Source organism: Neofelis nebulosa, chromosome 13 (assembly GCF_028018385.1).
Source record: "Neofelis nebulosa isolate mNeoNeb1 chromosome 13, mNeoNeb1.pri, whole genome shotgun sequence".
Taxonomy (NCBI): domain Eukaryota; kingdom Metazoa; phylum Chordata; class Mammalia; order Carnivora; family Felidae; genus Neofelis; species Neofelis nebulosa.
Genome location: NC_080794.1, coordinates 58,059,909 through 58,308,606, shown reverse-complemented (window position 1 = coordinate 58,308,606; position 248,698 = coordinate 58,059,909). Strand labels below are relative to the sequence as shown.

The 248,698-nt window shown below is 44.1% G+C and overlaps 4 protein-coding genes and 2 long non-coding RNA genes across 15 annotated transcripts; 2 read left to right on the top strand and 4 right to left on the bottom strand.

Annotated features, from left to right (window-relative positions):
• The first annotated feature begins 6,058 nt into the window (after positions 1-6,058).
• On the top strand, positions 6,059-15,537 carry RBP4 (retinol binding protein 4). The gene is made up of 6 exons (XM_058697208.1): positions 6,059-6,167; positions 6,336-6,464; positions 6,566-6,702; positions 6,842-6,948; positions 13,049-13,261; positions 15,242-15,537. Exons 2-6 carry the CDS (start codon positions 6,354-6,356, stop codon positions 15,277-15,279), a joined length of 606 nt encoding a protein of 201 aa, XP_058553191.1. The 5' UTR covers positions 6,059-6,167; positions 6,336-6,353; the 3' UTR covers positions 15,280-15,537.
• Positions 15,538-18,880: 3,343 nt separating this feature from the next.
• On the bottom strand, positions 18,881-36,956 carry FFAR4 (free fatty acid receptor 4). Of its 2 annotated transcripts, none has more exons than XM_058697193.1 (3): positions 36,471-36,956; positions 28,228-28,356; positions 18,881-19,558 (listed from the first exon to the last, which is right to left on the bottom strand). In XM_058697193.1, exons 1-3 carry the CDS (start codon positions 36,879-36,881, stop codon positions 19,169-19,171), a joined length of 930 nt encoding a protein of 309 aa, XP_058553176.1. In that variant the 5' UTR covers positions 36,882-36,956; the 3' UTR covers positions 18,881-19,168. The 2 variants fall into 2 exon arrangements, with proteins under 2 accessions (XP_058553176.1, XP_058553175.1); XM_058697192.1 differs by having other exon boundaries at positions 36,315-36,954.
• Positions 36,957-61,482: 24,526 nt separating this feature from the next.
• CEP55 (centrosomal protein 55) lies at positions 61,483-84,933 on the bottom strand. 6 transcript variants are annotated; one of them, XR_009252462.1, is made up of 11 exons: positions 84,523-84,650; positions 82,950-83,059; positions 82,203-82,393; positions 79,410-79,685; positions 76,761-76,829; positions 68,540-68,690; positions 66,781-67,094; positions 65,163-65,234; positions 64,331-64,456; positions 62,181-62,618; positions 61,483-61,559 (listed from the first exon to the last, which is right to left on the bottom strand). XR_009252462.1 is itself a non-coding variant. In XM_058697188.1 (10 exons), exons 2-10 carry the CDS (start codon positions 82,954-82,956, stop codon positions 62,418-62,420), a joined length of 1,407 nt encoding a protein of 468 aa, XP_058553171.1. In that variant the 5' UTR covers positions 82,957-83,059; positions 84,677-84,785; the 3' UTR covers positions 61,483-62,417. The 6 variants fall into 6 exon arrangements, 5 of the variants coding, with proteins under 5 accessions (XP_058553171.1, XP_058553170.1, XP_058553173.1 ...); XM_058697188.1 differs by lacking the exon at positions 84,523-84,650 and adding an exon at positions 84,677-84,785 and having other exon boundaries at positions 61,483-62,618; XM_058697187.1 differs by having other exon boundaries at positions 61,483-62,618.
• An 8,751-nt stretch (positions 84,934-93,684) lies between these two features.
• On the top strand, positions 93,685-246,887 carry MYOF (myoferlin). Of its 4 annotated transcripts, XM_058697184.1 has the most exons (54): positions 93,694-93,982; positions 118,209-118,264; positions 120,995-121,086; positions 135,273-135,381; positions 138,705-138,792; positions 150,487-150,653; positions 151,280-151,408; positions 153,618-153,680; positions 153,766-153,816; positions 155,451-155,481; positions 155,955-156,070; positions 156,723-156,849; positions 158,168-158,271; positions 160,114-160,182; positions 160,281-160,324; positions 163,228-163,310; positions 165,424-165,462; positions 169,623-169,747; positions 170,913-171,029; positions 181,639-181,816; positions 183,048-183,172; positions 186,044-186,150; positions 188,441-188,633; positions 190,021-190,176; positions 192,376-192,507; positions 194,831-194,994; positions 197,266-197,380; positions 199,104-199,209; positions 200,397-200,542; positions 202,775-202,948; positions 203,857-203,965; positions 205,225-205,302; positions 208,463-208,644; positions 208,738-208,896; positions 209,017-209,115; positions 210,087-210,248; positions 212,119-212,284; positions 215,901-215,977; positions 220,025-220,036; positions 221,543-221,641; positions 223,165-223,290; positions 225,363-225,518; positions 225,983-226,074; positions 229,025-229,195; positions 229,757-229,905; positions 231,897-232,036; positions 234,148-234,236; positions 234,313-234,408; positions 238,122-238,263; positions 240,750-240,849; positions 242,008-242,198; positions 244,285-244,394; positions 244,772-244,919; positions 246,322-246,887. In XM_058697184.1, the coding sequence occupies exons 1-54, from the start codon at positions 93,895-93,897 to the stop codon at positions 246,358-246,360; spliced, it is 6,186 nt and encodes a 2,061-aa protein (XP_058553167.1). In that variant the 5' UTR covers positions 93,694-93,894; the 3' UTR covers positions 246,361-246,887. The 4 variants fall into 4 exon arrangements, 3 of the variants coding, with proteins under 3 accessions (XP_058553167.1, XP_058553169.1, XP_058553168.1); XM_058697186.1 differs by lacking the exon at positions 165,424-165,462; XM_058697185.1 differs by lacking the exon at positions 220,025-220,036 and having other exon boundaries at positions 93,695-93,982.
• Positions 117,453-119,732, bottom strand: LOC131493095 (uncharacterized). The gene is made up of 3 exons (XR_009252461.1): positions 119,594-119,732; positions 118,446-118,580; positions 117,453-118,004 (listed from the first exon to the last, which is right to left on the bottom strand). It is a non-coding gene; the product is annotated as an uncharacterized LOC131493095 (long non-coding RNA).
• On the bottom strand, positions 244,655-248,393 carry LOC131493094 (uncharacterized). Its single transcript, XR_009252460.1, has 2 exons — positions 247,089-248,393; positions 244,655-245,126 (listed from the first exon to the last, which is right to left on the bottom strand). It is a non-coding gene; the product is annotated as an uncharacterized LOC131493094 (long non-coding RNA).
• Between the last annotated feature and the right edge of the window lie 305 nt (positions 248,394-248,698).

Sequence of the window (248,698 nt, the reverse complement as noted above, 5' to 3'; positions counted from 1 at the left end):
GCTGTAAGACATGGAACAGAGCATGATAAATGCCAGAAATGAGGTACATACGTATGGCTATGAGAGTTCAGAAAAGGGATTAATGGGTGGAGATGGGGAGGAAATCGAGTGTGTTCCAGATGGTAGTCACAACAGGAGCAATAGCATGGGGTGTAGAGTAACAGGGAAGAGTGAGAGCTGAATATGAAAAGGTAGGTTGGGCTCAGATTACAGGAGTCTCAGAGACGAGGCTGAGGATTTTGAACCCTGGTAAATTTGGGGGGCAGGAAAAAACATTATGAGGGTACTTTTCCACAAATCTAATCTAGTAGTGCTTAGAAAGATGAGGTGCAGGAAAGAAATACTGTACATAGGGATACAGATTAAGCAGCTTTATTGCATTTTGTTCATTATCAAATACTCTAAAAATGTGTATAGGCTTTGACCCTGCAATTCTGCTTTTATGAATTTATCTTGCAAAAATAATTAAGATTGTATGTGATTAATGTTGTTACAAGGGTGTTCATGAAAAGTACAAATATAAAAGTAAAAGATCAAAAATTGATATTCAACAATAGGAGTTTGAGTAAGTAAATGGCATTGTATCCACAGAATAGAAACTACATTTATTAATAACCCTACTGTAAAGGCCTGTTTATTGATATGAAGAAGTATTTACGATATGTAGTAAACTGCAAGATCGTTTTGCCATACAATTCCACTTATATACACATACATGGAGGTGTGTATACCAGCATGGTAACAGTGATTATTTCAAAGTGATGGGATTTATCACATTAAACTTCTTTTTTTTGCCTATATGATTTTTCTCAAGTGTCTATAATGAACATATATAATTTGTGTAATAAATTCATGCATTCATAAAGTTAAAAAAATTTTTTTTAATGTTTACTTGGTTTTGAGAGAAAGCAAGAGTGTGAGCAGGGAGAGACAGAGAGAGAGAGACACAGAATCCAAAACAGGCTCCAGGCTCTGAGCGGTCAGCATAGATCCCAATATGGGACCGAAACTCACAAACCATGAGATCATGACCTAGGCCAAAGTCTGAGGCTTAGCCAACTGAGCCACCCAGGCACCCCAATAGACAAAATTTTTAAGGTTATTTTCATAGGCTATGGGTGAGGTTGCTTGGGAATGAAAACTGTGAGACCCAATTCTAGGCATCAATTGACAGGAGCAGGCAATTGTTTAAGTTAGAAAAAGCAAGTGAGGGGCACCTGAAGGGCTGTCAGTTAAATGTCCGACTCTTGATTTCAGCTCAGGTCATGATCTCACAGTTCGTGAGATCGAGCCCCGTGTTGGGCTCTGTGCTGACAATGCAGAGCCTGCTTGGGTTTCTCTCTCTCCCACTCTCTCTGCCCTTCCCTTCCCCGCAACTCAAAATAAATAAACTTGAGAAAAAAGCAAGCAAGGAAAGAGGGGTCACTGGGGACTACTTTGAGTACTGCATGGCATTTTATACAAAGATTTTTTTTAAGGGAAATTCTGAAAGCCTGCCTATCTCTCTCCTCCTGTCTTTGACCAAGTCCTATTGTCTCCACTGCCCTTCTTGCTCAGGGTGGTTCCTGCAGAGTCCCTGGCCAGTGCTGACAAGAACTTTGTGTTACTTATTGGCTGCTCAGTACAAGGCACTGAAAAAAACAAATGTAAGAAAATAACAATATTTTTTTAAATCACCAAACATACTGCTTAGAATGAATTAAAAATTTTTTTAAATGCTTATTTTATTTTTGAGGCGGGGGGAGGGGCAGAGAGAGAGCGAATCCCAAGCAGGCTCTGCACTGTCAGCACAAAGCCTGTGGGGCTCGAACTCACAAGTGGTGAGATCATGACATGAGCCGAAATCAAGAGTCAGACACTTGACTGAGCCACCCAGGCACCCCTGAGTTTTTAATACTACACAATACTTGTTGACTTTGTTGAACTTCATTGTTTAATTTTTATGTCAACATTTCTAAGATATTACAGACATTAATTATCATTTATTTAGATAAAACATCTCTGAAACAACAACTAGGTCAATGTGAAAGCAACATTCCACTTACTCAGAATAATTTTAGAAATATAAGCCGCAAGGTATTGATAATAAAAAGTGATCATAAGAATAGCTAACATTATAATATATAATCGGTGCCAGGTACTCTAAGACCCTTACATATATTAACTCTTTTAATTCTTACAAGAACTTAAGGAGGTAGGTACTGTGATTGTCTGTATTTTACAGGCGAGAAATTGAAGCACAGAGAAATTAAGTTAACTAGCTCAAGGTCACACAGCTAGTAAGGATAGTGACCTACCCCCAAACTGCCAGTTTAAATAGGATTAAATGAAAAAGTGTACCCACTGGTACACAAGACATCATACTAGCTGCTGTAGGGGAATATACAAAGACACTTCCTTTAAGAAATTATACACACACACACACACACACACACACACGTATATATATGAAAATGTTATTAAACACCAATTTAAAAAAAGTTAAATAAAAATTCCAGGAACTCTTTTAAAAGCCTACAGATGTACAAAAGAATGGTTTCACTTCCTTAAACTTTCTGCTTAACAAGTTTGCGTTTCTCAGTAGTATACTATACTAATAAACAGATGTAATACTTCTATTGTTGCTAACATTTTCTACTGCAGTTGACTTATTTCTACAGGAAGCAGTGCTTATATAATAGCCAAATCATATGCACATGAGATTGAAGCACCCACACAAAACTAGCAACAATACCCTGGATTAACCAAGTACGTTTCAGATCATTATACTGAATACACTCTTCCGTTCCACCTCAGCCAGGTTCTCTCTTCCCACTACTGGTCATCACCAAAAGGCACCCCCCCCAAAGGCAGGGATTTCAGTTACATCCTGGCAGCCAAGTGCGAAGGGCTCCTTTCACCTTACACATCTGCTCACAGGAATCTCTGTACACACCGAATTGATGGGTGGGACCAGGTGTCTCAGGAATAATTCACTTGGTGGGATCCATGTTATTTTCACCTAAATTGAGGACATTGACTGATGACTTTGTAACCACTGAAAAGAAACCTGTTGAAAAAATCAGTTTGACCCTTTGCACCTGAAAAAGTTGGCCGAATAAGTAATCTTTTCATTTTCCCACCAATTATTTTGGCATCTTTTAAATGCAGTCAGAAGATAAACGCTACCCAATTTCCTTGTTTTTCATTTTCCTTGGCCTTTCTGTCAGGACGTGGATGTAAATGTCAGTTTGCATGAAATGGAGTTGGTTTGAAATGCTTAATTGTTACGAGGGTAAGGACATAAAGTTCTTTGCCTTAGCTTTTCTTTCAATTATGGTAAAACATCTTTCCATATTTCCTAGGAGCTAGTGACTTGCTTGTTGCTGTATTCATTAAGGTTACACTATTCTGTTACAGGTAAACCTCCCCAAATCTCAGCAGCTTAACCCAACGGAAGTTTATTTTTCATTCACAAAAAGTTAGTCACTGGTGGGGTTCCAGGTTGTGGCGTCTCTGCCGGCTGGCAGATGAGGGAAGAGAGACGGCACGGATGATTGGACAGGCAGCTTTTACAAGCCCTGTCTGGGACTGACACACAGCACTTTTGTCCACATTCCATCCACCAGACTTAGGCATGTGGCTTTATGGAGCTACAGGAAGTGGGGAGGTGCCTTCTGGCAAAAAAGTCTCTTCTCCACAACTCTCCACCATGGAAGAGGAATGCACATTTTTTGCTGGAAGACTAGCTCCCACCTCTGCGATAAGCGCTGAACCCTGAGAAATTATATTGTAGAAAGAATGACCTCTGGCCAAGTCTTTTTAAATAAATATTTTATGAAGCTTACCTAAAGTGATTCATTTCAATAAAACAAATGAAGTCAATGTCTGTTAGGTGAGTGCCTACTAAGTGCAAGTCTCTTAATAAATCTCATGGAAAAGTTGGGCGAGGGGCATATACCAAGATGAAAGACTCATGGTCTGCCTTTTCCATGAAGTATGGCAGCAAATGAACTTTTGTGTATATCATCTATGATCCATAATTTAAAACATAACTTTACTTCCGGGGGGAGGGAGAAAAATGTTTGTAATGAGAGTATTTGTTTTGTTTTCTGATTAAACATTTTCACTGTAGGAAACTTTGGAAAGTACAAAAAGGTACAAATCAAAAAACAAAAACAAAAACAACCTTCAAATGTCCTTAATCCTATCACACAGAGGTAATCACCATGAATATCTTTTCCTGTTTTTATTATATAGATACACGCATATTTGAAAAAAATTACTTTATGAGGACAAATTTCAAAGCACCGATGTTAAAAACATCAGTTGACCTGTATTCACCTATTTGCAGTCAGGAAGAAATTTGAGAGAGAATGCCAAAATAAACTGTTTTTCTTTGCTGGTATCTGGGACACCGAGGTTCACGACAGATCAATAAAAGAGAGAGAGAGGAGAAGGAACAGTTACAGCACCTCTTACACATCTAACACATGAAAAAACATGTTGCAGAAACAATCGCCATACAGTGCGCTGAAATTCCCTGCATTTATTCAGCACGTAGCGTGTGCAAGGACCGCCAGCACATGTTCTAGGGGAAACAGATGAAAGGGATGCGGTTCCCGGGAGAACTTTTCTGGTAGTAATAACCATCCAAGGGCAGTTACACTCGGCCAAGAGCTCTCCCTCCATCACTGGACCTGTTGGAGAAGAAGCTGGAAGGGCTTGACTCTGGAATGTTGAGGAGGGGGTCCAAGCACTGATTGGACAGGAGAAAGATGCCCGAAAGTCATTTCCCACCCAGGGTGCACATATACTGCCACGTGTACCTCCCCCCACACGGGCCCTGCAGGGGCAGCTCTTATTTGAGCTATTTGGGATGATTCGTCCCGTGATAAAACTGGCCTAACCAGAACATCTCCTAAGTAGCCGGTTGGCCAAAACAGGGCTTTCCTCCCTCTGGGGCAGTAAGGAGTTAAATGCATCATCATTGGCACTCCAGAGACACCCTAAAGAGTCAAGTTGGGGGAGGAGGCAGGGATGGAGGGCAAGGTGGCAAGTGGAAGCAGAGAACCAGGCAGGTGGACGTCCAGAGAGTTATAGGAAGGCACCTGCTTCTTCGACGCACCACTAACTCTCATTCAATCAAATGCTGCATCCTCTGACTTCTTTGACCCATGCGAGGAACGCTAACTTTGAAAGATACGACAAAAACATGGTCAGTAAATGGTACCATCAGGTAGGCAAGATAGCATAACGAGTCACAGCATTTTGCCTCAATTGACCATAGAATTTTGTTCGCCTCCCAGCTCCTGTCCACTCTTCAGCGAACTCACCTCAGGTATTTTGAAGACAAAACAAAATTCCACTATGGCTTTGAAATAAAATTGCATCATAAACAATTGGTAGACGTGTTTCAAAGCGGTTTGAGCGAAGTGCCACAGAGTAAGTAGGCGACCACCGAGGTTGCTCAAGTATTTCCTGCTCTGACCAGGGTTCGTTTCTGGAGAATATTTAACAGGGAGGATTTTAATGCTTCTAAAGATGTTGAAACTAAAGAACAAATATTGACCCAGAAAGTACCACAACTCTCCCGAAAGAGAGTAAAATACGTCCTTTATAAAATGAAAAACTCCTTGGCCGATATATCCCCAACCCCCTGCACAACTGGCCGTCGGAGGTTAGAGAGGCCAATCTGGCACGGGCCCGGGGCGCGGGCGCTGAGGCACCGGCCAGCATCCCGGGGTCCCCCCTCCCCCTGGGAGAGGCCACGGTCTTCCCGCCAGGCCGACCTGCGCCTGCAGCCAGAGCCACCGGGCCCCGAGGCCACCCCAGGCCGCAGCTGGCGGTCGCTGGCACGAGTGCCGGGTGACCAGGCCAGGGCTTGTATCCGCGGCTCGGCCGAGGCCACCCCGCGCGGCAGCTCCACCGCCCGCGGCGGCCCCGGAGGTGAGGCTCCCGCCCAAAGGGACCCTCCCTGCCCCGGGCGGCGGTGAGTCAGGTCGCGTTATGCAAGTGCTGGCCGGCCGGCCCGGCGCCTCCCCTCGGTCTTTCACCCCCGGCCGTTACGAAAGCGCGACCCCCCTCCCGCCGGGGCTATAAAGCGCCCGGGCGGCCCCTGCGGCGCGCTCGTCTCTCTGGCTCCACGCGCACCACGCCGCCACCAGGCTTGCGCGCAGCTCCGGGCGGTGAGCGGCGGCGGGGCGGGGGCCGGGGCCCGGGCCGGGGGCCGCGAGCCGGCCGGGGGTCGCGGGCTGGGGGGCGGACAGGGCCGGGGGTCGCGGGCGGGGCGGGCGGGGCGGGCGGGCAGGGCCCGGGGGTCGCGGGCGGGCGCTCACGGCGCGCGGTACCCGCAGGACGGACTTCTGGGCACGATGGCGTGGGTGTGGGCGCTGGTGCTTCTGGCCGCGCTGGGCAGCGCCCGGGCGGAACGCGACTGCCGGGTGAGCAGCTTCCGAGTGAAGGAGAACTTCGACAAGGCTCGGGTAGGTATCTGCCCGGCGGTCCCCGGTGCCCCGCGTTCTCCCTTCCCGGAGGCCGGCCCTGCACGCCGAGCCTCCAAACCCCGCACTCGCCTCTTTCGCAGTTCTCCGGGACCTGGTACGCCATGGCCAAGAAGGACCCCGAGGGCCTCTTTCTGCAGGACAACATCGTCGCCGAGTTCTCTGTGGATGAGAATGGCCAGATGAGCGCCACGGCCAAGGGCCGAGTCCGTCTTTTGAAGTCAGAGCCTCCCTCAGCCCCCCATCTCCGGCTGAGCACCCAACCCTGACTGGGGAGGGGGGTGGGGTGCAGCCTCCGGGTGGGATGGTGGGAGGAAGCCCTTTGTCGGCCTGGCTCAGGATCTCTTTGGCTTTTACAGTAATTGGGACGTGTGCGCAGACATGGTGGGCACCTTCACAGACACTGAGGACTCTGCTAAGTTCAAGATGAAGTATTGGGGCGTAGCGTCCTTTCTCCAGAAAGGAAGTGAGTAGTCAGTTCTGTAGGACCATCTCAGGGGATGGGGGGTCATACCTGGCCAGATTGCCGAGTTTCTTCTTCAGCGGCACCCTTGGAAAGAATGGTCTGTAAGTGGCAGGAACCCTGAACAGGGCCTGAGGTTGGGGAGGTGAGATTGGGACTGACCAGGCCCTCTCCCTGCCCACTTTCCCTACCTCCAGCTCAGAAAACCTGGCCCAAGCTCAAAAGGACTTTGGGCTTGTTAGGTGACCTCCTTCTGCCATTTTCCTATCCAGCCACTGTGCCAAGGTGTGTAGCCTTCTCCATGCTCAGACTTCCCACCTCCCCAAGACCCATCCCACCTCACCATTCACCCTGGTTTTGTATTTCCTCCATTTCATTGGGCTGAATCCCTGAGACAGCTTGATTACTTGGGGCCCCAGCAGAGGCTGGGAGACCTTTATCCAAGGATGTGGGGAGCACTGTGCATAGGGTTGGCTGACTCCGGGGTGCCCTGCCTGCAGATGCTGAGATTCTGAGCCAGGCACAGTGTTCTGGGTGGCACTGATCTCTCTGCTTTCTCCCAAGCACCAAAACTCAGATGGGAGACAGACAGGGTGTTGAAGACTCAGAAAAACATCCTAAAATCTAGGCTGATCATAAGAACACAACATTTACCTGCCTTTTTGACTTTCTTTCCATTTCTCTTAAGTTTCAAATCTGGAATCCATTTGGTACCCAGGAAATAATGCAGGCCAAGGGGGACATATCATGGGATCTTAGGGAGTTACCCCTACAAAGGGGGTTCAATATACAGATGAATAAACTGAGACCAAGAGAAAGTATTGATTTGCCCACGGTCATACAAGTTTGTGGGAGCCAGTGTCAAAAGCCAGGGATTCCAACTCCCAGGTAAGTAGCAAAAAAGTATTTTAAATAATGCAGCAAAACTTTCTAGAGTGATTCATTTAGTGTGAAAGATATGCGTTTCTGGTAATGAATTACAAAAATCAATACTGGGGGTACAAGATTACTAATTTTTAGTAAACGTAGACACATAATGCTCTGTTGCATTTTGAGATCCACTCTGGAAAGAACTAGTATTCTGCTGGTAGTGCATTTGGGAAGAGTGGGAGAGAACCCGATGAGGAGGTGGGGTTTGCTTCTTGTGTCCTACCCCCTCCTTTGCTACCAAACCAGATTAGTCTTGGTTTTACCTCTGGTAGGTTGAGATTCTACCTAGGATTTCATCTGGAGGCAAAAAAAACAAAAACAAAAAAAACTTAAAATCTTTAAAGCGATAGCTATAGATATTCAGTGAGATGACTACAATATGGAAGGCTCAGAATTCAGTTCCTTGTGAGATTCCCTTTCAGGAAAGAAGCAGTGCTGGATAGTGGTCAAGCATGCAGGGTTTAAATTTTTTTTTTTTTTTTAACGTGTATTTATTTTTGAGACAGAGAGACAGAGCATGAACAGGGGAGGGGCAGAGAGAGAGGGAGACACAGAAGAGGGAGGGAAGCAGGCTCCAGGCTCTGAGCCATCAGCCCAGAGTCCGACGTGGGGCTCGAACTGACCGTGAGATCATGACCTGAGCCGAAGTCAGACGCTTAACCGACTGAGCCACCCAGGCACCCCGATCCTGCCGGGTTTAAAAGTTAGACTGCCTGAGTTCAAATCCTAACTCGACCCACTACCTGTGGGAACTCAGGTGTGTTCCTTATCCTGTCAGTCCCTCAGTTTCCTCCTCTACAAAAGGAGGTGATCATAGCCCTTGCCTCATGGAGTTGTCTTCTGTGGATGCAGTGAGTTGACCTGCAGAAAGTTAGAAAAATGCCTGAGATGTGTGTTCTCCGCAAGTGTAGATTATTAGTGCTTCGTTTTCTCCCCAGGCATGAGTTACATTTCATCTTCTGGGCACGGGATGGGAGGTCCCACAGAGACCATCAGTTCAAGCCTCTCATTTTACAAGTGAAGAAACTGAGGTATCTTTTAGAGAAGTGACTAGCCCAGGGCCACGTGGCTACTTAGTGGCACTTAGTGATACCTCTTTGCCCAGGGCATGAGCTGCCCCCGTGTTTTCTAAGTGTCCCACAGACCGTATGATTTGTTGTTTCTACCTTCCTGTATCTTACATGCTTTGGGGCCTGGGGAGGTGGGGGGCTTTTACAAACTCTACCATCTCTCCTTGTGCCAATTTCTTTCTTCCTTGATCTTGGTCTGGCATTAAACCCCGACTTGGTCAGGAGGGTCTGAAGCCTCAGAGAGTGACCTGCGTTCTTAGTCTCTCCCCCTCTTCACATGCTGCATTTCACCAAACAGATGTGTTTAAAACGAGGTACACTTATGCAGAGAAAATAGCTCAGGAACAAAGGCTCGCTAAATTTGTTGTCATGTTATTTTAAAAATAAATGCAGTAAATCTCTCAAGTTGAATATTAAGTGTCAGTGTCAGCAGACTCCAACACGGCTTGCTGCCCCAGCCTTGGGCGTGCTCTATCCTGGCCTCCTTCTGCCCCAGCTCTGCCAGCAGCAAACAGGACGTCTCAGGGGTTAAGGAATGCCATCATCAACCGATCTCGGTGGAATGTAGGCTTTACCATTGACTGGCCTCTCTGAACTTTGATTTCCTTAACAGAAATGTGAATAATGAATAGTTCCTATTTCATAAGATTGTTGGAAGGACAAATTAAGGTAATGCATGAAAAATGCTTAACCTGATGCATAATGAGTGCTCAGAAAATATCAGCTTTGGTCATTATTGTTTCGGACCATTCCTGAAAGACCTGGACAAAGACTCTCCTTTGTCTGTCTTCCAGATAAAGTCTATCACTCTGCTGGTAAAGGAGCCTGTGCAGGCTACATAACAATGTTATGTACATCAGTTCTTGAAACCTGGGTCCCCAGACCACCTACGTCTGGATCAGCAGGGTGCTTGTTAAAAGTGCAGACTTGTGAGCTCAAACCCAGACTTTCTGAATCAGAAACTCTTGGGGTCGGGCCCCAGAGTTGGCAGTTTTGGTATGGTCCTTAGGTATGCTCCTTCTGCACAGTGAAGCTTGAGAAACTGCTCTAGATAATTCAATCCAAAGATTATCTTTGCTTACTCAGGTTTCAAGGTCTCAGACTCCATTCACTTTGTCAGGGCCTGCTGGACTTTGGTGGGGGGTGGGGGGGGACAATTAGAAATAGCATCACACCCACCATCCGGCTCTACTGGACTATTAGACCGAGAACTGGAGGGAGCTTTTCACCTGTTTGTTCACTTTTGATGATGGGAGGACACAGGTGTAGGATGCTGAAGGGACCTGATCCTGGCCCACTGTACTGAGCAACAGATCTGCAAGGGAACCAGGTCACCGAGACAGCTCCGTCTACTGAGTGTTTTCTTTGTTTTTTGGACTGGCATTTAGTTAAAACCTCTAAACCCGTCCATGTGGGTACAGTATAGAGGCAGCTGCGGGGGCTCCTGGCCATATGGCCGCTGCCTTGATCACTCTCCCTCCCCAGCTCTGTTGCATGCAGACAGCTACTATCCAGAAATGTCTGGGGGATTCTGGCTCTACAGGGTGACCCACCCCCAGCTGCTGGGAGGGAGGAGGCTGGAGGACCAAGTTTATTCTTTTTTTTTTTTTTTTTTAATTTTTTTTTTCAACGTTTTTTATTTATTTTTGGGACAGAGAGAGACAGAGCATGAACGGGGGAGGGGCAGAGAGAGAGGGAGACACAGAATCGGAAGCAGGCTCCAGGCTCCGAGCCATCAGCCCAGAGCCTGACGCGGGGCTCGAACTCACGGACCGCGAGATTGTGACCTGGCTGAAGTCGGACGCTTAACCGACTGCGCCACCCAGGCGCCCCCAAGTTTATTCTTTCAAGTGGTGCTCAGGCAGTTCATCTCTTGCCTTAGGAGGGAGAATCTGGCAAGGATTGTTAGGATTTAAATTCTTCTTCTTTGAACTATTTAGCCAAAAAGAACCTGGAGATAAACCAAACCAACTTAGGCCTTTTTTTAAAAAAAAAGTCAAGAACAGTAGTCAATTTTCTTAAAACCAAGCATTGAAAACTATTTAGTTCTTAAGTCAGAATTCACATTCTGGCAACAATCTTGGAAAAACAAAATTAAGCTGCAGATTTGCTGAGCTGACAGCTGCCTCGATCTCGAATTGGGGTAGCATTTCAAAGGAGAGCACATTCGTGTCTGAGGGGTTGGCTGCTGGGGCGCCTCTGACAGACACACTGAGCCCCATCACCAGGGAAGAAATGACTTCATTTGCAGAGGAAGAAGACTTTGCCCAGAGGCTGGGGAGCCAGTGAGGGAAGGCCCTGGTCAGGGTGAGGCCCAGCAGGCGGCCCCATGGCTTCTGTTCCTGGCCCAGCTCCTGTGTCTGGGCACCCTCAGCTGTGGCCTCGGACCCTGTCCCGTGGGAAAGCCTGGAGGTACAGCAGTGGCTCACTCTTCCTCCTGGAGAGCCTGGAGTGAGCTGAACTGTGGGCTCAGCTGTCCTGCGGGTCTGGATTCACACTGAAGCCCTCCTCAGCTGGCGCTCTCAGGGTTCTCCGAGCTGAGAAGCACACCCTAAGGTGGCTTAGGTGGGTAGTAGAGGTCCCCCTATGCTTTCTGAGGCCAGGGGACCCGGGTTCCTCTGCATTCCTCTCGTATGGAACCAACATAGAACAGGGACCATCACCTGCTTCACAGCTTGGGCAGGAAGGAGATGGAGACACAGAGGCTTTTCATTTCTTGTTTCTTGTCCCCTCTTTCCCCAAGTTACGTACTGCCTGGAATTAATGTGGTGTAGATGTTAGGCCTGTGGGCTCCACCTCTGTCCTGCTCTTTGTGATCTTGGGTAAGTTATTTAGTTTCTCTGTACCTCAGTTTCCTCATCTGTAAAATAGGAATAACAGTGTGGACTTTTGGGTAGACGGGAGGAATAATTGTTTACACAGTGACCAATGCATAATTAATTGCTCAGAAAGTCCTAGCCATGGCTACATGTTAATGAGAATGTTAAATTAGTAGAGATGTGGCACTTTTTAAAAAAGTTTTATTTTTAAAATTTTGTTCCTTTTTTAAAGTTTTGTTCCTTTTTTAAAGTTTATTTATGTATCTTGAGAGAGAGAGCATGCCCGTGCACACAGGAGAGGCAGAGAGAGGGAAAGAGAGAATCCCAATCAGGCTCTGAGCTGTCAGCATGGAGCCCAGCACAGGGCTTGATCCCATGAACTGTGAGATCATGATCTGAACTGAAATCAAGAGTTGGATGCTTAACCAACTGAGACACCCAGGCACCCTGGAGATGTGGCACTTTTTACCAAATATAAGGTATTCAGGTAAACCTGAGCATTCATTGTTGTTTCCCCAGTCCAAATCTCTCAAACATACATTCTTATTAATGTTATTTCTCATCCTGCCTTTGTTGACATTTATACCACTTTGTGTACACTTCTTCATGGCTTATTACCTCCCAGCCTTAGGGCTAAACAAAATCTAAATTCTTCAAGGGCTCAGCTCTGCCTCTGTCAGGGGAGATCTGAAAAATACAAGCTTCTAAGAATGAATATGTGATGTCAGAGGGTGGGCACCTTGTGTCCTCAACACAAAAACTACTCTCTTTTGCCATCATGAAGAAGCATGTCAGGTTTCTAAGCCAGAATTAGGGTGAAGCAGAAAAGCCGTGAAGGGGATCATCAGAATGGCATCCTCCAGTGGATCGGGGGGCAGCAGGGCAGTGAGAAGACATCAGCCATAAAGGCACAGACATTGTTAGAAAATGGATGGAGAAGACAACAGTAGAAAGGTCTATTTTGTGGTTTTCGATGGGCCCACATTCTCTGTGGTTCTTTGGATAGATACAATCACATTTATTGTCAGGATGGGAGATAATCGTTGAAGTGAACGTGGCCCCCCACGCCCTCAACTCCAGGGTTCTTTTCTGCAAAGGAGAACAAAGGCTTTCTCATTTTCCCAGCTTTGTAAAAGCCATCAGAATTCTCTGTAGTCTCCTGTTTCCTAATGAAATAAAACCAGTTTCAGGAAGTCACCAGTTTCTTGAGCCTGCTCGTCAGTTTCCCTGGCACCTGCGTTGGCTGAGGGAGCGGCACTGGCAGTGTGGCTTTCTGGCTTGCAGATGATGACCACTGGATCATTGACACCGACTATGACACCTACGCGGTGCAGTACTCCTGCCGTCTCCTGAACCTTGACGGCACCTGCGCTGACAGCTACTCCTTCGTGTTTGCCCGCGACCCCAACGGCCTTCCCCCGGACGTGCAGAAAATCGTGCGGCAGAGACAGGATGAGCTGTGCCTGGCCAGGCAGTACAGGCTGATCATTCACAACGGTGAGTGGGTGAGGGTCAGGGCACCGCACACTCTCCTGAGGGGTCACTGGGCAGTGAGTTTGGGCCACAGGCCAGTGAAATACGGTGCTTCTGCCAGAGAGAGAAAACAGGGAGTCTCAGGAGCCCTGTTGGGCCCAGTTTGGTCCTTCTTGACCAGATCTTTCACTGGCCTTATCATGGGGCTGTTTCAGGAGGGATGGGCAAAAGCCCTTTTCCAAAACCCTGGCACTTTTAATTAAATCAAACTGCAGAGGACAGGCTCTTCCTTTATATCTGCTACCCCAGGCCCAGTCTGTGTGGTTACACTGCCCAAAAAACCATTTGGACAAAATTAACATTGTTTAGGGAGTCAGTAGCCCCAGTGAAGAGCCGGGCAGCAAATAATGGCCATTGCTGCCAAAGTTAAAGAGAGGGGTGCCTGGATTGCTCCGTTGGCTAAGCATCCGACTTCAGCTTAGGTTGTGATCTCAAGGCTCTTGAGTTTGAGCCCTGCGTCGGGGTCCGTGCTGACAGCTCAGAGCCTGGAGCCTGCTTCGGATTCTGTGTCTCCCTCTTTCTCTGCCCCTTCCCCACTCACACTCTGCCTCTCTCTCTCTCTCTCTCAAAAATAAATAAAAACAATTTTTTTATAAGTTAAAGAGAGACCTCACCATAGCAAGTTTGAAACAGAACCATTTCAACAAATGCTCTTTTTCTCATATGGAACTAGAGTGCCATGAAATTGACCAGCTGGTTTTCCTCACTTATGTTTTTTGAGATTCCCCAGAACAATCGTTGAATCTTTTTATAGATGTTACTCTTATCTGATCTTTTTTTTTTTTTAGCATATGTGCTGCCTAAGCGAGCACTACCCCTGTCTGATCTTGCTTTAAAAACCAGTAACATTTTGGAGGAAAGTGTGCAGTCTATTTTGAAATGACACTCACTCCCACGGAAAACTGAGTTTCAAAATCCAAATAGGGTAATGTTAGCATGTAGAAAAAGAGAACAGAACTGAACTCCTCCATCAGTCATCTAACTAGCTGGCCCATGCCACACCAAACAGATATGAACCTAAACCAAACACATTAAAAAATAAGATTTTGATGCTCTACCCTGGGGGCAGCCTAAATGGAGGGTCCGCAAAGGATCTCACCACAGCCAGGCCGCACACCAAGCCCTTTCCCTGAATTATGTCACTTAATCCTCAGAGACACCTCATGAAGTAGATACTCTCATGATCCACATTCTACAGATGAGAAAACTCAGGCTATGAAAGATTACACAGGTTGCCCCAAACCTCCCACAGGTAATTGAGTTGTATGCAAACCATGGTTGTTCTGTGACCCCGACCCTCCTTGTAGAACCGCCTGCTGACACATGACAGAAGACATGGTGGACATTCTATAGAACCACCCACAGAGTGACTGAGGCCAGGCTGATTTGGCCTCCACTTCCTGAGATAGGAGGATATGCTCCCAATCCTTTGAAATGCAGTGAGGCGGGGCACCTGGGTGGCTCAGTCAGTTAGGTCATGATCTCATGGTTGTTGAGTTTGAGCCCCATGTTGAGCCCTGTGCTGACAGCTGGGAGGCTGGAGCTTCTTCAGATTCTGTGTCTCCCTCTCTCTCTCTGCCCCTCCCTAACTTGCACTCTGTCTCTCTCTCTCTCAAAAAAAACAAAAAAAAACAAAAAAAAAAAAACCACTAAAAATTTTTTTTAAAGAAAAGATTCAGTGAGGCAATTTAAGGCACGTAAAAGGAAAACTTTAAAACAGCAGCTCCTATGCTGTCCCCTCTCTCTTGCCCCCGGAGAAATTAAAAGGATTTCAGAAAGCCTTAAGGATGCCGATGAATTACAGATGAATTACTGCCACATCTAGCTGTAACCCTACAAGAAACATTTGAATAAAGCTGAGCCCTAAGGCCATCCTGATATACCTCATGTACCTTTAACATTGGGTCCAACTTTCTGTCATTGACTTTGTTTTCTGTATTTCAGGTTACTGTGATGGCAGATCAGAACAAAACATTTTGTAGCAACGTGGAGTTTCATTGGAAAAGTTCCCATTAACTCACTCAGCCTTCAACTCTGTCTTACCTTAGGAGTTTAGTTTCCCTGCTCTGCTCCCCTCCCCTCAGCCAACATGGAACCTTAGTACACATAAAAATATATGAGGTGATAAGTGAATCTGCACTCGAATGAATGTCTGCCTTCCTGGAGTGTCCTAAAGAATCGTTTGAGGCTTAGGATTCCAGACTTTGATTTATTAAAATATAGTCACCGGTTTGCTGTGATCTGGGTTTTTATTTGTGTTGTGTCTGTGTCAAAGTGAGAAGTCCTGCAGATGGTTGGGTACGGTGTGCTTTAATATACCAGGAGGGGCTCTTGTCTCCCAGCTCTTCATGACTTTTGGCCTGTTCTAGTGCCCAATCTCCATTATTAATGACTGTGGCTTCTCTTGACTTCCTGAAAAAACGGGTTTCCCCATTAAGTGAGAAAGGCCTTAACTACTAGCCTGGCCAAGGCACTGAGGCCAAAAGAGGTGAGTGTTGGTAGGCCAGGCCAGCGAGCCCAAGGCCTCAATGTACCCAAGGTTCATGAGGTAGGTAGGATGGGGGGCTCACCACCAACCCTTCATTATTTCTAGCACTTAATTTACTTCTTTTTATTTTATTTTTTTAATGTTTGTTTATTATTGAGAGAGAGAAAGAGCACGAGCAGGGAAGGGGCAGAGAGAGGAGGAGACACAGAATCCAAAGCAGGCTCCAGGCTCAGAGCTGTCAGCACAGAGCCTGATGCAGGGCTCACACCCACAAACTGCGAGATCGTGACCTGAAGCGAAGTCAGATGCTTAACCGACTGAGTCACCCAGGTGCTGCTTAATTCAGTTCTTACTTCAGGCATGGCCAAAATATTGAGGGACAGGTTGCTGTGAGCTTCCCTGGGGGAGTTAGGAGAGGGGGCCCTGGAAACGAGATCTGTGGGAAGATCATGGCGCCCCCTACTGGAGTGCCGGAAAGGGGCTAGCTGGGATAGAAGTAGTGGGGCTGGAATGGAACACCAGTGTCCCACACGGTTAGTAGCACTTGTGAACACAATGCCTAACCTCATTGAGAGCCATTTGCCTTCATTTCCCAGGAGCTCCCAGGAACTTCAGTTTCTTATTTGGAAAAGGCATCAAGGCTTTGGTACCAGAGTCTTGGTTTTAAGTAAAAATCCAGCTTAGATATGTATTAGCTGTGGGATTTGGAGCTGGTTATGTGATTTTTCTGAGCCTCACTCTTCTCTTGTGAAATATGGGGAAATAGTATCTGCTTGACAGGGTGCAGTGAGGGTTCAGTTAGACCACTCAGGAGTTGTGCAAGCCCTGGAGATGATGCCAGACTGATGTTCATGAACTGGGTCTGGAGGTGGGGAAGGGCACATATGTGTAGAAATCTCTGCTTGGGGGCTGGCATATCACAGAGCCAAAAGGGGCTTCCGGGTCCACCACTTCACTGTGTGTTCTCCCATCAAAGAGGCAGATGACAGGTAACCCCGTAGGGGTAGTCCCTGCCTGTCGTTCACACGGAACAACAGGTGTCAGAACTGGGCTCTTCATCTTCAGTCTGATGATTCCAGACACCCATAACGTAGCCACACATCACATCAAAAGACAGCTTTAATTTACCAAATCTGTCAACCAAAGATGAACAAAAGATCCCTGTCCTCTTGTTCTCAAGCTTGTGATCACCATAAATCTTCCTTCAGAAGCAAGCTACTCAATAAACTTTGTAAGCAATGGCAACCAGTGGCACTGATTTACTCTGCAACAAAGATTTGTTGAACACCTACTGTGTGCCAGTACCCGAGCTCTTGTGCGGTCCTGCCATTGCCCAGACTGCAAGTGATGGCATATCCCTGGGATCTCTTTGGCTCTTGTTTCTCCCCTCCCCCCCTCCACCGCCTCTTTGTCGCAGAGATAATTCATAAAAATGGAGACCTGTAAACACAATGTGATGACTCCTAATGTTGTATCTTTGGGCCCAAGTTTCCCATCCCTGCCTCCAACTGCCTACTTTCCATTGGATCTCATTGGGATCTCAAATTTATCCCCAAATGAAACTCCTGGCTCTCTCATCCCCCATTCTTCTCCTAGTCTTTCCCCATTTTTCTGGCCTGCTGGATCATCCAATCATTGTTCATCCAAGAGTCACCTTCGAATCCTCTCTTTCCCTCATGTTCTACATCCTGTCTGTCAGTAAATCGGGCTTACTCTGCCTTCCCAAAGTAGTCCCAAGATCTTATCTCACAACCCCCTACTAAGGCCACCCACTCTGACTTCCCATTTTTTTTCTACCTCAGCAGCCACCTAATTTGTCAAATTTTTATTCTTGCTCTTCAAAGTCCATCCTTTGCACATCAGCCAGAGTAATATTTAAAAATAGATATTAGGTCATATCAGTCTCCAACTGCAAACCTCCAGTGGTTGCCCATTGAACACAGAATAAACTCCCTATGTGGCCTCCCAGGCCCAACATAGTTCAGCCTTGTCCCTTCTCTGGTTTCAATCAATGGGCTCCAGCAGGGCACCCCTCTGTCCTGGCATCAACAACAGTGTGTAACACAGAAGAGGATCAGTCAATAGTTTGCTTTGCCTACACCAGTCTTCTTTCTGTTCCACAAGTATACCAGCCCCTTTGCACCAGGACCAGTGTTGACAATGTCTGCAAAGCCCTATTCCCCTGGATTCTGATGGTTGGCTCTTTCTGGTGGTTTATTTTTTGGCCCAAATATCAACCCCAGAAAGGTCTGCCACCTCCCATCCCATCCAAATTGCCATCAGTGTCCTATTTAAAAATAGGCCCCTCCCCCCATCTCATCCAAATTGCCATCAGTGTCCTATTTAAAAATTTTTTTCATGTTTATTTATTTTTGAGAGAGAGAGAGACAGAGCATGAGCATGAGCATGAGCAGGGAAGGGGCAGAGAGAGAGGGAGACACAGAATGTGAAGCAGGTTCAGGCTCTGAGCTGTCAAAACAGATCCTGACGCAGGACTCAAACTCATGAACCATAAGATCATGACCTGAGCTGATGTTGGACGCTTAACCAACTGAGCCACCCAGGTGCCCCATCACTGTCCTATTTTCTTCATGATGTGAATCCACTCTATAATGCTATATTATTTACTGATTTCTGTTTAGTGCTTCTCCCCCAAAATAGAAGGTAAGTAAGCCCCATAAGGGCATGAGCCATGGCTGTCTGGTTCACCGCTGTGTTCCCAGCACCAAGAACACTGGCCATATCATGGGCTTAAGAGGCACCTGACAGTTGGATCCATGGAGGGAATCACTTACGCTCTCACTCTCAATGTTTTGAGTCATTCTATCTCTTCTCTGATTCCATAACATGGCTTCCCCTAAAGAGGTACATGGCATTTCTTATAAGTGAAAAACTAAAGTCACTTTAATTTTTTTGAATTTCTTTGGAAATTCCTCAAGTTTTGTTGACATTATTGAATAGTCTTGAGGCCTCACAAGTCCAGGGTGGGGACCTACAGTGGCAGTGAACCTTCAGGGAGAAACCTGAGTATTAGATCACTTTCAAGACTCACTCCAGAAACCAGCATGGTGTGGCTTTATATGTAAGAGATGTGATTGCTGAACAGCTATAAATAAAAATTTATTAAACTCAATCATATTACAAACACACTGGAAAAAGTTCATATTTAAAGGGAGCCCATAACAAATCCTTTTATGAAGGGTAAAATTGTCATACTGAATGATCACCCCTTGATTTACTGGTGCTATAAATGTGTATTTGCATAGGTTACATTTTCTTAAAGCAGGCTACAGTGATGTGATGGTCCTGGAAATAAACTCCCTTTGAAAACGTATCCTAGCTTTCCAGAGGGTGATAAACTCTGCCTACAGAGAAAAATTTAATTAGTTGGAAATAACGGACAGATCATTTCTTCTGACAGATGTATCTGTAAACATGGCTCCCTTTTCTGGGTAGAAGAAGCAGTGGAAAATTTTCCTCCATTCATTCCTAAACAGTGACATGTTATAGAGAATGGGGTTCAGGGCTGAGTTGGCAAACGTGAAGGCTACCACCCAGAAGAAGAGGGATGGCCAGATGACCAGGTCCTGCTTGAAATTCTGGATCAAGATGAGGAGGATGGTGATGATGATGGGGCTCCACATAATGAAGAAGGAGATCATGAGCAGGAAGAGGGTACGGAAGAGCCGGAAGTCCTGCTGGGACACGCGGATATGGTGGCTCTCCGAGGAAGCCAGGTTCACCGTGAGCCTTTTCCTTGATGCCTTTGTGATCTGCAGGAACACAAAAACAAAGCCAGAGCCACAATTTACTGCAGGATGTAGGGGGTTTGGGCTGAGGAGGAACAGAGCATCTAGGGGTTGGAATCTGCCGTCCCTGCTGCCCTGGGGCAACTTTGGAACTTTGTGTGGAGAGGGCCGGTCTCGGTGGCCTCGCAACTGCCCATACTTAGGATGCTCTGGGGAATAGGGCCCCTGGCTGGCCCCCTGGATATACGGCCCCCATCCGTATTGTAAATACAGTTGATGCAGAGGAGTGGAGAGGCTGAACTGAATGGTCTAGAAGAGAAATATGTGAATGGAAGCACATTGCTATGGTCTGAATGCATCCCTCTAAATTCATATGGTGGAACTAACCCCCAAGGTTACGGTATTAGGAGGCAGGGCCTTTGGGAGGTCATCGGGTTATGGGGACAAAGCCTTCATGAATAGGGCCCTTAAGAGAGTCCCAAGACAGCTCCTTCAGTCCTTCCACCATGTGAAGACAGCAAGAAGCTGGCAGTCTGCAGCCAGAAGAGGGCTCTCATCAGAACCTGACTGGGCTGGGACCCTAGCCTTCAACTCCAGCCTCCACAAGTGTGACAAATAAACTCCTGTTGTTTTTAAGCCACCCAATCTGTGGTATTTTGTTATGGCAGCCCAAACAGACCAAGACATGCATTTCCCCTATTATTTCTTTTTTTGAAAGTGGTAAGTAAGTAACTGTATAAAAGCAGTATGTGTTCAGGGCACCTGGGTGGCTCAGTCGGTTGAGCGTCCGACTCTTGATTTCGACTCAGGTCATGATCTCGTGGTTTGTAAGATTGAGCCCTGCGTCGGGCTCTGCGCTGACAGTGCAGAGCCTGCTTGGGATTCTGTCTCTCTCCCCCACTCTCAGCCCCTCCCCCACTCATTCTCACTCTCTCAAAATAAATAAACTAAAAAAAATTTTTTAAATAATAAAAAAAATTGAAAAGCAGGTGGTGTTCAAGGTATAAACTCAAGCAATATGATGCGGAAGGAGAGCAAATTAAAAATATAAGCAAGGCTTCTAGCTTCCTGTACCATCCATGTTCATTCCCTGGAAGGAACCCGTGACCAGTGTCCTGTCTGTCCTTCTGGGAACGCTCTCCCATCACACACATGCCTAGCAATGTGAACACAGACGTCTGCACTGTTGCTTTGCCCACATATGGGACCACGCCATGCAGCCCCCTCTTAACCCTTCTTCCTTTCCACTCAGCAGCAGGCCTTGGTGCTCATTCCATATAAGCCCAGACAGAAGGCACTTCATCCTTGTTATCTGGCAAGTGGCTGCATAGATTCCACACTGTGGCTGCACCAGGATTTATCCAGGCCCCCATGGATAGATATTTTACTTATTAGCCTTTTTGGAGGTGGGTTGTGAGGGCCCTGGTTTAAGTGGCAGTCCACACACACTTGTCCCTTTCTCCTCCCCTCCAGGTTGTTGGGTGGCAGAGAGGGCAGTGGGAGATGGTGTGAGGGTGTGGCCAGTCTGGGCAGACAGGGAGCACTGAACCCCCACATCTGGTTCCTCTCCTCCCACAAGAGCAACTGAAATGGATTCTAGTCTTGCCGCAGGCCGCTGAGGTGGGGCCATGGAAGGCGGCCGAGACTGGAGGCTGCTCATCTGCCAGGCCACCTGCTGCCGGGAGCCAGCCTGAAAGCGAAGCTGCTCTGGAAAGGGCCCACAATGCCTGGCGTGCATGCCATTTGGGAATGAGTCCCTGATCAGTAGGGTCTGTTGGCACCACCAGCTACATGGAGACCAGAGGCCATGACCAACCGAAGGGGACGGTCACCTTACAGGGGGGACACATGAGGGATGACTCCATTAGCGGCCTCATCGTGTACACTGTCCACATTGCCCTGCCAAGATGGATGGAGTCCCTCATACCGTGTCTTACACATATTTTTGAATGATGTTGATGTAAATTCATATTTATTAAGCACTGACTTTGTGCTAGGCTCTGTACATATCACTTGGCTTATCTCTCTACATTCTCCCAACAATTCTGGGACATAGGTACTTTGATGATCCCCATTTTACAGATGAGAAAACTGAGGCTCAGAGCGGCTGAGGAACTTTCCCACCAGTACCCAGCTAAGCAGCTGCAAAGCTGGGCTTCAAACTGGGCAGCCTGACTCTGGCCCATGCTGTTTTTTTTTTTAATTTTTTTTTTAACGTTTATTTATTATTAAGAGACAGAGCGTGAACAGGCAAGGGGCAGAGAAAGAGGGAGACACAGAATCGGAAGAAGGGTCCAGGCTCTGAGCTGTCAGCAGAGCCCGACATGGGTCTCAAACTCACAAACTGCAAGATCATGACCGGAGCCGAAGTCAGACACTTAACCGACTGAGCCACCCAGACGCTCCACTCCGTGCCATGCTCTTCATCTTAAACGAGTTTCTTCCTACCCTCTGCTAATCCCCACCAATGGAAATCCTTCTGTCTGGCCTATGACTCCATGCTCTGACGCCAGAAACCCTGAGAAGCCTTCCTAATTCATCTCCCACAAGGCATCTTGCAGTACTTTGTCTCCAGCATTCACGTGGCCCTTGCCACGTGGACCATGTGGTAGGTGCTGAAGCGTCATTGTTACCTCAGCCACCAGACTGCAGGCTCCACGGGCAGCCCTGTGGCTTCTGTGGCCTGGGGCTCTAGCAAGTGCCTGACAGTGACTGTGAAAAAACAGACAGAGAAATGGACTGACTCATGGGTCGAGTGAATAAGTGGTCGGGTCTGTTTTTAGCACTGACTGATGCCACCGTTTCCTCTGCCCATGGTTCCCATGACTTTCAGGGCGTGAGAAGGAAAATGGGCTCATTATAATCCAATGTGGCTCCTTGCTGCTTCCCACCCCACGTTAAGATGACAAGACTGGGTGACTTTTATCCAGGCTTTAAAATGTCTCTGTCATTGCACAGAATGCTTCATGTGTTTTAGGGGAAATTAAATGCTCAGCTAACTTGAGGATTAACTTTAATCCTTAAAACAAGCCTAGGGGGCAGGTCCCGTCATTACCCGACTTTGGGTATGCAAGATGAAGGCTCTGAGAGGTGAAGGAACACACTCAAGGCCTCATGGTCAAGGTGGAGGAGAAGTGCCCTTCTGGGGAGGCATCTGAGCTCTTCATCATGGGGCTACGGGGGAGCACAGTGCTCCCAGGGATGTGGTCCATGGCCACCTGTGTCAGAGTCACCAGGCGAGCACTTGGGACCACTGTCAGATACTCACTTTTGTGGGTCTGAGTGGGCCCAGAAAGCTGTACTTCTCACAAACTCTGAGTGATCTTTGCTGACTGAAGTATGGGAACCACTTATATAGGACAGCAGATTTGGAATTGCCCCACAGTTCTTCATAAACAGTCACTTTTTAAACAGTCCTTTTGAGATGGTCCTGAGGGAACCTTCTCTCTGTCTCACACCTCTGCCACTCCAGGCCACCACACCACGGTGCTGACAGGTGGGTGCAGGGGGAGGTGATTCCTCACTGACATGCTCGGGACCTGGGGGTTGGCTCTCCTTGGGGTGCTGCTTGGTCAAGCAGCAACACACAGATTAGAATCTTCAGACAACAGACTCCATCTTTCTAGAGGGCCCACCTCCCTCTCCATCACTGGCAAGCAGGCCCCAAACCTGGGGAATGAGGGCCAGGCATGGAGAAGGGGCTGAATGTTCATTACCTAACACCTCGGTGCTTAGCTAAAACAGAGTTCATTTCTCAGTTGAGCCCCGAGATGCATGAAAGTTTTCCAACTTCAAGCAGTACCCTCATTCTCTCATTCGGAAAATATTCATTGAGCCCCTACCATGTTGTGCCGAGTACTCTCATAGGTGCTGGATATACAGCCGGAAAGAAGGGAGCCCTGCCCCACCCCTCCCCGCTCTTCCATCTTAGTGTGTATCTGGAGAACGAGGAGGGGAACAAGAAAGGGTAGAAGCATCTCCTCTTGCTATGGCAGTGGTTGCTGGGTGACAATGTAAACCAAGCCCCAGAAGCTAGCATTGCCAGCCTGACTGAAATCACTTGGGAGTGACTGGGGGACTATTACCCTGGGAAACTATTGATTGGAAAAAGCCACTGGAGATGTATAGCACGCTTGAGTCATGAGCAAAGAGGAAGCAGGGAAGGCAGAACCGTGGATAAGGCCACTGCCCTGAGCACGTGAGGCAGCTTTGGAAGGGAAGTGCCCAGGTGAAGCCTGCTCTCCAGTCCTTGCCCAGGGCAGAGCCAGCAACCCCGACAGGGACTTTAGAGCAGTGTTCCCCGAAGGAGACCCATAGAGCACCAGTGCAAAGAGATGCTCTGTGGGGAGAAGGGGGTCTGTGGTCAGATTTAGTGGTGCTGCCTCCTCTATTCCTGGGTTGGAGACTCTCAAAGAACATTAGCCTGAGGCCTCCCAGACGTCCTGCTGCAAAGACACCTATTTAACATTGACTCATTGGTGGTTCCTAAACTCATTTGATCACGGACCCCTTTGTGATATCTAACAGCCCATGGAGACCTAGAGAGTGCTTTAGGGGAGATGCTGCTTTAGAGGAATAAAAGATTGGGGTGATTTCAAAGAGGCACTTCTCACGCCTATAGATGGAAACTGAGGCAGAGACAGTACCGACAGGTAAGAGGTAGACCTGGTGGGAAAGGGTTGGCAGATGCAGTTATGTGTCTTATGGTTTCTGATGATTTGTTAGTTGGGTCTCTATGAAAACAGCTGATTGACGCTGATGTTCAATTCATTTTACAGAGTTACGCTCATAACAGAAAAATTTCAGCTGGGAAGCTGATCCAGTGTCTCTGAGTTATGAGTATCATAGCGAGTATGAGCTCGTGGGGTGGAAAGTCCTTTTTTAAAGGTCTTATATTTGCATTAACATGATTTTCAAAACCACAACATTAGATAGCTTTCAGATTCAATTCTAGCAGCTTGTTCAAAATATTATCATATCCACACTCTCATTTTATTGTGTTTAACAACCCACTGAGGCCTGTTGACCCCCAGACAAAACTGAGGCCCGCAGTAGTTAAATGACTTGCCTGTGTTAAAGTCACACAGGAATAAAGCTTGGACTAGAAGCTAGGTCTTAGGACTTTTTGTTCAATGGTTTCCCCACTGTGCGAAAGGAGAAGGTAGAGTTGGCCATTTCACTGTGTTCCAAAGTTTGTCTTACTCATTCAGTGAGTGTTTGCTGAGTATCCACAATGAATAAGCCAGGCTCTGTGCTAGGCATGGAGCTATAGCAGTAAACATAAGAAAGTCTCGGCCCTCATGGAGACTGCATTCTAGTGTGCAAAACAGATGCTTTACAAATAAATACACATAAATGGAATATGACAGGCATGGTAAGTGTACAGAAGAGAAATATATCAGGGTAATGAGGGACTAGAGAACGATGAGAAGGCACTCTGGGGAAGAGCCTTCTGAGCAGAGACCTAAATGGAGTGGGGGAGTGGCCCACACAGAAATTGGGGGAATGGAGATCTGGGAGAGGAAATCACAGGTGCAAAGGCCCTGAGGCAGCTGTGTGTCGGCATGTGTGAGGAGTAGCCGCCAAGGTGGACACAAGAGAGAGTGAGAAGATGATGTGAGAGGGCAGGCAGGGGCCAGATCACACAGGGCATCAAGGTGAGGGCTTTGAGTTTTGCTCCACACATGAGGGAAGTGATGGGGTCTAAATGGTATCTTCGAGTCACTACTGAGAGCACTGTTTCATAACGGTGAGTCATGATAGATATTCTCTTTCACCCAGGAGCAGTCTTGGGGTCTGTGATGGGAGGAACTGAAGGCTGGCCATGGGTTTATATCAAAGTGTCTGGAAAGTGATGAACAGGAATCTAAAGGCTGATGGATATGAGGACCCCTCCCCCAACTCATCAGGGCTCTTGGGGTCTCCTGGAATGTTTCCGTGTGGGCCCTGGCCTGAGAAAAAGATGGAAGAGGGTGGGAAAACCTTTCCGTGGAATAAGTCAATCCTCCCTCAGAAGGCAGCTGAGTCGTCTCAGGTGAAGTGCAGTGGGGCAGACCAGAACCCTCGTGGCCTGCAAGGAACTCAGGAGCATGACCGCCCTGCCCGAGCGTCGGCTAGGAGCTCTTGCCACGCTCCAAATCTGGACTCTGCAGTTTATTCTCTCAAAAAAAATCTCAGGGATACCTTTTCCCAGCATGCTCTGAGGGTAGGGTCAGAGGAACAGCCATGCCTAACAAATAACAACAGATGTAGTCTACTCACCCCCCGCTACAGGCAGGCACGGCTCTGTGGGTCCCCGGTAGTATTCCTGACGTGTCTCCCAACAACCCTACACTGTCCGAGTTATCATCACCATTTTGCAGATGAGGGAACAGAGGTCCAGAGAAAGTGAGTAACTTGCTAAAGGCCACACAACAAGGACTCAAAACCGGGTTACTGGAAGAGCCCTTTATGTCTCCATGTCTGCCTTTCCTAGCCCTCTCCTCTTCTCTCTTCTCCCCCTTATTCACTTCTTACGTCCGTGCGGTGTTCAATGGTTTGCCAAGCATTTTCACACTGAGTTCTAGCATCACTCTGTCCTGTGTACTAGAGGCTCACTGCATCGAGCAGCAGTCCTGTTGTCTGTCTCCCCTTCCCCTTCCTGTGTTGGAGCTCCTTCTGAATAGAAAAACGTGACCTGCTCACTCTTGACCAATCTCCACTCCCCACCAGCACTTTGCAGAGAGTAGATCCTCAACAAATGTCTGAGGAATTAAAGTGTTGGGACGCTGGGGCCAGACTGCCTGGGTTCAAATCCTGATACCACTGCTTATGAGCTTTGTGATCTTGGGCAAGTTACTTACCCTCTCTGCATTGGTTTCTTCATCTGTAATTCTTATTAGGATTAAATGAATTCGTTCCTGACACATTTTAAGTACTACACAAATATTTGTTAAATCATTTTTTAAAGGATTCATTTTAAATTTCTCTTCCTTATTCCCTCACTTCTTTTCTTTTAAGGTAATAATAGCTAACACTTACATAGCATTTACACATGCCAGGCCCCTACTGCAAGCACTTTACAGACCTTGGCTCCAGGCCTGAATCTGCCTCATACCCTTGAACAAGCCCCAGGCTGGATGTCACTAAAGTGGGTCACAAGTCAATCGGTGGGGAACAGTCTAGGGAATAGATTGGGGATCCATCTCCCACAGGACCCAGGATTAACAGACCCGGATAGAGGCTGGCCTGGTTCTGAGCAGCTAAGAAGGTTCTAGATCCTCAGCTACAAAGAAAAGGCCATAAAAAGTAGCCAGATAGCAAGCAGGACCTACAGGGCTCCGCTTCGATAAAATTGTTTGCCAGATGACCTGTAACATGCAATAAAACAAGATTCAACAACTGTAAACCTTCAAGAGGACTCAAGGTTTTGCATGAAACCTTCTGAGATGAGCATGAACATATATGTACATGCTACTTGCCTGAGCCAGAGCCGTACATGTGAATGGGCCACCTCAGGAGGTGGGACACAGGCTGGCAGGGTCCTTTTTACGTCCCTGTACATACCTCCAAAGTAGACATTACTTCCTGGCTCAGCGCACTTTTGAAAAGCACCTTCCCTGGGAGTGTGGGGTAGCAATGGGAAGGTACCAGGAAGGGGCTTCTGGGAATATTCTGTTTCTCGGTCTGTTTCTGGAAGCTGCTTCTAGGAGTCAGCTGTGCACGCATGCTGGGGATGCTTTTCTGGATGTATATAATACTTCAATAAAAAGTTTTTAAAAGTGTACGTTCTCTATCACCATATTGCTATCTGTGATGGGGTAACAATGGACTCAACCCAAAAGCCCATAAAGTGAATTATATCACATCTGTATGATGGAAGACCATGAAGCCATTAAAAAGAATGAGGCAGAGATATGAGAGCAAACATGGAAAGATATTCCAGTATAGTGTTAAGCCGATAAAGGAAATTACAGAGCAAAGAGTGTTATCTCAAATCTGAAACAAACAAACAAACAAACAAACAAACAAACATTGGGTTGACCCATGGTGAGTAGTTGATATTCGACCATTTTATATGGTTTATCATACATATATAACATACATTCATTATACTCATGGCATAAAAATATGCATATAGGCACATCTATAAAAAAAGTAACCTGAAAAATACACTTTGAACTGTTAATGGGAGTAGATGTTTAGTTTCTGTATCACACATTTCTATATGTCTTTAATTTCTTTTAATTTTTTTTAAGTGTATTTATTTTAAGAGAGAGCACAAGCAGGGGAGGGGCAGAGAGAGAGGGGAGAGAGAGAACTCCAAGCAGGCTCTGCACTGGCAGCGCAGAGCCCTGATGCAGGGCTCAGACTCACAAACCGTGAGATCATGACCTGAGCCAAAATCAAGAGTCAGATGCTTAACTGACTGAGCCCCTCAGACACCCCTTCAGTTTAATTTTTTGTAATGAGCTTTGTATTACTTTAGTGATCAGCAAAATTAGTAATAATAATAATAACAATCACAAAGATATAACTTTAAAAAAAAATTACATTCTCACTCCTTAGTGTTGCAGAGGGGGTAGACCTGGGCAGCGAGCCAGGCTTGGACCAGCGTGAACTCTGAGGTAACTTCACCCTGGAAAGGCTAAGATTCCATCTGAAATACCCCCGGCTTCGGTGCAGTTCAGCTGTGGCCCTTGAAGCACACATACCTGTAAAATCTTGGAGTAGCTGATCACAATGAGCAATCCCGGCATCAAGAAGTTCAAAGTAACAAACGACACATCCCAGGAGATTTCTCCAGCGATGCTGGGCCAACTCAGTGTGCAAATCGGAATTTCCTGGTTACAAGAAGGAAGAAAACGTCAGTTAAGTGGTGGCTTCTTGTTTGGCTTGAGCTCAGTCCTAGTAGGAGGGTACCTAACCTGTTACACTGTTGTGTCACCGTTACACAACCAGGTTGACAGGATACCCCCGCATCCTTTCCCCTGCCCACACAAACACCCCGACAGGCCCTCAGAATACCCATAATTAATCCTCCCATTCTCCAGGAGACTCAGCTGGGTGTCAGGGTCACATGCAGGTAGCAGCTCAAGTTAGCTGCAGGCAGGACTCCAGGCCCAGTGCTCTTTCCCCTCCTGAACTGAGCTGCAAAGAGCCCTTGAGCCTTCTCTTCATTTTACAGGTGAGAACCTGAGCCCTGAAAGGCCACACAGACTGGAAGCGACACGCATATGAAAACAGGCAAGAGGTTCCGGTGCAGTCACACTGGGACTGCTGAAGGCACCAGAAACAACATTGAGGCGTCATTTAAGGGAATGACGATGTCTAAAATGTGTCAAGCCGCATCAGAGACGGCTGGGGCTTACTCCAAGACAATACTGGTGCCCAGACTTGGGAGCTCTTTCCTCCTGTGTCCCTCCTCCAGGGGAGCACGCTACAGCCCCGTACAATTCTCCATCATTCAAGATGTAAAACCACTGGAAAGGGGTGGAAAAGCATGCTTTGTGGCCTTTGCTGCTGTCAGTAGGCTGGGCTGAATTCAAACGTTTGACAGTAATTACACACCTTGAAGCATATAGGGACCTTCTTACATGGTTACTAGGAGCTGCTGGAATAATCCACTCCATCGATAGGTCAATGGTCTGCCTGTCTGTTTGTCTGTCTCTCCTCCCAAACAAACTCCTCATGCGTGCTTGACTGTAGGAACAGAACTTTAGAAAGCAAGTTGCCCTAAACACTCCTGAACGTGTAGAACAGACTTTTAAGAGCACATTTTGTGTACAAAGAGCACATTATTGACCTCTGGTGGACAAGGCATCTTAACCAACGGGGTAGTAGTATTTTTTTAATGTTTATTTGTTTATTTTGAGAGAGAGTGAGTGAGCAGGGGAGGAGTAGAGAGGGGGGGAGAGACAGAAAATCCCAAGCGGGCTCTGAGCTGACAGCACGGGGCTTGAACTCATGAACCATGATATCATGACCTGAGTCAGACGCATAACTGATTGTGCCACCTAGGCGCCCCAATGTAGTAGTATTACTTATAGCATCATTCATTTATTCATTCAGCCTATATTTATTGAATGCTACACTAAGTAAAGGCAAAGAACTTTCCTCATGTATATCACAACTGAGTGGTCAAATTCAAAATGCAGCCAAATAGTCGCTTCTTTTCCTATTAACAGAAAATAGTAAGTCTGATATTCACTGAGCACTTATCTATGCCAGGAAACACTTTAAATACATTACCTCATTGAATGTTTGTAGCATCCATATTGAAATGCATATTACTATTTTTCCCACTACACCGAGCAGAAAACTAAGGCTTAGAAACACCCTCCTAAAACAATAGTTTAAAGGTGTAGTACTTTTTAATCATAGAATATCTTCCCATGAGAGCTAAGTAGTTATAAAAGAAATCCAGAGACATACCAAGAAAACTCTAAGGCAAGTCAAGCAGGGAAGAATGCCCAAGGGCCCCCAACTCTTTCCAAAAGCCTTCTCCAGAATGTCTGCCAAAATCTCTCCAGGCTTAACATGATTTTGTAGAAGAATACGTAATGATAGAGCTGGGTGTTCTCCCTTCAATAGGGGCAAAAAACTAGATCCTCAAACGATCTGCTTTGCCCAGTGCTGTTGAAGAAAATGTGTAGGTGTGAATGAACAGATATACACCTACGCACGTGCACACACACACACACACACACGCATATGCATAGAAAAAAGACTGGAAGGATACAGTCCAGAAAATTAAGTGTCTGTTTCCAGGTGGGACTCAAGTTATTTTTGTTCTTTCTAAATCTTCTAGAATGTGCCAAAAAAAGGGCGATAAACGTTAATTTTTTTTAAAAATGATGATCAAACATGAAACCATGATAGTTTAGCAGACCTAACCAGCTATTTTTTCGTTTCAAACACAATGAACGCATCCCAATTTCATGACTCTGAGGAAGATGCTCTTTCACCTTTTGATTTGTAGCACTCACCCCAGGCCCAGAGTGTGATAAGGAAGTGAGATAAGAACTTTGCACAGCACCTCACACATGACCGAAGAGACAGTGTGGCTGGCCTGTGTGGACTGAATCATTTATATGCTCTTTAGAAAGCTTTATATGGTACCATTGTTTACGCGCAGAGTTTATTCTCATTAAGAAATTTAACAGCAGGCGCCAGGCCCAAAGTCAGTGAGCTGGCTTGGTATTATAATTGCGTTTTTGTGGGAAAATCCATCTGACTTACGTTATTTTGATTCTAGGTATTCTGACCCAGGCTGTGACTTAAGAGAGAGTGTGACAGTGAGTCAACTCTGGACGGCGGAGACATGAGTCTTATAATATTCTCTGTACTTTTTCTGCACATTTTGGAAGTGTTTCCTGATTTTAAACAGGAAATTTGAAAACCAGACGTGCTAGGCGCATTTATGACTGAGCTACAGAAGCAGAGTGGCCGAGTCAACAACTGTTCTTTAATTGGTTTGTTCAATCACTCACTGACTCCAGCCACAGTGGCAGCCACAGTGAGGATGGGCAAGGTGAGGCCCCTGCCCTCGAGGAGGCTATGATGTGCTTAAGGAGAGAGAGAAGGGCTAAGAAACTTCAATACAGGGCAGCGAGCTGGCAATGCCCAGAGCTACAGATGACGGGAGAGCACAGTCACCAGGGAGAGTGGCCTCCCGGAGGGGTTGTGTTCACTGTGCCCACAGGCATGGGGCTTCGGTCAGGAGAATGGGGAGGCTGGAGCTCGGGACAGGACAGGAAGGGACAAAGTCAGGAGGCCACGTACAAGGGTGTTATGTGGTTAAGTGTGACTTGTATCCCCATCCCAACCTCTACCTCTCCCTGGCAATCTCATCCATTGCCATGGCTTCGTTTCCAAGTTGCAGCTGCTTTTTCCAGCCCTGTCTTGTTCTGTCTTCAAAACAGGTCCCAGTGTCCTGAGGACATCTCTGAAGGATGCCTCACAGGTATGACAAGGCTCCAATGTCCCACCCCAGAAGGCTCCACCTCCTGCCATCACTGACTCGGGGCCTGGAGAAGCCATTCCCAATGCTGCCAGCAACCTGAGTACGGGCCTTCTGCCTTCTCCTCCCTGCCTTCTGCCTTCACAGATACCCAGTGGACCCACGTATTTCATTCTCACTGGCCCACCCTTCCCGGACCTGGTCCATCTCTCACCTTGGAAGTCCAAACTCTCTAAAGGACCACAGCTGGCCCTTCTCCAGCTGGCCTCCACCAACCCTTCCGGCACCATGTCTTGCCAACCTGTGGACTCTTTCCTCTGCTTGTAATGTCCCTCCGGTTCCCCACGTCCTTGTCTGGCTAACTACCTTTTGTCTTCACACGCAGCTGAGACATCACCCATTCTCTTCTAAGAAGACCCCCGGTGGCTGGGGGTATCTGTCTACAGGCACCGCTCCACGCTGCCCCCTCTCCACACTGGCTAACTTATTTGCAGATGCCGCCTGATTCCAGCTGTTCCCCGTCATCCTTCTGTAATGACGCTTCTTGGAGTACCGTCGAGGATCCCTTTGTAAATCATTCTCCCTGTTCCACCTCTTCAAACAAAATGGGAGACTTCGAGATCACTTGAAGGAACTGGGAATCCTAGTGGATATCTCCTTGTCTCTCCGCTTCCCAGCCAGAAAAGAAAGAATATATCAGTGCAAGAGATGAACTTTCTTATATCTTAAAGGATCCTCTACTACTAACAAAGGCAAGCAAATTGCGTTGATCTCCTCAGCTAGTTTGCACTCAGCAGAGGCACCGTGACATGATTCGCCTGGTGTTAAATTGGGGCAGAGCATTAGGACCAAGGGCTCCCAAGGAAATGTGAACTTGCAGGAAGTGGCACAGGAGTGGGGCGGGGGGAGTTGGAGGGGGGACACAGAGCCAGGCTAAATTCTGGTTCCATCCCTTGCCTGCTCTGGGACTTTAGGCATTTTCCCCTTCGGAAGATGAACAAACAAACACCTGTTTGTAGGATTTCTGTGAGAACCAAACTGTGCCAGGATCCGAGACCGTCTGCATTCTCATTACCTGCACCTCCTGGAACAGGACAGTGTCTCGGTCACATGACTCATGATGAGGGCAGGGGGCACGGGTGCTCAGTAAATGTTTGTACAATGAATGAGCAGCACATTCTGGCCGGGGTGCACGGTCCCCCCCAGCCTGCCATTGAGGCCAGCGCCCCGCCGGGGCCACAGCATACACAGGCAGGAATCCCACTGGACCAGGCTGAGGTGACCTGGCTGAGATGTCTGTGTTGCCAGGATGTGCCCACCCCCTTAAAACGGCAGCCTATTATCTTACTGCAATCAGAAGAATTACACTATTTGAAGAATGTTTGAAATATTTATAACCAAAGATAAGGAAACTAATAATAGCTGGCAATTCGTGAGTGCTTAACTGTGTATGTGCCAGGTGGTGGCCCATTTACAGAACATTAGTCCCCATGGCAATCCTATGTTAGACTGTTATCACTCCCATTCTGCAAATGGGGAAAGGAAGGTATAGAGACATGGGACCACTTGCCTCTGGCACACAGCTCCTAAAGGGCTGACATTGGAATTCAGACTCAGAACGTCGGACTCCAAAGCGAACGCACGCTCCTAATACCGAATTATCTAGCGTTTTCAGCATGCCTATTATTTCGTCATCCCTTCAGGGAAGGGCTAGAGAGCCTGGTCACCCTGGATTGTGGGCACCCGCTGCCCAAATGGGCAAAGGTACTCATGTTCCTGTTTTGGGGAGGAGGGGTGCTCAGAATAGCAGAAAGCTCTGAGACATACTGTTTCCTTGGCCAGCGCTCCTTGAGAGGAGGCAGCCAGTGTGTGCTTGGGGTTACTTAGTTTCCTCGGCCGGTGGTTTGGGTAGGAAAGTGTCTCCCATCCAAAACCTCCATATTTAGTGTCCAAGTGGGAAGGGGCAGGCAGAATCTAGACAGGAAGCTGGGAACAGAGGATTGAGAAAACAAGCTTTTGCTAATTTTAAATGTGAGACTCCATTCAGTCTAGCCTAGATCCTTCTCTCTTTTTTAAAATGGCCATACTCCGCCCCCCCCCCCATTTCTTATTCTTTCCAACTTATTTTTTCAACCCTTCATCCTCAGTTTGCTCACCTGTAAAATGAGTTGTTTCGTACATGCTCAGGTCACAGCCCTTGAGGGACAGGGGAGTTCCTTGGCTTACTGGCAGGTGCATGCGGTGGGGGTGCGGGTGGGGCAAAGACAAAGAGGATGGAGAGCTGGAAAGGACCATGCTGGTTTTTCATTCCAAGCTCCCTGACCCCACTTCTACTAATGTCAGGGAAGAGGGCTCCTGCGGCCGACTCACCTGACCCCCAGTCTTCTCCAGTGCTCTCCCAGTGGTTTTGTCCAATCCCTCTCCCTCTCTTATGATCAAGGAGGTGTTTCTGCATTAATACAAGAGGGGTCTGTGTGCTCAGCCCCAAAGGAGACGGAGTGAAAGCCACCACAACACGAGTCTCCATGGAAGCGCTTTGCAGCACAGCTCTGGTCATCCCGGAAGTGCCGGAGAGGGCTCTGACCAGAGGTACCTTCCACCAGAGGTGCAACTACAGAGTGACCAAACAGGGAGGATCCCTCCATCTGAGCGAAGGCCTTCTTGCTCAACAACCACCTGTGTCCATGTAGGCAAGCAGTTACAGTCTGGGCTTTTGGCTGGGAGGGGACAAGAACCTCACTTTTTTAGTGCTATTTGCCAGTTAAGTATAAGTGTACCTAAAGCAATTGTAAAAGGGAAGGGCATAAGGTACATGTCTGGAACATGAGATACCCGTAAGATATATTCAATTTGATCTTTAATTTCCTGAGTGTCATTTTGTCTGTAAGAAGAAAATGGGGAGAAGTCCCTCAAGATCTGTGAAAATACAGAAACACTGTGACTCAGTGAGAGAATAACTTAAAAAAAAAAATCCAAAGATTGAGGGCAGAACCCTAGCCTCCAGCTGATCCAGTGGATCTGGGGTGAGCCTGGCCTTCTGCTTATTCTAGAAGCATCTAAGTGACCCACCCTGATTCTCAGGTATAGCTGGGTTGAGGAGGACAGGGCTGCCCACTAAGTTAGGGTCCTTGGCCCACCACACCAAAGGCACCCCACCAACTCAGCCGATCCCAGCTATACTGGCCCGCACTTGAGGGGTATGGCCACAGGCTTACATGTTCTTTGATGAAGTGCCATGGGCCTGACATGGTTCCTGCCTATTAGTCATTCAAGGCCTTAAAACAAAACAATCAAATAATCCCATGCAAATGGGATTAAAAACAATGTATCCCATGCAAAAACCAAACTATTAGGAAAGAGACTTGTAGATTTCATCTGTGTGAAAAACAAAAAATAAAAAAGGATAGTGCTTATACAGGATGCAGACTTCTCCCCACACCCCACTAAGAGGACTGTGTGAGAGACTGGTCTGGGGAAAGCCCCAGAGAAGCCCATCTCTGTGTCCATGCTCCAGAGGATACACCCAGCGGAACATCCCCTGGTGGGACTGTCCACTTCCGTAGTGAGAAGCCTTCCCCCAGGTTACATCTCATCCCCGTGCCTTCCTACCTTCTCACTCCCTTCTGGTCACTGTGCAGGCCTCTCTTTGGGACTGTGGTTTGTGAGGGTTTTGCTCAGGTTAGAAATCCAGCGAGTTGTAGAGAAAGGGAAGGGGTGAAGAAACCAGCTTAGAGCAGACCCTGTGAGAGGCTGAGCCTGGAGCAGGACTCATCCCTTCCTTTACGGTGCACAGACCTATGTCCTCTCCCTGTCCCTCCCCATGAGGCGTAGAAAACCCAACACACTGGGATGACAGCCAGAACAGGCGGCCACTGTCCTACACCCGGCCCGTGCCCACAAGTCATGAGCTGAATCAAACTGCAACAGCGCAGTGGGGCAGCAACGCCGACAGACCTGGACCTCGATTCTGGACTGCGCAACTGGAGTCACCCTCGAGCCAATGTCATGAACTGTCCGCAGAACCTTTGTCAGGTTGTGGACCCCCACTGAGATCCTAATGACAACTCTGGGCATACTACTCAGAATAAAGCTCTGGCAGCCTCTGGAACCTGCAGGACGTTTGGGGCGCTCAGGGTACTCTGAAGCCACCTGTCCCCCAAGGCTCCCAGGGCAAGGTCCTGCGGTCTAGTGTAATCCTTCTGTCTTGCAGTTGGAAAAGCTGAGGCCCTGGGAGGGGGAGTCACAACACCCCTGGTGGCAGCGTTGGGTCTGGGGTCCCTGGGTCTCCAATGCCCTTTCTCCCTGACTCTGGAAAGCAGGACACTTACCCAGCCTGTACTGAATCTGCCGTGCACGATCTCAACTCCAACTCGCACCAAGGATGACATACCCTGAGCAAGTCATTCCCCTGTGTGCCTCAGCTTCCCCATATGTAAAGTAGATGTGATAGCAAGAGTACCGTAGCACCCTGCCAGGAAACAGAATTCAACATACGGCAATGCGATTAGCCATTCCGGACCCTCGAACTTCCATCTGACTGGCCGCTAAGCTCTCCGTTATTTCACTGACCTCGAAATGAAGGGTGCACTTTACAGGCATTTGGGGGACTCCACTTACAAGGTTTTGGAGGGCGTTTATGGGACCTACGTCGCTGCGGTGAAATTTAAGAGCTAAAACTTCAGAGCGCAGGGCACAGTGTCACAACTATTAAGCGCAACAAATGGCCTGTGATTGTTTTGTTGTTACTGTTCTTCATCGTCCCTGGTCGCTGTTTCCGTCGGACCCCCGCCTGCCGGCCCGCCCCAGACACCGGCGGGGCGCGCACCGCCCGGCGCTCACCTGGTCCCGACCGGAGAGCCGCTGCGGAACGACTTGGAAGAAGACGCAGAGGGGCAGCGCGGCCAGCGCCGAGTAGCCCCAGATGAGCGCCAGCAGCGCGGCCCTCGCCCGCCGCCCCAGGCCCCGAACGCCCCGCTGCAGGCGAACGATGCACACCATGCGCTCCAGGCTGACGGCCGCCAGCGTGAGGATGGTGACGCTGCCGCTCAAGCTCATCACGTAGAAGAGCAGGTGGCAGGCGACCGGGCCCAGCAGCCAGGCCTCAGTCCATCGCACAGCCAGCACCGGCGGGATGGCGCTGGTGAAGAGCAGGTCCGCGCAGAAAAGGTTGAGCACCAGGCAGGCGGTGGTGCCGCGGCGCCGTCGGCGCGCCACCAGCACCAAGGCGCACACGTTGCCCAACAGCGACACCGCAAAGATGAGCGCCAGCACGACCGTCTCCACAGCGGTCAGCACCAGCCGGTGGTCTCCCTTGACGTCGGAGAAGAATGGGAAGCGGGTGCGGTTGGCCCGCTCCAGGCTGCGCGGGGACCCAGTGCCCGCCGCCTGCGCGCACTCAGGGGACATGCCCTGTGCCCGGCGGCCCGCAGCCGTCTGCTAGCGCGCTCATCTGGGAGGCGACTGAGCGCCAAGGCGGGGAAAGAGGGAGGGAGGCGGTTGCGACATCTCCCCTCTGGCCCCCTCCCGCCGCAGGAGCGCCGGCGCTGGGCGTTGTGAGCTGAGCCTGGGGCGCGCGGGAACGAGGAAGTGCCAGGCGTCGCCACTGGAAACACCCCGGCCTGGCGAGAGGTGGCGGCCGCTGCGGAGGCCTCACGCCCTCGGACTGTTGGGCCAGCGCCCGAGGGTCTTGGAAACCCCACTGGGAGAGCCCCCAGAACCCCTGCAGGACCTCCCCAGCTTCCTTCATCCTCCAGGGGCATCCCGTGTCCGAAACCTTGAAACCACCGATTTAAGTAAAATTGATTTAAGAGTGTCAGAGCTGGACTTTGGAGATCATTTTGTCCTGTGTTGCCCAGACTTCATCAAAGAAGCCCCTCGGGTCCGGGGGTGGACTCCAAAGCACTTTGCAATGGGGCCACACCTTTTTTTTTGGGGGGGGGGGGAGGGAATCATTTGTTTTAGCATTGCTTAGTAACATGTGACATTGGGGTGAGTTATTTTATTTCTCTGTTCCCCAGTGTTTTTTTTTTAAATCTATAAAAAGAGAATAAAATATCTCATCGAGTAATTTTAAGGATTTTATAAAGAGATTAACACTTGGCATATAGTAATTGCTCTCACACACAATTATTATTTACTATAATAAATTATTAGTCTTCAATTATTAGTTATTATAATAAAAATGCATGTCAATTTTGCATTCTGAGCAACGAGCGATGATATAAAAATGCTCTCGTGTAAAAGGAAAAATCTTGAATAAACTTGACACCCCAGAAAGGCAAACTATGCTAGACCTCGAGGTGTATACACAGGCTGTGAATGTGTCTCAGCACCCCAGTTTGAGAAGCACAGGGCAATCCAGGGCTTACAGATAAGGAAACTGAGGCATAGAAGAAGCGACTTGTCCAAGGTGGCCCCTGGTTAGTAATAAAAGCCAGGTCCCCTGCCCCTGCCCCACGAGTTTCCACCACACCCATCGTGTCTAGTTTTCTGTTAAATTAGGCCGTTAGAGAATGAAAAATGTGCCTGTGGCCCTAGACCCAGTGACTACTTCCCTGGCCAGCCACCCCCCCCCTCCCCTTTGCCACACTGCTAGGCCTCTCCCAGTTGTGCATTCTGTCTTGTAGTTGTCTGTGTACTTATTAAGGATTTGGCACAGCAGCCTGAGGTGCTGTGTGGGGAGGAGATGCAGTCTGCTTATCGCTGTGTCATGTGTGTCTCAGTTGACAGTGTGACCTCTGAACTGAGGATCTGTTTGATTGCAAGTCAGTGGAAGATGTTCAACTGGAACCTTGAGTAAATTCGAGTTGTCAAACAGAACGAGTTCGCTTTCTGACACTGTTGGAAAAGGACAAGAGATTGAAATAAAGGGAACTCATATGGAATTTGGCAACTCTCTGGGGTCAGGGTATGTTAGCTTTTTGTGTGAGGGAAAAGGGAGTTGTCTGTGTTGAGAGGGAAGGAGAGAAGGGGGTTGGCAGAAGTGGGGGGAGATCCCATTATCATAGGCTAACGTGCCACGAGGACAGGATAGGTTTCCTCAGAGTGGGCAACCGGGGTGGGGTGTCAGGGCTAGAGGGCTTTCTCCATAATTACTCTCCAGAGTTCTTCCGATGGCAAAATGGTGAGTGCAAAGCTTCCCAAATTTTCTCCTTTTACATTGCCTTCATGGCACCCCTCAGGCCAAAAGAAATACCTAACAGTTGAATTTATTAAGCAGCTGGATCCAAATGACTTACTAAGACTTTATGTCTTAGGAGCTCAGTAGCCATCTGTGGAAACAAAAAATAATTTTTTTGTTTCATTCTTAAGCAGACATAGTGACTTCCCAGTGGGATGAGTGCACCTGTTGAGCTCTACAAAACTGGGAATCAGATTGGGCACTGCCACTCTCATTTCCTGCTCCACAATGACTTTCATGTGTCTGCTTTTTATCACAGTACCTCTGAAAACTGAGCGTTTTAAATGGGCTTCACGTTGCAGCTGTGAATGACCTAGAGCTAGTCGTTCACATGGAGACCAATGGATGTTGAGCAGCACCGTGTTTCCCTGGGCACCCAACCAAGCACATGTGGGCATGTGGCTAAGAGCACAGACTTGGAAACTCACCTGCCAAGACCAGAATTCAGACTGTACAGCTCACCTTGGGATGTTGGGCAAGTTAGCTTCTAGTGTCTCAGTCTTTCCATATACAAAAAGGGAATAATAATAGAACTGATCTTGCTGGGTCTTGAGGGGATTAAATGAAGCTCCTACATGTAAAAGCACTTAACACACAAGTCATCCAGTGCTCGACACTGTTTATAGACTTAAGGACTGACCACACATCCTTGTTGGCTGAGACAGTCTCCATTTATGAAATTATTATTAGAACCCTCATTCTTTTTCAAATTGCCCTGGTTTGGAGGATAAATTCTGTGACCATGGTACCCTTACATTTATTAGCTCGTTGGGTGCTCATTAAGTCGCCACAGACACTGGGATTTAAATTTAAGTGGTCTGGCTATGGGACCCCTGCTCTTAAACACCAGAGAAGCGCTTCTTCTTTTTTTTTTTAATTTTTAAAAAATGTTTATTTATTTTTTGAGAAAGAGATACAGTGTGAGCGGGGGAGGCACAGAGAGAGAGGGAGACACAGAATCTGAAGCAGACTCCAGGCTCTGAGCTGTCAGCACAGGCTTGACGCGAGGCTCGAACTCACAGACCGTGAGATCATGACCTGAGCCAAAGTCGGACACCTAACCAACCGAGCCACCCAGGCACCCCCAGAGCAGTGCTTCTTAACCAGGGGTGATTTTTAAATACACACACACACACACACACACACACACTGTGGCTGTAGAGATAGAGACATTGGTAATGTTTGGAGACACTTTGGTTGTCACAACTCAAAGGTTGCTACTGGAATTCAATGGGTAGGGGAGAGGTGGGAGCTACTGCTGGACACTGCACAAAGCACAGAACAGCCAATTGTCCAGCCCCCAAATGCCAATAGTGTTGAAGTTAAAGAACCCTGTAACAGGGGCACCTGGGTGGCTCAGTCGGTTGAGCGTCCGACTTCGGCTCAGGTCATGATCTCACAGTCTGTGAGTTCGAGCCTCGCGTCAAGCCTGTGCTGACAGCTCAGAGCCTGGAGCCTGCTTCCGATTCCGCGTCTCCCTCTCTCTCTGTCCCTTCCCTGCTCATGCTCTGTCTCTCTCTGTCTCAAAAATAAATAAAAACATAAAAAAAAAAATACAAAAAAAAAAAAAAAAAGAACCCTGTAATAGATGCTATTACCTCACCAGACTTGACTTCTGTTGTAAAGTCCCACCTAGTGGCAAAAGCCAGAAATGGTATTATTTTCCTTGTTGAGGTTTCCTAGGAAACTGTAATCCCTCTAACCACAGGTGAGCCTCAGCTTTGTGCTCTGGCCCCAGGTGTGCATGGCTGCAAAATATCCTTGGTCCGTGGGACAGGATGTGAAGTCGTCAGGGTGAATTGACCTCACAAGTTCCTCAGAGTCAACATGGCCCGAAACTACAGGCTGAGCCCTCATTATGAGAGTTGCTTTTATTGCTCATGGTCATTACTTGCTATTATTACTATAGCTTTGTAATATAGCTTGAAATCATGATGCCTCCAGTTTTGTTCTTTTTTCTCAAGATTGCTTTAGCGAGTTGGGTCTTCCATGGTTCTACACAAATTTTAGGATTGTTTGTTCTATTTCTCTGAAAAGTGCCATTAGAATTTTGATAGCGATTGTACTGAGTCTGTAGCTTGCTTAATGTGGCCATTTTGACAATATTAATTCTTCTAATCCATGAGCATGAACTATCTTTCCATTTATTTTTGTCTTCTTCAATTTACTTCATCAATGTCTTATAGTTTTCAGTACATAGGTTTTTCACCTCCTTGGTTAAATTTATTCCTAGGTATTCTATTCTTTTTGATGCAATTGTTAATGGGATTGTTTTCTTAATTTCTTTTCCTGGTATTTCATTGTTAGTATGTAAAAACACAACAGATTTTTTGTATATTGATTTTGTATCCTGCAACTTTACTGAATTTGTTTCTTAGTTCTATCAGGTATTTTTGGTGAAGTCTTTAGGGTTATAAATAAAATAATGTTGTCTGCAAATAGTGACAGTTTTACTTCTTCCTTTTCAATTTAGATGCCTTTTATTTCTTTGTTCTGGCTAGGACTTCTAATACAATGTCGAATAAAAATGGCGAGAATGGGTGTCCTTGTCTTGTACTGGTATTATAGGAAAGGCTTTCAGCTTTTCACCATTGAGTATGATGTTAGCTGTGGGCTCGTCATATATGGCCTTTATTATGTTGAAGTACGTTCACTCTATACCCACTTTATTGACAGTCTTTATCGTAAATGGATGCCATATTTTGCCAACTGCTTTCTCTACATCTATTGAGATGATCACATAATTTTTATCCTTCATTTTGTTAATGTGATATTTGATTGATTCGTGGATATTGAACCATCCTTGCATCCCTGGAATAAATCTCACTTGATAATGGTGAATGATTCTTTAATTTATTGTTGAATTTGGCTTGCTAATATTTCGTTGAGGATTTTCACATCTATGTTCATCAGGAATAGTGTCCTGAAATTTTCTTTTTTCATGGTGTCCTCCTCTGGTTTTGGTGTGGGATAATGCTGACCTCATAAAATGAGTTTGGAAGATTTATCCCCTCTTCAATTTTTTGGAAGAGTTTGAGAGGGATAGGTTTTAAATCTTCTTTGAATGTTTGGTTGAATTCACCAGTGAAGCTTTCTGGGCCTGGACTTGTGTTTCTTAGGTGGGTTTTAATTATTAATTGAATCTCCTTACTAGAAATTGGTCTAGTATAGATTTTATATTCCTTCATGATTCAGTCTTAGATGATTGTCTATTTCTAGGAATTTATGCATTTCTCTAGTTGTTCAATATGTGACATATAATTTTTTATAGTGGTCTCCTATGATCCTTTGTGTTTTTTCAATATCAGTTGTAACTTCTCTTTCATTTCTGATTTTATTTATTTAAGCCCTCTTCCTTTTTTCTTAGTGAGTCAAACTACCATGTGATCTGGCAATTCTACTTCTGGGTATTTGTGGGAAGAAAATGAAAATTCTAATTTGAAAAGATATAGGAGTGCCTGGGTGGCTTAGTTGGTTGAGCATCCTACCCCTGATTTCAACTCAGGTCGTGATCTCAAGCCCTATGTCAGGCTCTGCACTGAGCAGGGAGCCTGCTTAGCATTCTCTCCCTCTCTCTCTCTCTCTCTCTCTCTCTCTCTCTCTCTCTTTCTCTCTCCGTCTCCCCACCACCCTCCTCTCTAAAATAAAAAAAAAAAGTAAAGATATATGCACCCCTATGTTCACTGTAACATTGTCTACAATAGCAAAGATATGAAAACAACCTAAGTGTCCATCAATGGATGAATTGATAAAGAAGATGTGAAAAAAAAAAAAAAAGATGTGAGATACACACGCACACACACAATGGAGTACTTCTCAGCCATAAAGAATGAAATATACCATTTGCAACAACACGGATGGACCTTGAGGGTATTATGCTAAGTGAAATTAGTCAGACAGAGAAAGACAAATACCAAATGATTTTGCTTATATGTGGAAGCTAAAAAACAAAACAAATGAGAAAAACAAAAATAAATTCACAGGGAACATAGTGGTAGTTGCCAGAAGGGAGGGGGCTTGGGGAGTGGGTAAAATGAGGGAAGGAAATCAGGAGGTGCAAACTTCCAGTTATAAAATAAGTAAGTCATAGCGATATCATGTACAACATGGTGACTGTAGTCACCAATATTGTTTTGCCTGTTTGAAAGTTTCTAAGAGAGCTGAGCTTGGAAGTTCTCATCATAAGAAAAAAAATTGTAATTAGATGATGGATGTTAACTAAACTTATAGTGGTGATCATTTTGCAATGTATACAAATATCAAATCATTATGTTTATACACCCAAAACTAATATATTACTTGTTAATGTTATTTTTTAAAAATTTTTAATGTTTATTTTTGAGAGAGAGAGAGACAAAGCGTGAACGGGAGGGGCGAGAGGGAGGGAGACACAAAATCCGAAGCAGACTCCAGGCTCTGAGCTGTCAGCACAGAGCCTTATGCGGGGCTAGAACCCAGGAACCGCAAGATCATGACCTGAGCTGAAGTCAGACGCTCAACTGACTGAGCCACCCAGGCACCCCTGTTAATGTTATTTTAATAAAAAATAAAACAAAATGGTATTAGGCTTAAAAAATACTATTATTATCATGCTCCTCTGTTTCTTCCACTCTAGATAAAATGATAGAAATGGAGACAAGGATTCACCAAGTGTAAATATGAACAGTCTGGTTTTGGGGCTAAAGGGAAGACCACATTGAAGGATGACTTCTGTGCCTGTTTATTTTATATTTTTAACCAGACAGGAGCAGAGGACTTTTTCTGCATGTGGTTTTTCAAATTTTCCTCTAGAAAAAGTTTACAAAGTTTGTATAAAAATGCTTGCTGGCCCATCACTTCCTTTGCAAACCTCTCCTGTGAGTAGTCTATCCGTCATCTGTCATCTCCCTATTCACCTGACTGTATCGATCCGAGTTGAGACATAAGTCCTTGCAGACATCAGAGTGTCTCCTGCAAAATCAGGATCTACTCCAGAGCAGAATGCAAAGGGTGCTGCCCTCGTGTAAAGATTTTAAGTCTTCCTCCTACCTCTGTTCTTCCATTCCTGCTAAGGAGGGTTCCCGCCGCACCCCAGACCCCATTGCCCTGACCATGCCCAGCTGGGTAACCACCTTGGCCAGGCCAGGCCAGGGTGGGTGGGGGAGGTGAAGGCCGCCTCGTGCTCTGAGAAAGGCCCCTCGTGCTCCTTCTTCCAGGCCGCCCCAGAGTTCCCAGGTAGACGAGTTCTGAGCAGCATTCCGGCACATCGGAAGGCATTGGAGACCAAGCCACACCTGGGAAAGGGCAGGTGCTCTCGTGCGCCTCAGGCCTGTGGTCCTCTCCACTGTCCGCCTCGTACCTGTGAGACGGAAGAAGGAAGCCCAAGTAGGAGCTGGAAAATGGAAACGCTAAACCCCACAGGGACAAGTAATCAGCCCCCGGTGGTGAAATACATACCAGAGCCCAGGGCAGGGATCTTTAAACAAGATCTGGTGGCCCAACCACAGCTAGCACATGCAATGTGTCCTATAAATTAGAAAAAGTGCCCTCTCTGAGCAGACGGTTAGGAAAAGGCACCTCTTCCTCAGGGTTGATGCAGCCAAGGCTCCGGGCTTGGCAAGCGGGGCCTGGCTGGGTTTCAGCCTGTGCACGCGCCCCTCAGGCAGGCATCCTCTGCAGGGAACAGCCCGCTCGTTCATTCGCTGTGGCTCTGCCTCAGAGCGTGTGGGCTTGTGGCAGCAACGGTCCTTCCCGCTGGCTCTTCCTGCCCACTGGTTTCTGTCCAGGCTCTCAAAGGCCAACCCCTACCCTATCACCAACTGGGCAAGGCCCCGCGCGTGTCTCACTGGGCCAGTCATTTGCCCGGGGAATTTCCTCCAGCTCCCTGTTGCGGGTGTCTCCCCTGAGGAATTGAAGAGCAGAAAGCAAGGGTCGGCCTTGCAGCAGCTGTGAGGACTGAGATGTACAAAGGGGCTGACTCCCTTGTGCTGAACAGCCAGGCCTGACCACTGTCATTGGAGTCCCAGCGTGACTCTTTCCTGAGGTAGATAAAAAGGGTGGGACCGGTCCGAAAGCAGCTCCTGCTTCCCTGAGGGGGACTTAGGAGCCAGTAAAGTCAAGGATCACCTCCACTTCTGAGGTAACTTTGGAGGAGGACAGTGAGGAACAGGCCGACTGGCAGGGTAGGTGGGGGAGAATAAGAATATTATTACTACTACCAGCAATCAAACATCTATGTGGTAATTACCACACTCTAGGTGCTATCTTAAACACTACTATTAACTCATTTAATCTTTGTAATGATTCTGTGAGGTACTGTGGTGGTTATAAGATATGGCTGCAAATTTTTTCATATACCTCCCTTCAAAAGGTGGAGGCTAATTTTCCTCCCCTTGCACTCTGGCTGGACTTACTTTCTTCTAAAGAGTGACTATAGCAGAAGTGACGTGATGTGACGTCACAGGCTAGGTCACACAAAGGATGTACCTTCTGCTGGCGCTTTCTCCAGTATCTCTTGCTCTGGCGGGTGAGGCAGCCACCATGTTGTGAGGATCCTCAAGCAGCCCAGTTAGGGAGAAACTAAGGCCCCCTGCCACCAGCTGGCACCAACTTACCAGCCACAGGAGTGAGCCACCTTGGAAACATCTTCCAGCCCCAGCTGAGCCTTCGACTACTGTACCCCCGACCTACCTCTGACGGAACCTCAGGAGAATTCGTGACAGAGTCGCCGAGCTAAGCTGCTCTTGAATACTTGACCCGCAGAAACTGAGGTAATAAATGTTTATTGTTGTTATAAGCCACTGAGTTTGGGGGTAATTTGCTTCATAGCAAAAGATAAGGAATGCCAGCTGGTACTTTTATTATCTCTATTTTACAGATGTGAAAACGGAAGCATAGAAAAGTCATGGAATTTGCTTTAGGTCCTGGTAGATGGGATCTGAGACCAGGTGGTCTGGCTCCAGGGCCTGTGCTCTCAAGCCCTATGGTAAATCTGTCAGGACTCAAAATCATAAGAAGACTGAGACCTGTGGCAGAGACACAGCTCGGGGGACTCAGCAGTGGTCCCAATGGCTTGGGTCCTGCTCGTTTTATCAATGGGCTCTAGTCTTCCTGTCCAAACTGGGAGTTACCAGAAAGCTTTCCAATGCATTTCTTGCTTGCTTAAATTGGCCGGAATTAACTCCTGTTGCTTGTCAGCAAGAAGCCTGATCAATGGGAAGAGACCTATCCTCCCCAAACCCTGCTGCTGTTTTAAGGACAGAGACTTTTCTTTCTTTCTTTCTTTTTTTTTTTTTAATGTTTATTCAGTTCCTGAGAGAGAAAGACAGAGCATGAGCAGGGGACGGGCAGATGGAGAGGGAGACACAGAATCCGAAGCAGGCTCCAGGCTCTGAGCTGTCAGCACAGAGCCCAATGCAGGGCTCAAACTCACGAACTGTGAGATCATGACCTGAGCTGAAGTCAGTTGCTTAACTGACTGAGCCACCCAGGCAATCCGAGACAGAGTCTTTATTTTAATGGCAGCGGGAAAAAGGAATGTTGCTAGTTACCTCATTCCAGGCTTCTGAGGAGAGAAGCAATCAAAGGCTTCAGACACACAATTTTAAACTCAGAAAGGAATGCAGTTTAGGGATGGCCCATCCCTACTTAAGTGGCAGCTTTTCTCTGTGGTCCCCTCTTGGCCAGGAGCCACCCTGGCCCTCCTAGTAAGGAAAGTGGTCCACTCGGCACACACAGATGGGGCACTTACCGCAAGCCAGACACGAGGCCCAGCCCGAGAAAAGCAAAGGCAGGAGATGAGTGGTGCCAGCCCAAGCCCAGAAGAGTCTTCTACAGTCCAGGATGTGGCTTCACTGAAATTCTGCAGGTCCCAAGGAGACCGAAGTCTCACACAGAGTGTGGCATAATTCATCTTGCGTCATTTTTCTTTCTTTTTTTTGGCTACTTTATTTGTTCTGGGTTTCTGATTACAAAACAGGAAGATTTAGAAAATGCAAGAAATAACTCAGAGAAAATAAACCCAGACATCATTCTTCCATACAGAGATAACCCCATGGGATTTTGCTGTATAGCCTTCTGGTGTTTTTTTGTTTTTGTTTTTATTTTTGTTTTTGTTTTCTGTGCATTTGAGGCTGCCTGTTGGCATACAAGCACTTTACAAATTGGGGGGTTGGGAGTTCATTCATGCTGCACATGCTATTTTTTTTAATGCTTTTATTCATATTTGAGAGAGAGACAGAGCACAAGTGAGGGAGGGGCAGAGAGAGATGGAGACACAGAATATGAAGCAGGCTCCAGACTCTGAGCTGTCAACACAGAGCCAGAGCCCGACGCAGGACTCCAGCCCACGAGCGGTGAGATCATGACCTGAGCCGAAGTCAGACGCTCAACCAACTGAGCCACCCAGGTGCCCCTGCACATGCTATTTTGTAATACACATTAAAAACATTTCCTGGAACTCATTTTTCTATTCTGTCCTTCAGTTCTCTCACGCACGTGGCTGCCCCATGACGTATTTAGTGCACCTCTTGCTGCCCAGGGAGGGCTTGGCTGCAAGATCCAAGAGTGCCCCTGTAAACTACATACACTCTCCAGCGACGGCTCCCAGAGGTCAGTCTTTGCTTCAATTCCCACTGATCTAAAGCGAAATGAAAAAAATATAGACCACATAGTTTTGTGGGGCTTTTTAGTTTTTGCTATTTTTTATTATAGAGAGGGAACGCACGAGCAGGGGTGAGGGGCAGAGGGAGAGAGAAAGAGAGTCTTAAGCAGGCTCCACTCTCAGCACAGAGCCTGACTCAGGGCTGGATCCCACAACCCTGGGATCGTGACCTGAGCCAAAATCAAGAGTCGGATGCTCCACTGACTGAGCCACCCAGGTGCCTGTTGACCACATAGCTTTTCACGAGGCTAAACACATCCACTTTTTTTGGAGGTTATATCCTGCCTACTTTTGTATTAAACTTCTTTTTCTTTTAGAGCAGAGTATTTATGGCAGTCATTTTTAAAAGGAAGCAACGCTATGGAACTCATGGAGATTCATAACAAAAAATTATCCTGACCTGTGCAGTCCTGAAGGCTAGGAACAACTAGGCCCCCAGGGGACCCAATCAAAACACAGCAGCCCAGCTTGTGGTGATAATGAGGGCACAAGGATTATGTAAGGGCACGTTCACACTCATGCTCTTATCTCATCTTGAGGACAGCTCTCCGGGACACGAAGTATATTTTACATGGGATACTATAGTCTTACAGATGAAGTCTTATATACTTACAGAAAAAGCAGAAGGCCATGTGGCAAGAGGAGGGGGTCCAGCTCAAGCGGCTTGTTAGGTCCCAGTCAAGCAGACCCAGGTTCCTGACTCCCATCCCAGTGACCCTGGAGGGACTCTGAGCCACAGCTTTGAGGTGATGCTGGGTCCCACACAGAGTACTAATATACAGTTGCAGAATTGAACTTGTTGGAACATTCTAGAATTCTACTTTAGGAGCCACAAAGCTATATAACACACTTAAGTGAACACAGACCCAGGTCTAGAGGTCTCTGTAGCTCTTGCTCATCCCTTGAGCCTATGTGCTTAACTGCTCCCCAGCTGCCTGCGAAGGTGCAGACTCTGGGAGAATCCTGGGTACAAGCAACCACAAGCCCAACAGTGAACTTCAACAGAAATGCCTGACCATTCGGGTGGCCGCCTTCACGGCTTGACTCCTGGTTCTGTAACTCACTTAGTCAAGTGATGTGATTGCTCTAGACCTTTGCTTCCTCATCTGTAAAATGGGAATAATAACGTCTCCCTCACAGGCTTGTATAATAAGGAAAATGACTGTCAGGCCTTTAGCATGGTGCCTAGCACATAAGTGCTTAAAGGCTTAACAAACGTAAAGATTATATATTTTTTCAGCACCCGACACATAGAGGATGCTTAAAATATTTTTTAATAATTGAGTAATTAAATAGATGAATGAACGAATGAATGAAAAGGAAATTTTGAGGTTTTCTGTGCAGTCTGGATATCTCCCTCTGCTAAGGCATGGACCTCAAGAGTCTGCTGTGACAATGTGTGGACAGCCAGGAGGGAAGGGAGTGAGCCATCACCATATTAGCATTCTCTCCAACACCCACCCTCCGCACCCCCCCCCCCCCCCCCCGCAACACACAAAGAGATAGAGGAAATTAAAAGGCAGGGCTAGAGGACAAGGTACACAAGAGAAGTAAATTTGAAGAGGAGAAGCATAGTGTAGGACATGCTCTGAGCGTGGGGCCCTTCTTTTCCTGAGAAATATAAGCTCAGGTGATGAAGGTCTAAAAGGACAGAAGAGACATGTCAAGGAAAGAGGGAGTTTGGTGGGGGCTCAAGTCACCAAAGATGGGGTCCCGCTGAGGGCCTGGAAGACACAGTTGGCCCTCCCTGAATGGCGCACTCAGTGGTCCATCTCCTCTGTGATGCACACGTTCACCACCAGGGGCCGACAGGCAGTCCCACAAAGGGCTCCAGGGGTACAAAGCTGCTGGAGGATTACCAGCACGGGGCTGTCAGAACCCAGGGAGCTGGGTGTTCTGTAAGGGAAAGATGCCAGACCCACTCAGGTGGCCAGCTCAGGAGCTGTGTGTCCTTGCACAAGCCATCAGGCACCAACTCCTCTCGCAATGAAAATGTTGAACAAAATAAGCTTCTCTGGAAACCTCACCAGCCAGGGTCTGGTAGAAGAGTTTGGGAAGACCTTGAAAAGCTTCTCCATACTGCCCCCTAGTGGCACTTGGCTCCAGAAAGTTTGTCAAAGCTCAGGCGTCTGTCTGTCCCACCCACCCATCCATCCAACCATCCATCCATCCAACCATCCATCCAACCATCTTTCCTTCTTTCCACTCAAAAACACTCTGCCAGTTGTTGGGGACCCCATAGCAAATGATATACTGTCTCTGTCCTAAAGGGAAACTCACAGAACATGGATAAATATAAAACCATTAAGTAACTATTCCACAGGGATCTTAGACTGAATGTTGTGGGAGGTTGACGGGGATGGTAGCTGGCTCTCCTAGGGGTGCAAGCAGAATTCACAGAAGAGCTGGTTGGTCATTCAGCAGACAAGCACTGAGTGACAAACAGAAATGCCCTGGGGCAGAGCATGGCAAGTGCTAACTCCGGCAGCACATGAACATCACCAGAAGGTGAATAGCAGACCCAGGAATGCAGTGGGAGGGTGAAGCAGGGGCCACTCTGGAGCATTGCCTTAATCTGCTTTCTAGGCTTTTCTTCCTCCCTCCCTTCCTTCTTTCCTTCCCTCCTTCCTTCCTTCCTTTTCTTTCTTTCTTTCTCTCTCTCTCTCTCTCTTTCTCCCTTCCTTCCTGCCTTCCTTCCTTTCTTTTTTAAATTTTTATTTATTTTTGAGAGAGAAGGAGAGAGACAGAGACAGAGACAGAGGGCTAGCAGGGGTGGGGCAGAGAGAGAGGGAGACACAGAATCCTGAGCTGTCAGCACAGAGTGTGGTTCCAACTCATGAACCACGAGATCATGACCTGAGCCGAAGTCGTATGCTTAACCCACTGAGCCACCCAGGTGCCCTTAGGCTTTTCTTAAGGAAAAAACTATTAGAGCAGTTTCTCAACTCTCTCCCCCCAAATGGGGTTTCATTTGGGACACACAAAAACCCAGTGTTTAAAAAACATTTCTTCTGTCCTGGTATCTTAGGTTTGGTGGCTGAATTCACTTTTGAGGCCACTTTAAAAGGTCTTTGTTTCTGCAGAGGGAAAACCAGAGGGAAGTCCTAAGGGGTCTGTGACAAATCAGAGCCGACTGCTCTGGTGTGTTAGAGGAAGTGTCTCCTCCCAGGAGCCTGGTATGTCTATGAGGACTGTTTCAGCTCTCCATATGGAGGGGGGTGGGGGAGGGGGGGGAGAGGCCAGGGTCCATGTCTTAGGGACAATAATGACCTGAAAGAGCAGAGCCACAAGAAGAAAGGGGTGACCAGATGGTCCCTGGAGCTGCATTTGAAATTGGAACTCAGAGGTGCTGAGTGACACCCAAATGAACAGACTGGGCTCTTGTTGCTGGTGGGGCCTCAAATGAGTTTTTAAGGACGAAAGCACCTTAGAAAGGGGACGTGGAGGTGTGGACCATATGCACTCCCACACACTATAGAAATGCTGCAGGAGGATGCATACATCCCTGTTGGTTGTCCTTTCCAACTCCATCCTGTGACTGGTAAATTTCCCACATTATGAGTCCCACCTCCCAGGATCAAAGGCTGATTGATGCTGGCTTTCCTAACCCCCTTGTAACAAGGCATAAACCCTAGGCTTACCCATTCAGACATTCGGGATAGACTTGGCCTCCGGGGGAGGACAAGAGGAACTCGAGGCTGCACGGACTCCGTTCTGGGGTAAGGGGTAGGGCACAGTTCTGGGGTTCCTAGCATCCAGGGGCCAGCATCAACAGTGCAAGTCATGCACGGTGCCTGTGCCCTGGGGTAGTCCCCGCTGTGAGGGCGTTGTCCCAGGCTGGAAGTCTGACACTGGTTGTCTGGCCCTCCCCTCCAAGACCCTGCGAGCTGCATGACGCCTCTGCTGATGAATCCAGCCGACTGGGCTCCTGCGAGAATGCTGCCCCCATTGTGCTAACGGTTTTGCTCAGCCTCAGAGCCCTGTGGACTGGCTTCACCCCAGTCCCAACCGCCTGGGAAAGCAAGCAGCCTTAACTGAGCATTTTCTGAGTGCAGGCAGCGTGTCCCTTCTTTCTGCAAGCGATGCAGGAACAAGGCTAAGAGGCCTGGCTAACTTTCTCCCAGTTTGCTTTCCCTCTGTCCAAACTGCGTTGCAAAATCGGCCGTTTCTGTCTTGCCAACCGCTCACCTCCCCTTTCCCCTCCTCTCTGGCAACGCTTGCTGTTTCTAGCAATTGCCAGCAGAATGGGGCCCAGCGTCACCTGGCCTTGAAGAGGGGCCCTGAGGGAGTGTGTGAGTGAGTGTGGGGCAAGGTGGGGGCGCTGGCTCACACCCCAGGAGATGGTGGCTTCCCCAGGCTGCCTCTGCCTGACCACAAGTTAGAAAAGAGCATCTCCCTGGAGGAAGTTGCTGACACGGTGCTTTCTCTTTTCTTATCCTGGCTTCTCTACGGTTTTATGCATGGGGCAGTCTTGTTCTCTTTCTTTCTGGGATGGGAGGATGAGATTTTCTGGATTCAGTTTCTTCTACCTCCTTAAAAATAACACATAGCATTTACTGCCCCTCATGGTGTGACAAGCACTATATGTGCACCCACTGATGTAAATTGCATGACAATCCTGTGTGGGAGGTGATCGGTACCATTAGCATTTCATTTTACAGGTGAGCAACGGAGATGCGAGACTGCACCTACCGGGAGTCTTTTGGTCACAACTAATAGGAATCCAACTCAACTTGAACAAGAAGAAGGGTAAGGAGGAGGGCGAAGGGAGAAGAGAGGAGGTGGAAGGAAAGAAAAAGACGGAAGAGAAATGTACCAGCCCAGGTAAGCAAAAGTCCAGTAGGTAGATCTAGCCTGAGGCACACCGGGACCCTGGTGCCCAAATGACCCGTTTGGGCATCTGTTTGTGCCTCCTTTTTTTTTTTTTTTTCTGATTAGCTTTGTTTCAGGCAGCCCATCAGCCCCCCAGCAGGAGCACAGAGGCCCCAAGCAGCTCTTCCTACTTCCTACCAACTCATCATGCTCCTTTCTGGCACTTTGGGCAGAATTCCCAAAGATGGCTGTCATGGGCTGGTTTGGGGTCGCATGCCCAGCCCTGGGATCTGGACTGAGACTGTGGGAGGGCAGGTTCCACAGACAAGAGTCAGAGAGCTGAGACCAAAGACAGGGTGTGTGGTGGGGGGAGGGGGGTGGTCCGCAGCAGGGGATGGTGGTGGGGGATCCTCAGCACGGGGGGGGGGGGGGGGGGGGGGGGGGGGGGAGTCTGCAGCCGGAGCAGGAGGGGGTAGTCCGCAGCAGGGGGTGGGGAGTGGGGGATCCGCAGCAGGAGGTGGAGGGGGGTCCACAGCAGGAGGTGGGGGGGTCCGCAGCAGAGGCGGGGGTCTGCAGCAGAAGGTGGGGCAGGGGGTCCGCACCGATGGGGGGGGTGGTCTGCAGAAGGGGGGGGTAGGGGTCTGCAGCAGGGGGTGGGGGAGTGGGGGGAATCTGCAGCAGGGGACAAAGTGTGTGACTGAGCGTCTGCTACTATGACTTCATCTCAAGTCCATGAACCACCTGGGAGAGCCAGACTCTAGTTCTGTTTTGGTCACTAACTAGCTGGGTTACCCTAGGGACTTCACCATTTAGAGCCTCACTTTCCTCCTTTGCAAAATAAAGATAATACGTCTCCAACTGTCCTCACAGAGTTGCTGTAGGTATCAAGTTAGACCTTGAATTAAAAAGCACTTTGAAGAGTTAAATGTAAAGTATCATATTATTCTTTTGTATATCTTCCGTTTGGTTTGTTGAAATTAGCTTAAAACCTTCCATATTTTCCTAACTCCCTTTCTTATTTCCCTTTTTAAAAACTCATTACATTGGGGTGCCTGGGTGGCCCAGTTGGTTAAGCCTCGGACTTGGGCTCAAGTCATGATCTCATGGTTCATGGATTTGAGCCCCACATCGGGCTCTGTGCCGACAGCTCAGAGCCTGGACCCTGCTTCAGATTCTGTGTCTCCCTCTTTCTCTGCTCCTCCCCTGCTCACTCTCTCTCTCTCTCTCTCTCTCAAAAATAAATAAATATTTTTAAAAAAACCTTTTTTTTTTAAATAATAAAACTTGTTACAAAAGCAACCTACACTATAAGCAATTTTTAAAAATAGAGAAAAAATTAAATTAAAGGAAAAATGACTTATAATCTCACTGTCTTTAAATAACTACTACTAACATTTTGGTATTATATCTTCCTTGTCTTTTTTTCTGTGTGTATGGACACATGGATGTTTTAAAACAAAAGTGGCACATTATAATACACTTTATAAATCTGCTTTTTCCCGTAAGTAATGTTGCACACATTGATATGTGGCATTAAATATTTTCCCACAACATTAATTTCATAGCAGAATGGTCTTCCATTGTTCAGCAGAACTCCTCTTGTTACACATTGGGATTATTTTTAATTTCTCCCTAATAACAAAACTACTACAGAATACATCCTAATAACTAAATACTTGTCCATATTCATGACTATTTCCTAAGAAAATTTTCTAGATGTGGAATTTCTGGGTCAAAGATTTTGCAACACTCTCAGGCTTTGGCATCTATTATATACCCAGAAACGTACCAACTATGCTCCTGCAAATTGGAGATCTGTGTTCATTCCTGCATCAGCTATTACAATAGGTGTTGTCATGTTTTAAAACTCTTATAACTTTGATATCCTTTTTCTTTTTGAATTTAGATCCATGATTACTTCCCCTTGATTACTTTCTGCTGGTGGGGAGGCCTCAGAAGACCAAAGTTCACACCCACGTTTAGAAACTGTATGACTTCTAGTAAGTTACTTAAAATTTTTTTAACGTTTATTCGTTTTTTGATATAGAGAGACAGAGCGTGAGCAGGGGAGGGGCAGAGAGAGAGGAAGACACAGAATCTGAAGCAGGCTCCAGGCTCTGAACTGACAGCATGGAGCCCGACACAGGGCTAGAACTCACGGACCATGAGATCATGACCTGAGCTGAAGTCGGATGCTCAACCGACTGAGCCACCCAGGCGCCCCTCTGATAAGTTACTTAATTTCAATGAAAAACAGTGTCCATGTCTATAAGATAGAAATCAAGTCCTGCCCTTGGCCTGCTTGCCTCACAGGCTATGAAAGATCTAATGAGAAGTGGGTGTGAAAGCCCCTTTGAAGAAGTCAGTTCCTGCACACCTGCCCAGGACGCTTCATATTTGCGCATTTGTCCACGAGGGAAGTCAGTGTCCCAGATGGCCCCGGGGAGGGATGCTTCCTGGTACTCATTCTCTAGTGTGTAGGCATCTCCCCTTGAGTCTTGGCTGGTCCTGAGTCTTATTTCTAAGCGGTAGGTGCAGTAGAGGTGACACCGTGTGACTCCTGAAGCTGGCCACAAGATGATCTAAAATTATAAAAGCGTCTTCAAGAGAGAACCACCCAGCTGGCCCTATCAGTCCACAAAACCATGAGAGGTAGTAATAAATGTTTGTTTTAAGCCACTAGGTTTAGGGCTGTGTTGTTACACAGTAATGATAAGCGAAACATCTGCCAAATCTTCCAGTACTTTGAATCTGGGAGCAAGTCTAAAGCTTAATGGTTAAAAGTGGCTTTGGAACCAGACAGCCTGGTTCTCAATTTTTGCCAACAATCTGTCTGCAGCTACATCATCTTGGGTAAATTATTAAACTCTCTCAGCCTTACTATACCAATCAGTAAAATGGGCATGACAATAGGACCTGCCTCATGGCACTGTTGAGACCATCAGATCAGATAATGCACATAAAGTCCTTAGCACAATATCTGGCACATGGTCCTCATACATTTCAACTATAATGGTGGTGATAATCCCTGCCGATGAAATGCCTCACTTACTTGGCTTCCTTAATTAAGTTTCTTAAAGAGTATATATTAAAATACCCTATATTTTTATCCCCCACCCCCTACCTGAACCACCATCCCTGTGACGTCTTCTCTGGGCATTCAGGGAATGAATATTCAACATTTCCAACCTTGGAGATGTAGTTTGGGTTAATGTCCCAAGACCAGACTGAAGGTATTTCTAAATGAGTTTCCAAAAATCAATTTCCTTAAAGAAATGTTTTATGTTTGTTGACGTCATTGATCAAATATTTACTTGATTTATGGTCACATTCTTGAAGTCTGCTCTGCATTATCTTTCGCACCCATGTTTGTTTAAGGGCTGAATCATACTTCTTGTTCCTCAGTGATTCTTCTGCAAATTCTACAGTTTAGGTATTTAGGGATAAGCCAGGTATTTCTTAAAGACAGTCAAACAGCTGTTTCTAAAAGGCCCTCATTCACTTGGTCTAAAAACATCTATTGAGCACCTACTATGTGCCAGACTCTAGTCTGGGCATAAGAGATGGAAAGGGATGATGACCCAACCTCTGACCTTAAGAAGCTCACAGTTTGTTGGGGGTGGAGTAGATGGAGGGAGAGAATGACAGGCAAGTGAAAGGTAATCATAATACTGGGAGGAAAGGGCAATGGAAGAAAGGCATAAGAATCATGGAATCCCAGAGAACACTGATGGGGGGAGCAGATGGACCTGAGACCTGGTGGCAGATTCCCACCCAGCAGCCATTCCCAAGCCTCTCCTTCTCTGGCATCAGGGGGGCCTTTAGCAAAACACAATGCTCTGTGTTCTTCACACTGTTTCCTTTGTGGGGCCAAATGTCCTTCCTAGCCATCTTGCAGGCGGGCCATCAGATCAAGTTCAACTAATAGGAATGTGAACAGAGTACGTCCCAGTTTCATGCAATTAAGAGCTGGCGCCCTCGCTTTCCTCCCTCTTTCCCTTGCTGCAGTGAACTTAGAGTCTCATGGTCCCAGGGGTTTGGCCACAAGACAAAGGAGGGCCACCAGCTCACAAAAATTGTGAGGTGAGCAAGAAGTAAACGTATATTGTGTTAAACCACTGAGATTTCAGGGTTTACTTGTTACCTAAGCTTCGCCTGTCCTGTTCTAATATGCTATGCAATCCCATGCTAGTTAATAAGATGTAGGAAAGTGCACTGTGCAGTTTCTAGATGGATATCTCCCTTTCCAATACATTTTCTTTTATTGGAAAAAGGAGATCGGCATATAGGAGTACTCATTCATTACCCAGGCTAGCTGTCTGTTTCTTGGTTTTTGAAAATATATCTCATTAGAGACATGTTTGGAACTGCAGCAGCCATTCTGTGAGCATGAGTACAAGACCAAGGGAATTATAAAGATGACAGGCCACAGTCTTCATATTGTGAAACTGGAATTGTCTGGTTCCATATTTCTTTTTAAACAAACAATAAATGTCCCAATGGTATTAGCCTTTCTTGTTACAAATATCCCCACTTTTGAAAGTTCATGTTACAGCCACTTTGCTTTCATGAAGGACCAACTTTAGTATCTGTTTTTGATGACTGAAAGAAAGCCATTATAGAGGGAGCACACCCCCTGAGCAGTGAGAGTGGCACCACCAGGAGCTACACTCAGCATCTCGGCATCATGCTGCAAAAACTTGCGTCTGGGAACATATCTGCTCTGTCTCAATTGATTTTCTGCATCTGTTAGCAGGATGTGTCCTAAGGTGTCAGAAAAGCCTAAGAAAGGTTGTTTTTTTGGTCTGGGAATGCTCAAAAAAATTTCCATATAAATTAATGGTAATTGCTTCTTCACTTACCACCATTTTGGCTTAGGAAAGGTTTTATAGGGCCCCTCTACTTTTGGATAGTGGGGGAAAACCTGTATCTGCATCTGGATGCATCTGCCCTGATATTACTTGCAAATGAGGATGAGGAGTTGGTTATAATGGATAAGTAAAACGAATGGAGGTTCTTGGGGGTAGGGAACGTCACTTTCATCTCCTGTCTTCTCTTCATCCCCATCCGCACCACAGTCATTGCCGAAAAACAAAAATAATCCCGGACAGTATTTCTCCAGCTGTGATGTGCTTTCAAGTTCATTTTCTGGCTTTAAGATGAGAGAGGAGTGGCAGCATTATGTAGGGGCTAAGAGCTCAGTCTCTAGAGGAAGACACAGTCAGGTTCAAGTACTGGCCCTGCCACTCTCATTGCTGTGTGACCTTGGATAAGTGACCTAAGCTCTCTAAACCATAGCTTCCTCATCTGTATAATGGAACGATGATAGAAATCCCATATACGTAGTGTTACTGTGAGGACAAAATGACATCACACATAGGAAGTTTTAGCATATTGCTTGGGACACTAAACATGCTTAAGACGCAGGATTCCTTACAATAAATTGGACTTTGGTTTTGATGACATCCTAGCAGGCCGGCTAGGGCAGGTGCTGCCATTCCTAATGCAGAGTGAAGGAAACTGAGGCTTAGGGAGGTTAAATGACTTGCTCTAAGTCAGAGCCAGATTTTCATCCCACAGTCTGGTGCCTCCCATTTCGGGGGTCTTTCCAGACTAATGCGTTTCGTTGAAATTGCCAAAGACGTAAAACCAAATAAGATTTAAATGTTGAGATGCTTCATTTTTGATTTCCAATGAACAGAATCATTTCCGTGAAGTTCAGTCTTTCAAGAGAAGGGAGTTTTTCCCATAGCATATGTGCGAATGTGAGGTTGTCAAATTTATATTGAAAAATAATATACTCTGGATGTTGTTCTTAGTCCTCCAGTATCAGCTCCCCGCCACCTGCTGCCACCTTATAAAAATCAAGAGAAAACGCACACCTTCACAAGAGTCTACGAAAGGAGGCAGAGGTGCTGCCTGTAGAATTTGTGAATCAAACAGCAAACCTGCCACTTTTCTAAGCCTTTTTCTTCTCCTTCATTAAAACCTTTGTTTATGATCTCCTTCGATATTTTATCACTCGAAACAGTCTGCTTTCTGTGGCTTTTGTGGCTACGTGACTCTGGACAGCAAGTTAGGAGGATATGAAGGAACGCCTTTTACTGCGTCAGAATCTGGATCCATGCTCCTGCCCTTCCTCTACACCCTCACCCTTTGTCATCAGAAAGTGACCAATATAACCCAGGCCGTTTTCTTTAAGTTCTGCTTAATGATTCACTTTCAACATAAGTCCAGGAACAAACACTATTACAACTTGAATATTATTTGTTTTCTTAAACCTAGCTAGTCATCACCTCCTTTGGAAAGTCTCTCCTCTTTCCACAGTGGGGTGACTTCTAATGGGGCACTGACGTCACTGTGCTGTAAGTGATCTGCAATGATATCCGCCCTGCCTTGGCTCTGCTAAAGGTGGGCCCTGCCATACCCTCTCTCCACCTCTAGTGTCTAGCAAGGCATCTTACCCGTTACACATGGGCTAAATGTTTGCTGAATCAAGTAAGGAGATCAGTGCCTAGTACATCCCCTGAAATGGGTAAGATTTCTTCAGGAGACTTACCTGTAATACCTGTTAAAACATTGTAGCGGAAGATGTGCTGATCCTGGGGTTAAATCAATATACTGAGTCTGGTAGGTAAGAAGGTGAAGGTTATTATCAGATGCGAACTCATTCTCTAGGGTGCATACCATTCCTTCTTTCTCTGGTTGCTTCATTTGGGAGATACAACGTTAATTAGATTCTCTCTGAGGTCTCCTGTCTCCTTCTGGACTGCAGCAAGCTCCCCAGGACTCAGTGTTCTTTGATCCTTTCTTCCTGTCTCCAGATTCTATGCAAATCCTTGACCTTTCACCCTTGGTTGGGTGCCACCACTAAATTGGCCACTTGGATGTCTTGCCAGTATTTCCCACTCAACTGTCCAAAGCCAAAATATCATTAGATTCAAAGCAGAGAGCACAACACAGAGATAATAAGGAGAAATAAAGACACCCAGGCCAACAAACCACTGGATTTGCCTTAGGAAGACAGAGCGTTAAAGATCTTGGAAAGGGTAATTTTGCTAGAATCACAGTACACAAGCCAAAGTGGTAAGGGCTCTCATGACCACTGCCTTTGAAAGCCTGGGCCTCCCTCGCTTTCTTGCCAACCCACTATGGACAAGCTAGCCCCCTCTCTGGGACTCTGTTTCATCAGAAAGTCAAGGTTGAACCAGATGAGCAGTTCTCAGCCTTCAGTAAAACACCACAATGCCCTGGACAGCTTGTTAATAATGCATGTTCCATGCTCCCCACCCCCAGACATTCTGATTTAGGAAATAGAACTAGGAGAGGCCAAGGATCAACATTTTCAAACACGCTCCAAGGGTGAGGTGATTTTCTGGACCAAAAATGCTCAAGTAGATGATCTCCTAGTTCCCTTCCAGCCTGGACATTCTCTCGGTTGCCATGTTTAGGAAGCAGAGGGTAGCAAAGAAATGCTGTCAGCCAGCCAGTTCTGTTTGGGAAGGTAGCCACAAAAAGAAAGCCAGATGGCACGTGGAAGGAAACGGTCAGGGAGGGCCATATTCCCTGTGTCTCTCTAACAGTGCCTGTTTGAACAGGACTTGGGGAGACAGACCTCAGTCTCAAGACAACAGACAGGACCAAAAGCCTGCCTTAGCTTCCTGCCTATCTCAGGCTAAGCTAACCACCGCTTCTTTTGCCCCTTTGAGATGCTCTAAACAAAGGTTACGAACAGGAAATGTGGCCCACGTAGTGTTGTTTTTAATTTTCCAACATTTAAAAATTGGAAGGTTTCACATTTAAATATTCCAGATCTCTAATGGAAAATCTGAAAGATCAGCTACATTTGACTCACCTGCACAAGACATTGGCTGGAGCGGAGCAGCAGGTACCTCCTTTCCGTAAAGGCACCATTTTCCGGTCTCCACAGTTTCTGGCTGGCCAGCTGCCTCACTCACACGACCCAGCTCCTGTCAGAGGGGGCTTTTGAGTCGGCTCCCCTGACTCTAAAATTTGCTCTGAGATAAGCAAGAGCAGCAGAAAGCTACATACTGGGAGAGGAGGACATGGCCTGCCCTCAAGGATTATGGAATGGCCTCTGGGCACGACCTTCTTCGCCTATGCAGAAGAACACTGGTGAGAAAGCAGCAAGCTGGCACCATTGCTGTGCTTATGGCGACATTGTGTTGAGGCTGTGGACCTCTACCTTACATGGTTTCTTCTCCACAAGCGCACACGGGAGAAATCTCTTTCTACAAATCTCTACCTCACTAGGACCGCTGTAATGGTGTTTCCCTCAGAGATCAGCTCTTGTGTTTAAATCACGCGAATGGTGTGCAGAACTGTTGCCCTGTGCTCAGCACCAGGCTCATGGCTCAGAAGCACTCCATGGCCTGGCTTTCAGGGGCTACCCTTAGGAGTGGCTCCATTTTACTTCTTAGTCTACCTTTACTCTTTTTTTTTTTTTTAAATCTTCGTATAAGATTTGCATCTTTCAAGAGTAAGACCTTCAGTCTTCATTAGAATAAGGCAGTTTCTGGGGTACCTGGGGGGCTCAGTTGGTTTGGCTCAGGTTATCCCAGCGTCGTGGGATCGAGCCTGGCATCGGGCTCTGCACTGAGCGTGGACCCTGTTTAAGGTTCTCTCTCTCTCTCTCTCTCTCTCTCTCTTTCTCTGCCTGTCTCCCCTGCTTGCGTGTGCATTCTCTATCTCTCTCTAAAATTTAAAAACAAAAAACGAATAAGGCAGTTTCTGTACCCTCCATATACCTTGATTATAGCACCTCCTACATGTAATATTTACCTGTTACATGTTGGCCTCCTCTACTAGATGCTGAAGATGGGGCTGCATTTTATTATCACTGTGTCACTAATACCTAGCGTCGGGACTGGCACGTAGATGGTGTTTAATAGGTGTTTGGAGAATGAGATTAAAGATGTTGGAGAACTGGCATAGCAGAGACCCATGGAACAGGTGGAGGGGTTCGACAAGGCGGGACTTCTCAGACCAGAGGGATGGAAGAGACCAGTTGGTATGTTCTGCTCTGCTGTTTTCCTAACTCAAGGAACATTCCATTACTCTGGTTATAACATCACCTGACGTGTACTGAGTTTGGAGAATTCACAAAAGTTTTCTGGCAGGGTAGAGTGAAGTTGGGCTTTGGGGCTGATTTGGGAGTTTGAAACCCAAGAATATGTTTCTCTTTTAAGTGATTGTGGGGATTTTGCTTTATCTCTCTGAGCCTCATGTAGTTTTTGGTTTCAGTGGATCCTTAACTCTCTTATCCCTTTACACTGTAAGTGAATCCACTGTTCTCTGGCACACCCCTCAGGACAGAAATCTTAGAATACCTGTGTACATATACACAAGACATATTAAAACTTATTAAATAATTTTATTCTTTTCTCCTTTATATTACTAACAGTAGCCCATATTCAGCATTTTAGAAAACCTGAAGAAATAAAAAAAATTGGGGGTTTACACACACACATATAAAAATATATATTCAGATAAGCAAATGTTCATCACATTGCCCAACTTTAAGAGTGCCAAAAATAAATAAATAAAATACCTGCAAATCAAATGAGAGGGCTAGATGGCTTTGTTAAAATTCATTTTAACAACTTTAAGTGAGCAACCTGTGCTAATGAAATTCAAGTTAAAGTTACAGCCAGTTAATATGAAAGAAAACATTGTGTGTGGCTACCGAGGAGTATTGCTTAAGCAGAATCTGCCTTGTGCTTCTATTAGAACACAGCTCTGCAAAAAAAGATCAAGAAAAATTCCAACTTTTCTAATAACCGTCTTATTATAGAGGAAAAAATGTAAAAAGTATTACCAGCTTTTAACAATGGACATGAAAATTGGAATTGTAGGTTTATGAAGTTTGAATAAAAAACAAAAAGCCAACAAAGTAAGATCCTGGGTAATTAACTTTGACTTTTAAAAACCTACAAAAAACATAAAATATTTGCTTGCTGGTGCAACAGATTAAGCCCACAAGCAATAACCTGAACTATTTCGTCCTTATCAAGTACTTTAACAGTGCAAAATGTTAGTTGTCTCAGCTCACCTCATTCCGTCACTGAAGCCTGAAGATGAACCACCTCAGAGAGGTATCACTACCAAGGAAAATGCAAAGCAGCCAAAAAAAAAAAAAAAAAAAAAGATTTACTCCTATGCCAGAGTCTCAAAGGTAGAGAGGCAGTTTCTTATAGAAGAGGTGAAATAAGTAATTCAAAATGTCCATAAGCTAACAGAAGATACAGTATTGAATCTTTTGCCACAAAAACAAAGAATAATTATATTGCTATTTTGAACAGTATTCAACGTGGACAAGTAGATCTCGATGCTCGGTGGCTGGATACTGTATATTGCACTTGGGACATTCCACCAGGCTTTCATTTAGTGCAGCAGTGGGACTTTTTGGTGAGGCAACTTTTACCCTGTTTTCGGACTCTCCTTGGAAAGTGACTAATGGCTCTGTGAAGGCAAATTCACGAAGCTGCTTCTGAAAAATAAATGTATACGAGGTAGTTATAAATTACCCAAATTACCCACGAAATACCAGGATTGGGTATTTACATGGATAGAGTTTTATTAAAATGCTTAGAGCCAGGGATGCCTGGGTGGCTCAGTCAGTTAAGCGTCCAACTTCAGCTCAGGTCATGATTTCACTGCTTGGGAGTTCAAGCCCCGTGTCAGGCTCTGTGCTGACAGCTCAAAGCCTGGAGACTGCTTCAGATTCTGTCTCCCTCTCTCTCTGCCCCTCTCCTGCTCATGCTCTGTCTCTTTCTCTCAAAAATAAATATATGTTAAAAATTTTTTTTTAAAAATGCTTAGAGCCAGATATAAAGGTAGACCTATATACAAGGCTGACAAAATTTGATAGTTTTGTAAAAAAAGGGCAAGTTCAGCAAGTAAAAAAAAAAACTACATAGAATTAAGAGTAGCAAAGAATGGTAGCAGATCAAGTAGGTTACACATAGAAATCATAACAAGACTGTATAATATCTTTGTGACTTTCCTTCTTTATGGTTTTTTCCCCCCTGAGGAAGTCAGAATAGTCAATACAGCTTTAAAATGAATATTTTACAGCATATTCTAAAGATGATGGACAGCAGGAAAACAAAGAAAAGTACAGGAAAATTATGGAATCTTTTTTATACCCTCTGGCTTCCTATACTTTGAAAAATAGTCATTAACAGAAATGAATTATAAACTTCAATTTCAAATATTATATGTGGTCAAAATGAATGACGTACTACTAAAGAACAGAGTCACGATATATTTTGTCGTTTACTCATAAAGAAGCTACAAATGATTTTTTTAACAATTGCTTTTTCCTCTTTCAAAAACTGAGGAATTCTATTTGTTACATTTTACCATCTGCAAATACTCTGCAGTACTAGGCATGAATAAAATATGTGCCAGGGTGCGTGGGTGGCTCAGTCCAACTTCGGCTCAGATCATGATCTCAAGGTTTGTGAGTTCCAGCCCCATATCAGGTCCCACACTGACAGTGCTGAGCCTGCTTGGGATTCTCTCTCTCCCTGCCCCTCCCCCACCCATGCGCGCACGTGCTCTCTCCCTGTCTCTATCTCAAAATGAATTAAAAATAAATAAAATATGTGCTAATGGTACATAACACGCACACACAGTTACCAACAGGTTTGGTTCAAAAGCTTCTTAGTAAGATGAAAATAGGAAGTCAAAAATCACTTCCTCATAGAAATAATCTTATTTAAAAGGTTTATGTTTTAAAAGATTATGTGTTCAAGGCAACCCACAAAATGTGCTTAACTCAACATGCCTGCAACAGTGTCTTAACAGAACCATCCATTGTCACTAAAAATGACATTTCTTTCTTTCTAAATAGAAAAACATGGTTTCAGTTCAGGATTTACAACTGCCCTCCCTTACCCCACCTTGCCCCAGGCCAGCCCGTTTAGTGAGTCTAGAGTCACAGTAGGGAGAGGTGATCCCGGGCACCAGTAATGTCATTGTTACACAGAGGCACACAGGGCCCCTCCTTCTAGTGCCCTGGGTTGATGCTCAAAGGGCAGGTGCTTCCAACGAAGCAGGGTTCTGCCTGTTGATTTGAGAAATAGCCATGCTTGAAGCTGTATCCTCTCAGTCTGGGCACTGGTTTGATACATAAATGGGAAAATGGCAGCAAGGGAAAGAAGAAAATAAGTTTTAGTTTAACCATTCCAGACTCACCAAGGATTCCAACTGTGTTATTTGATTTCTTGCTTTTCGCAGTTCTTTAAGAATTATGTGCAGTTGGTGCTGCATATTTTGACGGTCAAGTTTTTCGTTTTCGAAGTCTAAAGTACATGCGTGCATCTGGAACAAATACCCAGGCCGAGACAATTATGGTTAGTATATACCGTCGACTTCTCTTGACTGGATGCTTGCATTTTTTTTTTTAGCACAAGAGGCAAACATTTGCTGTGCCTTCACAGCAAGAATTCATCCTAGTACAGTGAGATGTTGATAAATAGAAAAGCTTCTGGTTGGGGGGTTGGTTTATCCAAGGAGCAAAGCCAGGGCTTGAGGTGAGTGAGGAGCAACTTAAGAAGTTGCTGGTTGGGGTGTGTCCTCCCTGAACCCCCCTCTGTTCTGGGGCAGGGGGAGAAGGGAAAGAGATAGCTGTTCCCTGGTTTGGAATACACTAAAAATCTCTGGTCTATATCCTGAGAACAAGTGGTATCTCTCTGAGTTCTACTTGAAGTTATAAGATGGCCCTCTTGGGGAGATCCTGCTCACTTGGAGTAGGGACTACAGAAGCCATGCGGGGAACAGTAAGATTTACCGAGGCAAACATTACCCTGTCAAAACAACCGCCATCCCCCCTCAGGATCTGGTTTAGCCTAAAGATAGGAATAAATGGCGAGCACAGATGCTCACTTATATTTTTTGCTGTTGTTAAAGTTTATTAAAAACATTTTTCATGACTTTCAAATGGTTCTTCATAGACTAGTGTAAACATGAGGAACAATCCCATTTTCTAACAAGTTAAGCTAAATTTAGAATCAGCCCCAGCCGGTACCTGTTGTTCCAACAGAGCTACCCTTGTTTGTTCTTCTTGATGCTTTAACAGAGATGTGTAAAGAAACTGGACCTGTAGGATGGAAACAGAGCCAACACTGTCATATCCACTCTTCTACCGCTTGACTTGGGATGCAGGGGAGGCTCACAAATCCATCTCTATTCCGGATGACACCTGCTAGTTGGGGTGAGTCCCGGTAGCTGGTTGGTTGATGGCTATCTGTACAAGCGGCTGAGCAGCACCACCCTGGCTGAGGGCTCCCTGAGGCAGAGACCGTGAGTCCATAAACAGCACTGAACTCTGCAGTGCACACACCACTTTCCTGGAGGTTCTGACATCTGCTAATATTTCTGATAGGTTAACAAAGCTGGAGGTGCCCTGCCTCCTTGCCTGCAGAGTTGGAACAAAATTCCCCACCATTTCTTTTTAAAAAAATTTTTTTAGTGTTTATTTATTGTTGAGAGAGAGCGCGAGCTGGGGAAGAGGCAGAGAGAGAGGGAGACACAGAATCCGAACCTCTGAGCTGTCAGCACACAGCCAGATGTGGGGCTTGAACCCACAAACCGTGAGATCATGACCTGAGCCAAAGTTGGATGCTTAACTGACTGAGCCACTCAGGCGCTCCCTCTCCACCATTTCTGGTTAATCTTTTGTAAAGATCACTGCTCACACCTGCAGGCACAAACCAGGGTGGTAAAAACTAAGAAGGCAAATGTTACAGACTGCTTTGTTCTCCCTCTCAACTTCTGGATGATTAAAAAAAATTACTATTCTAATGGCAGCAATAATGAACATTGACCCCAGCCCTTTATTTTACAAAGCACTTTCACATTCTCTCAGTTGACCTTCACAAAAGCCCTACGAGGCAAAAAAAAAAAAAAAAAAAAAGACTGCTGTTATTAACTTGGCATCAATAATCTTCAAGTCAGGGAAGTTAGCTGATTTTCCTAAGGCCATACATCCTGAACTAGAGACCAGGTGTGGACCCCAAATAATGTTTTTTTCATTATTCTATGCTGCCAAGCAAGATTTAAATTAATGAGTTTCTGTTGAAGTAGTATTCAATTCTAACAATCCTAACTTAGTAACTCCAACGTTACTGGCACAGATATCCTGGCAGGAGGTCATGAGCGCAATGAGAAGGTGGACGGTATCAGGTGAAGGAATTAACTTGAGCACGGTATCATCCAGATGAAGGTGCCTGCCTGGGAACCAGCACCGATTCCCCTCTTTGCTTCACACCTTTCGGCTTCTCACACATACCTGCCTCCTCTTCCCCGAGGGCCTCTGTACACGAGCTCCTCCACAGGAGGGAATTCCCAGTCACTCTCTTCACAGGCTCCTTCTTCCCAAAAGACCTTCATGCAAATACCGTCTCTGCAGTAAAGCCTCCCCCGGCCCCCCAGTTCTTGTGTCATATTGCCCTGCTTTATTTTCCTGAGTTTACTTGGTTATTTACGTACTGGTTTATGGTCTGTTTCCATTCTAAATAAGAATCCTAGGGCAGGGCATTTGTTCCTTGTTGGTTCCCTAGTGGTTAACGTAGTTCCTGATGCTTGGTAAGTACAATGGCAATTCTGAATTCTGAATCACGGAAAGTCTTACTAGTTAGGCTCACCTGAGATAAGAGCTCCTCAGATCTCTTCTTCTCTTCTTCAAGCTTTTCCCTCGCAATATCATTCTCTTCCTTGAGCCTTTGTATTTTCTCTGTCTTATGCCTATCGTCTTCCAGATGTTGTACATCTGCCTTTCTTTGTGAACACAGCAGTTGATTTAAATCTTGGACTTCTTTCTGGGTTTCTTCATATTTTCTTCGAAATTCACTAAGTTCAAAGCTCAACTGAGTTATGGTCTGTCGTTCAACCTCAAGATCTTTTTTTGCATTTGCCAAGAGATGGTTGTAATATTTTTGCTTTTCTTCTTGAAGATAACCTATGACAAACACATTGGGTCACAACTCACTTTATAAAACATAATAATCCTGAGAAGTTAAAACTAAACACATTTCTGTAAATAAGTTCTTATGAAACGAAGAGTCAAGAGATAGGGTAGACATCCAATGGAACAAGAAACAGAAGCTCAGGAACATTATTTGAAGTTAAACTAATAAACAGAAGAACTGAAAACAGTAACATAGCTATTCTATGGGAAGGGAAAATCAGCAATGTCTAAAAAAGATAAATCAACAAATAGAAATATAAGCTCATTATTTATAGGTATACTCACCAAAATCAAAACCAGAAATGTTAAAAGTGGCTGCCCTAATGGCAGGAGGAAATAGCGACTGGGATGGACTATGAAGAGTGGGGCAAGCCCTCTTATACTACTATTAAATTACTTTAACAAGAGCTTACATTACTCTGGTAAAACACATATACACATAGAGAACATATTGCCAAAGAAGAAATTAGACTTAGCCCACAACTAAAATCTTACTTTTATGTGTAATAAACTTATAAAGGAATTACAGTTAAGTAACTTTGTGCCCAATTCCTTTTATATTTTCTTTTTCAGCATTAGCTTCATTTTAAATATTCAAATGTGAAGCTCCAAGATTAGCAGTCTTGTCTCCCTTTCTTTAGCCTTCTGTTTATATAATTCAAGGCTTCAGTCCCATTAGGGCCATCAGTCTTTTTTTTTTTTTTTTAGGATTTTATTTTTAAGTAATCTCTACACCTAATGCGGGGCTTGAACTCACAACTCTGGGATCAAGAGTCGCACACTCCACTGACTGAGCCAGCCAGGCGCCCCGTGCTATCCGTCTTTTAACAAGTGCTTTGGAAGGGGGTTTCTTTTCTCTTCTTAGCTTGTCACCTGGAGCTGCTGAACCTATCTTCCCATCTGTAAAATGAGAATAATGTCCCCTCCTGCCCCACCTCTTAGAGTTCTTGTGAAACTCAATGTCAGAGAAGCTGCGAAGAACTTGACAAAAAGATTGAATCATCCTTAGGAGCCTTCATTTCAATTCTGTGGGAGACTCACAAGACTGAAAAATCATCTATAAGAGGTATTCTTTCTCCTGGGATTGATATGAATACATGCAAGGAAGCAGAGTAAAAAGCTAATCAGTAACAAGGCTGACCCTGGGGGAAATAAAGCTGGAGAAGATCTTTGAAGGCAGAGAAGGACATGCATGAAGGAGAAAATTTAATGTGCCTTCAGAACTGCCACAGACCCATTACTCTGTGGCTGTGCCCCCTTTTATCAAAAAACAATGAGAAAACAGACTTGGTAACACAATATTTCTTACTTCAAGGTTAGAAGATTTGCTTAATTTACTTTCTAACACTTATTTATAAAAATCTAAATTTGATGAATCTCTCCTTTTGGAAAATGTCAGGCAGGCCTACCCCAAAAGAACATTTTTACACCAGTACCTTCTGATTCAGCCTTTTTTGTCTGCTGTGGGAGTGAATGAGCAGCTGTTTCCGATTTCTGTTCCAACTCGAAGATCTTGGCTAAAAGTCCTTTTACGTAGACCTCCCGCTGCTGATCATACACAAGCCACTGCTGATTTTTCTCCAGAGCCTTGAAATGAAAATGAAAGCAAACCATTAAAACGAAAAACCAAAATCTTAAAATGGAGAAGGGAGCCAAAGTGATGTAGCCTTTCTCAGTGCACAGTCTTGTGGTTCACATAGAAGTCTGGTCCGCCACCGCATGGCTTGCAACCTCGAGATCCATTCGAACATCAGGCTCCTTCAGAGCACCTAACACCATGGCAAAGTCATGTTTCCATGGGGTCAAGTTCATTTCTCTGCTGTCTCCTATACACAACTTGCTTTGTATCTGTGTCCATGTCATTCTCTGTAAACTAGGATGCCTCTGTGGCAGAGGTGAGGTGTACTGATCGGGCTCCCTTTGAGAAAGAGGGATTTCCACTCAAAACATAACTCTGCTCAGGAGCTCTCCACGGGGACATAGGCCCTGTCAGGCTTGCAAGCCTGGTGCTCCTGCCCAGTCCTGCTACCTTCCTTCTACTTTCACAGATGTTGCTGCCCAGTAAACTGACCTCCGAACTTCATTTCAGTGGCTGCTTCTCGGAGAATCAACTTAAAGAGTCGCTCCCCTTTTGATCACCAATTTTCATCCTTTACATCTCTTACAACTCAAGCAAAAATCCCAAGCTGGGATCATTCACTTGGTTTGTATAGGGGCTTATGAAGTCAGTTGTTACATAGATCTACATATTTTTAAAAATTATTTTACCAAACATCTTCAGATGTTTATCTGTGCTTGCTATGTCTTTCAAATAGTAAGTTTCTTGAAGTGGTAGACCATGCTCTTCTCAGAGGATTCCTCTGAGCAATCTGCTTTTATGTACAATATGTATACTCAAGAAATTATTTGAATAACAGGGTAATATTAATAAAATAGGCAGTGTCTATTTAAGTTAGCTGGTAACAAGGAAACTGATTCACTTTACCATTACTGCTAACACGAGTTTTTCATTTTGGTTACATCTTTCCCTCAAGAAACTAGATATGCTCTGATAGCCTTACCAGGCCACCTAGCTTAAGTTTGAAAACCTGACCCCACCTGATCTGTGGCAAGACACTAGCAAACACTCCTATAGGAAGCTACATTAGCTTTAGTGGGTAAACAAGCTTTAGTGGGTAAAACATGGACAAAGGTATGCAGATTTCGAAGGTGGTTCATTATTATCAATCAGGACAAGTTCATATCCCCTCTGATTCTAGCTCTCACTGTTCTTAACCACTGGATCCTTGGAAATTCAGTGAAAGGCAAAGGAGTCTGCCAGGACAGCCTAGTATCCCCAGCAATCGCACACTACCCCACCCCCTTGACCCCTGCCCTAGTTTTTCCAGGGGAGGTGGCAGTTTTGTTCATGAAAGTGGGGCCCAGATTCAAGTTGAAAGCTAGGAAAAAAGATAACTCATCTGCTGGCAATGGGGGGAAAAGTCTAGAAATTCTTAAATAGCACCGCTATGCAATGAGATAACTCTTCTCTCCTTTCTAATCTAGAAGTTCAGTCCAAGAAGACGGGACTGTCCCTTTCTCGTTCTTTGCTCCTAAGAGGCTGGCTGCGGAAACAAGTCTCAATGACTATTTGTGTAGAGAGGCCATGCATTATCTAAACCTGATGTCACCTGTGCAAAATGTTACAGATGAAGGGTCCCAGAAGGGGGCACACACAGAGATGTGAACACCCGTTTCTGATAGCCAAGCTCATTTGTACTGAGTCCTCTGGCCCTGGTGCTCATGCTATGACCTGTCTGCCCCTGTCGGAATGCCTACTTGAGCAATTATTCACTGTTGTATCTTGGTAAACCCTGGAGATAAGAGGATTAAGAGAAAAAAGAAAAAAATGTGTCCATTTTTTGCTCAACAATACAGATCCTCAGTTTGAAAGTGATTTCCCAATTAAAAGAGTATGAAGAGGCACAGGTTATCACCAAAAGCTTCAGGTTAATCAATACAGTGATTACTCTGTGTTTTGGGGAAAAACAGCTACTCCTAATAAATTCAGTTCAACCTTTCCCTTGGTCCCCCAAAGTGCTAAATTGCTTTAATTATATTAGTAACAGAATTTTTGAAAGCTTCATAACACCATTTGCTAAAACTGAAGCTATGTTCCCTTAGGCTAACATTAAAATGGTCCACAATTTGCCTTTTCCCATCTCTTCAAGTTACAGCCTGGCCATTTCTGGCCTCCACTGCCACCTTGCTGTCTACAGAACTATACACACTCTGTGCCTTGCTTAAACTCTTCCTTCTGCCCAGAATGCCCTAGAACTCCTTCCTATATCACCTGCTCACTTAAATCCCACCTTTTCAGCAAGTTCCAGTGCATCTGGGCTTGTCTTTCAAGACTCCTCACCGTAACTGCCCTCACCAAGTTCCCTCTCCTTTGTAAGCCAACAGTGATTTTAATGTCTATTCAATCTATTTGGCATCTTACACTCATGACCTTGATTGCCTCCTGACGATAGTTCTTATCTGAACTAGAACATGAGCCCCCAGAAAGCTGAGCCCAGGCTTGTTTAGAGTCCATAGGTTCTACTCATGTGTTCGATGTTTCCATAGCAAGCAGCTGCCTGATGGATGTTCATGAATGATGGTGACGACATGGAGTGGAGAAACAATGATTGACAGAATCAGCCAAGCATCCAAGCAAGGCTTTTAGACCCAGACTGAAGTTTGAGAGTATTCAGGGAAGGGAGGAACTGGCATGAAAGAACCTAGTAGAAGCTCCTTACACACAGTAGAACAATCCATTTAGAATGATTCAAAAAGAATCAAACACCCTCAAGAATCTATTACTCATTAACTAAGGAATGTATGAAAATGTAATCAAACCTCTTTGTAATGGAACTATCACAGCTATTTCTGTGATTTTAACAAGTGCATAATATATACGTCTTATGTCATAATTCATCCCAGACCTGTTGGAATTTATTATTATCAATGGTTGAAGTGACAGCCAGGATGTAAAATTTCATAGCCTCAGGGGTGCCAAACAAAGATGGTACAAACGTAAAGTTCTTGACAAAGATGTTGCATGGTCCAATCGGACTGAAGTAAAACATACATACTGGAATACATCTTCAAAAGTGCTCAATTCTTTTTACTCACGCTGCATTTGTTGTAGGTGTGCTGAAAAAGGAGGGACTCCCCTTCCCTACAAGCTGGCATCTCCCCCGGGGAGTGAGATGGGAAAGGTGGTAAGGAACATACTGGACGTTTTTGGTTGTATATCAAGGCATCTTCTTAAAGACATAAACGACTGAGTCTCAAGTCTAAAAAGATCTCTCTCTATAAAAACCCTTAAGTCTATAGAGTTCCTCTAAACTTTGCTAGGCTCTTTCCATGAGCATCCTACAAACTCATGAGCATCTAGGCATAGGGCTTAAAGAATTTTCAGTGTCTTGTTTTCTGTAGAACTAAGAAATGGATTACAAAGACAACGACAGCATCTGGAATCAAAGACTTAGTCCAGGGCCCTCCAGTCACTTGACCACACACTTTTCTCTCTGCACCTGTCACGCAGTTACAACATTAATTCTCCTCACAGAGCTTAAGAGTTCTGTACTATATACTCAAATTTAGTTGCCGAAAGAGGTATGACTCAAAAAGCAGGCACATATCCAAATACTTAATAAATCATATTAGTTAGATGCTAAAGATAACCTAATTTTATTTCAAATTTTAAATTAGTCCGTCTTTAAGAAATATTTCAATATAAATAATCCAAGTTAACATTGGATGGTCATGAAAATTTTCTTCTTTTAAATGAACCCAGGACCACTTGGGTGGCTCAGTTGATTGAGCGGCTGACTCTTGATTTTGGCTCAGATTATGATCCCAGGGTGATAGTATTAAGCTCCACATCAGGCTCCATGCTAAGCATGGAACCTGCCTAAGATATTCTCTCTCTCTCTCTCTCTCTCTCTCTCCCTCCCTCCCTCCCTCCCTCTACCCGTCTCCCTTGCTCACACTTGCTCTAATAGATATTAGTATATATATATTAGTATATATACTACTTAGTATATATTAGTATATATACTAAGTAGTATATATACTAGTATACTAAGTAGTATATATACTAATATATATAATATATATATAATAAAGGAACCTGCCCATACATTACTTAAGTATGAGAAACAGAACTACAGGTTAAGATTTGAGGTGCAATATTCTAAAAAGCCACGTGGTGGCAATATTACTTTATTAAAGTAGCAAACACTTCTTTACTCGGGCCTCTTCTCACTGACTCTGCATTTGCTTTCTTCTCTAAATAGTATCAATAATTAATGGATTTGATGGCTATCAATAAATGCTGATATTAGTTTTGCATCTTTAGAGCCATCAATATATTACTATCTCTTCCAGCTTTGTGTCTTCTACGCATTTCTAAGGCATACATATAACATTTCCACTCAAGTTATCAATAAAAATATGGGACAGAAGTGGGCAAAAGAGAAGCCCTGTGGAATGCTACTGAAGTTCTTCCTCCTGGCTTCCCAGAGATGCATTACATAATTCTTGGGCAAAAACTGAAATGCAGGTTGAAATGTTAGCCTATACTGGAGAAATAAAAAATGTGGGTCAATTGACAAAACTGGAATATGGATGGTAGATTACATAGAAGTATAGTGTCCTTGTTAAATTTATTAAAGTTGCTATCTGTACTGTAATCACGTAAGAGAACATCCTCATTCTGAGGAATATATATTGAAGTATATAGGTTTAATTTTTTTTTTTTTAACGGTTTATTTATTTTTGAGACAGAGAGAGACAGAGCATGAACGGGGGAGGGGCAGAGAGAGAGGGAGACACAGAATCGGAAGCAGGCTCCAGACTCCGAGCCATCAGCCCAGAGCCCGACGCGGGGCTCGAACTCACGGACCGCGAGATCGTGACCTGGCTGAAGTCGGACGCTTAACCGACTGAGCCACCCAGGTGCCCCGAAGTATATAGGTTTAAAGCGCTGTAATATATGCAACTCACTCTCAAATGGTTTAGAAAAAAATATTATAGGGGCGCCTGGGTGGCGCAGTCGGTTAAGCGTCCGACTTCAGCCAGGTCACGATCTCGCGGTCCGTGAGTTCGAGCCCCGCGTCAGGCTCTGGGCTGATGGCTCGGAGCCTGGAGCCTGTTTCCGATTCTGTGTCTCCCTCTCTCTCTGCCCCTCCCCCGTTCATGCTCTGTCTCTCTCTGTCCCAAAAATAAATTAAAAAACGTTGAAAAAAAAAAAATTTAAAAAAAAAAAAAAAAAAAAAGAAAAAAATATTATATGTGGGGGGGTATTGAAAGAGAGAGGTATAAGGTGGAACAAAATGTTAACAATGTTTGAATTTTGGTAATTAGTATTGGGTGTTCTATGTATCATCTTCATTCTTGTAACTTTTCTGCAAATTTTACTTTTTTCCAAATAAAAAATTAAATAAATAAACATTACCTATGTTCCCTAAATTCTGTTTAAAAATCAGATTTTTAAAATTAAGAGCAAGAAATGCCTATTTCAACTGCCTCTTAGCTATTTGATTTGCACGTTAATGACATTGTATGTTTACAGAATGAATGCCATGTAATTATTTCAAAATGTCAGCCAGACCTAAATGGCAGCTGAGAAAATGATACAGCTAGGCTTTAAGAAAGGTAAACATGAGTTTTTAGGGCTTCTTTTAGCAAAACAAATACTGATTCTTAAAATAGGTGGGCAAAGCATTCCAGGAAGCTTTGCTCCAGGAAGCTTTGCAGGAGACTAGAGGAACGGTGAGGGATTGGAACTGCTGGGCTCTCAAAGCAGAATAATGCCACAGTGCCTATGCTCAGAGGAGTGACAGGTCACTTTCTGGGCTCCGTAGTCTCCTCCTGGGCTCAGAGACAATCAGAGCTAAACCATCTCTTGCTCCTCAAACATGTAAGTTAATACAGCAGCAGCTGGGAATTTGTTGGAAATGCAGAATCTCAGGCCCTAACTCTGACCAATGAAATCAGAATCTGCATTTTATAAAAATCGCGTAGTCTCATCTGCACATGACAGTCTGGGAGGCATTGTTCAGTCTATTGAAGGTGAGTTGGGTTAAATTTTACTCTACTTGTCTAAAAGCCTTTTTAAGGTAAACAGAGCAGAGAAGTACCATGTGATCCTTAAGTAAGCCAGGAAGATAACACAGAACAAAAAGACTGGGTATACATGCATAACATTTCAAAGTTACTTTAACATAAAGAATTGCCATTATCTAAAAATAACCTTAGCTGATATTTGAAGCAGTTGGTGCTGAGACACCTAAAAATTACATAGAAGTTTAAGATGATAGCATATTTTTTCAGGTACTAATAAAATTCAAATGTTCTAGATAATGCGGATATAGCGGTGAAAAAAACAGAAATCCTTCCCTCATAAAACATATACCAATGTATTGACAATGGAATATTACTCTGTGATCAAAAAGAATGAAATCTTGCCATTTGCAACAATGTGGATGGAACAGAATGTATTATGCTAATTAAAATGTTAGAGAAAGACAAATATCATATGATTTCACTCTCATGTGGAATTTAAGAAAAAAAAACAGATGAACATAGGGGAAGGGAAGGAAAAATAAGATAAAAAGAGAGGGAGGCAAATCATAAGAGACTCTTAAATACAGAGAACAAACTGAGGGTTGCTGGAGGGAAGGAGGGTGGGGGGATGTGCTAAATGGGTGATGGGCATTAAGGAGGGCACTTGTTGGGATGAGCACTGGGTGTTGCATGTAAGTGATGAATCACTAAATTCTACTCCTGAAACCATTATTATACTATATGTCAGCTAACTTGAATTTAAGTAAAATGAAAAAAATATATATACCAATGTAAGAGTCATGTAATAAAGTGAGTCAAACATATTATAAGTTTAACAGTTATATGTGATGAGGGGAGAAGTTACAAAGCAAGAAAAGGGAATAGGAATTGTCTGGGAGCTATAATTTTAGAAAAATGGCTAGGTAAACCTCTGGCCCTACTCCCCACCCCTCCCCCTTCCAAGAAAGTGACAATTGAGTATTATCTGATGAGGTGAGGAAGTGGGTCATGAAGATATCTGAGGGCAGTGAGCCAGGCAGAGAGAAGAGAAAGACAAAAGGCAGTGTAATGCAGGAGTAGCTAGAAAGCCAGCACGGCTGGAGTGGAAAAAGGGGAAAACTAGAGGTGGGTAGGTAAATTATTCATAGATATGTGCATCTGGTAGGTACTGATATACACAGAATGATAAAGGTCAGGGTAACATACAACAACACAAATAACTTATTTTGATAGATCTTTAAAAATTGTGTTTCTTCTTTATCTTAGTTACCTTTAGGTAAATTACTTTGATAAGGCTACTATAGTACTCTGCTATAAAGACACTCAACAGATTTAAATTCTTTTGAAGATCAAACAGATTGCAAGGTACACCTGCCAGATGAAATAAAACAGGAATCTTAAGAGCAACTTAGAGCAGGGCGGACATGCCAGTAATATTTCTGGAATCAAAATACCTACCTACTGGCCTAATAATTAACTCAAGAATTTTATACTTTGTATATCTGATATTAAAACTCAAAAAAATACAGTCCTGAATTTAGTCAATTCCTAATGAAACACTTCTTGTATTTAAGACATAAGTTTGAAATAATATAGCTTTACCATATAGGTAGAATAACCTCATATCAAATTCTACAGAAGACGTACTGAGTATACTAAGAATGTGTTTCCTTTTCAAACTATGAAAGCAAATCCTGGTTCCAAGGGAAGAATTTTAAATGAATAGGTACATCTTGCATGGATAAACAAAAAGAGAAAAAACTATAAATTAAATTATACCATGATAATAAAATAATTGGGCAAATCAGATTGGGTGTTTGGGTGATTTCTAGGGCTTTCTAGCCTATTCGTGAGACCATGATTAGAGGAACTGGCCCTCTTGAATGTCTAGAAACAGATTTAAAGATAGTAACCTAGGGAGATGATCTCAAACCATTCAGTTCTCCGTCTTAACAGATTGTTTTTAAGCCACAGAATCAATGCTGTCAATTTCCATGAAATTTAAGAATGAATGAATCAGACCTCTTTTCCCATAACTTAATAAAAGGAAACTGAACTTACATCTTTCAGCTGTATTTCCATTTCATGAATATTACTCATTGATGAGTTGAAGCAGCTTGTGGCCACAGTCTGAAATAAAATAAACCAGTATTAGTTAATATCACAAATTTAACAACAGAAGTTTCCTCATTATATTTAGTTCTATAATAACACAGTATACTTCACAAGGGCATCCCAAAAATCCAGATCTAGTATATGCTGATGAGCCATCATGCCAGGTCATGGGTACCAGAAGAGAATGAAGATCTGGAAGCTTCCTCAGCACACTGGAAGCCCCGAGATTTCATAACTAATTTGACTTCTTAGGGCCTCTGGATCACTAGAATACCTCAGTGCATATGAATTGCCCAAAATGAGATAAAACACATAGAAGTGTGCTCTTAGATCAAATTTGGAAAATACTAAATTTTCAAAAGATAAAAGTTGTTTTCTAGAATTATATTTATATTAAAAATATTAATTAGTATTAGTTAAACAGATTTTACAGAACTCAAAACATAATTTCTCTCCTCTTTTTTTGTTCATTTTCTTATAGAGGAAAAAAAAGAGAGGAAATAGATGGTTAGGTACCCATGCTAACCAACAAACTCATAAAAAGCTATATTTCACTCTTTTTAACAGCTTAAGGAAACAGATCTGTGTGAACACGGGCAACAAATCACAAAATATTTTTCTCCAAAGGTACTCTAGATACTCACCCTAGTATGTGGTCCTTCCTCTCTCTCAATTTAGTCCTCTTGGTAAAAACTAGGACAGAGATAGCTCACCAAATCCCTTTCCATTTTTCCCTGGGCATACCTGGACTTCACATTCAGCCTTCGCTGTGCTTAGTGAGGCCATAAGACTGAATTCTGTCCAATGGAATGTGGACAGAAGTGAAATATGCCAATGCCAGGCCTGGCCCCCAAGCCCTCGCCTGATGCTCCACACAGTCTTTCTAGCTTACATAGCTGTACATAGAGGATCTGGTGGAAGGACGGGGAAACCACTAGAAGGAAGGAACCTGGATCTGAGTGACCCTGTGGAGTAAGGCACTAACTCTACTCTAACTCTACTCTACTCTAACTCTACTCCTCCACTCTAACCTGCACTAAACTGTGACATGAGGGAAAAAAACGAACATTTACTCTGTCAGACCGTGATATTTGGAGGTTGGTTGTTATGGCAATAAAACAGTCTGACTAATACAGAAATTAATAGTGGACAGCCTATACAATTACTATAAGAATACATTTTTTAAAAGTTATCGTTTATACCAGGGTTTGTCTTTCTATATTTGAGAGTAGAGAAACTAATTTTTGAGCTTTAAGGAAAAGTATTAGGCAACCACTTTGGATCTGATTATAATTTTCATGTGTTTTAGCTGCATGGAAATTCTCTAGAAAAACTTAACCCCTTTGAATTCACCTGTAAAAATACTCAACTGCCATTCTATGAGAGGGCACATAAAGGTGCATGATTACACATAAATGTATACGTCTGATCACTCTGACTATTCTAAATGGGAGAGAAAGTGCAAAGACCCCAAATAACATTGAGGTATTATATCTGAAAGCAACAGATTTTCTTCTATAGGTGGTATTAATAGTTGTAACGTTAGTATTATCCAAGTGTCCAAATTTATTAAAGAATCAAAGATCTGATCAACAAGAAACTATTTACAGAGCACTCTCTATATACCAGGCACTGTGCTAGGGGATTTAGATATATTATCACATTTAATCTCCGGTATTCTTTCACCATTTTTAGACCTCTTTATCTCCTTCACCTATTTTAATCTCCAGTATTCTTTTTTTTTTTTTTTTTTTTTTTTAACGTTTATCTATTTTTGAGACAGAGAGAGACAGAGCATGAAGGGGGGAGGGGCAGAGAGAGAGGGAGACACAGAATCGGAAGCAGGCTCCAGACTCCGAGCCATCAGCCCAGAGCCCGACGCGGGGCTCGAACTCACAGACTCACAGACTCACAGACCGTGAGATCGTGACCTGAGGTGAAGTCGGACGCTTAACCGACTGAGCCACCCAGGCGCCCCTAATCTCCAGTATTCTTATCTTGATTTTACCACTGTGGAAACTGAGGTTAAGGAGAAGGGTCTGGTGAATTCTCTCTATCATTGCCTCTAAGACTAGAAAGGTTACAGTCACACAACTAGCAAGTGGCAGAACCAAAATCTGAACTCAGACCTGCCTACCAACAAAGTCGTGCTCTTTCTGCTACACTAGAAACTTTAAAACAAAAGAGAGGAGCAAAAGCACTTATAGTTTCAAAAAATGTGCTTGATATTATCATTGTATATCTCAAATTTGAAAACAATAACAAAAGGAAGCCTATTGTCTTCATGATACAAACTACAGAAAAAAAAAAAAAAAAAAAACAGCCCAAAAAAATCTTCTTGGATGTTGTAAATACACAGTGGATTCTGTATTCCGAATATTCCCTTGTGCAAAACAATGGTCTGGGGAATGGAGGGAGCCATGTTAACTATTTTTGCTTATGGAGAGGGTATCAGGCTATAAACAAAAAATAACCTGTTGGTATACTATACTGTTTCAACATTTGACAAGTGTGTTTTAACAAACTCATTCTTCACAAGAACTACAAATTGTATCAGAAAGGAAAAAAATCTGGATTTAAAGAAATGGCAAGTACCTGTGATAAATGAAGTGTACTGGCTTTGTTCTCAAGTTCAGCAAGCCTTGCAGTTGTAGCAGACAACTGTTTTTTCAATACATCTGTCTCTTCAGACAAGGATTTCAACAGCTGTTCCCTCCTTTCGCCTTCCTTTGTTTTCTCTTCCAGCTGTTCAAGCAATGCAGTACTACTGTATTTGGCTTTCAGCTGTTCTCTGAGGCGCTGTATTTCTTTGTCTTTCTCTGTGAGATGATAAGCATTCTTCTGCCTCTCAGCTTCCAGGACTCGAATTTTCTAGATATAAACTAAGAAGAATCTTAGAACAAAGCCAGGTCAAACATGGAAATAAAAAACATCCAACAAGCATTTACAGAGGGTTTGTCACACATCAAGTCAGCATTACACTAGACACCAGGGCCAAAAAGAAAATGAAGCCAAGGTCTTGTGCTCAGAGAGCTCCAGAGAGGGAAACCATTAATGCAATATGGTCGGTACTGTAGTTAAGACACATATAAAATGAATGGGAGAAACCAACTCTGTCAAGGGTGGTAAGAGAAAGCTAACGAAAAGCTGGCTCCCACATCAGTATGTGATAATCACCCCTCCATCATACCAGTTCCAATCATCTTAAAGGCTAAAAGTGAGTCCTAAAAGAGATACATGCTCATTATTGAACTCAAAGCAACAGAACCTAAAAATTACAGAAAATTACAGCTGGATAAAAATGCATTCATTAATTTGTTTTTGTTAATAAATGATTTGGTAACAAATCTAAAAGCTGATCTTCAAAGGACTGTTCACATTTCCAAGGATTTAAAAGATAAAGAAGGCACACTTGTTAAGCGGCTAATTACAGAGGCGGGAAAGCATCTATGGAGAGTCCATAAAAAGTTAACTGACTTTACATGCTAACAAGGTAAAAACAACATAAAACTTCAAACTTGCATGAGGATGAAGGGGAGAAGCGGTTGTTCAAATATAATGGGGAAACTGAGTTAGGTGACCTTGAGAAAATGAGGGGATTTAAGTCGCCTCAAGCTTAAGATAAAGCAGTAGTATGATACAGTTACCAAACAAAGCCCACATAATTTTAGGCTTTTGTAGAAAACAACATCCAAATTAGTAGAAATAATACTGCCATTTCAACCCGTGTTTGCCACTGTGCACGATATTGGGTGCATAATTCAGAAGGAATATGAACACGTCACAAAATGTTCAGGAAAGTAACCAGGATGATAAGAAGCTAGAAAAGCTGAAGAAATGGGATTTGTCTACAGAAATGTAAGATGAGGGCTGCCTGGGTGGCTCCCTCAGTTAAGTGTCTGACTCTTGACCTCTGCTCAGGTCATGCTCTCACGGTTTGTGAGTTCGAGCCCTACATCGGGCTCTGTGCTGACAGCTCAGAGCCTGCTTGGGATTTTCTCTCTCCCTCCGTCTCTCTCTCTCTCTGTCCCTCCCCCATGTGCACACACGCTCACTCGCTCGCTCTCTCAAAATAAATAAATAAACTTAAAAATATATATTAAAGAAAAGTAAGAGAAAGCAAGATTTCCTCAAATATCTGAAAAGTTGTCAAGTGGATAAAAAAATAGACTTGTTCCATGCAGCTGTAATAAGTACAATTAGAACAAATTGGTAGAAGTTACAGGAAGTGTAATTTCAATTGATTACAAAGGAACAAAGTTTCGACAACCAGTGCTTGTTTAAAGTGGAAAGAACTGGAAAGAGATCTCTCAGAGAAGCTATTAGATTCCATCACCAGATTGCAAAATAATCTTTGTGTTTAAGAATTGGAGATAGGGACGCCTGGGTGGCTCAGTCAGTTAAGCATCAGATTCTTGATTTCGGCTCAGGTCATGAGCTCACCGTTTGTGAGTTCAAAGCCCACTATTACCACAAGCCTGCTTGGGATTTTCTCTCCCTCTCTCTCTCTCTCTCTCCCTCTCTCTTTGCCTCTCCCCTGCTCACACTCTGTGTCTCTCTCAAAATAAATAAATAAACTTAAAAAAAAAATCGGTGATAGATCATTTCTCAATGCTTCAATAAGTATTTACCTCAATATGTGTTGTTAAAGAAATAAATTATTTGGTTTTAGGTGTGCCTATAAAATAAAATTTAAAGAAATCCAATGATACGATTTAATATAGGTCATTTATTTTCTAACTATGAACAAGGAAATAGCTTTTGCAAAATAAAATAAATGATTAAGTTTTTAAATCCTTCCAGTTCTAATAAATTCTTAACTGCTTTATTGACTACGCCATAACAAACTGTAAATTAGAGAATCTGAAATATAGTTTAACAGAATGCAAAATGCCAATATATGTAATGATTTTATCTCAAATATCTGAAAACAAGGATTATTTGGAAAGCAACCAATATATATGATAAAATGAGTTTTTAAGCATTCACATTAAAATCTGAACTCCATTAAACACTTTGAAATTACTAGTTTTGATTTTTTACATTTAGTGAATGAACAGAATAACCAAATTACATCATTAGTGGGAAAATACTTTCTCATCTCCTACAGTAAGGCTTATTATACTTTAAAAAGGTTTATGTGGCACCTGGGTGGCTCAGTCGGTTAAACGTCTGACTTTGGCTCAGGTCATGATCTCGAGGCTTGTGAGTTCGAGCCTGGCGTTGGGCTCTGTGCTGACAACTCAGAGCCTGGAGCCTGCTTCGATTCTGTCTCCTCCTCTCTGCCCCTCCCCTACTTGTGCTCTGTCTCTGTCTCTCAGTCATAAATAAACGTTTAAAAAATTAAAAAAAAAAAAAAAAAAAAAAAAAGGTTTATAAGCCACTCACCTCCAAAAGTCTGTGTTTGTCTTTATCGGTCAGCTTTCCTTTTCCACTTGTGATTTCATCCACTGATGTTTTTAAGGCTGCAATTTCTCCCCTAAATTTTTCTAATGCAGTTTCTGATTTGGAGTTACTAGGCTTCGATCCCCATTTACCTTTAATTAAACTTTTGGGACTTCTGGAAGACATCTCTGAAACTGTAAAAATAAAAATACAATTATACTTTATTAGTCTAAGTTTGAAAGGCTTGGAAAGGTAATAACCTATTTGCTAAAAAGAAGAACATTTCTATCTCAATAGAAGAGATACAGCCAAACCAAGGGACTGGGAAAGGCTTCTGGCTTGCTGGTAACAATACCGATTCTTTAATCTGGGTGGTGGATACATGGGGAGAATTCACCTTTTAAAAATATGTCAACTTATCTTGATGCTCACTGAGTAATGTACAGAATTGTTGAAACACTACATTATACACCTGAAACTAAATAGCGCTATATGTTAACCATTATTAAATAAAACGTATTAAATATTAAAATAAAAACGTTAAAAAACATGGACACACGTTTTGTGCAGGATTCTGTATGTGTCATACTTCAATGAAAAAGTTTCATCTAAAAGAAAAAGGATCAATGATTAAACCATCAAATGAAGTCTGAATGAAGCAGATCACAATCAAAGACATATTTTACCCAGGAATAAAAAGCTAGTGATAAGTATATAATTCTGAGCACACAGGCATTGAAATGTCATTACCTGACATAATGATATGTCCCGTTTTAGAAGATAGGCCTAGTTCAGATCTACGTAGTCAGTTGAGAGAGTACAGTGGGGCAGAAGTGAGGAGAATCTAAGATCAGACATTTCTAGGAAAAGAGGCACAATATTCAAGAATTAAGAACAGTGGCCAAATTGAGTAAGAAGCTTAGAATCTGCTAACAGTATCTGGTAACAGTGTAGAAGAAATATATAATATTAACTCTAGGAGCAAAATAGATAGTGAAAGATACTGCGCATATAATAAAAGTAGCTTTAATTAGGGAGATTAAAAAGCATTTTTCTACATTATGGATCCCAAGATAAAAATAGTGGTGGCGACTAAGGTAAATTAGAGGGATGTGTGACCATTCATGCATTTAAAAAATACTGGAAAACCTAATTTACCAGGCAACATCATAGGTGCTGGGTATAAATGGGCAAAAAAAAAAAAAAGAAAAGAAAAGACAAAGAAACAAAAGAAAAAGAGACATGTTCCCTTACATAATGGAACTTTCAATCTAGTAAAGGAGGCAAGGACACAATATAGATTCTCAAGTTGTAAAGTCGATGCTCTATAGGAATAAATGATTCTGGTAAAAAAACAGGGGAGACCTACTCGGTTAAGGTGACGGGGGAAGGCCTGCCTGTGGAAGTGACTTTTACGGTCATCCTGTACGAAATCAGTCTGAAAACACCAGAGCTGTGAAAACTGAGTGGAACAGACCATCTAGCAAAAGGTTAGTCCTGGATTTTTGCCCACTCTAAGGTGAAAGGCTGAGATAACTGGTAAACCGATTAAGACCAATGCAAGGTTATGGCATCTTGAGAACCTGCTGCCACAGGAAGTTCTTTCCTACATGCCTCTGTTAGTAACACATGGTTGACTTGCTATAATGGGTTGATATGACAGAAAACTACTTTTCACCCAAGTCACTGAAACACACAATGGTGGAACCACATGCATCAGTAGAACGGGAAGGAACCTATGGACGTTCACTTCCTGACCTCTGGACAGAACTTTGGTCACAAATGACTATTGTTTCTAGCTTCTGGACTAGATAGACCCTGCTGGGATCTCCCAGCTCCCCACCATTTAGTCCTCCCAACCTCCTTTCCCCGTTTTTTTTTCTACTCCCATCAGGCCAATACTCACAGAGCTCACACCGCTCAAACTTTATCCGGCCCTGCTGCATCTTCTCCAGGACGCCTTCCCTCTGTATAAGCTACATTGGTCACAGGATACAATCTGGTACTCGATTGTTTACTCCCACCCTACACCCACTTCTTAAATTTGCTCAGCAGTTGTTTCAGGGGCTGAACCTTGAATTATTTTTGTCACTCACAGAATCTAACAGCCGCTGTTCAATAAATATTTATTGACTGGCTGAAGTGATCTAAGGCATCCTGGACAGGAGGTGACCAAAGAAATCTTGCAACCCAACAACCTGCACAGCCTCCAAGTGGAGGCGAATCTTACAAAAACCCTCACATAAGATCTACGTGATTTCTTTATTTCTACAGAGAAATAAAGAAAAACTGCAAAACGAGGCACTTTTTTTTTTTTCCTCACCTCTAAAGTGAAGATGTCTGTAGAACAGACAGGAACGTGCTTGCTAGTCGGCAAAATGCTGTACTCACGAAAAGACCTCGGCCAAGTCACTTGGCCTCTTCGCACCAAGACAAAAAAAAAAAATAAAAAAGGCAAAGAGGGTGATGATACCCACCGCAAAGATGAAAGGAAGGATCGACCCGCTGACGGTCGAGGCTCCCAACCCGGGGCAGGCACGAAGTGAGCGCCAGGGAAAGGGGACATACATCAGGGCGAGCAGAGATGGAGTCCAAACGGACGCGATCTGCCCGCTGACCGCGCCTCCCTCGCGGTCCAGCCTGGACCCGGGGCTGTGGACCCTGGCCGCCCTCGCCACCCTCGGCTGTCGTCTCCTCGCCGCCAGCCAGCACCTGAGGCGAAGCGCGGCGCTCGAGTCCGCCCAGTCACACCCTGCGGCGCGGGCGCCGCTTCCGGGAGTTTGAATCCCGCGGCTGCGGGGCGGGGCACGTCACTGCCGGCGGGGGCGCGGCCGGCAGGAAGAGGGGAGCGGCACACGCGGCTCGCCCGCGCCTCCCCGATTGGCTGCGGCCCCCGAGAGGCGGGGCCTAGACCGGACGAAGTGGGTCCGACGGGGCGGGGTCAGGGGGCGGGACGGAAGACTGGAACTCCGGCCCAAGGCCCCGCAGTCCTATTTTGGGTTTTTTTTTTTTCTGGGTTTTTTTGAGGTCTCAAACCTCAGACTCGGTGTTTCTTTGTAAGCAGCGGATTTATGTTTATCTGCTTTGGGGATGAGGTACATTACTATGTTCAGTGAGTTAAACCAATAACTGAACGGGGACTAACTCGTCCTGTGTCCTTGAGCGTAACTTGCCTTTCTAGGTACCAGTTTTGCCCTTTATAGAATGGGAGAACTGCCTTCCCCGAGAGGACAGCCTGTCTTCCCATTGGGCTGAAGCTTTCTCCTGCCAAAAGTCAGGGGTGGAGCATTGGAGAGTGTAGCAGGTGGGAGAACTGATAGGCACGCCCAGACTGAACTCCTAGATTATGAGTCCTGCAGGAGACCAGGCAGCCCTTTGCTCCAGATTGCTGCCCTCCGGCTTGATGTCTGTAGGTCAAATCTGAGTCATTCTTAGCTGCCTACAGGGCTCTATTGCTGCAAAGGGGCACAAAGAGTGTTTGGCAGAGCCTAACATTTCTCTCTTAGACCAAGCATAAACTCACCAAGATTTAATAATAGGATACAGTAGCAAAACGTCCTGGGAAAACAATGTCACACACCAGAACTCTAGATTACGACTGCATCTAACTCCTGGCTTGACTGCCTCTTACTGGATGTGTGATCTTAAATAAGTTATTTAACCTCTCTGAGCCTCAGTTTCCTGATCTGTAAAATAATGTAAATAATAATATCTACCCTCTAGAATGGATATAAGAATTAAATGGAAGAATCTGTGTAAAGTGCTTGGCATTTAGTAAATGCCCAGTTGACATTACCCATTATTACACAAAAAGTAACAAACTCCTATGTAACTAAATAAAATGGATGAGAAGCCATGTAGAGAATTTTAAGGATTTTTTTTTTTTTTTAATAATGCAAGAAGATAACATTTGGTCCCTGCTTCCAAAGAGCTCACATTTCTGATGGGAAAGTGAATAGAATTGAGCTCTTTCACATCTGTTGTGTTAAAGTGTCAGATGGGATTGGGGTGGGAGGAATTCCTGGCAAAATAAGGGAGGTTGTGAATGATATGCATTGCCCACAGTTGCAAGGACAAAATTAGTTTCCATAGAAATTTGCAAAAATTTTTGGAGTGACAGAGAAAGAAATCTCCCTGCTCAGTTTAGAACCAAAATGGGAATAAAGAAGAGAGGGAGTTGGGGGGTGGGGAGACAACTCTGTGAAGAAGGGTGGCACCTGGCAGACTGGCAGTGGGGGACCTGCTGGGCCAGACACCTCAATCACACATTCTTCTGGTGGGAGCTCCCCCTGTGACTGGGGACCCCAGAGGAAGAAGAGCAGGCAGGAGGCTCACTGGCCCCATGGCTTGCTGAATTTTGTAATTTTGTAATTTCCTAATTATTAGACCTGAAAATCAACATTTGCTCTTCACTGACAGGTGCCGCCAGGCATGAAGTGTGAGGAGCTGTAGTTTGTATAAGGCCTCACAAAGGTGCTAGGACTTTGATGCTGACTTCACTCTGAGGAATCCTAGGGCAAGGTTTCAGAGAGCAATCTAACAGCCAAGCAGACTGGATATTTATTTCAGCAGGTTATTTTATTTTCTTCCCAGTAGGAAAATCTACTTGTGAAACCAGAATGGTACCAACAGCCTGCTGAATATGTTTAGCCTTAAGAAAAAGAAATAGTGGGGCTGTTTGTTGTAGGTGAGTATGATCAACACCTTTGAAAGATTAGGTCTTTCCCAAGACCTAAAAGGATAGTAATGAATGCCCAGGGCCTCACCAGCAGATCCTACGTACTTTCCAAATACAACTTTCGGCAGTGAGGGAAAAGTTCCTTCTGCTCTGTCCAATATGTGGCACTAGACATACAGCTGTTGAGTGCTTGAAATGTGGCTACTGTGATTGAAGAACTGAATTTTTCATTTTACTTAATTTTAATTTAAAACATGGTAGTTGATTCAGTTATTGGAAAACTTTTAACTATGTTTGGAACAACTTGGGTCTGCAAACCTATTTTTTTCAACTGTAAAGTTTATGAAATCTAAATACAGATGTATTTCTAATGAAAATTTCATTTCTGAATTGGGATGTGTGAACTACACAGCAGATTTCAAAAACTAGTATGAAAAAGAGAACATAAGATATTTCACTAGTAATTTTTTATATTTTTACATGCTGAGATGGGGATGCTTGGGTGACTCAGTCAGTTAAGCATCCGACTTCGGCTCAGGTCATGATCTCGCGGTTCATGAGTTCAAGTCCCGCACCGGGTTCTGTGCTGACAGCTCAGAGCCTGGAGCCTGCTTCAGATTCTGTGTCTCCCTGTCTCTCTCTGCCCCTCCCCTGCTCTCACTCTGTCTCTCTCTCTCAAAAATAAAGAAACATTTAAAAAAAGCTTTTTACAAGTTAAGATAGTATTATAGATATTTTTGGCAAAATCAAATATATTAAAATTAATCTCACTATTACTGTTTTTTACTGTCTTTACTGTGAATTTTAGAAAATCCAAAACGATAAATGTGGCTTCTGTTACATTTCTATTGGACAGTGTCGATATGTACACGATAAATGTTCTTTAAATGCAGGCAGAAAAGGACCAAGTAAACTCTTGCCTCCTTCCAATCCAATTTCCCTTCAGTAGGGATTTTTTTGGAATAAGTAGATGTAATCATGTCACACATTCCCCAACACACTTAAAACATTTTACTGACCCACCTTTGTTCTTGGCATAAAAAAGCAAATCCCTCTTTGTTCTCTCAGGCTTAGCAGGGCTAAGCCTGGTCTCAAACCAGCCACACTTGACAACTTCCATTCCTTGACCAGGCAGGTTTATTCCTGCCTCAGGGCTTTTTCCCAGGAAGCTCCCACATCTGTGATGCTGCCACTATTATCTTTTCCTACTTCCCTTTTCAGATCTCAGCTTAATCCTCACTGCCTTAGGTAAGGCTTTCCCGCCTCTGAGGAGATTTTCCCTCTTTACCAGCTACTTCTTCAAAACATTCGCTGTAGTTATAATCGCACATTTATTTGTTAATGATTCTTTGGTGTCCTTTTTCCTCACTAGACTGCAAACTCCTTGAGGAATTTGTCTGATTTTGCTCACCATCGTATCCTCAGCACCTACCATCACCGTGCTTGAACAAATTAGGAAGCTAATAACTATTTGCTCAATGAATGAATGAATAAATGAATGAATGAACTGACCTGGGTGTTCTCTGCCCTAGATTACCGTGGAGAAATAGACAAATTCTTTACTCTCCTCCTTTCTGTTCTCAATATTCCTTAACAGGCACAAAAAAGCATCATTTTAGAGCCCGGCACTTTTCTGGGTCGACCCACTGCTCTTCCCTGGGTTAGATAGAGTTCATAGTCAGCCACGAAGGACTGCGTTCTAAATCTGTAAATAAGGAGACACCCTTAGCATTTAGCTGAGATCAAAGCAGCCCTATCAGTAAGTAACACGTTTGAAAGCCATTTCCGGGGCAGGTTGGCAGATTTTCTCTGCTGACTAATCTCACTTGGGAGAATTCTTACCAGCCAGTCAGTCAGTGATCCTCCTGACATGGTTTTCAGTTCCTGGTGCGTTCTGTTTGATGAGAGCAGCTCCTTGAGCACTGACAGCTCTGCCTGTTTTAGCTCCTTTTAAATTAATTTTCAGTCTGTGGGGTTATTAAAATGTTTCATTTGTATCCAGAGAACTGGCATGTAATTTAATCATTTTGCTTCCCTGCAGAAAAATGCATCTTTAGTAAGTCCCACTGCCACTGAGGCATGGTGTAAGGAGGTAAGAGCATGGAGTCTAGAGGATAACTGCATGTGTTCGCATCCCGGCTCCGCTTGCCGGGAGAACTTAGGCACTACTTAACCAAACTGGGCCTCAGTTTCCTCATCTGTAAAATGGGGATGATAAAGTGGTAATTACCTCATAAGATAGAGCAGTGGATGGATTAAATGAGACAAAATAAAAGGCTGAGGACAGCGTCTGGCACAGAGTGAGCACTCATTAGATGTAAGTTGTTATTAACAGAGCAAACAAGTGTCTCTGAGCTGCTGTCTGCCTGCCTGCCTAGGCTCACTGCTTGACTGCTTCACCTCACACGTGATGTTCTGCCAACACCAAATGGCTTGAAGTTTCTAATGCTCACCATGTGTATTTGTTTAATGCTAGTTCAAATCATACATATGTCAATTCAACCATTAATACAGAAGTCCCTGACTTAACAGCTTTACGATGGTACAAAAGTGATATGCATTCAGTAAACACCATACTTTGAATTTTGATCTTTTCCCGGGCTGGCACAATCCATTACGATCCTCTTTCATGATGCTGGGTAGCAGCAAGCCGCAGCTCCCAGTCAGCCACACCATCACAAGGACCAGCAACCCATACAAATTATAACCATTCTGCTCCCATGTAACCACACTGTTTTTCACTCTCAGTAGTGTATTCAGTAAATCATACGAAACAGTCAACACTTTGTGTTAAATGATTTTGCCCAACTATAGGCTTGTGTAAGTCTTCTGAGCACGTTTAAGGTGGGCTAGGCTAAGCTATGATGTCTGGTCGGTTAGGCATATTAAATGCATTTATGATATGTAAAGCATTAAATATTGACTTACGATATTTTCAACTTATGATGATGGGTTTATGGGACTGCAACTGCATTGTAAGTTGAGGAAGATCTGTATTCAGTCCAGCAGCCACCTCCTCCAGAAGCCCACCCTGTTTGCCCTGGCCTGCCCTGTTAGATACCTGTCTTCTCTGTCTCCCTCTATCATTACACTCACCCCACTGGACTATAATTACCTCTGAGCTTCTTGCAGAGAGGACATGTGTGTTATTCGTCTTTGTAGTTAACGTTGTACTTGGCACCAAGTGGATTTCCAGTAGCTGTTAGCTGAATAAAGGCACATGTGTGTGAATGAAGCATCCTTACAGAAGAATGATTGGGAGGCACTTGTCTATCAAACATTTTGATGAAGAATTGTTATTTCCAAAAAAGTGAGCACAAGGCTTAAAATGATTCCACTTTTCCCTGTTCTGTTTGTTTTTTTTTAAGGTTTATTTTAGAATATGTTAATACTGAATTGGAGAAGTTCAGATTCATACCTATCTTGTATTTAGCTCCTCAATTGCCTTGAATAATGATGTTATAATGGTGCCAAATGTTATAAAATATTTTGTCCTCTCCTGCCCTCCATGTATATTTAGGTCACTGCCAGGTACTTTTCTAAAGAAATAAAATTTAAATATACTATATATTAAGTTATTTAAAAGTATCATTTACTCCTGTGCAAAACCCTATAATTAAACTACAAAAAATAGCATTTTTGCTCTAAAAATCATTTTAGTTATCAGCTGAAATAATTCCTTTTTTATTAAGGTTTTTTTTTTGTTTATTCATTTTTGAGAGAGAGAGACAGAGAGACAGAGCATGAGCAAGGGAGGGGAAGAGAGAGAGGGAGACACAGGCTCCAGGCTCTGAGCTGTCAGCACAGAGCCCAATGCAGGGCTCAAACCCACGAACTGCAAGATCATGACCTGAGCTGAAGTCAGACACCCAACAGATTGAGCCAGGCAGGCACCCCTGAAATTAAAAAAAAAAAAACTTCTTAAAGAAGTATTTCAGCAAAGAGATCTTAACAACGGACCCTCTGTGCGTGCCAGTTTGAAAATTGCTGTTAGATAATACCTAACATCCTGCAAAACTGGAATTGGAATAAGATATTATGAATCTTCATTTCTCTTCCACTAACCCCTCTTTACTACCCCTTACTTTGCTCCTTACATCTAGAGTTTTTGCGAAGACTTCCTCTTTTCTATTTCTTTTTCTCTGGTGAAAGCAGTAAATGATAGACATGTGAGAGCTGGCATGTAGTCCCCACTAGAGTTGGGGAGCTCCATCAGGTCAGAAATTCGGCTTATTCTCCGCTGAAGCCCCAGCCCAGACCCCCCAGAAACATAGAAACAGACCCACACATCTACATATGACCTAGATTTGGGGAAAGGGCAAATTCTTCAATAAATTGTAATAAAGCATTTGAATATCCATATTTGAAAAGATGAAACGTGACCTCTAACATAGTCAATTACAAGTAGAATATAATCAACTACATAGCGGAATGCATGCGCTCTTTGATACAATTCCACTCATAGGTTAGATCCTAAATATGCTCATGCACATTTGTAGCAGGAAACAGGCACAAGGATGTTCACAATAGCCCTGTTTGTAATGGCCTCAAACTCTGAATACTCCAATGTCCATCAAAAGTAGAGTGGATTAATAAAATGTGGTACGCTCACATAGTGAAATGTTAGATAGCAAAGAGCAAACAAAGTAGTTACATGGATGAACCTCAAAATGTAATGTTGAAAAAAATAAGCCAAACACAGTTCATACTATATGATTCCTTTTATACAAAGGTCATAATACAGCCAAGAATTCATTCTGTATGAATATATGTATGTGTGTATTACATATACAGGTATAAATATACATGTATACAAAATTCATAATGTATAAAGCAATTGATATTATCATATAAAGGTCATAATCAAGCAAACTATTTTGGGGGTAAACACTATGAAGAACAGAAATTGTTACCATAAAAATCAAGATAGTGGTTACCTCTGGGGGGAAGGGAAGAAGGTAGATGTGACATATGGGTTATAACAAGGGGCTGCTGGAGTGTTGGCAATGTTCTCTTCTTCCCCTGGATGCTCATTTGTTAAACTGTCACATTTATGTTCTATGAATTTTTTCAAAAATATATTTCACAATGAAAAGGAGATGTAAAAACGAGCCAAGCAAAATAAACACAATTTTGTTTATATTCCACCAAAATGTAGTCTATTTAGTCTGTGTGTCTAAATATATTGAGTCTAATATGGTCCCTTTAGTCAATAATGTATATAGTGTTGGCTTCATTGGTTGTTTGTATAAGCCATTGAGAAACTCACAGAGATAGAATTCCTATAGATAAACCATGTTCTTTCAATGCACTTGAAGCATTTGCTTACAAATGGTCTTGTTGGTTGTATGTTCAAAAACAGAAAGAAACCCTGTGTTTCTTCACCCTAAGTTCTTAGCCTTTTCTTCTGAAACACAGTGATTTAAAGCCAATTTACTTTATGGGACATGCTATGAAATCATGTTCAAGCATGAACTTCTGGTTCTGTACGTGTGTGACTTAGTGCATGCTCCGTGCCAGGACCCCACACTAAGACCTTTATCTTATGACAACTTTACCTTAGATTAGATCACCGCAGAAAAGAGGGGGTTAGAACCTTGTAAGGTGACATAACTCAAAGTGAAGCAGGGACCCATACTCAGGTCTGGCTGGCTACTAACCCCAGACATCTTCTAGGATCGTAATCATCAGGTTACACCACCCAACACACCCTCAGGGGCACAAAGAGTTTTATTTGACCAAACTGGAGGCAGGCTCCTCTGAACCTTCCCATGGGCCTATCTGTGCACTTCCTTGTAAAAGTCACTTTAACCAGAACCCCCCACCTTCCATATCTGATCACTCTTGACATCTGATGGGGTTTCTCATTCTCTCCCATCACCCAGCTGATATCTGGCCATCCTGACCTACCTTCAGCAAGAATCCTGTTAGGTCTGTTTAACCAGAACCCCCTTTCTGACATTTCTTCCTAGTAACTTTCCATCCTGGCCTCCCACCCTGACTATGAATTCCCACTTGCCCCTGATGTACTTCAAATTGAGCCCAATCTCTCCCCTCCACTGCAAAATTCCATTGCAGTGGTCCCTATACCTATTGCAAAGGTCCCCTTCTCTTGAATAAAGCCATATCATGCTTTAACAAGTGTCACTGATTTTTTTTTTCTTTAGCAAAGGAATGGAAGACACTGCTAGGGATTAGCTGCGAAAGAGGGGAGAGTCACTTCTCCGTTTCCATTGAAGACTATTAGCAGCTTTGGATGGACGAGGAAAACTTAAGTGCCCAGCTTTTTTTTTTTTTTTTTTTTTTCAAAGAAATCCTAAGCCAAATCCTTTTGTAAAGCAAAAGATCAGCTTCTACTACACCAATTTTGCAAACCCTCCGGATTGGGTTTGCTTGGAACAAACTCAGTTATTCCTCTGCATTCCAACAGGGGGCATCCTTTAACTGATTTTTTTTTTTTTTTTCCAAACCTTCCTCTAAGTGATTACTGAGTGGGTGTGTTCAGCAGCATGAGAGAGAAAACAGCAAAAGTAAAATTCCAAAAAAAAAAAAAAAAAAAAAAAAAAGACTAAGCAAAGTTTTAAAACTCCACGAAGCGCAAAAAAGAATGAACGGGGTGGTGTGGAACACCAATTAATTCGGCTTTTGCCGAATTAAAAGTCAGTGGCGTCTTGGCGGTCTCCTGACCTGGCTGCATTTATTAGCGCCAAAACCACTTCGGTTTCATTTGTTGCACATAATTATTTTTAGTTGAGGTTTCGCCCTTTTCACTTCCACATTTCCCAAATTCATAAGCGGGTTCCTGCAGCACTGCGGGGGCCCCGGGAGTTTGGGTATCAGTTTACACGTAGCCTTCGGTACACAATCCGTCAGAGATCCACCCAGTCGCCTCCCCCTACCCCACCCCTGCGCTCTGGACTGGAGAAATCTTACCTTCTCCCCCCGCGGCGCGCAGCCCCAGCGCACACTCCGCGTCAACTCGGCTGGCTGGCACTTGCCTTCTGCCCACGAAGAGCCATGCTTCGCGTGATTGTGGAGTCTGCCAGCAATATCCCTAAAACGAAATTTGGGAAACCGGATCCTATTGTTTCTGTTCTTTTTAAGGGTAAGGAAGAGTTTTCTTCTTTTTCTCAGGTCCTGCTTTGGAAAGTCAGTTTCGTGGGTCACGGTCTTTAACAGGCTGCGTTTAGTCCACGGATACAGCAAAACCTCTCTGGCTTTAAGCTGGATTGCTACCTGTGCAGGTGAGCGGAGAGGACAGATTTCTGTGGAAGGCATTTCATTTTCTCCAGGGTTTTGCGACTCATTGAATGACCGGATGTTTTAATTCTAATAATGTGATTTCTGTAAGCCCTTGTAGGGAAATAAGTACTTGTTAATCCCCAAGTTTTAAGTCTTAAAAAGGGCTGTGTTGGTTCAAAGTAAGTTTGAGCAGTCTTGTGTGCATTTTTACTGTCTGTTTTCAAGAAGTGGGTGACCGAGGAAAAAGTGCAGTTGAGTTGTTCTAGGTACTGTTACTGCCTAACACAGCCCATTTGCCGCTACTTTGTCACCGGCTTTTGGGAGGTGGGGCGAAGTTATTATTTTGGATTAGGTTGTCTTCATGTTGTTTTGTGCCATTTTGCCTTCGTCTCTCCAAACTTGGAGAATGTGGGTTCCATAGCTTTTAAGTTGCTCATAGAGGAAATAGCTCTGAACAAAGCAAGTCTGTAGTTTGGGCATCTACTTTGGTCCTGCTGAATAACCTTGAGCAAGTGACCTCCTTTCTCTGGATGTCAGTTCTGTTTTCTGTAAAACAGTGAGAAGGGTTTAGATTAGATCATCTTTAAAAGGCCTACTGTAATTCCAAAAGGTTATTTTTTTATGACGTTGAATTACAGTGGAAGGGGACAGGAGTGGCTAGTGTGAGAGTTTGCTCCCGGGCATTGTAAGTGATTCCAGTTTGGGCCCTGGTGATGTGTCTAAATCTGAGTTTAGGAGCTTTATCATTTTCTGTTTATCCAAGGTCACTGGCAAGGTATCCAGTTCACTTCTTGGCAGGAGGGATGAGAGACAGAGGGGAGAACAGAGAGAAGGGGAGGCTTGATGGGCACAGGGTTCCTGACCACGCCTCTGACCACACCTCGAACATTTCTTTCTTCCTCCAGGAACCAACTACTTCTCCCTTCCAGTTTCTGATTTATCTATGCCTCTCTCTTTTCATTTGTCTATTTTATCTATTTCTCTTCTCAAACCTTTCTCCATTAGAATGAGCAAGAAAATGAAATGAAACCCAAAGCAGTCAATGGTTGTTTAGTTTATAAAAAAAAAAAAAAAAAAAGATTCAGAGGGCAAAAGTCCAATTCTTTTTTTATTTTTTATTTTCTTAATGTTTATTTATTTTTGAGAGAGAGAGAGAGAAAGAGACAAAGTAAGAGCAGGGGAGGCACAGAGAGAGAGGGAGACACAGATCTGAAGCAGGCTCCAGGCTCTGAGCTGTCAGCACAGAGCCCGATGCGGGGCTCAAACTCACGAGCCATGAAATCATGACCTGAGCCAGAGTCAGATGTTCAACCTACTGAGCCATCCAGGTGCCCCAAAAGTTCAATTCTTAAAAGACAACCTGGTTTGAGAATCTGTTTAGCAAATATCATGTAGTCATGTTACAACCATGTTCTCTTACATGTATTAGTTGATCTTAAGTCTTTTGTTTTTCTTTGAAATAATTGCATAACAGGATGTAACATGAAAAGTTTGTACCTTCACCATTGACATGTAAAGACACATAAAAATATATTGGGTTCAACCTGGTGATGTCATTATTTGAGGCAAGTCATATAGATTATAGAGAAATTGGAGTTTAATACTGTATTGAAATCTGACTTGTATTTTGTCTGGAAAGTGTGTGCATTGGTCCAAACTTTTAAATGACTAAAAATATGCCTGAAACTATCAACATATGCACCCAGTTGAAAGTGGAAAACTTCAGTTAAATTGGGCAAATGTAGTCTCTCCAATTATATTTATTAGATCATTTAACTTGAGTCTCTTTTCCAGTTTCCTTTGGTTGTGCAAATTAAGTGGGAAAGTCAGTCAATCGTTCATCTGACCAGCAACCTAGCAGCAGAAACTCTGATCTCAGAGTAGGAACACCCGGACTGTGGCTGATATTTCCAGAATGACCCAGATTTAACCACCCGGGCCTCACCTTTCTCAGCTGTGGAATGATGGGAACTGATCTCCTGGAGGTTCCTTCTGGCTGTAAAATCCTATTATTTTATAGTTCCATGTATTGAATACCTGTGCTCAGCAAGGTGTGGAAGGCAGAGACTTAGGTACTGGAGGATATATGGTAACAGATTGAGAACACTGGGATGGCAAGCCCTTCCCAGGTGTGCGTCCCACTTTTGAGCACTGTAAGTGCTGACAGGACCAAGGATGCTTATTACAATGAGATGTCCTTCAGAGGGAACAGAGCCAGAGGCGCTTCACGATGTGGTGTGGAGGGGTAGAGTGTGGAGAGTGAGATGTAAAAGGCCCTACGAGAAGATCAGAGAAAGCCCCTGTGCTTACTCAAACGTGTAAAATTCTGACTATTGAGTACATCACATAGTAAGGTCAGGGCAAAAGGCAACTCTCCTCAAATTTCAAGATGGTAGGAAGAATGTCCAAGTGACGGGTGTTAGTGGCGATGAGTGTATGGACGCTGAGGACCTGTGAGACTAGTTACACTCCAGCAAGGAATGTGGTACACTGACAACCAACTGGTTTAGAGTTGACCTCAGTCTGTGGTGTTCACTCCTCTTCTGAGGTTGACTACCGAACTTCTTAGGACCTGGTATGAACCAGGAGGATTTGGAAGTTACTCGAATCCCCGTTGAGATATCATTGATATTTTCCAGTTCAGGAGTAGATTATGAAAACCACAGAGGTTATTTGATTTTTCACATCCTTGGGGTGCACCAGCTTCTGTAAACTAGCTCTGAATCTTAAGGCCAGAGCACCTGCAAGCCAAAAGTGGCCATTCTCTCTTGAGTTCTATGCCAAGAGCCAGGCTATGAAGCTAAATATGGCAGAGATTAGATTAGACAGATGCTTGTGGCTTCTCTCAACTCCAAGACTTCGTGATTCTCCCAAACATAACAGGTTTGAAAAACTTTTTTTTAATGATATTTAAAACATTTTAAAATAATGCAATGTAAAAACACAACAAACAATCCAGAAGGGATTGTACAACTCAAAAGTAAAAATTCTCGCCACGTTCTTCCTATTCTTTCTTTCCCTCCACTCTTACTATCTAGGAATAACTACTTAGAACAGTTTGATTTGAATTCTTCTTGACTTTCTGCTTTAGATATGTAACCTGTTCCAACATCTCCCTGTTAGCAGTGCTCTTACTGCAATGGATGTTCTTAACAGTGCACATCTTTGTGAATGTGTGCATTACTGAAGGACAAGATTCTCTTTTTGGTAGTTGTTGCCTTTTGGGTTATGGGTTTGGGTTGATTTTTTCTTTTATCTTTTTAAATATTTATTTATTTTTCAGGATGGGGGGAGGGGCAGAGAGAGAAGGAAACAGAGAATCCCAAGCAGGCGCCACGCTGTCAGCGCAGAGCCTGACACGGGACTCAAACCCACGAACTGTGAAATCATGACCTGAACAGAAATCAAGAGTCAGACACTTAACCAACTGAGTCATCCAGGCACCCCTTTCTTTTTTATTTTTACAGATGGTTTTGCAGATTATTGCCATGGGTTTCCATTTTCCTTGTGTCTCATCTCTGGCTTTGGTATCAAATCTCTCGGCATTAAATTGATCGAGAGGAAAGTTTCTTGCAGTCCTTTATATTGCTGTGCTTTTCCAATGTGGCCACATTGCATTCATATGAAACATCCAACTCTAGGGAGCATGATTGTTGCAACTGTAGCATTTTTCTCATTCCATCCTTGACATCAGACAGAATTGTCCATTCTGTCAGCTAGAATTTTTTTCTTCTGGTCTTGTGTAGATCATTGCCTTGTGAAATGGCTCTGCTATTGTCCAAATGGTCACCACATAATTGTCCTATTATCACCTATTTTTCCAGGTACTTGTTGTTTCATTTGTACATGTTTTTGGAGTGAAACCTAGATATTTATTTCTAGGAACTCCTTTCAAAGAGCTTATCGACTTTATAGCCTTTAGGAGACCACTTGACCCCTCTAAGAATCCTTTTCTTTTCTCATTTGAAAAATAGAGTTTTAATGGCTTACTTGAAGGGGAGTAGATCTGCAGAGATCCCCCAAGGCTGTGATTTATGTAACAAAGAATTTTCTACTTTTAGCAAAAAGTATTTTACTATTTGAAAATTTACAGTTAAATATTCAAAAATAACCTTTTAGATAAGCAGAAAAGGAAAATGAAATTCCATTTAAGAGGGATGAAGCATGGTGGGAAAAAGATCCAATGGTTTTCACTCACTGTCATCCGTGAAGGCGCCTGATGAGCAACCCACAGGTGACTTGGTTTACCCAGATACACCATAGGATGAGTCAGGGCTCAACTGACAATCATGCTGTGCTGGTACCCCCATAGAACCACTGTCCTGCATTTACTAAACACTCGGGAAAGCAGAAGTGTTTAATTTACTGAGTCATTTCCCTCACTTCCGGGAGTACAGAACTTGGAGAGTCACCGCCTAAGGAAAGTGTCCCCACTCTAGTGAATGAAGCATGGGAACTCTCAAAGGTATTCTTCCTAAAGGCACATTTTACAGGGTCCCAGTCATTTATAAAGCCACGAATGCCTTTTAAAAATGAATTAATGTGGTTTGTTTTTCTTCTCCTCTTGCACAAGGTATCTTACTTACATGTGTGCCCTCAAGGCATGCCCAAAGTTGCTGGTATTTGTCTGGTTTGGGTTTACTGGTGAGTTTCCCCATCCCCATGGGATTTGGCCCTGCTGAAAAGGAATGAGATTTTTATATCCTCTGCAACCTCTAGCAAATCACTGATGCTGAATATGCATTTTATTTTATTTTATTTTATTTAAAAAAAATTTTTTTTTAATGTTTATTTATTTTTGAGACAGAGAGAGACAGAGCATGAACGGGGGAGGGGCAGAGAGAGAGGGAGACACAGAATCGGAAGCAGGCTCCAGGCTCTGAGCCATCAGCCCAGAGCCCGACGCGGGGCTCGAACTCACGGACCACGAGATCGTGACCCGGGCTGAAGTCGGACGCTTAACCCACTGAGCCACCCAGGCACCCCTGAATATGCATTTTAAATGTTGACCATGGAAGCAAGAGCTGGCAGAAGATTTGAGACAGCTTAGTGCAATAAAGTCATTGATTCTTGGTCCTGAAAGGGACCGTCAGAAGCCTCCCCATCTCCCTTCTCTCAGGAAGAATTAAACTTAATATTCTCTTAGGTGCTTTGTGGATGAGGTTTGGCAAAGGGTCACTTCACACATGTCTGAACACTGAGCATAATCAATTCCTAGTACCTGCTGCCCAGGGGCAAACCGGTGTTGTAGTACTTTTTTATTCAAAGTTTATTTATTTATTTTGAGGAGGGGTGGAGAATAGAGAGAGGCAGAGAGAATCCCAAGCAGGCTCTGCGCTATCAGCTCAAACCTATGAACCACGAGATCGTGACCCGAGCTGAAATCAAGAGTTAGACACTTAACTGACTGAGCCACCCGGGCACCCCAGTATTGTAGTGCTTTTTGCATTCTTGATCTTGCAAGGAAAATGTGAAGTTGTAAGCTTTTATGTTGCAAATTCATACGTGAACTGTGCAGTGGTGTATACCAGACAATGCATGTACCACGATGTGTCAACGATCACCTATCCTCTGTATAATTTCTATTGAACAACTGTTCTGTTGAGTACGAGTGTGCTGTCAGTATTTCTGAGCACCCAGAAACAACTTCTTGGACATCTGGCACCTTAAGTTTTATCAGCTAACAGAATTAAGCATTAGATTGCAAAGCCTATCGGGCATTAGGGTGCAAGGCCTCTGGGCTTTGGAGCCAAGGAGGCCTGAACGAGAATCCAGTCTCCCGCCCCTTACTTCCTGCGTGTTCAGGGGCAAATGAATTAAAATTTCTGGCTTCACTGTTCTTAATAACCGCCCCCCCCCCCCCGCAGGGTTGTTTGAGGATTAAATGAATATACATGTGATATTGCACATGGGAACCCCTAAATTTTCTCCCCCATTTGATAACATTTACTTTTATGGAGATCTACAAGCACCAGACAGTATGTGAGGAATAAGTCTAGAAAAATATACATAGCATGGCTAGGCCTCCTAGGCCTAGGAAATCAACTAGTTAGAACATGAGAACGAGATACAAACCAGAATAGACATAGGGAATTACAATGCTGGAGCAGATGGACGAGGAATAAGCTTTGCGGGGAAGTATCACTTGACTCAGTCTTAAAGGATGATGTAATTTGACAGAAATAATGAAAAGGAAGACATTCTAGGCTTTGGAAGAACACAGAAAGGCCAGGGAGCATGGGCCTGTGTGGTGAGGTTGCCAGAGGGTAATCCGGTGTGGTTAGGGACTGCACTTTGCTTATAAACTAGTGGTGAGACACTAGGCAGCACTGTGAGATTAGTTCTAGTCAGGGTGACTAAACAGGTTTACTGGTTGAGGCAAATGCTTTGCAAGGCAGAGAGAGCTCATCCCAGGGTTAGAACGAGAAGGAAAGGACTGACATGCAAGATACTAAGAAAGCAATCCGACTGAATTAAATTAATAAGAAAACTTCCCTGGGCAGGCTAATTCTTCACACTCCTCTCTGAAACAGAACATCAGCCTGCTTTTCCTCCCAGCCAGGGTGTTCACCCTGTAGGCGAGTGTGGGGCTGGGGGCGGCGGGGCGCGGGGGAGGGGGATAGTGGCTCTGCAGAAGGCCAGCATGAGAATGTTAGCTACCTGAGACCGGTGGGAAGGTAGCCACTAAGAGAAGAAAAACATAGAAATAAAAAGTGGCAGGAAAGACAAATTTCGCTGTTTTCCCAAAGGCCAACAGGGTGCATTTCTTCAACCAAGCTGAGCTGAGGTCTCGTTCACATAAAGTCCTTCTCCCCCTAGCCAAGTGTCCTGCCTGAAGGGTGAGGTGTCATGGCCAGCAACTGTTTAATTTCAAGGAACACATGCCCACAAGCTTGTTCAAGTAAAGTGTGGTTTAGTCTTGCTGTTTTTTTCCCCAAAGCTAGAGAGAAATCTCACGGAATCTAAATTACGGGCCTCACAGGAGCCAGAATGGTGTTAGGCAGGGTGGCATTCGCTCTCTCTCCCCAGGGGACTATCAGGCCTCATGCCTCTGTTCCTTCCTGAACAGGGCGTCCATTTTCTCTCTGCACATTGGCTGCCTTCATGGAGTCTCTTACTCCTGCTTCCCTGCAATTGGCAGCATGCATGGGGCTTTGGGTTACCATGGAGGTGACTTGGTCCTGACTCTACATCTCTTATGGCCTCAGTGTCTCTTGGTGGGGATCTTTAAGAGAAAGATACCAATTGGCTCTGTTTTCATCAGGTGTTCACTCCTGGTCCAATCAGCTGTGCCAAGGGATACATACACACACAAGGTGGGTATCCCAGATGTCTCTACTACACAAGATGAGCTTTGATGGCCTAGACCATGAACTGTCTGGCCCACCTCCCTCCAGCTTAGGCATTTGACCTGCTTTGCCATCTTTGGTTACTATCTGACCAACCCCATCACATCCCCTAAAAGAGCCTCCTTCTTTCCGTAATCAACACAATTCAGGTAAAGTGATGAGCTTTGGACTGGGCAGACCAAGTTTCACTCTTGGATGTGTCATTAGGAGCTAAATATTTTGTATTTTGTTTGTTTTGAGAGAGAGTTCGAGCAGGAGAGGGAGAAAGGAAGAGAGAGAGAGAGAGAGGGAGTGAGAGAGAATATCCCAAGCAGTCTCCACACTCAGGGTGGAGCTGGTCATGGGGCTCAATCCCATGACACTGAGATCATGACCTGAGCTGAGATCAAGAGTCGAGAGCTTAACCAACTGAGCCACCCAGGCACCCCAGAAGGTAAATATTTTTGAACAACTATATTTCTGAGCCTTTATTTCTTCATGTATAAAATGAGGAGAATGATATGTACCTCACAAGGACATTGTAAGGATCAACAATGATAAAATATCTAAAGCAGTATCATAGGGTCTGGCATATAATACCAGACCGTCCTTGACCTATGAGGGTGTTACACTCCATTAAACCCATCCTAAGTTGAAAATGCATAGGGATGCCTGGGTGGCTCAGTTAAGCATCCTACTCTTGATTTTGGCTCAGGTCATGATCTCACAGTTTGTGAGATCTCCCTTTCTCTCTGCCTCTCTCTCTCTCTCTCAAAATAAAGAAATAAACACTAAAAAAAAAAAGAAAATGCACTTAATACACCTCATGTACAGAACGTCATAGCTTAGCAGAGCCTACCTTGAACATACCCAGAACACCTACATTAGCCTTCATCATCTGGACAAAATCATCCCACACAAAGCCTATTTTATAATACAGAGTTGAATATCTCATGTAATCATTGAATACTCTACTGAAAGTGAAAAACAGAATGGCTGTATGGGTGCAGAACGGTTGTAAGTGTATCAGTTGTTTCCCTGTGTGATTGTGCAGGTGACTGGAGCTGTGGCTCGCTGTCCCTGCCCAGCACCACGATAGTATCACACTGCATAGGGCTGGGCCTGGACAAATCCAAATTCAAATTCAAAGTACATTTCTACTGAATGCATATCGCTTCTGCACCTTCATAAAGTTGGAAAATTGAGTTGTACCATCGCAAGCTAGGAGACATCAGTTGTTGTATGGCAAACACTCACTTCCTCCCCCTTTATATGCCCCACTCTTTACCCCACTGCTGGGGGCGGGCAATACAAAATGCTGGGGGACACTTGAGGGGTGGCCCAAACTTAGAGGAATAAATGGGATGCCCGATAGCTAGGATGCACAAGCAGTTTGAAGGCAGAGCCAGTGTTAGATTCATCTGTGGGAGCACGTTGTAACTTCTTGACCAGGCCCACTATACGTTCTTTGTTGGTGGTGGTGTTTGAATTGTGGTTCAGTGTATACAGCATAAATATTACCATTTTGACCATTTTAAGTGTACATCGAATAGCATTAAGTACATTCGTGTTGTTGTACGGTCAACACCGTCTTCTGTCCCCAGAACTTTTTCATCTTCCCAAACTGAAACTCTGTAGTATTCATTAAATAATAATTCCTCGTTCCCCCCTCCCCTCCCCCAGCCCCTAGCATCTATCATTCTATTTTCTGTCTCTGTGAATTTGACTGTCTAGGTACCACATCTGAGTGAAATCATTCAATTTTTGTGACTGGCTTATTTCACTTGGCATAGTGTCCTCAGGGTTCATCCGTGTTGTAGAAGGTGTCAGAATTTTTGTCTTTCTTAAGGCTGTATGTATATGCCACATTTTGTTTATCCATTCATCCATCGATGAGCACCTGGGTTGCTTCACTTTTTGGCTATGGTGAGTAGTGTAGCTCTGAACGGTACCATTTTTGAGTTCCTGCTCTTAATTCTTTTGGGTATATACCCCGAAGTGGAATTGTTGAATCATGTGGTAATTCTATGTTTAATGTTTTGAGCCACTACCACACTGTTTTCCATACTGACTGCATGATTTTAAGAACATTCCCACCAGCAGTGTGCAAGGTTCCAATTTCTCCATATCCTCGCCAGCACTTATTTTCTGGTTTGTCTTGTTCTGTTTTCTTTTTGTTTTCGTAATAGTCATCCTAATGGATGTGAACATACTAGATTCTTAGCAACTCTCGGTTGACTTGGATTTTCAACCCACACTTACCGCAGTGACTCCGAATAAGGGTCTCTGCCTTATTCTGTATTCTGTAGCCTCGGTGGCCAGCATCAAGGCAGCCCTCTGCCTGGCAGGGGCCCAGTATCCGCCTGAGAGAGGCTGATGGCCTGTTAGCCAGAGGAGCCCTGACCCTGTGATGTCTGTGGCTGAGGTCGTGCCAAGAGCTATAGCAGGGCTGAAGGCAAATGGAAAATAGCTTTGGTCTCCTGCAGTTCCAGGTCTTCTGGTTGGTCGGGGCTCCCCAGCCCAGGGTTGGAACCAGCGGTCACTCATCTGTGCTTCCCAGCAGCACATCCTGACAGGTCCCTCTGTATTTATTTCTCATAACATCCTATGCTCTTTCATGGCACCTATCAGAACATACAGTTGTACATTTGCTGGCTTATTTGATTTCTGTCTGCCTCCTCCATCAGGCAGTAAACCTTCTTGAAGGGCAGGGACTATGTCTGTTTCCCCAGCACCTAGGTTAGTTCTTGGCAGACGGTAAATGATCAAGAAGGAGTTACTGAATGAATGCCTCTGGCTTCTCCCCTCGTTCACTCAGGTCATGTCACCAGACCAAAGTGGGTCCCCTCCTCGGGGAGTTATAGACAAAGACTGTACATGTGGAGTTGCCTCTCAACATCATCTTTGTTTATACAAATAAGGAGATCACGGGAATAATTCCATAGCCATGGCAGACTCCTTTTATTAGGGCTTAGGATGAATACTCAGGGGGAGGGGATTTTAACATCATAGTGAAACTGAGGTAACTGTCGGGCACTTTCTGGCTCATCCATGTAGGCATCCTCCTCAACTGTTTCTCTTCCTGTTTCCGCATTTTGTTAGCTTCTAAAAGATGAAATTGACAGTGAGGCAGAAGCTTTTAGGAATTTTCTGAGTTCAGAAAGTCAGTCCTGAGTTCAGGGGGTCAATGGTGAATTCAGGGGTCAAAAGGTCTTATCGGTGACAGGGTCTCACAGACCAGATGGGACCAAAGGCGACCAGATCCCTCTGCCCACAAAGTACAAAACTGATCTTGGGTTCTTCAGGCTTCAGAGTTTCCACAGGCTGCACCTCAAAGGAAGCTGGAAAGCAGAGGAACTGCAGCCTACCTCTGACTTTGATATTGGGCTTTGGTCTTATTAATGGCAAGAAACTTCTCTGAACTTCAGTCTTCCCGGCTGTGAAGTGGGTATAAGACCTACCTCTGAAGGTTGTCAAAGTCAAACAACATATATTTAAAGTACTTGGACGAGGCACATCTAGGTTAAGCATCTGATTCTCAGTTTCGGCTCAGGTCGTGATCTCACAGGTTGTGAGTTCAAGCCCTGCATTGGGCTCTGCACTAACAGCGTGAAGCCTGCTTGGGATCTGTCTCCCTCTCTCTGCCCCTCCCCCACTTGCTCTCTCTCTCTTTCTCTCTCAAAATAAATAAGCATTTAAGAAAATAAAAAAGTACTTGGACTAAAAGTATATGTTTACTGGGGTGCCTGACTGGCTTTAGTGGGAAGAACATACAACTCTTTTTTTTTTTTTCATGCAACTCTTGATCTCTGGATTTGGAGTTCGAGCCCCACGTTGGGTGTAGAGATTACTAAAAATAAATAAATAAACTTAAACTTTACGCTGATCTCACCTCTTGAAGTTTGGCTCTTTTTGCATGTGGAAAAGTAAAAGATTAGTGGTGTAGGTTAGGGACTAAAGAAGTATGAAGCTTGCGAATCAAATGAGGAGAGCTGATGCAGGGCCTTTATGTTCTCCTCTTACAAGGTGAAGCTACTAATCTAGGAAAGAGGTCTACGTTGGGCTCATTTTGTCAAAACAATGAGTCAGTTTGGTGAAAATAACATAGAGCTGTACTCATTGTATTTACTTCCTTCGGCAGTCACTTATTTGTGTGCTCAATTACTGAGAGCAGAACTGTCTGCTGAAACGTTCTGGGACAGTGGAGATGTTCGAGGTCTGCCCTGTGTGTTATGGTAGCCACGAACCACATGTGGCTGCCGATCACTGAAATGCGGCCAATGTGACTTGAGGAATTGGATGTTTACTAACACTTGATTTTCATTGATCTAGATGGACACAGCCACATGTGGTTATTGCACAGCACAGATAGCAGAAGACAGTCACAGCCGTGAGGGGCCTGGGACTTCCTGTCACTCACTGCTGCCCACCGTCTCTGAACCTCAGGTGTCCCATCTACAAAATTGGACAGGATAGCAGTCCCCACCTCAGAGGGCAGCTGTGAGGATTAGCATGATTAAAGGAAAGCACTTACATAGAAAGTGCTATAAGTGTTCCTTGCTACTTAGGTCTTCCGGAGATTCTGGCATGGTGGGGGAGATAGCCTGAGTACCAACCGCCTGCTACACCACCACTACCATTTATTAAATTCTTATACTAGGCCCACACCTGTGTGTATTATCTTATTTAATCCTCATGGCATTTTTAGGAACTAAGTCTTATTATCATCTTTGTTTTACACGTGGGGAAACTGAGGCAGAGGCCAGTCAGGATTCAACTCAGGACTGTCTGATTCCAGAGTCTCCAATGTGTATTCCCTGAGGTCAACATGGGTAAAGAGGTAACACATACCCTGTGCCTTAAACAACCAAGTCAAATTATGAATGCTTCCTTTCCACTCTGAATGGATTGCGTTGTTCAGTGTGTGGAGATCGTTTCAGACCCAGCCTGAAAGAGGAAGAACATGTACCAAGAACACAAAAACTTTTAAAGAAGAATAAAAGTAAAACCCAGCCCTCTTGGGGTGAGTTTCCACAGGGTAATGAAAGCCTTTATGACTTTGTGACTCAGAAGCTCAGAGCTGAAATAGCTTAGCAGTGAATCAGTTCCTCTGATAGTCAAGTTGGAGCCATTTTATTAGTGGAGACTAAAACTCTAGCATATTCCGAGTAAAGTATTAAAAACCTAATATCTGAGGGGCACCTGGGTGGCTCGGTTGGTTAAACTTCCGACTTCAGCTCAGGTCACGATCTCATAGTTTGTGGGTTTGAGCCCCGCATCAGGCTCTGTGCTGACAGCTCGGAGCCTGGAGCCTGCTTCGGATTCTGTGTCTCCCTGTCTCTCTGCCCCTTCCCTGCTCATGCCCTGTCTGTCTGTCTGTCTCTCTCTCAAAAGAAATAAGCATTAAACATTTTTTTTAATCTAATATTTGAGTGGAAGGGGAGTCTCCACTTAACCTCACGTCAGTTCTCTGGTTTATTACCTTTTACATTCCAGTGGCACAACTTATAAATTTTTTTAAAAATCCTTTTCTTTATCTCTCTCTCATTATCAAAAAATAAAAAAGGCTCTTTTTGCTGACCTCTCCTCATTGTTGGAAATGACTGCCTTGGACGGTCCCTATTTCCCTCCCTTCTCTCTTTTGCTCTTGTGTCTCCTTACTGCTTCTCCCAAACATAAATTCATTCAACAAGTGTTGACCAAGAGTGTACTCTGTTGGGCGCTCAGCACTACAGGTGGGATCGGGAACTAGCCAGACTTGCCCCTGCCCGAGCAGCTCCTAGTGCAGCTGTGAATCCAGCCAGAAGTCAGTGAATTCAGAGTTCAGTGGGTTTAAACTCCCGGAAAGCTAAAACAATTGTTTTTCACTATTTGCAGATTCTATTGGTGATGAGAGCTACTAAGTCCAGCAAGGGCTTCATATATATTTATTCTTACCGAATAAATGAACTCCCTCTTTTTACGGTTGAAGTCCCACTTTTTAGGGGTTTGGGGAGGGCACGCGGCCTTGGTCAGGGTCCTGGAGCAGGTTCCATGTACATGCCCACTGCTGAGACTGTAACAGCCCATGTGAGAGGCTGGGTCTTGGCCAAGTGTCCGGCCCACCCTGGGGTAATGCACAGAGAGGCTCAAGGTTCAGACCCCTCTGCTTGGCATCCAGGCGCTCTCGCCTTCCCATTGTATTTCCTTGGCTAGAGTCAGCCCTGGGGCAGGTAGCCAGAGCAGTGCCAGGGCCTGGGACATTGGTGCCTTGGGGCCTGACACTTCTGACCTCAGAGACCTTCTCTGGGGCTCCAGACCCTTGTCTGGGGCTCCTCTGGTTTGTCCCAGTGTGCTGGACACATTATGGTGGCGTCCCCTGTATGACATAGCTTGAGGAAGGGCCTCCTCCCGGGGCACTGAGACTAAGTTCTATGCTGTCTCCCACTGCTGTGTGCGTGTCTGGCTTTCTTTGTGCTTCATGTCTCTGGGCTAAGTCTACTTCCATCCCCATCCCAGACAGTCCCAATTCCCAGCTCTACCTTGTACCTGTGGTGACTGATCAGCCTAGCTTGCTAAAGAGCCCAGATGTCAAAGCCAGCCCCAGTTTAGGAAGGAGCACTGGGGACAGTGGATTAAACCACTGGCAATGGCAAAAATCCCATTGAAAGAGGTTATTTACTATGGGACACCGACACCTCAGCTTCAGCAAAGCACAGCTAGAAGCTCGTTGCTTAGAAGGGATGGAATTGAATTATTAAGATTTTGACTCAGTGCTTTCTGCTTACTTTCAGAGTTCTTTTCTGTGACTTTCGTTTTCTCTTGCTCTTGGAATCAAGGAAAGCAGAGGAACGTGATCCTCTTTATATTGTTTGATGGTGGTAGTTTGTGATTCTGATTCTGATCCAACACAAAGGAATGTCTCCTGTGTCCTAAACAGCCTCAGGCTTTCTCATCTGATCTTCAGTACAGCCGTGCCCGGGACTTCTTCATCCTCTTCTACAGGGTACCCAGGCATTGAGAGGCCCTTCTGAAACTCTAGGAACTTTCCACCTCAAGCTGATTTGAAGCGAATTTGCCCAGTACCAGCCTTCATTCATTCTCTAGCAAATTGTCTCAGAAACATACCAGGCAAAGGAAGGAGAGGTTAAAAAGCTAGGAGCCAGGAGACCAGCATTCAAATTCTGGCTTTGTTTCTTAGTAGCAGGTGACCCTGAACAAGCTACTTGATTTTATTATGCCTCAAAATAAAGATAATAGTAACAAGTAACATATACCAAGCCCTTAGAAGAGTGCCTGGTATACTATGAGACCTATGGATGGGAGTTATTATTCCTGGGCATCTGGTACCAATACTTATTAATAACAAAATGTAGATACAGAGATCTGGAGAGCCGGCTCAAAGTCACACGGCTAGTAAGTGATGAAAATATACAGCAGGTCACTTGACATCCTCAGCCCTCGGTGGAGGTTAAGAGCACAGGTCTGGAAATGAGGCAGGCTTGGGGCTGCAGCTCAGTTCTGCCACCCACTAGCTGTGTGGTCTCCGGCAAGTCGCTTAACATCACTGAACCTCAGTTTCCTCATCCGTAAAATGGCAATACTGATACCTCTGTTGTAAGAATTAGACGTGAATGTGTTCAAAGTGCCGGGCATGGAGTGGATGTTCACATGCAAAATAAACAGACAAACCCAAGAGTCACACAGTTCGGTCCTCTACCGAGGCAGCTAATCCAGGTGCCTGGCCGACCTGGTATCTCTCTACCTGCAGCCCTGGCAGATGGCAGAGCTGGAACACAACCACCCCCAGGGGCAGCTTTTTTTTTTTTTAATTTACATCCAAATTAGTTAGCCTGTAGTGCAACAATGATTTCAGGAGTAGATTCCTTAATGCCCCTTACCCATTTAGCCCATCCCCCCTCCCACAACCCCTCCAGTAATCCTCAGTTTGATCTCCATATCTATGAGTCTCTTCTGTTTTGTCCCCCTCCCTTATGTTCATCTGTTTTGTCTCTTAAAGTCCTCATACAAATGAAGTCATATGGTATTTGTCTTTCTCTGACTAATTTCACTTAGCATAATACCATCCAGTTCCATCCACGTAGTTGCAAATGGCAAGATTTCACTCTTTTTGATTTCCGAGTAATACTCCATTGTATATAAATACCACATCTTCTTTATCCATTCATCCATCAATGGACATTTGGGCTCTTTCCATCCTTTGGCTATTGTTGATAGTGCTGCTATAAACATGGGGGTGCATGTGTGCCTTCGAAACAGCACACCTATATCCTTTGGATAAATACCTAGTAGGGCAATTGCAGGGTCGCAGGGTAGTTCTATTTTTAGTTTTTTGAGGAACCTCCATACTGTTTTCCAGAGTGGCTGCACCAGCTTGCATTCCCACCCCAGGGGCCGCTTTTAGGAAGAAGATCCTGTATGGGGTTGTCCAGATCGATTGGGCTTCACCTCAGTTCCCTTGGAGGATTTGGTTTTGATTCAAGAGCTCAAATGCCTGTCAGGACATCTCGAGAGGCCGGTGGGGGCACAGGCTATGGAAAGCAGAGTGGTAATCCCGACCGCCTTTTTGTTTGGGCCTTTCTGTTTATCAGCAATATCAGTGACTATATCAGAAATGTACCAAACAGCTTTGCTTTTTATCATAGTTGCTGTTTGGCCAAAATAAATGCCTTTCCCCAGAACTCGTTTGACAACATAGCCTGGAGCAGTAGGGCAGCCAGGGTGGAGACACAAAAAGTCAGAGATCCACATTTAGCCAGGTAGACCTGGATGGGCCACATGTCTCTGTGCTCCCCCCAGGTCCCTCTACGTCCTGAGGGTGGGAGGAATCTCCTGCTGGCCCTTCCCAGAGCCTTCTCTGACCTCTCTGCTTATGGTAGAAATTCTCCCAGATGCTTGTGGCTGCCAGACTGACTGCCAGGGAGGAGCAGTCGCTGCCCGTCTGGCAGCTGTCCCGGGCGGGCCTCGGAGGTCTGGAACCGAGCCACGTGGGAGAACTGCTACACCAAGGCTGGGCCTAGCGTCACTGAGCGCTTCCTCTGGTCGCTGGGCCCTGCCCTCCAGGGTGGGCTCCACAGCCTGGGAGTGCCCTTGGGGCATACAATGGGTGCCGCCCAGGTGCCTTAATACAAAATAAAAGCTCCTGGTTCAATGCTTCCTGTATGCTGGGCCCTGTGCTGAGCACTCTGTATTCGTTTTCTCACTTAATCATTAAAGCAACCCTAGTAATAATACATGAGCTTACGAAGTCAAATGCACTCAAATCATGGAACGATTACGCTGAGAGGAATACCAACCTAGTAAAATACAGTCCCAGCCTTCAAGGAGTCACCGTCTAGTCTTAATCCTCATAAGATTGTTCTGGGTCCTGTCTGCCAGAGTCTGAATCCCAGCTCCACCACTTAATAGCTGTGTGACCTCTGAAAAATTGCTTAACTTCTCTTGTCTTGGTTTCTCCTTTTGTAATTGGGGAAGCTTATTACCTTTTAGGGTAGTTGTAAAGATTAGTGAGACAATCTATAGAAAGCTCCGGAAACAATGACTAGTTCAGGGCACTTAGTAACCGTTAGCCATGATTGGATGGTCTCAGGAGGTCTGTGATATTCTAGGCCAACTAGCGGGTGACTCTCCATTTGTCTATGAATGTTTCTCAAGACAAAAGTGGCCACAACCCAGGAGCCAGAGAAGATGAAGAAGTATTTCTCAATGGGAGGTCAAGTTTAGATGCATGGCTGGACCTAGAGATCTTGTTAATCTACTTTGCCTACCAAAAAGCTCAGGTAGCTTCTCAGCTACCACTTCTCCTGGGGCCATGTCATAAGACACAGAAATCTAGCTAGGGAGGACTGGGGGGGCTTCATAAATCACATGTTCCACTAGACCTGGAGGCAGACTTAGAGATCATCTAGTCTAAACTCCCCGGTGTTTACAAGAGGGATTCTGAGCTCAGTGGTTGAGCCTATGTCTCTCTGAGATCAAATCTCAAAGAATTGGAGAAGTTCACTGATTTGAAAGTCCAGTCAGAAGAGCTGGGCCTGGGTGGCTCAGTCGGTTGAGCGCCCGACTTCAGCTCAGGTCATGCTCTCACGGTTCGTGATTTCAAGCCCTGAATCAGGCTCTGTGCTGACAACTCAGAGCCTGGAGCCTGTTGCAGAGTTTGTCTCTCTCTCTCTCTCTCTCTCTCTCTCTCTCTGTCCCTTCCCTGCTCACGCTCTGTCTCTCACTCTCTCAAAAATAAAGAAACATTAAGAAGAGCTGGGCCAAGTCCTGCACTTTGCCCTGAAGGAGTATGAGGATCAGTGAGATGGCATGTCTTTGGAAGTACCGAAAAAGTGTTACCATTGTAGATGCTATTATTTCCATGGGCACCTGGTGGTACTCATTGTAGTAGAATTCTCCAGAGAAATGGAACCAGTAGGGTGTGTGTGTGTGTGTCTGTGTGTGTATGTGTGTGTGTGTGTGTTGACAGAGAGACTGAGAGACTTATTTTAAGAAATTGGCTCATGTGATTATAGAGTCCGGCAAATCTGAGATTTGAGGGGCAGTCCTGCAGGCTGGAAACAGGTAGGAATTCTATGTCACAGCCCCAAGACAGAATTCCATCTTCCCTTGGAAACCTCAGTTTTTACTCTAAGGCCTTCAGCTGTTTGGATGGGGCACATCCACCTGATGGAGAACAAACTCTTTCACATAAAGACAATTGGTTGTAAATGTTAATCACATCTATGAAATACCTTCGCAGCGACTTCTGGACTAGAGTTTGACCAAACAAGTGGCACCAAAGCCTCGACAAGTGACACATGAAATGAACCGGCCCTCTCAGCACAAATGTAGCAGTCCGGTCTTAGGAGTCATGGTGGCGCCTCATCCCATCCCAGAGAGCCCAGCATGGCATGTGGTGTGATAGGCCCGCAGCAGAGGAAATGTTTCCGTGCAGGAGGGCAAGGCGGCTTGGCAAGGAGTGTTTGCTCAGTTCTCGGGGAAACCGTATTCAGAGGTTGGCATGCAGGTTAATTACTGCAGCGGTGACCTTCAGCGAACTGAGAGAGAAGCAGGCAGGCGTGACTTATCAAAAAACAGGAAATGTCCCAAAGAATGCCTTGAGTCATGGTCCAGAGTGTATTCTGCTTTTGAATCCGTTGTTATGTTCTGGGTTGAAAGCATTTAATTCCTTTCCGTAGGAGGAAACTGTCATCTTAATAAAATTAGAGATGAGAACAGGGGGAGGTAGGTGATGTGGAAAAGGGGAAAAGAGCTTCCTGTAATTTAATCTGATGATCTGCCTCTGCAATTTAGACCTTTAAAAAAAAATGTGGTGGAATTGAATAATTAAATAATATAAATATGTGACTCTGTGGCTGTTGGTAAGAAAGAAATTTATTGGGGCGCCTGGGTGGCTCAGTCAGCTCAGTGTCCCACTCTTGATTTCGAGTCAGGTCATGATCCCAGGATCGAGGGATTGAGCCCTGGTCCAGCTCCTTGCTGAGCGTAGAGCCTGCTTGGCATTTTCTCTTTCCCTCCGTCTGCCTGTTTCCCGTACTCTCACACTCGCTCTCACACACACTCTCTCTCTCTAAAGTAAAAAGAAAGAGAGAGAGAGAGAGAGAGAGAGAGAGAGACAGGAAGAAATTTATCTTTGTTTTTTTTGGCTGACATTTATGTGTGAATAGGTTTTCAATAAAATATAATGTGCACACATTCTGATAAAAAATAGAGTCTCCTTTTTTAGAAGAGGTCGAGCTGGGTTTCTCCAGAAGGATAGGAGCCAATGTTAGCATATAATCTTTACTTATTGACCAGGGAGAAGCAAGAAACAGCAGTTGAATACATGGCCTATAGAATTAAACTAGTCCTGAGTTAGAGTGTTTCTTCCTAGCTCTGTGATCTTGGGCAACTTACTTAACCATTCTGGGCTCATTTTGCTCATCTGCAAATTCGAGATGCGTGGGCTTGCTGAGAAAGTTAAATGGAATAACCTATGGGCAGGATTTAGCACACGCTTGGCCAGAAGAGAGCGCCCCCTATCGAGTGGCATCCTTGACATTAATGCAAGTGTTTGAAGTGGCCTCACGTTCCACTTGAACAGTCCCACCTGGCCCTGGTCAACCTGCACCTGCCAGGATTTGGCTGGTTCCCTTTGTTCGTCAATACACAATGGAATCATGTGTTCAGGAGCATATATTGGAAGAGTTGTTATGCAACTTGGTTTTTCTCATGGGATTATGAACCTCTTGAAGCCATAAAGCCCAGTGTCTAACACCCTCTTTACTAAGTGGCTTGTATCCGCCAAATGAAGCTTAGCTTGGCATTCGTGGCTGCACGGTGTGACCATAACCTTCCCACACGGCCTGGTTGCCTCTGCTCCCTTCCATATTCCCTTGGCTCCAATCAAATGGAGGGCAGTGTCCTCCCCCCAACAGGGTCCTCCCCTACTCTCACACTCACTCTCGCACACACTGTGCAGCCACGAATGCCAAGTGTGCAGTGTCCCCAAACATGACTGGTTCTCTCTCCCCTGTGACTGACCCACTCACCCTTTTGCCCCCACCTGGAGTGACCTTTTCTTCCCAGCTCCACGTTTCCAATCCATCCTTGTCTTTCAAACCCCAGCTCAGCCTCTGCTTCCTCTCTGAGGCCTTATCTGGTGCCCTCAGCCTGAAGTCACCTCCCCTTTTCATTTGTACCCCCTCTGATGGCAACTGCCGCCTTCTTTCTATATCAGTCCCCCATGGCCACATCTAGCTCCCTGCTGGAGCACCTGAGGGCAAGAACTATATCTTGGGTACCTTTGTATCTCCCACAGCGTCCAGCTCAGTGTCTGGGCCAGTGATACTTCAAAAATATTTGTTGGATAGAAGAATGAGGAAATGCTTTATTGCTGGTGGAAGAACTCACTTAGTGGACCCTTTCCATGGGCTGGGCTACGAGCTCCCTTTGCCTGACCTGGGCAGGCTTTATTCCCATTATCCCCCCTGGCAGCAGGAAGCTCCAACCTGAGAATGAAGCGGACAAGAGCATGGTGGGCTTTTTTGCTGTGTGCTGAAAATAGTCATCAAGATTCATTTGGGTCTTCTATGCCATAGGCCATGACCTCCTTTTGTGGAACGTTTTAAGACCAAGAACTACCTTGTACTCTTCTGTTTCCCCAGTTCCTGGCACACAGCAGGTGCTTAATAAATGTTGGAAGATGAATGAATGAGCAAGTGGCACTCCCTTTTTCACGCCCCCCAACTGCTGACTTTGGGACAGTCCTGCCCCTGTGGGGAAGGGGAGGGAGATCAGTACCAGGCTCAGCACCAAAATCTCCCAGTGCAGCATTTCTTCTTGTATGCTGATTCCCAGGCCAGTAACCAGGCTTGGAATTCAGCTCAACTGGACAAGTACTGGCTCTTTCCACAGCCTCTTTGGAGCCCTTGTCCTTGCTTTAGCTCCCTGCCTGGAATCTTGGGGACTTGGAGACTGAGATTTTCCTTCAATACCATCCATCAGGGACCCACATTCTGCCTCAAGCCCCATACCCAATTTCTATAAATGATTTGCTGCTTTCTCCTTGCTTTACTTACTCTGCTATGGCCTCTTAAAATTGTCCATCTTTTATCTTGAAGATCTGCTGTGGTCCCAGGGTCCAGAGTCACTCTTTCCTGACTCAGTTCTCCACCCGCCAGGCCTGGTTATGGCAGCAAGCATGGTGGTGAGCTGGAGGGATATTAATGGTACCATTTCATGCTTGTCGAAGTCAGGAATTTTTAACTTTGGTGAAGGTCATGAACTCATTTGAGAATCTGATGAGGGAATAAACTGTCTCCCCAGAAAAACTCACAGATGTCACATTTTGTGTGTTGGAGCAAATAGTCTTAGAGAGTTTCAGGATACTCTGAAGTCTGACTTTGGACTTTCCTGTGGCCACTGCTCAGGACGTCAAGCCTGTCACTCATATGATATTCATGCATTTTCTTTATCCAGTGTTTCTGACAGCTTCCAATGAGACACTGTGGTGTGATAGTGAACACACACTCGGGTTTTGGAGCCAAGGAGACGTAGGTTGTTTCTGACTCTCTTTTTTTATTTGCTGTGTGACCTTAGGCAAGTTAACCAGCTTCTCTCAATTATTTGTCTATAAAAAGGGGATGAGAATGTTACCCTTGCAGGGCTATCGGAACGACTTAGAGACACTGTAGTAGAATGTACTTCCGGGGCACCTGGGTGGCTCAGTTGGTTAAGTGTTGAACTTCGGCTCAGGTCACGATCTCATGGTCCGTGAGTTCGAGCCCTGCATCAGGCTGGCCGTTTCAGATTCTGTGTATCCCTGTCACTCTCTGTCCTCCCCACCCTTGTGCTTTCTCTCTGTCTCTCAAAAGTAAATAAATAAACAAACATTAAAGAAAAACAAAGGAATGTAATTTCTGGCACCTGTAGATGGTTATATAGAACAGACTGCTCCAATTGTGCAAAGAAGCCATATGTCCCGTTCTGTCAGTTTAAACTTTGCCTGGCCCGTCTTACTCTCAAAAGTATTTGCTTGTCTGGCAACCAGAGAGGAAAATTGGGAGGCTTTTCATCAGATGATGGGAGGGGCAGGTGGGGTCAGTAGGGAAATGTGGGAGGGACAGGACAGCTTCTAGGTGATATCAGAGTCATATGCAGGGAGGTGCTCTGTAGGCCACATAGAGACCACAGTTAGAACACATCAGTACAGGCCCCGGCGTGAGCCGATGAGCAGGGTCATGCTGAAGTTTAAAAAGGGAAGCCGGTTGGGCTCTGGGAGCTGCTCAAGTGGAAAAGTTAATGCTTAGCACAGTAAGGGTGATGATTCATGCTTTGTCTATGCTGAGGTCTTGGAAGAATGAGGTGGTTAGTCCCACAACTGGCATGTGCTGGGACCCTTCGCAACATGACACTCAGCTGAACGGAACCCACTACCTCCTACGTTCCATAGCAGCAGAGGGGTAACTGGGGAGTGGTTCCCAGTGTGGCCACCAATGTGAGGCTGCTATCCCTGCCACTTACCAACTGGGACTTTGAATATGCCACTTAACTTCTCGGTTTCCTTAGCTCCAAAAGGGGGATGAAAATTATTATACATATCTCCTGGGATTTTTTAAGAGGTTAGATGATACAAGATGAGAAAAAAATATGTATGTTGGTCTCTGCTCCTTTCCCCCACCACTTTCTGGCACTGAGCTAAAACCCTTATAAATTCTTAAGTGAGAAGAGTAGGAGCATCTTTTGTTCTAATGAGATCACTCTGGGTGGGCTCCTGGATGGCTGCTGGATGGGAACTGATCACCAGGAAGACCAAGCCGTGATAAGAAGCTTGGCATTTTTGGCTCTGCCCCCACCTCCTCCCGGCTTCTCTAGACTGGAGAAAGAGACTGGAAATAGAGTTAATACTTGATCTTGCCTATGTGAGGAAGCCTCCATCAAAAATCCCAGAAGTATGGGGTTCCAGGTGTGTGATGAGCACATCCATGTATCGGGAGGTTGAGGTACTCCAGCTCCATGGGGACAGAAGCTCCTGTACACAGGACATTCCCAGACCTTATCTTATATATCTCGTCATCTGGCTGTTCATCTGTACCCTCTGTCCTATCCTTTAGTAAACTAGTAAACATGAATGTTTTCCTGAGTTCTGTGAGCTGCTCAAGCCAGTTAATTGAACCCAGTATGGGGGTTATAGGAACCTCAGATTTATAGCCTGCTAGGTCAGAAGCACAGGTGACAGCGTGGACTTGCTATTGTCCTCTGAGCCCTGAGGGACGCTGTCTCCAGGTACATAGTATCATCATTGAGTTAAATTGTAAAACACCCAGCTGGTGTCACAGAAAATTTCTTGGCTGGGGAACGCCCCACCATACATCTGGTGTCAGAAGCGTGATGAATGTTCTATATGATGGTAAAGAATTCACACAGGAAGAGAACTTGTTTTATTTTTCTCCCCCTGAAAACGGATAGCTCATGCCTCCAAAACATTCGGTACTCAAACACTAGCTTTTATTTTGATGAGTATTTGGGGACTTAGAGATCCAACAGACGCCTCTCTGTGCTTTGGACTTCTCTAAGGAAACTTTGAACACTAGCTGGAGGAACATTTATTCACACAGGAAGGTCTCAGACACACAGAGAGAAAACCCGTGTCTTCAGAAAAGGTGAGCCTGTTGTAAAGGAAACCTTACATTCTTTGCAGGTCATGGAAAGTGTTCATCTACTAATTACCTTGTGCTGAGGCCTATGGGAGGGAGTCCAGCTCAGTCTTTAAGCTGTGGGGTCTTATCACATGCAAAGGCAGCATGGGTGTCAGAGAGGAAATTGCAGGTTATATAAGAACCAGTGCCATGTATTAGCTCAGACACATTTCTCAGTTCCTTTGAGTCTCAGTAGCCACATCTATAAAATTGTGACACCTTTTGGCAAAGGTTAGCTTTGTTGGCTTCTTTCTGCAACACACTGGAGACACAGAGGCCCTGGGTAATCTTGGTCTATAGGAACTGGTGAGGGAGATTCAGGGGATCATGGCATTTCCATGATTATGAGTCCTTCATTCCCCAACATCTCTTAGACCTGGGGTGGGAGAAATGTTTTAGGTCAAAAAATGCCATTCAGTTTGGAGAACCTTGACTCTTGTCGTCCTCACTCTAGGCTGATGAATGGGGAAATGCAAGCACACGGTTGGCCCTCAAGGGAATGCTCTTTGAATGGACGAATGAATGGACAAGTTCTAGAAATATTTCTAATTAATTGATATTTCTTATTTTTTATTTGCAGATGAGAAAAAGAAAACAAAAAAAGTTGACAATGAACTCAACCCTGTATGGAATGAGGTAACTTCATTTTTTTTTTTTTTTTTTAACATTGTTTCAGTGGATAAGCCACATCTGATTGTCCTATCTTCGGTCAAAGGTTAGCTTTTCCCTTTGAAAGAAGAATCTCCACATTGCATCCCCCACCACTCTATCTCTCTTTGTGGCCATGGAGATAGCAGAACAGTTCAAGGGGACATACCACAATGACATCTCCTATATAGTAGTGGTGTAAGCGAAGTCTGGAAAGGGAGTAGGAAACTTATGTTCTAGCCGGGAGCAGCTTTGAGCTTGCTGTGTGACCTCGGTCCAGTTATGTTACACATCTGGGGCACATCTGTAGAGCAAGGGGTGGGCTTAGATCATCTCCAGAGTCGCGGAGGGAAAGCTCCATATTTAAAAATGTATCTGCATGTGACTAACCAAGAGTACATTACATGACACTGTGTGTCTGACTGAGTAATGACATTTATTGTGTTTTATGCTGATAAAGTAGAATATCCTTAATGTAGACATTTTGAAAGCTTTAGATAAACAAAAAAAATTCACCTTTGGACCCACTATCCAGAAGCAATTACTGTTAACATTTGGGATATAGCAATAAATGTTTATTGAATAAGTATATTGTAATGTATAAGTCATTATTATTTATAAATAAATTAATAAAATATGATGTCTTGACATATAGCAGATACAGCTTCCTCTCCTATTTTTTTCTTACTATTATATCCTAAGCATATACCGTATCATTCCATTCAGAAGTATCTTTAACACTATGCAACATTCTTTTTTTTTTTTAATTTTTTTTAACGTTTTTATTTATTTTTGAGACAGAGAGAGACAGAGCATGAATGGGGGAGGGGCAGAGAGAGAAGGAGACACAGAATCTGAAGCAGGCTCCAGGCTCCGAGCTGTCAGCCCAGAGCCCGACGCGGGGCTCGAACTCACGGACCGTGAGATCGTGACCTGAGCTGAAGTCGGATGCTTAACCGACTGAGCCACCCAGGCGCCCCAACACTATGCAACATTCTATGGAAGGGCTATAATATATTTACTTCCCCCAGTGTTGACTTTGTATCTATTTTATAAGCAGTTCAGTGTTGAATAGATTTATAGATATGTGAAAGTTTTCATTCTTTCCACTGAGTAGATTTTCCTACGCTCACTAATTTTTTAAAAGATGATCATCAGCCCCATTGTTTTTCCCAAAAGCTGGTCAAACTTTCCTGGATAAGCGTAGTGATAAATGTCTTTGTTATTGTCACTAAGTCACCAGGCTGTGAAGACTTCTCTTCCACCAACTGTAAATTCCCCTCCTCTCCTAGTCCCGAAACTAAAATAAATCCATACCTTTTCATTGAATGAGGTGAAGATGAACTGTATTTTTAATGCCTTTCTGAGAAGCAGAAAGTTGAAAGGCAGTTCTTCTTCTCTGCAGTTTCACTGGAACCCAGAACCCAGCCAGCTGGACTACCAGCTCCGTGAAAGCAAGAGGCCAGTCTGGTTGGTCCCGGTGGATGCTGTGTGTGGATCCTAGCACCTCACACAGATCTCCAAGAATAAAACAAATTGAAAGTACATTATGTATGCATGTAGGGCTTCCAGTTTTGAGTAATTCTCACATGCTTCTTTATATCTGGTCAATCCATGTAGCTGATGGCAGAGGTGGAAATGGTCACGTGAGCAGACATCCTCTGCAAGGTATCATCCGTCTCACCCCGTTTTGTTTCTAACATGTATTTTTTTTAATGTTTATTTGTTTATTTTTGAGAGAGAGAAAGAGTGTGAGCAGGGGAGGGATAGAGAGAAAGGGAGACACAGGATCTGAAGCAGGCTCCAGGCTCTGAGCTGTCAGCACAGAGTCCGACGTGGGGCTCGAACTCACACACCGTGAGATCATGACCTGAGCCAAAGTTGGACGCTCAACCGACTGAACCACCCAGGCTCCCCATCTAACATGTATTTTTTTCTAATTGCAATTGTATTTATCAAGTAAACTTCCCAACTCTAGTTTTATAATGGAAATCTAACCCAAATGAAATGCTAACCCCAAACCTATTAGGGTTAGGATTCTAATATGAGCTCTGACACATTCACCATCCACTCCAAACCCAGTACAAGGAGAATCAAATCTTCAGTAGGCTCTGCTTTATTTAATTCATATGTTACACGATCAATCAAAAACATCAGCGGTGTTATGTTAAAATATTTTTTTGTGTTTGCCATTAGACAGCAATTTATTGCCTTAAGATGAAAGTCTCATCTGATTGCAGACTAATCATGGTGGTGCAGACTAATCAAGCCTAAAATAAAAGGCTGATGCATTTTAGAAAATGTTTTTTTAGATTATCTATCTCTTTGATAATAATATGACTAGGAAAAGCAAATAACTTAAAAACAATCAATGAAGAAAGCATTTTCATTTTATTTTATTTTTGTAACCAATTGTGGTAAATTCTCTGACTCTGAGATGGGTTTGATGACTTGCCCATAGTCACAGAGCCTAGAAAATGGAAAGCCAGAGGTCACCCCCAGGTCCTCTGAGGCTGTCTGGTTTGCCTTCCCACAGCTCTCAGCAGCCTCCAGGTTTGGAATTTGGTCACTTCTACTCACTATAGAATTGATGATTCACAAGACTGACATTGGTTAAGATAATGACATTTAGTCATTTAGTGTCTGTATGTCTTATTATACTATACTTCCTGACCCTTTTAAACAACTTTTCTGTTTTTATAACCTTTCCATGGACAGATTTTGGAGTTTGACTTGAGGGGTATACCACTCGACTCTTCATCTTCCCTTACAATTGTTGTAAAAGATTTTGAGACGATTGGACAAAATAAGTAAGTTGATTTCAACTATTTTTCTCATTTATGTATTACATTACCATTGTTTATTTTGTTGAAGGAACGTATCGTTAATAACATTTTATGATATTTGCAATATAATCGTGCTTCAGTTCCATGTCCTCCCCCCACCCCCCATGCACACAACTTTCTGAGCCAATATCAGATGTGATTAATGATCACATTGCTTTCCCCAAACTTCTGTATAGTAGTCCCCTCTTACCTGTGGTTTCTGTTATCCATGGTCAACTGAGGTGCAGAAGCAGATGATCCTTCTTCTGAAATAGTGTCAGAAGGTCAATAGTAGCCTAATGTTACGTCGCTGTGCCTACATCATTCACCTCACTTCATCTCATCACTTAGGCATTTTATCATTTCACATCATCATGCATAAAAGGGTGAGTACAGTAAAATATATTTAGAGAGGGAGAGAAACCATATTCACATAACTCATTCAGTATGTTGTTATAATTATTCTATTTTATTATTAGTTGTTAATTTCTTACTATGTCTAGTTTATAAATTAAACTTTATCAAAGGTATGTATGTACGTATGTAGGGTTTGGTACTATCTGCGGTTTTGGGCATCCACCAGGGGTCTTGGCACATATCCTAATGCATAAAGGGGGAACTACTGTATTCCTAAGAGGCTGCAAACACTAAGCCACCATTACTGTATCCAATTTGGCACTTGTTGTGAAATCTATTTACATTCCTAAAACATCTTTGTTGACTGTACTTAGTCACTTCCTACCCCGGGAGGTTTATCTGAACGGTAGCTATATTAAACACAAGCAAAATCATTTCTTTTTCCACTTATGTGTGACCATTCAAGTTCTCCTTGCAGCCCCACTTTCATTTTAATGTCTTACTGGCCTTTTAAACTCAACAGATCTAAGTCAGATTCCTGTCGCCTTTACTAGTTTCAAATGGGAAGGGTCACGACGGTGCCCATGGTGGGACTGAGGGTTGTCCCCTGACTAAAGCTTGGGGATTTCTAAAACAGGTCTGTATGGGACAGAATGACCTCAGTAAATTCACCCCAGCCCTTGATCTGGACTTTGGCCTTACAGACTCAGAAACCAGTCTTAGGTTACCAATTCAAACTAACCAAGCTTACAAGAAACCAGTGCTTAAAACCAAGTTATTTACGTGTTATTTTCCAGTGGAAATAAATGCGTGGTGGGAGGACATTCTCTGATTAATGAATTCTCCTTTGTGTCATCCTGCATGGAAAGCCAAATTACTCTGTATCCTTGATTATAAGATATCATTGACCATAGATGTATTATTAAATTAATAACAGGTTTGGGGTGGGGAAGGAGCCTGGTATTAAATGCCCTTATCAATTGTAAGAAGCATCCAAGTTTTTAGAAATGTCAATACATTTAAAAATATGTCTTAGGGGTGCCTGGGTGGCTCAGTCGGCTAAGTGTCCAACTTTTAGTTTTGGCTCAGGTCATTATCTCATGGTTTGTGGGATTGAGCCCTGCATTAGGCTCTGTGCTGACGGCATGGAGCCTGCTTAGGATTCTCTCTCTCCCTCTCTCTGTCTCTCTGCCCCTCCCCTACTCGCACTCGCTCCCATGCACTCAATCTCTCTCTCAAAATAAACTTAAAATAAAATAAAATTTAAAAAATAATAAAAATGAATACCTTAGCCTTAAGCACATTTGGTATAAGTAGAAGGCTGTAATGAGAGGCATAAACCAGAAAGAATTAGTTGAAGTGCAGTGACCTTATGTCCTGACTTGCTTGGAACCGTCCTGGTTTATTGTCCTAGCACAAGGGTTAATAACACCTCTTTTGCTGTCAACAGTGACTTGGTTTGGATGGTAAATTAGATAGTCACCCTAATGACTGGAGTCTTCTACTTAATGGTGTCAGGCTAAGAGATCCTGGACAGACATTTACCCCCTGGACAGTGCTTTGATAGGTACTATACATGTTCACCTTTGATGAGATCCTTTTTTTCGTGTTCAGTTGCTGACCAATGCCCCTTATGACTGATGCTTTTTTTTTTTTTTTTAAGCTACATCAATATACTTTGCAGGTTCTGGTCCTACTACTTGGACTGATGTGAGTGTCTGTTTTTGTGCCAGTACCATACTGTCTTGATGATTACAGCTTTGTAATACAGCTTGAAGTCTGGAATTGTGATGCCTCCAGCTTTGGTTTTCTTTTTCGAGATTGCTTTGGCTATTCAGGGTCTTTTCTGATTCCATACAAATTTTAGGATTGTTTGTTCTAGCTCTGTGAAGAATGCTTGTGTTATTTTGATAGGAATTGCCGGGAAGGTCTTTTTAATTGGGAGATTAGTTGTGTGTCCTACAAATTTTGCTGCATAGTTGTTGACCATCCTCCAGTGAAAGCCGACCCCGAGTCTGCTTTGGAATGAACAGTGCGAATGATAATGCTTACTTAGCTTACTGTGCTAAGCTTCATGCTTCTCCACCATCAGCCAGGAATTGTGAACTTTGACCTTGCTGTCACCAACTAAACAATGCATACACCTTGGTCAAATTTGCCCGTAAGTACACTGGAGAAAAAAAAAAAAATTTAAACCCGTCTGGGAATAAGCTGTATGTTTGTCCAAACTATTTGTGTACTTTGGTCCCAGATTTTTTTCTTGGCTTTTTTCTAAAAATTTGGCCTTCAGGGATCTGCTCACTGCTCAGTGTGGGAACTTTCTTTCACTTGGATGTGCAGGGTGGGGGCAGAGGATTTTTCTACCAGCTTAAGGAATCCCTTGCCTGTTGACATTCCTGTTGCCATGGAAACGGGTTGTGCAAACAGGGCTCTCACTTTGCATCTGCTGCCTGGGGCCTGGAAACAAACAGCGCTGGACTGCCTAGGTTTGCCTGTGCACCCGTGCCCACACCCACAGCGGACTGCAGGGTCCAGGTCATGCAAGCATAGCACCGGTGCGTCAGCAACATCCCTCCTCAGGCACTGGGAGCCGGCTGGGCTGTTCAGTGCAGACTCTGTTCTTCCCCCCGCACCCCCCTCCATAGTCATCCAGCCAGCCATCCAGGCTGAATGAGGGTGAGAGAAGAGCCAGAAATGCCTCTTGATCACGTGATGAAAATGAAATTATTTTTAGCCGAAATGTCAGAGTGGAAGGATTTTCCCAGCCGCTGAAAAATTGGAGTTCCCTCTGCAGACAGCCAATACCGCTATAGCTTAGTGAAATCTTAGGGAGTGCCAAGGGCTATGCCAAGCCCTTTGAGTGCACTATGCTACTTAATCCTCACAGACACCCTCTTTTTCCCCAGAGAGGCTTGGTAATCTGCTCAAGGTCACACAGCAGTCATGTGTCAGAGTGAGCATTTATGTCCAGGCCTGTGTTCTGGACTTTCACATTATACTGAAAACCGTGAACCACCTGCAGGAACCAAAATGTGGATGCAATTATTGATTAACTTTTGTCCAGAATGGAAGTAATTTTTCTTTCTAATTTTGCAAAAAAAAAAAAAAAAAATGAAGGACAGTCATTACCAGAGTATTGGCAGTCCCTCCCTATGTAACACTTTTAAGCAGGCAATTTTATACTATTGAATAGTAAGTCACTGATGCTCATGTTCTACAGTGGACACGAGAAATTTGGAGAGCATATCTCATCTCATGTGCTCTTCACAGTAACCTTGAGTGGTGGAGATGAGATTTGAGGCTGGGACCCTGATCCCTTGGCATCCTGGCCCTGCTGTCGCTTCACCTGAGTTCCTAAAGAAGAATCGGCTTCAGGAGCCTGGAAATGTAGGAATGAAAGGTGTTTACAGGTTTTCAGATGTGTGTGTGTGTGTATGCGTGTGTGTGTGTGTGTGTGTGTGCACATGCACGCATGCCAAGGAGGAAAAAGAGTTACCATTTCAGGCTTTTGAATTTGCTGTTCACTCTGCATGGAATACTCTTTCCTTCTAACTGCAGTAGATGTGAAATCTTGTCATTCGGCCTCAGCATCTCAGACCCTCCAATCTAGAGCAGCGCCTACCGTTGCTTTCCATCTCACTGCCCTGCTTCATTTCCTCAGAGCCCTGCTTACTAGCAAGCTTGTGTGGGTGTGGGAATGGTGGAGGGAGCCCAGCTGGGTGTGTGGACATTTATGTTGGGTTTTAGATAAGTACTCAAAAATATGTGCTGGCCCGCATTCCTGCTTTGCCTAGCTCAGTGCTCACCACCATCTGACACGTCCATATCTGTTTTGTTATTCACGCGGCCTTCCCCTACTAGACAGTAAGCTCCACACCTGTCTGGTTCACCACTGTAACACCAGCGCTTAGCATAGTGCCTAGCACATAATAAGCTCTCAGTAAGTGTTTGTTGGATGAATGAGCAAGTAAGTTCACGATACTAATACACGAATAGTATCTAAAGCGCCTTGCATTGGACAGTTAGCCCACTAGTAACGAGCCATTGATGTGGAATCTGTCCAACCCAGCTCTCTGTACAGCTCTCTGGTTCCAACTTGGGTTTAAGCTGCAAAGGAGTCAGAACACAAAGGGATCAAGTCACAAGGGAAACAAACGCCAGTCCCAAAGCTCATGCCTTTTTGTAGAGAGATGTGGAGCTTACTCCTGAATTCACAGGAAGGTAGCAACTCATAGTGCATAAAAGCTGAGATTTGGGAGCCAGACAGAGGCTGCTTTGAGACTCCGCTCTACTGGTGACTACTGATGACCTCAGCCAAGTGACTTAACCCCTCTGGGCCTCAGAAGTCTTATCCTTAAAGTGACCATAGTTTGGAAGTTCTGCTCGTGCTAAGATAACATAACAGGGACCAGATCTACATACTCACCTGATACACCAAAAAAATAGATAAAACATATGTAACCATGGTTTCAGATACTGGACTGGATAATGACCCCAAGAAAGAGGACATAAATGAAATGAGCCCTTTGAGTGCCCAACTTAATGCCTGGAGAGCATTCCAGGCTGCAGTTCAGGGAGAGAGAAGTGAGGCAAGTCCCAGTTGTCTCCCAGAGTTGGGGAGGTGCATGTGGGAGTCTGGAGCTACACACACACACACACACACACACACACACACAGAGTGGTAGTAGGGGCTACAGAATTTAGAAAAAAAAAAAAAAAGACAAGTTTGGATTGTGAAATATACAAACTCCCTGAACAAAGGTTTGTGGGGTGTTTTTTTTGTTTTGTTTTTTGTTTTTTGTTTTTTATTAATAAAAACAGATACTGTAGTTTGGAATGAAATTAATATGGTGAAGCAGTATGGTAAGGCTTATGAGAAATTTTCATTCCCTCATATACAAAAGACCTTGTCCTCATACTTTTAATACTTAAAAAAATTTTTTTTAATGTTTATTTATTTTTGAGAGAGACAGAGACAGAATGCGAGTGGGTTAGGGGCAGAGAGAGAGGGAGACACAGAATCCAAAGCAGGCTCCAGGCTCCAAGCTGTCAGCACAGAGCCCGATGCGGGGCTCGAACCCACGGACGGTGAGATCATGACCTGAGCCGAAGTCGGACGCCCAACTGAGCCACCCAGCCACCCCTAAGATATTTCATTATAAAACAGACCCGAAAACAAACCTTTAAACAAAAACCCTACCTAAACCAGCACACAAATATTTATACACACGTACACATACACACACACTCTGCCTCTCTCTCTCATCTTGTCATTTTCTCCTCTCTTCCCCTTCAATCTTCTTCACCACACTGAACACCATCTGATACACTGCACATTCCGTCCACTCAGATGTAAGCCCCATGAAAGGCATGGAGTACTCCCAGTGCCCGGAGCAGTGTCGGACACACATAAGCATCAGCAATTATTTGTCAGATGAATACATTAATTGATACATCGCTGAAGGTAGTCCAAATACCTTGCAAATGACTTACAAGTTGTAAAGCTTCCTCTCCTAAGAGATGGTCCTCCAAGTGCCATTAGAAGATAATTATAGCTCTTGTCATTATGAAATGCCTTTCTCTTTCAGTCTCTCTGGGCGTCTTTCTCCAAAGCTTTGGCCCACCTTTACTCACTCATGAGATGTTGACAGACATCAGCAGGACTGTGGCACCTACTTCACTGGCCTCCCCAAAACGCCGGGGTTCAGCTTTTCCAATACCCAGACCCAGCCAGCCCAAACCAATTGTGATCTTTTCATACTTTTGCCATGCCACTGAAAATATGGAACTAAAAAGAACTGAACTGACAATCCTGTTCCACAGTAACACTGGCCTCTGGTTTAGATGTCTACAGAGCCTGAGAAGCTACTCCAATCAGAAAGCCTTGGGGCACCTGGGTGGCTCAGTCGGTTAAGGTTAAGCATCTGACTCACTCTTGATTTTGCCTCAGGTCATGATCTCACTGTGTGATGGAACACAAGGGCTCTGTGCTGACAGCATGGAGCCTGCTTGGGATTCTCTCTCTCTCTCCCTCTCTCTCTCTGCCCCTCCCCTGCTTGCTCCCTTGCATTCTCTCTCTCTCTCTCTCTCTCTCTCTGTCTCTCAAAATAAATAAACTTAAAAAAAAAAAAAAAGGAAAGAAAGCCTGCCTCAACCCGTGGGCTGTCCATCCCTCCTGACCAACCACAGCTGGGCCACTTCAATAAATCCCATGGCCATGATTACATGTGGCAATGTCAGCAGGAAGTCTTGTCACTAGGAGACATAAAAGTATTAAAAGTATGGGGGTGCCTGGGTGGCTCAGTCGGTTGAGCATCCAACTTCAGCTCAGGTCATGATCTCACAGCTCGTGGGTTCGAGCCCCACATCAGGTTCTGTGCTGACAGCTCAGAGCCTGGAGCCTGCTGCAGATTCTGTGTCTCCCTCTCTCTCTCTGCCCCTCTCCCGCTCAAGCTCTATCTCTGTCTCTCTCAAAAATAAATGAACATTCAAAAAAATTTTATAATGAAATATTTTATGAGACCTTTAAAACCTTTATTCAGTTTCCACTAATTGGATTTTATGAGAATTCAGCTATAGCTGAAGTTTGCTTCTGGTCTAACCCTGAAAATAAAAAATGATTTTCCAAGCAGACTTTTGGTATATACAGCATTGACGTTGGGGAGGGAGTTGTTTCATGTACGTAAGAGAAAGGACTGGTTTTAAGAACTTTGCACAATTGATTGCACAGAAATGGAAGTGGGTACCTACCCATATCCTTGCATAGATATCCCACCTTCCTGTGATTTAGACTGTGCATGAGTTCAGACCAGCTTTCCCTGCCAGTACTGGCCTGGGGTCACATGCTTTCTTTTGATTCCTTTTTCTAGATTAGTGTCTGAAATAATAAAAAGTAACTGTTAAGCACTTATCACATCATCCTTTTGATCCTTACAATACTGTTAGGTAGTAGCTGTCATAATCCCCATTTTACAGATGAGGAAACTGAGGCTCAGAGAAGTAAAACAACCTGTACCTGGCCTCTAGTACAAGGATGAGTCCGAAATTAGTCAGCCTTGCCTAGCTCCAAATTCTTAATCCCTGTTATTCTGTCTCCCTTTCCTTGTTAGGTCCAAGTTCTTGATGAATGAATGAAAGAATGAATGAATGAGTAACAGAAAACTACTACCTTGATTCCAATGGACCAGGGACAGAGCCAGAGCCTGGGCGTTGCTCTAAACTGTACAAGCAGACAACCACAGATTCAGACCCTTGAGGACTGAATGAACAGGAGAATTGGTCAGGTTACAGGTTATAGTCACTTATTCTAGAAATAATTATTGAGCATTGCCTGCATGTCAGGCATTAGGCTAGTTTTGTCTGCTCCTTGTAGCCACAGGGTGACTGACTCTGGCCTAGGTGCCTCATCTGCACCTAGGTGCAGAGGCCTGGGCTTCTACTCAGCTCCTTCCCTTGTTAAAGTGACGCCATTGGCCTCAGGGCAGTGGGGTTGGGAGGGACTGGAAAAAAGGGAGTTGTTGCTGGCCCTGAATCCTGCCAAACCTGCCACAGCCTCTAGACTAGGTGAGTGATTCTGAAACCCAGGAATGGAGTTTGCTAGAAGTACAGAGCACTGCCTTACTCTAGAGGGGCTGGTACACAGCCAAATTTGGGAACCACAGTTTGGGCCAGTGTTTCCACATTTGATGAACCAGACAAAGGCCCCAAGGCTCTCTGACAATCTTGGTGCCGAGTAAGGAGGAGAGGTCACAGGAAAGATACAGATAACGAGGCTTGGTTTTAGTTGAGTGGTTTTAGTTGAGTTTTGCTTACTACTTTGTTCTATTAAATAATTGGATTTCTATGCTCATTTCTCAAATGTGAACCGTGTTATCATCTTGAATGTGCTTTTAAAAACTGCGCATGTCACCCTGTCTCCAAATCTAGCTTTGCCAGCTGTCTTTCCTACCTCCCCCCCCCCCGCCCCCCATCCCTCTACTTTTGCCCTGCTGCCACTGAGAATCACTTCTTTAGGCCATTGTTTCTCAGACTTCCTGGGTATAAGAATTAACTAAAGAAAAAGTGTGACTCAGGGTCCTGGGAATCTGTAACTGCCCTAGCGATTCTGCTGCAGGGAGGTCTGGGGAAATACAATCTCAGAAACAGTTTATGAGCTAATCCAAAGGGCCAGCGTGGGCCAGTTGGGAGACTCAGGAAGGTTCCCCACTGGTGAAGTGGATGGGAGACCCAGATTGTGTCCTTTGAGGGAGTTTTTGCTTACACAGGGCTTCCTGGGATAGGATTTGCTGTCATGGCTGCCCCAGCTCCTCCCCTCGCCCCCTCCCCGCCAAATCTGGTCATAAGGAAAGTGTAGGCCTGGCTCTCCCACCTTTGGGTTTAGCTGGGGGTGGGGGTGGAGCCAGGAAAGACCTTGCCGGATACTGGTCCTGGGGGAAGGAGAAGTGTGGGGATGGGTGATGCTGCCCAGCCAAGGAACCAAGGCCACACAGACCTGGTAGAAATGACAAGGCTCAGCTGGCTGAGAGCCCAGTGCTTCAAAGGGTGGGCAGGTCTGGCCCTTTCTACAAGGGACCGGGGAGCAGCTTGGTGAAGTGTTTGTGCTCAGCCCAGCTGGGGATTGTTATTCCCTCCCTGAGGAGGGGAAGTGAGATGTGCTGCAGTCCGTAGGGGCAGAAACAGTACAACATGTGATTTACTTTCCAGAGTCCAATGTATTTTTCCTTTCCTTCATGAAGGAATTTCCAGTAAACCCTCCTCCAGTAATCCGTGTGGGCTGTGCCCCTGCTGCACAGAACAACTTGATATATGCGAGCTCCCATGATTAAGAACTCAGCCAGCAAAGCCCTTACTCACCACAGTGGCATGTGGCTGTTAAGGTTTGTGTCTGTGCTAACAGGGAGAACATTTCCCATTTCTCTTTTTTAAACACGCTAGACTCTGTCTTAACAAGTTAAAGAAGTTCTTAACTAGCCCTCGCATGACTAAGTTGACTAGTTTACAGTTCCGCTGCTTAGAACTAGTTCCATGTCGCATGGAGACCCAACTCAAAACCACTAGACCTTCAAGAACTGTAAGGGATTAGAGCAGGACTGGCTTTTTCTTCCCCTCAGAATACATCTGCAGTTTATTAATTCTGCAAATAAAGCTGGAGAGCTGAAGGACCTTGAGATTCTTTTCACTGTAAAGCTTCCTTTTGAGACATGGTCCATCTGTTTTAGTGTTGGGTGGAGTCCATCAGGAGACTCTTATTTTTCCATGAAAATCCAGGGCAAAGTGTCCACATTACTGTCACACTGTAACATGTTAGCATATTTATAGCATTAGTAATATGGAAGAAAAAGGGTTCTTGGCTTAGTGTCACCTCCTTTAAAGGAAACTGGCCTGACTACACTGTTCTTGTCCTCTGTGTAGGAGGCTGGGCCATCATTTCCTAGCCTCTCACGGTATTCTGTATCCAGGCAACGTCACAGAAAACAGCCCACGACAGGCTGCCGGGGGCCCTCGGAGACCTGCGGAGCTCAGACTTGCCCATAGGGGGCGCTTTCTCCAACTTACGGGGAAAGGTGTTAGAAGTTGTAACTGCATTTTTCTTCAACACAACCTAGCTGTTAAAAATATTTTGGGGGACTAACATCTTTCCAGGCTTTCATCTAAACACACTATCTTTACTTCAGAAAAAAGAAAGCAAAGTTTTCTTTTAAACCACCTCCCTCACACACACACACAAAAGCATCAGAATTGTATGATGAAAAAGCAGATTTAAGAAATGGGACTAAGGGTTTCTGAAAGAAGGAATTGAAGTTTGAGTTTATAATTGGCTGCTTTTATTTTAGTCCATTCCTGGTCTGTTATCTGTTACCACCCTCTCAAAGCCTCTGGGGGGTGGGGGGGGGGGGAAGGAAAGCCACAGATATTGGTTGAGTCACAACGGAGGATGTAAAACCATTCAGGACCACGAAGGGCCAGTGATGGATTTGTGTTCCAGGTGAGCCTGTTCCCTCTGGTTAGCACAAGTCATCACTCCCTACTGTCGTACACTTATTCCACATTTCTGTGATTGGCCTAACCTTTCTCCTGACATTCTGTGTGAATTTAAGCTTGATCCATGAAATGGTAGGTCATATTGGTGGAAGGAGGAGACCTCGCCTACTATTCCGGATTGTCCAACGTGGACATACTTTAGGATATATTCTTCCTAAATCAATGAACAGAGAATAAATATTTAACATGAGATAGTGTCCTAATATGTGGAAAAAAACATCACACGTACAAGCCTAGCAGGACTTTAATAGCTGAGAAAAGGGTCTGAGAAATGATTTACTTCAGTCTACCCAGATAATGAATGAAGTGGGCTCAGAGAGTTGAGTGACTTAACCAAGGCTTGGGGGAAGTTGGGACACCGAGTTAGGGCAAGAACAGAAATCATCTAATTCCATGCTTTTCAACCTAGGGTGATGTTGCCCACCTGGGCACAATTGGCAAGGTGTAGAGTTGTCAGTGGGTTGCGGCCAAGGATGCTGCTGAACATCTGACAAAGCACAGGGCAGACCCCCAAAACAAAGAACTGTCCAGTTCAAAATGTCAGTAGTGCCAAGGTCGATAAATTCTAGTCCAACCCCAGGCCAGCCCTCTTTCCACATTGTTCTGACATGCTACACGTTGTTTTCTTCTAAGAATTATTTATTGCTGATAGAGTTTCAGGTCATCTTGGTTTCAGCAACAGCAAATCTGTCCATGTCCAAGTGTGCAATGTTATTATTTTTTTAAATTTTTTAAAGTTTATTTATGTTTGAGAGAGAGAGAGACAGAGTGGGAGCACGGAAAGGGCAGAGAGAGAAGGAGACACAGAATCTGAAGCAGGCTCCAGGCTCTGAGCTGTCAGCACAGAGCCTGATGAGGGGCTTGAACCCATGAACTGTGAGATCGTGACCTGAGCCGAAGTTGGACGCTTAACCGACTGAGCCACCCAGGCACCCCACAATGTTATTATTTTAATCATACAGTTAGGTTATGAATCATGGAACTGTAAGAAAAAAAATCCAGTGTATTTCCATGTCTTTCAAGGCGAGTACCTCATTTAGACATTTAATACCAGTCAGATGACTTTTAAAATTGGAGTTTTCACATTTTGTCCTTAAAAACTCAATTAGCCAACCTCACAGCTTACTGTGCTATTTTTAAAACTTGGAACAAAATTCTCGTCAGGCTCATATTATGTGGGGCTGAGGGAGATATGGAAGAGATTTTGCCAGGGCCCTCACCTTGTGTGGGAGGTTTCCTTGTTTCTTCTGGTGGAGATGGAATCATGTGTAGACTCTTTTCCTCAATATGTCAGGGGAATTAAAACCCAAGTAAGGAGAAAACTTATGTACAAAAAAAAAAAAAAATTCTAGCAAACTTCGTGAGTGAACATACTTATCTAGAAATTACTTTATAAAGGTTCTGTCAATTCCCAGTGTTGACTGAGAACCCTAATTTCTGTATTGACCTAAAAGTGCTGAAAAGTTTACTCTTGACCCTCTGGAGGCAGAATTTTTCTTTTCCATTTCCAGTAACTAACTCTACTTGTGGTATTCGAAGAGATGAGAACCCATCATGGTTGTTGAGCATCTTTTGCGGTGTTCTGTCCAAGAAAGTGTATTCTTCCAAGAAACCATATGCAGTGCTTCATGCCGTGGGGTAAATCAGGTGAAACCAGGTGCCATGGCAGTTTCCTGGTCTTGTGCAATATGTCTATTCACAGAAAGTGAAGTCATTTATTCATATTGTTGAGTCAGTGGATGTATGTAGTTGGGTGACAGACTCCAGATCTACAATCTAGTTCTATTTCTGGGGTCTGAGTGGAGAAGGAGAACATGGATATTTGTCAGTTCAAAAATGGCATTTCCATGTTGACATCAATTTTCACTCCTAATTTTTAAAGAAATTACTACATGTGAAAATACAATAAATATTTCTGCACAAGATGAACTCTCCAGATTATTATTTTTTCCCAAAAGCCCAGTTATGTTTTATGCTCAACTATGGTTTCTTCACCTGGGTTGTTTGCACAGCTCGATGTGGGGCTTGGTCTCATGACTATGAGACCATGACCTGAACCAAAATCAAGAGTCAGACACTCAACTGACCAAGCCACCCAAGTGCCCCACACTCTGGGTTTTTTGAAGTAAGGAATCTCTTCTATGACTTTGAGGACTTGATGCTTAGTTTTCTATTTCCATGCGAATGATATTTATGCTGTCATAGGTGCCATTTATTAGTATCAGTCACTGCAAATGTAGGCTATGTATAAGTAAATAACATTTTTAAAATCTTCTTGTTTTTCTTTTCCTTTCTCAGTATCCATACTGAGAGCACACCCCTGGGCTTTCTTTGCTTTTTGATTGAATTTCTCAGAGGGAACTTCTTCAGTTCCCCAATCTCATGCCCCGTTGTCACTATAACTCCCAATTTACAGACTGTATTCTACAGGTTACATTTTTATATTCACCAACTCTCAGGGAATGCATGTTTTATAAACTTTGTTGATCATGTGCCCTAACCACAAAAGTGTTTTGCAGATTCAGGGGCGCCTGGGTGGCTCAGTCGGTTGGGTGTCTGACTTCAGCTCAGGTCATGATCTCAGGGTCCGTGAGTTTGAGCCCTGCATCAGGCTCTGCTGACAGCTCAGAGCCTGGAAACTGCTTCGGATTCTGTATCTCCCTCTCTCTCTGCTCCTCCCCTGCTCATGCTCTGTCTCTCTCTGTCTTAAAAATAAATAATAGAAAACATAATTAAAAAAATTTTTTTTTAATGTTTTTATTTCATTTATCAAAAATAAATAATAAAAAACATTAAAAATTTTTTTTTAATTTTTTAAAATGTTTTTATTTATTTTTGAGACAGAAAGAGACAGAGCATGAGCAGGGGAGGAGCAGAGAGAGAGGGAGACACAGAATCCGAAGCAGGCTCCAGGCTCTGAGCTGTCAGCACAGAGCCCGACATGGGGCTCGAACTCACGGACTGTGAGATCATGACCTGAGCTGAAGTCAGACGCCCAACTGACTGAGCCACCCAGGCACCCCTTAAAAACAAAATAAAAAAAAATGTCTTGCATATTCATTTTTAATGTATGTCGACTTATTTATTCTTTCCTTCATTTAGTAAATATCTATGATCAAGTGTAGTATGTTCCAAGCACTGGGGTTAGAGCACAGAAGGGAGCAATCCTGGCTTTCAGGGGGCCTAACCATGGTGAGCAGGGACACATGCATACTTCTGTACCAGTAGGTTATGTGCACTACAAGGTAGATGGGGAGGCAGTAAAGGCTGAACAGAATCCCTCAGTGTCCAGGAAGAGGAAGACGTGCACGTATCCAACTTTTGAATTCTGCTCCAGACTATGCAGGTTAGTAAACTGGCCCCATCAGTAAACTGGCAACCTATTGACAAGTGCAGAAGGCCTCCTTGGGGGGGCATTTTTACAGTGGGCCATGTGTGATGGGTCCTTTTACATTTTCATTACAGAGGAATGCCTGAATTTTGTCCTACTTTTCTCTCTTCTTGGATTCTGAGGGGGTTATTCCATCTTTGTCTGTCACCATTCACTGCTCATCTCATTCATGACTTCAGATTTCATAGACACCATAGTTGGACTCTCGAAATGACTACATGTTGTGGAAAAGTGATGTTTACTGCCAAAATTCCCCCAAATTCATCTCATTGTGAGTGGTTTTAATGATAACATGAATAGGCAGGGAATTGGGAGGCCCGCTGAGTGCATGGAAGCATGTCCCTCACTTAGGTTACTGTGTGCTTTCTCATTTCACCCACAGATTAATTGGCACGGCCACGGTATCCCTGAAGGACCTGATTGGCGACCAGAACAGATCTCTGCCATACAAACTCATCTCCCTGCTGAATGAAAGGGGTCAAGAGACTGGGGTGAGCACCTTCTGTCTTATTGAATGGCTTTGAACTGAGATAAGTAAACAAAAGTTCATTAAGAAGAGTGTGACATTAGGCACGCCTGGGTGGCTCAGTCCATTAAGCGTCTGCCTCTTGATTTCAGCTGAGGCCATGATCTCATGGTTCGTGGGATCAAGCCCCACATCAGGCTCTGCACTGACAGTGTGGAACCTGCTTGGAATTCTCTCTGTCCCCCTCTCTCCTCCCCTCCCTCACTCGCTCTGTCAGAATAAGTAAGCATTAAAAGAAAAGAAAAGCATGAAATTATATTAGATCACCACACACACACACACACACACTTACAGGTTTATACTTGCAATCACAGAACTAGTAGATTAGATAAACTTGACTTTCTTCAACAGAATGCTCTAGAGTTAGGTGGCACCCTCTCTTGGTATAGCTCTGTGCATATCTGCTCAAGTATTTATTTACATTTGTGTGGTGAGTATAGCTCTGTGTATCAGACGCTCTTTGAAACACTCTGTAGAAGGTATTTCATTAATATTGCCTTGGAACATCAAGATGTGAATATTAGCTATTTTCTGATTACAGCCTCTAAATGAGTACATATTGATATTGTCTGATGTGAGTCCAGAATTCTCTTTCTCAAGTACACTTAAAAGAAACAAATGGACTCAAGGCTCATAGCTCTCAGATTTCACGTTTGCTAACAAGTGCTCATAAAGCTACCTACCATGCTTATCCCATTAATCTCTAACACCTTCATTTTCCAATCAATTTATTTTGCTTGGGAGCTAGGACAAAGGGAGAAAATTTTATACTAAAATAGGCCATCCCTGGGGCACCTGGGTGGCTCAGTCGGTTAAGTCTCCAACTTTGGCTCAGGTCATGAACTTGCTTTTGTGAGTTCAAGCCCCACGTTGGGCTCTGTGCTGACAGCTCAGAGCCTGGAGATTGCTTCAGATTCTGTGTCTCCCTCTCTCTCTGTCCCTCCCTCACTCATGCTCTGTCTGTCTGTCTGTCTCTCTCTGAAAAATAAACATTAAAAAAATAATAATTTAGGGGCACCTGGGTGGCTCAGTCGGTTAAGCGTCTAACTTTGGCTCAGGCATGATCTCATGGTTTGTGAGTTCGAGCCCCGCATTGGGCTTTTGTGCTGACAGCTTGGAGCCTGAAGCTTGCTTCTGATTCTGTGTCTCCCTCTCTCTCTGCCCCTCCCTTGCTCACACTGTCTCTCTCAAAAATAAATAAAGATTTAAAAAATTTTCAAAATAGGCCATCCCTGTTGGCAAGAATATATAGGTGAGGCTTCTCAGAGCCCATTCAGAATATCGATTTGGTTGGTCTAGCCTCCAAAACTTATGGGCTTGCTGTCAATCTTTCTAATCCTAAAACGTAAATTCAGAATGTCAGCTGTCATTTATTTATCCAAAACCTGGCTGAGAGAAATGATACTTAGGAAAGATAGTACAAGTCAGTGATGTTTCTGGCTGTTTGGGGTTTTGTTTTCTTTTTTTTTTAAATTTTTTTTTTTAACGTTTATTCATTTTTGAGACAGAGAGAGACAGAGCATGAATGGGGGAGGAGCAGAGAGAGAGGGAGACACAGAATCTGAAACAGGCTCCAGGCTCTGAGCTGTCAGCACAGAGCCTGACTCAGGGCTCGAGCTCACGGACCGCGGGATCATGACCTGAGCCGAAGTCGGACGCCCAACCGACTGAGCCACCCAGGCGCCCCGGGGTTTTGTTTTCTTAAGCACAGAAGAAAGCACATGTAGAAGCCTGAAATGGCAGTGCCGTGGTGATTGAGTGGAGTGAGGCAGATGAGGGGCTTCAAGTCCTATCTTCTGGTAGTTCCTACCCGCCGTTAGGGAGCACTTCTGGGAATCCTGACGTTATTGGAAAATCATTGATCCAGAAGTTGAGCCATCGATGCCCTCTTCTAAGTTTTGAAAGTTTGATTCTTTACTTAAGTTTAGCAGTTGAGCCCCTCTTGCTCCTTGCATTCGGCCTTCGGGTTGTGGCCTGGGTCCTTAGCATGGGTAGCCATGAGGTGCTGCTCTCACGATTGTTTACTTGCCATGAAACTGTTGTTCAGGACCCCATTCATTGTTCTGTTCAGCGTCTCCCAGATCTGTGGTTCCTAAGTTGGCCACACAATGTGCTGATCCATGAGGGAGTATTCACTGATGAACAGACAGATGAGAAAAAATAAGGACAATATAGTGTGTGTGTGTGTGTGTGTGCGTGTGAGCACGTGCACGTGTGTATGCGCTCACACTGGAGTTTGCCGCATGTAGCAAAAGTGGCAGTTGAAAGTATGGGATGCCCATTGCAATTTGAATTTCAGGTAAATGATGAGTAATTTTCAGTAGAACATAAATATTATGTCTGCGTTTTAACTGGTAACTTGGGTGTGTGTGTGTGTGCCAGCCATCCTTATTTGCAAGGCTCCTTTTATTCTGAGATTTGTCCTTTCTCGTTTTTGCTGTTAAAATTCATTTCTTTTGTGAAATTCTCATAATAGTAGATAGCAGTTGTGGGCTTAGGCTAGCACCCCTATGTCGACTCCCCCTAGCATAAACTTGTTTGAAATTTTGTAGGTTCATGAAATATGTAAGTATAGGAAACTCCGCCCTAAAATAAGGTGAGAATTTTATCTCATTTTCAAAATGGGAATAACTTGATTTCCTATCAGGAACTGGTATGTTTCTTCCTTTCCGATAATGAAAGTTACACCACATTTTCTGCCCTCCTTCTTGCCTTGGCTCCTAGCCATCGTGGAGTCACATTTTATGCAAGATGCAATTATCTTGAACTTCATGATTTGCATATTGGTTTCCTCTTTAATCAGACTCGATTCCCTCTTTTATCCTGTTTTATGAATCACATTGTTATATAATTTTTGTTAGGCGCTCAAGTTCTTTTTAGAGAGAGAGAAAGAACAATAATTTTCAGCAATGAATAAAGAGGTCAGTGTGCAAACAAATAACTCAACCGTTTCAAATGAGCCTCTGTGACTGGGCGCCATCTCAAGTCTCAGATGGAGGCTAATTTCAAGTTCATGCTTGCTTGTCACAACTTTGCTCCAGTTTGTGAGTTGCCCCTTGGCAGTGGTACACTTGGCAACCTGTAACAGGTAATTCGTTTCCCAGGCTTTCCTGCCTGCCTGGCTTACATGAGGGAGGATACAATGGAGAGTGTGTGACCTTTCTCTCCTCTTCTCACCTTCCCTTCCCCCTGCCTATTCCATCCAGAACTTTTGCTCCTGCTGATTTGGTTTGCTTTGAGTCTGTTACCCTGCACTGATTCTGTCTGCAATGAATTATTTCTACCTAGGCCACCATTGACCTGGTGATTGGCTATGTTCCACCTTCGGCTCCACATCCGAATGACCCCAGTGGGACCAGTGCATCAGTCATAGAAGGTAAGCTGACCCTTTTGAAGTCCCAACCTATGCCAGAGGCCATCTATTAAAGACACACAGGGAGTCTCCAAGAAAGCCTTCTTCGTCATTATTCTGTCGGTAGCACCCTGCTTACCTAGACAGGGCCCCGTGAGGCAGGTGGAGCTGCCCCAAACTGGGACAGTACAGTTGTTTGTGAAATGCCCTTCAAGGGAGAGGAGAGGGGTGAGACAGCCCCTGCCTGACCAGCCTCGCAGTGGGCCCGTCCAGCACACACAGACTCTAGTGGAAGGTCCCAAGCAAGGCTTTGCTTCACGTTTGTACCTTCTACCGCTGGTTGGAATGTCCCCGGTGGTAAAGCTACATGAGTGGCCTCTACTCTCTTTGTGTTTCTTCACCTCCTAAGTGTGTGATCAGCACTCCATTTCTTAGTAGTTACTAAGTAAAGAAAGTGGTTGCTGGCTTTCTGGAGCCATTGCTGGAAGCTGAAGTGCTGGGTGATAAATGCTTTAGGGCATGGTTCCTGCCTTCGGAGGAGTTTAGAGAAAAACACTGACTCCGGAGTTTAGAGAAAAAACTCTTTTTATCCTGAAACTGTAACATTATGAATAAGAACAAGGGCTTTGGGGTCAGAATGGCCTAAGTTGGATTCTGTGTCTATTGTTTATTTACCGTGTAACCTTGGGTAAGTCACTTAGCCTCTCTGAATCTCAGTTTTCTTTACCGTAAGGTAGGGATAACAGTGGCACTTAGATCAGAAAGTTGTGGCAAGGATTCAATGAGATAAAGTATATAAAGTACTTCGCCCAGTACCTAGAATGCTACCTTAATGGTGGCTATTGTTATTATTATGATTTTTCTTATGATTTATTGTTTTATGATTTGTTGTTTTTACAAAAACAACTCCTGGTGATATGTAGTCATGAGTTCCGTTGGGTGGCACCCTCTGTGTGAACGTTCGGATTGTTGCCTCTAAAAATCAGAGCTATTGGAAAAGAATGATCTGGTTTGGCTCAAAGTCATGTTGGGATGACTAAATGTTTATTTTTAAATATCTTTTAAACAAAGGAAAAGAAAAAGATTGTGTCCTAGTGGACCAGAAAGACTGAGAATAAGCAACTTCTCAAGTTATTGACAGTGTAGGGGGAGGTCCCATCTCCTGAGACAGACCCAGGTAAGACCAAGCTCAGAAACCATGCAATTTCCCTGGAGCCAAGGCTGCTTAAAAATGAGAAAAGCACCAACTCTTGAACTTGTAGACCCAATGGGGAGAAAATCCTTGCCATCTAGGCTCCCTTTGCTTGAGGTTCCTTCTCCTCAGCTCCTGGATTGTATTGGCAACGCTAATGCTCCAGCAGTGTTTGTGGACTGACAGCCCACCCATTCCCTTTGGAAGCTCGCTCCCAGCAGGCTCTACCATGGCAGTTGGCAAAGGTCGTCCTCAGAAGTTCTATAGAACCCCTGATCATGCTGGATAGAGATAGGAAATAAACCAGAACCTGAGTTCCTTTCATTTGGATCTTAAACAAAGGGTGTGTTACTAGGTGCTGGCCAGGAAATGAGCAGTGTATGCAGGCCAGTTTCATTTTCAAGGGTGAGATGACAACACGAAACTTTTTTATTTACAAAACATACAGGGTTCTTTGCCCTGAAAGTACTATCTTTGTTGTATAAGATGACTATTCACCAAAGTTGGGTCAAGGGGGACATTCTGGGGTGCCTGGGTGGCTCAGTCAGTTGAATGTCCAACTCTTGATTTCCGCTCAGATCATGATCCCAGGGTCATGGGATCCAGCCCTGCACTGGGCTCTGTGATGAGCGTGGAGTCTGCTTGGGATTCTCTCTCTCTCTCTCTCTCTCTCTCTCTCTCTCTCTCTTCTCTCGCCCTCTGTCCCTACCCCACTCTCCTTCTTTCTTTCTTAAAAAAGCCCAAAAAACAAAAAACAGTTTTAAGGGTGACATTCTGAATGATGGCTTCATAATCCCGCTGAAAGAATCTTTTCTTCAACATTTAAGAAAATCTTTCAATATCCTGGATTATTTGGATGTTTCAAGGGAAAACCTTTTTTTGTCTTAATAAGACAATTCAATTCAACTAAGCAAAGATATCTTTGAGTATTCACTACAACTCTGTGCTAGGGAAGACACTAGGGGGAAAAAACCCAACAACTTGCAGTCTTGGGGGGAAGATAAGACAAAGAAATATGAGGCAGAGAAATAATGGTGAGAGAGCCACACCTTCTGCCGCCACATACTTTAATAACCAAAACAGAACATCTGGCCCAGAATTTTTTTTCCCTTCCTTTTAATTAACTCTTTTAAAAAACTTTACCATTCCATGTAAAAGCAATGGGTCGGCTTCCTCTAATTTATATAGATCTTTACAAATTTTAAAAAAGATTTGAACTTGTTGATCTTCTTTTTGAGTACGAAAGCAATACCCATTTGTAAAAACGTAAATATTGCAGAAATATAAAACACAGAATGCACATCTTCCACGCTCCCACCCTCCTGAGATAACCACTGTTCATGATTACCAATATCGTTTGTAAAGATTACCAACCACATAGTGAGTCTTGCATAGAAGAAATTTGAAACACTAATGATAGAACACAAAAGTGAAGATTTTCAGGAAGATTCACTGCTGGAAATTGAAGAAACTAATTTGACCACAGATCCCAGGAATTGGATATAGGAGGTGTGTGTGTGTGTGTGTGTGTGTGTGTGTGTGTGTTAAGGACTTGTTTTCTTTTAAAGCAGTTTTAGGTTTACTACAATATTGAGAGGAAGATAACAGAGATTTCAGATACACACCCTGCCCCACACATACATGGCCTTCCCCGTCATCAATGTCACTCATCAGAATGATGACATTTTGTTTTACAAAGGAAGAACCTATGTGGCTCACAGTGAACGCATGTGACATCATAGTCACCCAAAGTCCATAGTATCCCTTAGAGTTCATTCTTGGTGGTGTATATTTGATGGGTTTGGACAAGTGTGTAATGACATATATTCATCATTATAATATCATACAGAGTATTTTCAGTGCCCTAAAGTCCTCTGTGCTTTGCATATTCATCCACCTGCCCAACCTTTGGTAACCCCTGATCTTTTCATTGTCTCCATAGTTTTGCCTTTTCTAGATTGTCCTTGAGCTGGAATCGCATAGTATGTAGACTTTTCAGATTGGCTTCTTTCACTTAGCAATATGCATTTATGATTCCCCATGTCTTTTCATGGGCTGATAGCTCACTTCATTGTCTTGGTACACCATGGTTTATTTATCCATTCACCTTCTGAAGAACATCTTGGTTGCTTCCAAGTTTGGCAATATGAATAAAATTGCTCTAAACATCCGTGTGTGGGTTTGTGTAGACATACAGTTTCAACTCCTTTGGGTAAAGACCAAGGAGCATGATTGCTGGATCACACGGTACGAGTATGCTTAGCTTTGCAGGAAGCCCTCAGTCTTATAAAGTGACTGTATCATTTTGCATTCCTACCAGCAACGTATGAGAGTTCTGTCATTCCACATCCTCGCCAGCATTTGGTATTGGCAATGTCCCGGATTTTGACCATTTAAATAGGTGTGTAGTGGCATCTCATTGTCTCAACTTGTATTTCCTGATGACATCGGATTTGGAGCCTCTTTTCATATTCTTATCCGCTATCTGTGTATCTGTATCTCTGGTGAGCTGTCCGTTTAGGTCTTTGGCCCATTTTTTAATCAAGCTGTTTTTTTCTTGTTGAGCTTTAAGAATTCTTGTTTATTTTGTATATATAAAGGATAATTGTCCTTTATCGATTGTGTCTTTTACAAATACTTTCTGCCAGTCTGTGGCTTGTCTTCTTATTATCTTCACATTGTCTTTTGCAGAGCAGAAGTTTTTAATTTTAATGAAGTCCAGCTTATCAATTATTTCTTTTTTGGATCGTGTCTTTGGTGGTATAGCTAAGGGTTTTGTTTTTAAGGAATGCATTTCTGGAACTCTTATATCAGGATGACAAAGATTACAGACCCAGGGCATTGATGGTTTGACTGAACGTGTGTAGTATCAAAGTTATTTGTTTCATTGACCTACCTCTAAGACTGACTGTTCCTGTGACAGAGGGGTGGGATGACCCAGACTTCAGGCTTGACTTCCCAAAAATCTGTTACCTTCCCAACTTGATTCACCAGATGTCAGTTAGCTTGAATGGAGCCTACATTCTTGTTGCCGGAATGAACTATTTTTAAAATCTCACATCTATTTTTGAAGAGCCATCTGTTAAATTTGTGCTGTGTTCAACAACGGAAGGGCAAAAACTCATTTATCATTAGGCATTGCCACTTCGAATTTATTTTTTTCCACAAATACTAAAGTCACTGTGCTTAAGATTAAATTCAGTCCAGTTTGGGGGCACCTGGGTGGCTCAGTCAGCTAAGCACTGTGACTTCGGCTCAGGTCATGATCTCACAGTTCGTGTGTTCAAGCCCTGTCTCAGGCTCTGTGCTGACAGCTTGGAGCCTGGATCCTGCTTCACATTCTGTGTGTGTGTCTGTCTCTCTCTGCCCCTTCCCGACATATACTCTCTCTCTCAAAAATAAATAAATAAACATTAAATAAATTCAATCCAGTTTAGAAAACATTTACTGACACCTGAGGCATACAGAGGTGATAAAGTCATGGTTTGCCACCCAGGAGCTTGCATTTCAGTAAAAAGGTAAGATATAAACATGAATAAGTATAGGTCAGAGCTGAATAAATTCCCCAACAGAGGATTAAGCAAATTATTACATGGAACATAATTTTTTTAGAGAAAGTACTTTTTCAGCTATCGATTTCAACTGTGTATTCTTAGCGCCTACCACTAAGTCATGATTGCTCACTAAATGCTTGGTTGGTTGAGTGAGTAAGTGAATGATGGATGGGCAATGGATATTGTTTAAATGTTTCCTTTCAAGAAAGGCATTTTGGGGGAATACTAGTGAATAGGCAAAAGGGACGAATTCATTCAGAGATGTACTCAAAAGGCAGTGTGTTCCCAAGGGCTGGGAATGCCAAGCTGAGACATTTGTTCTGGGACACATCATGGGGATCCATGGAGCATGGTGAAGAAGGGACTGACTTCGTCAGAAGTGAACTGGAAAATTACCAGTTTGTTAGAAGATTGTTGGAGGCACTCTTTCCAGGATTGGCCTCTATTTGACTTTGTCCAGAAAACTGATTGTATTAGGCCTATCTTTCTTCCAAGTTATTTCAGAAAGCCAAAGTGATCATAATAAACAAGGGGTTCTTAAACTTTAGACACAGGGAAAATCATCAAGGGAGATCTTTAAATGTGCAGACTTCTGTCACCGACTCCCAGAGAGTGTGATTTAGCTGGTCTGGAGGGGACCCCCTGAATCTGTGCAGTTGGTAGAAACTTCCAGGAGATCCTGATGAGAGCAGAGTTGGGAACTCACTGTAAGAAGTCCCAGAGTTGAGCATTTTACCTCGTTAACAGTATCTTGCCCAGATGCAGCCGGAGCTTTTTGGGCAATGTTTCCTAGACTGGATCACAGGTCAGTTAATTCAAGCAGTTGCTGCCAAGATTACCCTGCAAGCCTCTCTTTGCATTACTTCTGGTTAGAGGTTCTTCCATGACACCTGTGCTCTGGGCTACGCATTAGAACCATTCCAGAAAATTCGTGGTGCACATATAGTGCTGTTTACCCAAGAATCGGGGTGGAGGGTAATGAAGTGCTTATGGTTGAGTGCAGATGTGTATTTATATAACTTCTCTCAGGTTAGAAACCCAGAAAAGTTACTATTCAACATCGCAGCTAAATCAGCATGTTATCTCCAAAATGTTTTCATGTTTAAAGACGTCCTCTCTCCCATTCTGCTTTGTACGTTTTTAACTTACACTGATGATATTATACCAGCCCTTTGTGCTGACTTAGCAGTGACCTTTGGCCCAAGGTAATTAAGTTCTGCCTTAACCACTTAACAAAATTTTGTCATTAGAAGCAAAATTAATATCACAGGCAGAGATTGGCATTCTAGGACTCTAGAGAAACAGAGTTGCTGTGACAAAAAAAAAAAAAAAAAAAAAAAAGAAAAGAAAGAAAGAAAAAGAAAAGGCATAAAATATTCCAGAAAGGACTCTCATCAAGGAATGGGAGAAGATTAGATGGAATGGTGGCCCAGTTAGAGCCTAGGTGGAAAGATGAGAGGCGTGGAACAGTGTTTGGAGGCCTGCTGGCCAGGGGACGGGGTCTGTATTTCAAGCCAGGAGAAAACCAGTGGCGACTGGGCAAGTGTCTCTCTTCTTCAGCCATTCCTAGGAATTGCCTTCATTGGGAAGCTCTAACAGGATGAGATGGCAGGGAAAGGCTGGCTTGCATAGCTGGTGCCATCTGAGTGACTGATAGCTCATTCTCTTACGCTCAGAAAGGGTAAGTGCTAGAGTAGGATAGCATGGGAGCTTGGTGGAAGGAGAGAAGCTGATCCCTGCTAGGGAAGGGCACAGTTGGGCATGCCGGAGGCAAACTTGACTGTATCCTAAGGTCCCCTGGGGGCTGCCAACTCTTCAGCACTGGGTGGACAAACAGATGCCCTCCAGGGAAGTGTCACTATCACAAGTGATGACACACAGGGGCAGTTGGCAGGAATATTGCAACTGAGCTTCTGGAGAGAGGCCAACATTACATCTCAGGAATTATGAAGACGTGTTTTGTTGAGCTGCTGGAATTGCAATGGAGAGCCATTCCTAAGTGTTCATTGAAGCTCACTTATAACCAAGGGTGAGTCACATAGAGGGTTACTGACATTCAGAAAGGAGACAGGCCAGTGTTGGCTGCACTCAAAAGCTTGGCAGGATTTGACTGAGTGGCATGGTAATTGTTGGAGAGGCAGGATGGTGTTCATATAAAGAAATTGTGTAGAGGTTTTCACTGCCAAAGTGACAGATAAGGAGAGCAGAAAAATAGTAACTATAGAGGGCGCTATGGAATCAAGGACAGATTTTGGTTTGTTTTTATTGTGGGCAGTATTTCAGCACATTTATATCTTGATGGGAATGATGCAGCTGAGAGGGAGAAGACTGAGGAGTACATACAGAGGCAGAAATTGCAGAAGCAAAATCCATGGGTAGGTGGAGGAGAGGAGATGTGTGCACATGTGGAAAGATTGACCTCAGGTTGGGAGCACAGACAGTTCAATGATTGTAGCAAGAGAGGAGGCAGACAGCAGGTGCGGGTAGGAAGGTTGCCTTGGCATGGGACGATGAGGATATTCTCTTCTGATTGCCTCTTTTGTCCATGAAATAAGCAAGGTCATGAGCTGGCAGTGAGAAGGATACAAGAGGGTGTTAGAAGCTTTCAAGGTGCAAAAAAGGTGGGAGTTCAGAAAGGTAAAGTGATTTGACCTTGTTGGCTAATTAGTGGCCTTCTCAGACCAGGGTCCAGGAAAACTGTGAATAGATGCCTTGGAAGTATGATAGATGGCCAGGGAGTCCTGCGAGTCCACTTTGGGGGTGTGATCATGACATTTAAGTGGGAATAGTCAGGAAGGTGAGTGTTCAGCCATATGCAGCTCCCTGGGTGAAGGCGTGGAGCAAGGGGAGGTTGAATGAACCAGGTGAGCACAATAAGTGAGAGAAGGGAAGGGGTTGAGGAGCACAGAGAAGAGAGATGGCAGTGTTAGATCACAGACTCCAGCTCAGATTAGGAGAAAAGGGTGTGAACACAGTGAAGGAGGACGGGAGGGGGTGATGTCCATAGATTGGGGCTGCCCATGTGGCTGCAGACTGTGGACTGGAGCAATAGATGGAACGCACTGGAAAGATACAAAAAATGGCCTCTGGAATGAGTTGAATAGTGTCCCCACTGCCCAGTTCCTACACGGACCCTCAGAAGGTGACCTTATTTGGAAATGGGATCTTCGCAGGTGTAATTAGCTAAGATGAAGTCGTGCTGGGGTGGAGTGGGCCCTAAATCCAGTGATGGGTACCCTTACAAAAAGAGAAGATACATGGACACACAGGGGAGAAGGCCATGTGATGACACACGCAGAGGTTGGAAGGATGCAGCCACAAGCCAAGGAATGCCGAGGATTGCCACGGGCCACCAACTAAGAAGCAAAGAAGGACTTTTGTCTAAAATTATTATTACAAAATTTCACAAAATTAAAATTACAAAATTAATTATAAAATTAATATTTACAAAATTAACATTACAAAATATTACAAAATTCTGGAAAAACTGGGTCACTGTGACACCTCCTCCCCCCCTCCCAACCCAAAGAAACATAAACTATTCCAGAAAGGACTCTTCATCAAGGAATAGAAGAGGATTAGATGGGGTGGTGGCCCTGAGGGACCATGGTCCTGCCAACACCTTCCTTCTAGAGTTTGGAACTGTGAGAGAATATATTTCTCTTGTTTTCAGCCACCCAGTTTGTGGTTCTTCGTGCTAACCAGCAAAAACAAGCAAATAGATACATGCAGCAGCTTTCTGTTTGATCAACGGTTCCCAACTCAGTGTTGCCCTCTGTGGTCATGAAGGGTCATCCTTTGTAGGTCCACTTGCCCGTGCATCGGATGCATGCCTGGGTCTCAGTGATGGCGCATGCCCACACAACCACTCACATTTGGTAACAAAACAGCTTGCACAGAAGGGTGTGCCTGGCAGGGCCTAAAGGGCCCCCCTCACTGTTTGTGGAACACTTAGGGTGGTATTGTTTAACCCCGTGCAACTTCCTGCCACCTAATGGGGCGATTTCCTGCTCCAGTATCCTTCTGTTCTACACAGAGATGCTGGCTGTAGCCATGACTTCGGCTGGTTTCCTCTGACGCATCGCTGAGCCTAACATCTGAATAGCAGAAGGTATTTCCTAGAAGAAACTGGCTCTTCATTGCCTGCTGTCTTTCTAAAGCATCCATCAAGAGTTTAATGAGGACTTGTACAGAGTCCAGCACTGCAAAGGGGTACAACTTACCCCTCCTTCTCCTGCTTGCCACCATACATAACCACCAACCCCGAATGGAACAGTCCACAGCAGGGAGGAAGGCTTGCTTAGGCCCAGGACGATGGAAGGGAGTTTGTCTTAGTTGTCAGAGGATCCAGCCCAGCCACTGCCCAGTCCAGAACAGGTTTGCAGCGGAGGGGGGGGGGGGGCTGGCCTTCTGGGTTCTCCTGAGGCTGGAGCAAAGGTCGGAGGAGCACCTTCTAGTGTCCGGGCGCTTTTCCTGAGAGCTGTGCTGCCACTTGTGCAAATTGCTCAGGAACTCGGGAAGGCAGGGGCCCATGTCCCCTCATTCATTCTGCATTCACCAAGCCCCTGGCTAGGACGATGTGTGGTGCTGTCCAGAGACAGGGTATTCACCTGGGGCTTGAGGGAGTTGAGGAGCTCACTTGGTGGGGCTTGAGGGAGTTGAGGAGCTCACTTGGTGAAGAATGAGAGGGACATTTTGAGACCCGGGCTCCCAGAGATGGGTGGCAGGCAAGCCTTGCTTCTGAAGCCTCTTCAGGGATGGGGAAAACGAGACCCAGGTTACCTTGCAGAGGGCAAAGGTAGCCCTTCCCTGCCTTCAGCCTCTCTGGGGTATCCTGGTGTCCTGACAGAGGTGCTGAGGAACCAGGTGGACCACAGCTCCTTCACCTTCACCTTCACTCGTTCACCTTTCCAGACTTTAGTTGTCTCGTCTGCACACCGTGGGGAGAGGCACGCCCAACCCGGGACCTCTGAGGCCCCTCTAGCCTAATGCTCTGAGGGGCTATGACTCCAAAGCGTAGATCCAGAGGGTGTCAGGGCAGACCTCAGAGGGCTGAGGAACAGAGGGGGAAGTCACACTTGGGGAGTAGGACATGAAAAGGGGACCATGCAGAACCTGAGAAGATTCAGTCAGAGTGCCAGGAAGAGAGTGGCATGATGCAAAGAAGTGTGTGTGGGTCCCAGTGCCCAAGGCCATGTTAAGTGGAATGTGAGGACTCAGAAAAGGGTCCTGAGCTTAATGAGAAGAGGTCATGATTGACATTCATAGACAGAAGTGGGTGGATAGGCAAAGCGTGAATGAGGGGTGGTGAGGAGGAGGGTTCATTCTGGGCTGAGCTCTGAAGCAGTATGTGGTGTGGGTGGGGGGCTTTTACTTCCTTGTAACTGCCCCTTCCTCACGCTGAGACCCCTCCCCTGTGCTGCCTACTGACTGTTCCAGCCCTCACCCCACCTCATGACTGCTCTCCAGGAAGTGTTCTAGAATCCTGCGCTCCTACAAAAACTGATTCATCAACAAAAGTTAAAAAAAAAAAAAAGGTGAATTTATAGGCTGGCTTTTTGCCAGACACCATGTTGAAGGTTTGCATATACATTAATTTTCTTTACAATAACCCTGTGGTAAATACTATTATTTCTCCCTTCTTACAAATGAGAAAACTAAAACAGAAATTATAAAACTTACTCAGACTCACATAGCTGAAAATTGGGATTTGAACTTAAGCCATATGACTCCAGAGCCCAAGTTTTAAGAGCTGTGCTACATGGCAGTTTGATTGAACTAGTTCATACTATCATGTGAGTGACTGACAGACGTGTTCACATGGAAATTCAGTCTCTTGCATGATTTCGCATTGTAAAGGAGGAGTTTCAGAATCCAAAGGTAGGGAGTGCAAATGCCGGTACTTTTTGGACAAGTTAGTCTTCTAGGATCTCTTAAATTATACTGCACAGGTTAGCAGGAGTTCACACTTTTTGTCTGTTAAGATAAGAAAAACTGAAATTTGTCAACAAATCTAAAAGAGTCTGTGAATAAAAGAAAGGGGAGACATAGTAGGCAGAAATTAGTTTTTTGTTTTTGTTTTTTTTAATTTATTTTTGGGACAAAGAGAGACAGAGCATGAACGGGGGAGGGGCAGAGAGAGAGGGAGACACAGAATCGGAAACAGGCTCCAGGCTCCGAGCCATCAGCCCAGAGCCTGACGCGGGGCTCGAACTCACGGACCGCGAGATCGTGACCTGGCTGAAGTCGGACGCTTAACCGACTGCGCCACCCAGGCGCCCCTGTTTTTGTTTTTTTTAAGGAGAGAAAGATCTGTGCCTGTGTGAAGGCAGAGGGGAGGACCCGCTGGGAAGGATCCTCTGAAGAGAGTGAGGGACACTTGGGGTGTTTTCCAAAGAATCAGAAGGAAGTAGGCTCTCACTATGTCAATCAGGAAGCACCTCCCCTGCCCTGCCCTGAGTATGAAGGGAAGCTAGGGGGATAACGAGGAGACAGATGTGTGTGGAAGTGACAGACTAGGTGGGCAAAGGGAGAGCATGAGACCACCTTGGTCTGCTTGGCAAGAAAACTGGAGTTGAAGTCTCCTGTGCAAAGTTCCGGTTTCCCCCGGCATTTTCTCACCTCTGTGTCCTAACTGCAGAAAGGTCCCTTGACCTCAGGGGGGGTTCCCAGATCAGAACAGGGTGATTTCTGGCTAGGTCTGACTGAGACTTCTATCACTCTCCCCCTTGGTCTCTGGTGTTCTCTTGGCCACTCTGAATACAGCCCGAATGAGCGCCCTGATGCCCCATGAACACATTTTCCTAAGAAACTGTATCCGAGTCAGCACATCCCAAACAAGTGTCACCAAAGGAGCAACTCCTTCACCACCTGCCTCAGGAACACTGAAAACTCTCGGAGTCCAGGAAACCTGAGTTCAGACATTTACAGTGTGAGGGCCATCTCTGACGGCATTCCTTTTTGGTGTTTTAGGAGAAGAGGAGGAAGATGGAGGTGATGAAGACAGATTGGACAATACAGTCAGGACCCCTGGGCCCAAGGGGGCAGGTGGGCTGGTGTCAGAGGCTCAGCTTGCCCGGAGGCTCACGAAAGGAAAGAAGAGCCGGCGGATGCTGTCCAACAAGCCCCAGGACTTCCAGGTAGGAACAGCCAGCGCACCCCAAGTTTGTTTTACTGCCGTATTGTCCAGCTTCTGTTAGTCGCGGTGTTCCGGGAGAGACCCATTGCTATGGGCAGCAGCTCAGCTAGCAAAAAGGGACATCAGGGCGTAAACCCGAAAAGAAGAGCTGTCCGTCTCTGTTCTGCATGCAGAAGTAGACGTAGTCAAGCCAGATGAGGTTCGTCAGAGAAATAAAACTATACCGCTCCTTCCCTTTGGTGGTAGGAGAGAAGAGAATCACAGTATTGCATTTTCGTAGCTCTAGGCACCTGATTGGCGGACAGCCGTGGAGTGAGTTAATGCATCCCAGGCTCAGGAAGACCAGGGAGGAGGCTGGGGTTGGAGCAGCGGCCTCTGCCCTGTCCCGCCCTTTCCCAGGGCCAGTCCCACTACTGGACTATTCCAGTCCCACTACTGCTCTCAGTTTCTGGAACCCAGTTCCACCTTGGGAATGAGCATGGGGGCCACCCCAGTCCATGCACGCCGGTGTGTGGCAAAGCTGCCCTGGCCTACTTTCAGCGGTCCTTACAGGCAGGCGAGCTGACGGGGATCCGAGGACTCCTTACTGGGGAAGGATCAGTAACGACACCCCTTCTGTGCTTCCAGATCCGTGTCCGGGTGATTGAGGGCCGGCAGTTAAGTGGCAACAATATAAGGCCCGTGGTCAAGGTCCACGTCTGTGGCCAGACACACCGAACGAGAATCAAGAGAGGGAACAACCCATTTTTTGATGAGGTAAATGGGCATAATGCATGTTTCTGCTCAATGAGTCTGTTCTACTTATATGCACCTCCCAGCGTTCTCTCTCCTGTTCCGTATGGGAGGGGAACTCATGGACAAAGATCTGGTAAAGACAACGAAAATTCCCACATTAAACATTCTAAGGACCACTGGGTCTTGAAACCACATGTCCTGCTTCATCATTGGTTCTCAGAGCTGCCGGGGTCTTGCTGGCGTTTTTACGACCACTTCCCCATGGCGCCTCTCCTGACGGATCCTTGTACCCCTTAGGATGGAGCCCGTGAAGTCACCTACATCTGCCTTTGCTCTTTCTAATCAGCAGGGTGTGTCTGAGGGATGAGTCCATGTGACTGAGTCGTTTCTGTGATTGCTTTGTTACTTTTAAAACAGCATGCCCAGCACATTTTCACAATTAAGACCAGTTGATGTTGGACGCCCATGAAAGAAAAAAATACCGAGTTTCAGTCCCAGCTCTAAGGCAGATGTTACAGTTTTCACAGGGACAACCATGGCTGGCTTTTTAAAGATGTCAAAACCTACGTGGCTAGAAAAATAATACATGTTAAAGGAAAGCAGTTAGGAGCCAAAAGGTTTTTCTTGTCCCTGAATATCGAGAACATAGTCTTTCTGTTGACCTCTTCTGGAACACTCCTCAAAAACACTGAATACCTTGATAGTCATCTCAGGTAGCACAAACCCCACGATCAGGGCTGTGAAGAGAAATGATAAGCTTGGGGACTTTTCCAAGCCCAGCCTTGCTCTGAGGAGATTCATTTCGGAGATTCCTCAGGCGTGCGTCCCATTGCCCGTTCTGTGAGCCCAGGCCTTCTTTCCAGGGTTTCCTATCCCTGTTCCCCTGAGATCCCTCCCTACAGCTTCCAGACCTAGCCTCAGCTCCACTTTTGTTCTTTTCCATACCCCTATGTGTAAAAGGAACCAGTTGTTTCTGTCCTGTGTTCTAGTTTCTTCCCCTATGTTCAAGCTGGCCCTACCTTCATTCACAGAAGACCTATGTTCTTGCTTGTCACTTCTCTTCCTTGGATGTACTGTAGACACCAGCATGCAGCTAAGTAGTGTCAAAGCAGACATGAGACATGGGTGTGCACTGAGCACTTCAGGAAAGTGGACTTTGGGAAAGAGGTTCACTGTGAAGAAGACCAGACTGCAGGGAGGGCAGGCGACGGGTGACTGGACACCTAAGGTGTAATGCATTCACAGGCAGGATAAATATTTACTCAGCCACATTCTCAGGAGCCTAGCAAGAATCTCCACCTTAGAATTTCCCATTATAATGAATTTTTTTGAGATGAGAACTCTGGGCAAAAGGGAAAAGATCAAATACCTGAGGCTCCAAGCAGACCAATTCAGGAATCAATAAAAGAATTTTACTAAAAAAAATCCCTAGTTTACCTACATCTTCTTAACCAAGTGATTAAACTTGGTATCACTGATAATGGGACGAACTGAAGTGTGTGTCCTGATGTGATATAATGGAAGTATCAACATCACCTGTGTTATTTCTTGTCAAATGACCAATTTGAATCTAACAGCGAGGAAATATTCATGCAAATCCAGAGTGTGGGATATTTTATAAGACAGTTCTAAGTTGTCAGTTTATAAGACAACTGATCTTGATAGAAAAAATAAACCACAAAAATAGGCAGGAGTACAGTTCTATATAAAAGGAAACTAAAAAGACACAACAACCAAATGTAATGTATAATCCTTGAGTGGATCCTAGTTGTCTTTTAAAAAAGCTAAAAAAGAACTTTTTTCAGGACAATTGTAGACATTGTAGAAATTCAGGACAATTGTAGGGAATTCAACTCAACTTTCCAGGTCATGCAAGCCCTAAGCACCCATTTTAGTGGGATTGCAACATGCAATAACCTTAGATCTTTATGTGAGCTAGTATGTTTCTGGCCCCAAAGGAACGATTCTGTTTCATTACATAAACACTACCGTTGTTACTTAACCCTTTTTCCTTTTTCTGACATGCAAAGGTGAGTTTGCCATGAAGCTCAAGAAGCTTAAGCTTATGGGTCTTTCTGAAGGCCCATGCAATGTGTTCTCATGGTCACACCTATTTGGGGTTATGTTTTTATAATTTCTTAGGAGGGCCCTCAAATTATAGCATTAGATCACACTAAACCTGAGTCCACCCCTGTAAACGTTCAAACATTTTTCTCTTTTGTTTTGACAGTTATTTTTCTACAATGTCCACATAACTCCTTCTGAACTGATGGATGAGATCATCAGCATTCGGGTAAGGGGGCTCCGGAGTAGGAAGGTGGTGCCCTCTAACTGCCGGATAAAGCCGATAAGCTTCTCATGGCTCTTCTTTCTTTCAGGTTTATAATTCCCATTCTTTGCGGGCAGACTGTCTGATGGGGGAATTTAAGGTGAGTGCCAACAGTCTGTTTCATTCAACTTAGATGGGCACTCTCGTAATGAGGCATCAGGTTCCTGGCCACATATCCGGCTGTCCACCTGGGTGATCTTAAAAGTTACCTGTGAGGGATTCATGTCACGGTCTTTGCTGAGGGCTGGTATGCCAGCAGGACACAAATGCCCCAGGGGCCAGAAACCAGCTGAGTGTCCTCTGGCCTGGGTCTAGTCAACTTCCAAGTACAACACTTGCGATACCTTAAAGCAAATACCTGAAAGCTGCCACATGAGGGCCCTTGCCAGCACTCCAGCTGTGGATGGAAGCCAGTGCAGGGCTGCAGAGGGAAAGGGTGCTTGTTGATGGCAAGAAGCCCATCACCCAGCTCCAATTACCGGCAGCCCCAGAGCTCCATCTACAAAGCCAATTATTGTAAATCTTGAATATGAAAGGCAAGCAAACCAGGAAAGAGAATCGGGGTGCTTTTCCAAGTAACCCATCTTGGAATTAAAGAGAAATATTTGGTGGGTGCTTCTCAGTAATTCTGCGTGGAATGGACTACCTCTCAAAGCCTCTCAGGGCTCCCAGTCATTAGAAGTCCTAGAGAATGATTTGTATCAGGCCTGAATGTGTTCATACCTGTCTGCCACCAACTAGCCACATGCCAACTGATCCTTAGTTTTCTCTGTTAAAAGGAGTCAATGTGAAGACTAATACACTGTTTGGCACATTGAAGTGCCCAACTGATGGTTATATTAATATTAGCATTAGCATTAGCATTAGCATTAGCCAGAGGAGAGGAAGAGGAATATTGGATAGGAAATTGGGCCAGGTGACTTCTCATAGGGTAACCAAAGTCCAGGTTTGCCCAGGACTGAGGGATTTCACAGAATGTGAGACTTTCTGTGCTTGGGGAAAAGTCCCAAGCAAACCAGGACATACTGGTTATCCTACTTCCACGGTCCCTTCCAGTTCTAAGACTAGTTAGTTCATTCATTCAAAATGATTGATTGAGGGTCAGGCAAGGCACTGGAGGTATGGAGAGGGTAAGAAGGAAATGTTCTCAAAGAAACCAAAGTCTTGTCAAGAGTCTTATATTTAATATATAATAATGGGGCACCTGGGTGGCTCAGTCGGTTAAGTGCGGGACTTTGGCTCAGGTCATGATCTCATGGTTCGTCGTGAGTTCGAGCCCTGCATTGGGCTCTGTGCTGACAGCTCAGAGCCTGGAGCCTGCTTCAGATCCTGTGTCTCCCTCTTTCTCTGCCCCTCCCCTGCTTACACTCTGTCTCTCTCTCAAAAATAAAAAAAAAACACATTAAAAACATTTTTTTTTTTAATTTTTTTTTCAACGTTTTTTATTTATTTTTGGGACAGAGAGAGACAGAGCATGAACGGGGGAGGGGCAGAGAGAGAGGGAGACACAGAATCGGAAACAGGCTCCAGGCTCCGAGCCATCAGCCCAGAGCCCGATGCGGGGCTCGAACCCACGGACCGCGAGATCATGACCTGGCTGAAGTCGGACGCCTAACCGACTGCGCCACCCAGGCGCCCCTAAAAACATTTTTAATATAACAATTATGGTTTCTTTGAAATGACTAAACTGATTTTAAAATCTATTTGAACTATTTTAAATTATTTTTTTCCCAGATTGATGTTGGATTCATTTATGATGAACCTGGTAAGTAATATTTTTTTTTCCCCGTGAACCTGAACATTCTGGGAATCAAGAAAATCTGAGGGATCAAAAAGGGAATAATAAAAATGTTTTCTTGATTGAGGAGGGGGAAGTATACTTAGGAATGAGTAATAGCAGCTTAATATGGACATCTTTTTTAATCTGATAGTAATTATCCTAACATTCACAAGTAGGTAATTTCTCTGTTTTGTGACAGTATTTTGATCTTATCAAAATCAAATTATAAAAACAGTTAATAGAGCTTAGACAGAGTCTTGAGTCACACCAGGGCAGGATCAGGGTTGGGGGCTAGTCAGTGCAAAGCAGAGGACATCAATCTAGAGACTCATCTGGCAAATTTGGTGTCATTATGATATTTCAGAGAAAATTACTGTTTGTCTTATAGCAGATGAAATCACAGACCTGTCAACTTACCTGTAGTGTGTCCCTGTCCTTTTAATCCTTCTTTATTTTAGGTCATGCTATCATGAGAAAATGGCTTCTTCTCAATGACCCCGAAGATGCCAGCTCAGGAGCTAAAGGTTACATGAAAGTCAGCATGTTCATCCTGGGAACTGGAGATGAGCCTCCTGTGAGCCCTTACATTCTATACCTTTTACATGTTTTCACTAAAAAGGGAGAGCCAAGAGCTAAGCAAGTGGGAGTCAGTAGTTGTGAAATGCAACACAACTTCCAATCAATAACCCCAACCTTCCAGTTCCTCCTATTTTTTGGAAGTTGTTCTTTTCTCCATGGTAGAACTATTATTCCAGCTCACTTGGACTCCTTCCTGGTGCCCAGGAGTGGATTTTTCATTTAGTAAAGATATGTGTGTTTTCAAGAGTCCCTTGCATCATTTGACCTATAAAGTATGGCTCACTTGCAAAACCAGGCATTGCTACCTAAAGGGACAGTTGTCATTCTAGGAAACTAGACAGCAAACTGGGAGACAGGTAGTACCCAAGAGAAATTGACAAAACTTCAGGAACTGTCTCTCTTTTTTTCTCCTATTTAGTGCTCATAAAATTATAAAGGGTCACGTTATTTTCTTGTGGAAGAGACATACGAGCTTTGATTATGCAGACTAATTTTGACATGGAATTGGTGGCTGAACTCTTAAGCCTGAAGCACAGGAAATCCTAATGGAAACAGCTCCAATTGGTTTCATTTTACAAGCATCAGTTTGGCTCTTTCCAAGTGCTGCTTTTCTATGGGTATCATTTATAATCATGTTTCCCCAATAGGCTGAGAAACGAGATCGTGATAATGACAGTGATGACGTGGAGAGTAATTTGCTACTCCCTGCTGGCATCGCCCTCCGGTGGGTGACCTTCTTGCTGAAAATCTACCGAGCAGAGGACATCCCCCAGAGTACGTATGGATTCAGTCCTTCCCCAGGATGACCAGTTTTCTGCACAATCACATGTGCTAACATCATGCTCTGAATAGTGATTGGTTGCTATCTATCCTTGGTTTTTCTTTGTGAAGGCCTTCGTGGACTTCTTTCCATTCATTCTGGCCCCACTGAAAGCTTCCTGAGCAGGCTGATGGGGAAGCCAGTTGGTCATTGGTCCTTGCTCCTAACTGAGCATTTGGCCCATTCTGTTCCATCTGTGTTCTCCATCTTCTTCTTATTCTAGAGGATACAAAAGAGTGGCCAGCAGTCAGCACTTCTGACTCCTTTCATCACAGGGGAGAATATGACATTTTTGAAACAAGTAATGTGTTTGTTATTGGATTATTAAAAATAGCTGAGCAAAACATGGTTAAGTGCCAGTAACTAGAAATCTGGCAATATTGCGTGGCAAGGTACGTGTAACAAGAGATTGGATGCATTTAAGAGAATCACTTATGGTGATTTTACTCATAGACACTGGCCCAGCCACTCCTTTGTCATTGCCAAGGACCCAGCAACCTTCTGCCTTGTCCAGCCTGTCTGCTTCCCGCTGGGCCTTGGGACATGGGAACCCTTCCCAAGTCCCCAGGAGATAGCACTCTGTGTACAAGCCATGGATCTCTTCAGGATTTGCTACTTTCCCTGGGAACCTGCCCCTTCTCTTTTTTAACATCCTATAATGCTTAACATCCTATAATGCTCATCTCTGCTCAGAGATATCTTAAATGAAGTAAATAAATTAAACCTCACATTATACTGCCTACACGGACTATTTAATTGATATCCATTCATTTCTTAGTTTGTTAAAACAGAGACATGGTGTTTATAGTTGCTTAAATGTGTTATTTATGATTATGTTATGTGTGATCATGCCAAAGTTCCTTGGATTTCTCAGAAAAAGTCAGACTAGGCTTATACTATTTTGACCTAAAACGTATTTCCAAGTTGAAACCAGGATGAGTTTTTGAACTGCCTCTGACCTTATATGGATGGACTGTCTTTATTCTACTTTGTCTTCATGGATGACTGATTTTCAATATAATAATTTATTGGTTTATTTTTCAAGGTGCTCTTGTTTTTTTTTTTTTAACTTTGTGGGGAGAACACATTTTTTTCTCTTAGCTGAGACAAAATTTCTGCAATACAGTGCTACTCCTGCTTGCCACTTTTGGGAACAATTCTTGTTGCAACTTGTCTTCATGTTTAGGAGAAAATTTGTAATTTTGCTGAGTGATTTCTGTTCCTTTAAGAAAATCAAATTTAATCTCTGCTGTGCGACATGTTGCTTTCTAGTGGATGATGCCTTCTCACAGACGGTAAAGGAAATATTCGGAGGCAATGCAGATAAAAAAAACCTAGTGGATCCTTTTGTAGAAGTTTCCTTTGCTGGGAAAAAGGTTTGTATGTGATCTAAATGCAGACGCCTCTAGGAAAAAATATTTAAACCACTGTGCTTTCCTTGGAGTGAATTCCTGTTTATTCTTTGTGAAAGTAGCTGACTCCTGATGATCTGGGAAGTCTGCAGGAACACAGATTATTTGAGTCGGAACATGCCAGACTTCTCCACAGGTTTATTTTGGAGTGGAAAGTTTGCAGGACTCAAATTAGAAAATTCAGTCTTTTGAAAGAATAGAATGTGAAAACTATCACTGGATTATTTGGATTACTTCTCAGACCCAAACCTTGTCTTTGTCTAAGGCAAGCTTCCTCTCTGGCAACAACAATCCTCAGTAAATGTTGGGGATAGCCCCCCGACGCCCAGCTGCCCGCTCCCCACATGCTTCTCACTTCCCAGGCCCCAGCCAGCCGCCGGAACTGGAGAGCAGGCAGGAGAGCTCCATCCCAGCCCACTGGGATGAGCCGGGAGACTCTTGGTATAGGCACATCTGAGACCACCATGCCTAGTTATAGGCATGAAGACCTAGCGTCTTCTGTACAGTCGAACCATTTACTTATGAAAGCAAGATTTGGTCAACCACACGCATATGGACCAGGTGTTGCTTTCTAGGAGAGGCAGTGCGTGGTGGGGGGGAGGCGGTGGAAAAGCCCTCTGTTCTGGCGCAAGATTTACGTTTAGACTTGAGCCCACTCCAGAGGCAATTAAGGCAAATTCCTTTAGCTCTCAGTCTCAATTTCCTGAGCTATAAATCAAGATAATAATAATCCCATAGGATTGTTGAAAGTGTTAATTAATTAGGTAAGTAATTATTGTGAACCTATTAAATATGGAAACTGTCCCGTGTGCTAGGGATAGAGAATTCAGCTCTCATGGAACTTCCCTTGTAGCAGAAGGAACAGCAATAAACAAGCAAATAAGTATCTGAATCATTTCAGATAATACCATGTATGACGCAGAAAAGAGGGCAGAGGACAAGGAGTGATTGGTGCTGGGGGTTGGGGAGAGGAGGTGGGTTTTGCTAGGTTAGCAGGTGGGACACCTTTGAGGAGGTGACATTTGAGCAGAGGCCTGGATGATGTGAGATCTGGAGGGCAGGGGCTTCCAGGAAGAGAGAAGAGCAGGTATAAAGGCTCCCAAGGAGGAGACACATTTGCAGTGAAAGACACCCCATGTGGCTGGGGTGCAGTGAGCTGGGGGAAGCTAAGAGCTGAAGTCAGATTTGGGGTGGGGAAAGGTAGGCAGGGTTTTATGAGCCAGAGTAGGGTCTGGACTTTAAGCATGCCTGGAGAGCTCACTGAGACTGCTACACAGGGGGTGCCATGAAAGTAAGGAGGCAGGAGAGGGTGTGTGCGTCAGACAGGAGCCAACAGCAGGCACCCCAGGGAGACCAGCATCTGGACAAAGCTGTGGTACCAGGAGTGAGGCATGTCTGGGGAAGAGAGATGTGGTGACTGGTTCTAACAGGAGCTGGTTTGGGGAGCAGGGAGAGGGGCTTGTGGGCAGGATCAAAAGATCTGTGTGCATATGTTAATGAAGAGGTGCTCACTAGATAGTATGCAGTAAGTGCTCAATAAACATTAACTCTTGTAACATGACCCTAATCCAATGTTAGAAATCTGACGATTGAAAAGCAACTTTTAGTGCATAGATGAAGCAAAGATTAATATTAAACCCATGTTATATTTTACCTAATAGTTAGAAGAGAAATAAACTTTAACCAGGCTACTAAGTATGTAACTGGCTAAATAGACTGCTAGAGTCAAAATGTAGTATGCTTACATGTGAACTTATAGAAATTAGAATCTTGAATATCTACTGTTTTGTTTTGATGATTTTACAGGTTTGCACAAATATAATTGAGAAAAATGCAAACCCTGAGTGGAACCAAGTCATTAATCTTCAGATCAAGGTTTGATGTTTTTTTCTTGCAGAAAAATAAGACTATTTGCTTTAATAGTTACTGAATAAGTTGAGAAACAACTACTTTGTTCTGTTTCTTTTTAACAGTTTCCTTCGATGTGTGAAAAAATAAAGCTAACAATATATGACTGGTGAGTTAAAAAACAAATTTGTGTCTAATTCAGAATTAAAGAATTGAACACTTGGATATTGCAGAACATTACTCTGATGGTCTAACTCTTACTTTTCAGCCTGTTTCTTTTTCTTCTAGAGGGAGGTGATAAACTGCTCCTGGAATTGGGTGTTTTCTTTTTAAAAAAAAATTATTAATGGTATTGCTACAGAAAAGCTTTGTGTATCTTCGTTCCATTGGCTCGTAAACAAAGAAGGGGGAAATAATCTGAAAATGCCCCAAGATAAGAAATCAAGGATTTAAATACTGTTTAGGCTGTCCAAAATAGACTTCAGAAATGGAATGAACCATTGCTTGAGAAGAATCACCAAAACATTTCAACAGCTATTCTCTGTTATTGTTAGAAAGGAAAATGGAGAAAGCTACCTGTCTGTTTGAATGCAAAGAAAATTCATTGAGAGGTTCTGATGGAATTTTAACTAGATCACCCTCCTAGCGGGGATTGACCATAATAAGGCCATTCTTGTGCATGTTCTAGCTGGATGAGGCATTCAGTTGGCAGTCCTTAACTCCTTGAGATTGAAAATGGCAAACACCATCATCATCCTCATCATCAGCGTTTATACTGGTGTTAGCTACCATTTTTTGAGCACTCTAAGTGCTGTACCATGTGACTTAACTGTAATATCCCATCTAGTCTTTAATTTTTTTTTTTTTAACGTTTATTTATTTTTGAGACAGAGAGAGACAGAGCATGAACGGGGGAGGGTCAGAGAGAGAGAGGGAGACACAGAATGTGAAACAGGCTCCAGGCTCTGAGCAGTCAGCACAGAGCCCGACGCGGGGCTCGAACTCACGGACCGCGAGATCGTGACCTGAGCCGAAGTCGGCCGCTTAACTGACTGAGCCACCCAGGGGCCCCCCATTTAGTCTTTAGAGTAACCTTTTCAGTTGGAGACTATTATCAGTTCATTTTACAGATGAAGATACTAAGGCTCAGAGAGGTCAGGTAACTTGCTCACAGTCACTCAGAAAGTTATAGACTGAGTTGGGCCCCTGCCCTGTCTGCCTGTCCCCATAGTTTTTCCTTTGACAGAATGTATTTGCCTTTTGCATTGGCACCCTCCCAGTGCTATGGCAAAGGGCACTTTGGGAGGAGGTAGTAAATTTCATTTTGTTCAGTGACCACATCACAGTTTATTGAGGGTCATGGAAGGGTCGTGAAGACAAAAAACCCCTTCCAGTGAGTGTAAACTTGATTTTAGCACTTGAGACCCTCAGGCAACATTCTGAATGTGTTCTATGGGCCTCAGGAACTCTCAGGAATGTGAATGTGGACCTATAGAGTTCAGGTGACTACTCTGGCTTACTGGCTTTGCAGTGAGTGGTTGTGGATTGAGCCATCCCAGAGTCGTCTGTGGTCACTGCAAATGTGGTTACTTTCTGAACTAATCTGCCCCCTCCAAAGCAATAGTGTAGACTAGGATGCAGAGACAGGCCCTGTTTAACTAAGGAATCCTTGGATCCAAATCTTAGGTTACATATTTTGTAGGGTAGTTGCACAACTGGGGGGAAGCTAAGAGTTCTTTAAATGTAGTCTAGATCCTTTTGGATGAACAGAAAAGATTCAAGAACCATGCTTGTGACTTAATATCCTTAAGTAATACTTCTTCTCAGGAAAACTGTGTTTCATTAGTCATTCTTTATAGTCTAATACTATTATACTATACAATGTATAAGATTGTATGTAACATAGACCATTACTATAATGCAGTATAATAATATTACATTGTAGTATTGTCTTTCCCCCAAATACTGAACCTTTCCTCTCTCCCATGGGGTCTTAGATTTCAGAGTGGGTATACTATTAGATTGAATAAAGGAGAGCCTGAAATGGGGCACCTGGGTGGCTCAGTTGGTGAAACATTTGACTCTTAGTTTCCACTCAGGTCATGGTCTCATGGTTTGTGAGTTCGAGCCTTGCATCAGGCTCTGTACAGACCCTGCTTGGGATTCTCTTTCTCTCCCTCTCTCTGCCCCTCCCAATCTCTCTCTGTCTCTCTCCCTCCCTCTCTCTCTGTCTAAAAATAAATAAGTAAACATTAAAATAAAAAAAAAGGAAGAATAGGTTGAATTAAGCACATAGATGTTATTCATAGAAACCTCATTTTTTGCACCTACTGTTGGCCCATCCAGAGGCCACTTCATGGGTTAGACTTGCATACTTTCTGTGATATCCATGGAAAGATTAATAATAATGTATTTACTTGTAGTGGGACTATTTGTCCCTACCATACAAATAAGATTTAGGTTCTAGGCAAGCGACTGCCCTCAGCTGCCCTCAGCTGTTACACAGTAGGTGCTCAATAAATATTTGAACTGAATTGGAAGGGAATTGTTCTCCCTGTGAAAGACCCATTCATTGTAGTTGTTAAACCATCAGAGTAATCTGTATGAACATGATAAAATCACACACACACTTATCCTATGTAATGTGATTACATTACACCCATTAGATAACGTACCTATAATTGTTTCATTCATTTTATGACAACGGTATTGAGTGGCCATAGGCAAATCCCTTGACCTGTCTGTAAAAACCTCAGTTTCCATAGCTGAAATGAATTGCCCAGTTAATGTTTCTCAATAGGTAGTTGGAGGACCATCCATATCAGAATCAGTTGAGATATATACTTGTGTAAATGCGGGTACTTGTTCTCCACCCCTGCTTTTACTGAATCAAAAGCTTGGATAAGAGATGAGAGCTGGGGTTTCCAAGTAATTCTTAAAGTACAGTAAAGCTTGAGGCCCGCTGGACAGGATGATTTCTGAGGTCTAGCGTCTTTTCCAACTCAACCTTATTATTGTTGAAGTGAAGCTATATCTTCATAGGTAGAAGCCTTAACCTGTTCTTTTACACAGGGACCGTCTTACTAAAAATGATGTCGTTGGAACAACATACCTATACCTCTCCAAAATTGCTGCCTCTGGTGGGGAAGTGGAAGGTAAGTCCGTCAGCAGACCTGGAACTAGACAGGGTGCAGAACTTCTGAAGCAGAAGGAACTGGAATGGCCACCTGGCAATGGAGTTGGTTTCTCAAAAGCCAAAAGTGATGAGCCAAGTGAACTATTTCAGTGATGTTTTGGTGATGACCAGCAGAACAATTAATTAGTAACTAATAATTAAGGCAACTAACAGTTTGAAGAATTTGGTTTTCTTGCGCCCATCCAAAAACTCTTCCCAGTAGCTATTTTATAAATTTCTGACTGTCAATACAGAGTGTTGGCAACCTATCTGTTAGAATGGTATTGACTCCAGTCCATCCAAATATAAAATAATACTCCCTTCTCCACTGACTTCCTTAGCAGGAACAAGGATGTCAGGTAGCAATGAGCCATAAAATCTCCACTCCTTAAGATAATGTGTATTTTGTTTTCGTGCTAAAAGCATTGATAACAAATACACTTTTCTTTCTGTTGTTCTCCATACTGAGAATTACTTGCCTATACCTGGCATTGGGATTCCGTGCATACACCAGAAATTGTAACAGGAAATGAAGGAGAAAAGCAAAGATGGTAAGAGAGAAAAATTTAATGCTGACATATCAATAATATCAGCAGCTGATTTTTGTTACCAAAGCAAAAATAACAAAAATGCTTGTAATTACTAATGTATTCAACATATCGAGTTGAGTAAATTATGTGAGAGAATTCAAGACAGAATATGGTCTTGAGAAACTCAAGCTTCCTCTCATCCTCATTTTGTTTAAGAGGAAACTTTATAGGTTTTAAAACATATATTAATCCAAGCAATGTATAGCATGGATAAGAACCTGGAAGAAATTAGAGATATTGTGAAGAAAACAGAGATTTCCTTTCTCTAGAAGAAAAAAAAAAAAAGGCAATTTGAAATTCCAAGAAAAAAAAATACTGAACAAAGAAGATATAGTTCAGATATAAAGTCATATGTGGCCGTTATTTTAAGCAAATGCTAGAAACTACGAAAGCTCCCGTCTGCATGCTCTCTGCTGAGTGGCAGAGGGGACCATACAACTGGAACTGTAACAAAGGAAATGTAATCACGACTCTTTCCTCTGCAGAGAACAGTATTTATATGGCTGCTATACTGTTAGCACTAATTGTTTTTTGATTTTTTTCTTTGACGCCTATAGCCAAACCTCTGAACAGAATGTAAATGTTATTGCCCATTGCAATGTGAAAGTATGGAAGATAGAGACTGGAAGTAGGAGGAAGGCGAGTGGAGGAAGGGTAGGCATGGCGGTAGCCTTGTCTTATCAAATGAGGAATCCAGAAATAAAGACTAGATTAAATCAGAATGGTAACCCACAGAGTAGTTAAAAAGTCATACCAAAACTATGTGGGTGGGGAGGGTCAAAATGAGTTACATCCATTTATCATTGGCCAGAAGTCATTCAATAATTACCTGGAGGTAATTATTCAAAATTTACTGGCGTAAGCATTTTTTTAGTGATATAGCAGTAACATCCAGAAGAATTAGAACCAGAAATTGTTACATGCAGTTTTCAGCCTTGTCTCCGAGGCCTTCTCTCCTTGAAAGCCCTGCAGACTGTCTGTTATGGGTCTCAAAATAACAAGAGGCAGCAAGCATCCCCCGCCTCCCACCCCCAACACACACACAAAAGAAACAAATAATGTACCATGAACTGCAAACTCTGACCTGCACAGCCTCAGACTAAATTAACTTGGGTTTTCTGGCCTTGGTCCCAGTTAAGTCAGATATAAGACAAGTACACGTTTTATTAAAAATATGAAATGATGGTAACTTCACCAGGCCCTCCTTTGGTGGTGAGAAGCTAGCTCTTCTCAGATGCTTTGCTGCCTTCGGACCAGAGGGATTTGAGTTATTTAATGTGTGGTGCTTCTGCCAATTATCACAAATGTTTGAGCCATTTTGCATATAACCGGTGAGATTGGTATAAATTACAAAAGGGTCATGTCACTTGGGTCTGAATTTGGTGTTTTTCTGGTGTTGCTAAACCACTTACCTAGCATTGGATTTGATTAACTTTTTCAATGTCTCTTTTATAATGCCCGTGTTTCTCTTGTGGTTTAACCAGTCGTATTTTTACTATATAGATTTATCATCTTCGGGATCTGGGGCTGCATCGTATACAGGTTTATGCTTTGTAATTTTGCTATCTTCTAGATTTTCCTATTTACTATTGTCTTACTAAGAATGTATCAATTGACTATCTTTAGAACCTTTTTTTTTTTAACATTTTGCTGTCTCCAAAGTAGTTTTGCTATAATTTTAATTTTTGTGTTTGTGCTATATGGTTGTCCTGCATGGCTAAAATTAAAACAGATGTGCTAATCAGGCTTTGCTACCACCTCACGTTTTCACCCAGATGCATACCATCCTATTGGGTGCCATTGTAAATAACTGTGAGAGATAACTTTGTCTGTTATTGTTGTTTTTGTTCAGTAGGTAGAGATATGGGGCATGAGATCAGTTGTTCAAAATGTATGGAGTAAACTGTCCCTCACTTTGAACGTGGATCTCTAGGTTGGAAGACACTGAACAATTGTACATTGAAGGGCTTCATCTTTCAAACAGGGGGGATCGTAACATGTTCTTTCGTCTGCACAGCACTGGCCATTCTTTGCAAGTTTGCCCAATGGTCTCACATTTGACCATCACAACTCCCCTAATGTTATTGTTCCCCAAATAGATGAGGACTTGAGGTTTCAAGAAATTTGTCATTTTTCAAGTCAACACGATAATCCCTCCATGCTAATTACCCAGGCTTATGGTGAGAAGGGAAAAGAGATACTGCACTGAGAAACCTTTGCAAACAGAAGTTCTGTGCGAATACAAAGCATTATTATTGTCTGCCTTTGTGTTACTGGCACAATGCCCCATTCATATTTGTTTTTAAGAATCAATCTTAATATCTTATACTCGGACTTAATATGAATATGAAGTAGTCCTTTAAGTTTAATTTTTTTTAATGTTTATTTATTTTTGACAGAGAGAGAGAGAGAGAGAGAGCATGAGCAGGGGAGGGACAGAGAGAGAGGGAGACACAGAATCCAAAGCAGGCTCCAGGCTCCAAACTGTCAGCACAGAGCCCGACGCGGGGCTCAGACTCACAGACCGTGAGATCATGACCTGAGCCGAAGTCAGACATTCAACCGACTGAGCTACCCAGGTGCCCCTGAAGTAGTCCTTTAAGTTTATAACAAACTTGGCAGATTTGGTAACTCTTCATTCCTTCATTCATTTTTCCAATCAATCCAAGAATATTTATGTGGTAGTTCCCCATGGTAGAACCAGTTCTCAGTGTTTAAGGAATCAAAATAAAATATATTTGAATCCTTCCCCACTCACCAAATGAATTTATAATGTAGTCACAGAAATAGGCGGCTATTTAAGGTTCAAAAATTAAAATATAAAGTGATATGTTATAGAAATCCAGAATACAAAGGAGCCTCACAGAGGTGAATGAAGTCTGAAAAATAATGTTTAAAAAGCAGGTCAGAGGGCTGCCTGGGTGGCTCAGTCGGTTAAGCCTCCGACTTTGGCTTGGGTCATGATTTCACGGTTCCTGAGTTTGAGCCCCGCATCCGGCTCTGTGCTGACAGCTTAGAGCCTGGAGCCTGCTTCAGATTCTGTGTCTCCCCTTCTCTCTGCCCCTCCCCAGCTTGCACTCTCTCTCTCTCAAAAATAAATACACATTTAAAAAATTTTTTAAAAAGAAAGAATGAAAGAAAGAACAAAAGAAAGAAAGAAAGAAAGAAAAGAAAAAGAAAGAAAGAAAGAAAGAAGAAAGAAAGAAAGAAAGAAAGAAAGAAAGAAAGAAAGAAAGAAAGAAAGAAAGAAAAGCGGGTCAGAGGAAAAGGTTGATGGCCAGGCTAAAGAATTTTTGTTTATGTAGTATAGGCTTTTGAGGAAGGTCTTTGGAAGTTTGATGTGACAGTTGTGCAGAAAAAGTTTGGTGAGGAAAGTTTGGAGACAGGAAGAGACTTACCTTGTGACAGAATAGGCTTTCCCTGGAGACCATGCTGAAGCATAAACCCAGAGAAGGAAGGTTCTCCATGTTAATGCATAGCCAGCAAGTCAAAGGGTTTAAAATACCTGAAAAGAGATTTGCTTGGACAAAAAGAATTAAGCTGTTGATATCACGGTAACTTGCAATAGATCATTATTGACAATGATTGTCTCCATCCCTGGAAACCTTTAATGAAAAACAAATACTCATGACAGACAACATAAGTCACCCATGGGAACTGGCTGGGGGTGAGGTAGGGCTAGGCCAGAGGGATGGGTGGTGTACTAGAACTATGAAACTCGAGATCTGGGTCTCAATCTGTCATCTTCAGGGACCTTTGACAAGTCATGTCACTTCTTTGGGCTTCAATTTGGCCGTCCATAATGTGGCATGACTATGGTGCAAGAGTTTTAATGGCCATTCTTGAACATTCTGTGATTCAACTCCTGAAAGTGACTTCCTTTTCTCACTTTGGATCTCTGCTTTAGTCCTCTGCTGTAGTTCCTCACAATGGATATTCTAGCACAAGGAAAGCAATCAAAACCCTGCTTATTAATAATCAAGTAGTCGGGGCGCCTGGGTGGCTCAGTCGGTTAAGCGTCCGACTTCGGCTCAGGTCATGATCTCACGGTCTGTGAGTTCGAGCCCCGCGTCGGGCTCTGTGCTGACTGCTCAGAGCCTGGAGCCTGTTTCAGATTCTGTGTCTCCCTCTCTCTCTCTGACCCTCCCCCGTTCATGCTCTGTCTCTCTCTGTCTCAAAAATAAAAATAAACGTTAAAAAAAAAATTTTTTTTTTAAAATAATAATCAAGTAGTCAACTGTGTCCATGTTCCATATGGCAGATTAGACAAAGCCAAACCAATCCATATGTCCAGATATAATATTCATTTTACCCTGATCATTTGGTAACAGGATAGCACAATCCAGAGAAATCTCTGTTGGAAAAATTCTTGGTCCCCATTTGGGTTTCACAAGAAGTTTCCAAACAAGTGTCAAGTATGGCACCCCAGGGCATTACCAAGTCTTACCCTTAGGCTGTCAGTTGTTACTTTCCTACATCTTAATTTAAATGTTTCTTTTCTCGTGCATTCTTCACCGAGATTGCACTTTAATTAATCTCTGCCAGTGTGCATGGTTCCTACCTCTTCTCAAAAGTGCCCAAGCGCATTTATGCATGGTGTAAGAACCTCAAATAATAATTTTTAAAAATTGCAAGAGCACATTTGTATACAGTCTGGTCAACTGTTCACTAATGGGCATTCTGCTCACCTGCTAATCCACATTTATCTTTCTCCCTTACATATAATCATAGAGTTGGAAAGGGCTATAGGTTAACTTCTCATTCATAGAGGACTTGTCTTGATGATAATCCTGAAAACCCTAGCCTCAACATTTCCTCTGTCACCAGTGTGATCTGTCCCATTGTTTGACATCTCTAATTCCTACAAAGATCTTCCTTATATCGAGTGAAATAAAGAATACTTCCTCGTAGCACCCATCAGTGGCCCTTACTGTGTTTTTGGAAACAAATCCATCCTTCTTCCATATGGGAGCCATTCAGATGGTTGGAGACATTTCCGCATCTTCACCCACAGTCTCCCTGTGACTCTATTATTTCTTACATTGCCCTCAGTTCCCCTCACTGCACTGGGGAGCAGTCTTGCTAAGACAAGGTAGCAGAAATATGGAGCATATTGGATGCTCATCAGAGATAGAATGTTTGAATGGGGACTTTATGTTGCTTATAAATATCATATGGTCCTAACCAAAGGCAGGCAGTTCACTGTTATATATAAAAATTTTTAATGTCTCGTATTTTTAATAGCATCTGCCATATTTGTACTAACTATTTTAGTCTAAGTGGAATTTGGGGGGAACAAATGCAGTTCATCTGGTATATATCATTTAAATGACTTCCCCAAATTACCAATTACCCCAAACTATCCCAATTACCAATGACACATTTAATACAAGGCCAATTATAAACTTGCAAAAAATGTGAAGATCAACTCGAAAGCCTTATTATTCTTTCATTTGCATAGCATTATCTTTCTATAATAACAACATGTTTACCCGAACTATCCCCTGAATTTTTTGTTTAATGTTTTATAGCAATAAGAAAAGGGAAATATTGCAAGTCTCACAAGTGCTTGTAATTTGCATTAATACAACTAACTCACAAATTAGAGGAAAATAGTCTCACTCAGCTAACTAATAACTAATATTTATTTCAATAGATTAATCAGTAAAAGCCTAAAATCTAATAATGATGTTATCTCTCAGCAAATACAGGAGAAACAGAGGTGGGCTTTGTGCCAACATTTGGACCTTGTTACCTGAACCTTTACGGAAGCCCCAGAGAGTACACAGGATTCCCAGACCCCTATGATGAGCTAAATACTGGCAAGGTCAGTGTCTCAATTAAGATTTGTTATTAATGGAACACTGATTAATGTGATTCCTTCTTATAATGGTTATAATTAAGTCTCATATCTAGGGAATCTCTACACACACACACACACACACACACACAGATAGACCCGACATGTGACTGATCAAGTGTTGAAGGACAGAAGTCCCACACTCCTCAAGTCTTTGAATACAAAGCTAGGAAAGGATCCTGGAGACCATCTAATTTGGCAATTACAAATGCACAGCATGACCATTCCCCCTGTCCGGCACTTAGGGCAGATGTCAGTGATCAATGCTGGCTCTTTCCTAACAAGCAAATGTGCTGCCTCAGAATTCTGTTCGATACTGTGTTCTAGGAATTTACCAAATGATTGGAGGTGACATGCCTGAAGAAACTGCTATCCCTGATCCAATCCAACATCTTCATTTTATAGATGAGGATATGGAGGCCCAGAGGCAGGAAATGCTCTTCCCAGCATATTAGAAGCCAAAGTAATGTCTTTGAGTCAGTTCTGAAGGCCCAAGAAAGGGACTGAGGTAGAGATAAAGCCCTGAGGGAGCAGGGGTAATGGACTGGCTGTGGAAGTGGAAGCCTTCCCTTCCTCTCCAGAAAATTCTGTTGCCAGCACTGCCAGATATGGAGAGAGGAGTATCCGCTCTTCATCCTTATGCTTAGCTACACCCAAAACATCTTCCTCTTTTATTTCCTGGCTGCTCTGAGACTTGCCCTGGTTGCCAACCTGGCAGCCTTCCCTTCCCGAGAAGAGTAGGGAAGGAGCCAAGTTGACACAGATTACGTAGAGCTGCTCTACTGAAGTAGGGTAAGGGAGACTTTGAGTACCTTCCACTCCCACCCCCAGCCTCTGGGAACTTCTTCAGGATCCAGAGCATGGCTTGAAAGCCTCTGACCTAGTCATAGCTAAGATCCCTTTCAGCCCTGGCTCCCCAGCTCTCTTTGGATCCCTTCCTGAAGTCACTGACTTTTCTTTCAGCTACCAAAGACCTGAACCCAACTGAGAGAGTTGTTGACCGATTGAATTTGGATGTTAGGGCCACGGGAAGGAAACACTAAACTGTAGCTGGCATTAGCCTGACTAGAGAGACAGTTCTTTTTGCTGTTGTTCAGGCCTGCAGGAATAATTTCGTGTTGTTGCCTTTCAGGGGGAAGGAGTTGCCTACAGAGGCAGAATCTTGGTTGAATTAAGCACTTTTCTTGAAAAGACACCACCAGACAAAAAACTTGAGCCCATTTCAAATGATGACCTGCTGGTTGTGGAGGTAACTTTGGAGTGTGGATGATACTTGGTATGGAAAAGGGGGTGTTAGGGGATTGGCGGTGGGTGGCTCGTGCTGGCCTGCCTGAGCAAGTGGGGACATCGAGGGACTGCAGGATCAGCTGTGGCAGAGTTGGAGAGCTGAGTCATAGCAAGTACCTCTGGATCTATTTAACACCCTCTTGATCTATCTAGAACAGCTGTATGGTGAGTGAGGCTTGCTTCATCTTTTGTGATGTTAATACCCTACCGAAAATTGGCAGGAGCAGTGATACCCCTGAACCAAATGGCCTGTTTACTAACTGGGGTTGTGTGGTCCTGGGGAAGTGGCCGCAAGAGCCATCCCAAATGGCATTGGTGCCACCATTAATCATTTCCACTTTCAGAAGTAGGCATATCTCAAGCTTCCCAGCATCTGAGGGCACGTTTATATTAATTCCTCCTTGAAGACAGAATTCTTCCAAATTCACCTCCGCAACTGTTTCTTTCTTTCTTTCTTTCTTTCTTTCTTTCTTTCTTTCTTTCTTTCCAATCAGCTCTTTCTCCTCTATGGACACAATTTAAGCACCCATGATCCATATGGTAGAGAGCTACAGATGTAGTTTTTTCCTAGTAAATTCAAATGCCAGTGTTACTAACTCAAGGTAATAAATCCCAGAAGAAGAATATTACTATCATTAAGCTGTAAAATGCTCATTTTTTTCCTTGTCAATTAATTGACATCTGCAATACAGATTTGTTAACATATGTGATGGATAACCCAATATTTAGTTAGCCCTGTCTCTGTTGCCCACTGAATCATTTCCAACACATCCTATACCGTTATTATGAGTTTTAAAAATAAATATGCTAGTTTATTAATATTTTTATTTTTTGACTTCTAAAAAATTAACACATAGCACTGTGTAAGTTTAAGGTACATGGTGTGTTGATTTGGTATACTTACATATTGCAATATGATTACCACTGTAGTGTTAGCTAACACTGCCATCATGTCACATAATTATCATTTCTTTTTTGTGGTGAGAACACTCCAGATCTAGTCTGTCAGCAACTTTGAGGCATGTAATATGGCATCGTTGACTATAATCACTACGCACTGCATTACATCTCCAGAATTTGTCTTCTAACTACAAGTTTGTACACTTTGACCAACATCTTCCCAATTCCCCAACCCCTGGTAACCGCCCTTCTACTCTCTGTCTTTATGAGTTTGACTTTTTAAAAAAATTTTTTTTAACGTTTATTTATTTTTTGAGACAGAGAGAGACAGAGCATCAATGGGGGAGGGCAGAGAGAGAGGGAGACACAGAATCTGAAACAGGCTCCAGGCTCTGAGCCATCAGCCCAGAGCCCGATGCGGGGCTCAAACTCACGGACCGCGAGATCGTGACCTGAGCTGAAGTCAGACGCTTAACCGACTGAGCCACCCAGGCGCCCCAGAGTTTGACTTTTTTAGATTCCATGTATAAGTGATATCATACAGTGTTTTTCTCGGTCTGGCTTATCTCACTTAGCTTGATGCCCTCCAGGTCCGTCCATGTTGTCACAAATGACAGGATTTCCTTCTTTCTCATGACTGAATAATATTCCATTTTGTATGTGTACACCACATCTTCCCCCACCTATTTCTGAGAATCCCGGGTTGATGCTTATGTGTTCCAGAAATCTGAACTGTTTGCCAGAGCATCCAGCTTACTTATGGCTCCGTGCCCAGGGCCACTCTTTGCTGGATTCCACCCCTGACCCAACAAGCTTCTTGAAGCTGTCTCCTTCACCTTCCCCTCCGTCCCAGGCATGGGATAGACCCTTCTCTTATGTCTCCACATTATGTCAGAAACCAAATGGCAATTTTAGAAAGACATTTACCTCCAGTAAGAGGTAAGAGTAGGGAAACCGTGAAATGAGTAACTTGAAATGGCTAATCTCAAAGCTCTGCGCTCAGACCAGCTTTCTGGGTCTGTTGCAGTTGGCCTCCCTGTCTCTCTCTAGCCTGCTTACTGTGGCAGGGCTCGGCTCCCCACCTGCCCCTATTCCCAACACCACCCTGTACACATGGCCACCTCAACGTCCGTGTCGAGTGCTATGAATTCCCACCCAAACAAGGCCTTCTCCTTTCTAGGAGTTTCATGTCTGCCTGTTGTGAGATTTTCCCCTTTCAGGATGAGTGACAAGGAAAATATCTACTCCCTTTAGAGGAAACTCTCTCTTCTCCCCCAGACCATTGTAGCCTTGTTCATGGACTCCCAAGAAGACAACATTAGGAGGTTAGAGTCCAAAGCAGTATATTCTGGATTTTTCGGTCTTGGCGTGTTTGGAACATTAGGAGTCCTGTTATTCATGAGCCACACAGATTTCAATCCAGCGCCTGTGTCTTCCCCTGTAAGAGAAGACTGGGCCACACATTCTTTCACAGGTTACCTCTGTCTCCACCCCTCAGCCTCAGGAAGGAACCTTACACCTACCACCGGCAAGCCACAGGGCATCAGTCCAAGTTCTCACAGGGAAAGGATCACTTCTCCCCCCTCTACGAGCACAGATTATAACATAGTTCTGGCTAAAACATACACTTAACAGTGCATGTGACCAAATGGAACAGTTGAAGTCAGGTTATTTAAATGGTGAAAAGAACCCCGGTAGGTGTGTGTTTTGTATTATAGTTAAAGGTCCGTCCAAAGAAGTTTTCTAAACAAAGCAATGGTCTGCCTTGAATGTCAATTCATATCTCGACTCCTAGAATCGGAAACTGCTTAGAAATTTTAAGTCATAGTTTTCCCAGTTTCTATACATTAATGTATCCAATAAAAAATTCTAGGGCACTTGCTTCTATTTCCTGAATCAGCCTATCAAACAAGTGGATATAAAGGCCAGATTAGGTTAAGAACTCTTGGGAGATAAGTCTTCAAGAAATTATAAAGTGTCTCTCCATCACTCTACTCCTTGTCATCCTACCTATTCCCACTGATATACAGACACATAAATAATACCATTTGTGACTTACATCATGCCACCAATGGTGCCATAATGCCATTCTTGGATTTAGCATTAATGGTGTTGACCACTCTTGAGTTATCCTGGAGTTTCTGATGTGTAGCGAGGAGTGATTTTGCTGAGGTGAGAAATTGAGTCAGGTGTGCAGAAAAGCAGGTGTGTGAGTGCTGGTCAGTGCACCTAGCCATCACCCAGTCTGCATGTCCATGAGAGTGAGGCTCTGTGTTTCTCTATTCCTGACACCGGTGCACAACTCTTTTTTTTTTTTAATCTTTTTTAACGTTTTATTTGTTTTTGAGACAGGGAGAGACAGAGCATGAACAGGGGAGGGTCAGAGAGAGGGAGACACAGAATCTGAAACAGGCTCCAGGCTCTGAGCTGTCAGCACAGAGCCCGACGCGGGGCTCGAACTCACAGACCGCGAGATCATGACCTGAGCCGAAGTCGGCTGCTTAACCGACTGAGCCACCCAGGTGCCCTGGTGCACAACTCTTACATAGGATCTGAAGCAGTCCCCCAGAGTTTTCAGTTACTTTGTTACATTTCATGGGGGTAATGATAGAATATTGTGACATTATTGACTTTTGGGATTTGCTATGATCTCAGGAACATAATCCTTGCAAATGATAAATCTACCATAACATAGTAACAACAGGGGACCCTTGAAGACCTTTAGTGCTGGACTTATCCTGACTTTTCCAAACTTGCTTCTGCAGATGAGGTCATAAATCAAGACGAATCTCTATAAGAAGTGTATGTGGTGGGATCATGTAATGTATACTCATTTTGTTTTGGTTGTTTACTTGTTAAAGAGACACAGAGCCAAAACAAATTCCCCCGGTCAATAAGATCCTGGTGTGAGTCTTTCTATCCACCCCATACCACCATCAATTCTGAAGGTGAGGAATCGTAACACATCTTAAGAACAAATTTAGAAAAAGGAAAAAGAAGAGAGGGTGGGTGGGAAAGTGGAGCAGCTTACATGCCATTTACTGCCAGGATCGTGCAAGAAAATAGCTAAAAAAAACCCCAAAGGCCTCTATGGAGACATATGGTATGGCATGGGTGGTTCTGGACTTGAGTTGTTATAGATTGGCTCTTGAAGAGTCCAGCTACAACTTGGGTTTAGGCAGAAATGCGGCCATGGGTTCTCAGCAATTACAGTGCCTCTTTACTTTGTGCTGTCACCAGAACAGAATTTAAGTTCGTGGCCTTTCTTTTTATTTTAAGCACTCGTAGTAGACAGGGGGAGAGGGAAGGGATAGGAAGAGACTCAACAAAGTATGGTAGCTAAAATGCAAAACTGAATTCTTTTTTCTTTTTTACTCCAAATAATTAAATACATACAGGCAAAGAAGCCTGTGTCATAGATTTAGTAAAAAAGAAAACCAAAAAGAAACTCAAAAAACAAAGAGCCAACGGTATACAGTCGCCACAGTATATGTCAACAGTATAAAAGAACAGCTTTTTATAAACTGAAATAGAAAACAAAGTTACTTTTCTTTGATCCAAATAATTAAACCCAGATAGCAAAATGGCTTCTGTCATAAATTTAATAAAAGCAAAAACGAAATCTATAAACTAAAATCCCAGTAACATTAAAAAGCAGGAGAGGAGCTGAGATTCTGAAGACACAGCCACAGTGCAGGCAACCAGGAGCCTGGTAAGAGAGTGAGATGAGCAGATTTGTGTAACCACCGGGAACCATCGGCCTCGAAGATAATCCTGACCCTTTTCCCATTTCCAAAGATCCCATGTTCCAGGTCATACGCAAATAATGAAATTTCTGGTCGTGTTCAAGAGGGCGACTTGGTTGCTGTGAAATCATAGTGCTAGTATTTGCTCTTTGACTCTGGTTCCTGACGCTGAGCTCCTAAATCTCTTGGGATTTCCTGGGTGGTAGGTGAGTCTTTTGTTCTAGTGAGGTGACTCTTATGGGCTCCTAGTTTGAAGCTGCTCATGAGAAAGACCAAGCCATGATTAGAAGCTTGGAACTTTCTGCCTTATCCCCTGTTCTCCCGAGAGGGGCTAGAAATTGAGTTAATGATCCATCACACTTATGTGATGAAACCTCCATACAAAATCCCCAAAATACAGGATTCAGAGAGCTTCTGGGATGTGAATACATGCATGTTTGGGGAGAGTGTTGTGCCCAGAGAGGACGTGGAGGCTCCGTGTCCCCGCCACATACCTTGTCCTATGCAGCAGTTCCATCTGGATGTCCACCTGTAGCCTTTATCATATCCTGTTATAATAAACTGGTAACCAGTAAGTAAACTGCCTTCCCAAGTTTTGTGAGCTGCTCTAGCAAGTTAATCAACTCTGAGGAGGAAGTCATGGGAGCCTCCAATTTTATACCCGATCGATCAGAACCTGGACTTTTGACAGGGATCTGAAGCGGGGATGGGGCAGTCTAGTGGGACTGAGACGTTCTGTCTCTGGGTAGATAGTGTCAGAATTGAGTTCACGTGTAGGACACCCAACTGGTGTTGCAGAATTGCGTGCTGTGGGAAAATCCACTACACGTCTGGTATCAGAAGTGTTCGGAGTGTGGTAGTCCTGCGAGAGTAAAGGAGGAACACAGGAGGGAGAGTGAATTTTTCCTACTCAGTCACCATAGAGCTGCCCCGCCTCCTTAGAGCTGAACTGGCTCCAGTCTAGAGATCCTTGAAGAGATGCAGCTGGGTTCCACCTGTGGCCACCTCCCTAAGGAATCAGGCAGGTAGAAGATGAAGTGTGGCATCCCAGTTCTATTCAGACACCTGCTGGCTTCTGAAACCTCTGCCCAGTCACTAAAGGACGCCATCGTTTTGTCTCCACCATCTGGGATCTGTTCCTAGACCACTTCCACCCTACTCCTTCCCAGTCTTCTCGTGTGTGACCTAACATATTTTGGGACCATTTTATGAACATGCGTTCTGTCTTCTGCTCAATTAGAACCTCCTTGAGTTCTCCCATTCGTCTGGCCCACGTAAGTGCTCAACAAATATTGCTTGAAAGAACACATTCAGATTCTTCCACCAGCTCCGCTAGTTGTCAGCCGCCTTTAGTAAATAGACCAAAGGTGGCAAGTCGGGCAGTTTTCTTTGGCACAGTCTCCTTGTCACTGATCCTTAATGTCCCACGCCTGGTGGTCCCCCAGCCAGTTTTAAGAGCTGTTACTTGTTACCCCTTTTTCGGTATTCTGCTTGACAAAAATCACACCTTCTCCAGATTTACTCCTAAAACTCTGATACTACCTGCATCTACCACACACACCGGTCTTTGATGATTGGAAAGAGAGCCCCAAGGCCCTACAAAGTCAAAGAAACATCCGTCAGTGTTCAGTAGATTATAATTTACATTCTTTAACTTTCCCCATTATGAGCAGTTTTGCCCAAAGGCAACACAGGGAACAAAAGCTGAGGCTCCTGACTTTTCTAAACTTTGTTGTTTGTTTCTTCTTCTCTCCCCCTCTTTGAGCCCTGAGGCACAGGGGAAGTGAGAAAGGGCTGGGGGGAGGGCAGAATTCTAGACTTCACAGTCCAGAGCCTGGCTCTGGGGCAGGTGAGCAGATGTAGATCCCCTGCCCCTTGTGGAGTTTGGACCTGTGAAGCGACCCAGTTTGCAGCTCCATCTTGAGCGGCTTGCTCACACAGTGTGCCGCTCTGTTGGGAGGTGTGGTGATGGCCAAAACCCAAATTACTGTCTTAGAGCTCAAACTCTTCAGGGTGAGGGTGCTACCAGGGTGCAGGTGACTGCGAGCTATGCTCAGGAAAACCCAGGGAGATCTAATGGAATCGTGGCCACGTAGAGATGTGCAAGGCAGAGCCAGCCCAGCCGGAAGTGGCATTCCCACCCCTTCCACAGCCTCCCCATGCACTTTCTCTCTTCTCTGCACCCTCTATTAGCAGATGGCCCCAGCTTAAATGCTGGTCATTTGGGGGGGGCCCTGACTTAGGCCCCAAATTAGGTCTCATATTTTTGCTCCTTCCCTTCTCTTAGATCATCCCAGATGGTTTACAAAGAAGTTATGCTGTATATAGAAGTTCTGACTAATACAAATAACTTCCTGCTTTCTAATTTTCACACAATTTAAACCAAACCCAGAATTTCCACAGCATTCCTGAACGATGGATAGTTCAGGAGGCTTAGGTGTGGATAGTTAAAGGGACTCCCGACAAGCGATAAAAGTCTCCAACCCCCTCTCTGCCAAAGTGACGGTGGACTAATGTAAGTAGGAAAAATTTTAAATTCACAGTGCTAGGCAGTCTCTGGGATGTGGCACCCAGCTATAAGGATATTTCAAAGCCCTTCAGGTGATTCAGTACGCAGCTAAGTTTTCAAACCAATGTTTTGGAAAGACTTTCAAGAAAGATTGAAACTCAGAAGGATTTCTGATGAAATCCTATTGAGGGTTTCCCTTGTACCATGTCAAAAATCCTTATAACCAAAACAGAGACTTTGTAATAGTGGCACGTCCTGTGGTTCTTCAAGACAACAAACTACAGTCCCTGTCAGATGTTCTTAAAACAGTCCTCAAGAAGTTAAAAGTAGAATTACCATGTGATTCCAAAATCCACTGCTGTGTATAGACCCAAAACAATTGAAAGCAGGGACTCAAGTGGATATTTGTACACCCATGTGTATAGCAGCATTATTCATAATAACCAAAAGATAGAAGCCGTCCATTGATAGCAATCCTTCGACTGATGAATGGACAGACCAATGTGGTATATACACACTGCTGAACTTATTAAACAAGGATGCCATTAGACAGAAGTGGCCGTTATGCCTGGGCAGCCTACATAAGCAAACCAGAACTTAGGCCTGTAAATGCTTCCAGGTGAAGAAATCAAAACCAAAGGACAATGAAGCGCAAATAGCCAACTAGACTTTCCCAAATAATGCAACCACTTAAGCCAGCGCCAGTCAAATAATGTCCTTGCCTTCCTTCCACATTTGCTCTCTGAAAGTCTTTCCTCAGCTCTTGTAGCTGTCTTCTGCTTTGTCACTGCCCAATCCAATCTATGTTTGCTCAAATAAAATCTTAAAACTTTTCAACATGCCCCAGTTTATCTTTCAACAGTACAATGGAGAATTCTTTAGTCTTAAAAAGGAAGGAAACTCTGACATGTGCTACCACATGGCTGGACACTGAAGGCATTGAACTAAGTGAAATAAGCCAGTCGCAAAAGGACAAATGTTGTTTGATTTGACTTACATGAGATACCCAGAGTAGCCAAACTCAGAGAGACAGAAAGGAGGTGGGAATGGGGAGTTGGGGTTTAATGGGTACAGAGTTTCAATTTTATAAGATGGGCAGAGTTTTGTGGATAGATGGTGGTGATGGTAGCTCACCAATGTGGATGTCCCTAAGGCCACCGAACTGCACACTTAAACATGGCTCATGTGGAGAATTTTATGTTATGTGTGTTTCACCGCAATTTGAAAAAAGAAATTTTTGATACTGTTGTCCAAGTACTTCTGTGAATGAACGAACATATTCTTACATCATACAAGGCAGAAGAACTGCCCATGATTGTGATACATTTAATAGAATAAAGGCCATGGTATGGATGAATAACAAAAGAAAAGGAAATCGGTTGACAAATATCCTACTGGGATCACGTAATTTTTGTTAGCTTCTTTTTAAAAACAATTTTTTTTAATGTTTATTCATTTTTGAGAGACAGAGAGAGACAGAGCATGAGCGGGGAAGGGGCGGAGAGAGGGAGACACAGAATCTGAAACAGGTTCCAGGCTCTGAGCTGTCAGCACAGAGCCCAACGCGGGGCTTGAACTCACAGACCATGAGATCATGACCTGAGCTGAAGTCGGATGCTCAACCGACTGAGCCACCCAGGTGCCCCAATTTTTGTTAGCTTCTTGAAGGTGAAATGTGTCATTACGTTGCTACGTAGATTATGCTGCACCAATTGGTAGCAAGGTGGGAATGCAAAAGAGCAAATCCAACGACAGAAGATTCAGCATATGCCAAAGTTTGATAGCAATGTGGCCTCCAAATCTCAAATTGAAGGACTCCAGATCCGGGAGTTCCTTCTCTAAGGGCTTTCAAAGTAAACTTGCCATAGTGAGAAATTCGTCAAACAATTTGAGTATTATCACTCATGGGTCTCCATGAACCCTCTAGTGAAGCATGTAGACAAGTGTAACCACTGGTATTCTCACCCCTAAGCTTGACAAGTGTCTACAGAGATTGGATACCGATGGAGATCCGGAACAGAGTCTAGATGTGGACGGTATTAAGTGGCAGAACGCCTAGAACATAATGAGGTACAGCAATTTCAACCATTGCACGGCTCTGTTTGACTAAAGAAGGCAGAGTACCCAAAGATCAGTGAGGATATGATCCACAAAGAAGGAGAGATGCCATCTGAGCAATCTGTGGATTCAGGAGACTTTATGTGCTCGGATTAAGGAAGGCCTGAAGGGCTCATGGTCATTTCTGCCAGGCTGAAAGATCCTTGGTGTGGTCATTTTTGGCCCTATGTTCAACTCCCTCACACACACACACTCAATAAACCAGTAATTTTTTTTTAATGTTTATTTATTTTCGAGAGAGAGAGAGACAGAGTGGAAACGGGGGAGGGGCAGAGAGAGAGGGAGATGCAGAATCTGAAGCAGGCTCCAGGCTCCAAGCTGTCAGCACAGAACCTGACGTGGGAGCCCAATACGGGGCTTGAACCCATGAACCGTGAGATCATGACCTGAGCCGAAGTCGGATGCTTAAATGACTGAGTCCCCCAGGCGCTCCCCCAGTAATTTTTTTAAAAAGAGAAAAAGGAAAAAATAACGTTTGATTTCTGTTTCAGAAAACAGGAAAATAAGTTCACCTAAATTCAGTTAAAGTCTTACATTAAAAATCTTTATTGTTGTTTTTTATTTGAAAATTAATACTAAAGGAGCACTTAGGTGGCTTAGTCAGTTAAGCGTCTGAGTTCGGCTCAAGTCATGATCTAAGGGTTCATGAGTTTGAGCCTCGCATCAGGCTCTCTGCTGCCAGTGCAGAACCTGCTTCGGATCCTCTGTCCGCCTCTTTCTCTGCCCCTTCCTCACACTCTCTCTCTCTCTCAAAAATAAATAAACATTTTGTTAAAAAGTAGAAGAAAAAGAAAATTAATACTCAAGCAATTCAAAAAATTAAAAACATATAAATTAGAAAGTACGATTAGCCATAATCTTTTTACCTTCCCAATATAACTGTCAACAATTTTATTTCTATTCTACACATTCTCCATGCATATGCCAATATTAAAATATATAATTAATGAGTTCACTTAAAATACATTTGCACATATGAATCTACCTTTTTACTAACTTTATTGCATTATATGGATGTAACATAGTTTGTTTAACCAGTGACCTATTGCTAGACATTTGTATTGTTTTCATTTTTTTTTTTTTTTTCTATTTCAGTCAACACTGCAGTGAATATCCTGGTACTTCTATCTTTGCCCACTTGTATGAGTACAAGAAAAACTGCTAGATTTAAGAACATTTTCTACTGGCATTTAATTCAATACTAATTATTAGTTTTAGAATTACATCTGCCAGACACCCACATATAAATAAGAGCAAAAGGAGTTTCACCGAGCCTTATGTCTGCCCATACTTTACAGAAATACCAACGAAGGCGGAAGTATAGCCTGTCTGCCGTGTTCCATTCAGCCACCATGTTGCAAGATGTTGGCGAGGCCATTCAGTTTGAAGTCAGCATTGGGAACTACGGCAACAAGTTTGACACAACTTGTAAGCCTTTGGCATCAACTACTCAATACAGCCGTGCCATATTTGATGGTAAGACTGCCTCTAACCATCCTCTTCTCATAAGTTTACGGTGGGTGCATCACAGGACAAGAAGCACCCAACGTATTCTCCCTTTGGCAGCCATTATCTTCAGCATATGCTTAGTGGAAAGAAAAGATTAAATGGGAAAGACAGGTGGCTAGAGTTTGAGCACCTTCAAGACAGGTCAAACCCAAGAAGTTGCAGGCCCTTTGCCAGGGTCTGAACCCCAGCCCCCTTGCCGTGTTCAGCTTTTACACTGGCTCTGTTTTGTAAAATCACAAGATGGTGACTTGCTGAACTCTGAGGTCCCCAGAGTTCCCACCTGGTGAGAGTCAGCTCCCACCCTGCCCAACTCCACCCTACCAAGCCCCAAACTGCTCTTAGATTGAGTAGTTGAAATGGATGGGGCACTGGCTCAGGTCCTGGAAAATCAAGCTTCCGGTCTTCATTCTGTTACTCTCCAGCACTATGACCTTAGCTGCATCACTCAATTCTTACCTTCAGTTTCATTATCTTCTCCAGAGTTCCTGTGAGGATTAAATAGCTGTGTTTGAACAAACATGGATGAGAAACAGTCTCTGCTTTTAAGGAGTGTACATTCTAGTGTATAAAATAACAAAGTGGAGTATGAGAATGCGCAAGTAAAGATATCAACAAATGGTTTAAGAGTATGTAGAAAGGAGAGAGACATTCTGATCAAATGTTCCAACAGTATTGCCATAATTTTTACCTAATTTTTGTACAAGCAGTGTGAAAATATAAAATGTACTAGAAAAAAGTTGGCTTGTAATTGTTAATCCCTGTAAGGTTCTAAGTAATACCAAACCCCATGAATCCATGCTTTACAAAATAGAAAATCATTTTTTTTCTTGCCCCAATTCCAACAAAAATATTTAGAATAGCACTTTTCAGGTACAAACACATATAATCTAAACTCCCATCTCTATTTTCTGCTGCAGTGTTATGTAATCATCGGTGATCCTGAACCACTGCAAGATCCTAAAATTGTTGCGTTCGGCTTACTAGGGTATTTTAGAGAGATTTTCAGAACAGGTTGAATGAATAAAAAACTTTCTGTCTATCCCTTGGTGGCTTCATTGGATAAAATTTATAAATAAGATCACCCCAAACCATTCCCCAAGCATATGGATGGATTAACCTGTAGCCCATTTTACACATCTCTTAATAGACATGTTGTTTAAGTGTCCAATGTTCACTGACCCTCAATGTTCTACACCAGGAAACTACTATTATTACTTGCCTTGGGCCCGCACAAAGCCAGTTGTTACCCTGACTTCATACTGGGAGGACATTAGTCATCGCCTGGATGCGGTGAACACTCTCCTAACCATGGCAGAACGGCTGGTAAGTTTATCTTTTCTATATTTCCTTTCCACTGGACAGAGTGAATTATGTATTAGTTACAAGGTAGGCCCTGTAAGTGACATCAGAATATAGTGATAAGCAAGATAAGAGCTATTTCTTTAGTAACAGTTGACATCAGTGATCCAAGGCTGGCATGGAGGTTCAGAGATGTTGGGGACATGCACTCCTTCCCTCTTGTTGCTCTGCCATCATTAAGGAGTTGTCATTGTCTGCATGGTTGAGGCTGCTCACCACTAAGCCTGCCCTCAAGCCTGAGGGAAGAGGAATGGGGAAGTAGATGGCACAGGCCTTTCCCTTGGAGGGAAAGACCGAGAAGTCACACACTTGATTTCTACTCATTTTCCATTGGCCAGAATCCAGTCATACAACTACATCTCACTCTAAGGGGACTGGGAAGTGCCGTCTTATGCTTGGGTTGGCATAGGCCAGATAAAAGTCCTCTTCCCGAGGAAGAGGGGGGTGGATATTGAAGTGGGAGGACAACCCACAGGTTCTGCCACAGTTAGGAGTGGTGTGGAGAATGGTTCATGCCAATAGAAATATGCAGCCCTTAGAGCTCTATTGTTGAGTAAAAATCTCCACTGTGGGAAGAGGTGGGCTCAGAGGAACCAGAGCCTGACATTTTATGCTCTTTTTGTAAACTAGAGGGAACTTTCCTTGTTTGGAGGTTGGGAGTTCCCTCTGGCAGAAACTGCATAGATGTGGTATCTGTTATTTTCCATCTAGTTGATATTGATGAGGAGGGGCACATGGTTGGGATATTTCTAAGTCAAAGATACTAAATTGGTGTGATTAGTGTTTTGATTTCCAGATTATATTAGTATTAATTTTTTCTAAGGTCTAACCTCTGTCAGGGTAAGACCAATACATGTGGGGGTCCTGGAATTTACCTGATCTAAGATTCCACAGCAAAATCTAAACATATTGTTTTATGGGGGCACCTGGGTGGCTCAGTTCGTTAAGCGGCAGACTCTTTTTTTTTGGTTTTGTTAATATAATTTATTGTCAAATTGGCTAACATACAGTGTGCAGAGTGTGCTCTTGGTTTTTGGGGTAGATTCCTGTGGTTCATTGCTTACATACAATACCCAGTGCTCATCCCAACAAGTGCCCTCCTCAATGCCCATAACCCATTTTCCTCTCTCCCATATCCCCCACCCCATCAACCCTCAGATTGTTCTCTGTATTTAAGAGTCTCTTATGGATTGAAACAGCCAACTCTTGATTTTGGCTCAGGTCATGATCTCATAGTTCATGAGATTGAGCTCCATATCTCTCTCTGCACTGACAGCACAGAGCCTGCTTGGGATTCTCTCTCCGCCCCCATCTTTCTGCCCCTTGCCCCCCCCCCCCACCACCGTGTTCATTCCCTGTCTCTTTCTCTCTCAAAATAAATGAATAAACATTAAAAAATATATATTGTTTTATATTATAAAGATGATATTGAAGGAGAATTGTAGTTTAAGTTAAGCATAATTGTTCACCTGACATGCAGTCTGGTTGTGGTATTAACTTCCAGTCCTCCGTCTCAAGGAAATTAGTAAAGAACTGGTCACCCCTCTATTCTGATTATGTTTTGGGTATTCTTCAGGCCTTTTTCTTCCTTGTTCTTCTCCTCAGCATTGATCAGGCTATCCTTATTCCATGCTGATCTGGACAACATGGGGGCTTTCCATGATCAGGACTTTTGATGATCATGGTGGGCACTCTCTCAATCTGTGTCAGCAGATGCTCAAAGTGACACAATAGTATATTCTGGGCTCATCTTGTACTGCTCTGCCCTAATTCTCAAATCGCCAATTTTCTGAAGAATTCTGTTTCCTCTTAGCGGGAATATCGTATGAAAACCAAGATCTGGGTATTAGATGCTCACTACTATTTAGATGCCATTGCTTCTAGGCCTTCTCAGTGGACAGACTTAATGACGGGCACATGCACACACATATTCACATGTGATTTATTTCTAGATCTATCAATATATGAAAAGCAATGAATTTATAAGCCTAACTCCAAATCCATTCTAATGTCACAGGTTTGTTCTAGTCTTCCCTATTTCTATATTTATAACTCTTTTCTCCAACAGTGAGAAACGTCATTTGCTCATTTGTTCAATCCTAATATCCATAGATAAACCACTGCAACAAACAAATTTAGAGTTTGATATATTCATGGTTCTTTTCTTCAAATCTTTTTAACGTTTATTCATTTTTTTGAGAGACAGAGAGAGTGAGTGGGGGGGCAGAGAGAGAGACACACACGCAGAAATCTGAAGCAGGCACCAGGCTCTGAGCGGTCAACGCAGAACCCTATGCGGGACTCGAACTGACCAACTATGAGATCATGACCTGAGCCGAAGTCAGCCGACTGAGCCACCCAGGCGCCCCAATGGGTTAACCGACTGAGCCACCCAGGTGCCCCAATGGTTTTTTTCTTTAAATTGAGAGTATATCATCAAAATATTGTGTTCAAAAATTATTTGGATCAGTTTGGTGTAGTCATATAGTTCATTTGTTTCTGTTTTATATTCCATGGTAGGATTCCTTCTCCCATCTTTATTGGTTTTATTTTATTTACTTTTTAAATACATAAAATATTTACATGGTTTCAAAGGTCAAGGATATATGAAAGATTGCCCTGTTACTTATAGATGTCAGCGTTGATTGCCTTTTGAAGAAAAGTAAATAGTGCTGAGCTATGGTGAGCATTACTAAACGTAAAAAATTAAATGCATTGGTTTTTCTGTCAAGTCTTTTGTATATTTTTTCTTGAAAAGGAACATTAAACCTTTACTAGGTTTAATGGCATGACGCACAATTAACCGATTATTTCCTCTCTTTCCAAACTCTCCAGCAATCAAACACAGAGGCTCTAAAATCAGGGATACAAGGTAAAATTCCTGCAAACCAGTTGGCCGAATTATGGTTGAAGCTGATCGACGAAGTTATAGAAGACACAAGGTACAGTGATCTTGTTCCTATCTCAGAATTCCCAGTCATGCTCTCCTCCCTGAAACTGTAAGGAGAGCCTCTAGGATTGTTCCCAGTGTTGGCCTGAAAAAATGAATTTGAATTAGTCAAGCTTTTCAAAAGGCCCTAGTCACTGGGAGGAGTCTCTGAATCACCACCAGGAAAAGTTCTTTCTGATTTGGTGCCAATTCTAAAGCAGCCTGGGGAAGCTGAGGGCCCTGAAGGAAACATCCCAGGGCAGCCTCAGGCAAGTGGTGGGGACAAGGAAGGAGGATGCTGGCCTGTGCTTGTGGGCCCCCCTCCTGGAGAAGGGTGAAGCCTGGCTCCCACAGAGAATGGGGTCTAGGGGTGGAGCATTGATTTTGCCATTCAGAATCACATTCCTAATGCACAAACACATTTTTAGAAGTAGCCTTTTTACTTGCTTTTTTTTACTGAATGCCTAAGAGACTGTATCTAAGGCTCCCTTCCCAAAGCCAGTAGATTTGACTTGAGCCGGAGAACCTTTTAGAACTGTGACTTAGAGAAACAGCTCAGAACTCTGGGCATTTGGAACTCAAAAGGGGAAGTGATTCATTCCAAACTCAGTTTAAATATTGGCTAATAGAGCAGTGGACAGGAAAACTCCAAAAGGAAAGCATATTGAAAACTTCTCACAAGCAGCAAGAAACAGGACCGCTTTTTTTTGTCCCCCTCGGGGCTAATGCCCTCAGTCTCCAAGTCTTCTTATGCCTTCTAGTGGTTTAGCTAGGTCATTGAAATGCAGCTGAAATCAGAGCACTGGTGGGCTCTCGCTTAAATTCAGAAAATTTAAATCAGGGTCCTAACAGGTCATCTCTCCCAGTCCCCTTTATTTTATGGATGAGAAAACAGAGGCCCAAGGGGGTGAACGATGCATCTAACGTCCAGGGTGGGGTTTATCCACACAACTTTTCCTGCTACATGCTACACCCAGTCAACTTCTATTTATTGAACGTCTCAAATGTGACTTTTGAGCTAGCTGCTTCCATATGCATTTTTGCCTCAGATCATTCCAGGGACTTAACCTTTCCAATGCATTGCCATAACTACTTAATGTGACCAAACAGAAACATTTGGTAATGCCTTCAGGTAGAAAATTCTATGAATTTTAGGATTTGCTGAGCAAAACACAGAAAGACCTCTTTACACAGTTTTTGAAGTACCCAATTGATGTGAACTGTGTTTTCAAAATCAAATGGAATCTTTTTAACTTCATGTATCAGGAAACTTGTGTTTAAAAGAAGTCGTGCTAGGATTTCCTCCATTTAAGAAGCTAGGGGAAATTCAAACCAATGGAAATTCTTAGTAGAGACAATGTGAGTAGAACTTCCTGGAATTGATGACAACCTCACCCTGTGGCCCCCACCAGCTGCCATAGTGAGAGGAAGACCCTGCAGAAGAAGGCTAATTCTGGCCCCAACTCAGCTGTTCTAGACTTCTCACTTTAATGGGAGCTTTGCCTACACAAGTGGTTCTTAACGTTTTGGGAGCTAATGGGCCCCTTTGAATATCTAATGAGACCATGACAATGAAGAAGGCAGTGCTTGATGACCTCATTCAGACCTTACTCTGCAGTAGGGAGTGTTCCAAATGCTCTCCATATATTAATTCATTTATTTCTCACAACAGCCCAATATTTTCATGCATTTGAAGATAGGGAAAGAAGAGATTAAGTAACTGCTCAAGGTCACATCACGGGACTAGTAAATGGTGGAGCCAGGATTTTTACCCAGATAGCTGCAAAGCATGTCGTCCTCATCATACATCACACTGCCTGACTTTTTAAATAAGTTCCAGGGATTTGCAGACCTCCTGAGCACCCCGCCCCCCCCCCCCAGGACTGCCTAGGGGTGCATGGTCCTTAAGAGCCCTTCTGCTAAATGCTCTGTAATCTGCCTTCCCCTCCTTCATTTTGTGGGTCTGCACAGTAGTTTTAAGAAGCAAAAGAAGGGAAGGCCTGTTCCTCCCAAAGGCTGCAGCTGTTGCCATCTTCTCTCCAGTGACTCCATGGGCCTTGAGTCAAACCCAAGAACTTGCTTTGGAATTTTAATCCCCCTGCATTCCTCGTGAGAGTAAGGAGGGTTTGTCTGACAGGTCTGCTCTGCCAATGCCACACACACTCAACTTCAGCTTAAACCTGGTCATGCTTATGAGTCAGGAAACTGGTGTGGCTTGCAAGATGGAAATCAAACATAAATGACTGACAGTTCTGAGGCCTGAAAAGCTATTCTACAGATTATCTGTTTCTTTTCTTTTTTAGGTACACGTTGCCTCTCATGGAAGGAAAAGCTAATGTCACAATTCTTGACACTCAGATCCAAAAGTTGCGGTCCCGATCTCTCTCCCAGATACACGAGGCAGCTGTGAGGATGAGGTCTGAGGCCACAGAGGTGAAGTCCACGCTGGCGGAAATTGAGGACTGGCTTGATAAACTGCTGCAGCTGACTGAAGAGGTAGGACTTTTAAACTACACAAAGGTCACTTGATATGGAAGAGGGATTCTGTGGAGGGGCACCAAGGATAGAGAAGGTGGTAAGAGAATGTAGTATATTATCTTGGATATTGAGCAAATCTGACAGAGGTGAGACCAAGAAGTGACTGGGCTGGGATAGTAATGGGTAATGGGGTGAATATCACTGAAGTGAGAACAGAAGAATTTTGAGTTGGTGGTTCTGGAAAGATCTTCAAAGTGGACAGATCAGAGAGTATGTCAAGTAGAGGGAGAAAGCAGCAAATCTATGTAGCACAGAGGATTGAAGTGCCACCTTTTCTTGGGACCGGGAAGACCTGGTTTTGAATCCTGGATCTACTGTATGTAACCTTGGGCAACCTCTCTAAGCCTCAGTTTCCCCATATATAAAATGGGATAATTGTAGTACTCACTTCATAGCATTGTATTTAGATGATGAGTATGAAGGGCTTAGCATGATGTAGGGCACATCGCGGTGCTGGGTAAATATTGGCTGCCATTAACCTCTGTGTACTGGAAAAACGAGAGTATAAGACCCCTCCTATTGACCTTCAGAGATTTGGGTGGGTGGGGGTCATAATATATTTGTGGATAGAAATACATTTGAGGGGCGCCTGGGTGGCTCAGTCGGTTAAGCGTCCGACTTCAGCTCAGGTCACGATCTCGCGGTCTGTGAGTTTGAGCCCCGTGTCGGGCTCTGGGCTGATGGCTCAGAGCCTGGAGCCTGCTTCCGATTCTGTGTCTCCCTCTCTCTCTCTGCCCCTCCCCCGTTCATGCTCTGTCTCTCTCTGTCTCAAAAATAAATAAACGTTAAAAAAAATTTAAAAAAAAAAAAGAAATACATTTGAAAAAACATGCGATTATAGGTAATTTTTATTTTCTACTTTTTATGCTTTGGTACTTTCCAAGTTTCCTATGGTGACAACTTATATCACCTTTATAATCAGAAAAAAAGGGGGATTTAAAAGACTAAATTAATATTTCAGATTTGGCAAATATTGGATTGAGGTGGAGATACTTGGTCAGTGTCCAGTGAAATATATGAAACCAATAACCCTTGACTACTGATGGCAAGAAAAGAGGGGGTATTTCCTAAACTACCTCTCAGAGCTGTGTAGGTCAGACTTTTGGCAGGTGAAGCCACCGCCCCCACCCTGCTTCACTCTATTCCCTTTGGACCAGCCACAGCCTGCCTCCCCGCCCTACAGACTCTGTGGTCCCAGAAGACGTGCGACTCAGGAATTCAGACAGAGCCCTAATCACAGAGTTTCTAAGGGGAGCCCTGAGGAGCCAGCCTGCAGGGTCTCCAGTCCCTCTGTGTTTAGACTAACTCCAGTTTTGCTTACTTTTCCATCCACCCATGTGACCAGCCACAGAACAGTATGCCTGACATTATCATCTGGATGATCCGGGGAGAGAAAAGACTGGCCTATGCACGCATTCCTGCACATCAGGTTTTATACTCCACCAGTGGTGAGAATGCATCTGGGAAATACTGTGGGAAAACCCAGACCATCTTGCTGAAGGTATGGCTTCAACACCGTGTCATGTGAAATACTTACATGCAAACCCCACATTCCCAAGAAGGGGCTGCTTTATTTTCTGACCGTTGAAGGACTACTAGGGCAATCACGATCAATTCCTACCCATTCTGGCATCTTCCCCTGGAGTGATAATTCCCAGAGAGTAGTCTGATGCCTGGCTTCACAGAAATATAAGTGGATTCTCATATCTGTTTGTACATTTAATCTGATGGAATAAGTTGCTTGGTTGAAGTACATGAAGAGAATCAGGCCTCAAAGAGATATGTAATTGGAAAAGGGAGGAGTATTTTAATATCTTTTTCAGATAATTGTGGATACACATCTTTGATACAACACCAGACTCAAGTAGTAGCTTCTAAACGGCTATTTGCAGTATGGAATTTGAAAGTGTATCAGTGACCTTTTCATTCTCTGCTACATGGAAATCCATTCGTTTTTCTTGTACTTTGAATGGTTCTTTTATCCATCCCTGATTTTGTAACATTTAGCATTGATCATTTACAAAATATTAGTTCATGAAATTATGCAGATTTTCCTAATGTTGACACATTTTATCTTGCAACATTGGAAAAAAATCACATTTATTAATATTACTCATCAGGAAAGTCTTTATGTATCAGGATGCTATGAAGTTCACCATGACAGCTACAAGTTTTAAAAAATTCTTACTTGTTTTTACTTGGAAGACTGACATCTATCATTGGCTATAGAATACAGTCAGTTATCGTCCTTGAAGTAACAGGTTCACTTGGTTTATGTTCAAAAAAACGTCTGCCCCACACCTAAGTCTGAGTGGCCGTGTTTGTCTGTAAATCACTGTTTCAAGTAAAAAACGTTTCCATTAAAAAACAAAAAGGGGTCATCTTGGTAGCTCAGTCATTTGGGCATCCAGCTTCGGCTCAGGTCATGATCTCATGGTGCATGGGTTCAAGCCCTGCATGGGGCTCTCAGCTCTCAGCATAGAGTCCACTTTGGATCTTCTGCCTCCCTCTCTCTTTGCCCCTCCCCCTCTGCTCTCTCACTCTCTTGCTCTCTCTCCCTCTCTGTCTCAAAAATAAACATTTTTTAAAAAGGCTAATTCAGATGAGCGCTGGGTGTTGTATGGAAACCAATTTGACAATAAATTTCATATTAAAAAAATCAAATAAATTTTTTAAAGTAATAAATAAATAATAAAAAAATAAAAGGGCTAATTCAGAGGTGCCTGGGTGGCCCAGTCAGTTAAGCGTCTGACTTCAGCTCAGGTCATGATCTCATGGTCTGTGAGTTCAAGCCTTGTGTTAGGCTCTGCACTGACAGCTCAGAGCCTGGAGCCTGCTTCAGATTCTGTGTCTCCCTCTCTCTCTGCCCCTCCCCTGCTCACGTTTTCTCTCTCTCTCTCTCTCTCTCTCTCTCTCTCAAAAATAAATTAACATTAAAAAAATTAAAAAGTAAATTTAAAAAGGCTAATTCAGTTCACATTTCAAACAACCACATAAGAGATTTTTCGCAAGCTATACAGTAATATGCAGCAGAAATAATTTGTGTATACTTTCCATTTCATCACACAAAATATTTTAAAAACGTACTCAAGGGGGCGCTTGGCTGGCTCAGTCAGTAGAGCATGTGACTCGATCTCAGGGTCATAAGTTCAAGCCCCAGTTTGGGCATGGAGCTTACTTAAAAAAAAAAAAAAAAGTTAAAAGTGAAAGATATACTCAAGGATCGTGATTTGATAAGATTAGTAACTTTTACTGATTTATTTAAAATTGGCATTTCTTTTCTTTACTGAGAGTGATGAAGAAAACTATCACCACAGGTTCATTTTGGTGTTACTGCCCCAATTCCTGCTGCAGTGCCCAGAGTCTTATCCACCACTGCTTTTGTGCCCTCAGTGCCCATGCCAGTACAGCGGAAAACGACAAGTAACACGTTAGTATTATTAGGAAAATAGTTTTACTCCGTGAACCTCCTGAGAAGGTCTCAAGGACACACAGGGGTCTAGGGATTACATTTTGACAACCACCGCTTTCGTTGTTATCACAATCTCTGCTGTAGGGTCATTTGGAAACATTTTAACTAAGCTGACATAAAAGTAGGCTGGGGAGAACAGGAGAACAGTGATTGGATGTTCAGTCTGTTTGTGGCTTGAACTTAACGTCACCGCGTGTGCTACAGCCAGTGTTATTGTGCATCTCACAGTATCCGCGGGAAAACAACCACGGACCCAAGGTGCCTGTGCAGCTGCGGGTGAACATCTGGCTGGGCCTGAGTGCTGTTGAGAAGAAGTTCAACAGCTTCGCAGAAGGAACATTCACCGTCTTTGCTGAAATGGTACATTTCATGACATGACTATCTTTTCTTTCCGTGGGGGAGTCCTTTTACATGTCCTCCTTAGAGAAAACGCTCACAGATCAAAAACAGCCACAGCCATCAGCACTACCTAGAATCCCATCTGAGGGACCTTCCTCTGGGGGCATAGGGAAAGATTGGCCACATTGGGACGGACCCACCAGAGTGATTCATACACAGACAACCCAGGAATGAGGACACTGGGCAGGTGCAGACCTTGAGAGGTGTGCTTGGGGGGTGGGGGTCTTTGCACCACGGAAGACTCATTCCTCACATAGGGAAACCTCTCTAAGTGATGGTAAAACCGGGTATCCTGTTGACCATGCTGACTGCCAGGGCCACCCGGGAGATTCTGATTCTGTAACTGAGTTAGGGATGAGCACCAGCAGTGATTCCAGGGTGGGTGGATATGAGACCTCAGTGGACCACTTAGAGAAACAGTGAAATACATGGGAAACACACAGAGCCCTTACAGAGCAGGCTCGGAAGTGCCACTGGAGATCAATAGAGGGTGTGCTGCAAGGCACACGGAAGGCCTGGAATGTCTGATACTTATGCACAGTCAACTGGACCACGTGGAGTCATGGCATCAGGGCATGTGCAGGAGACGCTTGCTCCAACATTCACGTAGGGTTTCTTGACATCGGCCTGTCTCCAGCTCTGAGGCTGGAGCTCAGCTGGGAGAAGCTAGCTAGCACTGAGCAAGGATCAACCAGTCCAGGGCTCCGTTTCACCCTTTCTAGATCTTTCAGACTAGATAGCTCAGACTCTAGTTTCAACTCACATTAAAGAGGTGATCCACACATCTTAGTTGCGTGATGAGTTTCCTTAGATTCTCACAACCTATGAGTACCAGTAGGGGCACGTTAACGGCAATAATGGACATTTCAACTGGTTCCTGCCCTCCTGTGCTAAAACCACACCTCTGTTCTCTGCAGAATCCACCATCACCCTGCATCCCCTACCAGATTTCTGGAGGTCTCTGAGGTGCTTCACATGTGTTAACAGTCTTGCCAAATTCCTTGCCTGGATTTTATTCTAGCCATGCTGGCCTCCAAGCAGAAGTAGTGGGAACACCTTGCTCCTCTATTCTGTGTCCTTGTCGCTTAGAAACTGGAGAAGCCATGCGCATGCCCCCAAGTCTCACAGCCCCTTGTAACAATAGCTTCTTCAGCTGCTTCCTGAAGCTTATCTCCTTTCAAGGTTCAGAGCCCATATCTGAGACAGGTACTACTGTGGTTGCTTGAACCCAATTTCCCCATCAAGCCTCTATTCAGACTTGTTCCTTCCTTCTTCAACCTCAGTCAAACTTCCCTGTCACTTGCAAATCATCTTTGCAGTGGGCTCATCAGCAGAAAAATGGAAATTTCAGCTTGCACCCCAACAGGGACACTCACCACTGGCAAATCATAACCTTTTTGATGGTTGACAGAGTGAAGAGCAGACCTTTGTAGATTTATAAGTTCCAACTTAGAAAGAAATGCCCTGTAAACCAAAGTCTGTCATTGCCACTGAACCTGGGCTTCCAGAAAGATCTTGATCTTCATCCCCACTATATTCCAGAGGGGATGAAGGCACAGAACTTTTAGGCTCCATAAAGGCTGGGCCCTTAAAGGACCTTCATATGTCAGACAGGTTCTTTGTAGACTGCCTAGGAAATGTACCATCAATTATAATGTTGATTCTGTGGGGAAATGGGCCCTAAGTTCTAGACAGTAGACTGTTTACAAGTAAACTCTTAGAAGCCTGCACATTCATAAATTGATGACTTTTGTGGGTATTTTAAAAATTAGGTTGACTAAAGAGACTCTTAAATACAGAGAACAATCTGAAGGTTGATGGGAAGTGGGGGGAGAGGGGAAATTGGGTGATGGGCATTGAGGAGGGCACCTGTTGGGATGAGCACTGGGTGTTGTATGTAAGCCAATTTGACAATAAATTATATTTAAAAATTTTTTTTAATTAAAATAAAAATTAGGTTCAGAGAACCATTTGGAGCCATTCAGTATAGTAATGGAAACAACTAGTGTGATATACCACTGTTCACAATCATTTGCACATTTGAACAATTCTATGAGAATTGGTAGTATTATCCCCAATTAACAGATGGGAACACTGTGTCTTAGAAAGATGAGTGATTTGCCCAAAATTACATAATCAGTAGCAGCTCGAGTTAGGTCCCTACCTTCTAGGTATAAAGTTTTTTTTACTTTCTATCATTGTTTAGCTTAAATGGGCTTAAACATTTAGAGGTGGGCTTTATTTCTTGCTCTCTGATGGTGTTTCTCTAATTTGTTTTTAACAGTATGAAAATCAGGCTCTTATGTTTGGAAAATGGGGCACTTCTGGGTTAGTCGGTCGTCATAAATTTTCGGATGTCACAGGAAAAATAAAACTCAAGAGGGAATTCTTTTTACCTCCAAAAGGCTGGGAATGGGAAGGAGACTGGATAGTTGATCCTGAAAGAAGGTAAGTTTTTCCACTTTCTGAGAAAACAGGGATGACAATAAAGCCTTTCCCTAGAAAGTGCTAAATGAATCTTCTCCATCATCATTCTTGGAAATATTTATGTAACACTCACTGAACACAAGTCCATAGAAACTTGAAATATGTCATTGGTGCCCCATAATAAAACAAGGAAATACAAAAAGCACCTAGTGCTAACATTTGTTGAGAACTTATTATGTGTGAATGTGTCAAGCAGTGTACTAAGCACCAGTGTGCTAATCACTTTGTTGAATCTGAACTACAGCTCTACAAGGTAGGTAGTGTCAGAAATTATGAAGGGTCTGAGATTTTTAACAAGCAAACAAGGTCACCTGCTATACTTCCATGGATGCTGGAAGGAGATTCAGGACTCCTGGGTCAGAGACAAAGGACTTCACGGCCAGCCCCAATAGCTGTACCAGAATTAACATTTGCTCTAGTCACTCTGTGGGAATAGGGAGTCAGTTCCCACAGAGTGACAAGCAGATGGTCAGATGACACTTAAACATGAAGTGGTTTGTGTAACAGGAGAGGAAACTGAGCTTAGGGAACCAGAATCAATTGGTTAGCAAGCCCGCTGGCCCTTTGCTCCAGAGAGAGAGAGAGACACTCTCTCTGTCTTCCAAGATTATTCCTCATATAAACATCCTTAACTGTGCAGAAACACAAGAAATCATAGAGAATTATCTCCCAACAAATAATAGCATTATCTCCACTTCACAAGTGAGGAAACTGAGAACTACAGAAATTAAATAACTTACCCAAACACACATGGGTTGTGAGTGGTACCAGTCCAGCCTGGGCACCAAAACCAGCACTCAACTATTTTGCTGGAATGTCTGTAAGAAACAGTAGAGACTATGCTTTAAATGGGTGAATTGTATCTCAAAAGCTCATTGTTAAAATGAAAGAAACAGTAGAGGGGAGGCAAGCATGTGTCCCCGGGAGTTTGGGTTTCTGCAAGTTGCCAACACCCTTGGAACCAGAGCTCCCCTTCCCCACCTCATCACAGCATACTTGACTTTGGAGGAAACGAGCTTGTGAAGCTGGATCTTAAGGCCTCAAGCTGGAGTTCTTCCTCTCTGTCCACATTCGTTTCCTGTGATCACAGGCATTGGGGAAGGAAGCCAATGAGCATGCTGGGTCTGCTCTGGTCTGTCAAGACCGGATGATTCCACATGATTGCTTTTAACCCACAACAGCTTGCTTTGGATGGGGTTGGGGTTGCTGGTGAGGAGAAGCGAAATGGGATCTGAATTGGACAGAAGGAAGAAAGGTTAGTGAGGACAGGGAAAGGCAGAGGCATTGTGTTTGGAAAAGTAGAAGGGTCAAAGCATGTCCGGGGTTGACGGGACCTCAGAGGCGGCAGCCAGGTCTTCTGTTCTCCTTCTCGGGGGCCCAGAGAAATGATGGGATGAGCTCAATTTATACAAAGAGTTGGGACTACTTACTTTCTGATTTCTTTCCAGTGCTTGATTCTAGGGGAGGATGCAGCAGGGAAAAGATGTAGGGCCATGGTGAAAGAAAAAGAAACCTCACTTGAGTGGGTACCTGGCAGAACACTCCAGTCAAAGTTGGAGCCTCCATACTTTCCATTATGGGTTGTCAAAATAGTTCCAACTCCAAGAGGAAAATTGGCCTGGCAGAGAGTCAGTATGGATTTCTTAAGTACTTAAATGGAGTCTGGAGTCTTAAATGACCTGGTTTGGCTGTCAACCTAGGAACTATCCAGAAAATGTAAACTCCTCCCTTCAGTTTGTGTTACGTAGACCATGCAAGCCATGAGTAAAAATTTCCACACTTGGCCTCATGAGACTGTCTCCCCTCAATTTTTTAAAATAGGGGGAATGAGGGTGGACAACATCCTATTCTTTTGAACTGTTAGCCAGGAGTTTTGCTGGGAAAAAAAAAAAAAAAAAAAAAAAAAGCTGAACGGTCCTGAACTGAAACAAAAATATGGAGCATAAGATCTCTATAAGGAGCTGCCCACAGGACTGTTTTCCCAGTCCCCACCCTAATTACTGAGAAGGAGCAGGCCTGCTAACTGGAGGAGTGCTCTATAATTTAGGTCTCCTTGTTCCCGCAGACCCCTTCTTCAAAGGAATGTCAGAAGCTATTAGGAAGAGGAGTTTGGAGTGGAGAACCCAAGGGGTAGAGTGAGGAGGGAACCGGTGTAGATGTTTCCCGACCATTGGGCCGAGCTGGGGTGGTTGGCTTCCATTGCTCCTTTGGTAACCCGAGCCTCACCCGCAGCTTGTTGACTGAGGCGGACGCAGGTCACACGGAGTTCACGGATGAAGTGTACCAGAATGAGAGTCGCTACCCCGGGGGGGAGTGGAAGGCAGCCGAGGACACCTACACGGATGCGGTGAGCGGGCTGCTCCCCAGAGAGAGCCTCAACCCTAGCTCTTTGGAACCACGACCCGTGAACCCGCCGACCATGAGGCGCGGCCTCCCCCTCTCTTCTGCTCTGTCTCGTGTTCTGAACAGCCTTACCTTAACTTTAAGCCACACAAGTGCACCTATAAATTACTTTCTCTGGAGAAGTCACTGGGCCTGTTTAGATGTTGGTACAAGGTAAAATTTGAGTTGTGCAATAAATAAATATTTATCATTTAACTCGTTTAAAAAGCACAACAAATGGAATGTGTATGTCTCTAAAATATTCAAACAGCATAAAAGGAAATGAAAAGTAATTCTCCCAGATTTATATTCCACCCCCACCCCACCCCGTGGTAACTACTGAAAACATGTTTCTGTTCTTGCTCAACTATATAACTTTTTCCTTCCTCTCTCTCTCTCTCTCTCTCACACACACACCTAAATAGAATTGTGTTGTGTGCACAGTTCAACAACTTGTATTTTCCATATGACAGTGTATCGTGGACATCTTTTGATATCAGTACATATAGAACTATGAACTTTTTAAAAAAATGCCTGCAGAGTGTTTTATTCTATGCACCCTCTCTAATTTATTTAAATGATCCTCTCCTTGTAGACATTTTTTTTTCTAGTGTTAGGTTTTTTTAAGCAATGCAGCAGTAAATGTTTTTATACGTACATTTTTATTCACTTGTGAAAAATTTTTTTTAATTTTTTTTTAACGTTTATTTATTTTTGAGACAGAGAGAGACAGAGCATGAACGGGGGAGGGTCAGAGAGAGAGAGGGAGACACAGAATCTGAAACAGGCTCCAGGCTCTGAGCAGTCAGCACAGAGCCCGACGCAGGGCTTGAACTCACGGACTGCGAGATCGTGACCTGAGCCGAAGTCGGACGCCCAACCGACCGAGCCACCCAGGCGCCCCCACTTGTGAAAATTTATCTCCAGGAAAAATCCCTGGATTGGTTTGGTCAGATTTCAGTACATATGCAATTTTGATAAGTACTGCCAAACAGCTTTCAAATAGGTTGTATAAGTTTGCATGTCCAGCAACAGCTTCTTAGAGGGCTGTTTTCCTAAACACTCACTACCCCACTGCCACAGCCTTGTCACTGCATGATCAGTGGTAACCTGATGTCATCTCCATTTTCTCACTCTTAAAGTGAGGCTGGGTAATTTTCCATGTGTTTATGGACCACCTTTACTTCTGTTCTTAGGAACTTTTTTTTTTCATAACTGTCGGTTTTAATGCAGTCAGTACTTAAGTGAGTATTTAACCTAAACCTTGCTTAATCTTACATGATTAGCATCTAGACCCTCCAGTGACATTATCTTGTACTTGAAAACATGTTTTTTTCCACACTTTTTCCATCTCTGATGGTTTCTTTCCTACTAGCTCCTCATAAAGACAGTTGTACCATTTCATAATTTTAAGTTGAACACAGGAAATGGCTGATATTTGACCATTTTTGATGGTCAAAGCAATTCCCATGGTTCAACCCAACATACCCCCTAACAGTGGAAACAGAAGGTATTCTAAAAAAACTAATTTCGTGTAGCAGCTGTGCATAGAGATTAAAGATTCTTCTGAGTGTAGCTTCTAAGTTAGCACGTGAATACCATTGTTAAATGTGAGGTACCATCTCCCTTTTGCTTCTTATTGGACCCTATGACTTGCTTGTCTTCATTTTTTCGTTTTTGTTTTAAAGAACGGTGATAAAACAGCATCGCCCAGCGAGCTGACATGCCCTCCAGGTTGGGAATGGGAAGATGACGCATGGGTATATGACATAAATCGTGCAGTGGATGAGAAAGGTAACATTTTAGATCTATTACATGCCGGGCTGTCTGCAGCAAGGCCCTGCTTAACTAAAGTGTCCTTGGCAGGGAGGAGTCTTACTTCTGTTGGTTTGTGACAATCAGGTCTTGGATATTAGCTGTGACTCTTCAGATGCAAAATCTGAAGGACAAGCAAGTGGTTGGACAGGTGTGGGTGGGGGGCAAGAGTGAAAAATACAAGATCACAGGGGGCCAGGTGGCTGCACGTTGAGATGCTGGGGATCCAGGGTGAGAATTTGGGAGGGAAGTGGAATTTGGACTTTCTCTTTTCTAATCACACCCATAGCTTCCCTGGGAACATCACACACAGGACCCCGTAGCTCAGGAAGAAGGACTATAAAATGCCTTAAAAGTCAACCTATTCAGCAATAATGCAGATTGTTGTTGTGGTTTTTTTTTTTTAAGTAAGGTTGACATTCAATAATGTATATTATTGACATAGATTCTGTTAATGGTGTTTATCCTTTTCAATGAATAGTAATGTAAAGTTAAATGACTATAATATTTGGAAATATCAAAAGAGAAAATCTGATTTTTTTTCCCTTATGAAAGAAAAAAAACAACCATAATACAGAAGGGTTCAACTAGATAATAAATTTCTTACTGATCTTGATGCACACGCCAAGCCTTATAATAACAGCTAGCACTGAGCACAAACATAGTCCTAGTTATTTGCATGTGTTATTTTGATGAACTCTGTTTTAAAAAGGTATTCTTTATCGTTATTGCTGGGGAAATTAGGCCATAGGCAGGTTTACTAACCAGCAAGGAACTTTTTTAGTGAACATCCAGCGGTGGTGATGCTGGGATTTAAACTCTGGCTGTGCAGCTACACAGACGACACCCTTCAGCACTGTCCCCATCTGCCTCTTGCACTGTGCTTTATTCGTAGACGCACTAAATTACCATGAGTGATTGGAGGGAGAAAGGGGAAGGAGAACCTCGTGGGCGCAAAGGAAGCAGTTTGAAGAGGGATCCAAGGGGACAGAGCTGTATTCAGTTTGGCTGAACTGCAGCAAAGTGGAAGGGGCAGTGGCATTCCTTGTCACCACAGAGAATGTTGATGGGGGAGCAGAGAGATTGACTGGATGTTTTCTGGAAGTTTATGTAGCAATCTGGCAAATGCATCTCTTTGGGATAACCGTTTGCAAACTCTGTTCCAGGCTGGGAGTATGGAATTACCATTCCTCCTGATAATAAGCCCAAATCCTGGGTTGCAGCAGAGAAAATGTATCATACTCATAGACGGCGAAGGCTGGTCCGAAAACGCAAGAAAGATTTAACACAAAGCACTTCAAGTACTGCAAGGGTAAGAGTTACCATGGAGGAAGCTACGTCCGGGGATTTGGGGCGGGGGGGCCCACACAGAATTCCAGTGACTCTGCTTTTTCTACAGAAACCATTTGCCAATCAAGGGCCTAATGCCTGCTCAAAGAGGTTTGCAAAATATTCCCCCACCCCAACCAGCAACAACACATTACCTGCGAGCTTGTTAGAAACACCTCACTCCTGGGGCGCCTGGGTGGCGCAGTCAGTTAAGCGTCTGACTTCAGCCAGGTCACGATCTCGCGGTCCGTGGGTTCGAGCCCCGCATCAGGCTCTGGGCTGATGGCTCGGAGCCTGGAGCCTGTTTCCGATTCTGTGTCTCCCTCTCTCTCTGCCCCTCCCCCGTTCATGCTCTGTCTCTCTCTGTCCCAAAAATAAATAAAAAACGTTGAAAAAAAAAATTAAAAAAAAAAAAAAAGAAACACCTCACTCCAGACCTACTGATTTAAGAATCAGGGGTGTGGCCCAGCAATCTGTGCTTCTACATGTCTTTCAGGTGACCCAGAAGTAGACTGAATAATGAGAACCACTCTAGAGGTAGCAATAGAAATTATTTTGGTGGCATAAGGAAGTAGTGGCAATAGTTCAGCCCTTGGAATAAGATACACAGGGACTCAAATCCTGGCTTTACTTCCTTTCTCATCTGCAAAATGGGTATAATACCATGCTTTTAATTAGGGTAGTATAAGGCTTACGTGGAATAATAGTAAGTGAAATGGAATAATACTGCTCATAATAATAAGTGGAATGTGTTATGTGCCTTCTCTAATGCTAGGTACTGAATATGCATTATCTGTAATCCCCGAGATATACGTTTATCCTCATTTTTTAGATAATGCTCACAGAGGTTAAATGGACTCTAGGCCACCTGTCTAAAATGACTGAGCCAGCCATGTTTGAACGCAGGCAAGGCTGTTCCACAAAGTGCCTGACTCATAGTAAATGCAATGAAATTACTTTTTATTAGATAGGGAGCTCCTTGGACACAAAGATGGAAGCCGTCCACTTTGTATCCTTCTTGCCAGCTCAGAAACTAGTTCCTAACAACTAGTACCTCCAACTAGTAGTTGGAGTAGTTCCTCCAACTAGTAATGGAGGAGAATGAATAAACTGATAAACGAATACCTCTTATTCAACTACCCGTATTCTGATGGGGTGAGAAGTTCCTAGAGGCACTTGTCTCCCTCCTGCCTGCCACAGGAGAGCACCAAGAGGGGGTGGGAAGAAGACTAGAAACTTGGCCCAGTCCTACCAAAAAGTATTGTTGAGACTTTGATCCTGTTCCCTAACCTCCTCACTCTTGGCTACCTGAAATATTTCAGTGCCACTGTGAATACCACTAGAGCAGCGATTACAAGATTGTGCTTGACCTGCAATTACGTTTATTCAAAATTGAAAAACGAATCTCTACAATGGCTATAGCCTCCATAGAGCTCTTATTTCTGAGATCCTAAATATGATTCAGTATTATTTTGCATTTATTAAATCTAGTAATACTTTTAAGGTATTTACAGAAAATGTCCACCAGTAAAAGTCAGCCACACGAAGGCACGGACCCTGTCTTGTCTTGTCCTTCACTGCCTCGTTGGCGCTTAACACAATCTCTGTCACACAGTAGACACGCAGATTTGTTGAACTGCATACAACACTGAACACTGAGGGCATTTATGTTTAAACCGTTTTGAAGATAAAAAGTACTATACTCATAAGTTATTAGTTATTACGGAAGTAATATATCTGATCTATCACTTAGTTATGCTGGCTATTAGCTCAGATGAGACATTTAAATCCTAGGGACCGTGGTGTCACTTTTTCCTATAGAAAGTGGAGATAATAATGTTTTATAAACCGTATCACAATTGCAATGTCTTATGAGCTAATGAAAATGACAATATAGAAAGCAAGTTAAGAAAGAATCCATTTTCCTTAACCCTCCCCAAATCTGAATAAGGTGCCTCTCCTGCAATGTCTCATTCCATTGCAATTGCTTGGTTATCTCTCAGTGTTCCCACAGTCCATCAGCTCTGCAAGGACAGACAGCGTGTCTACTTCTTTCTTTGTTGTATCACTGGCTCGTAGCATAGTGCTCGGAACAGAGTAGATTTTCAGTGCGTATTTGCTGATTGACCACATAATCTGCCTTATCAATTAAGGGATATTATTATTGTTATTATTATGATTATCATTAGCATTCAAAGTTTTACTTCTGTTCTAGGCCATGGAAGAATATGAAGACCGGGAGGGCTGGGAATATGCTTCTTTAATTGGCTGGAAATTTCACTGGAAACAGCGTAGTTCGGATACCTTTCGCCGTAGACGCTGGAGAAGAAAAATGGCTCCTTCAGAAACACATGGTGCAGCTGCCATCTTTAAACTTGAAGGTGCCCTCGTAAGTAGTAAATACTCAAAGCTCAAAAACCCTGGTCGCAGGTGACATCTGTTAACATTCCCGGGCACAGGTTCCTTGGATTATACCTTGGAAACTACAAATGTTCAACAAATCAAGAGTGTCAATATACAGATGTGAGGGGGAGGAAAACAGAAGGATGGCTCACGGAATTAGAGAATAATTTATATGGACTCACAGTAATGAAGGGAGGGAGGGAAAAAGCAGAACGGTGGAAGGAAGGAATAAGAAAATGGCAGTGGTCCATCTAAAACAACATGGTGGTCGGGAGCCATTTCCAAACACAGCCTGTTTTTATATTTTTGCACACTGACCCTGCTTTGTGCTTCCACTGCTTATTCTTGTCTTCCTCCCACCTTTTTAATCCCCTTATTTATCCTTTATGCCTTTCCTTTTTAAAATTTTCAGCATCTGGGTTTGGTAAGGCTGACCTTGAGGCAGAAAGACTGGCTTCAACTTCATGCTCTGTTGCTTTCCAGATAAGTGACCTTGGGCAAGTCACTTGCTGTGCTGGGCTTCAGTCATCTTTAAAAATGGAGTGATCGGGGGCGCCTGGGTGGCGCAGTCGGTTAAGCGTCCGACTTCAGCCAGGTCACGATCTCGCGCTCCGTGAGTTCGAGCCCCGCGTCAGGCTCTGGGCTGATGGCTCGGAGCCTGGAGCCTGTTTCCGATTCTGTGTCTCCCTCTCTCTCTGCCCCTCCCCCGTTCATGCTCTGTCTCTCTCTGTCCCAAAAATAAATAAAAAAACGTTGAAAGAAAAAATTAAAAAAAACAAAATGGAGTGATCGGATGAAAAGAGTCTATTTTGAAAGCCACCATTCCAGATTTTTGTAATTCTTGCCTCTTTGTTTGTCTTGAGGCACCATTCATGGACTTTTCTGCCTCTTTAGGGTGCGGACACTACTGAGGAAGGAGATGAAAAGAGCACAGAAAAGCAGAAGTACAGTGCCACCACCGTGTTTGGGGCAAACACTCCCATTGTTTCTTGTAACTTTGACAGTAAGTTTTAAACATGAATTTGTGCCTTCCACTGCTATGACTTATCTCTAGAAAACTCTTTGCATCACCAAACATGATTAAAATGTCTTCATGCAAGTGTGACTTCCATTGCCATCCCCTGATGAGAGGATTTTTTAAAATATAGTTTTAAAAATTGTACTTGGGGTGGAGGGGTTGTCAAATCATTGACTTTGACAGAGTCTGTACTGATTCTATCTGTTAAGCTCCCCCAAAAGATTATTTTAATTAAAAAAAGAGGTTCAAAAAGTTAAGTAAAGGTTGGCTCCGATGATAATCTTTAGGCATTCTGGGATGAGGCAGACCTGCTGTGTAATAATAATAATAACAATAATAGCAAATGCTTATCTAGGGCTTAGCCTGTGCCAGGCACTATGCATATATTAATTCATTTAATCCTTGTAACATCCCGAGGAGGTAAGTGTTATTATGGTCCTCACTGTAGACATGCAGAAGGATTAAATAAATTGCCCCAAATCTTACAGCTTGGAAACACTATAGACAAGCTAGTCTGACTCCCAGATCTGTGCACCGAATCACAGTGCCCTACTCTCTCTCTCAGATCACGTGTGTGGGAGGTGGGAGGGTATACACATTAACACACTAAGGATAAAGAGTATAAAGATTTTGAGCTATCAAAGCAGCTTTTAGCAGATAACTGTCTCCTAGATCTGGGGCTGAAATAGTATAGAAAGCCCTGTTTCTATAAGTCCTGGAAACCAAGTTTCATTTTAAAGGTCTGTGATGACAAGCAGTAGCCTAACCCCAGGTATTTTACAACAGGAGTAATGTTCTCCTGAGTGATAACACTTGCATTGAGCTTATTATAGTATTTTTTAAATGTGTATTTTTAAGAGAGAGAGAGAGAGAGAGAGAGAGAGAGAGACAGTGCGAGCAGAGGAGGGGAAGAGAGAAAGAGAGAGCGAGAGAGAGAATCTGAAGCCGGTTCCAGGGTCTGACCTGTCTGCACAGAGCCCGACGTGAGGCTCGAACTCACAAACTGTGAGACCATGACCTGAGCCGAAGGCAGATGCCTAACCGACTGAGCCACCCGGGCGCCCCAAGCTTACTGTAGTATTTTTAAAGTTGGTTTTGTTTTATAGGAAACAGAACTACTTTGGGAGCACGTGCCATCAGCAGGCTATGTGTTCTTTACTGTGGAGAAGTAGATCTGAAATATGTATTATGTCCAAATATTCCAGTGTTCTATTTCTTGTAAGTAACTATCCTGTTCTTTTCAGGAGTCTACATTTACCATCTGCGCTGCTATATCTATCAAGCCAGAAACCTCATGGCTCTAGACAAGGATAGTTTTTCAGGTAAAGACACAAAAATCTCCATCATACATGTCGTTGCATAGCAGGCTAGCTTGTGGATGCTTTTAGTGATTTCTCAGAGGACAACTAAAGGGCTTTCCATATTGAGATCAGTTCAATTTGTGTGAAGTAAACTGCTCAGTCATTAAATAAATAATCACTGAGTATGTCGAGCTGGAGATACACAGAAGATATGTGGTCTTTTAATACTAATAATCATTAACTGATCAGGTAATAAAAAGCCCCAAGAAGAAAAGCAGTTTCTGCTCTCTGCTTATACACACAGCTATATATACATATACCCTGGGCTCTTGGGCTGATTGGGAAGTTAAGATCCTTTATATATTTTTTGTAGCTCTCTCAAGTTGACAGATCACAAGTTCACGCGTTTGCCTACAACAGCAGGCTTGAGGTCATTGGGAGTCCGTTTCGACCTCTCCGCAGCCTGTTCCCCCGATTCCCAGCAGCACCATAAAGCCGTGAGACCCGGCTGGTTTTGTGTCCTTTGGACTGGATCTAAGGGGAAGGCTGTAGGCAGGGCTGAGGAAAAGGTTGCTGGGAGTTTTTGCTGTAGCTGGTGGGATCATGAATAGTTCAGGGGCCATCTGGGCTACTTGGGGCAGATTTCTCCTTCAGGACTTGAACGGAGCAGAGCTTCTATGGAAACAGCTCTTAAAGCAGTTGCCTGACACTCTGGCACGCTCACATCAGTTGTGAGGTGTGTTCCAAGCACTAACGTAACCAACATTTGTGAGTGGTTTCCTTTTCTGACAAATGAGAGGAGATTCAAAGCTATCTCTATACTACGGATCTCCAAATGGGGTTTGAAGACATTTTTGAATATTCACCACCAGAGGGCACTCAGTCATTGAAAGTTGAAGTTAGAATCTTCTCCAAATTCTTGACTGAAGTTGCCTAAAACTCAAGCACATTCTTTGCAGTTTGAGACATGAGATATATGATCGGAGCAGAAACAAAGAGCCCCATTCATGTGATACCGCAATGCTAAAAATGAAGCAGCATTTTCGATGATACAACACTTTCAGGTTAGATATTAGGCTATTGCTCAAATAGATCAGCTCCCAGGCAATTACAAAAGTTTTGGTGAAGTTATTTAGCATGGAGGAGAAACAGATTGCTTCTTTTTTTCCTTATCTTTTTTCAGCTTTGTTGAGGTATAAATTACAAAGTTGCACACTTAAAGTATACAAAGTGACGATTTGATATACAAATACGTGATGGAAGGGTTCCCACAATTGCCTTAACACATCTGTCACCTCACATAGTTACACTTGTGTGTGTGACAGAACACTTAAGTTCTCCTCGCCTAGCAAGTGTCAGTTACACAATACACTGTTGTCAACTGTAATCCTCATGTTACACATTAGGTCCTCAGGCCTTCTTCGCCTTATAACTGAAATTTGTACCCTTCTACTAGCCTCTCCCCATTTCACCCCCCTCCCCCCGACACATACCCCCCAGCCCCTGGCAGGCACGATTCCACTCACGGTTTCTATTAATCTGATTTTTGAAGGGGTGTGGGGGAACTTCTACATGTAAGTGATACCATGTAATATTTGTCTCTCTCGGTCTGGCTTATTTCACTTAGCATAATGCCCTCCCGGTTCCTCCATGTTGTTACAAATGACAGGATCTCGTTCTTTTTAAAGGCTGAATTATATATAGATAGTACACACATACACACCACATTTGCTTCATTCATTCATCCATCAGTGGACACATAGGTGGTTTCCATACCACAGCTATTGTGAATAACGCTGCGGTGAACATGAGAGTGCAGAGGTCTCTTTGAGATCATTATTGCATTTGCTTTGAATATATACGCAGAAGTGGGATTGCTGGATCATGTGATAACTCTATTTTTAATTTCTTGGGGAACTCCCATACTGCTTTACACAGTGGCTTCACCAGTCTGCATTTTCACCAACAGTGCACAAGGGTTCCCTTTTCTCCACATCTTCGCCAACGCTTGTTATCTCCTGTCTTTTTGATAATGAGACATCCTAACAGGATAGAGAGGTTACTTAATATCTCATTGTGGTTTTGATTTACATTTCCCTGATGACGAATGATGTCGAGCACCTTTTATTGTACCTGTTGGCCACCTATATGTCTTCTTCGGAGAAATGTCTGTTCAGGTCCTTGGCCCATGTTTTAATTGGGTCATTTGGGCTGTTTGCTCTTTTGTATGAGTTCCTCGCAAATTTTGGATATTAACTCCTTATCATATATGTGGTTCACAAATGTTTTTTTCCCATTCCATGGGTTTTCATTCAGTTTATTGTTTCCTTTGCTGTGCAGAAGCTTTTTGGTTTGATATAGTTCCACTTATTTATTTTTGCTTCCGTTGCCTTTGTTTTGGGTGTCAAAGTCAGAAAAAAAAAATCACTGCCAAGACTAATATCAGGGAGCTTACCCCTTATACATTCTTCTAGGAGTTTTATGGTTTCAGGTCCTATATTCAAGTATTTAGTCTACTTTGAGGTGACTTCTGTGAAACAGGGCTCCAGCTTGATTCTTCTGCATGTGGCTATCCAGTTTTCCTGGCATCATTTATCAAAGAGACTATCCTTTCTTCATTGTGCATTCTTGGCACCTATATTGAAAATTAGTTGCTCTCATATGCATGCATTTATTTCTGAGTTCTCTGTTCTGTTGATTCCTGTGTCTGTTTCTATGCTACTACCATACCATTTTGATTACTATAGTTTTGTAATATAATTTGAAACCAGCAAGTGTGATGCCTCCAGCTCTGTCCTTTTTCATGATTGCTTCGGCAACCTATCTCCCAGGTGGTGGTGAGGGTCTGTGATCAGTGCACCTGGAGGAAGAACATGCAATTGAAATGAGTGGTCCTGAGGAGCTGGACTTTAGCCACGGCCTCACTGTTACTCTCTTCTTCTGTTTTAGTTCTTATTTTTATTATTATTATTTTTTTTGTTTTGTTTTGAGAGAGAGAGTGTGAGCAGGAGAGGGGCCAACGGGGAGGGAGAGAGAGAATCTTAAGCAGGCACGGAGCCCAGCACGGAGCCCAACACAAGGCTCAATTTCATGAATCATGAGATCATGACCTTAGCCACAATCAGAAGTCAGACGCTTAGCCAACTGAGCCACCAGGCGCCCCTCTCTTCTTCTGTTTTAGATCCGTATGCTCATGTCTCCTTCCTCCATCGAAGCAAAACCACTGAGATCATCCACTCAACTCTGAATCCCACATGGGACCAAACGATTATATTTGATGAAATTGAAATCTATGGGGAGCCCCAGACAGTCCTACAGAACCCACCCAAAGTTGTCATTGAACTTTTTGACAATGACCAAGTGGTAGGTAATTTAGAATTTCTAAGATGGCTTGGGGAATAATGGAAGTTTATAGGGATATTTGTTGGGGAATTTAAGGATTGTTTGTTTCTCTAGGGCAAAGATGAATTTTTAGGACGAAGCTTGTGCTCCCCTCTGGTAAAGCTAAACTCAGAAATGGATATCACACCCAAACTTCTCTGGCACCCCTTAATGAATGGAGACAAAGCCTGTGGGGATGTCCTTGTAACCGCAGAACTGATTCTGAGGCACAAGGTACTTACTGAGTTCTCACATATTCTTTCATAGCAACTGTTTAAAATACTTGTTAATAACCCACGACACCATTCCCTTGAACTAAAGAGAGGCACTGACATTTCCATGTTTGTTTTACAGGATGGCTCCAACCTTCCCATCCTTCCCTCACAAAGGGCACCAAATCTATACATGGTTCCCCAGGGGATCAGACCTGTGGTCCAGCTCACTGCCATTGAGGTATACATCTCCCTAAGTTTTATGGATCAAGTCAAATGACATAGCGACAGAACTGGAATCCTTCACCTGGGAAATGAAATCTTGTCACCTGTTCTCTTGCTGTGTCCAACTTCCTAAAGCATTTGTCCGAAAATCTGAAATATTCATGGACATAGAAGGCTTGTTGAAACAAGAAGAACAGGTCAATTCCGGCCTTACTGAGGGAATTTGGGGTTCTCATTTACTGGGATCCAGGAGATTTCTGAGCTTCCCGTGTCCACTGGAGAGCTGGGAGAGGGAAGGCAGACAAAGAGCAGTGTGTGTGTGTGTGTGTGTGTGTGTGTATGTGTGTGTGTGTGTGCGCGTGTGCACAGAGAGCAGGAGACTCAAGAGGGGACTCAAGGTGGAGAGAGGCATGGGAGTAACAGGAAATGCTGACATGCCAGACAATCAGGGCAGACACAGGCTGATGGAGCTAACAGGTAGCTTGATGGACAGTGTCTGGTCCATTCTCAAGGTCTCTTCCTTGATGTTACCTTGAGATTTCCATTCTCAAGCTGTCTTGGTAAGAGTTTCCAGAGACCAAACAGATGGCTTTAAACAACAGCTATCATTTTTGAATGCTTACATGTCAGACGCTGTGTTAAGAAGTTTACACTTGATCCTCGGAATGACCCTGTGATAGATAATGCTGTCAGTCCTGTTTGCAGATGAGACATAGAGAGGTTACTAACTTGCCTGGGTTCACAGCCAGGATTTGATTCCTGCACTCTTCACTGCTCTGCTTTTTAGCAGCTCAGGCAGAGGAAAAGGGGCAAAACCACTTTCTCTGCATGACCTACAGGCTTTCCAGAATAAGAGTCTCAGAGATTTTAGGCAAATCTGCACAAGCCAACCTTAAAGAATTTCTGTTATTAAGGAAGAATGTTTCCTTTGAATATTATTTTTAATATACTGGGTTTTCTTTCTATCTCTTTATATTGTTTTGTTAGATTCTAGCTTGGGGCTTAAGAAATATGAAGAACTACCAGATGGCTTCTATCACATCCCCCAGCCTCATTGTGGAGTGTGGAGGGGAAAGGGTAGAATCAGTGGTGATCAAAAACCTTAAGAAGACACCCAACTTCCCAAGTTCTGTTCTCTTCATGAAAGTGGTACAGTATCAAGATTGTAATAGTCCATGTGTGTTGAGTACCTGAGTTTTATCTGAAATATGTATATGTATATATATATATATATATATATATAATCACACACACACACACACACAAAGTTTATATATTTCCAAACTCTGACAGCAAATAGAAAAACCCTGCCTTGGATTCAGCTTGCCAGTGACTTTTGTCCCTTAGACTCTCATACCATAGTGATGATTTCTTGAAGCTTTAGACATCCCCAGTGATACAGAAATATTTATGAGAATACGTATTTCTAGAATAAACTTTTCATCTGTTCAGCTACCAGGTTCAGGCTTTGGGTCAGTCCCCTGAGGGCAGAATACTAACCCTCAGTCCTGCCCTTGCAAGTGTGTATGGACTGGAAGCCTCCAGATAGGCACTGGCTGGCTGGGGAAGGGCAGGTGCGGAGCCCATTTGGGGCAGTGGGGCCATGCCCTAACAGCCCATGACTGCACCCCTCCTCCAGGTGCTTCTGGAAGGCACCCACCTTGCTCCACAGGTTGTTAGGAATATGGGACAGTGTCAGATCCGGTTCACGGTCCTCCATCATAGGACCCCATAGGAGCAAGAAGAGGTCACCCAGTCCTCCCGCTTTTAAAGCAGTTAAATCCTTATCCTACTGTACTATATCAAAGAGATAAAATCAAGGCATTTCCTTGGCTCTGATGGAGTAGAAAGCCCAGGACCTTCACATTCCTTTTCTCTCCCTAGTCATTTGGTGTCGCTAGCACACCATTCTCAAACTCTAGGGTCCCGTGATTTAACCTGGGCTTTTACAGATGAAGAAACTGAGGCCTAGAGAGGGGGACACCTTATCCAGGTCCTGCAAGTGAGTGTCAGGCCACACTTTCTGTGCGGCAGTGGGTATGTGGAGAGACGACAGCAGCAGCCCTGGGTGCCGGCTGCCTTCATACTCCCTGCCTTTTGTCTTTGCTCTCACCCTGCAAGACAGGCATTTTTCACTCCTTAAACACCCACTGTAGCGGAAACCCAGAAGATAAGTAATTTACACCAGGGACGTAGCTGGCAAGTAGGCGGCCAGAGTTTGGACTTAGGTTCCTCCGGCTGCAAAGCCGTCCTCCTCCCCCCTGCAGTGTGCAGATGGAGTGCTGCAAGCCAGAATCCAATCGGGAAGTGATCGCCCCAGGCCACTCCGCCCACCCTTGCCTGCTCCCCAGCCCCTCCCCCACCCCCCACGTTCTAGTCTGAATCTAGTCTCAGTCAGCAGAAGAAAAGCCACTCAGTCAACCCCAACTTCGATTCCTTTGCAAGGCCAGAGATGGAAATGTATCTGAACCACATACCAGGCAGACCCCAAGACCAGCCCATGATTCCCTAATCAGGCAATGTCATCGAGGCCACCAAATTCCACAAGGAAGAACAGGAGGAGTCGAGGAAAAATGAGCATTCCATTTGGACACCGAACTTCCAAGACTAAAAGATTCCCAAGCCACAGTTATTTCCCTTGGAGATTCAGTTTGATCTCAGTTTCTTTTAAATGCTGAGTCTGCATCCTGTGACTGGGCACTGAGACCCTATTCTAAGCAGTTCACATACATCAATTAAACAACCCTCCTATTACTGAGGAGATAACTGGGGCTTTGAAAAGTTGCCTGAGGCCAAGCGACTCCTAGTAGCAGAGCCAGGATTTGACCCCAGGCCATCTGGCTCGCAGCTCCCATCCTGAAGCACTATGCTGTTTGCCTAGCACATATATTCCTGAACTACATACTGTGAGTCCCCGGGGCTATACCAATCAGGCAAAAAGTCTGGGTTGGTCCCTTTGGGAGAATTTACTGGGAAGTTCTGCTACAGAGAAGTGACGCCTACCTCTGTGAATCCCCAGTTCTTGCCCAAGGAAGAATTGTACATGCCTCCTCTGGTGATCAAGGTCATTGACCACAGGCAGTTTGGGCGGAAGCCTGTCGTTGGGCAGTGCACCATCGACCGCCTGGACCGCTTTCGCTGCGACCCTTATGCGGGAAAGGAGGATCTTGTGCCACAGCTAAAAGGTAAAATTCACGTCTATAAATATCCCTTTGGGTTTTTCATGTGAGATCTGATTAAATCTTCACAGACCTCCTCAAGATAAAAAATATTCATGCAGATGAAGAACTCATTTGATTTCCAGTGGGCTATGTAACTTTCCCAAGGTGCTATAGTTAGTAGGTGGTAAAGTTAGATTTGAGGGGCGCCTGGGTGGCGCAGTCGGTTAAGCGTCCGACTTCAGCCAGGTCACGATCTCGCGGTCCGTGAGTTCGAGCCCCGCGTCAGGCTCTGGGCTGATGGCTCGGAGCCTGGAGCCTGTTTCCGATTCTGTGTCTCCCTCTCTCTCTGCCCCTCCCCGTTCATGCTCTGTCGCTCTCTGTCCCAAAAATAAATAAAAAACGTTGAAAAAAAAAATTAAAAAAAAAAAAAGTTAGATTTGAATTCCCACCTTGTTTGGGGGGGGGGGGGGGGCGGCATCCAGCGCCCAAACTGTTACCTTCTGAAGTAACCTATCCCTGGCTGAACATAAGCTGTCTCTTCGGGAGATGTTAAGTGCTTCATAATGTTTTCATGTAGTCAAGCAGAGAAGACAAACAAGGACATGAGTAGTTGCAGTCAGTGTGATAAATGCTTTGAGCAAGAAATACAGCGGTCCCCTCCTGAGCAGTGAAGCAGGGGGGGGATTTTCATTTCTAATTGCTTTCTGTCTGTCATCCTCATGATCGCATCCCGTTACCGCGATGTCATTGGAAAGATACTATTTCATTGTTATCCGCGGAGGAAAAGCTGGGGACTTGTCTGCCGTAGGTCACATGATTCGTAGGTAAATGATAGTGGGGCATGGTGCTGACCTTAGGGCTCCAAATAAATAACAGCTAATGAATAGCATCTTGCTATTGCCCATTCAATAATGACTTGTTTTTAGCTTACTGTGTGCCAGGGTCCGTGTTAGGGGCTGGGGAGTGGGTCAGCATAATGAACAAAGTTCCAGGGCCCCTGGCTTCATGAGATTAGATGCCGTGGGGAACTAGCACACATTCATTCAGCTGATCTTCGGTGCCTCAAGACTGAAACAGATGTCTTCTGTTTAAGCAGCTGTCCTGCTAACCAGTTCTAGTTAATCTTCCAGAAGGTTTGGTATTGATTTGACAGAGCATCTGAAACTCATCTGTTTCAGCATCCTATAGCCCTGATTCAGAGAAGAGGCTAAAATAAAATCCACAATCACACGTGGGCAAAAACAAACCTACATGAGTTTATCCAGAAATTTCCCATGCCAAGCATTTTGTGTTGAATTGATAGTCCTAAAATAGCAACATTTTTTATAGCAACAAGGATTACTATAACTGCAGCATTGTTTAATTTGGGGTTACTCAGTGGAGAGAAACCATTGTCCTAGCATTGCCCCTGCTGCTTTCATGAGACAAAGTTATTTGATCCAAATACGTGAATTCACAAATTCTGCAATCTTTCTCTGGCCTCCGAGTGTGGACTTGTTGGTGTCTATGGGGCAGGGGGGGGCGGGGGGGGCGGGTAGGATGGGGCTCAGGCAGAGGTCTCCTGGTTAGTGACTCTGTAATTAATGTGAAATATGGTCAAGGTTTCAGAGAACTCTTCGAAAAGGAAAATCCGTAAGGAGTATGGGGTGGGCAAAGCATAATGTTCCCAAGACTAGAATCTGGTACTTTCTTAAAACCAAAAATAGAGTAAGAGTTGAGGAATGTAATTGGCTGGCCTAGTGTCAGAAGCATACAGAATAGCTTTCCTCCTGCCTTGAGGCTTTGTTTACGTGAGGCTGGTAAAGCAGAGAACTGCTAAGAAGGAGCTTGCATACAGTTGTGTTCCCGCACACCTACCCAACTGGCTGTCACGTCCTGTGTTGTGGCTGGCAGAAGTTTTGGGGGGAGCCTGTTTTGGAAATGTAGAGACTGCTGGTAGGGATGGGGGTGCTGCGTGGATATCGAATGAGCCAGCACAGCAAGTGGAGTATCGCAGATGTTCAGTAAATGTCACTCTCCCTGTCTCCCCAGTGTCCCCCTAATCCTTTCCCATTTCATTGAGCATTTACTCTGCCCTGGGTGCTGGCGTGTTAAGACACAAGCTCTGGGGTCAGACAGCCCTAGGTCATCTACTTCCACTTCCTACTGGCTGTTTAACCTGAAGCGAGTAACTTGGATTCTCTTAGCCTCGATTCGTTTTTTAATCTTTATAATGGGGATAATGGTGCATATTCTACAGGATTATTGAGGGATTAAATGAGATAAAGTACGTAAAAGGCTTAGTCCACTCCCCGGCACGTGGTATGTACCTAAAATGTGTCTTCCCTCCCCTGCTTTTGGTCCTACACGGGTGGGTTAAACAGAAAGTTCTTTTGGCTTTGCAGTTTGTTCTGTCTGGGTGCTGGCCTCCCATTGAATGTCTGACTGCCCAATGCCGTCTTCCATAAAGGGTAGACATACTCCTCACCCACACCCGTGCCCTAGGCTGAGGCTTCATTGGAAGCAAACCTGGTGAGCCCAGGGGCTACCCCTGAGCCCTTGCACTAATCCCAAAATCCGGAGCCACAAATACAGTTGATCCTTGAACAACGCAGGGGTTAGGAGCACTGACCTTCATGCAGTCAGAAATCCATGTACAACTTTGACTCCCCTAAAGCTTAACTACTAATAGCCTCCTGTTGACCAGAAGCCTTAAATACCAATAACATAAACAGTCCATTAACACATTTTTTGTATGCTGTATATTTTATACACTGGATTCTTACAATAAAGTAAGCTAGAGAAAAGAAGACATTAGGAAAATCATAAGGGGTGCCTGGGTGGCTCAGTCGGTGAAGCTTCTGACTTCAGCTCAGGTCGTGATCTCGCGGTTTGTGAGTTCAAGCCCCGTGTCGAGCTCTGTGCTGACAGCTCAGAGCCTGGAACCTGCTTCACATTCTGTGTCTCCCTCTCTCTCTCTCTCTGCCCTTTCCCCGCTCATGTTCTGTCTCTCTCTCAAAAAAATAAACATTAAAAATTAAAAAAAAATACAATCATAAGGAAAATAAAATATATTTACAGTACCATAGTGTATTGAAAAAATTCCACACATAAGTGGACCTGCACAGTTCAAACCCGTGTTGTTCCGGGTCAGCAGTATTCTGGGAATTGCATAAAACCAGGGTGATGCCTCTTCCCTGTGCTCCCACCGTGGGAACCGGAGCTGAATGAGCCGCCTGCAGCTTCAGGCCTGAAATGTGCAACTGTTTGCCCTGCTTTGCTTTGCTGTGTCTTGGGAACAGATTCTAAGAAGGTGAAGCTCCTTCCGATGTGGGTTTCCTTCTCCGCTCATGTCCTCTAAAGACATTGGTCTTTCTTGACACAATTGAACCGTTCTTTTTTGAGCACTTCCTGTGTACAGGTACTGGGCTAATTGTCCAAGACAAGAGAAAATGTCTAAACCTACATCACGTTTTGGGAAAAGTGATGAGTTACTGGGTCACCTTCTCCATTCGGGGATGGTCCTGTACACTCAGTGAGTGAGTCCTACCCATGAGTAAAGTCTACTTTCCACTGTGGCTGCTGTACTTGAACTTCAACTAGAATGTTCAGTACTGTTTTTTTCCTAAGTATCTTGGGTGAGAAATTGTTTGTCTTGCAGCCTCCCTTCTGTCTACCCCACCCTGCCGGGACGTCATTATTGAAATAGAAGACACCAAACCATTACTGGCTTCAAAGGTAGGTTTCAGAACTGATCATCGGATAATATCAGTTTTATTTTCCAGGTGCCTAGGCATTGGGCGAATTCAGGCAAACCGCCATTCAATGCAATTAAAATAATAATAACCAAGCCAATTTATGGAGGTAGAATAAAGAATCTGAATCTCACACTCATCAGTAATTAAATGACGTTGTGTAGATTAATGTCCTCTACCCTGGGTCACCCGGGATACTTAAAATAATACCCGGGACCAGGCCCCACCCTCCAAGAGGAAGAGGGACCTAGTAAACATCAGTATGTTAAAAAATCTCTCCAAGCACTTCTAATGTGCAGGCAGGTCTGAGAACCATTGGTGTGAACAGTCTGAATGATACCATTTGCTAGAAAGAGAAATTTCAGGAAGTGGTTTGTAGCACTGAACATTCCGAAGAAGGGGTGCATGCATGAAGTAGAAATGTCATGGATTTTTAATGACCCTATTTGCCCGTGTGTGGGTTATCTAAGATTTTTATATTCACTGTGGTTTTGAGGTGAAGAAATTGGTGGAAATGCTCACTCAGGACCCTATTTTAGAACCTTCGCAGCCAATTCTACAAGAAGGAAAGGGAGGGTGGGGGGAAGAAAGGTCTCAGTCCAGAAAAAAGAAAACATCAAATATCTCCCTGTTTGTGTTGGCATTTAGGATGGACTTTCACAGCATGTTTTAATGTGCAAACTGGCCAAAAAATGCACATGATTGCACTTTAATATGTTATGTCCATAAACAGTGCCTTTTAAAAAATTCACTTCCTTCCCACTTCATTAAGCTCACTACCAACTGGACCATATGAAATGTGGTCTCCACAGCCAGCTCTGTGTCGCAGTGCATTTGATTCTGTTCCCTGGGAATCCTCCACAGTCATAAATGACAATATCAAATCTGCGAAACACCACATTTGCTTTGCAAACGACCTCACATATTCCCACCAAAACAGTGGTGGCCTAGGGAGAAATTAAGTACTGTATACTTAAGAACCTTGATTGATAATACGTTTTCACAATGGCCCAGGAAAAAGGCAGTTTTAGATCCTGTTCTGTAACCTATCTCCAGTTTTCTTACTTTCCATCGCCAAACAATTCTTATTCGTGCCTGCTGTGTCCTCGGTAGCCCTACATATGGGGGATCAAGAAGAATCAAGGCCAATCTATGCTGATATTGTCACTCATTTCGTAACAGTACTTGACCCATGACTGGGCTACTGGAACAACACATTGTGAAAGGTTAGTTTACATCATAGAATCTGAGTTGCAGCGGAACAGGATTGGAGGTGGTAGCACTCGGAACCGCCATTGTTCAGTGCCCCCCCCCCTCCCTATCTGAGGTTTCACTTTCCCCGTGGTCGACTGCTGTCCCAAAACACACGGTCCTCCTTCTGACGCAGTGTCAGAGGGGCAATAGTAGCCTGACACTGCGTCACAGCCCCTATGTCACTCACCTCACCCGTCTCATCACTTAGGCATATTATCATCTCACATCATCAGAAGGGTGAGTTCAGTACAATAAGATATTTTGAAAGAGAGACCATAGTCGCAAAACTTATTACAGTATATTGTTATAATTCTTCTATTTAATTATTAGTTATTGTTGATCTCTCACTGTGCCTGATTTATACATTAAACTTTATCATAGGTATGTGTGTATAGGAAAAAGCATAATATATACAAGGTTCAATTCCACCCGCAGTTTCAGGCATCCACTAAAGGTCTTGGGACGTATGCCCCGCTGACAAGTGGGGACTACTATACTGTACATGACTTTAGTCAGCTTGTGCTGCTAACACCTAGCTGAGGCACACTGTGTTAGGAAAGGCCGCTTGGAATCTCCCCTCAAAAACTGACTCCACCCATACATTAGGGAAGACAGTACACATCTCGGCAAAGTCAAATGAATGAAGTTGAGCTTTGGAAGAGCAAATAATAACAACTTTGCTGATGTCCTATATTACATGTACATGATGTGCGTGCATTACATGTACATGTGATATATGTGTAATGTATGTCCGTTACCACTAATCTGGGTAAATTGAGAGAGTAAGTCAAAACTAACTGCTGTTGATGTGAGCTGGAGGCTAGGGCTTTGGGTGACTGTCCTGTGCTTACAGAAACTCACACCGTTACCCTGTGAGATCTCTGGGAGTTCCTTTTTATTTATTTTTTTAATTTTAATGTTTATTTTTGAGAGAGAGAGAGAGAGAGACAGAGTGTGAGCAGGGGAGGGGCAGAAAGAGAGGGAGACACAGAATCTGAAGCAGGCTCCAGGCTCAAGCTGTCAGCACAGAGCCCGACATGGGCCTGGTAACTCACAAACCACAAGATCATGACCTGAGCCAAAGTCAGATTCTTAAGCGACTGAGCCATCCAGGTGCCCCGGATCTCTGGGAGTTCTTAAATGGGCTCAGCATTACCACAAGAAAGGTGGTGCCTGGGGCAAATTGGTAAGTGCTAGCCAGATAACATGGGCATTCCTACATGGCCATTTCAACAATTACCTTCCAATTCCAGTGTTTAAGCAGTATGTCAACAGCACTCAGCAAAATGGCTTCTCCAACGACAGTGCATGTATGTATGATGAGAAAATGCATGAAGCTGCTTGGGACCACGGGGACCTTGGTCTAAAGACATGAATTCTCCTTTCAGATTCCTTCTAATACTAGATTTTGGAGTGAAAGGTGATCTTTAAGCAAATGTGATTGTTTGAAGCCCGGGGAGACTCTTGTCATGCAGATACCATAAAGCAAGCTTCTTGAGATGCTCCCATCCCTTTTCCGCATGAACTCCTGAGTAAATGGGCGTGAATAAATTCTCCCATATTAATCCTAACTTTTAAAACCAGACACTTGTTTTGAGTCACGCTTTTTAAACCATAAACTATTCTCTTCTTGGAAATGATTTCAAATAGCTAAAAATAGATGTGAATAAAAATAGATGTGAATAAACAGAGTTTAAAAATCTTTTTAAAAAATTCAGGAACCATTCAGAATGTGAATGTACTTTTGGCATAAAGTCCCTCTCTCCAAAATCTCAATCTGGCTGCGATTTAACCTTTAATCCTGCTTTGGTATGAATCTAATATAACAAACTGTTACATCTGTCTATCTCTCTGCCTCTCTTGGCAATGCTGTGTACTGAATAAACGCCAATCAGAAAACACCAAGGGGCGCTTAACAGAGGAAGCCCTGTGGCCGCCTCATACAACAGCTGCAGGAAGGGCCTATAATGAGGAGCTGCTGTCTCCTCACATGAGAAATGAAGTTAGGATTTCAGAAAGGGGGTCTAGATAGCAGTTCCTCAGACTGCCCCTGAAGGTGAACTTGGGTGACATCCAGCAGGCACGGAAAGAAAACTCAAGCCCAGCATCCGAGCTCACCATTCCCTCATCTCTAGGATGCACCCTGAGATCAGGGGTGGATTCTCCATGCAGAAGCTCAGATGGAAGCATTTGACCGTGAGAAACTTGACATCTTCGAACAGTGTTGATGGACGCATCTGTATTTGGTGCTGTAACAGAGGCATGGGGAAAAAGCAAGGAAAGGCAGCTACATGATGATGTTGCAGCCATGCTAGACATGATTTTCCCCTGACAGGAGTTTTTGAAGGGATAAGAATAAGGCCAATTTGGGGAATACTTTAGGAGCTAAGTGAAATGAAAGGTTGGGGGCAGACTGATGAGTGGCCACACTTCCATGCACCCCCATCCCTCCCATCTTGTGACCGCTGTGCTGGCAGACAATGAGATTATCTAACCCTTGAGAACATGGGATGTGGGTGGCTACCTCCAACCCTTCCATTTTAATACTATTTGTAACTCATGTGCACGTTTTCAGAGAAGAAACCAGGAAGGTGTGTTTAATTATGAGATCATCCTGAATACTTTAAATAATCCATCAAAATGTTGATCATCTAAAGCATGCATGAAAATTAATTTCTCCTTCTTCTTTCTCTTTAAACCTGATGCTCATGGGGTCTCCATATCTGTGTGACCTGACACGGTTTGCCCTCTTCCTGTGCATATATGTGATAAACAGCTGACAGAAAAGGTAACTATTGTACACGCTTTGCTAGATTTAAGATTCATTTTAGATTTTCTGCCTATAGCTGATACGTAAAGAAACTTTTTAAAATCCAGGCTTAGTTTACTGACTATAAAGGGGAAATAATTCTGTATAGTGTGTGTGTGTGTGTATGTGTGTGTTTGCATGTCTATGGTACACAGAAAGGAAATAGCTTTTCTTGAGTGTTCCTTCCCTGCCCCCTACCCAGACTGAGTAAGAGTCTATGTTACAGGTGACACTGTTTCCCCCCCCCCCCCCAGCAAGATCACTCTTTCCCAGGTATATTAAAATAAGCAATGGGTGGGTCTGATGAGGCTCTATTCTTGTTAAAAATTTGAGTAGAACTTATAGCAGCCTTTAATAAACTATAGGCTTCTGCAGTTTTAAATTGTTGTACAAGTGACTCTGATATGCTATCCCCTCTGCCCAACCAAGAGCTACCCGTCTAAACCAGAGGTTCTGAACACTGACCACACAATGGGATTCGCCTGTGGAATTTAAGAAAACATTCTTGAATGCCCAGGACTCCCCCCAGGCTGATTGAATTAGAAACCCCAAGGACAGGTTGGGAGCAACTTGTCTAAATGACCCATAATGCCTCCTTACTGTGTTTTACATTTTATCATTTTTAAAGCTCTTTCTCCTAATGATCTTTTTTGATTTCCAAAACAACTCTCTGAAGTAGATGGAAACAGGTAGTGCTCTTACCCACTCGGTGGATGAAGAAATTGATGCTCAGAGATGTTGGATAACTTGCCCAAGCCGATGTGACTTATAATGTGAGAGTACAGCTTATAACGTAAAGGATGGGACTGGAATTAGAACCAGTTTTTCCACCTCTCAGCTTAGCTTTGTTTTATAATGTATTGCTGGCTATAAGGACTAAAGAAATGAAATAGTGGAAAACATATAAGGGAAGTTTTATCTAATTAATTTGTATATATAAATACCAAGTCAACAGGCTAAAAAAGTAAAATCAGACTAATGAATATATTGTGTCTATAGGCTGTAAGAAATCATCTAGGGGCACCTGGGTAGCTCAGCAGGTTGAGCATCTGACTCTTGATTTCGGCTGAGTCATTCATGATCCCAGGGTTGTGGGATCTAGCCCCATGTGGGGCTCTGCACTGAGCATGAAGCCTGCCTGAGATTCCCTCTCTCCCTATCCTTCTGCCCCTCTCCGCCACTCATGCTTTTTCTCTCTCTCTAAAACTAAAATAAATAAAATAAAATATTTTTTTAAAAAATAATCTATTATAGCTCTGGGCATTAGATCCCACCAAGGATGGTCATTTCACCTGTAGCTTCTGGGTAGAAGAATCGTGAATGCTGAATCTGAATCTACATGTAAACAAAAATCCTATCGTCTCCCCTGTTTCAGGTTCAGAAGTACCTATTTCTCTTACCTGTTACATATGGGTTTTCCTATACTGATTGGAAATCCACGTCAATACTACATAAAGGTTTTTCCATTTTGATGTCTTTCATTAGGAGGAAGAAATCGTTGACTGGTGGAGCAAATTTTATGCTTCCACAGGGGAACATGAAAAATGTGGACAATATGTTCAGAAGGGCTATTCCAAACTCAAGGTACCTGGGCCTGTGCTGCTGTGGGTGAGGGAATGGCATCCATTGTAACTGACCATGGGCAGAGCTAAGTAGAAGACAAAAGGGGTGATGGGGAGGGGCCCTGGGCACCTCTGGCTTCCTAGAGAGTCCTCTTGCAATAGGCTTTGGCTTTGCCAAGATTCCAGGAGCTTGAGGACAGCTGTTGATTTATGGTTATGTGACTGCCACTTTGGGGCTGAGGGCATCTGACAGAGGGTTGGGAATGGGTTGGCACCACACTAATTAGGCCAACAATTATCCAGTTCAACCCAAGGAACCCTAAAAGTCATGCTCTTACAGAACAGTGTGAAATGTCAACATGCCTGTCCTCCAAACAGGCATCCATTTCACCAGCTGAAAAGTTGATTCTGTTACATGGGTATAACATACCATCACAACCATGGACCCATGTGTCCAGGAGGAAGGTGAACTGTTGAGCTAGGCAGATCTGGCTATCTGTGATCTCCTGGTTTAATGTTTTGAGTTTCCAATTCTTCATTCCATGTTTCAGGCTATAATTAATGCGCTTAAGTAGAAGCAAATGCTAAAGTTTTCAGAACATTGCATGGGAGGAAAAAAAATTTTAAATGAGAAATATCTAGCCATTAAAATGATTTTCCCCATCAAAGTAGAAAACCTCCACATATTTTCACCTTATTATCATAACATCTCAGTGCAGCTCAAGAAACACCAGCATGTAAAGAACCACTAATTTGGAAAAATGATCAAACTGCTCAGGTAGATCAGTCCCCGAACCACCCTCCCTTCCTCCCTCCTTTCCTCCCTCATTCTCATTCTTGTTCCTCCTCTTCTGTTTCTGTTATGGAGGTATAATTTACATACAATAAAGGAATCCATTCAATGGGTTGTGATAGTTGTATGCGTCTACGTGTAAACCGCCCCCCAAAACAAGGCAGAGAACACTTCCATCACCACAGAGAGCTCCTGTGCACCCCTTCCAGCCAATTATCCACCATCGCCCACCGCTCTTGGAGACAGCTGATCTGGTTTATCACCATAGACTTTTGCCTGTTTTTACACTCCATATAAATAGGCTTATACCAGATGTATTTTGTGTGTGTCTGGCTTTTTTAGCCCAACACAGTTGTTTTGAGATCCATCACACTATGCTGTGTATCGGTACTCTGTCCCTTCTTATTGCTGAGTGGCAGTTCATTGTACGGATATACTGCGATTTGTGTATCCATTCTCCTGAGAATGAAGCTGCTTCAGACCTTCTCGTATCATGTGGACGTGTTTTCATTTTTCTTAATAAACACTTAGGAATGCAGCCTCTGCATCATAGAGTCACTGGGTATTTAACTCAATAAGAAACTGCCAGATGTTTGCCCCAAGTGGTTGTGCCCTTCTACATTCCTGCCAGCGATGTGAGGGTTCCCGTCGCTGCATCCACACCCTCACGCCCACTTGGTATTGCCAGTCTTTTTGGTTTAGACCCCACCTGCATTTTAATGAGAAATTAAGAAGCTGTTGATGGTTTTCAGGTATATGATTGTGAACTGGAGGATGTAACAGAATTCGGCGGCCTGACCGACTTTTCGGATACTTTCAAGCTGTATCGAGGCAAATCCGATGAAAATGAAGATCCTTCTGTGGTAGGAGAGTTTAAGGTGAGCAACGTGTGTTTCTGTTCTGTTTCAAATCCACCTTTAATTTCTTTAGAGACCTAGGATAATGGACAGCCAGCCTCTGGGGCAGGGACATGTCCTCTGACATCTGAAGGATGCTACAAGGTGATGACAAGAAAACGGGCCATGGGGTGGGGGCCAGAAGCTTCAAAGCCGTTCTCAGTACATTTCTGTCATCCTGCCTGTGCCATCCAAGCTTGAGTCCTGCAGATTCAGCGTCGTCAAGACCTCATTTCTCCTCCCTGCCCCCACTGCCTCCTCCCCGCCTTCCAGCAGGACCACCAGGCAACTTCCTGACCTTTCTGCCCTACTCCAGTCCATTCCCCACGCAGCCCAACATGATCATGTTTCTTGACTCCTAAAAGATGTCGGGTTTCCACGATGGCTCAGGTCCCAACTCCTTCCTAAGGCGGAGCTGGCCTTCCCTGAGCTCCTCTGCTCCCTCGCCCTGGTGCGCTGCTGCTCAAGGACCTCTCCCAGGCCCCAGACACACCTCGGTCTGCTCACAACTGGGAGCCTCGGGACAGGCTCTTCTGCCTTCCCTCTCTGTGGTCTGACAAACTCCTACTCATCCTTTTCAAGGTCAGCTCAAGTGTCACATTCTTTGTGAAGTGTTCCCGGGTTGCTTCTGGCAGAGTGACTCACTCCCGCTCTGGGCTCCCACAGGTCTGCTTCCTGCCACCATTAAAGCGCCTTTCACACTGGGAGTATCGGCTTTCGTGACCGCCCCTCCCTCCGACCACAGCCCGCAAATCCCAGGCACCTGTGCTGCTACTTCCCAACCCTTTCCAACAGCAGACATTGCTAATCGATCAGAACACTATACCCTACCTACCCTACCCATGTTCTCGGCATCCTTCTCACTGTGGCTTCCCAGCAAGCAATCAAAGAAGGCCTAAGAATCAAACCTATCTAATATCCCTGTGCCAGACTGGGTTCCTTGAGTTCATTTTGGGGTCCCTGATGCCCGACACATAGTAGTAAGTGCTTATTACTTCACACTGCTTTGCTGGATGAGTGTAGCTGGAACTAAGACCCACATGTTTGGAATCCAACTTGAGTGCTTTCTCTTGTACTTAATTAAGCTCATTTCAGGATATGATGTATGGCCTGTCAAGCTAGCCTGATGGCTCACTCGTTCAAAAAACATTTATGGTGCCCCATAGACATGCCCGGCCCTGTGTTAGGTCTTGGAGACAGAGTGATAAACAAGACCCAGTCCCCACCCTCAGGAAGCTCCCAGTCTCATGAAGAATGTAGACAATAAGTAAACAAGCACAATGCAGAGGTCAGTGCTGCAGTAGGGGTGAGCGCAGAAGACACATCCAACTCAGAGGCAATCAGGGAGGTTTCCTGGAAGAAGAGACACTTTTTAGTTGAGACCTGAGGGATGAACAGGAGTTTGCCTGGGGGGTGGGAGGGGGCTTACAGGGGTGACACCAGAAAAGGGAAATCACCCTTAGTACTTTACTCGGTTTAAAAAATAATCACTTTTGGGGCGCCTGGGTGGCTCAGTCAGTTAAGTGTCCGACTTTGGCTCAGGTCATGATCTCACAGTTCGTGAGTTCGAGCCCTGTGTCGGGCTCTGTGCTGACAGCTCAGAGCCTGGAGCCTGCTTCGGATTCTGTCTCCTCTCTCTGCCCCTCCCCGACTCATGCTCGCTCTCTCTCTCTCAAAAATAAACGTTAAAAAAATTGTTTTAAATAAAAATAAAAAATAAATTAAAAATAATCACTTTGATTCCTATCTTCAAAATATGTGCAGGGTTTTACTCCTCACCACCTCCTTTGCCACCATACCGGTCCAGCTCTTGCCTCCATTTGTGCCTGGTCTTCCTGTTTCTGCCCTGCCCTTTCTTCTCTGTAATCAGTTAAATACTTATTTTATCATCATTTTACCTTCCCTACTGGAAATGTGTATAGTGTAACAGACATTGTTCCCTTCACGAAAGGCAGCCCCTGTGGCTGCTCCAGAATGCGTGGCAGAGGAAGGCAGGAGTCCTCCGCCCGGGTCACCAGGGGCCTTGTGAGGATATCTGTGTGTCTCTCTCTTAGGGCTCCTTTAGAATCTACTCCCTGTCGGATGACCCCAGTGTGCCGGCCCCTCCCAGGCAGTTTCGGGAATTACCTGACAGCGTCCCACAGGAATGCACGGTTAGGATTTACATTGTTCGAGGCTTAGAGCTCCAGCCCCAAGACAACAATGGCCTGGTAAGAGTTTGGGTGTGGGGCCTTCTTCTGTAGCAAGATAATTACAGTCATCAGCCACAATAATTGTCATGTTCTTTCTTTTGGGGCGTCTGTTATCTCACTAGGGGAAAGATACTCTATCCAAGCAATGTATTCAGGAGGACTGTCCCAATGGGGATTTATCCGAAAGCTTGAAGGGGCTTTGGTTCCTCTGGTTCATGCTTCTCATTTTACAAATGTGACCTCAAGGAGATTTGCGCGGTGCCTCCTCCCTGCCGCCACCCCTTCACCCCTCACCACTTCTCCGAAGGCGGCTGGCGGTCTGCTGCACCAAGGGCCGTGTTGCTCAGACCTCAACTGAGGCGCGGACGCCACCTTTTCGTCAGTGTGGGAGCGGGTGTGGAGGCTACCTGAGTCTGCCCTGGAAACTGCCTTGAACTTGCACCTGACGGTGACACGGCATGCCATCTGTTTTGTCCCCACAGTGTGACCCTTATATAAAAATAACACTGGGCAAAAAAGTAATTGAAGATCGAGACCACTACATCCCCAACACCCTCAACCCGGTTTTTGGCAGGTAACGAACATTTCTAAACGTTTCTCTGTCCTTCGTTTCTCCACGGCTTTTGAGTTAAGGATGTGACATGTGCCCAGCTCTGTTCTAGGCCCCGGGACTGTCAGCAGAGCAGGCAATAAACACGTAAGGTCACAAATGCAAGTGAAAAGCGCCATGAAGAAAATAAAGCCAAGTCATAAGATGGGCTTCTCTTAGATCTGCTCTGAGCCTGGGAGGTCAAGGGGGCCAGGGCCCCGGGAAGGGGGAGGGGACAAGACCCAGAAGTCCAATACGTTTGTGGGTTGCAGACCAGAAGGATGGGCAGTGACTCACCTGTAGCCACGTGTTGGTTCTCACTCCCCGAATCCAGTTTGTGCTTGTTCTCTGGGACATTCTAATCCCACCATTTTGGTCCAGTGAATGTATTAATGTGCCTGTTACCAAAACTGAGGAGGGGGCACAAAATGATGGGGTCCAAATGCTCCTCCATCTTCTGTTCCTGAAGACTCTTAAAAAAGCATTAGTTTCTCCACCGTTACCACATCAGACTTGTTTCTGGGCTGCTACACCCATCTATCTCTTCAAGGAGATGAGGTCCTTCTCAAGGGGAGAGCACATCCAAGTCACCTCTAAATAGCACCCGGATTTTTCAGCTACCGGCTGCATCCAGATTTAATAAAAGCTAATAACTGCTGAACTTTTCCTGGGTGCACGCACCCTCCGGAGCCATTTATATGAAACATCTCAACTTCACAACTCTGGGATGCTATTGTTCATCCCCATTTGACAACAGAAGAAACTGAGGCACAGGGAGGAAGAGTCTAATGTGCCCAGCTGGCAAGAGGTGGAGTCAGGATTTGAACCCAGGCCATCTGACCGTAGCATCTGTGTGGTGTCCACGTGAGGCTCTCTGTGGCTGCCACCATCTCATTCCATGGTCAGCCTATGAGCAGGGCAGGGCAGAGGTCAGCAGCCCCACATTACAGGGGAGGGGCATGTTGCCAGAGCTCTGTCGACAGAGCTAGTACATGACAGAGCCAAGATTTAGGTAGGAATTCCTGACCAAGCCCCAGGCTTTTTTCCAACACCCTTGGTAATGCTTCATATTCATGGCAAAGCCACCACCTGTAGAATAAATGGTCTTTGTACAAAACGTTTGTGAAAACAGTGTTATTTTCCCAGAACCTTGCCAAACGGGAGAATACTTTGTTCTTGTTTGATGTGTGGCCTATATTTTAATTTCTGGCTTTAATATGTTGCCCATCCTCTTCTTTTCTACTCGTTTGTTGGTTCGCATCCTTACGCACTCTCTCGTGTGTGCGCCCATATGTGTGCACACACACCCGTCTTCATCACAGTCTCTCAGGTTCGCACGCACTGTTCTCCCTCACACACACTCACACCTTGTGACACACGCACACAGGACCGCACTCTCACTCAGCTCCTGAGCACACGCGTGCACACACCTGTGCACGCGCGTGCGCACACACACACACACACACACACGCTGCCGCACACCCCAAAGCTGCCTGCCGGGGCCAGGGAATGGAAATAATCCTCTGGCACGGCAATATGATCATTTTCCTTTTCTTCCGCTGATCCAGCCCTGAGGTCTAGACAGGAAAAGGCACGCAGGGCAGGAAGGAGGGCTCCATGTGAGGGAGACAGGGAAGCAGGGGAAAGCCAGCTTTCACGGGAGAAAGGCGGCCCTGTCTGAATCGCGCGTCTCTGAGGAGCCAAGCACAGGCTTAATTAAGTGGCAGGAAAAGTCTTGCTTGGAGCCCCCCCGCCCCCCCCCCCCACCCCGGGAGGAAGCGACGCTGTCAGGCTGTGCTCAGCCAATCTGTGCCCGGTGTGTCTGTGTGTGTGTGTGTGTGTGTGTGTGTGTGTAGCCCCCTCTCAAAGGAGATGCCACCTCTGCAGGCCTGTGGATGGCTCTTAGTCCCTAGGCTGATTCTTAGGGGGTGACTTTCTTCTCAGCAGAGACCCTCAGGGGTTCTGGGACAGGAATTCAGAAAGGGGCAACCTTTCCTGTGTGCTCAGCCATCGTTCAGTATATTCCCGTCACATCATAGCAACATCCAGGTCATGTTCAACAGAATGTGTGTCTTCTATAGAATGGTAATTGGTGTTCCAAGAAAAAAAGTATTCCTTCGTCAAACCAAGACACCTGGGTGAAAACAGATAATAACTGCAGGACTTCTCAAAGCCTTTAGTTTGACCAGAGGAACTCCAAAACAAGTGGTTTTCTTTTCTTCCTTCCTTTCTTTTTTTTAATATCACAGCTACTGGGTTTTCAGCAATGCAGTCATGACAAGTGCTTTCTAAACATTTCTTTGCCTGACCCTTATAACAACATGGGATGGTAGGTATTGCTGTCGCTGTTTTACAGATGAGAAAACTGAGCACAGAGAGGTAAAGTAACTGGCCTAGGGTCCCACAGCTAGTAAGCAGCAGGGTTAGGATTCAGACATATGTATTTAAACCCGAGCTCTCCCCCTGAGCAAGCATGTAACATTGCATTATTCTTACTTCTAACACGTACTGCTTCTCAAGTGCTCCTACCCACTGCCACCCACCTGGCTGTCCCAGTCACCATGTCCTCCTCCAGCAGCCACAGTCACCGCCTGGGGACTCTCTGCAGAAAGCCTTGATTTGGGGGTGGGGAGTTAATTTATTTATTTATTTTGAGAGTGAGAGAGCGTGCGTATGTGAGCACGTGTGGGAGAGGGGCAGAGAGAGACAGGAAGAGAATCCCAAGCAGGCTCCATACTGTCAGTACAGCCTGACACGGGGCTTGATCCCATGAACTGTGAGATCATGATCTGAGCCAGACTCAACAGTAGGTTGCTTAACAGACTGAGCCACCCAGGTGCCCCAGAGCCCTGGGGTGGGGGGGGTTTTGTTTGTTTTGTTTTTGAGAGGTCTGGATAGAATCATGGAGATTCTAACATTGCATTTGCTTATTTAGAATGTATGAGCTCAGCTGCTACTTACCTCAAGAAAAAGATCTGAAAATTTCTGTCTACGATTACGACACTTTTACCCGTGACGAAAAGGTGGGAGAAACAATTATCGATCTGGAAAATCGATTCCTTTCCCGGTTTGGGTCCCACTGCGGCATACCTGAACAATACTGTGTGTAAGTTGTCCTGGCCATAAAAGTAGACAATTTGTCCCATCTAACATCAATACCTGGGGAAGCCTTGGGTCCCTACTTCTGTGCCTGACTTCACTGAACCACTCTGACTCAGATATATACTGTTTTTAATAACTGGACTATCTTCGGGAGAATAGGGCCACAGCATTGCCCAAGTCCAGGGCAATGCCCACCCCACCCCCCGATCAATTTTGTGATGTCCCTCTTTCCCTAAGTGTTTTCTATGGTATCTAATGAGATACAGCTTGTGTTTTCTGGTTTATGAGCTTGCCTATTACGATTACAGTGATTGCAGTCAAACCCCTCATTTTGATGGAGGAGGAAACTGAGGGGGGAAAAAAGGATTAACTGGCCGGGGCCAAACTAATTGTGGATTTTAGGTCTCTGAAATAGATTTCTAGGCAAAAGCCAAAGGGTAGAGCCCATTCCCTGCTCCATCACTACATGGGGACGCCTGTAAGAATAAATAGGAGTATATGTGTATGAATCCAAGAAGAACCTCTCTGCCCCGTGATAACTCTGAGTGTGGACTGTTATTCACAGTTCTGGAGTAAATACCTGGCGAGATCAGTTGAGACCAACACAGTTGCTTCAAAATGTAGCCAGATTCAAAGGTTTCCCACCACCCATCCTTTCCGAAGATGGAAGTAGAATCAGATATGGAGGTCGTGACTATAGTTTGGATGAATTTGGTAAGTGCAAAACCATAGGCTGCAAGCTGGTTACAAAGTATAGCAACTTTGCTGGGTCTGCTTTGGGAGGGGGATGGGCAGAGCAGTGCCCTAATTATACCACAGGCCACTCCGCACACATGACTATCTAACAAAAGCCCCATTATAGCAGGGTTTTGCTGTCTTGTCAAGTGTCAAAGTGTACACATTTTCTTGTCTGTCTTAGGTTTCACTTGACCTTTTTAGGTCATAGTCACTGGAGCTTTGAACACAAAGTTCTAGTAATTAACTAATTTCTATGTAGTGCATAATTAGCTCATAATTTAGCTCAAAAGTGCTCAGATGGTAGTGCAAGAATTTCTCTTCCAGGCTTATTCCATCATTCTTCCTGCCCTTCTCTGAGAAGGCTCGGGGATGCAGGGGGTTTGTTTGAGGACTCTTCTGAGTTCACATCTGGCTCACGTCTGAGCTTGGGGTCTTGCTCTTTCTCCAGCCGTAATTTATAATACAATCGGTCCTGACACATAGCCAGCTAGCTGCGCCATGACAAAGCCTGAAATAAGCTTAATAGAGCATAAGAGCTGTGGCATTATTCACGGTGTTGCAGGGAGGGAGGGCTTCCCAGAGGGGGTGGCAGTGGAGCTTGCCTTGAAGGGTGCACAGGATACCCAGAGAAGGCTGAATAAAGACACACGGGAGTGAAGGTGCCTTCCTGATCCTGCACTGTTTATTCCTGACATTGCAAGAAACTATGCTTTGTCTTCCCATTTGAAGAGGACTTCTGCAAAAGGGATAAGGAATTAACTGGCAAGCAACGTGGCCTCATAGTTAAGAGTACCCCCAGATAATCAAACAACTCCCCCCAAAACTGTCTCAGTCACAACGATCATTCCAATTACTATTGTTACCTAACAAATCACCCTAAAACTTAGCAGCTGAAAAATGTCCATTTTGTTTTGCTCCCAGTTTTGCAGGTCAGGACGGGCTCACCCACTGGGCAGTTCTCACCTGAGTACCTCATGCACTTGGCTGCTGTCAGATGTGGGGGGAGGGGCCAGGCGACAGGCATCCAGGCTCTACGGAGCTGGATGTCCAAGATGGCTCGCACACATGGCTGGCAGTTGATGCTGGCTCTTGACTGGGGCTAATGATCAGAGCACCTACTCAGGCCTTTCCAGAAGGGCAATCTCTAGATACTCATGCTCGTTCCAGGGCAGATGGCTTCCCTCAAAGCAAGCATCCCAAGTGGACCAACCACATGTCACGTGGCCTTGTATGCCCAGCCTGAGAAGTCGCACAGCATTCTTTCTCCACACTTTAGTGGTCAGATATGTCTCCGGACTCAAAGGAAGAGGACGTAGACCCAACCTCTCATGGGAGAAGTGTCAGAGAATTTGAGGGCTGTTTTTAAAATGCCACAGTAATGCTAGCTGCTATAACAATTAAACTTCCAAATGTCGGCGGCTTAACACAATAGAAGTTTACTTCTCAGAAATTCACAACAGGTATTCCGATAGGCAACAAGCCCTTGGCGTTTTGCCCCTCTGCCATTCTTCAACGCGGGCACCTAAGGTTGCTGTTTCTTCTGCATCCAAAAGGCAACAGCACATAGAGTATCTTTCACGAGAGGGCTTTATTGTGCCCCATCTAGAAGTGACACACGTGTCACTTCTACCTGTGTTACGTTCTAGCCAAACTAGGTTGTGTGTCCACACCTAACTGCAAGGGAGGCTGGGAAACAGAATCTGGCTGTGAGCCTCTGCCAGAAAAGTAGATACAGGCTGCTCTTACTTACACATTCTGGTATGTTCTGGCCCCTGCGGTGTTGGCAGCCCACAGGTCAGGTGTGAGACTGGTTGGGGTAGGGCCCATGGTCAAGAGCTATTACTATCAATGACTCCTTCACAAATCAAAAGTTCACACACTGGCCCTGCCTGTCCAGTTTGCAGAGTCTGGTTGGAAGGGATACATGCCCCTCAGGGCAACTGTTTCAATGCCACTTTCTATTCCAGAGGCCAACAAAATTCTGCACCAGCACCTGGGGGCCCCCGACGAGCGTCTTGCCCTTCACATCCTCAGGACTCAGGGACTGGTCCCTGAGCACGTGGAAACGAGGACTTTGCATAGCACCTTCCAGCCGAACATTTCCCAGGTAAAAGAACGCTCCGTCTGAAGACCCATCCTCCGCACCCCAAACGCAGTGGCAACAGCTGACACAGATTTGCCTCTTTTATCTCTTTCAGACACTTTTAGATACACAAGAAATAGAAGGGCAACTCAGATTAGCTTTATCCCAAAGGGGAAATAAATTGTCAGAATTTCCAGGTAGCTCACTAAATCCAGACAGGAGGGTGACTACGGCTCAGGATCTCTCCCTGTCTCTTACCTGTTTCTCTCTCTGAGTTTCTGTTGTTCTATGTACTTCCTGTGATCCCCTTCCTATGAATCGGAATATTGTAAAGAGTTTCTAAGGTTTTCATGTTAGAATGTAGCCCCAATCTACTTCCAAATGTGGAAAGGATTAGTTGCCCCAACTTGGCCCAACTCTCCACCACTGGACTACTCAGCTGCAGCCAAGCAGGTGGGGTCTGGGGAAGCACTGTACTTGGCCCTACTTGGGTGAGGCAGTACTCTCTGAGACCAAATTGCCAGGGAGGAAGCTGGGCTCAGTGCACAAGATGGCTCATCACAGGACCACATGCATAATGATGGGGGAGAATTAGTTTCCAGCAGCTGGGGAACAGTTTCCAGAGAAACCAGGAGAGACATGGCAAATGACAGAATGATCCGGGTGGAAGCTTGTTACAAGGAAGCCTCCTGGGATGTGCCTGAGAGATTTGGATTCAGTAGGTCTGGGGTGGCTGGAATCTGAGTTTTAACAAGTACCTGGAGGGGTTCTAATACAGGTGGCCAGGAAATCACACTTTAAGAAATATTAATCTAATGGATGCAAATCATGTTGACCCCACACAACTGTGGATGAGCTTATCTATAAACAGTGGCCTCAGGTGCCCTGGGCTTACTAGTTTGTCACTCACTTCTTGCTTTTATTCTGTTCTACAATTTCATTTCTTTTCTTATTATTCCTTCCCCCAAAGAGCCCATTCCTCCTCTTCTGTCTCCTCCCACACCTTAAATAAAGTCTTAAGAAATTACAAATTTGTAATTACAAATTACAATCCACATCTCCCCTACACCCCTCCCTCAATCCCTTTTACCTACCAAACTGGACAGACTATAGCTGGGTCTTAGGAGACACCCAAATGCCTCATGTTCTGCATCATGCTTGATGTATTATAGAACCTTGAACCCTAGAGGTTAGTTAGAAGAGAGCCAGGATTGTAGGAAAATATATCCTTTTTCAGAGTTCCAGTTAAGTCATTTTGATCATAGCGTATTAGGAAGCCAATCTAGTTTCCTTGGTAAACTTCTTATAGACCAGTCTGAAGGCAGAGTCAAGAAAACATCTGAAATCAGTTTGTGAAATTTAAGTTGCTTCATGGGGTTGATATAGTTTGTTAATGGCACCCCTAGCCCATCTGGAAGAACATTCTAGTCAGATAGATGGACCTGGTCTGTGGCAGGGGAAGACCTGCTCGGGACCTCACCAAGATGGCACCACAAGGATCAGTTGGGCTTTCAGCCTCCCCCTTCTTGCGAGCCTCCTCCCACGTGGTGGGCACTAGCCAGCCAATAGCAGGGAGTCCTCAACTTTGGGGAACAGTAATGTTCTTGTCGTTGTTTGGGTCTTTACTCTGAACGTGCCACGTTGCAAGTCCTTCTTTAACAAATTAAATACCATTTTACATTATTTTGATTTTCTATCTGGAGATAAGTGGAGAGACCCTTGGATGTTACAAAACTGGGATTGATAGCAAGTAGGCAATGTGATGAATAGAATTCTGAGTGAGGGACTCAACTTTAAGTCATTGTAAGAGGGTATGTGAGCATGTTTGGGGTGGGGGGGAGGTGTTAGTGATATGAAGCCCCTTCATTAACCAGGGAACACTCAGACGATGATAGAGTGGGCGCATGCAGTCATCAGAGGTTTCTGGTGACAGTGGGAAGTGGGTGCCCTAAATGCCATTGAAGATAGATGATTTATCTTGGTTCGCTCTCCTACTCTACTCTTTTTGCCTTCCATATGGACTAATAGTTAGCAGGCCCAAAGAAACAGTTTCACCTAGAAGACATGAAAGAAAGCTATAGGCTTCACCGCTCATCATATAACTTAATTTCTCTTTTCATTTTTAAATGATTTAGGGGAAACTTCAGATGTGGGTGGATGTTTTCCCCAAGAGTTTGGGACCACCAGGCCCTCCTTTCAACATCACCCCCCGGAAAGCCAAAAAGTAAGTAACCATGAGACCCTGCTCTATCGGACTGGGGTCTGGGTGCAAAATCACCTTCAAAATGTGCTCCTTTCAGGTACTACCTGCGTGTGATCATCTGGAATACCAAGGATGTTCTCTTGGATGAAAAAAGCATCACAGGAGAGGAAATGAGTGACATCTATGTCAAAGGGTAAGTTTAGCATGCTAGTTTGTCTCTGACAGACTCAAGGAATGAAACAGATGCTCTCCTTCATGAGTCATCATTATGAAAGGTGTCCATTCTAGGATCCTTGGTTATTTGAAGTTCTTCTATTCCATTAATGCAATCTGCTCAGGAAACTCCAGCAGGACAAAGGGAGAGAGAAAAGAAAGAGAAGAGGAATCTCTGTGGATCTTGTTTATGAGCAATCTAGTAAACTATAGGAACTGAAAAACAGTTCTACATTTCTCTTTTAAGAAAATGGGTTAAGTTTATTAAGCCGACTTATTATTTCCTTTTAGTCATTCTTTTAGTCAGCTCTTTAGTCATTCTTTTTAGTCAGTTCATTTTTATTCCTTTTTGATACCTTGAGTAACTAGCCCTAGAAACACAAGTAAGGCTTGTTAAATTTCACTTTGTATATATTTTACTACCAGCAGCTAAAGTCCATGGAAAAGAGGAAACATTAGTGTATTTCCAAAAAAATCATTGATTCTACCAGCATTTATGGGATGCCTGCATCTAACATGTGAAGTGTCATAGCTGTTCATGATTCTGTTACTCGTATCGTTCAATTCCAAATAGTCCATGTTGATGTTAGTTTCATGTTATGCCCTGGATCAAAGATGTTGAGTACAGAATGGCATAGATGATTAAAATGCCAGACTCTGGAGCCAAACTACCTGGATTGAAATCCTGGTACTTTTCCTACCAGCTGGGCAAGTTAGTAAACTCACTGTTTCCCATTGTAAAAGGCAGATAATGATAGAACCCACTGCTCTGGGATATTCAGAACATTGAGTTATTCAAAGCATTTAGGACAGTGTCTGGCAGATAGTAAACACTGGGTGTCTTAGGGTTCTCCAGAGAAACAGAACAAGTAGAGAGCAAGAGAGAGTGAGTGTGTGTGTGTATAGAGGGAGGAGGGGGAGGGAGAGAGAGGGATTTATAATTAGGAATTGGCGTACATGATAATGGAGGCTAAGAAGTGATTCTGCCATCCGTAAGCTGGAGACCCAGCAAAGCCCGTGGTATAGTTTAGGATGAGTCCTTCCTCTGCCTTTTGCTCTCTTCAGGCCCTCAACAGATTGCACAAGGCCCACCCACACGGGGGAGGGAAATCTACTTCACCGAGTCCACCAATTCAGATTCTACCTCATGCAGAAACACCCTCACAGACACACTCAGAATAAAGTTTAATCTGGGCACCCTGTGACCAGTCACACTGACACAAAAAATGAACTATCACACTGTGTAAGTGTTAGCTAGTATTACTACTATTCCACATAGACCAGACTTGGTTCTTTGATATGTGAAAGATAAGATTTGTTGAAATTTAATGCATTCATAAAGTGATAACAAAGTTTCCCTTATGATCCCAAGTGGCCCTCAGTCAAAACTTTGTTGAAGACATAATTACTATCATTTGGGCTCACTGTAAACAAGGAATGTTTCATCAAGTTCTTCATTATTCTTTCTCATTTCAGAAACTTATTACCATTCCCCAAGGAAAACTAATCCTAGCTAATTATATATATGCAAATTTATTTGACTATCATAAGCATTACGTTTTCTCAAATCACGGAAACAAACTCAGGTAATACTGGACTGAGAGAAAACTCTTCTAATCAAAGAATAAAAGCACAACCAAAAGTACCATGTCCTATTTGCAATTCAAATCCAAATACTATATGTGAAAAGATGAATTATGTGTAAATAGCATGCCTAGCACCGTGCACATGTGGGTGTTACACACAAAGTTATACGCATATGCACACAAATACATGGAGTAGTTCAACTTGTTTTAAAGTAAAAAATGTGAAAAGATTCCTATTTAAAACTAAATGTGAGGGGCGCCTGGGTGGTTCCGTCGGTTAAGCGTCCAACTTCGGCTCAGGTCACGATCTCACGGTCCGTGAGATCAAGCCCCGCGTGGGCCTCTGTGCTGACAGCTCCGAGCCTGGAGCCTGTTTTGGATTCTGTGTCTCTCTCTCTCTCTCTGACCCTCCCTCGTTCATGCTCTGTCTCTCTCTGTCTCAAAAATAAATAAACGTTAAAAAATTTTTTTAAAAAAAACTAAATGTGAAAAGATTGAGGAAAAAAAAAAAGAGCGGGAAGAGCTTCAGAGGGTAAGCGGTCTGGGGAAGGAAGACAGGAGCACTTTCAGGATGTTACCAGGAAGCGAAGCCATTGACATCCTAGCCAAAGAGTGTGGACTCTGTCCAGCAAGTTAATTTAAAACCTTAAAAGTGAAAAAGAGGAATCTTTCAACTCATCTAGCTAGTCAGTTAATTAACTAGCAAAAACTACAACTATTGTAGTTGAATGATATTAGTAATACCACTACTAATAATAGGATCTAATGTTAGCACGTGACCTTACGTGACCTTCTAGTCTCCATGGTCCTTTGAGGCAGAGTGACAGGCCTGGACTTTGGAGTCAGACCACAAAGGCTTCATAATTCTTAATTAAGACTTAATTCTGTCTGTTGCTGGCCGTATGACCTTGTGGAAGTTATCTATTCTCTCTGAACCTCAGTTTCCTCATCTGTAAAAATGGAGATAGTTATGCAATTGTTGGGAAGAATAAAACAAGGCATGCTAATTAGTACTGGTTCACAGCAGATGATCTGTAACACAGTTAAGGATATCCCTCTTCCCGTTCTGGCCCTTCTAAGCCATGATCTTTCCTTCTGTCCCCATGTCGACCAAGTGAAGAGAGCACAGATTGTTAACCACATTTTACAGATGGGAGATGAAGCCCAGAACGTGAAGTGGCAGATTTCACAGCCAGGCCTGCCTCCTACTGAGAATCTCTATCTGTGGGGTCCAGGCATCAGTATTTTTTAAAAACCGCACAGTCGATTCCACTGTGATTCTAGGTGCCATCAGCCTGCAGAACCATGCATTCTACCCCGTTACCAGGCTAACCTCCAGCATTCCCATGGTTCCTAAAACACACACCCTCCCAACAGCCGACAGATATGACAACAGTTTCCTCCCTCGTGTGTTCATTCATTCATTTATTCATTCATTCATTTATTCCTTCACTGGACCTACTACATGCCAGGCACAAGGCAAAGGAAACTTTTCCAATGTCAAAAGTTAAGATGTTAAATTGTTTATGGAAGTGAATTTTCGTAGATATGCAGATGGAAATAACTTGGCTTACGTCTCCCTTGCTAGTCTTGTTAATGTGATCATAGTGCATTTAAGAATAATAAAAAAAGGAAGCTGTAAGATTACTTGAGTCATGCCTGTTTTGTTTGCTTAAATGAAATATGGAAGAGGAAATGCTAAAATTTTGAACTAACTCATATTCATTAAGCCTATCAGCAGTGATGACAGACACTGATGAGTTATAGTTATAAAGACCAGCAGCATAGCCAGCAAGCCTCAGGGTTCCCAAAATAGAAGTTGTTGATATTTTCCAGAAAATGTCACCTTATCCCTGTTAACTGAAGTCTAAAGGGTTTCCTGCTTTTGGTTTTAGGGGAATTATATTTTATTTGGCTACAACCTGTGTTGGATGCAACAGAGCGCCTCCCCTTAATAAATCACCCCCAGCTCCGCAGATAACTGGAACCCGCCCAAGAAAAGTGCATTAATTTCTTCTGCCCTTCACTTCCTTAATCACTGCACAGTTTTGTGGCTAGATTACCTGTCAATCCTGTGAAGCTAAGTCTGTTTGCTTCTGCTTTTCAGCTGGATTCCTGGCAGTGAAGAAAACAAACAGAAAACAGATGTCCATTACAGGTCCTTGGATGGTGAAGGGAATTTTAACTGGAGATTTGTTTTCCCGTTTGACTACCTGCCAGCTGAACAACTCTGTATCATTGCTAAAAAAGTGAGTTCTGAAATAGGCACATGGGAAGTGGGTGTCATGGACAGATACAGGGCATGTAGGAGCTGCTCAGCCCCTTAGGGGTCATGGGTCCAGCTCTCTCGTGATACAGATGGGGAACCTGGGACCCACAGAGGTGCAGATACTTGCCCAGGCTCACAAAGCTAGGACAGCTATTTGTGCAATTAGGAAGTATCCGGAACACAACTGTCCTTCCCTAACATGTTGGCAGCAGGGTGAAAGATCTAGTAAAGGGTAGATCCGGGGGTCTCGTATTAATATAGGCAACCACCTAAGTGTGTTTTTATATCACAGGGAGACTGATTTCTTCCCACGATAAACAGAACTGTTTGACTCGCTAACCAAACAGGTGAAATATTAAAGTAGGTGAAATTTAGGGGTGCCTGGGAGGCTCAGTCAGTTAAGCATCCGACTTCGGCTCAGGTCATGATCTCACAGTTCATGGGTTTGGGACCCGTGGAAGGCTCTGTGCTGACAGCTCAGAGCCTGGAGCCTGCTTCAGATTCTGTCTCCCTCTCTACCCCTCCCCCGCTTACTCTCTGCTGTCTCTCTCTCTCAAAGTAAATAAACATTAAAAAAATTTTAAGTAGGTGAAATTTTCCTTTTACCTTCTTTATTAAAACTCAGCATCTGTTTTACCTCCCTCAGAAGCACTTCCCTGAGGGTTCAGGGCCCTCGTGGTTGATAAGACTCTAGTTACAGAACTCAACTCAAACTGGCTTATACCAAAAAAACTGATTTATTGGTTCACATTACTAAAACGTCCAGGGATGGCTGGCTTAGGAATGCCTGGATCCCAAGTTGAACTGATGTCTTTAGAAATTGTTCTCACTTTCTCCACCCCTCTCTCTCTGTCCTCTCCTGTGGCCCTCCTTCTCTGGTGGCGGCAAGATGGCTGCCAGCAGCCCCAGCCACCTCCTGCCCTCCCAGAAACCTCAGCAGAAAGAGAAGAACTAATCCCCAATGGCGCCAACCAGAGTTCTGGAATTGGGCCTCAGTGCCTCTGCCTGTTTGGGGTCATGTTCCCATCCCTGAACCAACCAATGTGGCCTGGGGATGCAATGCTCTGACTGGTTCTGGGGTTAGGAATGGAGTTAGTTCTTCCCAAACTGCAGGACAGTCCCCAAGGAAAATCTGGATGCTTTTTTTTTTTTCTCCAAAAAGGAGGCCTGAGGTCTGGGCAGGCAATAATAACAGATGTCTTTTATGGGTCCCCTGTCCCATTCCTGTCCCCCACATTCTATAAACTTTTCCTAGTTCTGCCTGCTCACCTTCTCTCCCCACACCTGATCAAAATGCATCTGCGTCATGTCCCATATAACCAGACCCGTCCCTCTGCTGGCCCTGCTCAGTGCTGACACTGTGGGGAGCGTTTTTCTGTGCCTAGTGAGAGAAATGCCTTCAGAGGGCACTGTCTAGAGACCTACTGGTTCAACCAGATGTCAAATCCTGCACACTTCCAGATGGTGAGGCAGACTGGCGAGAAGGGGAGGGACTTAGGGTCAAGTAGGCCTTTCTTACTTACCCACATCTACTGCTGGACCCCTCAGCGCCCTGATGTCACCTGGAGCCTGACCCCACACAGGACAGTCAGTGGGGCCAGGACGAGCTTCCTAGCCCCTCAGAGCCAGGCCCCCTGAGCCCTGCAAAGGGCAACATTCATGGAATGTCATCTGAAAAACAAGAAACAATCCAACCATCTTTCTTCGAATTCATGAATCACTGGGGGATTCCCATTACGTAGGTGTGATTAGGCTGTGGAGGTGTTATTGTGGTTGGCTAATACTGTTTGGGCAGAGGCAGAGACCAGAGGTGAGAACTCAGAGGACCCTTACCCAGTCCTCCCTCCACCCAGCTTTAGAACGAGGAATCCGGGGGTCTTGGTTGACCGCAGCGTGTAACAAACAGCAGTATTGTCAAAAGCCAAAAATGTCAGGACATTTTAAACCTACACTGAGAAAAGGGAGAAAGCTGGGTCCCAGTCTCCTCACCATCATGTGAAATGATGTGCTCAGATACCCACATGGGGTGGGAAGAAGGTCACTGAGCAAATGTGACACCCCAGTGGGTGATATTGTGGGCTGGCTTCGGACAGCCTGGCTGTTAGTCCGAGCTGGCCATAGTGGTCTCGGGGTGGGGAAGCAGAAATAATCACTCCCCAAACCCCAGGAATGGCAGCAGGAAGTCACGCTGATAGGAACGTGGCAGGCAGGAAACCTTCTGTTTGGGGATTGCCTGGGGCAACCTTTTTGTCACCCAGCTGGTGGCCTTGAGACTTCCGGGAGAGACCGGCTGCCCTCCATACCATGGGGTAGAGGGGTGAGGGCAAGGGAAAGGGGTGTTAGAGGTGGGATGCAAAGGAGAGAAAAAAGCCCCATGCCTTGATGCTGGGGTCTCGAGGGGCCCAAAGGGAAGTTTTCAGAGTTCAGTGGTGTCATTTGGTTTTTCTGTTTATCTTGTCATTTTAGGAGCATTTCTGGAGTATTGACCAAACTGAATTTCGGGTCCCACCCAGGCTGATCATTCAGATATGGGATAATGACAAGTTTTCTCTGGATGACTATTTGGGTAGGACTTACATTTGGATACTTTTCTCTAAGAAATTTTACTTTGATTTAGTGAAATCAATTAAAATTTAGAATCAATTATTCAAATCTGCAATACTGTGGGTAATTAAGGGTTGGGGCACACTCACTGCCTGGATGTCCCCTGGGTGGTGTGGGCTGCCTGCCTTCTGTCCCAGGTCCTCCGAGAATTTCATGCAGTGAACGTCACCCTTTTCTGCAGGCCCCATCTACTCTCAAGGGCCCCTAAGGAGGCTCTTGCACCAGTTCCTGTCTTGCCATGAAGAAACAAATCCTGTCTTCACAAGGGGATCCCACACCCCTCCCTCCACGTCCAAACTACCCACTCTACCTCCTCAGCACCTCGGAATTGGCTCCCTCCTCCATGCTGCTCTCCAAGATTACTGAGGTTCCCTAATGTCATCAGCCATTGTTCCTTCCCCCAGGTCCATCCTCCTCTGTGGTTAAAGGCACTTACTAAACAATCCCCCCACCACCACGCCCAGTACATGTGTTCCCTTTCTTGGCACACATGCCCCCCACCCCCACCCCCAGTACATAATGCTCTTCTGATTTCTACTTTCCCAGGCCCAGGGTCTGCCTGGTTGGCCAGCTCTGTTTTCTCCTCCCCCTCTTTAAATACAGTCTTTTGCCTTCCCTGGGGTTCTCTGGCCCTTCCCCCAAACAATTTACACTCCCCACTGAGTTGAAGGTAAAGCTTCAGTGTTCACCTGTCAGCAAGGTATGACTCCTAAACCAGCACAAGGAGCCTGACCACTCACAGTGCCTCTGTTCAGGGCAGCTTGAGACCACTATGAGCAAATTTCAAATTTGCGTTCAGTGGATGTCTAGTCTAGTCTAGTCTAGTCTATAAATGTTTAATTATTTTGAGCTTGTAGAAGAGCTCAGTTTATGTTTGTGTCTTTGAGAAATAAACCGTGTCAACCTCTGTGAGATGCAGAGTGGTGGGTAGACATTTCTCTACCACTTTCCATCCTATCTGGAAGGAATTTTAAATGTCCACCAGGATCCCTTTCTCTAACTCACCCATCACCTGCTCAAGATCATTGTGTGCCTCTCCTCCGACAAGAACATCGTGTTCACTTGTGAACAACGGCTGATCCGTGGAAGCTTATGTGGATTTAATTGTTTCCTTGGCTAGGTTTCCTGGAACTTGACTTGCACCAAACCATCATTCCAGCAAAATCATCAGAGAAATGCAATTTGGACATGGTTCCAGACCTCAAAGCCATGAACCCCCTTAAAGCAAAAACTGCCTCACTGTTTGAGCAGAAGTCCATGAAAGGATGGTGGCCATGCTTTGCGGATAAAGATGGCTCCCGTGTGATGGCTGTATGAGTATTTCCCAGTTCGGGGTCATTTATTTCTTTCATCATTCAGGCTTTGCCCTCTATCAATCGACTTACTCCAGATAAAGAAGTGTTACATTGATGGGGCTTTAAGCTACAGGAATGGTTTGTACTGGGATTACAAGAGAAGGTGGTAGATGCCGTGAGTGTATGTTTGGGGTTGCGTGGAAAGTGGGGGGATTGGAATGGTAGAAAGCTGAGAGCCCAAGTGGTTGCACCATATTTCTTTAGGACCCTCCTTCCCTGAGAAGGCTAATTTATCCAGAGTTCCAGTACAATTCAGTGCAGGAAAGGGAACTTCAAACTCAAACTCTTGTTTAAAAAAAAGTAAATTTTAAAAAGGTGGAAGAAGCAGGGAGCCCTGACATCCACTGAACAAGAAGGCCGTAACTTACAATTGGGAGAATTCAAGATAGATTGTGGTAGAGAAGCAGAAGTCTGGGTTACCATGCCATGTCACCAAAAACTACCTATTTCATCATGTATTATTGTCATTCTTGTAACAGCTAACATTTTAGATCACTGATGATGAGCCAGACAACATGCTAAGTGACTGCTTTATGCTCAAATCTTGTTTTTAAAAATAACTTTGAGGTATAATTTACATAAAATCAACCACACCCATTTAGAGTGCACAAGTCCATGTGTTTTGACTGATATAGACACTTAAGAAGCCACCACCAGAATCAAGGATCCAGAACATTCCCACTGCTCCAGAAGTTTCTTTGTGCCCTTTGCAGCCTACTATCCCCTCCACCCCTGGCCCAGGAAACCACTTATCTGTTTTCTACAGAGTAATTTACACAGAATCTCATTTCGTTCTAGACATTATCTCCAAATTGTAGATTTAAAAAACAGGCTTGGATATAATATTATAGGTCAACTATACTTCAGTTAAAAATTTTCAGGGGCGCCTGGGTGGCTTGGTCGGTTAAGCGCCCGACTTCGGCTCAGGTCATGATCTCACGGTCCGTGAGTTCGAGCCCCGCGTCGGGCTCTGTGCTGACAGCTCAGAGCCTGGAGCCTGTTTCAGATTCTGTGTCTCCCTCTCTCTCTGCCCCTCCCCTGTTCATGCTCTGTCTCTCTTTGTCTCAAAAGTAAATAAACGTTAAAAAAAAAATTAAAAAAAAATTTTTTTTAAGTTTTCTTTATCAAACAAAAGAATAAAAAATATTGCTGAACTAAGTAAAACAAAAACAAAAGCCCCCAAAACGGGCTTGGAGAGATGTAGCAACTTGCTGCAGGCAGACACCTCGTTTTGTCCAACTCATTAGCATAGGAGTCATTTGGCTCCACCCCCTAACCAAGTGCCGGGGTTGGGGGTTCTTAGGCTGCCGTGACCAAGTGGGCGTTCTGGGGTCCTAGAAAGCCCATTACGAGCCTGGCCATAAAAGTGGGCAACTTTCTAGACGTCTTTCGGCTTCAGTGTCCTTGGGTGCACATGAAGGAAATAGCAGTACCTGCTGTATAGGGTTGCTGTGAGCCTTACATGAGATCATCCACGTAGAAGGCTTAAACAGCATCCAGTGCATCACTTAGGAACCCGTATAAACACGAAGGCAGCATTCATTCGTTCACTCATTCATTCATATATTCAGCTAGTGTGCATCGAGTACCCATGAAGTGTCAGCCCTGCTCCAAGCAGTGGGGCTACCATGGTTAAGCAGGAAGCATGCAGACTCTCTGGGAGCCTACAGTTAATGCTCAAGAAGTATCAGATATTGGTATCAGCAGTATTTAGGTTAATCTGGGTCCAAATAAAGTTACGAAGGGTAGTGTGTGAGAAGGCAAGGAGATGGCTATGAGAGAGTTAGATGATGGGGTACAGAGAATGAAAAGCAGGGACTGGGGGGAGGGAAAGCAATTTTTCCTCTCAGTTTCCCACAAGGAGTCGGTTCAGAAACACATGGAAGAGGAAATGCGATGAAATCTCTTGAGGAAAATTTAAGGCAATCTAAGGATTGTTTTACAAGAATAAAAATCATTGCTCAGGGAATACTCCTTGGGTTGAAGTGAAAATATTTGTGAAACGTGATGTCATGTGTTTAACCTGTTCTGCTTTACTGAAGGGGAAAGTGGAGATGACGTTGGAAATCCTCAATGAGAAGGAGGCAGACGAGAGGCCAGCCGGGAAGGGACGGGATGAACCCAACATGAACCCCAAGCTGGACCCACCAAAGTGAGAGGCCCTCTTTGTTCTTCACAACGTCTGATCCCCAAACACCTGCAGTCTGAAAAGCCCCCCTTCCAATGCGCTTAATGGACTGGATTCACTGTTGTCTTAATTTTGTACTTAATGGGGGTGGGGGATGGAAGAGCCTGGTGATCTGGCTTCATTTTAACCCTTGTCCCTTCCCACAAAACCAAAGTGCAGAGTATCTTCAGCATCTTAGGAGGCTATAAAATGTTAAAGAATCTTTCTCAGCCAACTAAGGGGAATAATATCTTTTCTTGACTTTATAAATGTTATTAATTATTCTCTAAACTGTTAGGTTCTGAGGTAAAATTCCTGTCCCACCTGAACTGGGTAGGTAAAACCATTTCTTTGCAATGCAGCCGGCCAGAAACCTCCTTCCTGTGGTTCACCAACCCGTGTAAGACCATGAAGTTCATCGTCTGGCGCCGATTTAAGTGGGTCATCATTGGCCTGCTGATCCTGCTGATCCTGCTGCTCTTCGTGGCCGTGCTCCTGTACTCCTTACCGGTGCGAGTCCTTGGGCTCTCGTCTTGGCGTTTTGTGTGTGAATCACAGTCTGTCATCTAACTTGGGTCTGGCCTTGGTTGCTCTTCAGCAGACTGACCTACTTCGTGGTTGTGGTGTCGCAGCCCTTCAACATGTGGAAATTTTGCAGTAATGCGTGTTGTGATAAGCATGACATTCTTAGGGTTTCATAATTACAGGCAGAACTTCCTGGTTGGAAGAAAAAACTTTTGGTTTCAAGAATTCTAGGAGAAACCCCTCAGACCTTTAGCAGTATGTACCAGGACAATAGCCAGCATTTCTGACTGATCTTCCTGCTTTCACACTTCCTTGGTCCAAACCATCTTGTAGGCTAACTCCTTATCCTAGCATTCACAGATTCCCCCCAGTATGGGCTCATTGTAGGTCTACACTAATCTTGAACTTCACTCAAACTAGCTAGTTCCCCCAACCCCCAGCAGGTATTGCCCTTACCTGACAGGATGCCTTTGCCAATGCTATTCGCTTGCCTGTGTTGTGTCTATTGAAACTTTCTTATTTGTTCTTTAAGGCCTGCATCACATAACCTGTCCCTTAAGTTTTCCTTAACCACCTCAGTCATAAATGGGAGTCTAAATGGGAGGTTTGCCAGTGTGCCCAGAAGTAGTACCTCCATTCTTTCATTCAAGGAATTTACTGAACATCTACTCTAGGCTGGGAATTGGGATGTCGAGATGACCAAGGCATGATTTCTGCCCATGAGCAGTTCATGGCCTGAGGACAAGCAGACATAGGAACAAGTCAATTACTATGAAAGGCAAGCTATTATGGACATATGAACAGATTATCATAGGACCTCATTGCTGAGGATGGTTTCACCAAGGAGGGGGCATTTAAGCCCATTTTGCCAAGTGGAAAAGGGATAGTCCAGGCATTTAAAGACCCTTACTTCGATTCATATTAGTAATAATACAGCTGTTTTTGTGTAGGGTGGCATAGTCACAACCCCAACAGCAGAGATTTTAAGTCTCTATTTTTTCCCAGTATAATACTTTCTGTTTGTTAATGCACACACACTATTTTCTAGTTATAAGTAGTCCAATCTGTCTTGACCATTTAAAAAAAACTCAGTTATTTTTACTGATTTAGATTTTATTGACTTAAACAAGTGGTTCCCAACTGGGGGCAATTTTGCCCTCAGGAGGATGTTTGGCAATGTCTGGAGGCATTTTGGTTGTCACACCTAGGGGTGCCCACGTGCCCCTGGCATCAGGCAGACAGAGGCCAGGAAAGCTGCACATCTTGCGATGCACAGGACAGTCCCCAGCAATAAAGAATCATGGAGTTCTAAATGTTGGTAGTGCCAATGTTGAGAAGCCCTGACTTAAAATATATACATTTTTTAACATTTTTGTTTCCTTTTCAGAACTATTTGTCAATGAAGATTGTGAGGCCAAATGCATAATGAAAGCAAAGACTTCTTTTCAAGTCATCCAGCAATGAGGGAATCCTGTCTCTGTTACGGACCAAAACCAAGAGTGATTTTGTGTCTGAGACAACATCGCCGTGACTTGTCACATTACTTCACCGAGGCCATCAGTTCCCGGAGGGTCTAGGTCTTGGAAAGTCAGGCCAACAAGCAACATTTTTATTTTCTTATCTTGTGAAGTATTAAAAAGTTTTAACCATGTTTTTCAGGATATTTTTCAAGGTGGCTGGTTCCATTTAAAAAAGCATCATTTTTACATGTCCTTAATTTTATAATTCAATTTTTAGAAACTGCTGAAATCAAAGTGGAAAAATTTCTGCACCTTAACTTCATATGCTTATTTGTAATCAACAAAAAGGACTCTGCATTATAAAATATTTAGCATAGCTAGAGTAATTCTTATTTATGCCTGCAGCCATTGTTACGATATTTTATACAGATGAATGTCATGAGACTCTATTCAACCTCTGTGATGGACTCAAATAAAAACATTTCACCTTTGACACATAGCTGTTTATCGTAGCTGTGGGCTGAGTTGGGAAGGACACAGTTTCCAGTCCTCTGGGTCTCAGCAGATGGAAGGCCACAGCATCCCACTTGGCTGTAAACCTTTTATATATGTGTGTTGCCAAATCCTAGCCAGTGGGCCAAACTGAGGCTAATATAATAAATCACAAAAGCTAACAGTTATCAGAAGTACTCACTCTGGGGGTGCCTCGGTGGCTTAGTCGGTTACGTGTCCGACTTTGGCATGTCATGATCTCACGGTTCGTGAGTTCGAGCCCCGCGTCGGGCTCTGTGCTGACAGCTCGGAGCCTGGAGACTGCTTCGGATTCTGTGTCTCCCTCTCTCTCTGCTCCTCCCTTGCTCATGCTCTGTCTCTATTGCTCTCAAAAATAGATAAAACATAAAAAAAATATTTTTAATTAAAAAAGGAAGTCCTCACTCTGTGCACAGCATTGTTTCACATGTTTTATGTTTATTAACTCATTTAATCCTCCAGATAATCTATAAAGGTAGATAACATCAACTCCATTTTACAGTTGAAGAAATTGAGGCACAAAGGTTAAGTACTTTGCCTAAGGCCACACTAACAATCAATGGTAGAGCTGGAATTGGAACCCAGGCAGTCTGGTTTCTTTTCTTCTTCACTTCTCTTAACCACAACATGATACCACCGTGGGAAGGCTATCAAGGGGAGCACAGGGCTGAATGGTCAGGTGATGAATGACAGTAGCGACCCAGTGTGGCTCCATGCCAACACCAAACACAGCGTGCCTTCTAGAACATTGTCCTGATAATATTTGAGACCACAGTGACATCGTCAGATAGTTCTATTCGAAACACAGAGCCAAGGGGAGCAAGAAATGGTACAATAATGGTGATACTTTTGCACATTTAGACAACATTATACCACAGTGGCGACTATCTTAACATTATTGCCGAGTTGTTTCATATTTTGAGCATTTTATGTTCTCAGAATTTTAACATTCTATTGTGCTCAATACATAAAATGGCTGACAGAGCACTAACTAAATCAGAATGTTCACCCTTCCCCCAGGCGCCTTGTATTCTGTCCCTTGAGTCTGGCGATGGTATCTCCCCCCGAAACGCCTCCACCCACCTGCACTGGTGGGAGCTGTGCCCACCCTTGAAGTTCTTGTTCAAATGCCACTTACTTCTTACGCCTCCTAGGCCTCAAAGTGATCCTTCAATATTAGATGCAAACATATTAGTACAACCTTCCTGGAGATATGTTTAAAAGCCTTAAAAATGTTTGTGCCCTTTGACCCGGTAATTTCACTCCTGAATATTAACTCCAAGGAAATAATGAGAAAGACAGCCAAAGGTTCATGTACAAAAATGGCACATCACAGTGGGCTTTCTAATGGCACAAATCAGAAACCTAAATGCCCAACTATAGGGGAATGGTTGAATATATGGTGCAATCCCTATATTGGTGCACAAATGAAAACATATCAACTTTTAAAATTTTGTTACTGACATAGGAAAATATTGATATGTGAGAAACAAAAAAAAATCATAATACAAATATAAAATAGGGCCCCAAATACATGTGTGTCTATAAGGAGAGGCATCAAAATATTAGCAGTATAAGGAGTTTATGCGAGATTTAGATTTGGGCATATTTAAGTCATTTATAAAAGTAGATCAACATTGGAGGTTCATAACAATTTTTTTACCTAAAACTAAGGGATCAAGCTTTGACAAATATTGCCGTACTTTGTTTCACCTTATAGCTCTATAGGTGTGGCTCGTTTTCACAACCAACTGTAAGCTCCCTTAGGACAGA

What these genes read in the sequence shown, in the direction of transcription:
- RBP4 (XM_058697208.1), top strand. Translation starts at nt 6,354, where the DNA reads ATGGCGTGGGTGTGGGCGCTGGTGCTTCTGGCCGCGCTGGGCAGCGCC. An exon ending in AGAACTTCGACAAGGCTCGG is followed by an intron (nt 6,465 to 6,565) that starts GTAGGTATCTGC and finishes CCTCTTTCGCAG; the next exon opens with TTCTCCGGGACCTGGTACGC. An exon ending in CAGGCTGATCATTCACAACG is followed by an intron (nt 13,262 to 15,241) that starts GTGAGTGGGTGA and finishes TCTGTATTTCAG; the next exon opens with GTTACTGTGATGGCAGATCA.
- FFAR4 (XM_058697192.1), bottom strand. Translation starts at nt 36,881, where the DNA reads ATGTCCCCTGAGTGCGCGCAGGCGGCGGGCACTGGGTCCCCGCGCAGC. An exon ending in GGCTCTCCGGTCGGGACCAG is followed by an intron (nt 28,357 to 36,314) that starts GTGAGCGCCGGG and finishes TCTTGTAACCAG; the next exon opens with GAAATTCCGATTTGCACACT. An exon ending in GCTACTCCAAGATTTTACAG is followed by an intron (nt 19,559 to 28,227) that starts GTATGTGTGCTT and finishes GTGTTCCTGCAG; the next exon opens with ATCACAAAGGCATCAAGGAA.
- CEP55 (XM_058697188.1), bottom strand. An exon ending in TAGCTCTGTTGGAACAACAG is followed by an intron (nt 64,457 to 65,162) that starts GTACCGGCTGGG and finishes TATTTGTTCCAG; the next exon opens with ATGCACGCATGTACTTTAGA. An exon ending in TAACACAGTTGGAATCCTTG is followed by an intron (nt 62,619 to 64,330) that starts GTGAGTCTGGAA and finishes TTTATTTTTCAG; the next exon opens with AAGCAGCTTCGTGAATTTGC.
- MYOF (XM_058697184.1), top strand. Translation starts at nt 93,895, where the DNA reads ATGCTTCGCGTGATTGTGGAGTCTGCCAGCAATATCCCTAAAACGAAA. An exon ending in AGGGCTATTCCAAACTCAAG is followed by an intron (nt 221,642 to 223,164) that starts GTACCTGGGCCT and finishes GATGGTTTTCAG; the next exon opens with GTATATGATTGTGAACTGGA. An exon ending in CTCAACCCGGTTTTTGGCAG is followed by an intron (nt 226,075 to 229,024) that starts GTAACGAACATT and finishes TTGCTTATTTAG; the next exon opens with AATGTATGAGCTCAGCTGCT.